The sequence below is a fragment of the Clarias gariepinus genome, chromosome 26 (genome assembly GCF_024256425.1).
Source record: "Clarias gariepinus isolate MV-2021 ecotype Netherlands chromosome 26, CGAR_prim_01v2, whole genome shotgun sequence".
NCBI lineage: Eukaryota > Metazoa > Chordata > Actinopteri > Siluriformes > Clariidae > Clarias > Clarias gariepinus.
This window is the reverse complement of record NC_071125.1, coordinates 19,852,865-20,096,657: the sequence shown is the minus strand read 5'-3', so window position 1 is coordinate 20,096,657 and position 243,793 is coordinate 19,852,865. Positions and strand designations below refer to the sequence as shown.

Below are 243,793 nucleotides of genomic sequence, written 5' to 3'. Positions count from 1 at the left end.
GTGGGGATGGTGAGGGCAGAGGAGAGACGTCTGTGTGTTTTGTGTCTTAAACCGCTGGCAGCAGACAGCATGAGACAAAGTAGGAAGACACTTATCGACAACATCTTTTTTTGAAAGAAAGCTCTAGATAAGTGACGAAGTAAGCCTGTTATAACAATTGCACGTGTATTTTAGTTTTGAACTTGGTGTTATTTGATCTTATCGGTTTAGAAATTGATATTTCAATAAATAGTACACTTGGCCGTTTTCGTTATCATTTTGTTGACAAGTGGGGCTTGAAAATTCGCCCACCCTCTCAAGTGGGGAATGACAGAAAATGTTTGAGAACCACTGCTGTAAGCAGTTAAACCGCAAACCCAACAAAGCATGGATTAAAAATAATTTAATTCAGAATTAAAACACCACAAAGTTAATTTTCTTACAATTATATTATATACGATACAAAAAAATGTAATGTATCAAAAGGAAAATGTGCCCTAGACGTGGTAAGTGGATAGCGCATCCCATTCATGTCTTTTAGCAGGTTGTGGCTGGACAGACTTCGACCAGCCATCAGCTTCTTCGGCATCTTGGTGGTGCGGGGGCGGAGCCAGGTCTCTAGGGTGACTGTTGTTGTGGAAACACGTTGAGCAGCGACAAGAGAAAAAAAACTTTATTATTGCTCCTGGGGTGGGAGGAAGTACAATTACAATATTTTGTTACAATATTCAGCATAAGGGGATTTATATTGGTAACTTTAATCACTGGATTTAAGTAAAAGCTACCAAAAAGAGACCTGAATGACACCAAACAGCTACAGTGATGATCATTCTCATGCAACTTTAAATGCAAAGAAATTTTACATATTGAAGTGTATAATTAATTTTAATGCAATTTGCATTGGTATCCTGACCTCTTCTTTTATATTGCCACACAGATGAACTAAAATGGAGGTATGAAACACTATGTAGATACTATTGTAATAATGTGATGTTAACAGCTGAAATGCAATTATTACTGTTTCTTTCCTCATTCCTTTTTTACCACAACAATTTGTAAAGATTACTTTTTTGAATCAACAAGTATTTCTATTAATAGTTACATTTAATGGTGGAAAATATCCGCTAAATATTAAAGTTTTGCAATTAAACTATAGCAGCTAGAAAAAGAAAAAAAACTTTCTTAAAGTTACAAGATCAATTAGGAGATCATGACATGTAAGGGAACCCTTTATATGCAGGATGTCTTACCATGCATTATCCAAATTAAATTGAACTGTATTAAAATAATTCCTATTTCAGAAATCAGAAGCACGTAAATCAAAGAAGTCACCTTGCCTCAAGTTCTTCTCTCTCTATCTGAGAATCGATCAGAGTGTGAAGTTATCGTTAAGGAATAACCCTTAACATCTACACATCAACATGAACAAACGTAATGTACGTAACTACATACCATGCGTAAAAATCACTAATGTTGCTGATGGTAAAGAGAGGGACACTTAATTCTCATTATACATCTGAGTAGTTAAGGGTTAAGGGGCCTTGCTTAAGGGCCCAACAGGGACAACTTGGTGGTCGTGGGGTTTGAACTTCCCAAACCATAGTCCAATGCCTTAACCAGTGAGTTACCCCTTGACCCCCACAGCTCACCAACAAAAGCACTCTTAGACTCTAATAGCGGGTTTCTTCCAGCCTTTTCAGTATGTATAGGCACATTAATAATAAAAGAAAAAGAGAGGAGTAATTGGTGCTATCATGGAGTTACCATAGAATATAGAAACGTGGGTGATTCCTGCTGCCATGCTCTTACTCACCTGACAAGGAGGAGGCTTTATGGGAGACAACAGATCAACGTAATCTATTAAAAGAGAAATAGGTCAATACAAAGAGTGTGTGCGTGTGCATGCAAGAATACCAGACTTAAAGGCTTGGGTGCTTGACTCCATTCGTAAAGATATATGGAGCATTTTATTTCTACAATGGGAGAACTGCATCAGAAAGGACATACAGCATAAAACTAATGCAAAGTTATGTGGGGATCGGATGGTGCGCTATGGCGACCCATCGATGGGATCAGCTAAAAGACTAACAATAACAACAGTCCTTAATCCAATTTTAGTAGTTTCAACAATCTTCTTAATTGTTTTTTCCCCCTTGATGCTATGGTCTTGCTTTGGGATGGTCTAAGACTGGGCTGGATTAAAAATCTATGGGTTCTAAGGTTAAGTGACAACTAAATCTACAAGAAATCACCTTAATGTCCATATGAACACAATGTTTTTTATTCCACGTAAAACAAACATTAGAAAATGCATTGAGTTCTGTGTTTATTACCTGTTTTTCAAGGGAGTTTGTGAATCCTCTCTGTCTGACTGAAGTAGCTGCACTTTAAGGTGCTTCTGCTCATTTCTGAGGTGCCTACGCAGAACTGACAACCTCCCGATTACATTCTGCTGGTCTTCTAAAGTACACAAACATTCATTTTATAATATATGCAAGGTTCTCTAAAAAGTTTCTCTAAATGAGTGGCTAGTTTGAGAAGGTGATGAGATTGCCTGCCAATCTGATTTGGTTCCTCTGTGCAGAGACAGGTGGTGACTGGGGAGTGGGAATAAACCGAACTTGTGGAGTCACACACAGGACACTTTCTACCTACTCGTTTTTCATCAGAATGTAAGGTCTCTAATGAAAGGTTTATAAACCCTCTTATAAAATTAAACTCAACTTGATTATTTATTTAATAATTAAACAATTATACACATCAGGGTAATTGACAATTTCTTATGTGCAAAACGTCCAATAGATTCTTAGTGTTCTTTCTTAAAATCTTTTTACGTTGAACCAGTAACCTGGCACTGTTAATGGCCAGGTAATCATTTTATGTTCGTACAAAGCACATGCCATGTGCAAATATACTTTACGCCCAAACATACAGTTATAAATCAAGCCCCTTATGACTTACAGAGGAAGCTGTAGCTGATCGTTGGCTGTCGCCTGAAGGTGGTCTGGAAGAAATCTGGATGCCCAGTCTCTTTTGTATTGTGGGGATAGGTGGAGAACGTGTCCTGAATTCCTTTGGATTTAAAAAATTCTTTGCGTCTTTAATACAACCACAAACACCCTAGTCAATACCAAACACACAATGAGACCATAATGAGACTGACCTGCTTGAGCGGGGCTTTTCGTTCCTGCTCATACTGCTGCTTCAGTGCATTGTTTGTCTTCTCCGCTTCCTCCTTTTTCTTTTTTTCAGCCTCTTTGCGCTGCTCGTCAGCTTGCCGAATCAACCCCTGATTTTTGGCATTTTGCTGCAAATAAAAAAGAGAACAAAGGCTAACACGAAAAAACAACACCTGAAATGCTTAGCATTAAAGTAAAGCAGCAACAGTACATGAGTTACTGTAATATAAGCTTTTAACATCATATTTTTAGTTTCATGTGGATGGTTCCCAAGTGCTAGTGTGAAAACTGTGTGAGGAACCTCATTATATTGTATACAATGTCAAGTAATATACCACTTAAGTTAAACTGGTGTAAAAAACTAAACAAAAAAAACCCACAAATAATAATTTTGAAATGCTTAGCATTAAAGTAGCATTATTAGGGACCAGGTAATTATTTTATATTTGTAAAGAGGCACTTGCTATGTGCAAATACACTTCATGCTTGAATCTTGAAAGCATATATATATATATATATATATATATATATATATATATATATCAAGCCCTTACAGAGGAAGCTGATGCTGATCGTTGGCTGTCGCCTGAAGGAGGTCTGGGAGAAATCTCGATGCCCAACTGCTTTTGTATTGTGGGGATAGGTGGAGAACGTGTCCTGAATTCCTTCGGATTCACAAAATATTTTGCACCTTCAGTACAACCACAAACGTCCTAGTAAATACCAAACACACAATAAGCCCATAATGAGACTGACGTGCTCCAGCAGGACTCTCCTTTCCTGCTTATACTGCTGCTTCAGTGCATCGTTTTCCTTCTCTTCTTCCTCCTTCATCTTTTTTTCAGCCTCTCTTCGCCACTCCTCAGCTTTTCGAATCAACTCCTGGTTTCTGGTGTTTTGCTGCAATAAAATGATAAAGACTAACATGAAATAACAACAGCTGAAATGCTTAGCATTAAAGTACAGCAGCAACAGTACATGAGTTAATATAGGCAAGGCGAGTTTATTTATATAGCACATTTCATACACAATGGTAAATCAAAGTGCTTTAAATAAAATAAAAGAAAATGATCATTAAATGAAATGGAAAATTCCTAAGTGTTATTGTGAGAAGAAGAAAAGTGACCCTGCCTGGAGAAAGCCCGTGTCTGGACAGAGGGCCCTTCAGCGGGCGCCTAGTGGCCGGGTCTGCCACGGGGCAGAGCAACATGGACACCTGTCCTCCCCCATCTCGTGGACCCACCACCTGCGAAAGGAACTGATGGGGTTGGGTGCGTTGCTATTTGGGTAGAAGTGAAAACCGAGGGCCTCGATGAACCAGACCTGAGCGGCAGAAGCTGGCTCTGGGGATGTGGGACGTCACTTTTCTGAAGGAACTGGAGCTTGTGCAGGAGGTGGAGCTTTATCAGTTAGATCTGGTGGCGCTTACCTTGATGCACAGCCTCAGCCCTGGATCCATCCTTCTGGGTAGGGGTTGGTCTTTGTTTTCCTTTCGGAGTTGCCCAGGGTGTGAGGCGCCAGACGGGTGTGGGGATACTCACGAGTCCCCGGCTGAGTGCCACAATGTTGGAGTTTACTCCAGTGGACGAGAAGGTCACCTCTCTGCGCTCAAGGGCCATGGAGGGAAATCTCTTCACTATTGTCTTTGCTTATGCACCAAACAGCAGTTCAGAGTATTCTGCCTTCTTGGAGACTATGAATGGAGTACTGCATCAGGCCCCAGTAGGGGATTCCATAGTCTTGCTGGGTGACTTCAACGCATATGTGTGGAATGATGGAGATACTTGGAGTGTTGTGATTCAGAGGAACGGCCTCCCTGGTCTAAACGCGAGCTGTGTTTTATTATTGGATTTCTGTGCTAGTCGTGGATTGTCCATAACAAATAAAATGTTCGAGCATAGGAATGCTTATAAGTGTACTTGGTACCAGAGAACCTTAGGCCAATCTTATCATCTGACCTGAGGCCGTATGTCATGGACACTCGGGTAAAGAGAGGGGCGGAGCTGTCAACTGATCACCATCTGGTGGTGAGTTGAGTCAGGTGGCAGGGGAAGCCACTGGACAAACCTGGTAAGCCCAAACGAGTAGTGCGGGTGATTTGGGAACATCTAGGGGAGGCCCCTATTTAAGAGGCTTTCAACTCCAACTTCCAGGGGAGCTTTTCCAGCATCCCTGTAGAAGCTGGGGACATTGAATCAGAGTGGTCAATGTTTAAGGCTTCTATTGCTGAGGCTGCAGGTGTGAGCTGTGGTCTTAAGGTTCTGGGTGCCTCAGGGGGCGGTAACTCTCGTGGTGGACACCTGTGGTTAGGGAAGCTGTCCGACTGAAAAAAGGAGTCCTTCAGGGATATGTTATCCCGGGAGACTGTAGGGCCAGGTGCAAGGTATCGAAGGGCTCAAAGGACAGCAGCCACAGCAGAGGCAAGGAAGCGGGTGTGGGAGGAGCGCAGAGAATCCATGGAGAAAGACATTCGGGTGGCACCGAGGTGCTTCTGGAAAACCATCTGGCACCTCAGGAGGGGGAAACGGGAAACCATCCAAGCTGTGTAAAGCAAGGATGGAACACTACCACCTCAGTCGAGGTCAGCAATCAGGCAGTGAAAAGAGCACTTTGAGGAATTCCTGAACCCGACTAATCCACCCTTTGTTGCAGAGACAGAGCGCTGGAGGATGACGGAGGGTCGACGTTGATCTTTTATGGAGAGAATATCAAGATGCAGCCATGGGGGAGAGGGTATCCAGTTTGGTTGGCTACGGATTGCATCGCTGCTTGTTGCAGATAATTTGGTCCTGATGTCATCATCAGTCTGTGAGTTGCAGCGCTTGCTGGATCGGTTTGCAGCTGAGTGTAAAACGGCAGGGATAAGGATCAGTACCTCGAAATCTGTGGCCATGGTTCTCAGCAGGAAACTGGTAGGAAGCAAGTCGTTACCCCAAGTGAAGAAATTTAAGTATCTCGAGGTCTTGTTTACGAGTGATGGAACATTAGAACGTGAGGTTGGCTGGAGAATCGGAGCAGGGGGGGCGATATTGCAGTTGCTTTACGACAAAAAAGAGTTAAGCCAAAGGCAAAGCTCTCAATCTACCGGTCAATCATCGTTCCAACCCTCACTTATGGTCATGAGCGTTGGGTCATGACCGAAAGGACAAGATCACGAATACAAGCAGCCGAAATGGGTTTTCTCAGAAGGGTAGCTGGCTTTTCTCTTAGAGATAGGTGGAGAAGCTCAGTCAACCATAAGAAACTCAGAGTAGAGCCACTGCTAGTTTGCGTGGAAAGAAATCAGTGAGATGGTTTGGGCATTGAGTAAGGATGTCACTCACGTCCCACTCGACCTACGTCCAGCTGGAAGGAGGCCACGGGGCAGACCAAGGACTAGATGAAGAAATTATATTTTCACACTGGCCTGGAAATGCCTTGAGTGTCCCCAGTCAGAGTTAGCTGAGGTGGCTGGGGAATGGAAAGGTTGGAGTTCCCTGCGGGAACTGACTCAGCGACCGGATTTTGATGGATGGATGGATGGATGGACTAATAATTTTTAAACGCTTAGCATGAAATAAGCATTGTTAGTGACCAAGTAATCATTTTATCTTTTTAAAAGGTGACTTCTATGTGCAAATATAATTTACACCAGAATCTTGAAAACATGCAGTTATAAATCAAGCCCGTTATGCCGTCAATCATGAGTATTATGTACATGCATGACTTACAGAGGAAGCTGTAGCTGATCCTTGGCTGTCGCCTGAAGGTGTTCTGGGAGAAATCTGGATGCCCAGTCTCTTTTGTATTGTGGGGATAGGTGGAGAACATGTCCTGAATTCCTTTGGATTAACAAAATATGTTGCACCTTCAGTACAACCACAAACTGGTAAATACCAAACACACATTGAGCTCATAATGAGACTGACCTGCTCGAGCCGGGCTTTCCTTTCCTGCTCATACTGCTGCTTCAGTGCAACATTTGCGTTCTCTTCTTCCTCCTTCCTCTTTTTTTCGGCCTCTCTGTAGCGCTCCTCAGCTTGTCGAATCAACTCCTGGTTTCTGGAATTTTGCTGCAAAAAGATAGAGGGCAAATACTAACCTGACATGAAAAAACAACACCTGAAATGCCAAGCATTAGTGTACAGCAGCACCAGTGCATGAGTTAATATAACAATTTTACATCATATATTTTATTTCATGTGGTTCCTAAGCCGTAGTGAGAGAAGGGTGTAAACACAACGTAATGGACCCTAATTATGTTGTATACAACGTCAAGTAGTATATCAGTTAAGTTAAATTGATGAAGAAACCCCTTAAATAATAATTTTGAAATGCTTAGCATTAAAGTAGCACTGTGACCAGGCATCTTTGTAGAGGCACCCGCTACATGCAAATATACTTTATGCCAGAATCTTAAAAGCATACAGTTATACTGTACATCAAGCCCTTTATGCCTCTTCAATCACGAGTATTACAGTATGTACATGCATGACTTACAGAGGAAGCTGTAGCTGATCGTTGGCTGTCGCCTGAAGGTGGTCTGGGAGAAATCTGGATGCCCAGTCTCTTTTGTATTGTGGGGATAGGTGGAGAACGTGTCCTGAATTCCTTTGGATTTAAAAAATATTTTGCACCTTCAGTACAAACCATAAACTAGTCAATACCAAACACACATTAAACCCATAATGAGACTGACCTGCTCGAGCCGGGCTTGCCTTTCCTGCTCATACTGCTGCTTCAGTGCATCATTTGCCTTCTCTTCTTCCTCCTTGCTCTTCTTTTCGGCCTCTCTGCGCCGCTCATCAGCTTGACGAATCAACTCCTGGTTTCTTGTGTTTTGCTGCAAAAAAGAGGACAAATACTAACCTGACATGAAAAAACAAGCCCTGAAATGCTTAGCAATAAAGTACAGCAGCAACAGTACAAGGTAATAAATGGTTTCAACATTATATTTTTAGTTTCATGTGGATGGTAGTGAAGTGCTAGTGTGAGAACACATGTGAGACATTGTAAAGGAACCTCTCTATACAGTATGTTGTATAATGTCATGTAATAATCAGATAAGTTAAACTGATGTAAAAAAAAAAACACGAATAATAATTTTGAAACTCTTATTCTGAAAATCATTTTGAAACTCCTACTTCGTGCAAATATACTTTATGGCAGAACCTTGAAAACATGCAGTTATAAATCATGCCCTTTATGCCTCTTCAGTCATGAGTATTATGTACATGCATGACTTACAGGGGAAGCTGTGGCTGATCGTTGGCTGTCGCCTGAAGGTGGTCTGGGAGAAGTGTGAATGCCCAGCTGCTTTTGTATCGTAGGGATAGGTGGAGAACGTGTCCTGAATCCCTTTGAATTCACAAAATATCTTGCACTTTTAGTACAACTACAAACACCTTAGTAAATATCAAACACACAATGCGCCCATAATGACATTAACCTGCTCATACTGCTGTTTCATTGCATCATTTGTCTTCTTTTCTTCATCCTTTTTCTTTTTTTCAGCATCTCTGCGCTGCTCGTTAGCTTGCTGAGTCAACTCCTGGTTTCTTGGATTTTGCTGCATAAGTTTACATTTACATTTAGGCATTTGGCAGACGCTCTTATCCAGAGCGACTTACATTTTTATCTCATTATACATCTGAGCAGATGAGGGTTAAGGGCCGCGCTCAAGGGCCCAACAGTGGCAACTTGGTGGTTGTGGGGTTTGAACCTGGGATCTTCCGAACCGTAGTCCAATGCCTTAACCACTGAGCTACCCCAGCCCTAAGTTAATATAAGATTTTAACATCATACTGTATCTTCAGTTTCATCTGGATGCTTCCTAAGCGTTAGTACTGAACACACCTGCATTTTCTTGCGTCTTTTCTTTTCCTGCTCCTCCTCAAACTGCCTTTGCTTGTGTGCTGTATCTTCAGCCAGCCTCTTCTCTTTCTCCACCTCCAGCCTCAGCTGCTCTCTCCTCTCCACCTCCATCCTTCTCTTCTCCTCTATCTATTTTTCGCCCAAAATATCACGTCACCCTTATAAGAGGCAGTTTCAGAAGCATGTAAGGATTGTGTGATGGGAAATGCTTTGTACCTGCTGTTTTAGACTTTCCCTGTATCTCTTCTGCTGAAGGAGCTGTTGTGACGTCAGGAATTCCCTAAACACATTTCCTCGTGCGTATGGTGAGGGCTGGGTGAAGGAGGAAACTGCAAAAGGTGAGAGGTGAGAAATATATAATTCTCTAATTAGATGCAAAATTATTTATCCCTTAAAGCATTTAGTTTTTTGGTAAATATCACTTAATCTATAAAATAAAATGAAGCACTGAATCATTTATTTAAAAGAGTTCAGTCAAAAGAAATCTCTTCCCTTTTCTCAAATGTAAGCAAGCCAAGAAATGCTTGGTGTCTCCTGTTTTACACTACGAGTTACAAGCAGAGGTGGAAAGAGTAATACAATTTTTACCCAAGTACAAGTACTGTTACTTCAGTGAAATTTTGCTGAAGTACAAGTAAAGTTACCAGTCTAAAAATCTACTTAAGTAAAAGTAAAAAGTAGCTCATTAAAAATTTACTCAGAGTAAAAATTTTTTACTCATTAACAAATATGATTTAAAATGTAGCGAAGTACAATACTTTTTAACTACTTAACAAAACATACTTATGTAAAAGTAAAAATTACAGATTTTACTCAATTATAGTACGGCGAGTAAATGTGATTTTTTACTTTCCAACTCTGGTTATAAGGTTAATTAAAGTTACAGTAAGTGAACTTAAAGCTCCCAGTTTCAAATAATAAACCCTGTGGCTAAAATCACACACTCATCTTGGTCAATTTTTTATCTTTAACAGCTTTAAGTAGTTTCAGATTCAGTGGGAGGCACTTTGAGCTCAGTGTCCTTCTGTTTATCTTCATCCTTTACTATTCCTAGGACAGTATTATCATCTATCCAGAAGCTGAAACCAGCTCTATTCAAAACATAGCATCAGAGTAAAAGCTGTAGTCCAACAGTACATTCTATATATAATCTGAATAACAGTGTAATTTAGATTTGACATCATTATCTCCAGATTTTTAACACGACTTAATTTTTTTAATCATTAGCTATTCATCTACATTTTAGGTAAGGGAAAATTTTGCAAAAATACCCAAAGTATTCCTGAAACGAATTTTTACCTTCATTTGATATTTTCTGTAAGGAAGAATCCTTATCCTCTGGTCTAGGGGTATCTCCATTCCAATACGGTGATGCTATGGCTCTTCTGTTACGTGATTCTGGGTACACATATGCCTCGTCGTTAGGCCTGTGCCTGCACTTTAGACCAGACGTATGTCAGTAGCAGTGATATTATAGCACTGAGTAATGCAATGAAAAGTTGAAAACTGGAATCAGTGCATCCTTAACAGCATTACAACATAAAAGAACCTTATGTTGTATACAATATCAAGTACTATATCAGTTGCATATATAGTGTGTATATATATATATATATATAAGGAGTATATATCACTCTTTTAAAGTAATTATATATATATATATATATATATATATATATATATATTTTTTTTTTTTTTTTTTACAACTAACAATTTTTTAACTCTTAGCAATAAAGTACAGCAGCACCGGTTTGTGAGGTGGAATCACATTTCTACATCATGTCTTTAGTTTCATGTGGCTGGTTCCTAAGTGTTAATGAGAGAAGTGTACCACACCTCTATTTTCTTCCTTTCCTCTTGCTGCTCCTTTTCCTCCAGCCTCACCTCCTTTCTCCTCTCCACCTCCATTCTTCTCTTCTCCTCGATCTATTTTTGCCCAAAATATCATGTCACCTCTATCAGAGGCAGTTTGAAAAGCATGTAAGGGATGTGTGACGGAAAATGTTCTGTACCTGCTGTTTCAGACATTCCTTGTATTTCTTCTGCTCACGGAGCTGCTGCGGCGTTGGGAGTTCCCTAAACACATTTCCCCGTGCGTATGGCGAGGGCTGAGTGAAGGGGGAAACTGCAAAGGTGACAGGTGAGTTCATAAGATGCATGGAGTCCCAAATTAGATGCAAAGATATTTATCTCTTAAAAGATTTTGTTTCCGGTTAAATACCCTTCTGTCGATAAAATGAAATCAAGCACTTAATCATTAAGTCAAAGTAGTTCAGCCAAAAAGAAAATCCCTTCTCTTTTTCCAAATCTACACAATAATTGGTGTTTTGCATTGCCGGTTACAAGGTTAATTGAAGTTATTATAAGCAAATGAACTTAAAGCTGCCAGTTTCAAATCATAAACTCCATGCCTAAAATCAAACTTTTTTGTCAAGTCGTTCTGTATCCCGAACAGCTATAAGTATTTTCTCTGTGAGCTCAGTGTCCTTCTGTTTATCTCCATCCTTTACTATTTCTACAACAGTAATATCAGACTATTTCTATTCACAACATGGCATCAAAGAGAAGTGTATATATCTAATAGTACATACGATAAAAGTATCAAAGAGAAGAGATATATATCTAATAGTACATACGATATGATCTGTATAACAGCGTTATTTAGTTTTGACGTTATCTTTACATTTCAAACATAACTTTATTTTTCTCTTCATTAGCTATTCACCTACATTTCAGGTAAGGGAAAATTTATGCAGCAATAAGCAACATCTTTTATGTTATTCTGGGTTCAAGCATGCATCCTCGTTAAGTAAGCTTAAACTGATTGAAAAATACTTACTGATGAGGTTTCCTCGGTCATCCCTAAGTGGCGCCCCAGCACCTCCTCTTCCCCACGGCTCACTGGCTTTCATCTCTGCCTCCACTTTAGCCTCATACCTTTCATTCTCCTCCCTCTCTCGTCTCCTTCTTTCCTTCCTGTCTTCAATCTGTATTAGGAAACAACTATATCAGTTTAATTATATCCTAACTTTATGTTTTTAAATTATTATTTTGACCCCAAAAAATGAGGTTTACAACATTACAACTATTCTGACACCACTCCTGCCTGATCTCTTGCTGACAAAGCCTCATAAGCCTGACTGGCTGTCTCTTCTGTTACATCGTACCTCAAAGATACTCGCATTTAGGGTTTAGGATTTTGGAATAATGTCAATATGATCAGGCACAAAGGGAAAATGGCAACCTGAATTTGCTGACTAATGTAGGGAAGCAAGTCTTCTGTATTTTCAGAACTACAGGTAATCTGATTGTGCTTGTACCTGCAGTACACTTCACATGTTTTTATGCTACATATTTTACCTGTTGTTTAAGTGCATCCCTGTAGCTTTCAACATGCTCTTTGGGACGGTGGTGCCTATCAGAAGGATACGCTCCAATTTCAGGGGAAGAAATGCCATGGTGTGACGATGGTCTAAAGAAAGAATACCGATTATTCTTATTTATAGGACACAGAATATACAGGGAGTCATATAGGACACAGAATATACAGGGAGTCATAAGGCATGAACTGATGTACAACTGAAACCCTGCTCCAACATTATGGGAAAAAATTAAAGTACATGAAATATTGAAATTCTGGCCTTGAATTTGATATTCTTTACTTCCACTCAAAGTCATAAAAATGTTAAACGTTAATGATGTTAACTTTAAACGGATGACACAAAATTACAAATATCTGGAGATGTTTTATGATTAACAAAAATCAAAGTAAAGATGACTGACAAAACGTAAATTCTTCTTCTTTTAATTAATCTTCTCCTAAACCTAAGATCAGGTAAAACAACCCTAGAACATGTAAACCTGGAAATCACACCTGGGGGAAACCATTTCTCCAATAGCTCCTGAGAGGCCTTTGTGAAAGTTCTCACTGAAGGCTGTGATGCCACTGTTCCTGACCCCAGTGCTCGCTGTGTTACCCAGCTGCCCCGGAGTAGCGCTGTATTCCAGAACAGGAGACTGGAAAGCCATACTTGGTCTCTTAGGTGGCTCTCTCTTGACATCTTCTGTCTTTTTGTCTTCATTTGCCCTGGGGGTATCCAGTCCCATGCCAGGCTTGAAGAGCACATCCCGTCTCCTGCCCTCATGCTCCCTTCTTGCAGAACCAAACTGCTTAATCCTGTCAGGCTGTAGGAGATCAGGCAGGTACACGGTCATAAACCAAAACAAAAAGCATGTTGTATTATGTTTTTTGTTAAATTATTGTAAACAAAAGCAGAATTGGATTCCCCCCCCAAAAAAAATGCAGATCATGTTTTTACATGTTGTATTATGAAACAAATACAATAAAAAGGAGGAAAGTGTAGGAATTTAAAATATAAAATCAAGCCTGCCATCTAGTGTTTAAAAAAACAAGCTGTACATTTGACTGCTTCTGGTGGTGCTAAAAGCAAAGCAATTGTGTGACAAGGCAGGTATCAGTCTCCACACAGCAAATCAGATCAGATCAGATCAGATAATTTTTTCGCATCCCCCCCAGCACAAGGCCGCATGCTTAAGCTTAAGCAACTACCCACACTGGAGGTTTAACGGAATTACTTCACATAATACCTTCTTCTCCGGGTCAATAGCTCCTGTAGCAGCAACTTTCAATTCGAGTTCCTTTTCCCTACAAAATATAATGATCAAGAATAATATTAGATGTTACAACAAACATTTTCAATCCATTTCATTTCACAATCACTTATCAGCTAAACCACGTAAAAGAAAAATTGCTGTGTTCTTGCTTAAAGCTCTATTAAATGCACAAGATGTTTGAAAAAAAATATTTTACACATTCCTCAATGCACCCACTTTTTCCTATTTCTGCGTTGTTCCGCTATTTGCTCCAGCAGGTCCTGTCTATAGAGCTCCTTCCTTCTCTGAATTGCTTCCTCTGCTTCAGCAGCCCCTATAGGTAAAGATCAGGCAAATGTACATGTTTTAAAATCAACATCCCAGACAAATCAAAAGAAGTAAATCACTAATATAGTCAAAAACAATCAGGTATGCCCTCTGTAAAGAGGTGCTCATACTACTTTACTAATCTTACCAATCATAAGTCCTGTAGCAAACTCTGTCATGTTTCTCTTGTTAGTAGCTCTGGTTTGCACTGGTGCCAGTGGACTGAAAGAACCGAACGTAAAGGAGGTTAAACTACAAAAACAGTTCAGTACATTTCACATTGAAGTGAGCTGCCTCAAAACTCATTGTGGTTCAACATCCCACACCCAACAGTTTGGAGCACTCTGATCTGTAGCACTTCACATCTTCCTACAGATCTATACTTATGTTCAACAAGTTCCCTAATAAGTATTATGTCCTCCACATGCTGGATAATTAAATCTTTTTCCCTGTTAGACAGTGAATAAGTACCAGAAAGCAGCATATTTTTTGTTCTCTCATGATACTCTCTCTCAGCTGCAACCTAAAAAAACACAGTTAAACCCTTTACAACTTACAGTGTTTTAACTAAAGCTACCATTAGCAAGGACTGTCCTGATATTATAGTGCTCACAGACATTCGACTTTTTGAAAGCCAAATTACAACTTTATAAACATGCCAATTTTCCCCATAATGACTGACAAGAACCCTATCCAATCACAAATGTGCATTACGGATTTATTTGCCAAAATGCTTGTAACGCATTATGTTCAATAAATTACTGTGCATATAGCTTGGCATTAATTGGTGGCAAGCATCATCCATTTATTTATTCATTCATTGTCTATACTGCTTATCCGGGTTGCAGGAGCCTTGAGGTTAACCCCAGAGACTTAGGGCACAAGGCAGTGTTACACCCTGGAAAGGGTGCCAATCCATCACTGGGCAATTTGGAAGCACGAAATAACCTGATCTGCATAACCTAAACTGTGGGAGGAAACTGAAATACCTGGAGGAACCCCCCCAGGAAAGTGGAGAACATACAAATGCCACACACACACACACACACACACACACACAGAGCTGAGGTGGGAATCAAACCTGGAGGTCTGGGATCTAAGAACTTATAGTAACATTTTTGTAAAGCAATAATAGCTTTTTCACATGCTGGTTAAACAATGTGTAGAAGGAAATAAAACATTTTAGTTATAGGCGAATAATTAGCAGAGTTTCTCTTACCACTACAGCTATAAAATTACAACGAGTCTGTCAGAATAAGTCTGTGACGGCTGCTGTAGGACACCTTCGTGGTAGAAGTGTAGTTAATGATTTCTTTTCATCACTGATTCATTCAGTAGTCACGGAAACAGTCGTGCACTCTGCTTAGTGTAGTATTGTTACGTTTAACTGGAAGCTCCGATGCTTGTAACAGTATCAGTAGAAGGGGCGGATCCAAATGAGACCTGTGCCGTTTCCCTGGGTGTGGCGTGACCAATGACGTCACAAACGGCGTGACCAATCAGCATCCTGCGCGGCCTTGTTCCACAGCTATTATTTATTAATGGAGCCGCCAGGAAAGAGAACGACTATTTAGTAACATTTTTCAAGTAATTTCTTATAATAATAAATATATACAACGCAGATGCCAACAAACGAACTCTTCAATTACACATGGGCATACTGTATGAGGCACTGAATTAACCGATGTTATTATTCCTATTTAATGCCGCACTCTTTACGCACACACAGCCTGTTTGTGTCAGATTTTATTCCCCAGTGTGTTTATATACCGTTGCATAGTTTTACCCTCATATATAAATCATACATCCTTACGCCTATCCTTCTCAACATAGTCAGCTTTGATTTATTTTTATTTTATTTCAAGACTCTCTATTTCAGTACCAAAGATAACAAGTCCTCGGTCATGCGAGTGTCTTTACTTCTGGCGAGGGGCTTCCGAGAGATTTTTGAGCTTACTCTAATATTTTCCGTTTTTGGTGGCCATATCATGTAGATACATTTAGAAAAAAGGGAAATATATCTAAAGTTGTGATTATTATTCGTTATTATTTATATTAGTTATTGTTATTTTTTATTATTATTAGTTGTAGTTACTATTAGTTTAAGTTTAATCGATAGCGACAAGCCTAAATATTTTTTACACAGATATGTGAAATACGTTGCCTAGACTATGGAAGGCGATGACATGCGGAGACGAGGTGTACAAACAGTGTGTTAGTGATATTCACACAAATAGTGAGAGGCACGCGCTCATTCCTCGCTTTCAGTTCGGTTTTAATGGGATTGCGCAGTCCGACGTGGGCACGTGGGCAGAGGTCTGGGGTTCTGCACTCTGTAAATGAGAGATTTTGACAAAAAATTGGAGATTTTAACAAAAAAATTATAATATTATTTAAAAAAAACTATGGCATCTATAACACAGATCAGAGAGAAAAAGCTTTTTTTTTCTAGCCTTAAAAAAATTTTCCCACTCATGGTTGGTCGGTCGGTATATTGTGAAAATAAATGTACACACTGTAAAATAAAATATTGTGTGAAAATGCTGTGACCTATATATACTGGAAGTATGTAAGTAAGAATGCTTTCAAAATTAGTGTTATTAGTTTGTTTTATTAGTTAACAAAATGGAGAGTTAATGAACATAAGAGAATCAAATCAGTATTTCACATCCTACTGGCTCTTTACGGATCTTTTATCATTTTACATCTTTTTGAGTAAATGCCTAACCCCAATTTAGACCAGATCTATGGCTTTTATCCGCCAGAAACTCTTACATGCTGATAGTGTTTCGACACATTTCGGCTTAAAGATCACAAATAACCTTCACTGTTCCTGGGTGGGTCAAATATTTAATTCTAATTTTTAATTCTAAATCATAGTGTATTTTTCACCTATACATTTAACTACTAATAGGAATGGCAGGTATCTAATTGTCGCAATGCACGCAAACACAGACCAACTTTTAGTTTGTGCTCCAATTTTCACTGATCCTGATTAGGCAAATTGCTTACTAGTCTTGTTTCTTTAAACACCCATTTGATCATTTTGGTGGAGCATTAAACTGTGTTTCTGATCCAGTTTTGGATCACTTTAGTGCTGCTGGCCCTATGTCCCAATCTGCCATGTCTAAAACATTTTCTGACTTCATGTCACAGAATGGTCTTGAAGACCGGTGGAGACTCTGCAATACTGTGTCTAAAGTATTTTCCTTTTTCTCTGAGATGCCCCATTCATATTTTAGAATTGACTAGAGTTACCCATGGGTCTGCCTGCATGCAGATCCTGATGCCTGTGTGCTACCATTACCTGTAAATGGAGTGTGCGATCAGCTCACTGCCTCTTACACTGCTGTTTTGTCAGCCCTTAATTCTTCCAGTCGTATGCTCTGCCTACTGATACATCCATTGAGGAATGCCAGTGACACAGTATGACATAAACGTTCACAATGCGCTGCCTAGTGTTCACTACGGTGAGGAACGCCTATGACACGCTCTCAGTGTGACAAAAGTTCACAATGAGCTGTCTACTGCCAGTGAGGAATGCCTGTTACATGCTCACACTATGACTTAAAAGTTGACGATGACACTGCCTACTGACAAACATCAGTGACAAACACCAGCGACAAACACCGGCAGCAGGCCAAACTGATTTTTTGTTTTTATAGATATATATTTTCAACCAACCAACAAACCCCATCTTCTTTATTTTAGAGGACAAAGACTTTTGTGCATTTATTTCTACCTTTATTGAGGAATTATTGTTGTATAACTTTTTTGTTTTCTCTGTATACCTATTACTATGGGAAACTATATCCAAAAATAAACATTACTGGATGAACTCACCTAAACCCTCAAAGCCATAGACAGGACATGCTTCCCCACTTTCTGCAGTTGCCTCTGTCTTATTCACTGGAGTACGGGTGCAACCATGCAATAATTGCTACATATGGTACTTCAGATGATTCAGTTCCACTGAGTTATAGCTTATAATTATAACAAAGATGTCATAGCTTTCTCATGTTTGTTTGGCAGATTACTTTTACACTGGAAGTCTTAAGTGGCTCTCTATCTCTTAGTGGATTATAGATTTATTGCATTTGTTTATGGTTTTTCTGACCTGTTGATTACAAATAGATCTGGCTGAGCTGGAGTGTGTGGGGTGTGTGTGCACGTGTATTTGATTGTGTTCTAGGAGAGTGGGTGGGATGTTCTTGAATTTTTTTTCTGTTGTATAAAAATAATATACTTAATCGATTTGCTGTTTACACTTTGTTTAATTTATACTCTTTAATAAAGAAAAACACCTGCGTATAGTATAATGTTTTAATGACATTCCTGATGTTTTTAATACAATGACAATCAAGATACTAATAATAATTTGTTATTTTATGCAAAGCATTTTATTCTTTGTCAAAAAAAGGTCTGCAGAAGGTATGAAGAATGGGGGAATTTTATGTTAAGACCTCAAAAAAGCTGGTGTGTGTGTGTGTGTGTGTGTGTGTGTACATGTGTGTGTGTGAGTGTTAACATATGAGTGTGTTTATGCAGAAATGAATGTGTGCCTGTGTGTGTGTGAGAGAGATGTGAGTGTGTATTTGTGTTTGTGCGTATGTATGTGTATGTGTGTATGAGTGTGTGCGTGTGTATGGTGTGTGTGTGAGTGTTAACATTGGTGATGTGTACGTGTGTAGAATAGGTGACAAATGCTAAAAAAAGCATCACACTATGATGGTCCACAATGTGATATCACTGAACGTGATGTCATTGAATATAACGCCACTATAATATAATATAATATAATTCACACAGAAAGTTATTAACCATTTTTTAGCTAAGGCATCGTCACAGCTGATCCGTTTGAGATATTAAAAATCCCTCTAAAATTTTGCATCCTCAATATCATTAGATCACATAGGCCCGGTTTGGTGACGATCGTATAAATTCCCTAAGAGGAGTATATCAAAATCCATCGGGTGCGTTTTGGCAAACGATCCAAATTAAATGATTTTCATTTGAGTTGAGCCCATGACTTGCGAAAGTTATTTGGCTTAATGAGCTTTAAATGTGTATCGAGTTTTGCGTGCATATGTGCAAGTGTATATGAGCTATGCAGCAATATTTCATGTGAAAGTGCCCCCGTGCCATGTGACTTTCATCCTAATGGCAGCAGATTCCAACCTGTCTGCCAACTTCCATGGGTTTTTGAGCATGTTAAGACCCCTCCAAAAGCCTAAAATGGTAAAAAAAAATAAAAGCAACCCAGACACGAATAAATAATTAGTAAAAGATGAGATAAGATGGGGGGAAAGTATGGAACTGGGAGTTACCAAACCACTAGGCCAAACAAATTAACGTATATCTACAGTATTGAATATTAAATAAAAATTGGGTCAAACAAATCCCATTTAAAATAAGGGGCTGGTAAGACTTTGACTGTCTACGTTAGTTTTCAATAAACTTTTTTGCTTTTTCTCTACTGAAAATTATTTGTTTTTTGGTGAAATCCTTAAAATTTGAATGTGGAGAATGTGTCCTAAATTTCTTTGGGTTCACATAATATCTTGTACCTTTAGTACAACCACAAATGTTCTAGTAAATACCAAACAATTAATGTGCCAATAATAAGACAAGCCTTCTTGAGCCAGGATTTCCCTACGTTTGGCTTCTTTTCTTTCTCTTTCCTCTTTTTTTCTGCCTCTCCGTGCCGCTTCTCAGCTTCCCAAATCAACTCCTCGTTTCTGGCTTTTTGCTGCAAAGAGGACAAATACTAACCTGAAACAACTAAGTCAGTTTCAGAATCATGTGGTCAATGTGTGATGGGAAATATTCTGTATCTGCTGTTTCAGACTTTCTCCGTATCTCTCCTGCTTGGGGGGTGGAAATAGACAGATCAGATGGAAAAACACACTGCACATTTTCTAGTTTTTTTCTCTAATTAATGGCTTATAAATCTTTGCTAAAATAAACCCAAACATTTTCAACTAGGTAGATAATCTTACTGAATTTTTTAAAAATAATTATACACATGACAATTACCTTTGGGCAAAACTTTCGATATGTTCTTGGTGTTGTGGCTTGTAAAATTGAGCCTGTTAATAACCAGGTAGTCATTTTATATTTGGTAATCATTTACCAAATGATTATTCAGGTATTCAATTGATCTTTGCCGTAGAATACCGCTACAGTACATGCAAATATACTTTATGCCTGAAATAAACTAATGAAACCATTTAGTTATAAATCAAGGCCTTTATGTCTTCCATCCCCCTGCGCCTATTCATTTCCTTAAACTGCCTTTTCATGGGAGCGGTCTCTTCAGCCAGTCACTCCACCTTTCGCTTCATCCCTAGTCTCAGTCGCTCTCTCCTCTCTGCCGTCATCATTTGCTTCTCCTCTATCTGGTTTTGCCCACAGTATCATGTCAGTCCTATTAGAGGCAAGTTTAGAAGCATGTGATAAATGAGTGATGGGTAATGTTCTGTACCTGCTGTTTCAGACTTTCCCTGTCTTTCTCTTGCTCAAGGAGGTGCTGAAGCATCTGGAGCTTACTAAACTTTGCTTTTGCGTGTGGTAAGGGCTGAGTGAAGGAGAAAACTGCAAAAGGTGAGAAGTGAGAAATCCATGCTTAATTAGATGCAAAGTTATTTATCCATTAAAGGATTTTGTTTTTGTTAAATACCATTAAGTCGATAAAATTTAAATCAAGCACTCACTAATTTAGTCGAAATAGTTAAGCTAAAAAGAAAATCCTTCCCTTTCCTCAAACAGATGCAAGCCAAGAAATAGTTGCTGTCGCCTTTCATATTGAACTTGCATAGTTCATTTAAGTCAGTGGTTCTCAAAGTGTGGGGCGCGCCCCACTAGTGGGGAATAGAGATATGACAGGTGGGGCGCAATGAACGGGAGGGAATTAGTGGAAAATAATAGGAAAGTACCTATTCTAATTCATGCTTTTCTTTATTGATTTTTTTAATCTTTATTTTCTTTATCAGACACTCGAAACTAAATAATGACACACAAAGAAATGGATTATTAATACAAGTAAATTAAAATAACATCAGAGAAAAAGTGGAACCATAGTGCAACAATAACGGTTTAACGTCGGCATGTTGATTGCAGAGGAACAATATATAAGGAAACATTCGGTATTATATATGTAATTTCATTTATTCCAATGTGTATGCTGATGTTTCTGTGTTTTTGTTAAACATTAATATTTTATCAGGCAGTACTAGTCTGGCATTTCTAGTTTCTAGTGCGGCAACAAAGTTGCTTTTTAATCCTTCAGGCGCTGAACAGAAGGGAAGATCAATATCATTCTACGCTTTTTGTTGGTGTGCGGCATTTTGCGATGATCCCTAAATCATTCGTTGCGCCGTAGAGAATAATGGTGTTTATGCTTTTAAACATGTATAATTTAAGGCGGATGTAGCTTAAAGACAATGTAGAGAGGAAATATATGTGGGTATCTTTTTTGCGGGTTTATTTACGCAGCTATTGAATTCGGAGATGCGAATATCAAACTAACTTTACCGCCGTCACAAACAGGTGTTATGCGCTAAAGTGCCCCCTGCCACGGATTGCCCCCCTACATAATCTCTATCAAATATTATATTAGGACATACATTCAAAGGTTTATTATAATCAAATATATTATTACTATTATAATTAACCCTAGGCACGTGACACACTTCGAGACGATTAATACAAATCCCCCAGAATGATTATTTTATGGCACATTTATTTTGCAGGGGTTTGTCAATGTACAAATAACAAATTATTTATCACAAATTACACTAAATATTGTTTGTGGTGAAAAATTACAGGAAATTATTTTTATTATAAAATAAGCAATATAAAAATATACATGTGGTATATGAAAAAATATATAATTTATATATTTTGCCCCCTATACAACCTTTTTTTTATATTGCTTACTTTATAATTAAATTCATTTGTTATAATTTGTAATTTGTAAACCATAAACCTATGAATTTAGGTGGGCAATCCGTGGCCTAAGTCGGGGGCATTTTAGACAATAACACAGTAGCGTACTGTATGTAGTGAGCATAATAACATCAATGGATACATTTGTTACATGGACCACAAATAAGCAGGTGATTCAGCACTATCAGCCCAATCAACCAAAGATCCAGCCGAAAGGAAAACATGATGAAGCCTATGTTGCGCTTGAATTCATGGTGGGGATGGTGAGGGCAGAGGAGAGACCTCTGTGTGTTTTGTGTCTTAAACCGCTGGCAGCAGACAGCATGAGACAAAGTAGGAAGACACTTATCGACAACATCTTTTTTTGAAAGAAAGCTCTAGATAAGTGACGAAGTAAGCCTGTTATAACAATTGCACGTGTATTTTAGTTTTGAACTTGGTGTTATTTGATCTTATCGGTTTAGAAATTGATATTTCAATAAATAGTACACTTGGCCGTTTTCGTTATCATTTTGTTGACAAGTGGGGCTTGAAAATTCGCCCACCCTCTCAAGTGGGGAATGACAGAAAATGTTTGAGAACCACTGATTTAAGTTATTACAAGTAAGTGAACTTAAAGTTTCCAGTTTCAACTTACTGTATAAACTTCATGCCTAGAATCACACACTCATCTTTGGCAAGTTATTTTATATTTCAAAAAGATTTAAGCAGTTTCTGACACTGTGGGACGAACTGTGAGCTTAGTGTCCTTTTGCTATGGCTCGTCTGTTACATGATTCTGAAATAATAATTTCGCTGAGTATCTAAAAGCTGATCAGCTTATTTTTAGCTTTAACCTTTTACCTATTTCTACAAACTATTTATCCGTTAATGATGGGTACTAGCACCAGTCAGTGATATCTATTACTTATATATATATTATATAGTACTGCATTGTAAAAAAAAAGAAAACCGAGATCTGCACATCCATACAGTAACAACTTTACAACATAAAGGAAACTCATAAGGCCAGTTAAACTGATTGAAAAATACTTACTGATGAGGTTTCCTTGGTCAACCATAAGTGGAGCCCAAGTTTCTTCTCCTCCCCTCGGTTCATAAGCTTTCATTTCTGCCGCCAGTTCAGCCTCAGAAAACAACCATATAAAGTTTTATCACATCATAACTTAATGTTTTTAAATCATTATTTTGACGCAAGACAATGTATGATATGGTCATCCAATAGATGAAATGTTATATCTAAAAAAGATCGAATATCGAAATATCGAATTCTAAACAAATGTTGTACAGTAGCAACCAATGTACAGACAAAACCTTTCTTTTACATACTGTATATAAAACTTGATGTTTCTTAAATATTTAGACATTATGACAATGATGTAGGCCATTGTGTTAGTATGCCTCTGGGTTTTCCATTAGCTTACAGCAATGCTGACGCCACTTCTGCTTGATTTCTTCCTATCAAAACACTGTAATCATTAGCCTGACTGACTGTCTCTCTTCTCCTCTCATCATAGTAATCCAAAGATACTCACCATTTAGGATTTCAGGACTACACTGACTGATTAAGACTAATGAACTCAATTTCTGCTAATAATGCCAGGGTGATCAGTCGCAAAGAAAAAAAAAAACTGAATTTCCTGACCAATATCTTCAATATTTACAGAGCTATAGGTCACCTGCAGTGGAGTTCAGATGCTTACATACTTTATATTTTACCTGTTGTTTAAGTTCATCCCTGTAGTTTTCAACATGTTCTTTAGGACAGTGGTGGCTATCAGAAGGATATGATCCAATTCCAGAGGAATAAATGCCATGCTGTGATAATTGCCTAAAGAAAGAAGAGCGATTGTTATCATTTATGGAACACGGAATATATTGGCATTTATAAGGCATGAACTGATGTACAACTGGAAGTCTGTTTTAACTTGATGCTGAGACCAGAGTAAGGACAGAAGTCGATATTCTTTACTTCTACTGGTTGTCATAAAAAATATTAAACGTTCATGAACAAATTATACAAAATGGAATAAATTGGACGCATTTTATAATTAATGACAATCAAAGCAAAACAGATTGCTCAAAAGAAGGAGAAGCTACAGGGTTTTGAAACAAACAGTAAACTCATGCCTATATTTAACACTAGGTAAGAGAAAATAACACTTTCTGCGTTCAGCCCATGAGCCAAACAGAAACAAAACTAATTATTTGCTGTCCTTATAAATGTTTTAATCCTGCTTGACAACACTCTGCTAAGTTGGTGCAGATAATCACAAGCAGCAGCTTAACAGCAAATAGCTAGACCAGCTAAAGCAGGTAAACCACAAGAAGAAGCCGGTACATTTCTCACTGAAGTAAGTTGGCTTATGAAATGCATCATAATATGTATAATAATATCTCACAGCCAAAGGCTCAAAGAAACACCTCAGAAAGCTCTGATCTGCACTTTTCCCATCTTCCTACAGATCGATGCTTCTGTTCAGCAAGCTCACTAATAAATCTTATTCATTCCTGTACACACTGGCTGACTCCATCTCTTTCACGTATAAATAAAGTGTAAAATCTAGCATAGTATACATTCCCAAAATTTTCCCAAGTGAACACAAAATAAAAGATTAATAGAGAAAACAGAGGATTAATCTGGGCACTACTTCATTAATTACTAAAGAAACTTTAATTTCACTTTTGCAGAAACCTTTTTTAATTGTATTAAAAAATACAATTACAGTAGTGTAATCGCCCTCAATCAGTGGCAGTGGATTCTATCTGTTTTCTCTTTGTTGGTGCTCTTTATTACGGTGATGGTAGAAACCTCGGCTTGTCTTGTTCCCTGAGTAAACCTTTTCAGTAGAAATACAAATCAGCTTAATGAAGTTGCTCATCTATGGCAGCACAAATCATCAACTGCAAACCCGATCTGAAGAAATAATATGCAAATGCAACTGGAGAACCATGTGTTTATTACTGAAACAAACCTATCAGGTTTATGGTGGAGATTTCTGTGTCTATGGTTAGCTTGCGCAGGCTCAGGTTGATGCTGGAGCCCCGCCTTTCTCATGAACTCGAGCTCCTCTCGTTCTTTCTGCTCTGCCACAGAGCTGTAGTGTACTGCACTGTAATGTGTTCTAGCTGGAAAATCAGGTGACTGATACACTTCAGAGGGTCCATCTAAGAGACACAAACACACACTCAATGAAATCTACATACCTTCTCATGATAATGTGTATGTATAAGGTTAAAGCTGGGTTAATGTTAAAGCCTTTTAATATAATTCCTGTCCTGAGTGGTATGTTACACCAGCAGACCCCAGACATCTAAATGTACCAAAAAAAACCTCATAAAACGCATCCATAAAGACAAGCCCGGTCTTTTTTAAGTACTAATTTAGCTGCAACAACTACTTGCTGTAATGTCTATAAACTGTATGAGTGCGAATTAAAAATTGTACTTTATAAACAATACTCTAAAAAATTGTGAAATTTTAAAGATAATCAATATTTTTGCATCCTTAAAATCAACAATTAAAGTGATTGCACTATCCCTTTAGTTTAGATGCAAAGTAAATGAGGCCACCATCAATGCTGTAAAGTTTCATAAAACATAACAACAGAACCTTGCAAGAAATCTTGTTTTGTTCCTAAACGTATGTCAGTATCTGTGATTAAATATCGAGTAATGCACATTCATAACAGCTTTATTACATAAAGGTGACTCATCACCCAAGTTAAACTGATTGAAAAAGACTTACTGATGAGGTTTCCTCGGTCATCCCTAAATCGGCTCCCAGCTCCTCCTCTTTCCCACGGCTCATAGGCTTTCATCTCTGCCTCAAATTTAGGCTTGTGCCTTTCATTCTCCTCCCACTCCCATTTGCTCCTTTCCTGCCTCTCTTCAATCTGTGGCAGGACACAACCATATGAGTTTTCACATATTATAACTCAGTGTTTCTAAATTATTATTTTGACCCGATAGAATTAAGTAGGGCATTATACTAGTCTAAGCATGCCTCTGGGTTTTCCATTAGCTTACGACAATGCTGACGCCACTCCTGCCTGATCTCTTCCTATCAAAACACTGATCATTAGCCTGACTGGCTGTCTCCTCTTTTCTTGTTATCAAAGTACTCCAATGGTACCATTTAGGAATTCAGGACTACACTGACTGATTTATAATGAACTACATTCCTGCTCATAATGCCACTGTGATCAGTCAGAAAAGAAAGAAAAATAAACCTGAATTTGCTGACTAATGTGGAGAAGCAAGTCTTCAGTTTTTTTTTAAGAACTACAGGTAACCTAATAGTGCTTAGCCTGAAGTACATATCACATGCATATGTACTTTATATTTTACCTGTTGTTTCAGAGCATCCCTGTAGCTTTCAACATGCCTATCAGAAAGATACGCTCCAATTTCAGGGGAAGAAATGCCATGGTGTGATGATGGTCTAAAGAAAGAATAGCGATTATTCTAATTTATAGGACACAGAATGTACAGGAAGTCATAAGGCATGAACTGATGTACAACTGAAACTCTGCTCCAACATTATGATGGAAAATTAAAGTCCATACAATATTGAAATTCTGGTCTTGATGCTGATATTTTTAACTTCTACTCATAGTCATAAAAATGTTAAACATTAATGATGTTAATTTACACAGATGACACAAAATGACAAATATCTGAAGATGTTTCATGATTAACAAATCTTCTTTTAATTAATCTTAAAACACAACACTTCGGACACTCTTCTCTTAAACCTAAGATCAGGTAAAACAACCCTAGAAAATGTAAACCTGGATTTATAAATCACACCTGGGGGGAACCATTTCTCCAATAGCTCCAGAGAGACCGTTGTAAAAGTTCTCACTGAAGGTTGTAATGCCACTTGTTCTGACCCCAGTGCTTATTGTAAGGCGTGCATCCTGTCTCCTGCCCTCATGCTCCCTTCTTGCAGAACCAAACTGCTTAATCCTGTCAGGCTGTAGGAGATCAGGCAGGTACACAGTCATAAATCAAAACAAAAAGCATGTTGTATTATGTTTTTTAATGAATTATTGTAAACAAAAACAGGATTGGATTCCCAAAAAAATGCAGATCATGTTTTTACATGTTGTAAATACAATAAAAAGGCCTTGGCCCCCCAGCACAAGGCCGCATGCTTAAGCAACTACCCACACTGGAGGTTTTACGGAATTACTTCACATAATACCTCTTTCTCCGGGTCAATAGCTCCTGTAGCAGCAACTTTCCATTTGAGTTCCTTTTCCCTACAAAATACAATGATCAAGAATAATATTAGATGTTACAACAAACATTTTCAATCTATTTCATTTCACAATCACTTATCAGCTAAACCACGTAAAAGACAAATCGATGTGTTTTTGCTTAAAGTGACAAGATATGTGTAATTTGCCTTAAGCTGCATCAAATGCACAAGATGTTTGAAAAAAAATATATAGGCCTATTACACATCCCTCAATGCACCCACTTTTTCCTTTTTCTGTCATTTTCCGCTATTTGCTCCAGCAGGTCCTGTCTATAGCGGGCCTTTCTTTTTTCTTTTTGAACTGCATCCTCTGCTTCAGTATCCCCTATTTAAGCAAAGATCAGGCAAATGTACATGTTTTAAAAATCAACATCCCAGCAGTGCGGTTTAACTACAGAAAAATCAAAAGAAGTAAATCATTAATACAGTCAAAAACAATCAGGTATGCCCTCTGTAAAGAGGTGCTCATACTACTTTACTAATCTTACCAATCATAAGTCCTGTAGCAAACACTGTCATGTTTCTCTTGTTAGTAGCTCTGGTTTGCACTGGTGCCAGTGGACTGAAAGAACCAAACGTAAAGGAGGGTAAACCACAAAAACAGGGACTTTGGGCAAAAGGCAGTGTTACACAGGACAGGGTGCCAATCCATCACAGGACAAAAAAACAAAACACGGGCAATTTATGACCACCAATTAACCTAATCTGCATAATTTTGAACTGTGAGACACCAATTAACCTAATCTGCATAATTTTGAACTGTGAGAGGAAACAAATACCTGGAGAAATCCCACCAAGCAAGGAGAGAACATACAACTGCCACACACACACACACACACACACACACACAGAGCTGAGGTGGGAATCAAACCCTCGACCCTGAAGGTATGAGGCCACAGTGCTAACCTGGCAGGGATCTAAGAACTCATAAAACATATTAACATTTTTGCAATAAAAGCATTTTTCACATCCTGGTTAAACAATGTGTAGAAGGAAATAAAACATTTTAGTTATAGGCGAATAATTAGCAGAGTTTCTCTTACCACTACAGCTATAAAATTACAACGAGTCTGTCAGAATAAGTCTGTGACGGCTGCTGTAGGACACCTTCGTGGTAGAAGTGTAGTTAATGATTTCTTTTCATCACTGATTCATTCAGTAGTCACGGAAACAGTCGTGCACTCTGCTTAGTGTAGTATTGTTACGTTTAACTGGAAGCTCCGATGCTTGTAACAGTATCAGTAGAAGGGGCGGGTCCAAATGAGACCTGTGCCGTTTCCCTGGGTGTGGCGTGACCAATGACGTCACAAACGGCGTGACCAATCAGCATCCTGCGCGGCCTTGTTCCACAGCTATTATTTATGAATGGAGCCGCCAGAAAAGAGAACGACTATTTAGTAACATTTTGAAGTAATTTCTTATAATAATAAATATATAGAACGCAGCTACCATGAACTCTTCAATTACATATGGGCATACTGTATGAGGCACTGAATTAACCGATGTTATTATTCCTATTTAATGCCGCACACACAGGATGTTTGTGGCAGATTTTATTCCTCAGTGTGTTCTATTATCACTTGTTGGAAGACGTGTGATGGACCAGTGGATAGCCTCGAACGGCTCTTGTTGCCAGTACAGTTTAGATGTTCATTTATTCAGAGCCCAGTCAGTACGCAAATATAGACTATATATATATATATATATATATATATATATATATATATATATATATATATATATAAAACAATGAATGAAACCATACTATTGCATCTCTTTACGCATATGGATGAGTGAGTCGATCGCACGAGCGCCGCCGACAAAAAGTGTGTGTTTTATGTTACTGTGCATGCGCATGTATTGCCCTCCCTCAATATGAATTAGTTTGGTCTGTTCCATCCCTGTTCTGAAACACCCCCCCCCCACCCCCCCCCCCCCCCCCCCCCCGTCCCCCGACATTTTCACTTTTAATTTACGGAGGGAGAGATATTGACACTTTCTCGATACAGTGAATTTCTTTAAGCAGATTAATAATAATTGGAGATTAATTTTTACAACTATTTACTAGTATAAAACTATAATAAAATACAAAAACGTAAAGTATCATAGGGTCAATAAGACAAACAATATATAAAACTACGAATAAAGACAATATTTTCAGTGTCCCATAGCACCAGTCTCACAGAGATCCGGGAGGCTTATAAACAGTTTGTCAGCAAAATGAAACATTTTGACAGTATTGTGATTTTTTATTATTATTATTTTAAAAGATGCAAGACAATACTGCCAAAATGTATCTTTTATAGGCTGTTAGAAAATATTCTTTGCATTGTCTCTTATTGAGTCACAAGGGTGTTAAAAATCATACATCATTCAAACTTATTCATATCAGTGTATAGTTAGTATAATTTTGAAAGTGCTATAACTCACATGTGGAACAATGTGCAGTGCCATGAAAAAGTATTTGCCAATTCCTGTTTTTTTTTTCTATGCATATTTGTTACACTTGTATGGGTGGAATTTCACCTAAACACTTGAGGAAAAGACAAATTGGCCTTTTTGTTTGTGAGATATCATGAACGATTCACAGGGGTTATGATGACCAACACCTCTTCCCTGGTCTACCAGAGCCGATTGAAAAGAATGGCAATCAAACTGAACAGGTAAGCTGAATTAAAATCAGTAGCAGCATTAACTCGTGTTAGTAATTATTATGGTAGTCAATAATAATTTAAAATAATGTTTCTCAGCATTATTTCGAATTAATATTGACTACCATAATAATTAAAATAAGTAACTAGTTTACTAGCATGAGCTAATGCTGCTAATGCTTTTATTTAAGCTTACCTGTTCAGTTTTGTTGTCATTCTCTTTTCAAATATTGTCTTTACAGTTAAAAAAAAAATGTTAGTCTTGATATCCTTTTCTTTGTTTCACTAATATGTCCCAATATACTATTAGAGCTGTCAGAGCCCGCGGAACTGCAATTTCCCCTCAAAGGCATTATCTGCTAATTTTAGGAATTTTACAGCATCTGCTTTTAAAGCTTTTTCTTTGTCGCGTAAATTTTCAGCTCCACCTTTTCTTTTTTTTCCATTTTAATCCATGGCAATTATTTATTCTTTGCTGTATTGAGAAATGATCCAAATCTCTCCCTGTGTAAATTACAAGTGAATTACACATGTGGAATACGATTACAATACATTCACATGCACACAAACTGTGCCGCTTTGCGCCGGATAGCCGGGGGAAAAAAAGAGCTCAGAGCCAACAATAGCGTTCAGCACAATAACTTTATCAGCCTTTTTCAGGTCAATATTATGGTTTGCGTACTGATTGAGCTGGCCCGCATTGGCCAGCGGCCCACCGGGAAAACGCCTGGTACTCCAGATGGTCAGTCCGCCACTGGTCAGGGACAGTGAGTCTGGATCCAGCAGCAGGTCCGGGATGATGTTGACCAACACCTCTCCCCTTCTATACCCGAGCCAAGTGGATGGCAATCAACTAAACAGATAAACTGGAATTAAATCAAAGGCAGCATAGCTCAGGCTAGTAAACTTGTTACTCATTTTAATTATTATTGTAGTCAATAATAATTCAAAATACGGCTGAGAAAATATTATTTTTAATTATTATTGACTACAATAACAATTACTAGCATGAGCTGATCCTGCTACTGATTTTATTCCATCTTACCTGTTCAGTTTAATTGCCATAGACCAGGGGAGAGGTGTTGGTCATCATCAGCAGGCACTGGTTCATCATCACTGACCTGCTGCACTTTCAGCTTACACTGATGAGTGGTATATCTTACACTGACTGCATCAAGATGATACCCCCTGACAAGCTAAAATATTTACTGTAAAAAAATAAACCGTAAATTTTACGGCAAAACGTTACCGTCAAAAATATGGTAGCAACGTTATTAGTTTTACGGGATTGCAACCACTGTACTGTATATTTTACTTGTTTATTTTACGGTTTATAACTGTCTAATTAACATATTTATGTTGCTGCATATTTATATTATGCTATATATATATATATAATTAATTCACAAAGCAGACAGAAAACTATTTAAACTAGGGAAAAATCTTATTTTTAATATAATAAACGGAACATAAGTGAATTCATTCAGCAATTCTGTGAAAGCACCAATTTATCACATTAGCTGGGAGCAAGAAGAGATATAAGTTACATTGCTAAACATTCAGATTTTACCTTTAAGAAACTATTAAGAATACTCGTATACAAACCTAAAAAAAAATCATCAATTTTGTCTTATTTTTGTGAAAATAGCCTACATGTCTGCTGCAGATGCATCAAAGGGGTTTATGATAAAATACACGTGTGTTTGCTAGATAATAATAAGCGAGTGCTTAATATTATTGTGAAATTAGAGTTAAGCAGGTGTCTTTCTAGTATATTGTAAAGGCAATCATCTCTTTTATCCCAAAACTTTTGCGATACGTGTGATCGAGAAATTGAGAATATTATGGTCCAACAATACAAAAGACATACTGTACACAAAATGCAACATATTGTAATTTTTTTCCCCAACTTTTTTTTTTTTTTAACTTTGACAAATTTAAAGAGGGGGAAAATTGTGTTAGACAAAAAAAAGCAACATTAAACTTTTCTGTCAACAGTATTCTGGACATGTTTTACATAAAAATAAATAAAATAAAATCATGTCACCCACAAAAAAAAGAAAGAAAAAAGGTTCTCACTGTACAAATCTTAAAAAATAAATAAACATTGTTTAAAAGGAAAATGCACAACCTTGTCCTTAAGGTCAATAATACCAACAAAAAAATTGTTAATTTACCATATTAACAAAATTTACATTATTAACCCCTATTTTTTGCTATCAAATACAAACAAAGCCCAAATATATTGCATCCAAAACAAAACATCCAAACATTTTTAATAAGTGCAAAAAAAAGGCCTTCATTTGGAACTCAACAAACTCAAGTGCTCGATGTTGGTTTACACTTAAAGTTTGTTTTTAAGCATCTGTACTTTTGGTGTAAGTCTGGTAGCATCCAGCTGGAGGAAGATCTTCTGCAGTACCTTAAAGAATGTTTTCAGGCTCTGAGGATAACTGAGGTTCATTGCATATAGTACACCCATTAAGACCGCACATGCAGTAGCGATGTCTCCCAAGTCGTGAAGCACTTCAACACCCTCAATAACAATCCCAACATCAGCTGGAGGAGTAGTGGCATCACCTCCAACATTGATGCTGTAGATGCCAAATACATGTTGAAGATTATGGAGTTAATTATGTGCCAAAATTTAACAAACAAACACACTTTTTCAGAAATGCAGCGTTTTGCAAACAAACACAATCTGCTTTGCAAAGAAAAAAAATCGACTTTCTCACAAATGCGCCCAACGTATTTTCTCATAAAAGCGCTCAACCTATTTTCTCACAAATGCAATGGAGCAACTTCCTCTTCCAAAACAGCAGATGGCGCTATCGGTCAATTTACTCTATTCTCTTACTGTATGGTTTACCCTTATGTCCTAGAGGAATATGAGTGGGGAACAGTTTTGAGGTGTCTATTATATATCCAGACAGCTAGACATATTAACAATCCACTATCTTTAGGATAGAGCCCTGTAGGGGAATACAGTTATATCAAACCACAGTTGCATTTTAATTAACTATTAAAAGCTGAAAGAACTGCCTTCATGTTTGACTTTTTATATCCATAACGGACGTATGCGACATGATGCATTAAAATCTTTTATAATTAGTGATCATATCTACATTAAAATAATCTGTGTCTGTAGTACAATCCTACATTGTAAACAGCTGTTGCAGCCCGAGGTGTAGATACAGTAAGATGCAAGAATCATTGTATTAGACAGCATGCATGAAATTTATGAAACTTTTTACAAGCAGGTTTGTAATAGAATTCTGTCTGTAATTCAGTATGTTTACTGTTTATTTAAAGCTTTTCCCCCTTATAACTTTGTTAAAGATTATTTAAATGTAGATATGATCACTAATTAAAAAGATTTTGATGCATCATGTCGCATACGTCTGTTATGGATATAAAAAGCCAAACATGAAGGCAGTTCTTTCAGCCTTCAATAGTTAATTAAAATGCAGCTGTGGTTTGATATAACTGTATTCCCCTACAGGGCTCTATCCTAAAGATAGTGGATTGTTAATATGTCTGGCTGTCTGGATATATAATAGACACTTCAAAACTGTTCCCCACTCATATTCCTCTGGGACATAAGGGTAAACCATATAAACACGTTGTTTGAGGTCTCGGGAGAATAGAGTAAATTGACTGATAGCGCCATCTGCTGTTTTGGAAGAGAAGGTTGCTCCATTGCATTTGTGAGAAAATAGGTTGAGCGCTTTTGTGAGAAAGTCTCCCAAAGAGAACCTCAACATCTTCAGCTCTGCTACCTCCAACTCTGCCTCCTGTCTTTTTTTCAGCGCCACCGTCTCTAAGCCGTAGAGCATTGCTGGTCCCACCACTGTCCTGTACACCTTTTCTTTTATTCTCGCTGATACTCTTTTATCACACAACACACCTGACACTTTTCTCCACCCATTCCAACCTGCCTGTAACCACCTCTTCACCTCCTTTGAACACACTCCGTTGCTCTGCACCTTCATAACCTCTGCTCCCTGTATTCTCACCGTTCCTCTTGGGTCCCTCTCATTTACACACATGTATTCTGTCTTCCTGCGGCTAACCTTAATTCCTCTGCTTTACAGAGCATACCTCCACCTCTCGAACTTTTCCTCCACCTGTTCCCTGCTCTCGCTACAAAGCACAATGTCATCTGCAAACATCATAGTCCATGAAGACCCCTGTCTTACCTCATCTGTCATCCTGTTCGTCACCAGAGCAAACAAAAAGGGGCTTAGAGCCGATCCTTGATGCAGACCCACCTCCACCTTGAACTCTTCTGTCACACCTACAGCACATCTCACCACTGTCTTACAGCTCTCATACATGTCCTGCACCACTCTAACATACTGCTTTGCCACTTCAGACCTTCTCGTACAATACCACAGCTCCTCTTTTGGCACCCTGTCATACGCTTTCTCTAAATCTACAAAGACACAATGCAACTCCCTGTTACCTTCTCTGTACTTCTCCGCCAGCATCCTCAAAGCAAATACTGCACTGATGTACTCTTTCTAGGCATAAAACCATATCGCTGCTCACAAATGCTCACCTCCGCCTTTAACCTAGCTTCCACTACTCTTTCCCTCAGCTTCATTGTCTGGCTCATTGGCTTTATACCTCTATAATTGCCACAGCTTTGCACATCTCCCTTGTTTATAAAAATTGGCACCAATACATTTCTCCTCCATTCCTTTGGAATCCTCTCACTCTCCAAGATCTTGTTAAACAAACTAGTCAGAAACTCTACTGCCACCTCTCCTAAGCACTTCCATACCTCCACAGGTATGTCATCAGGACCAACAGCCTTTCCACTCTTCATCCTCTTCAACGCCCTTCTCACCTCACTTCTACCAATATTTGCTACTTCCTGTTCCACAACAGTCACCTCTTCTACTCTTTGTTCTCTTTCGTTTTCCTCAATCATCAACTCCTTAAAGTACTCCTTCCATCTTCCCATCACCCTTCTGGCATCTGTCAGTACATTTCCATCTCTATCTTTAATCACTCTAACCTGCTGCACATCCTTCCCATCTCTATCTCTCTGCCTTGCCAACCTGTACAGATCCCCCTCTCCCTCCTTACTGTCAAGCCTAGCATACAAGTCCTCGTATGCTCTTTGTTTGGCCTTTGCCACCTCTACCTTCACCTTACGCTGCATCTCCCTGTACTCCTGTCTACTACCTTCAGTCCTCTCAGTGTCCCACTTCTTCTTAGCTAGCCTCTTTCCCTGTATACACTCCTGGCCTGCCATGTGGAAGGTCTGGGTTCAATTCCCAACTAATGCCCATACCCCAGCCAATGGATGCAGTGCCGGTTCCAAGCCCTAAAATCCCTAAAATGGGACGGTTACATCAGGAAGGGCATCTGGTGTAAAACCTGTGCCAAGGTATTGTGTGGATCAGGTGCTGTACTGTGGCGACCCCTTGACAGGAGCTTAACTAAACTACATAAATTTGGGTCTTGTTTATTGTCATTTTACTTAGAATTAGAAGACAAACCTATTGATATTGATTAAAACATGTTTTTCTAATCTTGTTTTTATTTTTTACTTTTGGTAAATAATAAAAAATAAATAAAGAGTCCATGAGACCTTATCGCTGATTGCATGAGACATTTGTCACTCAAGATATACAAGAAGTACTGCAGCCTCAAGAATATTTTAATGCTTTAAGGCTGCAGTACTTCATGTGTATCTTGAGCGACGGATGTCTCATCCATTTAAGAATCAATTCAAAAATGCCTATTGTTGCAGACAGTGAGGAACGCCTGTAACATGATCACAGTATGACAAAAAAGTTGATAATGCTGCTGCCTACTGGTCATTTGGCCTGTGGAAAGGCCTGCAACCTGCTGCCCACCAAACAAATAGAATTTCTGTTTCATATATATGGATATCTGTCAAGAGTCTCATATCTCTTGCAATGTTGGCAATGACCATAACTATAGTTTTCTGGGTTGTGAAGCAGTTTTCTCTCTCCCATAGGGGGAGTTTGACACTTGCATTGAGGGGACAAACATTTTTAACTGACGTTGCTACACTACTGTAGATGTAGACTGGAATTAGGAAATTGAGCAGTGCACATCACTTATTAAAACCAACCTAACAGTCAAACATGGTTGTAGCATCATCATACTGTTGGAATGTTTTTTTGAGACTGGGTCTGGGATGTTAGTCAATATATGACTGGACAATCAAAACCTTCTCCAGAATGCTCAGGCTCTCAGCCTGGGATGAAGTTTTACATTTTAACGAGACCATGACCTAAAGCATAATGCCAAGAAAGCACAGGCTTGGCTTCTGTAAAACTCTGAATGCAATAGAGCATCTCTGGAGAGACCTGAAAATGGCTGTGCACTGACCCTGCTTGTTCAACCTGGTTGAGCTTGAACAATTCTGGCAAAAAGAATGGAAGAAACTTCCAAAAGTAAGAGGGGCAAAGTGTGTAGCATCATTTATAAAGCTGTCACAGCTGTCAAAGGTGCTTAGGCCAAGCGATGGGTTTGAATACTTATGTAAATGGGTTATTATTCCAAAACAAACAAACAAAATCTCCAAAAACAAAAAATCAGATCATGGTTATTCAGTTTGCATTATTAAAAAATGTAATAAAGAAGGAGGAATGTGTGGCAGCAAAATAGAGATGAGCAAAGCAAGCCTGCTATCTACTGGCTGAAAACGAGCTGTACATTGTCCGCTTTTGGTGGTGCTAAAAACACATCACAAGGCAGGTCTTCAGATCATTTCAGAAATATATTACAAAATTATTGCACCATCCCAATGATTTCACAATCACTGGTCAGCTAAAACAAACCGATGCTTTTAGTGATGAGATGGGTGTAACTCTGTCCTGGAGCAAACTCTGTCATGTTGCTCTTGTTAGTAGTAAACCACACAAATAGCTCAGATTTCACACTGAAGTGAGCTCCCTTAAAACATATCATGTTTTGATATTCCAGCCTCTTAATTTGAAAGATATAACACACAAATGCAAAAGAGGAACAATGTGAATTACTGAAACACATCTATTGTGTCTTGATGCTGTGAGGTCGATGCTTAGGCCTCCTCTTTGGCAGGAGCTTGAGCTTCTTTTTTTATTAAAGCTCAGTTCCTTCTCGGAGGTGTAGCGCTTCCGCCTGGACCACCAGTATTTAGATGATTCTAAACCTCTTCGTGCTGGGGTCAAGGCAGCGTTGGGCGCAGATTCAGGTGCAGGTTGTTCCTTGTGGAATGCTGAGTACTTTCTGGACTCCTCCATCCTCTTGATTTTAAAGTAAATGATAGACAGTATGGAGCTGTGGAGATGAAGTCAGGAAATTAAATATATTCTTTACTTTTTTTTTTTGGCACAGCCATTTCAAAATCTGTAAAGATGTAACATATTTTAACATGGTTAGGATAGCAAATGTTAAACAAAATAAAATTCCTTTTCAGGTGAGATATTTCAGATGTTAATAATATCCGATATTGTTTTCTCAACATTCATTCTAAATGAATAAAGAAGGACATCTGGTATCGCTTTTTCCTTTGTTCAGTGCCCTTAATCTAGGGACCCTGAAAATTTAAAATTGTCAAATGTATATCAAAATAAATCTCTTTTTGTGTAACAGTAACACCAATGACATATTTTGGGGTTACTGATAATATTTTCATATAATTAATTATAATAAACTATGTTGATGTTATTATGGAACAGATTTGTTTCATAAAAAAAAATCTTTAGATGAAAAGGATATGGTCCTTTTGATGTATGATCACAGTGACTTGTTCTTGCAACAATTAAATAGTGAACATCAAAGTAAGAAAATGTGTTTTATGATTGAAAGTACAGTACATACTATACACTTTTTGATTTTTTATATTTCGATAAATGATTTTGTCATCAGCAAAACTAAGAGACAGCACTTTCCCCCATTTTTGTAGAATGACCCGTTTACTCTGCATGTAGCTTAACTTCTACTGGGGCCAAGGATCACAGAACTCTCTAAAACATAGTAACATGTTTGTAAAGCAATAAAAGCGTTTACATCTGCTGCTTAAAAAAGATGCAGAAGGAACAAAAACATCTTGATTATAGTAAACAGAGTTTCTCTGACCATTAAATCTGTAAAAAACTACAGTGAGCATGTCTATATAAGTCTGTGATTTACCTTGCCATCCACGCTAATGTCACAGCTGCTGTTATACTGTAGAAAAGTAGAACACTCACTCACTCACTCACTCAATCAATCAATCAGCATGGCTTTGGACTGTGGGAGGAAACCGCAGTACCAGGAGGAAACCCACGGTGAGAACATGCAAACTCCATGCACACTGAGATGGAGGTGTAAGGCGTGAGTTATACCCACTACGCCACCATGCCACCTAGCACCTTTAACCAAATTTTACACCTCTGTGGCATAGGAGCAATTTGTAAAAAACATTCAGCCATGATATAGTATTTCTTTGTTTTGTGCAATTTTATTGTCATTTTAATTTACAACTGCGAAGCCTAGTTAGACATTACTGAAGTTAACAATATGATTATATAAATTCCTGAAGAGCCACCGTGTGATCATTAGTCGATTTGTAACACTGGAACTTTTCATTTAAAAAATCCTATCCAACCGTTTCTGTTAAATGATTCCTGTGATATAATTAAAACACGCTAGGGGGCGCAAGACACCTCAGTCAATCCAAGTTAGTTGAATTAAACTCACTGAGGAGTCTTTCGCCCTCTAGCGACGAACGTTGTGATTCACTTATTTGAGTATATTTTTTAAATGTATGGTGTAAATGACATTAATATGTATAATAAATATGTATTAAAACATATATTAAGTGATTAAAATAAAGAAATTTGCACACTATAGTTGCAGTAGTAAGTGAATTAGTAATCACCCGTAGCCATAGAACTGAGCGTGTAAAGGTCATTTCCGGTACAAACGGAAGTCCAGTTTTTCCACAAGAGGCAGATGTTGCGGTTTATTTTTCCCCCACCTGTATTGCGGTAAATCCCGCCTCCTGTTTTCTGATTAGTTAGTAATTTACACACGTTTTTCATCCACTGATTGGGCAGTGATATCAATAATAGGTTAAAACCGCTGAGATAATTGAATAACATGTACTGAACAGGAACTAAATTTAATATTTTAAGTATAATGTTGATAAATATGGCATTCTTATCTGTTATTTTATATTAGACTGAACATATGTTATGATGTAAAATAAAAAATATATATGTATTAAAGTTTATTTACACATGTTTTTACTTGACTGATAATTCATCATTGATCTGCTCTTGTTATCATCGCTAATAATACAGCATCTCCTCATTTCCGCAAAGCTGTATGGTTGCTATGGTGACGTAATCAGCAGGCTTCTTGGCTCGGCCAATCGTAGAGTAGGGGGGAGGCGGGATATGTCGTAATACGGGTGTGGGGACGCATATTCCGACGTTGAAATGGTATTCAGCCGAGAAGCGGATCTCTGAAACCCGTCCCTGATCGGAACCGAGCCAGATCAGTGCATCAGCCGGCGAGGCGGCTCGTTTCCTCTCGCGTAAAGAAATAACTAAAAAAAAAATGGCTGCGGGGAGCGTCAACCCGTTCAACACGAGCGACTCGGAGGAGGAAACGGAGCGGCGGAGACGCGACGGCGGCGAGAGCGAGCAGCGCAGCCCGAGTGATGAGGCTCAAGGCCCGAGCCCGGGGCCCTTCTCTCCGCCGCCGGCTGATGCGGATCCCAGCGCGCTCGGTGGTTTGTTATCCAGCAGCCGGACTGTGGCGGCCCTCGGGCCGGGCGGTGGTGGCGCTGAGCCCCCGCGGGTGCCCGTGGACGCGATCGCGGCGCAGCTGCTCCGGGATCAGTACATCCTCACGGCCCTGGAGCTGCACACCGAGCTGCTGGAGGCCGGCAGGGAGCTGCCCAGGCTCCGCGATTACTTCTCCAACCCGGGGAACTTCGAGCGGCAGAGCGCCACACCACCCGCCTGTAAAGAGCAGGGGCTCGGGGCTGCAGGAGCGCTGAGTAAGTCCCACCACGCCTCTGGTCACTGTAGGGAATGTCAGATCCGGAATGCCAAGAGCAACTCTGTAACACATGGAGTAGACCTCTCAGGGTGCAGGATGTTCATTATCCCCTATATAGTTAGTATACACGATAATCTAGGAAATAATGCATGGGGTCTATAGTAGGGTTCAGCCCCTGGTCACTTGGAAATCTGTCTAGTACAGTATAGTGAGTACAGAGACAGATGGCTTCCATTTTATAGTGCCAATAAAATGATGGATTCAAAACATGGCTTGCAAATGTTTTCCCTTTCTAGTGCACTTGTGTAGGGATTAAAAGAATGAGCAACGTCTGCCATCTTTTCACCAATTATTTTGACTCTTGTCTCTATTGTTATTGCTTGGTGCTTATAAACAGTACCAGCTTCATCACCTCTGCTTTTACACTTGCTTCCAGACATCCTGGAAAGAGACAAATCCCAAACAGATTCCTGCTAGCAACATTGCGTGTATAGTGCACCCTGTGTAGTGCACTAAACTTTGTTATTTTATTTCCTTTTATAGTTTCTATAAGGTGTTTCACTAGGGGCATCGCAATACGATATTATCACGATACTTAGGTAGAGATTTGATTCGTATTGTTATCAAGGTTTTTACAAATATCCCGATTTGATGTCAATATAATACTTTTTTTCAGATTTTCTTACAATTCTAAACAAACTTAATAAAGTTTGGTGGAAAAGGGGCTTGTGTGAATAGTTTAGAGTAATTGAGTGAGTCACCTGTAGGAAGGTCATGGGGCCTTTATGTCATCCCCTCCGTATATGACATATATAAGCAGTCTCCTACTTGATGTATATGATGTAGCCAGATCCCTACAGAGAGAGCAGGTGCCATTACTTTATACCCTATATATAGTGCAGAAATAAAAGCAGCTGAATCTCTAAGACACATTAAAAATCATAGTATGTGCAGTATAGAGCAACAAAGCTTTTTTTGATTCTGATTCTAGACACTGCACAAGCTATACGAGTTTTAGTGTTTAGTGTTTAGTGTTTAGTGTTTAGTGCACGTTAATAGGCATTTGTGAGACAATAAATAAAAAACATAGTAATAGCTTCTTAATGGCCCTAAAGAGCAGACTTCATAGGGTGCAAGAATTGTTGTTTTAGAGAAGAAGGTAAAAGAAAAATGTCGGTCGTTTCTGTATGACATATAGTGCACTACATAGGGTGTTATAAACTGCACCCTTATATAGTGCACTACTTAAACGATAGGTCTATGAAAGTCATTATTTGATACCAGATCATTATAGTTCTCGACATAGGGTGCATATGCCCTTGTTTCACACTGTATGTAGTGCAGATCATCTTTAGGTTTGTGTGTCATGTGTACATCTTCCTGATGATCACTGTGGAGTTTTTCCCACCTCACCGATCCCAGCCCTGCAGCTGCTGGATAAAAGGAAAAGGAAAAACGATGCTGTTCATGTGCTCGGTACGTAACCATGTGCGATGAAAGATTTGCAGTTTGTGCACTGTGTGGGATGAAATGGTGAGCTGTCTTTCCTCGCTGTCACTCCTCCTGCTGTGTGATTTGTTACTGATGGTGTGTCCTTCTCTGACTCTTGTTTACTTTTCACAGCATGGCTTTAGATTGTTTCCACTTGTTTCTACTGTTGCTGATTTTCTTGTCAAGGTTATGCATGCGATTGGAGTGTTTGACCCACGGCATACTTCAGGACAGGTGTAAGATAACGGCACACAGGGCCGTGGTTCAGGTTTCGTCAGGTGCTGTGAAAATACTTGCTAGGTTAAAGTTTTTCCCAGTAAGGACAGTGATAATCAGGTCACAAGGAGCCTACTAGTCATTACAAATTGTGTGAAACGGGTTGGTTTTTGTGTAATATGATAAAATGATGCCAGTCGTTCCCTGTTTTGTAGGGAAAGGGTGTGTGTGTGTGTGTGTGTGTGTGTGTTTGTTGCTACAGGAGAAGGAAACAAGATGCAAATATATCATGCGCTCCCTGTCACCAACTTGAGTTTGCCACCCAAAGGATTCCTTACTGCACATATAGTGGAAATACTGTACAGTGCACTACTGTATGTAGGGTGTACTTCTCTTCTCTTTGCTATCCTGTGTAGCGTTCTGTGTGGGTTTTGGGATTTGGCTGTGTCAGCAGTGTTACAGTGTAATAAACCCTGTCAGCTGTATTACACTGTGTCTCCGTCTGCTGCCTGCATTACACTGTCAGTGATGATCAACTGTGTCAGCTGTATTGCACTGTGTCTACTATGTTATATCATGTCTCTTAAAACACTGTGTCGGCTGTGTTAAATGTACAGTATACAGTAAGGTATACAGTATCCTAGGTTTCACACAATGTCAGTGGTGTAATGCTGCCAGCGATGTAACACTGCGTCAGCTGTGTTACATTTTGTAAACGGGTTTACACCGTGTCAGCTGCGTCGCAATGTGTCAGCGCTGGTTTGCTGTGTTGTACTGGGTCAGTGATGTTACACTGGCAGCTATGTCACACTGTAGAACTGTGTCAGCCGCATCGCACTGTGTCAGCGCTGTTATGCTGTGTTGTACTGTGTCAGTGCTGTTACACCAGTGTAAATTCTGATAAACTGTTAGCTGTGTTACACTGGGTCAGTGATGTTACACTGGCAGCTATGTCACACTTGTACAACTATGTCAGCCGCGTCGCCCTGTGTCAGCCGCGTCGCCCTGTGTCAGCCGCGTCGCCCTGTGTCAGCCGCGTCGCCCTGTGTCAGCGCTTTCATGCTGTGTTGTACTGTGTCAGTACTGTTACAACAGTGTAAATTTTGTTAAACTGTTTAACAATGTGTCAGTGCTGTTACACTGACAGTAAGGTCAAACGTTTAGCTGTGTAACATTGTGTAGCGTTTCGCTAGTATGAAATACTAATATTAGTATTTATGATAATAGTATAAAAAAAATAGTATAAATGACTTTACTGTATACACTTATAGTGCATAGCAGAGTGTAGTCCTCTTAGTTATCTGCCTCTGTTCGTACTGGGCACACAGTGCACTACAAAATGACGCTGTTCTCATAGTTGGGCAACTAAGCATTAGCCAACTCTAATAAAATTCACCAATCCTCTTAGCTGGACTGCACTGCCAATCTGTTAGGACGCCACACCAGCGGAATATTTGCTCTTCTAATTGACCCTGTGTGTGCTTTGTGCATTCAAGCCAGGATCTTTTCTCATTGTTACAACTGCATGCCATCTTCCCGGGAGACTGACATCCTGCTAAGAAGGAACAGATGGCTCGCACTCCCAGCCACACTCCTTTTGTGTGGAGGAGATATCTACCAAAATGTCACTTAGAGCTGGAGCAGGAAAAAAAAGAATGGCTTTGGACATTAATTTGTATTTATTTCTGCCGAACTAAGGCCATTTAATATTTCTAAATCATGTTGGGTGTGATGAGGTTAGAATCTAAACCAGTTGCCTTGCTGTGGATAATACAGTTGGCTAGAAGAAACGGTTGCTGGTTACATTTCCAAATTACTTACCTTTAATTTAAAGCCGTTTATGATGCAGTTATCTTCTTGTCTTCCAGTACCCTTTTGTCTTTACTCACCTGGGCCTGATTTCTTAAAGGATACTGTTAACGTTATAATGGCTATAAACTGTTGCTTTCTTTTACCAGTATCTCCTAAGATCAGTGAATAAAATGAAAATCTACTGTATATATTAATGTCTGTTGTTAAATGTTAAATGATGTGTGACTTGTGTGACTTTATTTATACCAGCATTGAACAGCATTAAAGATCTAACTGTTTCACGTTTTAAAATCACACGTTCCACTTCAGCAGATTGAGAACGGAGAAGTTGGTTTAACTAACAGGTGAGAATCCGCAGTATTTTTAGATGGAGATTTGCAGCTCGGCTGAATGAACGCAGCACGCATAATGTGTGTCCTAATTGGATCATTTGTACAGAGCAGCTGTGTGGTACTCATCAAAGCAGGCTCGTTTCATGCACTTTCCCCTCCTCCTGCTCTTTTAGGGCTAAATCGTGCCATGTTGCACGGCACACACACACACAAACTGGCAAACACAGTCAGGGGCAAATTTTCAGCAGCCCTCTATGGTGGTTAATGAGATTTTGCAGACATTTTGGCAGAGGTCCACCTGTAGGGTGGAGGGAGTTTGGCATTCTTAATGACGTAGTCTTCTGGCTTGGACGTCAGGATGTGCATGGGATCCAGTAATATCATGTGATAGATATTTTTGATATAATGTATACTGTCATGTTTACAAATCTAGAGTATTCTTTAATTTGTTCAAGTGATTTTCATTCATGCTTCGCTTAAACTAATGTGTGATATCAGGGTGCTTAATTTTCTAACACTTCTGTTGCAGTTAACATAAGCAAAGCTGTTAGTGTTTTCTCATTAGTTAGTACATTTATTAGCTGCTAATGAAATTGGCAGAGACCTGAAAAGCAAAATTTAAAATATGTAATTTTTTCATTCCTGCGGCATCGTAGTGGAGTGCTTAGCACGCTGTCCTTGCACCTTTTAGGGTGGAGAGTTCGAGTCCCACCTCCCTTTGCTTAATGGGTTTATGGGGTTCCTTGAGGTTCTCTGGTTTCCTCTTACAAGTCCCAAATTGCCTTAGAGTGTTTGTTCATCCAGGGTGGTACCCAGTGCCCAGAGTACACTAGGATAGGCTCCAGGCCTCCTGTGACCCTGTACAGGATAAGCAGTTATAGAGAATGAGCGAGAGAAAGTAATTTGGCCATTTCACACGCATTACCTTGTAATTGTAAGTGCTTTAAAATCTATATTTTTCTTTACCATCCTATCATTTGTTAAGTTTTTTTCCTTGTGTCTATGAACTAGTAAACTACTCATTAGTCAGACACTTCATATCTGAATTTGACCAGTCTATTCATGACGTGTTGCTTTTGCCACTGACTTGAACTTGATTTGACTTTAAAATGAGTTCAGCTTATTTTTTGCTGTCTATGTAAAGTTTCAGGAAAGCATGTTAGCTAAGGAGATGGTCTAAAATCTAATAATGCTACTGTAAGTGGTAACTTACACAGCAGGTTAAAACAAAGGCTACTTTTAGAACCAAATATAAGATAGCAAGGATACGGATTTATGGATAACTATGTGAACTTTCGGAATGCATATGTTTAAATGTTCTTATTATTTATTGTTAATGATGGGAAGTTAAATAACATGAGCTAGCCTAGAGGAATTTTATTATTCCTTAATGTTCTTATTAGTCACTTTTAGCCAGCTTACTATTGTAAACTAACCTGACTGCCGTATCCTTAAATGTTCTTATTGTTCACTGATGATAGCTGGCTACATAATATAAACTAAGCTGACAGAATTTTTGAAAGGGAATGCTATGCCATTCGCCATTATAGGGATGGGAACCACAAGGAACCATCTGATAGAATATCATCGTGATACTGTACCTAGGTGCCGATTTGATTTGTATTGCGATGCTTTTAATATTATTTTTTTCCCTGATTTTTGTTACATAAAAAAAAAAGACGTAGCAAATAATTTTGATAATGTGTGCATAATCGAGCACACCACCTTAAGAATTATAATAGAAGGGCAGCATTAATAGAACTTCAACATTTTACCAATAATAAAATGCAATAATAATTTAAATATGTATTTACATTGATTTTGGAGGCAGTGTGGCGAAGCATGAACTGCCACCAAAAAAGAATTGCGATATGTAACTGAATCTTATTTTTTTTTTTCCCCCATCTCTAAAATATACATAATGTTATGGATTCAAGTCAAACTGGGACTTGTGATGAAATTCCTTGTGAATGAAGGCATAAAACTGATTGAAATTTACAGAAGACGTCAAGCCCAATGCAGTGATGAGACTCAAAGCGAGTGAGTGTTTTAAAGAAGGCCGTACGTCTGTGAATGACGATACCAGCTGAGGAGGCTCGGAGCCTACTACATTAATTCCTGTGAAAGTTTCAAGAGTGGAACGCCTGATCCTTGAAAATCGACAGATAACTTGTTGCCAGCTTGCGGAAGAGATGCATCTGTCTTGTACTTTACAGTAACTTGACTGGGAGTTATTGCCATAACCCCCATATAGTCCAGACCTCGCTCTAGCCATTAAAGGAGTTTATGAGAGGCCAGCTTTCAGATGAAGCAGGCAGTATGTTCATGGCTTCGGTGTCCTTAGGAAACTTCCTACCTTGATGGTATCCAAGCACTAGTGAAATGCTGGGATAAGTGCATTCGTGTAGCGGGGGATTATATCAAAATGGTAGTTTTTACACTGATAACTGTGTTCTGTTATTCTGGTCAATTAAGACATTTTAATTTAAATGTTTAATTTAATTTTTTTTTTAACATTCATAAATATAACTGAAAAGTTCTTTCTCAATTCCTGTCAGGTTTTTTTGATGATCATTGATAAATATAATGAACATTTATGAATGTTATACTTACAAATGTTCGCTAGCTAGCTTGAGTTATCTAGCTAGGTTAGATGTATAGAAATCCTGTCAGGCTAACAATAACAATTAAAACATTGACCAATATTAAGGGTAGCTAATGTTATGAAGCTGGCTAACATCAGCGATTAACAGGAACTTTTAAGAACATGGCTTATAATTTCTCTCAGAAATCCTGTCAGGTTAGTTCATGTTATGTAGCTGTGTTACATTAGCAAATAATATGAACATTAAAAAATACTATACCGGTTAAAATTCATTTCAGAAATCCTGTCAGGTTGGTTTGTGTTATGTAGCTGGGTAACATAGTAAATAATATAAACATGTCAACAAATATGGCTTAAAATTGCTGTCAGAAATGCTATCGGGTTAGTTCATGTTAGCATGCTGGCTAAAATGAACAGCCGTTTAGCTTACTGATGTACAGGCAAAGCCAAAAGAGTGCAGCAAGTTTTGTGAAGACTGAAAACGCCACACCCGTGCAAATTAGGAGCGAAAAAAGAATCAGATATAATCTTTTATATCCAAACATAATATTACTTATTATTCTATTTGTTTAGTTTTTTTAACCACTGGCTGTTCTGATACATGGTGGTTGTTCCTGTGTGTATTAAACATGTTATGTACTACATAGTAAATTGTTATTTCAAAGTTAAAACATTCAATAGAGCTACTACCATTATATACTAATACTCATGTACATAGTGTGTAGTGTATAAAAGTCAAGTGAGATGTCGATTAGATCAATATACAAACTATTTAATTTAATTAAGATTTAGGCTTTTAGATTTTAGGATTGATATTACATTGCAAAAACATGCTGTGACGGAGAGAATTGCATTACAAGGTGCTGCTATCTGACATACCAGCTGATAATGCTCTTTAGGTAACACCCACAGATACCTTTAGACACTAAAACAACATCGCCAAGTCAACAGCTTCTCCTTTTCTGTGCAGTGCAGTGGTTTGCATTTATGTCCACGTTCACAACATACAGTATGTCCACACATTTCAGCATTTTACTCTGGACAGACTTGTTCCTCAGAGAATGCTGTGGAAGAGCCAGACTGCTGATTGCATCACTGTGGCTTTTCTGGTTCAACCTCTGTCGCATCTTGCTTACTGATTACTTGTCTGTCTTAAGGAAATAGTATGTTGTAAGTGTAACAATAAGTGTTTAAGACATAAAGGCCAAAAAGAAAAGAATAATGATGTGCTGAAGGGGAAGGTATGTGTTTTTAGACATAATTACAAGATGGTGTGATGGTGTTTTGAGTAATGCAGAAACGTCAAAAAGCTTGAAAATGACCCTGTTAAAGGAAACATTTGGTACAATATTGGACATAAATATAATATACATGTTAACATGGATAACATGAATCATACAGTTTGTAGCTTATCAGCTACGTAAGTCTAAGATCTTATTTATGTTTATACAACAGATAGTTCCGATCTTGTAATCTGATTAGATGAGAGCTATTCCACGAGTGGTGATAATAGACAGTAACAGCACTGGGTCATTTAACTATATGAATTACTCAGCATCACAGGTCACAGAAGGGATGAAAGTTGTTTGGTATAGTCCGCAGTACTGGAAAGGGGAGAGCAGCTGCCTGCCAGAACCCACATTCAACCAGTTACAGAAGCACTTTCTGCAAGAAAATACAAAAGTTATCTCTCACTTTTAACACTAGGATAAGCCCCAAGTCCCTCCCTAACCCCTGATCATGGGCAATATATGGTTTGTGATTTTAGCTACATCACATCAGTTCTGATTGCACTGCTTTCTCTTCCTCTTGAACATGTATATTTTTGGACACTGTCTGATAATCAAAACTGCTTCTGCCACGGACCTTATTTTTGTTCATTATAACATTACATTACTGCACATCTCTTCTTATTTCTACTTTTATTTTTTTCCTTGCACATATTTATTTAATATAATTTTTTTTTTATTAAAATGTTATTTTTTAATACATATTCTTATTTTATATTTGCAAACTTCAGTTTTATTTTAATGTAGGTTTGATTTTTTTCTTAACTTGCACTTTAATTGTATTTATTTGGTCAGTGGCAGTCGAATAAGCATGTCACATTGTATTGTGCGTGTGGTTGTGTATGTGAGAAATAAAATTTGATTTTGGGCCTGATATTCAGCACAACAACAAAAATTCAAGTGTGATATTGCTTTATCATAAAGGATGTACAAGGTTGATTGAGATAATGATCATGGTAGTCTATTTTACTCAAAATAATTTTCTGTAAATATCTAGGTCACATCCAGTGCACTGTAATGTCTTACATACGTATTACTTGGTTTGGAAAATATTATCTGTACATTTGGCAATCTTAATGAAATAATCCTTGAATTTTCTTATTTTCCATAATTAAATTAGTTACTAGAAACCTATAATAAAACGAACATGTAGATGACAGCACCTAGACAGGAGGAGTGGGTTGGGAGAGTGAGACGCTGATGTATTGATTTTTGTTTTGTTTTTTACCCTCTTTGCAGATCGGGCTGGCAGCATCAGCACACTGGACTCCTTGGATTTCACAAGGTACTCAGACGACGGGAACAGGGAGTCAGACGAAAGGGTGGCGGGTAAGTCTAATGAGGAAGGGAACAAGTGCAGTAAGACAGAGTGCTCAACATTGGCAACTTGGCAGTGCTAGGGGCTTGAACCACCGGCCTTCCAATCAGTAACTCGGTGCCTTAAGCGTTTGAACCACCACTGCTCTGTGTTTAGGTGTGTGATTTAGTTGTTCAAGTATTGTTCATCCATTTATGTCCATGAAGTCAACACCTATAATATAGTTATAGTTACTTAAACACCTTGGGTAGTCTTGCAGGGAACATTAGCGCTTCTCTATTCTTGGTCGCCAAAGCGTTCATGTGATGCTTAGTTGTTCTGAGTGATAATGAGGATATCAGGCACGTGCTTCATTGGTCGCATTCAGCTCAAGCCTCTTTTGTCTTAGCGGGGAGGGATGGCATACTTGATGACACACCAATCATAGCGACACTAAGCAATCATGGGCATCTGTGAGCAGGAAAGGGCTGATGGCTCAATTGCGTTATGCCATCCCAAACAGGGGTGAGCAGCAGTTGGAAAAGATGGAGCCAGACTTGTGTCACATGCCTTGGAGGAAGCACATGATAGTCCTCACCCTCCCCTTGATGGTGGAGTATCCCAACAGAGAATTGGCTAGGGGTAAATCAAAGAGAAAAAACTTTTAATGATGGTAAATCTTTTTTCGATGTTACTATAATCAGTATTTATAACAATATTTCCTTTTTTGTAGTTAACTTTACAACAGAACGAATAGTCATAATATGTGTATAAAACTTTAGTGCAATCCGGTGCTTTGTTACATCTGGACTAGACTTGTGTATCCAGTGCATAAAAATGTGAAGCCTCAGGATAAGATACAGTACTCTACACATAGTGTTGCACATTGTGCGTCCAGACCAGAGTAATGAACAAAAATATAGCTTCATTAGTGTGATAGGACAATTAGATGCAGCAGATATAATTGTTAGAAAAATAAACTTGATATCATTTATCATTGAGCTCTCTACTGTCATACTTAATCTTATTTGTCTCTCCATGCAGTTGCTCATTTAACAAATGCCTTGCTAGTTTGTTTTTTCTTTTTCTTAAGTAATGCATTTCTTGACTAAAATGCCAAGCATTATGACTGAGAAGGACTGACATGCTGGAACAGCAGATCCAATTTTATACTTAAATATTTCTTAACTGTTCATTAAATGAGGGTTAATTTTAAAATCTTTCTATTCTCAGTATAGCGAATAACAACTGTATAATATATTTTTTTCTTGTAAGGAAACCTTGCAGCAGAGAAAGCCTGTCTGTTGTCAAACATTGATTGGACACTTGCAGCCAATTTTATTAAACTCGCAGCCCTGGCTGTCTGACCTGGGGTTTTCTGGCTTTCTGATGAGTCCCAACACCAGTTTTTTTTTTTTTTTCCCCCTTCTTGCTGTGTTAACCCATCCCGACTAGCATTCCTTTGCCAGTTATTTTTTGCTTGTTTTTTTTTTTAGTTTTGCCATTCGTTCAGTCTGTGTCCTGTGTTCTCCGGATCTGCAGAGGAATTCTTCTCGGTCCTGGTTGTATTTCACTCTCTCGAGTAGTGTTGAACACAATATGCTATTAAACGAAATCCCAGACCGTGAAACTTTTTTAATAGGTTGTAATAGGCTGAAAAAACACTAGCTTTTAATCCAGGCCTAGATGTTCTCTGCGGATCTTCGGTGCACAGGTATGCAAAGTGTGTTCTCCTTTTCATGCTTTTTTTTTTCCTAGTGTTTTTTTTTTTGCTGTGGCAAGATTGCTGCAGGATCCGGCAAACCTTATATATATATATATATATGTCACATCTTAAAAAATTTACAATGCTCAAATCAATCCTGTTTGTCGTTAAATGTGCAGTATTTAAATTCATTTGTACTATGAGTTATACTTAAGTTATTTAACAGTTTAACAAAGAATAAACTAATGTTGTAAGAGCTGACCTTTGTCAGTGCGTGCTTGTGTCACGCCCTTCACTTAACACCTACACCCGACACGGTGCTATAGTGCTGTGATCCCAATGAAATGGATTGTTATGTAACCAAAAGTGTACTAAAGGACTGTGTACACAGTAGTAAGCGTGTAGAATTTTACAAGTAAAAACTCTGTCTTTATGGACATGCAGTACTTGAGTTGAAAGTATGGACACACCTTCGAACTTTCTTCATTGTAAAACTATTTTTGAGGTGAAGTTTTGGTCTTCTTTTCTCGGGATGGTCTTCATGAGAGCCAGGTTCATCATAGTGTGCTTAATGGGTTTGGGAAATGCATTGACAATACTGTTCTTGTATTATAAGAACTATGTAAAAACAGCTCAGCATGTCCTCAAATGTTTACATTTGCAACATTTGGCAGACGCCCTTACCCAGAGCGATTTTATCTCATTATTCATTTGAACAGTTGAGAGTAAAGTGCCTTGCTCAAGGGACCAACAGTGGTGGCATGGTGGGGTTTGAACGAGGGATCTACTGGCCCCCAGTCCAATGCCTGAACCACTGAGTTACTGAGTCTCACCCTCCCATATAACAACTGACCTGTTGTTTCTGTTGTTGTCCAAACTTTTGACTGGTACTGTAAACCACCCCAACTGATGGATTTCAGTTCAGCAGTTCAGGTTTAGCAGTTCAGGATCTCCGCTGAATGCCTTCACTCCTCTGGCCCTAGCTCACTCATTTTTGATCTGATCTGGAACATGAAACGCATACAATGCCGGTTAGCTCCAAAATCGCCTCCACTCGCATATCAAAGACTGTATAAGTGCTCATATCTTGGAGACCTTGTAGTGTTTTCACCCTTTTGCAGTGGAAATACGATGCTTCATCGTGTCCCTAGGCATTAAAAACATTACTAGTTCCTGATCCAGATCATGTAGCTGGACATTTTACCATTTATCGAGTTTAATGGCAATATTCAGCCACAAATGTTGCATCGCCACAGAAGGGAATTACACATGCAACAAAAATTGCAACAGTATGTTTGCTTACTAGTTTTTGCACTTTTTTGCAGCAGTTACTTTTTAGACCCTCCCTCACAGCACACGTCTCCGTCCTCTAACTAACCAGAGATTACTAAGACCAAACACCTGATATCATCTTTTTTAATTTTAAATAATAAAAAAAACTAATTGTAGAAATGTGAGGATTATACACCACCAGCCCAATACATAATGAGCTTTAAGCTAAGAAAATGAGCCGTGAACTATGAAATTGTCTCGTCTTTCCATTGGACACTCTAGTTCTGTACAAATCCTGGGTCAGACAGCAGATAGTTGAGTCCTGTTTTGTAATTTGATGAAAGAAAAAAAACCAACAACAGTGCTGCGTGTGAAATTTTGCCATCTGTCCCAGCAATCTCTGCTGCATGCGTTCATAAGATCCATAGTGTGCATGCACTTGTTTCAGTTCTGCTTCAGTTGTTTTTGTACAAATCTTGTATTTGATTTCTTTCTTCATCTGTTTTTTCATTGTCATACTTTGTTCTTTTGGTTGTGCCTTTCTCTTGGTTGAATGCTTATGTGTGGGTGTTTGTGCGTGTGCCTGTATGTATGTATGTGTGTGTGTGTGTGTGTGTGTGTGTGTGGTGATCCACCCCCTCCCTCGGTCCAGTTCTGGAGTTTGAACTACGGAAAGCCAAGGAGACCATTCAGGCTCTGCGCAACAACCTGACTCAGGCTGCAGGTGGTGTATGGTGTACTTTACAGCATTCTCACACACTTCGTTGCTTACTGCTGTAGGAGTCTGACTCGCTCCTGAGGGCAGTGTGTCCATTCACATACCACTTGTCTCTCTCTGTCCATCTCTCGATCTCTCACTCTTTCTTTCTGTTACTTTTTGTCATGCTCAGAGTGTGAAATCCCTTCCCAAGAGCGCAAAAACTACAAATCCAGTCCTGAAATTCAGGTCAGCCTTCTTTTTTCCCTTTCAATATTAAAAGGATTAGCTTTAAGCCAAATTTTATTAATTTCTTTTCTCATAATTTGCTGCGTTTTTAAATTTTTTTTTTAAATAACTTGCAGTTTAGTAGGTCTGACCGGTATTTTTCCCGCTCTAGGAACCCATCCGCCCCCTGGAGAAACGAGCCTTAAATTTTTTAGTGAACGAGTATTTATTAAAAAATGAATACAAACTGTCATCCATCACCTTCTCTGATGAAAATGATGATCAGGTAATGTTTTAAAGCTTTTTTTTTTTTATACAACTAAATATGCGTCAATATTTTGCTGAGGTTTGCATAATTATTCACCCCCTATAACTATAACCCCCTATAAAAAGAAAAGGTGTGATTGCATTTAGGGATTTATTCTATGTTGTTTTTAAGCCTTTCAATATGACCTCACACAGTTAATTCTGAAATTTTACATAGATAGTACCCGAGTTCATTTAGGAGGTGACTGCATGGAAATTTGATTTATTTGAATGTAAAAAAAAGGTGTATTCTTCACACTAGGGATGAGAATAACCAGGGACCACACGATACAATATTATTACGATATATAGGTGCCAATTTGTTCTGTTTTATGATTCCGTAAGTGTTACTATTTTTTTAATATACTGATTCAAGATATAAACTTGTTTACAATTCATAACAAAGTTAGGAAATAATTTGCTTCTGCAAGTTTGGAGCACACCATCTTCAGGACTTCAGGACACCTGTAGAAGAACTGCAACATTGAACCACCTCAGATACAAACATATGTATTTATTATTAAAATAATAATTAAAAAAATGATAGTACAAAACAAAAGGTTCATGAAACATCAGTAAAACTTCTATATGACCTTTTTTTCCTTTCACTTTAATAGTGTAGGATTTTTTGTGTGGATCAATGACTTGTCCAACTCTCGTTAAGTCCATTTAATTTTTTAGGTACTAGTTGGAAAAGCTCAAGCGGGGGTAAATATTTATGCAACCTATTGTATAATATGATGTTTTGTAATACTTACAGAACTATGGAAAAAAAAAAGTAATGCCTACATTCATGATCAACTTTAAAGGTTTATTATACTGGACAGTTTTGTAGGCTGGATAATCTCTATCCTTCTTGCTAATATTTATAACCTGCTACAGTATGTAAAACAATCTCAGTTCTATATAAATCTGATGTCCTTTGCACCCAGTGTCATCAGTGTCATGTTTGTTCTTTTCCAATATAATTTGCAGCCTTCATAACACCTATATAAGTGTGTGTTCTGGTCTGTTGTGTGTGTGTGTAGGATTTTGAGTTGTGGGATGACGTGGGTTTGAACATTCCCAAACCTCCGGACCTGCTGCAGCTCTACAGGAACTGCGGCAGCAGCCAACATTCGCGCCGGGAAACCATAGACGTTGCTGTGGGCGTGGATGCTGGTGACCTTCCAGTGGACTACATTACCCAGGAGTCTGTGCACAAAAACGAGACCATGCAGGTACCTTGATGGATGTGCTTTGTTAGATTTGGTTAATGTACATGCTGTGCACTGAGAGGACAAAATGCCATGTATCGGCCTTTTCATGTTCTAGGAATTAAATGCAGGGAGGAAGTTATAATCAATTAAAACAATATAATTCAAATTCAAATTTTGTTTGCCACATAGATAACTATACACAGTATGATATGCAGTTAAATGCTTATACTACTGTTTGGAACGTAAAAATGGAAAGATGTGATAGAATAGGAAGATTTTACTGCAATAAGAGAAATTGCCTTAAGATAAATGAAAATTTTTTTATTTATAGCATGCATGCATTGCATATGATTTAATATGGCAGGTGCATTTATACATCAGCTTTGATCTAGTGTTTTTCATTTGTACCCTTTTTTTATATGGCAAAAAAGTCTTTTTCAGAACATCCCTCAATGGGACTTAATGAGGTTAAGGGCAGGACTCTGGACATCAATCTGGACTCATCAGACCACACGACCTTTTTCTAATTCTTCAAAATCCTATCTTCATGCTCCCTAACCTGTTGAAGTTCTTATTAGTCTCACTGTCGAGTAAAAAGTAACTCATAAGAAAGCTGTTAGTCCCTATCCTAAAAATTCTCGTCACTTTGTGGGTGCATGTGTCGAAATGCTCTTACTTTCAGTATTTAACCATGCTCCGATTTCTACTGTCAATTCCTTGTAACTAGTAGCATCTTTTTTATGATCACGGTTCTGTATCAGTAAGTTAAAAGAATTGTTTCAGCTAAAACATGTTAAGTATAGGACACTCTAGGGTCAGTTTTTGCAAGGACAAGCATATGTCCTCTGGTTAGAGTGTGTACTGTTATTTGAATACATAATCATTTCACTAGGGAGCATGCCCGCTGCGAGAAGCTAATCATTCTCTCGTAAATAAACCGTTGCCTTGTTCTGGGAATGTTGAGGAAATAGGATTATGTTCAAGCAAAATTGAATCATGAACACTGCATGGCTGCCCAACCTCAAGATCTGGAGATCTACCACACTGCGGTTTAGCTTCAGCTGCATCCTGACACACCTCATGTGTGAATTTTGAAAGTAAACAGATTGAAGATTAAGACACCAGCTATATATTCTCTCCTTATGCACAGCATGTAGAAGCAGCATTACACATGGGTGAGACAGATGAGCTCAACAAACCTTCTTTATTTCATTAGTTTATTCCAATCTAATAATAATCATAGGGATTCAGTAGGGATGAGAATCACTAGGGATTAACTGATAATTAAATTATCACGATACCTATGTGCCGATTCGATTTGTACTGCGATTCTGTAAGTATCACGGTTTTATAACTATCCCAGTTCGATCCCCCCCCCCCCCCCTTTCAGATTTTGTAAAACAAAAGCAACAACAAGATGCTGTGAACAGTTTAGAGTGCACCACCTGTAGGATCATAAAGGAACTGCAGCATACTGCACCACCTTAAATGCAAACATGTATGAATTAAAAATTAACTTGAAGGCACTGCGGGAATACATGAATCGAAGCACAAAAGGACCATAATACATAACTGAATCGATTTTTCCCAGATCTATTATTTGGACAGCAATTGATTATTATTATTATTATTATTATTATTATTATTAATAAATAAAAAATGTTGGAGCTTCATGTATATGATTGAACAATTACCGATGACTGACATTTGATTAGTTCAGTAATAGTGGATTATGTTTCGGTGGAGTTGGTGTTCATCATGTAAAAACAATATTTCGTCAAAATGTGTTTACTTTTATCAGAAATTATCTAACAATCTGCCCTGGCTATTTTTGACATGACTACACCTTTAGGCAGAATGTGCTCACTAACCCCGGTGACTCAGTATATTTATAGTACGTTAATGATTGCCTTTGCACAGGATGCTTAGTCAGCTTATACAGCATTTATCTGGATCAAAACATGCATAACCAGAAAATAAAAAATCGTGACACAGTTGCATGTGAACGTACATTTGCAATTGTAATCCATATATAAATATAAAATAATTAAATGCATAAAAAATAAGTAAATGTATGTATACATAACTTACATTTAAAACAAGTTTCAACTATTAAGCTAAATCGAAATCTTAGAGAGAATAAAAAATATGCGTTCACTTGACACTTAAGTAAGAACATCTGGTTACTACTGTACGATTAGAGTTACAAGATGTGTTCCAGTTAAACAGAGTCATGAACTTTCTGGTTAATGAAGTCGTGTAACCGATTGACATTTACAGAAGACTTCAAGCGCTATACGATGATGAGACTCTAAGTTACATTAAAGCATTTGTACGCTGCAAACATTTTAAAGAATGCCTTGGATAGCAAACCCAGCCGAGGTGGCTCGGAGCCCACTGCAGTCCTTCCTGTGAGTACTCTGTTAGTGGAATGTCTGATCCTTAAAATAATCAACTGATCGGCACAACAACTTGGCACAGGTTTTACGCCGGATGCCCTTCCTGGCGCAACCCTCTCATTTTATCTGAGCTTGAGACCGGCACTGCATTTAGTGGTTGGGGTTTGTGTAGCATTAGTGTAGCAGGGGATTATATAGAGAAATGAAGGGAGTTGTTAATGCACGATTAAAAGGCCCAGTTGGACTTAAAAAAAATCCAGCAAGTTACATATCTAAGGCTTTTGTTTGTTTGTTCTTGTATACACTTTAGAGACTGTTAGACGGTGATGAAGATCACACTTTCTCTTAATTTTGATGTTTGATACAAAATCAAATGAATCAAAAGATGGATTCAATCCAAGCCAGGCTCAGAAACATAGGCCTGTAAGTAATGTCAGCGTGAACCCTAATGTTAGCTCTCAAGGACACAAAAGATCAGAATATTCAGTACTGTATATTATGCTGCACATTTGATAATTGTGTCTAATATGTGAATAGGTAGATTATGGTCATGAAATAAAAATGTACTGAGATTGGTTTCACAGTAAAAGGGCTCCCTGGGTGATAAGCATATGAAAACCCCTGCTAAAGCCTTTTTGTCCCTCTCTCTCCCTCTGTCTCAGCAGGCGGAGGTGGTGCAGGAACTGGAATACCAAATCAGCCTGTTGAACAGTGAGAAACAGAATCTAGCAGAGCAAATAAAGAAGTTACAGAGGTGAGCGATGCACGAGCGATGCATGTACACGTCAAGAAGCTTCGTAGATTAAAAATGACCTTGTTGCTTTCCTCTTCTCTCCCACGCAAGCTCAAATAAACCTTGTCCAGTTGTCAAAACAACATACTTTGGCTGATTTAAGTGACTTGCAAGATAATTATGCTCCAGAAATAATTGACATAATACGCTCTAATTGTGCGACGATGTCATTTCTCAGTGAGATCCAGGGTCTGCAGAGGAACATGGTGGCTCCTCCGGTAGGCCCGCTGGACCGTGGGGAGTCTGAGTCAAGGCTTCAGAGCGAGCACCTGGATAACGGCCAGTATCTGGACGTACGGGGAGTCGCAGAGATCGACACTAATGCAGACACCAAATCTAGCAGTAACAGTACCACTAACACCAGCGCCACTACGATTACCACTACTGCCACCGCTGCTGAGAATTCCTCTTCGTCGACACCCAACCACAGCAAGTTTAAAAGCCCTGACCAGCACAGCAAAGGCCCTGTACAGTTTGATCAACCAAACAGGTAACACATGCAACTTTAGCATACAATCTACACTTTTATTATGCTCATATACTGTATTGCATCCTGATGAAAACATCTGGATTAGGTTTTTCAATAAACGATATTTGCTTAGGTGGTCTTAATGTTAAATATTTTGTATACTTTACATAATTCATTTATTTATTTTTTTAATTTTTGCCGGAACTGGACTGTTAGAAAGATAAAAGTTTTTTTTTTTTTTTTTTTGCGTCACAAATCATATAAACATAACTGGTCTCCTGATTTCTCAGATTGCTACATGTACAGTAGATGTTGTAATAAGTACATAACACAGTAAGATATGATGTTAGATCGGACCTATGTTAGATCGGAAGTTGATTATTTAATTTTGAACATTTAACAGCATGTCCAGAGGTGATTTGTACCTTTTGTACAACAGTTGTTTTATTTTTAATCCATTTTTATAGTTCTGTTTAATCTTTTGGCACAGTGTTTTTAGGTTTTATTTTGTAAGAAACTGGCGTAAAGCTTCTTATTTTGACCACTAGGTGTCAGCACTGCATCGAGCGAATCCCATTCCCATTCCAGGCACACAGATGTTCCTGCTTTGTGTGTGTTCCACACGTCATCAGTTCACACCTCCATTCAGTAATACATGCTAGATGCTGACTGTCTTTGCTTCTGTAGTGGTGAAAGAACAATTAGCACATGGACGGAGAGCGTAATCGAAGCCCGAGAAGCCTGTAAAAGCATGCTTTGTGTGTTGTTTGCAGGAAGCTGTCTCCAGCGTTTCACCAAGCACTTTTGTCTTTCTGTCGAATGTCTGCGGACAGCCGGCTCGGCTCTGAGGTGAGCGCACTCCGATTACACACAACCACGCCTTCGCGCACAGAGCAACTCTTCATAAAAGAACACCTAACACTGCTGTTATTGGGCATTCATGCAGTCATACACACGTATGCACAAACACACACGATCCAGAGTGAACAGGATGCATGAGGGTTCTTTTAGAGCAAGTAGTGTTCTCGGATAGCATTCTTGTGAACAGCTTTTGTTACATTCTGGTGAATGTTATTATCAATATTAATGAGGCTTATAATGATTTCCTGCATTATGACATCATTTTTATTATATAAAAAATTCTGCTCACCACCACAATGGATTTAAAATGTCAAGATGTGATTGAAGTGTAGAATTTTAACAAAAAAATTTATAATGAGTTAGACGTTTTATGACCGATTAATGATATGATGGGTCTATCAGGGTGGTAGGGGTAGCATCGGGGAGAGGAGTCTTCAACTTGGTAGATTTTTTAAATGAAAGAATGCACCGGTAAGCTCAGCGACATCTGCCCTTTCACACCCTCTCCCAACATCTAGCTAATTGAAGAAGTAGGAAGTAGAAGGAGGAAGTAGTGTATCATTGAAAAGTCTACAGTCAAGAGACAAATAATGTCTGCAAATACAGAAGGTTTACTACAAGATGCAAACCACTGGTAATGCCCAAGAACAGAGAGACCAGATTAGAACTAAATCTAAAAGCCTCTCCAGTTCTGCTACAAGATTATTTTGTACCAAAAAGATTGGAAGAAAAGACTATAGAGAAGGAAAGGATGATCCAAAGCCTACTACATCATCATCAGTCATAATGGAGGTCGTGTTATGGCATGGGCATGAATGGTTGGCAGAAGTTTTTAAGGCAGAAAACATGCTCGACCTAATGAGCATGTTTAAGACAAAAATGAAGACAAAGACCCACAAACAAGCAGCAGATAAAAGCAGCTGCGGTAAAGTCCCGGAAAAGCAGCTCGAGGGAACAAACTGCTGATGTTTATGGGATCCAGGATTCAGCCAGTTATTGATTGCAAAGAATTAGTATCCAAGAATTAAAAGTGATCCTAATATTTGTGATTGTTGGTTCAAAATTAAGGTAAAGGGTTGTGATTCCTTTAATGTTGAAAAAAAGGGGTTAATTTGAAATCCACTGTAGCGGTGTACAAAGGCAAAAATATATTAAAATTGTGTCACTGTGCAAATACTGGAATTTAGGAAGCTGTTGAATAAGTTAATCTTTTTTTTTTTTTTTTTTTTTTTTTTACACTTAAGATATATGCATGTCTTGGGACTACACTTTCCACACCGCCTCCTGCTCTACTTGTGCCATTTAAACTGTACACCTCTTCCTGAAAACAAAGGAGGCCTGGACGGGAAAGCACATAATATGTGCATAAATAATTGTTGTGGAATGTCTGGGTTGGTTCCTGTTATCATTTTGCATCATAGCAGCTGTAAAAAAAAAAAAAAAAAAAAAAAAAATTCCACCTCAAGACAAAAAAAAAAAAGATTATAATTTTTACCACAACCCACCCCCCCCCCCCCCAAAAAAAAAAAAAAAAAATTCCTAGAAAACTACTAAAGAGTGCTGACACTGGAGACTCATTCTATGAATGTTAAATAAATAAACGTCTTCTTACGAAATGTTTCAACATATAAACATTTTTTTAAAAAAAACATATTTGTTGGTGTGCTCTGGACAATCTCTGTGTCTGTTGTCACTATAGACGTGCTGAAATAAATAAATAAAAAAAGATATATAATTTATTTATTTTTTTAAAACAAATTTTGTTGAATGTCTCAATTGTTCATCAGTACTTCCTATACTGTGTGTGTATAGTAACGGTGTATTGCTTTGTCAGGTGTCGCGTATCGCTGACAGTGAGGAGAGCGTGATGCTGATGCTGGGTCGCTGTCTCCCTCACATCGTCCCTAACGTCCTGCTTGCGAAGCGTGAGGTAAGCTCACTCAACACACACCCACACACACACACTTCTCTCTTTCCAGGACTGATGCTATGCTGCTGTCATCTTATTTGAGTTTGAATTTGGCACTGACCTGACTGTTTTAATTTTCTTCCACTAACTCTCATCTCTTGTCTCATGTCTTTCACTTCTGCTTGGAGCTTTTTTTTTTTTTTTTTTGCAATTGCTCATTTATCCTCCCGCTTTGGTGCATGCCTTTCTAGAAACTGGTTGTGCATCTGTGTCAGGTGAGTGGAACACACATGCATGCTGCTGGTCCAGTCTTCCTTTCTCTCCATGTGTGTGTATGTGTGTGTGTGTGTGTGTATTGTCTTTCAAGATCATCAAAAATATTTTGTCAATGGATTACTTTTTTTTTTTGTTGTGTTTTTGGATTTTTATCGGTGTGGCCTTTGCATCATTTTTAGTAAAGAGGGTGTGGTTTCTGGGTCAGTCTCGGATGAAGAAGGCGTGGCCCCTTGTGTCAGTCTCGGATGAAGAAGGCGTGGCCCCTTGTGTCAGTCTCGGATGAAGAAGGCGTGGCCCCTTGTGTCAGTCTCGGATGAAGAAGGCGTGGCCCCTTGTGTCAGTCTCGGATGAAGAAGGCGTGGCCCCTTGTGTCAGTCTCGGATGAAGAAGGCGTGGCCCCTGTGTCAGTCTCGGATGAAGAAGGCGTGGCCCCTGTGTCAGTCTCGGATGAAGAAGGCGTGGCCCCTGTGTCAGTCTCGGATGAAGAAGGCGTGGCCTCTGAGTCAGTCTCGGATGAAGAAGGCGTGGCCTCTGAGTCAGTCTCGGATGAAGAAGGCGTGGCCTCTGAGTCAGTCTCGGATGAAGAAGGCGTGGCCTCTGAGTCAGTCTCGGATGAAGAAGGCGTGGCCCCTGTGTCAGTCTCAGATGAAGGAGGCGTGGCCCCTGTGTCAGTCTCGGATGAAGGAGGCGTGGCCTGTCAGTCTCGGATAAAGGAGGCATGGCCTGTCAGTCTCAGATAAAGAAGGCGTGGCCCCTGTGTCAGTCTCATGATAGGAGGCGTGGGCCCTGTGTCAGTCTCATGATAGGAGGCGTGGCTTCTGTGTCAGTCTCATGATAGGAGGCGTGGCTTCTGTGTCAGTCTCATGATAGGAGGCGTGGCTTCTGTATGGGACTCAGTTAAGGAGGTGTGGCTACTACTCCTAAAAGTCCTAGTGTAGAGGTGTGGTCTCTTTGCCGGTTTAGGTGGAGAAGGTGTGACATCTAAATCAATCTTAGTGAAGGGGGTGTGGCTAAGATAATTAAATACTCAGTCACCTTTTGCAACTTTAAATGCATTACTTTGCATTGTATTAAAGTGGCTTCTTTAAATGTGTTGGATTGGTCAGGATTGTGTTGTGCACTTGGTATTTTTATGTCTTTGCACTATACTGTACACATAATTACTATATTTATTGATTTTATTAACATTTCGCATCGCTGACGGGTCTCACATTATTGATGCCAGTCATTCAGTCAACATTCGCTCATATTTGTTCCTGCTTTCACTTCTAGACACTTGAGTTGTAACTCGCAAAATGTAACCCCAGAGTGTCTTTCATACACACAAACGGACACATTCGTCGCACCTGTCGGGTGCATGCCACCTTCGCCTCTTAGCCCTCTGCTTTGCATAGTGGTGTGAGAGAGGGTGGGAGTGGGACGGAGAAATTTCCTCATTCCTGCCCTCGTTTAGTGGACTTTGAGCTTTGTCTGTTAATCTCAACTGTCCAACTTGTGTTCCTAATATTCACTTCCAAGTGCTTAACTGCTCTCACTCCTGGCACACACATACATATACACACACATACACACTCAGACACGCCCTCAAGGTGTATGATACGGCACCTGGAGCAGAACAATGGGCTATTAAGTGTAGTTAGTTGCACACCTGTCTGCTTTACTGCTGTTACAGGTTTTTGATACTTCAGCTCATGTTATTGGTGAGATAATGACTATAAACATTTGTGAGGGTTAACCAAAAAAAAGAAACAATAAAGCTTGGGCTACTGATTAACACTTAGTATGCAAAAGTGAGCAGTGAGAGATCAAATCAAAATTAGATGCCAGTAAGTAATGCATGGACGGTCTGTCAGTATCCTTTCGTGATTCTCCCAGATGTGCCTCTTTTTTTTTTCTGTGTTTTGATGTTTGCTAGACTGAGTCACAATATTCCAGCAATTAAATGCATTTCTGTGTAACTCTGGCGTTTTGATAGGAAATATCCTTCGATTGCGCAATCGCAACACTCAGCCGGCAAGTAGACACATCTATCCAAAGACAGTCTGACATGCCATCACTAGGAGATGGCTAGTTTCACTCTGATTATGGTGATACTAGCTATCCATAGTTGTCTGTCTGTTCATGTCATTAACTAACCTCAGCCTTTTTATTACTATGCCGCTTCTTCATGCTCTTATTTAATCAATTAGTCATCAGCCGAAGGTGAAGATGAAGGTGGAAAAAAGTTTCAGAAAGTCCAGTTTTGTCGATGTCTTGTGCATTGACATGAACTTTTCTGTTCACCATATTTGCAAAAAAAGTTTATATTGGGCGCTGCAGCCGCCTTGTCAACCGAGCCAACTTGTCACATGTCTGCGTAGGACACAATTGATAAAAGCATGATTGTGAGTTTGGATCTCAGTGATGTCTTGGCCAGGGATGACTGTATCGCCAATAGTTCATCTTCTGACATTTTACACAACACAGCACATGCGCCGTCTGTTCTGTTCCGTCCAAGAGTAGTTAACTGTAAATTCCAAGAATGGGTTATGGGGTTTGGTGAGGCATCCATGAGCACTTTTCTGAACCCAAGCAGAACCCTGACATCACTGCCAACATCGTAGCTGGCGAGTTATGTCACAGCTATTTATAAACCGTTACAGTCATCCGTTAATCAGTGCAGTAATCGGATCAGCGCAAATATACAGCATGATGCCGTCAGTGTTCTGTTATAACCGAATAAAATTACCAATGTCATCAGCCACAGTGACCTAACTATTAGTCTGGTGTTGTAGAAATGCATCCTACCCACACGTATCATGCATGTGCAAGGCCAAAAAAACCTCCTTTTTCTCTACCAGCATGTCAGGAAATGTTACATCTGTTAAAAACTGTTTTATATTTTTTGCGCTGCCACGCCCAATCAAAACTACTGTATAGGTATGAGATGTTTCGAAAGTAGCACAGCCTGACTATATAAGCTATATTTTTTGCCATTGGTAGGAAAATCTGACAGGGTAGTTAAAAATGATAGACGCGATCATCCCTTATACGCAAGTTTGTTATAAGCAAAGACTTAATAAAATTAACTTAAAATAACCTCTGTCCATATCACAGAAAACTAAAAACCTACACACTACTGTATATTTATCTTTGCAAATCATTTCTTTAGCAGTGTTTCTGTATAATCTGATCCTAGTCTTACGGTGCATTTATTTTATTTTTTTCCCATGTTATGTTCGTGCGTGTCTTCACAGCTTGTAATATAATTCATGATGATCTAAGATGCTTGTTTTCAGTAAGACACTGTTTTCCCATATAATAAAGTAGTCAGCTATTTAAACCATATGTTCAGCCTCGCATATTTCTAAAAAGTGTCACTTCTCTTCCCCTTTTTCGTTGCCTGCCTAGAGCATACGGTTACTCCAGTTGCAGAAAACTTCCGCACATCAGCGTGTGGATCGCGGCCAAATAAAATGTTTCCTAACGGCCTCCATGCATGCTTCAGTCTCTCTCTATCTCTCTCTCTCTCTCTCTCTCTCTCTCTTTATACCAGGTGCTAAACTGCATGACTTTTAACTCAGTTCAAAGAGAAGTAAGTAGCATAGCAGGACTCTGATGCAGAAAGCCAGAAGGAGGGCGGTGTACAAGGGGGTGGGTGTGTAAGTGTGTGTGTGTGTGTGTGTGTATGGGAAGCTCTTGGCAGGTGAAAATGTACCGTCAAAGTGAAGGAAATAAAAAGAGTAGTACAAATAAACAGGCGAGGCGTCGATCTGCCTGGAGGGTTACCACAGATTTTTAAAACTTTCCTGTTTACGGGTCCTCATCATGTTGTTGATTTGCGATTCTGCCCCCAAGGTGTGTACTCTGTGAACCGTGCATTATTCGATAAGGATCAAAAAAACACCAACGTAATGTTTTCTCTCTTTTGCGCGACCCTATGTAAAACTGAGCTAATAGGTCAGGAGTGACCACTGCATGGCCGCACGGAGGCCAAGTGATGGAATTTTTATGATGATGACCCGCAGCTGAATATAGAAACCGGCTAAAAAGGCTATACTAATATTTGTCCATGCTTTCAAGATGACAGAAATATTGCTGTATTTTTTTTTTTTGTTCGATACACACCCAAGCACAGACTTTCAGACCTTCTGTCCTTTGTGCGTGTTGTTCCCTCTATCCTTGACTCCTGTTTGCCAGAGTGTCCTGTTACATTCCACTGAAGGTGCGAGTGTGTTTACAGGTGCGTGGAGCGGAGCGTTGTATTCATTTTCAAACCTCACACCTGCGTTTGTGTTTGTTTGTGTTGTAGGAGCTCATCCCGCTCATCCTGTGCACGGCCTGCCTCCACCCTGAGCCCAAAGAGAGAGACCAGCTACTGCACATCCTCTTCAATCTCATCAAGAGACCAGACGACGAGCAGAGGTGTGTGTCTGTGTGTGCGTGTTTATGTGGGTGTGGATGGCGGTAAAGTGTAGAGTTTAGTTTAAGGGAATGTTGTCCAGCTTTGATCATCTGGTGCTTGATCTTTTTTTGCTCATACTTCTTGGTAATATTGCTCAAGTTCTGTCAGATGGGATGAACAATAATTTGTAATTCTTTCCAAAGATCCTGGTCTTAATCAGAATGAGGTCTGAGAAAACATTGAGTTTTTTTTTTTTTTTCCACTGCAGTGTGCTTAGGGTCCTCACACTAGGAGGGTATACTTCTGTCTCAGTCTCAAGTCTCTTGCATACTGGAGCAGGTTTTCTGCCATGTACGCTATTCGGTTCCATCCATCTTGCTCTCCAACCTGAGCAGTTTCCCAGCCCCTCCTGACGAAAAACATCTCCGTAATATGCACCCGCCCCTATGCTTCACACCAGTGATGGTGCTCACCATCTGATAAACAGTAAATGCTTACCTACACTAGATCAGGTTTCTGTTTTTTTGTTTCTTTTCTCAAGTCTGTTGTAAAGGCTCAGGCGCTACAAATGCTGTAAGTTAATCCGAAGAATTGCCAGAGCTTTCCTTAAACACCCAACATCTATCCACGGTGTTAATGCACTTTACTATTACTATTGTTTGCAGTATTTGCTTACAAATAAAGCGAGCTTGTCCTTGAGCTTGATGTTCTTACAAAATGTTATAAAATTAAGCCAGCCCGGTCAACTATCTTTCATTTATGATGCTGGTCCATTTCTCTGGTGTAAAATGTATTGTTCTTCTTTAGGTACGTCTTTTTTAGTTTCTTTATTTAAATTAGATTAGATATGTCTAGATAAGTAGATCATGTCATGTCTAGAGAAAACATAATAAGTATCTTTTTTTTAAAAGATAAATAAAAGGGTGGTGGTTTTAAATCCTGACGTACAAGGTGTTCGAGTCAAACCGGGACTTTTGATCCTGCAGAATAACCGAACACAGCCATGAGAATAAAAACTCCCATTATTTCTCAATATCCATTTATTTCCCTGACGTACTTCTGCACATATCCCAGTGTTTCACTAGTGCTTAGTGACTAGATGTGATGTGAATGTACTAGAGACAGAGATTGATTTATTTTCCGTATTTGCTTAGTTAAATCCAGCTGGTCACTTTATTTTTTTTATTTATTTTTTTTTTGGGCCAAGCAGTGTATATCAAATTGGGATATTTATGTAAAAAAAAAAATTAATGTAAACAAACCCCTGCATCATAATTAACAGGTATTAATTAAAAAAAACAAAACGGAATATTTTTACTGGGATTAGTTCATATTTTCACGGCTGAAATAACAGCGGCACGTACTCCTCCTGCTTGGTGGGTTTCCTCAGGGTACCTGCGGATTAGGCTAATTGGCGTTCCCAAATTGCGTGAATGAGCGTGTGAATGTGTGTATGTGTGTGTGCCCTGCGATAGATTGGCACCCTTTTCAGGTTGTACTACGCCTTGTGCCCTAAGTCTCCTGGGATAGGCTCCTCGTGACCCTGAATACAGGATAAAGAGGTATATAGGTAGGGCGGGATCGTGGTCGAGTGGGTGGGCTTGGTCTTTGGGTGGGCTGGGGTGTTGAGGCGGGTGGGCGTGCGTGCGAGCGAGCGGGTGGGTGGGTGGGCTAACTGCGCTGAAGTGGTATAAGTGAATTTTGTTTTAAAACTTCATCTTTATCTGATTAACTTTTTGATTCCTCATCTGATTCACTCTCCGATTATCGAACAGGGAGTGTATTTGGCTGATGGCGTAAAAAGTGCAATTTGTCGTGAACAAGGCGCTCAAACTTATAAAATGTAATTTATTCGTATTAATATGTTTGGCAGAAAGATAGACAGACATGAGCGTGGGCTTCAACCTAAAATAATAATCTCACTGATTACATTACAAGCTCATCAGCTTATTTTTAGCTTTAACCTTTTAAATGTTTTTACAAACTCTTTCCCTGTCAATGACAGATACTAACACTTAGTATTGTGTGTGTGTGTGTATGCCATATATATATAGTGTGTATATGTATTACATTATATATATATATATATATATATATATATATATATATATATGTGTGTGTGTGTGTGAGTAAGCACCTCTTAACTGCTTCCCAGTATTTGCCAGTTCCCACTCATTACTCATGCCACATGGGTGTTTAAGAGCAGACTTTTAAAGAACAGACTAACTACTCCGGAGCTTCACTGCAATTGCTTGTACTGTACAAAACGCCGAAGTCCATTTATTATAAAATGGTATCAAGGCTGTTTTTACCATAACTTTCATTTCTGCGGTGGCCGTCTCTAACACTCCACTATTGTTTCTTTGCCTTCTTCAGACAAATGATCCTTATGGGCTGTGTGGCTTTTGCACGGCATGTGGGCCCAACGCGGGTGGAGGTGGAACTTTTACCACAGTGCTGGGAACAGGTCGGCTCTTTCACCCCCAAGCCACACACACACACACACACACACACACACACACACACACACACATATATATATATACACTGTAGTGTGTGAGTGATAAATTTGGCTCTGCCTCCCAGTACAGCGTTGTGAATAAAACAATCAACCCTTTAATTAAACACTCGAATTGAACCTGCCTGTGATGAATGTCAGCTTTAATTTAAGGGTATGCGCATCAATTTTGCCAGCAACCCCACTTAGAGACAAAACAGCACTAATTGTTGTTTATATAATTAGTTATTTATAGTGCGCTGCTTTTTTTTTTTTTTTTTTTTTTTTTTTTTTTTACATGCAGACTCTTTTTATTAAAGTTTAATCACTATTATTAGCACTTTTAGAATTGCAGTAAATGCTAAATCTTTGTCAACTTCACTAAATAAAATGAAATCTTGTAATGTAGTTATGTAAAATTTTCTAATACAAAGCTAATCTTATTTTAAATACAGGGCTCCCACATGATGTTCAGACAGACCGACCTCACAAGTAGTTTTCTTCCACTCACATTTGATTTTCATTTATATGAGAACGCGAGAACAGCACACTCGTTACAGATGTGTAACATCCCGTTTGTTCATCAAAGCCTGCGTGATAGTCATAGTCATACTAACGCCTCTTCGAGAGTTTGTTCTTAGCCGTGAACGCCCTTCTAGTAGAACTTTGTACACCTGTTTATCTTAGCCGCGCCACAATACAGGAATTTTCAGCTTCATCACTGGTTTTGGCAAGAATACGACCGGTCTTATGAGGAGGAAGCTGGTAAACACACCGAAGGCAAAGCAATCTTGTGGTCAGGCCCTGGACTCACTCTCTATCATGTTGTGTCTTCTTTGACTTGGCTGCTTTTGTGTGTCTTACGTGTGTGTATGTTTAGATAAACCACAAGTACCCGGAGAGGAGGCTGCTGGTGGCGGAGTCTTGCGGAGCGCTGGCCCCCTATCTCCCGGTAAGAGTTGTTCATCTTACTGTTAAGACTGCATCACTACATGGCGAGAATCTAATTCAATACACTTAGGCTCACTGTACACACAATCATTCACCAACACCACTTGCACATTACAGTAACCTTGGCTGGCAGTTATTGCCACAAACCCCCCCATACAGCCCTGACCTCACTCCATGCCTTTTCCACATGTTTGGGGCATTCTTGGGAGGCCAGCGTTTCAGACCGATCATGGCCCCTGGCGAAAACGTTTGTACTGAGAAAACTTTCTACCTTAATGGCATCTGAGCACAAGTGAAATGATTGAGAAATAAAGGTGGTTTTTACTCTCGTATGTTATTTTTTTTATAAAATCAAAAGTCCCAGTTTAACTTGAACATTAAGTGTAGGATTAAATTTAGTGATGATGCAAAATTTGAAAGCAGTGGGTACAGATGAGGGAGTGAAAGAGTTTTATGTACTAAAAGACAAAAGCGCTGCTGTAGAGCTACAGTATGTAATTTAAAGGATTATGTGGTTTAATCGAACTTTTGTTGGTCGATACAACTAATTGAATCGTTGGGTCAGTTTTTGATTTAGAATCGGTTTACACATTTTAAATTATTTTGGTATACCTACACATGATATATATGGTCTTAAATTGAGAAACTCCTTAAAAACATGTGGAACAGAATATTAAAACACGGCATTTAAACAATAAACAATGCAAGTTGCATGTCATTTCAATGTATATAAAAAAAAAATTGTTTTTAAGCAGACCATCCAATCCACACAGAACGTTTTTAAATTATTTTTATGCCGGATTCTCTTCCTGATGCAACCCTCCCAGGGCCTGCGACCGACACTGCATGCGGTGGCTGGGTAGTATAGGGTGTGGCAACCCTGTGCCAACAGTGGGGCTTGAACCCAGATCCTCATATCCCCAATCCAACAACATAGAGCCTTAGCCACCTCAACCACCACTACCCTGAAAAACTAAGGCCTTGAATGGCATTCAAGATGTTTCATGTTTACTATAACAGTTACAATAAGATGCCAGTAATAATTAATCGTTCAAGCCGGATTTAAGTTAATGTTGTTACCGTATTATTATATGGATCATTTCCAGTTTTCTGCTTTGGAAAACAGATTGTAGATTTTTAATTGTCACTATGTGAAACTGATCCCCAGTTGATCCAGATGTGCTATTCTTATTCATTTCTGTACATTACAGTAAGTCCTAGTGTGTCCTAAACCACATTAGGACTTTGTTTAGATACTTCACTGGAAAAGAACTTGGAGCAGTTTTACGGTCAAACTGTTATTTATGAGTCAGGTTCCGGGTGAGGTGGTACACTTCCATTACCTGCTGACTACATTAGACCCGTCGCTCCAGTGCAAATTTACTGGAATAAAAAATATTCTCCTGACATGTTAAAAATTGGACAAGAAGACAAGATTTTTCCTGAATATTATAAACTATTTACTATTTTGATTATCTTAAAACTATTTTATTGATCTGCATTATCATGTCCAACTTTTCGGTATAATCTGTAAACATTTCTCGATCACCTCCATGCGAGATCACAGCAGATTTTGATTAGTTTGTGGCCGCTAGCTTGGCAGAGGCTAGATGTCCATTTTTCTTAATCATAACTTTGGCCCAAGTTGTGAAAATGACCCACAAACTTGTATGATTCCAGTAACTTACTATTATTCTTTTTTTTTTTTTTTTTTTTTTTTATCAACCATTTGTGTTTAATAAAACTGGTGAAACCAAAAGTCCAAGTTTGCATTGAATAAAATTGCAAAATGACTTAATGATAGTGTAACATATAACAATCAAAAATAGAACGATGTGGCCAGACAAGCACTTTAAGGCTTTAGGGTTTGTATTACAGTTAACCCGAGTATGTAGAGCAATTCTGTTTAAAGTGCAGAACTTTCAGTTAAGGCAGCATTTTGTTTTTGGAAGTGAAAGAAAAGAAGAAAAATGTCAAATAAAATAAAAATTTTGGACACTAATAGCAGCCTCAAAATAATGTATAATTATTGTACAGCATATTGTTATATCAAAATGGTTTATATTGTTCAATTAATATATCATTTATATTTGATTCAATTTATCAACAACAAAATGGCAACAAAACCTCCACTTCTTTAATGTTCTTGTTATGAATAGAAATACTTATTAAAACTGTTGGTGACAAAATAATAATAAATTCAAACAAAATCTGGACAACTGCACATTTTTAATGATTTTTTTATTTTTTTTCAACATCCTTTACCATTAGAGTTTGCTCCCTTAATATTTCCAGCGGCCTGTTTTTGCACGCCTCTGTACGTGTGGGCGGGTTCGAATTGCCACATTAGTAAGACGAGCGCTTGGAGCGTGTAATTATATTACACATCTGTCTGTTTAGCTTAGTGATTGTGAAAGCGTTGATACACAGCAGATTCCTGCATTTCTAATTATAACATGTTATGTCTGTTCTTTAGCCGCACTGTAATAACTGTGTGTGCGTGTACGTGTGTGTGTGTGTGTGTGTGTGTGTGTGCGTGTGTCCCTGCGCGTACGTACAGAAGGAGATCCGCAGCTCTCTGGTGTTGTCCATGCTGCAGCAGATGTTGGCAGAGGACAAGGCCGATATGGTGCGAGAGGCCGTCGTCAAGAGTCTTGGGGTCATCATGGGCTACATTGACGACCCAGACAAATACACCCAGGTGTGTGTGTGTGTGTGTGTGTGTGTGTGTGTGTGTGTGTGTGTGTGTTCATGTGCATCCCTTTATGTTATCACTCCACATGACTGAAGCTTCATCATTCAGCAAAACCATATTGTTTTGGTTTCTGTTGGTGTGTGTGTGTGTGAAACAGGGCTTTGAGCTGATGCTGTTGTCTTTGAGCGATCTGTCGGAGAGAGTGGTCAGTGCCACACATCAGGTGTTTATTCCTGCCTTCGCTGCGTGGAGTTCAGAGCTCGGCAACCTACAGTCTCAGCTCATCCCCTCACTGCTCAACCGCATCGAGAAGCTGCTCCAGGTTACTACACACACACTCTCACACTCTCACACACACAGTCAAGTTGAGCACTTATTCTAATTCTTAGTGAGAACTGCCTCTCCTATGTACATTTTTGTCTTTCTCCCTGTCTCTTTCTCTCTGTTATTCTCTCTCTCTCTCTGCTTCTTTCTTTCTTTTTTCTTTCCCTACCATTGTGCACATCTCTCTCCCTCCTTTAATGTCCTTCTCTCTTTTACTGTCTTTTTTTCTCTCTGTCCATCAGTCTGTTTCTCTCCGTCTGTCTCCCCCTGTCTCTCTCACGGCTTCATTTTTTTACTTTTCTGTCCATCTCATTCATCTCCCTTCTGTTTCATTCGTCTGCCCTGATCTCTCTGCCTCTTGTTCTCACTTTTTTTTTTATTTTATTTCTCTCTCTGACTGAAGGAGAAGACAGGATATTTAGTTATTTCAAATTTGAATAACATCCTTAATATACATATTGATTGACTGTTGATGTTGCTGTTAATAAGCGCCTATTGCGCAACTGGCAACTTGTGTGTGTTTGCTTGTGTATTGCATGAGTATGCATGTTCATAATACTAACTATTAAAAGAAATGCACCTTTATTTAAGGTCTCTCTCTCTCTCTCTCTCTCTCTCTCTCTCTCTCTCTCTGTGTGCAGCAGGGTGAACACAGTTTGGATGAGCACAAGCTGCACGTGTTCCTCTCGGCCCTGCAGTCACTGATCCCTCCGCTGTTCGGCATGGTGCTCCAGAACGCCCCGTTCACCAGCCGAGCCACACTGCAGAGTGACGTCACTCCCATCGAGGGTGAACACACGACAAACACACACACAAACACACACTTAACTCTAGCTTTGCCTTTTTGGTTTCAGTATGCTATTAAAGTGCCCTGTCATTCCCATACAGTGGTTATGTTGGTTATGTTACACGATGTTATGTGTGTGTGTGTGTGTGTGACCCCACAGTGACCCGGTTCCCTCGCCCGGCGTCTCCTCTGCAGGACGTGGCGTTCATTGTGGGCAGCAGGGAGCAGCTGAGTGCACTTCTGCAGCTGTATGAACATCAGCTCCAACACGAGGGTACCACCGGGTGGGACAGCCTGCTGTGGGTGGTCAATCAACTGTGAGTCAGCTTACATACACACACACACACACACACACGGAGACGGACGCACACTTACATACGCTCACACTATCTCTACCACTTAAAGTAGAGAGACGGAGTGAGAATGTGACAGAACGGGAGAAAGCAAACAAACCCTCTGTCTCTGTTCCTCTGTCTCTCACCACATTTTTTTTTTTTTTTGGCAGTTTAGCTCAACCCTGTGTGTTGTTTGGCGTGATCAGTAGCAGTCCGTCTGTACCCAAAGAGCTTGTGTTACACCGTTTGGCAATGTTAGAGAATAATAAAATAATAACATGGGCTTTTATTGTACAAACCCACTGTTTAAAACATATGACCATAAGTCGGTGATTTGACCCCTTCACGATATACTGCTACAGGGACACATCGACAACGATCTGTCTTTACGATCTGACCCAGCTAAGCAAATTACCTCCTATCGTTCCAAAGTTAAAACTGCAAGTCCTCAGGGTACTCCGGTTTCATCCCACAGTCCAAAGACGTGCAAATTAGGCGCATAATTGGCGTTTCCAAATTGTCTGTAGTGTGTGAATGAGAGTGTGTGTGTGCGCTGTGATGGATTGGCATCCCGTCCAGGGTGTATCTCACCTCGTGCCCCAAGTCTCCTGGGATAGACGAGGCCCCAGGATCCCTGGAGACTGGTGGGATACACCCTGGACAGGATGCCGATCCAATCGTAGACGCTTAAGACTATTCCAAGTGTTTCAAATATACACTTTAATTCCTCCAGTAGAACGAAATGAAAATAATAACATGGCTATGTCGATCATTATATTCATATTTTTACAAAATAATTATTTTTCTTAGGTCGGGTTACACATGTTTTCGAACCCCTGGCTCAGCGTAAACTAAAGAATTCGTGCTAGCCGTGAGGTGTCAGGGTTTTCCGCGCCCATATACATATAAGGCTGTCTCGTTGTCATGTGACTTCTGGCTAATCTCTGAACTATACATCAAATCCAATCAATATCTGGCTCACACGTCGCACTGCCTTGTACTTGGTGGTTCGCTCTGCATTGTTTGTTTAGTGGATTGTAGTGTATTGTTTGCTTTCGTGTGTGTGTGTGTGTGTGTGTGTGTGTGTGTGTGTGGTCCTCTTCATAGTATTTCTGCATTCTCTCTCCAGTCTTCCTCAGCTCATCGAGATCGTCGGCCGCATCAACGTCGCCTCCACCACCTGCGTGCACGAATTCTCCAGATTCTTCTGGCGGCTGTGCAGGACGTTCGGGAAAACCTTCACCAACACCAAGGTGGGTGAGAGCAGGCGGCGGGGGGGGGCACGATCCTGCAATTTGAGTTGGTGTTGCCGGTTTGAGCTCAGTCTGACTTTCAGGGCTTTTTCTGTCGCTTTGTCTGTCGTCCTGAAGGTGAAGCCTCAGTTCCAGGAAATCCTGCGGTTATCCGAGGAGAACGTGGGTAAGCGAGAGTTCACCTCCCCAAGAATAACACCCTTCCTGTCAGCAGGAGAAAGAACACACACAAGCACTGTTCCACCGTGTTCAATTTGTGTTTCTACATCCTATTGTAAGCGATGGGTTTTCTCCCCGGTCGTTCCCTTTTTTAAACAAGCTTGTGGTCTACACGGGCCTGTATCAGCTTTCTCTATTCGTGACTAAGTTCAGTCAATTGAGAATTCCTTTTTAATCGACAGCACTTAAACAACAACGTATTACTCCACAATCCTTGAGTGCCAGTGTAGTGCATGTGATTGTGCTTACCAAGCTTGGGGAAAAAAAAGAAATCTGAATTCTCTACATTTATCATCATTAAAGCCACCATAGACTTATGCGCACACAAAACCATAAATAAATGAATTCAATGGTCATTGAGACAAATGTCCAACAGTCCAAAGACATGCAGATTAGGCTAATTGGCGTTCCCATAGAGTATGAATGAGTGTGTGTGTGTGTTTGTGTGTGTGTGTGCCCTACGATGGATTGGCACCCCGTACAGGGTGTACCCCGCCTCATGCCCTAAGTCTCCTGGGATAGGCTTCAGTCCCCCGTAACCCTGAATACAGGATAAAGCGGTATAGATGATGAGTGAGTGACTTTAGGTTATTAGTATTTTAACTATGCATCCAAAAGTAGAATTTTGGATTGTCTCAGTTTTGAGCATGTAAATGTTATGTAAATTCAACTAGTATTTGAGTAATAAAATTAGTTTTGGCAGCTTTATTGGAACTTTTGTTTGAAATGTTTTATTCAGGCTGTAAGATGCCTCAAGCTTCAAAAATAATAATAATAATCATTCTGCATCTAAGCGGCACGATTAGTCTAGTGGTTAGTGCGGTCTCCTCTCACCTCCACCCTGGGGATTCGAATCTTACCACCAGTCTGTCTGTGTGTATGTGTGTAATTTGTGTGTTCTCTGGCATGAAATTTTGGATTAAATGGTTAAGGCTCTGGGTTCGAACCCCAGCACCGACTAGTTTGCCACTGTTAAGCCCTTAAACACGACCTTTAACCCTATCTGCTCCAGGGTATTCTGGTTGATACTGGGCTCTGACCCCAGTCTCCTAACTGCCAAATGGGAGAAATAATCAAATGTTAGTCCTGTATTTCTTTACTGTCTTATCTTGACTAAATGTAATTATTCTTCTGTAACCAAATACATTCTTCTTCTAGATGCCACAACCGGTAATGGCATTTTGACCAAGGCGACGGTGCCCATCTATGCAACAGGGGTCCTGACATGCTACAACCAGGTCAGATCTTCATATTCACTTTCTTCTCTTTTATACTGTAGCCAACATGTAAATGTTGAAAATCTGATTTATTATTATTTTTTTAATTCTCTTTGACTTTGTAAATATGTGTGTGTGCGTGCGTGCAGGTTTTATTTGCTTATAAATTTTTCCTCCAAAATAGTCTTCCTGATATTCCCAAAGTATTTATAGATTGCTATTCTTATATACAAATAACACTCGTTAATAAAATGAACAGAAGAATTTCCTCTACGTGCTTCAGTGTTTACATATTTGGTTTGCAAATTTCTGCATCATTCTGTCCCAGTCACAAATTGCAATTGCTCTTTTTTTTTTTTTTTTTTTTTTTTTTTTAACCCCCAGGAGGAAGATCGAAAGCTGTTGGTGGGCTTCCTGGAGGACGTTATGACGACTCTGTCACTTTCCCATGCGCCTCTTGACAGTCTAAAAGCTTCCTTCGTAGAGCTCGGGTATGTAAAGGATTTGCAAAACAGATGCGAGTCATAAACATGACGCAGTGTTACAGCTACGCGAGTGTTCTTATCTGGTTCTGTGCCATATTATTTTCCAATAGCAGCAAAACTAAATTAATTTGCATTATACTTTTATGTACCTCATTATACAACATACATTATACTTTTCTACACATTTACAATAGTGCCTGTACGATTCAATCAAAATGTCACATTGTAATAATTTAAGACATATTGTGATTACGATTTAAAATGCAATAAGAAATTAAATTTATTAATTAAATAAATGTACCATTTAATATTCAAATGTATTTCTCTGGGCTACCATCAAATTATGGTACAATGATCTCATTAAGTTTGTTTGCTTATATATATATATATATAACATTTAATTAGTGACAAACTGTACACAAATTCCAGACTGTGTGTATTGCTTGAAATAAATTGCAGAAAAGGTTCTTAACATTCTCACTTTCTCTCTCTGTTGATGACAGAACAATGTAGCTCGTCATGTAACAGAGAAACCATAAAGACCCCCGTTCTGACAACTTTCTCATATTTGAAAAAAAATGCAATTTGTGTATGGCCACACTGACTCGAGAATTATTATTATAATTATTAGAAAAGCATTGTAGTTCCTGTATAATCCTATAGGAGGCACTCTAAACTATTCGCAAGTTGGCAGGTAGCACAGCATCCCGTGTGGTAGGAAGGAATTATTTGAGTCAGAAAAAAATTATTTGTATTGAATCGGGATATTTGTAAAATGATGCTTTTACCGAATTGCAATACAGATCGAATCAGTACTTAAGTATTGTGATAGTATTGTATCGGCTGGTCCCTGGTGATTCCCGTCTCTAGAATTTTACATGTCTCTGGATCGTCGAAGGCTAATAATTATCTTGAAATAATGTTGTGAAAATAAATATCAAAAGCAATTAATTTGCCTTTCCGCCTCGTCTATAAGTCTCTTCATCTCTTTTTTTTTTTTCGTTTAATTTGTGCTTTAATAGCTGGATGGAGTTGTCAAGGCAAACCAAATGTATATAAATCAAACCATGTCATGTCGGTCATTCATTTTTGATTTATCAACCTGGCATGAAAACTTTGTGTTTTAATGACACAGTCATTTCATGTGTGACCCTGTGTTATTTTCAATCTAGCCATCTAAATTTACTTTAATTATTATTATTATTATTATTATTATTAGTTTACATAGAGATGTGAGAGAATAGTGAATAGAGGAGCAAGGAAAACAGTTCGGCTGTCTGGTTTAGGTGACGCCCACTTTGGGTTTAAATCCACATACAGATGTTTGAAGCGCTGAACAGATACAGACTTTATTGTTTTTTCATCGTTCTGCATATTAAAGTTATGAGATATTGTATTAACATAAATAAATTACGCTATTTATTGCAAGTTAACACTTTTTTGATGCTCATTGTGTGTCTGTTGTTTTTTTGTTAGTGCAAACCCGGCCTACCATGAGCTGCTCCTGACCGTGCTGTGGTACGGTGTTGTTCACACGTCCGCACTGGTTCGCTGCACTGCCGCGCGCATGTTCGAGGTCAGTCTGCTTTTCTTTTGGTAGAAACTCACATGCATTGCAACTGTAAGCTCTTTTTCAATAATTCAGGATAGATTCATTTTAATGTTCCATGCTTTAGTTTAAATGCAATAATTAATGATGTTGCATTATTATGATGATGATTATTATTAAGTGAATTGAATGATGGTGCCTTGATGCTGACCCCCCTGTAGCCCCTTCTCTTGCATTGTGCTCCCTGTACATGCCGCTTCACAGAATTACTAGCAGTGTACTATAGCTGTAGCTTTAAGCGTCCATGTGTGTGTGTTTGCGTGCGTGCGTGTGTGCACTGCTGCATGCTTGCTGATATCATTCTGAATGGTCTTCACAGTAGTCCTCATTCCATTCCCTTACATTTCAGTACGGGGGGTGGGGGGGGTGGGGGGTGGGGGGATGATCATTATAGCTGAAAGAGTAAATCAGCCGTCTATTGTTGTAGCGTAGCGCCAAGGGCCTGGCCTTGTACATCTCTTTAGTTTGAACATTTTTTTTTTTTGTCATTAGTCTGTTGTCAGCTCCTTTTATGTACTTCTTTTGTGTTATTGTTATTCTGTGTGTGTGTATGTGTGTCAACGCTGCGGTTATTTTGTTACCGTTGTTTTTTCTTTTTGTCCTCTCTCTCTTTCTCTCGCTCTCTTTCCTGTGGTGTTCCATGACTCTCTGCTCGCTCCTTCCATGCGTCCTGTGTGACATCACCCCTGATCTGACCAATCAGCTGTTGGTGAAGGGGGTGAATGAAACCCTAGTAGCTCAGAGAGTTGTTCCGGCACTTATCACTCTCTCCAGTGATCCTGAAATGTAAGTCACCTCCTGCCTCCGTCATTCACACACCCTCCCTCTGCCTTGGTTTTGCTTGGGAAGCCTTCAATCCGGCTTATTTTTCTGGCCATCTTAAGAATCTCGCATTACGGATAGCGTATGAGCCGCATCTTTTCACAGACGAGAACTCCAATATGTCTCTCTATAGTGATCATTTTTGCTATTCAAACCCTAACCATCTTACCAACCAAAAATCATATAGTATACATACTGTTTACTGTGTAGGGTACCATAAGCTAGGTTGTAATTCATGGTTCTTTACTAAAAAACAGAACTACCACTTTCATTATGCTATTGTATATAAATGAAGGCATATATAAAAACAATGAAAATTTTGTATACATGATTTTTAGGAATTTAAACACCATTTCTTGATGATTTTTCTTGAATACTGGGAAATGTACCTTATATTACTCATTATCAGATTATTACAAAGTAGATTTATTATTAAACGGATGCTCAAGCTTCACCCGAGGGGCGTTCAAGTCAAACCGGGACTTAAAACTGGCATAAAACTGATTTGACATTTAGAAAAAAAACTTCAAGCACAGTACTGTGTTGAGACTCTTATTGAAACGGTGCAAACCTTTTTAAGTGAAGCCGTACTTCCGTGAATAATGATCCTGGCTGAGGTGGCTGGAGTGCACTGCATTCCATGAACGTTCTGTGGAACGCCTGATTGTCGCCAACTCGTGGAAGAGACGCATCTGTATGCGGGAACTGCACACACGATCACTTAACAACACCAGGAATTGGGCTGGGAGTTATTGCCACATCCATGGTACAGTCCTGCGGTACTAAAGAAGGAGTTCCTGGACGGTCAGAGTTTCAGATGGAAAGCAAGTGGTCCAATCGTGGCTCCTGCGTACTGAGAAATTTTTCTGCCTCAGTGGTATACGAGCTTTAGTGAAATGCTGGAATACATGCTTTAATGTAGCAGGGGATTATACAAAGAAATTAAGGGAGTTGGGAAAAAAAAAAAAAACAAAAAAAAAAAACAGTCCCGGTTTGACTCGAACACCACTCGTACACATGTTCATTTTTGTATTTTATGGCCAGATCATTTGGCTTTGTTTTCTAGAAAACAAATGTTTAAAAATCGACTCTGTATCTGCTAATAGAACTAGATTGTTACCCTTAGAACAAAATAAACAATAAATATTGTCTTTAATGTTTATTGACAAAATACAACAACCCTACTTTAGTCTTTTTAATTCCTTTTTTATGAGTCTTGTCCGTGGTAATCCTAGATATATTTCCATTGTGATTAGACCTGATTGGATCTCAGATCAAGACTTTATATTGATCTGAAAGAATACGAAAATCATTTTTTTCCCCTAAATTTCTAAAAATAGCTCTGTCTGGGCTTACTTCTGGGCTTCCCTGATACAACCCAGGCTTGAAGGAACCAACTTTTTTTTTTTTTTTCCACACATGTCTGGTACTAACTCATTCATCTAGCTTGATCATCACTAACCACCACTGGCTGAAGCAGCAGCATGTCCTACTCATCTATCCGTCTGTCCGTGCGGCTCCTGGCATGTTCGCTCCTCCTGTACTCGGGTCCAAAACCATAGATCCCCTTCCTCCTCCTTTCTGCCCTCTCTCTCTCTCTCTCTATCTGTCTCCAAGTCCTTGCCGTAATAGGTCCTGGGCTGTGTGTGTGTGTTTGATGCCCCCGTCTCTCTTTTGCATCTGCCCGGTTTGCAGCTGATCCTCCGAGGCATGAACGAAGCCTTAATTGACAAGCGGGTAGCCCCGGCCCTTATAACCTTGTGCAGTGGTCCCGAATTGTGAGTTAAACCCAGCCATGAGATATTTTAACACCAATATCCTGTCTCTTCATTCTCTTGGTTGGATATCTTTAATTTTATTCATCATGATTGTGTTTTTTCTCTCTCTCTATCTCTCTCTCTTCTCATAATAGTGTTGTAGTTTCCATATTGTCATTGGCATGATCGTCTGACATTATCCATCCTTGCTTACCACATATTCATACATGTGATCAGTGGTTGTGTCGGGTTGATGGTTCATTGGGTCTTTATTGGGTAAAAGGGTTGTTGCTTCTTTTGAGGGCATGCTCAATTGTATTTTTCTTTTTTTAATGCTTGCAGCTCTGTAAGGATTTCCACTATTCCGGCATTTGGAACCATTATGGAGACCGTAACACAGAGAGAGGTAATGATTTCCTACTCAAACAATCTCATAGCGTTGAGAAAATGTTCGTACCTTTTCATTTTACTCCCCTTTGTTTAATTCCGTGTCTCTTTCAGTTGCTGGAAAGAGTGAAGATGCAGCTGGCTTCTTTTCTGGAAGACCCGCTTTATCAAGACCAGCATTCTTTACACATGGAGATTATTAAGACGTTCGGTAGAGTGGGCCCCAACGCCGAGCCCAGGTTTAGAGATGAGTGTAAGTGCGGTGCGATGACCTCTTCGAGATGATCTACAGTACCTTGGTGCTGAATCTGCAGATTTTCTTAGCGGTATAAAAATGCACAATCTGTCCTTGTCTCCACAGTCGTTCTTCCGCATTTGCACAAGCTGGCTTTGGGGAACAACATGCAGACGGTGGAGAACAAGCGCATGGACATTGCAGGCCAGCTGTTTGAAGCCTACAGCGCTCTGTCCTGCTGCTGTATCCTTTTCCTGTCATTACAAGGAACTCCAAACAATCTCACACTTCTTTAACCTTTCACTTCTGTATTTATGTTCTGGGGTTGCATAAGTTACTATTGTACTTATCCTATAAGACGGCACAGTTTTTATGCCCATTAGTTTCCCTGTAGGTTGGCGCTAAACCATTTATTTAAAAAACTTTAACTAAATATATCGTGAGAATAATAATCGTGTTTTCAGTCATCACATGTGTTATTGCTTGCTTATTATTACCCCTAGCGCTACAGTGCCTGATAAAAGTGTGTTCATGTCATGTTAACTTTATCATCAAATTCAGTTCTTGACTACACACACGTTCAGGTTCGATATTGTAGTAGTTTGGGATTTGAACCTTAAAACGAAAGAACCATTTTTGAGCCCCAAAAGCAAGATCCTTAATCCTTAGATCATTGGTTTTGAATTTCTTTGGATAAAAGTGTCTCTAAATGAATGACTGTAAGTAGAACCACAATTCCAACAGTTGGAAACTACAGCGGAATAAAAGTGAAAGTTTCTACCAAAGGGCGAATAGTTCAGATTTTTTCAAGTCTGTCTTAAATCTAAATTGAGATGAATATAAGGACATTCCCATAGGTCTTGGTCCCATAGGTCTTGGTCCTTAATAAGTCGTAAGTGGAAGGCTAGAGCAATGTAAGTAATCAGGGCCAAATTGCACAATTGCACGAAATGTTCAGGTGAGACTCAAATTATATGAATATGAAGCTTCTGCAGGCTCACTCAGCTAGGTCGAGTGGATATCTTTCAAAGTTGCTTTTTGAACGGTGCAAATTGAGCTCGGCCAATCAGCTCTCTCTAGGTCCACGGCTGCAGGAGGCTACAGCATCACAGGGGACTCAAACTTGCGATCCCCGGATGATAGGGTGATCACTTTACCACTGACATTTTGGGGAAAGAAGATTAAAACTTTCACTAATCACACTATAGAGTTTAGATCCCGTAAAGATACCAACTCGAAGCTTCATATGTGCCTCAGTTGAACTTTGGAAGACATTTTTGCATGGAACAAAGGTTGTGCAATTTGGCCCTGATTACTTACATTGTGCTCTGGGTGACAAACGTCATGGTCAGTGTGCAGAGCAGGAATTTATAAAGACGCTAACACGCTTATATGCAGCGCATTTGAAAAAACTGGAACTATCCCTTTAAGCTTTTTTACAAATTGATTTTTGAGACATCGCATGTGGCACCCACGGGACAGTTTCCTCCGTGAAACTCGGCTCCTCTGTAAAACTTGGACAAATCATGTTGTCCTTCTCTGTTCTTGAGTCTTGTTCAACTATGTTAAATAGACTGGAGGTTCTGTGGCTGACGCGGCATCTCGGCCTGTTCCTGTCTCTCTCTCTCTTTCTCTTTTTTTTTCCTTCTCTCTGTCGGCCCTTTCACCTCTTCCAGGCACTGCGTCGTTTTCAAAATGTTTACGTGTCACGTTGGCAGGGAACGAAAGCAAATAAAAACCTCAGCCATTTCTGGATGGCAAATTGCAGGGTGGATGGTGAAACGCTGCGCTGCCCGCTCTCTGATGTTGCGGTGGCCAGTGAGAACCTGGGGTTCGGCCCACTGCTCTGGTTTCCCAGCACACAGGCCTATGTGTAGGTGTTTTTTTTTTTTTTTTCCCCAATCTCCTTTTTTTTGTCTGTTTTTTTTTCTACATCGTGTCATTTTCTCACTCGTAGCATTTACGTCCTTGTCAGTTAGTCTGTTTTATTTCCTCTGTTCCTATCTGTTCTAATCCGTCTTTGTGTTTGTCTCCTGTCCTCCTTTTCTCTCAATTTTCTTTTCCCCCCGTCTCCCGTTGTGTCACATGGGTGACTCTTAACCACAGTGGGTAGTGTGTGGGAGATCTGTAAGTCTTGTTTTGTGGTGTTTCAAGAGACGACCATCTTGTACTCACCAGCTGGTTTATAAGACCCTCCTTCAACATAGAACAAAGGGATCTGCTTTTATAAAGACCACCTTGTCTTTTGGATTTTTTGTCTTGAGTATTCCTAAAAACTGTTGAATATTAAAATAAATGAGCTGTGTATCTGGTAAGGCAGGGGTCATCAAGTGGCGGACCGTGGTCTGGATGCGGGCCCGGCAAAATATTTCACAAGACACGAGTCCTGGAAAAAAATACTGTAGTAAATCAGAACTAATTATAATAATTATTTATTAAGACGGATCCGCTGTTTTGTGCAATTATGTCTGAAAGGAGAGACAAGAAGCCACTGTGGTTACACTAAATTATTTTATTTATTAAGCTATGACCAAAGATTATTATATAGAGGCCACGGGGTTGCACATCAACTATATGTTTAAAGATAATAAAGATTATGGGTTTCCCCTCCGAAAGTATTTAAACCCCTTGAATTTTTCCACAATTTGTCATGTTACAACCACAAAGGTAAATGGATTTTATTGGGATTTTATTTAATGGACCAACACAAAGTGGCCCGTAATTGTGAAGTGGAAGGAAACTGATGAATGGTTTCCAAAAATGTTGAAAAATAAAAATCTGAAAAGTGCGTGGTGCGGTTGTATTTAGCCCCCTAACTAAAATCCAGTGGAACCAATTGCCTTGCCTTAATGAGTAAATAAAGTCCACCTGTGTGAGATTTAATCTCAGTATACATACAGCTGTTTCTGGGAAACCCTCAGAGATTTGTTAGAGAACATTACAGAACAAACAGGGAAGTTTAAGGCAGGCTTAGGTTTTAAAGCTTTGAACATCTCACGGAGCATTGTTCAATCCATCATCCAAAAATGGGAAGTGTATGGCGTGTCTGCAAACCTACCAAGACATGGCCGTCCACCTAAACTCACAGGAGAGCATTAATCAGAGAAGCAGCCAAGAGGCCCATGGTAACCCTGGAGGAGCTGTGAAGATCCACAGCTCAGGTGGGAAAAACTGTCCACAGGACAACTATTAGATGTGCACTCCACAAATCTGGCCTTTATGGAAGAGTGGCAAGAAGATCACTTCTGAAGGCAGATGGTTCCACTGGATTTTAGTTAGAGGTGTCAGAGTAAAGGGGGCTGAATACAAATTTATGCCACAGTTTTCAGATTTTTTTTTTTTGTAAAAAAAAAAATAAATAAATAAAATTGATGTTTGTGGTTTGATGAGCACAGTATTGTGTCAAAATGTAAAACAGTTCACAGGCGCATGAATCCTTTATCAAGGGACTGTACGTACTACCATGAATGAAGTAGTGCTAATAATATGTGAAAGCCACTAGACTACTTGTATAACAAGAGTCTAATACTAATATCACTGTGTCCAGCTACATCAAGTCATGTGACTTGACATATGCCTTTTTTTTTTTTACCGTGCATTATTCTGCAATATTTTCCAGCTTTTTCTTAACTCTTACATCTCAGTTATTTCTGAAGAGATCATGGTAAATCATTTTCTTCCTGGTCTGAGGTGTCTGAGAACCGACATGGAGCATCTCTCTCCAGAACACGAGGTAGGACGGACACCAGATACACCCACCACCAAATGACTGCATTTTTAAACTCCTTTCTAAAATACGAAGGGCGTTCGAGTCAAACTGGGACTTATCTAATGTGCAGTACAAAAACCCTTTATTTCTCTTTATAATACCCCTGCTACACTAATGCACTTATCGCAATTTTAATCACTTGATCTGTCATACTTTTTTAGTTTTTTAAGTTGATCAACTGAAACATGTTTAATGTTTTGATATTTGTTTCCTAACTTTAAGGTAAATGTGTCGAACAGTTACAGGAAGGCAAGCTCACCCAGAATTTACCTTAAACCATGTGCAGTGCCACACCGATAGGCTTCTTAGACCTCACCTCAACCTGGAATGTTTGTGCAAATAAAAAAGTCGTTAGAAAGCATTTGCCCTGTCGTCAGGGGATTGGATTCAAGTTTGCGTTCTAATAATGCATTTGAAGCCAAAGGGGGAAAAGTTGGCCGTGCTTTTTGGGTTAGAAGACTGGAAAACTATTGACACTACGCAGTCATGAGCATCTGTGAGCACAAGTTTGAGGAAGAGTGTGGATTGAGCTTTGCTTCATGTTTATCTTGCACTGCTTTATGAGCAACAGTGTTAAAAGATTTAACCGGTCTGCTTTTAATATCTCAGACATACTTGGTAGTTGTGGGTGGGAATTGATGGGTGATGAAATTTGGGTGGAAAAGTGGGAGTTCAAATTAAGTATGTTAAGATTGACTTCAATTTTGTGAATGTTAGGGCATTGTTATGCATAAAAAAATATCTAGTCTTGGTTGATGAATTGCAATACAAAATTTCTAAACTATTCCTTTAACTCTCAGAGAGAATGCTCAGAGAAGTCTCAAGTCTTTTGTGTAGTAGTAAACCTTACTGTCGTGAGACATTTCAGTTTTCTTTAGATTATTGTATTTTCTCATCTTCTCAGACGGTAATTTGCATGTTTTTTTTTTTTTAATATGCCTACTAATGCCCAGCTGATGTGTCGCTAAAGCCCAGGCCACATGGTGTCAGACTTCCCAGCAGTGCTCTAATTTTACTTTGCCGGCTCTGTTCTCGTCTCTCCGCCAGGTTATTCTCAGCTCCATGATTAAGGAGTGCGAGCTGAAGGTGGAAAACCGCGCCATGGGAGAGGCACAAGGGTGAGCGCTTGTCGTCTAGTCTTCCTCTCTCTCTGTGTCCATTCCTGTTTTCTTACCATCTTAAAAGCCCTGATCTGTCCGTTCTTTTTGAGGTCACAGTAAATATCATTTCATAGTATTAAATTATAGTAGTTCCAAGGCATCCAAAAAAAAAAAAAAAAAAAAAATGATTCAGCTTTTAATAGAAATAAGACATAATTGTGAACAGGATATCAATACGCATAAGTCACAGTTGCGAATAAGTCAGTTTTATTGGTTTCAGGCTTCTAGAGCCTAGCGTTTGTGACTCCAAATGTCTCTGAGGTTACCAATCAGCCGTGAATGCCTTTGGCACTGATACTTATGATTATGGCAAACCAACTATGTCTATATTCAAGCCTTTGGCTTCAGGCAGTACAGTGTCTTGTCTCACTTTCTCCAAACTTGTCTTTTGTGTTCGTGATATTTATCAGTGCATCTCTGTTGTAACGGAAAACATGCTACTTCTACAATTGACAACATGTTTTAGGAAACATTAGCTCTAAATTTCTTTCCCAACAGTTATTGTGTAAAAGGTAAAAAAATCTAATTTGCATGATTTCCTCTTTACCCAATTGCACTCATTTAGCCATGACATAGAACCACTGTAGTTACTACATTGAAAAAATACTCTACACCCAATTTGTTTTTCCACGACAAAACTTTACCTTTAACCTTATGAGAAGCCATGTTGCATCTTGAGTGATGATCCGTTGAATAGATTTTTCAGTGATAAAGCTAAATTTATGGACAAAAGTATTTGGCCAAACCTGCAATGGTATTATATCCAAATACATATATTTCAATAAGAAGTTGCTCCCTCTTTTGCAGCTATAACAGCTTCCATTCTTCTTGGAAGACTGTCCACAAGTTTGTTGGAGTGTTTCTGTGGGAATCGGTACCCATTCGTTCTTTGTGAGGTCAGGCACTGATGTTGGATGGGAAGGCCTGGCTCACAATCTTTGTTTCAGTTCATCCCAATGGTGCTCAATGGGGTTGATGTCAGGGCTCTGTGTTAGGGCCAGTAAAGTTCTTTCACAATGAACTCATCAAACCATGTATTTTATAGTCCATGCTTTGTGCACTGGGACACAGTCATGATGGAATAGAAAGGGACCTTCCCCAAACCGTTGCAACAAAATCGGAAGCATAGAATTATCATAGCATAGCATTATTCAAGATGTCCTGACAGATTACAGATTTGGCCAAATATTTTTGTCCATATAGTTTATTTTAAAGCTGTTATTTGAGGTTTCTTTTAATTAATCCCATACTATTTGTTAGCTACATCATCATGAATTCAGCTAATCAACAATCAGAGTCCTTCAATCTGCTTAGTTAAAGGGGATCGATTATATTAAGTTTATATTCGGGCTTTCAATAGCAACAAGAAGTTTCTGAGAACATTTTAATGTACATAATCAAACGCTAGAAATAAGCCGATTTGCAAATTCTACAGTAGAGACGGGTAGTCCCCTGATTTTTCCCTGATTTTTCTCCCTAATTTAGTTGTAGCCAATTCCCACCCGTCTCTCTTTCTCTCTCTTTCTCTCTCTCTTTCTGTGTTAGGGCACTCTCCCACCAATGTGACAGATTCGTAAGAGGGAAGTGGAAGACTATCACGTGCTTCTTCCGAGACACGTGACGCCAAAGCGATATCCTCCCCTTCCACTTTCACAGATGCCCATGATTGGCTAGTCTCGCCATGATTGATGTGAGAGTGCGGGTATGCTATCCCTCCCCTTACACCCCTCCATCCCTCCCCCGCCGAAAACTTGAGAGAGCATGACGAATCTGCTCTCTAGATTCCCGGTTAGAGACGGCTGAGGACTAGGGGAGATTGTACCAGTCAGGAAGTTTTCCACCATATGAAAGTCTTTAGGACAGAGGACTTTCTAGTGTGACTTGCTGCATTTTCTTATCATTTAAACTTCCATTGATTAAAAAAAAAAAAAACATGATAAAGGGGAAAGGCTGTTTCTAGCTATAATGTAGGTAATAACGGGAACTAACCAGTCTTGAGGAAGTTCCACGTTATTAAATGTAGCTATACGTGCATAAACTATTTTTAAAATGTATACATAAGAGCAGTGCGATTTAATTGATTTTGCAATTTTTATTGATCTTTTGTTGATCAATTTGGTTAAATTGAGTGGGAGGGCAGAATTGACAATTCCGTTTAGAATTGACTCACCCGTGTAAAACTATATGGTAAACTTTCAAATGTTTAATGCTCCTTAGAAATGGAACAATTTCTTTGTTTAGTTTTTTATAAAAAAATAGAAATCACTTTCAACTTTGGCTAAAACAAGAGTATCGCTTCTTTTTCTCCTATTGAATTTAAAGGTGGTTTGTGCAAAACTGCCGCCTGCTGGACCGGTAGCGGACAAAAGATTAACGCTTAGTACAAGACGTGAAAAATCTACATCAAATTATATTACATACTGTTTATTAGATGAGTAGCTTTAAATACTGAAAGATAAAAATATAAATTATATAACAGCTTGAGATCAATCAGACAATAAACATTAGTGATATTTGATTGATTTGAATGAAAAAAATTTCATTCCCAGGAATGGAGTTGAATCTGTATACCCACAGTATGATTCACATTTCTAATATCGATGATTAGTATTTTCTTGGAGAGTTGTACTGCACAATTTAGTCAGTCGATTTGTGGTCTTTTTTCTTTTTTGCTTTTTCCTCGTCATCTGTCACCTGCATCTTGAAAGCATGCATGCTAAACTCTTCTATTTTATTTGTATAGCACTAACTCTTGACTCTTGACCATGATATATGTTTGCATAATAGTAGAATTGAATTTATCATTGTGATCTACTGTTCACGCACTCTGCGTTCTGTTTATCCGTCAGACTGCATTCCTTTTGCTGTTTATGTTTTTATATTGTATACAGTACATATTATATCACCTGGGTCGTTAAGCATTATGTGGTGCTTTTTTTTCTTTTTTCCTTTTATTTCTCTTTGCTCCCTCCAGTCAAACACAATAATATGTTTGGTTTTCACATGGCTGCATATCCAGCACAAGAGACTTTTCCCGTAAAGTTAATGTAGCAAAACGGAAACCCAGCAAAAAACAAATGCTTTGCACTGTTTTTTTTTTTGTTTTGTTTTTTGTCAAAAACCACAGTGCTAAGCATTAAATTTCAAAAGCAATTTTTATATCTGCATGTTTATGAGCTTATTTATTTACAGTTTGTTTACGTTTTGTTTAGGTCCATGTCCATCGCAGCGAGTCTGGTGGGAGAAGACGCAAAGACCAAGTTCCTGAGTAAGATGGGTCAGCTGACCACGTCAGGTGCCATGCTGGCCAACGTTTTCCAGAGAAAGAAGTGAATGAGTGAGTGCTGCTGGGGAAGTTTCCCATGAGCCTCTGCTGTCTGGGACCTCCTACTTGAGGAAATCTGCCTTCATTTCGTCATTTTTTTTTTTCTTCTTTTTTTTTTAAAAATAGGCTGTTTCATATCATATTTATGTCTTAAACCTCCAAAGAAAATTGCACTGCTCTTTTTTTTTTTTCATTTTTGAAATTTTATTTTACGTCACTACAAGATTCTTATTTCCTCCCTTTCCTTATTTTTTATTTTTTTTGCTTTCTTTATTAAATCTATTACGGGGGGAAAAAAAAAACCCCACACAGATTCTCTCCCTGTCTTGCGCTCCTTCACGTGTTGCAGTGTCTCTGAAAGGTGTTTTCTATAAGTGTGTGTAATAAATTTCTTTCTCCTTTTGGGTATGCGCAAACCGTCAATAACTGTATAATACACTGAGAAGCAACATACCTGTATCCTGTATATTGGAAATTGGTGTCATAATAAAATAAAATAAAAAAAAGAAAATAAAAAAAGTGAAGATTGCGTAGTTGTATAAATGTTGGTGTGGTGTGTGATATGATATCAGCGGGCAGGTGTTCTAATAATGAACAGTAATAAACCCTTTCTGTTGGTTTAAACACGGACGGGTTCAAAGTTCACAAGCTCTCGGCCGGCGCTCTGTCTTGTAAAGGCATTCCTTCTGTTCCTCAAGGATAGAATTTGCATATTGTAGTTAATCGTTAACATTTACCCCTGATTAGTAAATTCACTGACTTATTTATTTCTCCCACCCAGGAATATTTGCATAAAAATAAACATTGCCCTCTCCCATTTTCATGGATTTCTGGGTGCGGCACGACGACTCAAACACTCACAGATCAATCACAGACTCCTTGATGTACAGGTCTTTTTCTCTTTCATTTTTTTCTACTTTTTTAATAAGCAGTAGTAAATGTGTGGAGATGGAATAAGCTAAGGGATGTTTTAGTCATGAGTGCACTGTGAGTCAGGAGTCAGGACCATTTCCAAGGCAAGCGAGTGTGGGAGAGCGAGAGAGGTGGAGAGGGTGCATGAACCACAGGAACATTTCTGTTTTCTTAATCTATAACAAGATTTTTTTTTACACCAAAAAAGATTGATATTCATGTCAACAGGTGGCAAATTATGGCAACAAGAGCAGTGAAAAATATAACCACTATAATAAGTGGGTGGAAAAGGGACTCCTGAAAACATTAACTTTAAAATAAAAAAAAGGCATGTTATTTTGATTTAAATTGTGCTGTAAACATTTACTCATATTGCTACGCAAATAAATACAAAAAATACATTTACATGGGTAAACCATACCATGCAATTAAGTACAAGCTGTTTAAAAATCTTTAAATATAATAACGCTCGTCATAATTTAAAGGTAACCTTCATACATGTTTGCAGGAAAAAGATGAACAACACACAAGGAACAAATGTTCTACGCATGAGAGACAATCGGGTACTGTTCAGTACTCGTTTTTTTTTCTGATAATGTGTAATACATTCATTGGAATTTCCCTTTTTTTATTGTATACACTTTAACCTCCTGTTATGAAGCGGCTATCTAATAAATCTTTTGACTCCCGTCAAAACAAAAAAAGCAAACCAAGAATCTTCCCGAAGTGAAGAACTTAAAAAGGATATTTGTTCTTCATGCAACAACAACAAAAAAAAAACCTCTAAACTGTACAACTTGTACAACTGTCTCCTCTTTACATGGGCAGCCAGGGAATGTGATTTGCATGCGGTGTTGTGCAATTCTTTTTAAGGTAAGAGAGCACCGACAAGGAAAAAAAAAAAAAGCCAAGTCTCTCAGCACTTTGGATGACAGTTATTCAAATCAGGTAATAATGGTTTCGCAGGAGGAGCTGAAGCGTGTGTGAAGGACAGTGCCCCGGGCTGAAAGACCTGGGAAGAGCAGTTCATTAAACTCTGGACTGGAAGGGCCCCTATCCACGGTGAAAGACAGGTGCAAAGCAAAGGCAGGTGGCAGGTTTACGAGATAAGGGTTGAGTACGAGTTTTATCTCTGTCATCTACCGTTTGTGAAGGGTTATGATATTAAAGACAAAAAAGCCTTTGTGAGAGCTGGAATAAGGTGTTTCGACATGTGGGCTGGGACTGCTTAAATGAGCTTATTTTAATTGTTTCTAATAGGGGCGACTGTAGCAACTTGTTTGCAACTGGTGCAGATTATGGAAGTTTTAAAACAGAGGCTCAAAAGGACGTACGGGAAAAGAAACTGTTATTGGTTTTGTTGTTTTTTTAACAACTTTATCCACCAGAATGGTTTGATGGTTGTCCAGAGTTCCAGAAATCTCGGCGCTGTATTGCAATAAAGTGGTTTGAAACAACACATTTTTTCAAACCATTTATCTCCGATATGTTTTGGACAGGAACGTGACGAATCCGGAGCCTGCCCTGGGAACAGAAGAATTCCCCTGGATGCGACGCCAGTCTATTGCAGGGTACATGCACACACCCACACCCACATTCCCTCCTATGGGCAATATGCACCAATCAGACATGACTGTACAATGCAAAGCATTAAGCCCAATATTATGTAGGTTCCCCTAGTGCTGCCTGGGCAACTCTGGCCCCTCTGATTCCACAAGCCCAATAGCGGTGCGTTCCTCTGTCTTGTCTGGCACCAGGATGTTAGCGACCGGTCCTTTGGGTGCTGTGGGTTGCGGGGTGGGGCCTCCATGGATTGGACTCGTTTGTCCGGCGCATTCCATGGATTCTCGATCAGATTGGGATCTGCAGTATTCGGAGACCGGATCAACAAAATTGAACTCTTTGCACTGGGCGTTCTAATGCCTTTCTATCTATGGCCAGATTTGACTTTTTTGGGTGATTTGTGCTGCAATGGCTTTTTTGTGGGATCAGACCTAACAGGGTGGTATTTGGTCCACAAACGCATTGATGACCCTTGGGTCCCTGTGATCCTATCACTACTTTACTGGTGTATTATTGGTGATCAATTTTATTCATTTCAACTGCGTGTGGTAATAGTATTTTAGTGTAATTTAGCATACAGGCTTTTTTTAGGAGGTAAGACTAAATTGAAGAATCTGGAGAAACCTGTGAACACCATGCAAAACCCTATACAGTCATGAACAACAGCAAAATCGAACCACCACCACCTCAACAGACTGTAAGGATATAGATCCCGAGCTCGGGTTACTTTTGGTACAGTATGTGGTTTTGCACCTCGGTTTTTCCCCAGGTTTACAAGTTTTAAGCCATCCACCTAAACATAAAGGTAGGTATGTTAAATTGTTTCTAGGTTTCAATAAGTGTGGCATAAGTGCCAGATGTACACAATCCATGTGTCATGTACAGGAATAGATGGATTTTCCATTCATGGTGTATTCCTTTCTCATGCTGTGTTTCTGGGATGAACTTCGAAACCATTAACCAATCAATGCCAGGAAAAATTCATGCATAACATAATCAGGTACGGATTATAATTGCATTGCATATTCACGACATACTATAATATAATTTGCATTGCATTTCAGATTCGGCTCATTTTACCATTTTAATAATTAATATTTTAATATTGATAGGAATAGAATAAAAGGTACATAATGTACTTCATTGGTTAATAATTTTATTCGCAATAAAAAGTGTTTTTTTTTTACACTCTGATATATACACATTGCACAATATCGCTAACATTATATGCAATCCTTCAGGATGTGGAAGACACAAGGACATTATTTCCACTTATTTAGTCTACCTATCAAAATCTCTCTTTACCACAAACATAACAAGCATGCAGTTCCAGGGATCTATTTTCTCTTCGTGTGTTTCAGGCCCTCCTGACCTTAATAATATTTTGCATAACAGCATTAATATACTGGTTACCTGTATATTAAATATGGACTATTACCGTAAATGGGATATAACTAATATTAATCCCACTGACCCTATAACTGAAAATTAGTGCATGTCTGCATTAAAAAGAAATGCTATCATATTACATAAACTGACATGACTTAGGTTTGGATTAAATGCATTCATGCAAATGTAAGCGATGAGTGAAAGTGTGCTGTAATTTGCACTACTATAACATCATAAAAAGTCTTGGATTCCCTGGGTGCCTATTTTAATAGTTACGAGTAACTGACTGGCCATTTGTTCTGAAAGCCCAAAACTTTTTCGAAGATTTATATGATATGTTAATAAAAAGTAATTATGATAATGTGAATGTGCAAAAATCATAACAATGTGCTCTGTCGTCTCGCGTCTCCGGGGTGTGAGGTTTAAATCTCACCTCCGGTCTACTGTATCTGCATGGAGTTTGCATGTTCTCCCCAGGCTTTGTGGGTTTCCTTTGGGTGTCTGGTTTCCACCAGCATTAGGTTATTAGTGTGAGCCAAGTGGCGTTCGCCCATAATGTATGATTTGGTGTGTGAGTGTGTGTGGGTCTGTGCCCTGCTGTGGGTTGGCCCCACATGCAGGGTGTACCCTGCGTTGCACCCTGATTTTTTTAGGACAAGCTTCAGGCCCACAGTGACCATACACTGGATAAGATGATGGACGGATGGATGGATTATAATAATAAATGATACTAATTTCATACAACATTTTTTATGTTTTATTATATTTTACCGCAATATAATTGCTTTAGGTTTGGGGATACTTTAATCATTAGTTTTATCATCCATAATATTACAATGAAAAACGTTACATGCTGACTCAACTTGTGCCACCAGGGCAGCTCTGGCATGACTCCTGAAGAACTCTGGTGGTGTGCTGTATGTTGGGCAATAGAGCCTTTGGTTGCTGTTCAGTTTAGGATCTAGGGAGTTTGGAAACCTGGTTGGCAGTCTGGGGCTCTTTGCCTGCTGGGCCCTGTGTGGACGAGGCTTGTGTGCCCATGGTATATAATTTATAATGAATGATAACGTGTTGTGGCTTTGTGGTTAGCACTGTGGCTTAGAACCTCCAGGGTCCAGGTTCGATTCGCTTTGAGATCTGTGTGCATGTTCTCCCTGTGCTTGGTGGCTTTTCTCCGGGTACACCGGTTTCTTCCCAGAGGCATGCAAATTAGGCTAATTGGCATGACAGTGTGTGTCTGGGTGTGTATACAAGTACAGTATGTGTGTGTACTATGTAACGGGTTGGCACACCACCCAGGGTGCCCTATTGGTTTCCCGGATAAAGAATGAAGCAGTATAGACTACGAGTGAGTGGTTTTAATGTTGTGGCTGATAAATGTAAGCATGATTTTTTCATTTTTTTAAATCTAGTCCAACTCATCTTTTGTCTTTTATTTTTATTATTATATATTTTTTGTTTCTTTAGTGCATAATATATTAAATATGGTGCATTTTTCTTTCTTTCAGGTTTTTCTTTAGGTTGCTTTTAAAACCAAAAAAACAAAAAACAACACCCTCCAGCAGGCAGGGCACCAAAAGGTGGATCGATATTTATTTGCATACATTTACATCGGACCAATAGCAAAGCATTTCAGAAAGGAGTCCTCCCATGCAACGCTGCAGCCACGCCCACTTTCAGCTCGGCTCCTCCCCTTTTGGCTTGCAGGGTTGTGTACTGTAGTTATAGCAGTTAGAGCTGAAGAGTTTGGACAGAGTGTGAAAGAGTGCTGTATGTAAAAGGAGCTGAACATGCTTTAAGGGTATCGGTCACACACACACACACACACACACAGACGCACACACTGTGAGTTTTTCTGAGAAAGAAAAGGAAAAAAATATTAATCCTACTTTAATAGTTACTCTTTATAAACTACAAATCATGAGAGCATACTTCTCCACCAGTTGGATATTTCGAGGCTGGATATACTGCCTGATCTTTGCCTTATGCATCCAGGTAAGATTCTTGTTTTGATTACAAACTGGATGTCAGGATCATGTCTCATGCACGCTCTGATACATATATGACATGTTTGATGATTTGGGTTGTTCTGACAAAGCTCATAAAATGCAGCTGATGTTTATCGGAGTTAAAGTGTTAACTCTAGTGCAGGGTGAAATCTGAAATCTGTTTGCACACTGTTTTACTGGAAGCAGTGGATGTTGGTTTACATCCAGATCCCACACCGCAAGCTGTAAATGAGTCCAGGCATCCTCAGAGCATACTTTCTGACTTTCTTTTCTTCTCGTTTTTCTGTTTAAGAAATCTGTCTGAACTTTAATCCAGACTCTGGCTATTTATTTTTCGACCATTTTGAAGTCTGAGAGGAACTTGACATGTGGAAGTGCTTCTTGGCATTAGTGTGTGTGGGAGGTGTGTGGGTGGATGTTCAACCCTAGGGAATATTTTTGTGATTTTTAAAATTTTTTTAGTTTTATAATGGCCGCATAATTTTTTTTAAATTTGTGTTATTAAAGTAGGGGCGACACAGTGGTGTAGTGGCTAGCACTGTCACCTTGCACCTCCAGGGTTAGGGGTTTGATTCCTACCTCATTTCTGTACGCATGGAGTTTGCATGTTCTTGGTGATTTTACCCCGGGTATTCTGGTTTCCTCCCACACTCCAAAAGCAGGCAGATGCTCGTAGTGTGGGCGATTGACAATTAAGCATCAAGCTGGCAACCCGACCCCTTAAGTAACTGTCACAGAAACAACGGATTTATCTCCAGGGTGAGGAGTATCCGTCACCCGATGTGCCGGCATGGGGACAGACCTATCTTTATTCCACCATCTATTAATTTAGGGGTTGTAAATCATTTAAAAAAGGCTAAATACATTCCAATATAGTCAGATTTATCACATGAACACTATTTATGTATACAATAATATTGTGTTTTTCAAAAATTTGAGTCATAGAGGTTTTTTATTTTTTTTTATATTATGAGCATTCCACTTTAGGAACTTATACAAGTCTACTGTTTTTGAGTTATTCAGATTTGGATTGGCAGCACAGTGTCTTACTGGTAAACACTTTTTGCATTTGCACCTCCAGGTCCTAGGTTCGATTCCCATGTCAGGTCTGCGTGCAGTTAGCATGTTCTGCCCATTCTTGTTGGGTTTCCTCCAGGTTCTTCAGTTTCCTCCCATAGTCCAAAAACATGCAGATTAGTGTATTGAAAGTGTGTGAGTTTTGAACGGAGGTACTACCATGGTTGTACAAATTGGAATAAATACAGTGGTCAACATTGGCTTTTCTATAGAGGTTTCTAAATAGATGGATGGATGAATAATAGATGGAGATTTGGAGTAAATTTACTTAAATTAAACGACCAGTTTTTAGAAATAACAGTTCCAGACCAGTTTATATCATGAAATGTGGTATGGCATGATGTGATCTTTACTGTTGCAACTAAAGAAACAAATCTCAGACCTCACTTTAGAACCACTGCTTAAGAGCCTTGTAAAGAAAAAGAAAAAAAAAAAGCATGCGATCACTTTACAGCATCAACTAAAATGACCGTGCCGCTGTCCCCGTTATCCTCTTTTGACACTGCTTTTCAGTTTGACGCCCCTATCTGATAAAATGTAAGAAAGAATCTACTTTGCATGAACCTGTCAATTTACGCATCCCGCCGTAAAGATAAAACTGTCACTCAATAGAACAGTCTATAGAACAATCTATAAAAAGAATATTCTTACCATACAAACATCATCTGAGCTGTCACTTCAAAGGCTTACACAGTTACATAAACTGATATACATTCATTTCATTCGGTCATTGCATCGGTGGGTAATTTGCTTATCTCAAGCTCGCCTGGGGGAAAAGCGTACGAGCCATGCTTAACGTTGCATCACAGACCTGCGGGTCTCAACTTGTGCTTGACAGAAGGGACCAGATTAGTACGTGGAGGCTTGTGCAGGGGAATGAGAACGTTTAAGTCAAACTAACGTTTTGTTTTGACACGTTTTAGCGCTTACAGGTTGCACCTAGCAAATTCAATTAGTCTTTACTTTGTGCTTTGCAAAATCTGTGATAAAACACACAACCTGCCCTGTATTGATAGACGCGGCTTTAAATAAATCACCTTGCCAGGTGAAAACTTTTGCCGTAGCAGTTATGCAAACTCTGTGGTTGGTGGAAAACTGGTTTTGAAAATGCACCATGTTGTTTTTTTTTGCAACAGTGATGGACATGACTAAAATACAGTCACACAAAAGAGGTACAATATGAAAAACAAAACACCCCCTCACTTACTTTCTCTCTCCCTCTCTCTCTCTCTCTCTCTCTGTCTATCTGTCACAAAAGAAACAAGGCACCCAGTTAGTAACTTGAGATTGATTTTCCATTTTGGAACCCAACTGATTGAAATGATATAGCGGTTTCTGGGAGGACAGAGCTCAACACGGTTGAATGCTCGTACAACGGTCGCAGTTGTATGCTTATTTTCCAACATGTAATTATTCAGGGCGTCACTGACCATGTTCTTATATATTTAGTCAATGAAAATATTTCATGTCGCTTGTTATACCCTGCTAGTTGGATGCAAAAGGACTAGAAATGAGTTCTGGACATTCCTTTGGGTTTCCTGTCTCCTTTCTCATACATTGTTCGAGTCCAAGCTCTGTAACCACACCGACAATGGAACATGTCTCTAAGCATCCTTATAATATCATAGCACAAAACACACAGTTGGACAGGAGTGGGTGTTCTATCGTATGCACAGTATCAGTCAAACATCTGGACGAACTGGGTTAACTTTTTTCAGAACATTTAATCAAAATGAGACATTTCATTAGTTTACAATATTTTTACCTCTTCTAAAGAAATTTTAAAATATTTTTAGAAGACGTAAAAAAACTCTTTTGGGGCAAATCTGGGTGTCATGTAACTGTTTGAGAAGGTGCCATGGTTAAGGAATGTCTGAAACTTCATGATTAGAAATACCGCTTAGTGTTTAACATACTGTATAATATAGTTTTTTTTTTTTTACGGTTTTAGTTTTATTTTAACTGTCAATTCCCACCCACAGACCAGCTACAGTATGACCCAATGGCTAAAGATTAGCACATGGTCGCTCCCAGATATCCGAAGCCAGCCATGACATTTTTTGGGTTTGCAGAAATATCTTAGATGAAAGTGCTATCTGCCCTCTTCAACATACATGAGCTCACAGACACCCCGCGACTGGGTAATCTTGCTCTTAATGACAAGATAGAAAGTAATTATGCTTCGCTTGGACTTCCGGCTATGGACGGCTGTTGAGATTCAACCTCGCAATTTAATTGATTGGTTGACATTTTTAACACACACTGTCATTAAATAAATAAGAAACAGCAAGGACTTGTTTTTTTATCCACACTCCACACACTTAATTGATAAAGCAGTTACCTATCCAAGACTGATAGATGCGTTTACTATTATAATTTATAATTAGTAGCTAATTAGAGTAATCCAGATGTGTTGAAAGCAACTTCGAATGCACAACATGTCAAACGTTGATCTGGATGGGCTACGACAACGGTTTCACTCCTGTCAAGGAATCTAAGATTTAGGAATCTAATCTAAGAAAAGATTACACTGGGTGCAGGTTCACACGAAGTGCAGAGTTAAAACAGTGAGAAAGATTTTGCTAACCTACTCAATGTTGGTTAACAGGTTGAGAGCTGTGTATGTTTATCTTATAAATCATTTTGTCGAATATTATTTACCTATTTCAAATATTTGTAACATAAACATCAATAATAAAAATCCATTTATGCGACACAGGGAAAAGCATTCAGAAATATTTAAATATAAGCGTTGAACTCAGAGAAAGCTTTTATTCTTGAAATGTTCCATCCCTAGGCATTGAACCCATGATCTAGTGGAAATAGAGTTCATTTGGAAATACAGTACCGACAGTTTAGATGAACAGGAAAGGTTTGCTTGTAAGGATCAGTGCTATTGAAGGTTGTAAGGTCAAATCCCAGCGACTGTTGCAGCAAGGCTGGTGCTTGGATTGGACTCGGGCTTAACTCTAGAAGTCGCTTCAGATGAACGCATCTGCCAAATAAATAAAACTCTCATTAGAGTCGGCCGAGCCTTATAGAGTCGTTCAAACAATTCTGTGTTATTTCTGTGACAACCGCTGTATAATAATAATAATAATAATAATAATAATAAAAAACACTAAATTGCAAAGTTGGCCATGCCAAACCATGTTTTTGGAATTGGACCCAAATATTGTTTGCAGCTCATTAAAGAGGTCGACTAAATGGAACACGTGGCTTGTCCGCTCCCCTCTGCTGATCTTGGCACTTCACAGCCTTAGTCGGGATATTTTAGACCGTCTCCGAGCCTACTCTGCATTTTAGTTAACAGATGAAAAGCCTTTACTTGTAAAAACCCGTGCACATTTTTTGTGGTATCAGCAGGGAAGTGGTTAGTGGCTATAAACCCTATACGCTCTCTGAGGTCATGACCTCATGAGACTTTGAGATTCTGACACCATAGTAGTTTTAAATTTCATGTAGTATTACATTTGCCATGTAAGAATGATTGTTACGGTTTTATAGAATTTAACAATCTGGTGTGAATTTCAATAAACAGAATTCACCTGATACTGTAGCTTTTAAACATTTTTAATCGTTATTTACTTATATCATTTTTTTTCTTGTTATACTTCCAGAGAAAACATGCCAAACCAATTTGCAACGATTTGCAGTACCTGCAAGGAAATAAATGCTGTAGCAAGTGCAAACCAGGTAAATAATCTTTCAATACTTTTCATCTGCTTTTCTTCAAACCTGCACTGATTCGGACAAAGCTTTGAAATGTTTGGAGTTTTAAAAGGGAAGTGTGTGTAAAGGAGGAACACCCATGTAGCCACAGAGCCCTCCAGAATGAAAACCTCAGTTTAGTCTCTGCTCCATAAAAAAAAGCCCCATGGTCAAACTTACATACTTCTGATAATGCAGAAACTATGTGACAAACTCCAAGTAGACTTTACGTGAAAAAAGGAATTTAAACATGTATAAAAATTAACACTCTTTCTTCTGAATACAGGAACGTATCTGTCTGCAACATGCACCGAGAATGAGGACACTAAGTGTCGTCCATGTGGGAAGAACGAGTACCAGTCAAAATATACCACTGAGAAGAGGTGCTATCCGCAGAAGTTCTGTGACGAGGGTCAGACATTCATCTTTATTATTCCAACCTATATTATACATTGAGGCACATGAATACGTCAACCCGTATAATATAAACTGGTAACGTTCTTCAGGGGAGCATCTGATCTGCACACACAACTAAAAACACAGGTTTTATGCCGAATGCAACACTCCCATTTTTTTTTTTAACCCTCCCATTTATTGGCAGTAGTATGTATTTGTATTGGAATAGTTTTGGACAGTGGGGCTCAAGCCCTGATCCTCAAATTAACAACCTACAGTAGAACTTGAGCCACCACTCCCCTAATCAATATATGGTAATTGGTAAAAATATCAATCAGCACAATCAGAATTCTGGAAAACTTACAAATGTGTGAGTAAATTTTGTAACTGCTCACCATTGTGTGTTGCTTCAAAAAAAGAAAAGAGATCTGCATACACATTGAAAAAAAATTTACTGGGTCACTGATACATTGGGTCTTTTTTCCATTCCTAGACCAATGGCTCCAGTGGGATGTAGTCCAGTTTGATACTTTAGCCTTAATCGTAGTCACCTCTGCCAGGAGGTTACCACTTGGCTGTAGATAGAACTTTCACCAAGATAATGACCCCATATAACCGACTTAAAACTAAAAAGGGAAAGCAAAAAAAAAATATATTGCAATGGCTTTTTTTTTTTAACATTTTTGTGGGGTTTGAAACTCAACTAAAAACCAGAGAACATGAGAATATCAAGAACTTCATGTTCGAGAGTTCACATTTACATTACAGTAGTTACAAACTGCAGGGAAGCTTATATTAGGTTAGTTCCTCAGTAGAGTGAACAACTAGTTCATAATTAATGTGAGTGCTAATACTTTTAACACCATTAACTTTTACCAAGTTGTGTATCTTGACGTGTGAAGGGTGCCAATAATTCTGGAGTTGATTTTAGGTTTCCAGAGAGAAAACTGAAATAAAGCTACAGTTAACTAAGCTCAGTCTCTCTCTCTCTCTCTCTCTCTCTGTATATCACAGGGAAAGGATTTTACCGGCCGAACCCGAGCAGCACCACTGAGCTCGAGCCGTGTCAGTGTAAAGAGGGCTTCCAGTGTACCACCAGCTATTGCGAGTTTTGTGATAGAATCAAACCCTGTCCTCCAGGCCAAGGACTCGCAGGAGGTAACACCTCATTAACTACATCATTTCATCCAGATACACATTTCAAGATGAATTGACTTGACATATAAGTGTCTCGAACTATTCCACAAACTACTGTTGTTGGTTTTGGTTCGTTTTCCGGCACCAAAGATAAATGCGACTCATAAAATAAATGACTCATAATTACAAAATCAGTAGCTTGGTGGTCTGCCGCGGTTTGTGGTTTGACACAAGTTAGAGGATTTTAAGACGGTGCACAGATATTTTGATATGTTGTGGTACTGATGCCAGTCAGTATCATTCATTTAAATGATTATATACCTTATTTAAGTACAGAAAATATGACGAAAGGGAAAAAAAAAGCAATAGAAACATTTAGAAAGTATAAGTCCAAAGATACTCACTGAAACACTTGGAAATTTAATATTTTAAGACTTTTTCCCAAGACATTTTTGACTTTTTGGAATAATAAATGTGAAAAAATACATATATCCCTTAACTCGTTGAAGAAATACATTTGGCAACTTCTGTGGAATTTTGTGTATATATAGAATATAGAAATGTTGTCTCTTTTGAAGCACAAAATTGATCGAGAAGTATATTATTAGTAATTACAGCTCACTAGTCTGGGTTTATAAACCATGGTGAAGGTGGAGGACCCCAAAGGAGTAGATAGAGATGGTTATGGATATTTTTACATTACTGTATATCAGGTCCTACAGTGTCATTGTGCTGCTTAAGATCCTTCAGACATTCTTCATTTTCGTAACTACTGTACATGCCGTTCTTGTTACTATTACTGTAGTTATTCAGACCAATTACTGCATGATCTGCTTTAAGACAAATAACTTGCTGAAAGTTTACGTGCATAAACCACAGTGGTATGTCTTAAAAAGTGCATTAACATTTTTCTGCTATGATCTGTTTCTCTACTTTGTCATTTAAGAGACTGGAAAACAGGCATGTAAGGACTGCGACTACGGCTTTTTCTCGGATTCCAACTCGGTCGAGGCGTGCAAGAAATGGACAGAGTGAGTATGTGCTCAATGTTTGAACTAACCCCTGATTTGTAGATCATACACACACAGGGTCCATTTGTGCAGGCGCAGTGCTTATTCTCACTAGTGCTGTTTTTCTGGCGGTGCTCTCAGGTCACAGGAGCTTTAAAAGCCCCCGCAGTTTTACCATGCTGCGGTAGTATGACTAATTTCTCCACCACTTCCCTTGGAAACAGCCTGTTTTTCCTTAGTCGGTCATTTTAATTGTAACTCTTTGCGGAAAGCGTTGAGCGATAAAAACAGAAGTGACAAATTTTGCTGTAGATTCTTGTACTGATAAGTCTGGTACTTTTTTTCAGCTGTAAAGCCATTGGCAAGTCCGAGGAAAAGCCAGGCAGTCATGTAGCGGATGTGGTGTGTGGACCACCCTTTGGTACGTGACCTACAATGTTTACGGTACAAATACAGTTACAGTATGAAAGTTTGTCCTGTGTTAAACCATCTTTTCCGCAATCGTTCCCTAGAGCCTCCACCATCGTGGGCTGTTGTGGCGATACCCTGTGCTATAATCGTCATGTGTGCTGTGATTCTTTCTTGCTACAAGGATAAACTGAACATCCTCTCAGGTACATCCGAATGAGAATCATATTCATTTTACGGTCTTAGATTTTTTCATTCATGCTTCTGATTATTAAAGATGTTTTTCTTTTCCCAGTCAATCTACGAACTTGTGTTCAGAACATTAAACAGAGCAGAATCCAACAAGTAAGTAAGGAGGTGCTAAAATCAGCTGTTTTATATTGCCGATCATTTAATCAATCACTTACAATAATACAGACTTGAATCTATTCCTCCCCAGGAGACACTAACACCACCGTACAATAGCAACCGCCCCCTGTATGAGATCACATCTCAGGTGGATGAAGGCACTCCAGAATACCTGAGCATGTGCTCCAAATCTGTTCGTGATTCCCCTGGGCTAGACAAGGCTCAAGGAAACAAGAAGACCCCATACTCCTCCAAGCTGGAAAAGGACCGGGCTGATGGATCATCAGGCAGCTCTGCTGAGGGATCTGAGAGTCCATGTACCCCACATCCTGGCAGCTCCTGCAGCTGCTTGATCATGAAGGAGCCGGTGGAGGTGGGCGAGAACGAGGACTGCAGTGAGCTGGTGGCGACCGGCCTGGCTGGATGCTGCTCCTGTGCTCAGGTGGACAACGTGGTCCCCGAACCAAGGAAGGATGACAACGGCAGCCTGAAAGAGCCTCCTCTATGTGGGAACTTTTACACTGAGAACGTTCCTGGATGCCTTCAGGGCTCCCAGGAGCTCTACCTGGACTATAGCAGTGGAGCTGGCAAGGAGGTCATGTCAGTGGTCAGGGATTTACACAGCGACACGAGCGCTTATGAGAGAAATGAGCCGCAATGCTGCAGCATCGAATCCACCGCCGTACTTTCGTCGCTTAGCACAAGCAACAACCAGGGGCTGTCGCTCATCTCCAGCGCAGATAACAACCAGCCCAAAGCTGATGCGGATTTGGAAATCCAGAGCCAGAGCTTGGAGACTGCTCTTACATGTGGTAAGGTATTTAAATTGCTACTGAGAGTTTGAAGGTAGTGAAAAAGTTCTTATCAATCGCAGATTCTACTACTAAGTAGATTTTTAGTGAGGCGTTTTACATGGCACTGACAACATCATAGCCTCAAACAAAATTAAGTTGAGAGGGTGATACACTGATGCTATAGTACTCGAATAATTTACTGTCATTCCATTACCAAAAAAAATAGCAACCATGGCAACACTGTCATCAAGTGTCCTGCCTACTGGTCCATGTTCATAGAGCAAGCATGGAACAGCATGACTCCTGCGCCAATGGGACTCTATTAGCATTTGTTGCATCTGACCACAAGATGCAACAATATGAGCGGTGTTCGAGTCAAAATGGGACTTCTCATAAATAATGGCATGAAACCAGAAGACTTCAAGCACAAGTGATGAGACTCTTAGCTCCAGTAAGACATTTGAATGGTGCAAAAGGTTTAAAGAAGGCTGTATGTCTGTGAATGAAGATCCTGGCCAAGGTGGCTTGGAGCCCACTGCAGTCATTCCCATGAACAGTCTTAGGAGGGGAAAAAAAACGGTCTGATCACCAAATGGTTTTTGCAGGACAATGCACAACCTCATACTTTCTACCGCACCACTTGGAAAATTCCAGGAACTTGGCTTGGAGTTATTGCCGCAACTTTTCACCTTGATAGTATCTAAGCACTAGTTAAACGCTGGGATAAGTGCATTGGTGTTTGGGTGTAGCAGGAGATCATATGAAGAAATAAAGAGAACTTTAAAGGTTAATAATAACTTAAAAGTGTTCATTTATCGGTTCGGCTTGAACAACCCCATGAACGACCCTATGAAGCTAAATAAAAAAGGAAGACTTTAAAAAGGTCAGGATTTGTTGAGCAGCTGATCTTCAGCCTCTACTAGTAGACATATTTCCTGTATATCAGAAGACTTACAACACCAATGACGAAAACCTGGTATTTCTTCCACTGAGATATAAAGAGGTGTCATGTATTATGTTAAATTACAAACATTTCAGATGTTGAAACAGTCCCATTCAAAATTAAAACAAGATGTTTTCTAATGTCTCATAGAGTCGCTCGGCTCAGCGGGGGCAATCGTTTTTCTCCCAGAGATTTGATCATGAGCCTTATGGCCTACAAAAGAGAAGATAAACACCCCTTTCCCATAACATTTAACTAACGCCTTGGCTAATCTGTTGGATATGCGTGTTTAGTGTAGCATTCTTATTTGTGCCAAAAAAACAACCAAACAATCTAACAAACAAACGAAAACTTTTGACGGTTCCTGTACTTTTTCCCGAAAGATCTTGTTAATAAATACTGCATATCTAGGGTGTTATTTTATAAGAATTATTCGTACCCCTCCAGTAAATGATTTTCCAGTAAACAACACTGGTGAAAAAAACAACCCTAGCCAGAGTGGACACCGGGGCTCTGGCACGTGATAAATCATGGCTTAATGAGTAAAAGATGTGTAAAGAATGATTCACTGCCAGTCTGTCTCTCTGTCGAGTGCCTGCTGCAGTAAAAAAATCCACCGTATTTTAGGGAACTAGTCGACATGCTTGGCGGAAGGAAACTATGCTTATTTTTGCATCCGGAAGACACAGAAATATCATCTGCTCTATAAGGGCTGAATTAGCGCGTAAAATGTACAGTAAGGCACAAATTATGTTCCGCAGCTTTTTTCCTTCCTTGAATAATAGAAACTGATCTCGCTTGTTGTGCTATGGGTGTAATATGACGTTTGATCCTGGTAGGGGTGACATACTGGTAGAAAATGCAAAGCATTTTATTACCGCATGCCATCATGAGGCTTGTTCAATTAGTATTTGACTCCAGGAAAGGAAATCTATTTTTAAACGTGCTGTACCTCTTTTTCAATTTTCCTTAAATATCTTTTAAAGTATTCATTTGCTATCCTGCATCATACATACTGTACGCTTACAGTTCTGTACTATATAACCAAAACTTTGTGCACCCTCATACCAGCATTCCTGCTTTTGCTGTTATAATAAATTCCACTTTCCTTTGGATTAGATTTAGATTAGTGAGGTCAGGCATTGATGTTGGCTAAGGAGGGGTGCACCTGGGGAGCAGACAGTGTTCCAGTGCGTCCCAAAGGTGTTCAGTAGGGACCATAAGTGGACAGTGGCACTCTTATGCTGGCACACACGGTGAACCAAAATAATAATGCCACAGCATAGAATGAAATGCTTCCCCCCTAATCAGACTACAATCTTTCCTCCAAACTACGTGATGCCCTCCAACATCTTTTGCCATAGTTTGCGGCGTAACAAACTCGGAGGATAGCGCTATCCGCTCCTTCCGCTTGCTTGAGCTCACAGGCGCCCATGATTGGCTGTAGAGCCGTGATTGATTACCTCCCATCCCACCCCTCTGACAGAGCTTGGCTATTCAGCTCTCTCTAGGGTCCCGACTGCAATAGGCTACAAAACCACCCAGGAATCAAACTAGCTATCTCCAGCTGATTGGGCGAGCACTTTACCACCGCACCACTTTGGGGCCCATAGAATGAAATTCTAGACAATTTTGTGCTTCAAACTTTGCAGCAACAGTTTGGATAATGCTATCATATACATCAAGGCCTGAACGGTTTGTGAATCTGTTTGTTTAATAGTGAATCCCATATACAGTGAGCCAAAAGCAGAGTAGTAATACATGCAATTAGATTAGCATATTGTACGTGTAACAAATTGTTAAGAAATTTCTTATGAATGAAGACATGAAACTGAATTTATAGAAGATTCCAAGCAGATAAAAACACTTGAACGGTGCAAACGTTTTTAAAAAAAGCCTGTGCATCCATGAATGACGATCCTGGCTAAGGTGCACTGCAGTCGTTCAGATGACCATTAAGAGAGTGGAACACCTGTTACTTGAAATTCGTATAATTTGTCGCCAACTTGCGGAAAAGCCGCATCCAACTGTGGAAACTTTACACACAATCTATCATTCACAAACACCACTTACGCATTACAGGAACTAGGCAATCTCCAAACTATTTCCAATTATTTGGGGAATAAAAGGAGTTCCTGGGAGGCCAACGTTTCAGACATGAAGGCAGGTAGTCTGATTATGGCTCCATCATACTGAGAAAACTTTCAACGTTGATAGTAACAAAACAGTAGCAGGGGATTATAGAGAGAAATAAAGGTAGTTTTTACTGTCATAACTGTATTCTGTTATTCTCATGTGTGTTTATATCAAGTGCAAGTTACAATTTCATAACCTCAGTTCAGGAAATTTCGTCATGTCGACAAGTTAATGTCAGTGAATGATTTAAATATATAAAAAAATTTAATACTAAGTAACAGAATATGCTAGATTAAGTGCTATTTTATAAGTTGCCGAAAAATGCAGGTGCTATAAAAAAATATAATTAAATCCTAAATAGCTAAATCACTCACCCACTTCAGTATTATGAATGATTTTATGTAGAATCCCAATTAAGTGTGAATACTTATCTAAGGCTCTGTATATTGTAAGAACAAACATTATAAAATTTGGGACAATCCATGGTTTTAATATACGCATAAACAAGTGTTTGTGCCTTAAAAAATAGCAATGAGGCTAAAATCTGAACTGTGTCTTTGTGTGTTTCTTGCCAGCTCAGGTGACGGGAAACAACAACACCACATTCATCTCGACCGGCCAGGTGATGAACTTCACTGGTGATGTTATCATGGTATACGTCAGCCAGACGTCGCTGGGCAGCAGCGGAGATGAAGAGCCCTACGCCAGCCCAGTTCAGGAGCAATCGGCTGAATGTGCCAATCAGAATCTGCCCAAATCCTACCAACGCACAGATGGGCATGAGAGACATATACCAGTGCAGGAAATGACTAACCAGCGCCTTCAACGTAACCAAAACCTCTCTGTCTGAACTGGAGCTTGATTTGCCTGTTGGTTTTCTTTCCGAGCATCCAGAGTGCTGTTTCATAAACAAAAAAAATGCTGTGCATTTGTTAAATATGATATTGTATATAGTTTGTTTTTGTGTTGTTTTTTTCAATCAGGATCTATATGCTATAATGCCAGTGATATACAATGGTATGAGATGATTTGTCTGTTAATTCTGCATTGGCTCAGTGTGTAATTTGCAAAATAATAATAATAATAATAATAATAATAATAATAATAATTTTATGTTGTTGGGCCAGATTAACAATTCAAATAAATGAGACAAGGGATCCAAAGTATTGAATGACGCCGGCCAAAAAAATCATTATAAGTCCAGAGAAAGCAGGACATTCAGTAAGGGGAAACAAATGTGTGCCTGTCTCCTCTTCCTCTTCGTTCTTAGTATTTAAAGGCAAGCTAGTGCACAACATCTCCTTGAGAGATCCTTTTATGGACCAAAATGAACGGCTCTGTAAATGTGGAGAACAATGCCGGACTGTTTGCTTTTTGCAGTGTTTCTTTAAGATGTTTTTATATTATCTACTATTTGATCAGGGAATTTATGCTTCTTCTTTTTTTTTAAGATATTATGACTTTATTCATTTGATGTTTATGGCGGCATTTTAGCCACCAACCTGACCATTCAGTTTCACTGAAATAAAAAGGAATGTAGCCATGAACATCAATATGTAATGTGTATGTGTGTGTGTGTGTGTGTGTGTGTGTGTGTGTGTGTGTATGCGTGTATACAGCAAATATGGCGTGATTATGGTACTAGAAATATACATGATTTTTACAAAAACAACAAAAAAGCCTTTTTTTTCTGTATTAAGATAAACTGTTTACAGTGCCAGCCCTGCTAATTGAATATGAAGTAAAACCTCACATTCTTTCCTGAACCAGTTCTTGAGCTGTAATTACAGCTGTGCATGGGTAGCAGCTGTCATAAGGTCAACACGAAACACTTCACCACATGAAAAGCCTTTGCTCTGATTGCAAAGACACAATCAGCACACTGTACACCCTAAGATTAGAAAAAGTGATGCAAAACAGGAAGTTATGACTTACCAGCATGTGGTCCATGTTAGCAAAGATGCCCAATTGTATCATAAGGATCAGACAAAGAGACATATTGCGTACTAAAGAGGACAGGGAATGAATGACACGATGTTTAGCAGGGCGTATTCAAACGAAAGTGCTTGACAAGTGATCTCCATTACAACAACACACCAGTAATTGGGTTGTTTAATACAAACCTTACCAGAGTTTACAACATCTGGTTTGAGTGTGGTGACACTGAAGTTTGAGTTGGATGAAACGTGACACTGACGATGCCTGTGATCGTTGGTGTATTTGGTGAATATTCCCAGCGCAGTGGTCTTGCATGTTAGTAGGGCCTTGTCCTGGTCCTGCCCTATGCACATTTTAGTGTCTCCTTGACCTGACACAACTGATTCAAACTAATCTGTAAATCATCTCTGTGAAATGATAATAAGGTCTTTACACCAGGATTGCAGCCTGTGCTACGGGGCATTACTAATGCAAGCAATTTTGCCCTATTACTTGACTTATGCAATGGATGCCAAACCATTAAACTACCAGATGTTTCCCAGGAAGGATCGTTTTTCTCAAAGCCGGCAAAAATTATGAAACCACCACACTTAAAGGACCTTAACCCAGATCTTTTTTGTTTTCGTAGCAAAATCACAGATATGACACAAAGCAAATATTTTCCCCCCAGATCAAATAGAGAAACAATTATGGAATCATCTATTGAACCGCATGAATCACTTTTTTGCTGGCTTGAATTCTATGAGGCATTAACTTCACTACAGAAAAACTACATTATCCATCAAGCTGATTCACTCTCTCACTCACTTATTCAATCAATCATTTCTCTGTATGTGTCCTGTTCAAGGTTGCAGGAAGCCTGGAGTCTATCCCAGGGGACATGTGCATGATACATGGTACCGATCCATCGCAGGGCACAAGCACAAACATGCTTATTTACACATTACGGAGAATTTAGAAATGCCAATTAGACTAATTAGCATGTTTTTAAACTGTGGGAGGGAACCCTTCAAGCACAGGGAGAAAATGCAAATGAGGTGGGAATCGAAACCTCAACCCAGGAGGTACTAACTACTCAAACACTGTGCCACCTCCAGCAAGGTGCGTGATCATCCTCACCAAACCTTTTTTCTATGGAATGAGAAAAGTGTCCAGCGGTTTCATGCATTTTTAGTGCTGTTGAGGCAACCTTTAACATTTCTTTTGGTCCTTCACCTGACATCAAAATGTGTATTATAAATGAGTGGTTAAATTGTGTGGCTTTCATCAGGTAGTAACCTTTACATGTTTTATTAGAGCACACTACACTGAACTACCATTTCTTTAATTTTCACCTAATCATCTACCTCCATGATTTCTTCTTTTTAACCTACTGGAACCTTGTTTTCTCCTATACTGGTGTTAGTGCTGATTTTTCCCTTTTGCAGATCTAAATCCCCTTTTAACTGCCAGACTTCTTCCAACACTTTTACAAACTTTGGTTTCTGGCTGTTTGTTTTCCCGAGCGTTTGTTTATGGTTGAAAGTAGGCCTGTGCAATTCAGTGGGGAAAAAAAAATAAATCAGTGGCAGTACACAGAACCGGAATGAGGAAAGAGCACCTGCCTGGCAAAACCCACATTTAAAAACAGTCACTGAAGCACATTTAAGAAGAAAACCTGATAAACATCACTCTGCATCTTTATTAACGGCTCCTAAGTCAGTCCAAATTGCTTTTTGCTCCATGTGTGTTTTGTTCTGGCATTTCAGTACTGATAGTTTCGTATGGAAGCAAAATAGTCTCATTAATAATTCACACAAAAGACACGATGCTCACGTGCGTGCAAAGCTGAGCTACTTGAGTGCTGCGCTCCGGACCTGGAGGGCTCTGATTGGTTGAATGGTGAGGTCGCATCTGATTGGCTAAAAAGTACGAGTGACCCACGTTGGTGCCAGCAACGTCTCAAAAACACAAATCCAGCGATATTCACATAAGAAACACGATTTTAACATTCAAAGTCGATGATACACTGTTAAACATTAACATAAAAAAATTGTACACAGTTGTACAACCGTGAATTGTGTTTTGCATTTGTGAAACGTATACTATGTAGTTGTATAAAGTTGTATTTTTGTGAATATATTTTTTTTTCGTGCACATGAATTGGGTTTTACGCATGTGTGCACCGTGAGAATTATTAATGAGACTATTTTGCTTCCATAATTTTGTGACTGTGAGCTTCAGCCAACCCACTGACAGATTTACAATACAATATTCAAGGCTAATACGACATACAAAGCTAACTAGCGTTTAACACAAAGCTGAATACCAAATCCCTTCCTAACCCCGGACTAAGGGCACTAGTTGGTGTGTGGAACAAAGGGATTCTACACCCTACATAGTGCACTAGCTATAAATTTTATCCTGTTGAGAATCCAACCCGAGAAGAATTAGCTTGCTGTGGCTATTCGAAGTGGAATAAATGGATATATAAACAGAAAATTACCAGATTTACACGAGTGTCCACCAAGTTTATTGTTTATTCTCTTTGCTTTTTGGGTTTTGGCTTCATAGTATCAAAAATTTTAAACTGGTTTCTGTTACAGCTAACTGGATCCAACCACCAGCTTTAGTTACATTACTCGTTGGATTTTCTCCTTGAAGGAGTTTTATAATACTTTCAATTGTTTTAATTGACAACTTTTTTTTAAAAGCCTATAATTTCATTTTTGAACTATTATAATGACTCAATATTTTTTTCCTCGACCTAAACAAGAAAAATAGAGCATTTAATTAAAAATAACTAAATTTAATTTGTTTTATCTTTGTTTTATAAATGCGTAATGCTCAGCTTGTTAATAAAAATTTACTTTAAAAAAGAGGACTAAATGGTTCTCTCTTTATCACTGGGGTATCTATTAAGCTGGGATGTAGTGTGCCTTTAAAATTGTCTAAGCTACATAATTGCACCATACCAACCTAAAAGTAGAGGTTTAAAGTTAATAATAATAATACAGTATATGTATATGTTTTTGCAGCACAAGAAAACAGTTGCTTCATAATTTCTCTTCAGTTAAAACGGCCTCTGCATGAAGTCTACTGGTACCAAGAGATCACTGTGATCATCTCATGTACCAGCCCCGAGCTCTAAAGATCATGTCTGGGGTCAATGCCTATGCCTTTTTTCCACATGCTCCCCATGTCCAAACACATCACATCCAGATCGTGTGTCAGGGAGAAATCCAGATCTGGAAATCTCAGGTGCTGATGTCGCTTGGGTGGAAACTACCGGATTTTTTCCAAGAGACTGTGTAAATGTTCTTGTGTTCTGAACTTCATTCTACCATTTTAAAAAATGGTTAAAGGAGGAAGGAGCTAAAATGTGATACAGAGACAGTAGAGCCTGGGAACAAGACAGAGGTGAACAGTCAGAAAATATGGTTCAGCATAATTACATAGACTGCCAAAATACCACATCAGAGTAACTGAATGTGCAAGCTGCAGTGTTCTAGATGACTGGAGTAGTGAGATAGGGTGTATTAGTGGGCTGTAGTGTAGTGATATGGTGTATTGGTTGACCCTAGTGTAGTGATATGGTGTATTGGTTGACCCCTTGTGTAGCAATATAATGTATTGGTGGACCCTCGTGTAGAGATGTGGTGTATTAGAGAAACCTAGTGTAGAGATATGGTACTAGTGGACCCTAGTGAAGAGATGAGGCATATTAGTAGACCCTAGTGAAATGATTTGGTGTATTAGTGAACCCTAGTTTCAGGTTGGGTTGCATTAGAAGACCTGAGTGTAGAGATGGGTTGTTTTAGGGGACCCTAGTGTAGAGATAGGGCGTAATAGTGGTTTCAGGTAGTTTCAGGTTGGGTTGCATTAGAGAATCTAAGTGTAGTGATGGGTTGTATTAGAGGACCCTAGCGTAAAAATAGGGTGTATTAATGGACCCTAGTTTCAGGTTGGGTTGCATAAGAAGACCTGAGTGTAGAGATGGAGGGTTTTTTAGGACCTGAGTGTAGAGATGGGGTGTATTGGAGACCCTAGCTTTGAGATGGGGTGTATTAGATGACCTGAGTGTAGAGATGGTGTATAGCATTACAGAATGGCATTTAGTTTAAGCTAAATACAGTTTAGTCTCTAAAAAGTCAGCCAAAGAAGAAGAAGAACTACAGTATCCTCTCATGAAAGCTTGGCAGATTACAGATTGGCTATTGACTATTTAGAGCTTGAAAAAAGGGTGGAGGCTTAGAGAAACACAAAAAACACATAAATACACTAAACCACAGGTATTTTAAGTATAGCTAAAAGAAGGCTCTGTTTATTTCATGACACTATGAGTGACCTAAACACTTAAAAGGCTTTTTACAAATTAAAAAATTGTGGGGAAAAAAAAACAAGCCTGAAAAAACAAGACAACACATGTTAACATATATGGATGAAATGTGGCTTTGGATAAAAGTTTATTTTAACTTCAATATTATCAAGAATTGAACAGAAAAAAAAAACAGAATAAATCTTTATTTATTTATAGTTAATGCATAAAATATTTAACAAGAAACAATAAGTACACTGCAGTGGTAAAGAATTTCAATCAGTCAATTAATTATTTCACTTTTGGTACTTTTGGTTTTAAGGTGATGTTTAAATGAATAAGTGAATGGAGTATAGAATACATAGGCTTGGGCAACTGGAGGCCATATTGCATCAGGAGATTACAAATGTTATTAGGATTGACTCAATAGTGGCTGTAAAGAACAGTAAAATAGCTGTCTTGGTAAGGAGATGTTCTGCTCTGCCAGCAGAGGGCGGCAGCGTGCACAGTGAGTGCAGCTATTTAGGATTTATTTATTGTTTTATTATTCTATTGACTAACCTGGATTACCTGCACCTGCCAAGAACGTTATTTAAGGCCAGTCCATGAATTAATCCTTCGTCACACCTTTGTATAGGGGGTAACTGGTGTGGTATTTTTAAAGCTTTGCGTATGATTGCGCTAAAGAAAGTAAAGATTTAAAAGAGATAAAGAGGGAGTTAATGAATGGATAAGAGAAAATGTTAAGACACCACAAAGAAAAGAAAGACTTTAGGTTGGAGATAAAGCTGAGAGATAAATTAATATCTCTAATATATTTAAGTAGAATGTTTTCTTTGCATGAGTCTTTAATTTCGGCACCCACTTTGTTTTCTTTCTTAAAAAAAAAAAAAAAAAAAAGAGTCTGCTTTGTAGGAGTTCCTACTTTCTCAATAGCCAAATCAAATAGCCGAGATCCCTGGTTTAAGCCCTGCCTGGGGCTGTTTAGACAAAGTGCACAATCACGCCCATTCACTCTCGTCCTGTAATGGTACAATCCCTAGCAATTAAATAACTCTGGTGTGTTGATGAGAGTGTTATTGAGTGTTTATGCCCTATTTTCTTCCCATGTCAGTTATTTCCGTACGCATGTTAGAAATGATCACTATGACTGATCAGCACTAAGCTGTTTTCTTCAGGGCTGTGAACTCATTTTAATCAAATTTTTATTTAAACACAATGCTTCTTGTTCAAAGAAGAAACACAAGCCCTACATGTTGAGTCTAACAAATTTCAGTTAAGATAATAAAATGGTGAAAAGGATTCATTGGTACTATGTATATATATATATATATATATATATATATATATATATATATATATATATATATAATTTTTTTTGGTACACAGTGTTTACTAATGCACATGACTGACACCCTTCGTTGACCAAAAGCAGAATAAGTTCAAAATAAATAATTTTCAAATGGCGACATCTAGTGGCCACTATATGCAACAGCGAGGCTAAGTCTGACATATGTACGGTGAATTCTTGAATCGTGTAATTATTAAGCCCAATCCCAATTCTACCCCTTACCCCTACACTTAGCCCTACCCCTTAATGTGCACTTAAATTCTCAGTTATAAAAAAAAAACGACAAGAAAAATTTTGTTGTCAAGCTAAATTAACTGCCATAAAAAGCAACCTAACCTAGTCCTTACTACAGAAATGTGTTACTTAAAATATATGTGGATTACTTTAACTGTTTTAATTATTATTATTATTATTATTATTATTATTATTATTAAGCAATGGAAATATTATGTCATGTATTAGGTCTTGTGTATGCGCTGTTTTTTTCACACATCAGCAAGGCGCAGTGACTGATGGGTAATTTTACTTGTTTGCTATTAGACGTGCATCTGCGTAGTCGCCATATTGGAGAGGTCAAAAGTTGAGGATCGAGATTGCTTAAAGACATGCTGAACGTGTTTGCTGCATTTGGCTGTAGAAATAAAAGAACCGTTTGATCTAGGAATCACAGGATAATTTCACAAGTAAGTAGCCATTTTATTATATTTCACTGTTTGTCAGTTAATAGACATGAAATAGTGCTTGAGACTCTACAGAAAAAGAGCTGACACCTTCATCATACTGTAATGGCTACAATATTGGTAAATTATTGATGTTACATGATTATGGCTAAATGTAAGAATTTACTTACCTGTGACCTTATCCTATCTTGTATAATTTATTTTATTGGAAAATTATGATGTGTTTGTGCTCATGGGTTTTTACATGCTTACTATTATAAACTAACTAATTGTAATAACACATCAGTAGCAGCAATTTATAATTAAGTTTCATCAGTCAGTGCGACTATATCAATATATCGTACCAATAGTTTTCAATGATTGTAACACTGCAAAACATATGTATTAAGGTTTTAAAAGTTATCTTTCTAACATGCTCGTAGTACTTTGTGACATTAAAATTGTGTGTCTTAGGCAATGTGTGATTTTTACAGTTTTGGCATGCTTTCCAGACTATCTGGACAAGTTTAGTGTATTGGAGTAAACAGGGTTGCTCTAGAGCCAACTTCAGTATTTTATGTTTGCATCTGACAATATGACATGTTATTTGACACACTATGTTATGTATATAGATATTATTATGAAAAATGTAATGTCTGATTTAAGATTAACAAGGTTAGTGAGCTTGATTGTGACATTAATTGTGACATAGTTGTTGTCCAGCCAGAAATTAACTTTTCACATGTGTCTTGGCTCATATGTGTGAATGCTTTATAATCTGGGATGCTTTATAATAATATAATAGATATTTTAATAGATGTATCTTGGTCTAATCTATCTTTTAGATAGATTTTGATGTTTGTGCTTATAGGTTTATACACACTAGCTATCATAACCTAATTAAATGTATGAACAGTATTTCCTATCAGTAATTTCTCACTAAGCAATATTTACGTATGACACATAACATTTGACACAAAACATTGTATATAGTAGTTCTATATGCATAATTGTAGGAAAATTATGATATTATGATGAAATTTTACGTTTAATTTAAGATTAAAAAATTAATGACATTGGTTGTGACATGGCAGATGAAGTCCAGCCTGCAAAAGTGGAATTTTCATGTGTCTTGGGATTTGTGAATGCAACCAGGTGCTTTCATAAGAATAAAAAACAAAAACAACTTCCCAACATTGTTTAATTGATAGTACTTAGTTAGTAACCTAGTAACCCAGTGTAAGGATTTATTCAATGATGAAAAATACAAAGCACTTTTGTAAGTCGCTCTGGGTAAAATATATCAGATCAGATATAAAAATTTCTGTACTGAGCGCAGAAGCTCTGAGTGGCGAAAAGAAACAATTTTTTTTGGTGTTCCGTTATTAAACTTCATGTGCATTAATGCAAACTTAGTCTCAAACCTACTAATTACACATGCTTACACCATCCACAAAAAAAATATTGTATTTGTAGTTAGTTTGTATCGTTTAAATACTTTGCTTGTTTTTTAAATCTCTTGTGATTTTCCATCTCTAGTACGCATTCACATTCAGTAACCAATTTTAATTCCACGTTCCACGTGCAGATTCTTTTAAAATTGGTATAGACTTTAGCGAATTACAGTCATTTTGTAGAGAACTCGGCACATTGTATTTATGTACGTGCAGATTTTGGGCGCTCCAATATGGCGGACACGGAAACGCATAGCGTGCGGCGTTACAGAGGGGGCGGTATTTACGTTTCTATGGTATCTGTGGTTTTCCCGCGGGTAGCTGGGTAGTGGGGGAAACATCTCGACGGGGGTAAACAAATCCAAGACCTTTTTTAAACAAACGCAGGAATTCTATGTGGGATGAGCTCGGAGAAGCTTCTAGAATATGCCTACACAGCGACTCCTTCTCCTTCAGGTGCACGAGCTTATTGAACACTGCATAGTAACCCTATCTCGAGCTCGTTCGTGTGTAGGCGCGTGCTGTATGTATATGTGTGTGTTTGTGTGTGCTGGTGTAACGAGATTACTTTACTGCTTTGAGGAATGTTCTAGTAAACAAAAACGTTTAAGAAGCAGGAGAGATTTCTTTTGGAGAGGCTCGGAAAATAATACAATGTGGGAACATTTTATATTCGACACTTTTTTTCCCTGACGGCGAACAGCTTAAACAACTTCTTCGTTTCAGTCAAACGTGTTTGCCTCGGAGGTACTATAATATTCATGAAATATGTCCATTAAAATAACTTTCATTTTGTTCGATTTTCACTTTTTTGTTTGAATTATACAGTTTTATCATGTTTTCCGGGATTAAATAGCAACCGGAAGAGTCCAATTCATAACCGGATATGACGAAAGTGGTCAGGATGATTTGGCAGACTGTTTGATTAATTAAAACAGTAACTAAGTACCCGTCGTTGACAGGAAAAGAGTATGTAAAAATAGTTAAAAGGTAAGAGCTAATAGAAAAACACGCATGTAATATTGATGTAATATTATTTTAGGTTAAAGCCCACATAAATATCTGCCTGTAACAAATATGAAGTCCTTAATTTTTTTTAACTGTAATTTCACAAAAAAAGCTTGCCGTGCCATTGTATGGTCTTGGTTTTCCACTGGATTTGTGGTTAAATATATGAATTTTGTATAATTTGTATAAAAAAACTAAACTAAAGTTAACTCAATTTTATCTTATTACAACCAGTGGGATAGAGATGATATAGAAAAGTTTGTTTACGTTTGTTTATGCAAAGTATACTTCTTTCGTCATCTTCCAGATACACTCCCTGTTCAGTATTTGGAGAGTGAATCTCAGATGAGATATCTAAAAAGTAGATCTGATGAAGATTAGGTTCTCCAGAGCATTACATTTCTTTTATACCACTTCAGCGCTGTTATTTCAGCATAGTTGAAAGTGTAGTTGTAGTTTTGCGTAATGCTGTGACAAAATCTGGTTGAAAAGACAGACATACGGACTAGTGTTGTGTCCTCCGATGTCTAAAAGATGTAAAGATATTATTGGAAGAGTGAGTTCTGTCCCTGCCAATGTACAGATACAACCTTTTTCTTATTGATATAGATAATAATGATAATATAAAATGACTATTTAGCAAGAGGGGTTAAATACGTTCTGTTTAAATGTGTAACATAATTATATAAGTGATTTTCATGCTGTTTTTTAAAGAACCCTGGGCATTAAGATATGTAGGACCCAATACACTATCAATGGTGTCTCCTCTTACAATAATTATACAAGGGGAAAAATATCTTTTCTGTGATCCCAGCCCAATCAGTTATCTTGGAAAATAAGAGAGCATATTAGTTGGTAAAAGAAGCAGCCAGCAGATTGGTTGTTAAGTCTGTATAAAATCTTCAAAGGGAAGGGTATAGTGAGGAGTTTTAATAATCAAACTAAGAACTGGGCATAGCAACCCTAATAGCACTTTATTTATGGTCTTCAAACACCCAACAGGACTCTGAGAGGAATGTGACAAAGTGACACACTTGTGCAGGAAATATATGCAGGAGACACTAGATATGGTTCTCCTAGATATGGCTTCAAGAACTAGGGAGAGTAAAAAGCAATGTTAAGAGGGTCTTCTAGAATAGAGAGTCATTGGTCAGGGAAAGACGTATTTAATGTAGTTTTTGAGAAAGACTGCTGCTGGATATAAACACAGGCTTAAACCCAATGCCATGGCTTTTTTTTCTTACAGAAGGAGTCTAAACGCCACCGGATGGAGAGTGAAATCCTTTCTAAGAAACGGCTGAGACGAGAAACGCCAGATGCTTTCCTGACAGGATGGAAAGAAACTGAGAAGGTCACTGTTCCAGCTACAGCACCTGAGGAAGCTGAAGATTTACAAGGTGATCCGTTTTCAAGATCTTGGCAAGAAAAAAAAGCTTTGAAATTTTAGATCAATGATTTTAAAACTTGCATCTCAGAGAACAAAAGCATTAAGAGTAGAAGATCGTGGAATGAAAGGCTTTCTCTTAATTAACCATAATGGGGGAAAAATAAAAGATAGTTTAATCTTGAAAAAAGATAGGTTGAGTAACCTTTTTTTTGCTGCTTGCTTTTAAAAGCTTTTGTTAGCGCAAAAAACTAATTTTACTTTTAAAACATTTATTTTGATTCATATTAATATGAACTAAGTGTGTACAAAATACATTGTTTTTATGTTGTATGCTAAATATAAAAGTTAATGCTTTAGGAAACATCCATAATGCTTTGGAATGTTAAAAGATCGCACCGCACACTTATAAAGCGCTTATCACATGCTTACTACATCATCATTGCATCTGGGCGGTTTGTATAAATCACATAAGACGCAGTGCTTTTCATCACAAACTAATGTAAGGAATTATATCCAGTATTTTATACTAAATTCTCTGAATGTGACATAGACACACTAATGATTTGCTGCATAAATATGGTAAGCATTATGAGAATCTACTATTTACTTGCACCATAAGCCTGAAGATGTAGCAGCAATGCATTGATGCCCCAATGGCGAATCAATCAGAACGTATACAATCATTCCTGTCTGCGCCGTGCTTGTGGTACTTACAGTCACTAAGCAGTAACAGTTATGGCCTAAACTGGTTAAAGCTGTCTTTTATTTCATCCTAATTGAGTTTTTCCTGCATCTTTCTTTGACCACGTCCTCATTAGGCTGTTTAAGAAAATATATCAAGTGAGACAATCCTAGGTCCTTACTGGTTTCTACTGCGTTTCTGCCAGTTCATATTTATATTTTAACATAACTTTAATTAAGTGTAAATTATTTTAAATACAGCTGCGGACACACACAGTGCTGTAGGACATGTCATAAAGGTGGACCAGCAGAATGAAGAATTTGTGAAGCTCACTGTGAAAGAAGAGGAACCTGAAAACACAGATTTCCGGTGTAAGGCAGCTGCATGTGCTCACCAATATTGTAGTGATTTCTATGGTGCCTAAACCAATTAAATGTAAATGATTAAACCTTAGGTGAAGCTACTTCGAGCTCAGTCGGAAGTGTCGTCCTTGTCGACCAACAGAACGGAGAATTTGTGAGGAATGCTGTGAAAAATAAAGAACCTGAAGATGATGACGGCTACCTCTGTAAGACAATATTAGTCTACATAACACCCTCGGCAGTCATGTTACATGAACGTCACAAGCCTTAATTTACTGGACAGGTCAATCTATGATGATGATAATGATGATTAAGTGCTGAATGGCATGTAGGCGGACCCTGTCACACTTTTCACCTGAAAAGTAGTAGTAGCAAATGTGTACGGTTTTAAACAGGTTACTCAAATTCCTTAAACTTCTTTGGGAGTTATTTTTGTGATTTAGGCCAAGACTAGGGATGCATCAGTATCACTACTCACAAAGATATTTATTTTTTTTGATACAGTGTTCAATTACTAAAAAGGGTGCATTTGATGTTAAATAAGAAGATGACATGACCAGCAGTCTGATCAGACAGTCATGACCAGATAGATATGATTGCCAGGGCTTGACATTAAACTTATACTTGTAGGCCTATTAAATAAGTATAATTAACAAAGATTTTGATAGTTATTATTATCGAGCATGCAAAACATACAGGTAACAGGTACATGGCTGTGACAATTCTAACTAAAACACTGCCCATAGAAAGCAGTTCATGCAAATCTGTTATTATTTTTATTTATATATTTTTTTACATTATTAACCATGCTTTACAAAGCAAGTTGGTAATAACTTAATGTTTAAATGTATTGGAAAATATGGAAATTATGATGCTTATGAAAACTTCATAACTGTTTTACAGATTTTGTCTGCCCGGTTCAACAGCCTGACCTAAAAAAGAAAAAAAAAAATTGAAAACAAAAACTGCCATGCTGATTAGTTGACCTGCCCTATCAACAGTTCCCTCACTGTCTACACACTTTCTGTTTTTCTACATGTCAATGGTGTAGCTAGACCTTTAAAACTCTTAAATGATTGGCTGTGTCCCTGTCTCTTATTTTGTGTCATCATCAAGAGCGAGGCTGTTGAGCCGGGGCAGGAGCATGCTTATGCTTATTAGTGCTTATTATTCAATTGAAAACTCTGTCAACTGGACGAGCAAATTTACTCGTACATAGATGGGATGCCCCGAGCGAACATTATGTTGAGCTCAGATTGCCATCATTAATCATGATGATGAACTACAGCGTTATTTATTTTCCTTAACTCACCCATGTCAGCATTTGGATTGCAAGACGAGGTGCATTCATGCTCATGTGTTGCTGATACTGCTCTGTGCAGTCTCTGTTGTTTAAAATGCTGTAATATCGAAAATGTGAACCTCGGATACCAGCATTGGGAATTCATTTCTGGTAGCAATTAACATAAATAGAGCTAAATAAAATGTTCCCTTATGACTAGGTAAGTCACAGAGTCCTTACAGAAAATCATACTTGATTAAAAAAAAAAACTTAATGTATCCATAAAGACGACAGCAGAAACTTCCAAGGGTCCATTATAAAACTGTGTTTTTTGCTGCTCATACTAGGTACAGTTAATGAGGTACAAAAACAAAATGTAAATGCATGTGACATAATCAGGATACATAAAACCATAGATTTCCAAACCCCATGTCTAAGGACAGAAGCGACCTCAGCAGCCTTGTTAACGTTGCAACAAAGTCATTTCACGTGCTTACACTTTTATCAGCACAGATTTTTTCCTCATCTACTGTATATGATGTAGTTTTATATTATAGCTGTAGCAAATATTAAAACTCACACCTGGAAATTTCTTTTTTAAAGTCATATTTTTATATGTAAAGAGATGTTTCGATCAGGAGAATAGTGTTGGCTTGGATAAGGTTTTTGCTTCAGTATTGTGGAGGAGCAGCAAGTGATGATTTTTATTGTTTTTATGAGGAGTGTAATTAATATTTTTTATTAAATCAGATTGCAGAAGGAATTTGGAGATTTCCTCACCGGCAAATAATGAACAAGGTGACGGGACAGCAAGTCCAGTCAGCAACAACGACCTTCTGAAACAGCTAGTTGTTGCTCACAACAGTATGTCTCATCAGCTCACAGCTCTCTCGTCCCAGATGACTGAGCAGACGTTGCTTCTTAGGGGCGTATTGGATGAGATGCGGCAGCAACGAGACCACAAAGAGCGTATGAATGCGCTGAAGAGGAGGAAAAAAGAGCACAGTTTGGCTGCCATTGGTGTAAGTTTAAAAAAAGCTAGGTAACACTGACTTGAAAAACCCACATGATTTCCACAATAGTGAGCATCCTAATGTAGCGTTGGCTGAAAATACTGAAATTGACCTGCAACAACATTTGTCTTTTTACTTATGCAACAATTGTAGTAGATCTTTTGGAAGATTATATGTCTGCTTGTGAATGAATAAATAGTAATGTTTATGCTGCCTTAGAAACAAAATTTGTTTGTTAAGTACATATCAGTCTTCAAATACTTTTTATTTTTTTAAACAGAAAGATGGACGGTATCTGCATGATTCAGAAAATATTCCCGATCCACAAACCGAGTAAGACTCAGTATACACAGTATTTGGGGCAATTTGTAACAATCTGTATTTTTGTGTCCTTTTTACAGTATAATTGTATGACATAACATGGTAAAACTCAATATCGATATGTCCACAGAATCAGCTCGCCTTTTAATCAGACAGGGACGACACATCATCTTGAAGAGCTGTCGGAGAGTTTTGCAGATGCTGAGCCTGAGATTATAAATGGTAATATTACTTGCAATTGAATTTATCCAGTTCTCTGTGAAACCTTTAAAAAATATATTTATTAGGTACACCTTGCTTGGATTAGGTTTGACTCCCTTTGCCTTTAGAACTGCATACATTTTTCATGGCATGGAAAAATTAGTGCTGGAAAAACGAACCTGAGAGATTTTCGTCATCCATTCTACCCCATTCCAAAGTTGCTCTATTGGACACCAATTGAGTACAGTGATCACGTTTTCATGTTCATGAAACCACTTGAAGATTTTAGCTGTGACGTGGCATGTTATCCTATGGTCGTAAAGGGATAGACAATTAAACAACTGTGCCAAACGATTAAACAATTTAACTGTGGAAATTAAGCGATGCCTATTCGTTCTAAGGGGCCAAGCGTGCCAAGAAAATGCCCCCACTCCATTCATAACACCACCACCAGCCTGAGCCGTTAATACAAATCTGGAAGGATCCATGCTTTCATGTTGTTTATACCAACTATCCAAATGTTGCAGCAGAAATGGAGACTAATCAGATCAGGCAACATATTTCCAATCTTCTGTTGTCCTGATGTCATTTTGGTGAGCCCATGTGGATTATAGCTTGTTCTTAGCTGAGAGGAGTGGCACCTGGTGTGGTCTTTTATCAGCTCTAACCAGTCTGGCCATTTTCCTCTGACCTCTGGCATCAGTGAGGCATTTTCACTCAGAGAACTGCCCTCATTCTGTATTTTCAGATAATTTTTTGGAAACCCTAGAGATTTGTGTGTGTGTGTTTGTGTGTGTGAAAATCCCGGTAGATAAGCAGCTTCAGAAATACTCAGACCAGCCTGTCCAACAACCATTTCAAAGTCACTTAAATCACCTTCCCTATTCTGATGCTTCGTTTGAACTTCAGTAGATCGTTTTGATCATATCTACAAATCCAAATGCATTAAGGTGCTTCCATGTGATTGGCTGATTAGATATTTGCCTTACCAATCAGTTAAACGGATGTACCTAATGATGTGGCCGATGAGTGTATATTAATATTAAATAATACCACCCCCCATCTTTCAGTGAGGTTATTTAATTAATGTACATTTTTGCAAAAGTTTTAGAACTTGCAAGGGCGCTTTCTTTAATGAACATAATAGATTTGTAATCAGAGCACGTACAGACTCGGTTGTAAATTAGGCCCAAGCTGCAGCATCGCTACAGAGGCCTCAAAGGGATATGGGGAGTTTTAAAAAGTTGTGTTTAAGCTTAAAGAAAGAAAATGACACTTTTGTTCTCTCCCCTAATATTACTTTAGTGCTGTGCATGGAGGAGGACCTAGAAATGTTCCTGAGGTCAAGAGGAATACCAGAGGAGAGCATAACACTCATGAAACAGGACAAGGTAAGCGTCAACAAAAATTATTAGTACAAATGGCATGGAACTGTAAGATGTTCCACATTCCATTGGTCACTCATAGTTGAATTGGAAGTAAATATTTAAGTCAGTATAAGAATTTCTTATCACAAAATTCACAATAAATAGTATTTTAACGTGTTCCTACATTGTCATTCACACATTGTTAAAAAAAAAAAAAATTTTTTGCCACAAATTAAGATGTTTGGTTTGTAATAAAACAGGTCACAAAATTACCAGTGTTTAATTTTACTATTAATATTCTAGTTTACAGAGATTCACTTTAGAGATTATGCCTTATTGTAAGATATTTTCAATTAAACTAATTAAATACGTTTGTATCATTCTGTTTCCTTCAACGGTACAATGACTTAAATTTAGTGAGACCTAATCAGGTGTGTATGCTTATACTATTGTTACATGTTAATAATCATAATTAATATTTTTTTATTTATCTTTTGCAGATTGACAAGTCTGTTTTATCCATCATGAAGGATGAGCAGCTGGCAAACTACCTCAAGTGTTACGGCGATCGAATAGCAGTTCTTGCCTACTGCCGTCAAACACGACCAAACTATAATAACCAATCTCCTTTACAGGGAGTGAGGGATAAAATGAAAGTTAGAAAACTGAGATCAAAGGCAGCTCAAAAGTTGTTTTTAAAATCCTCAGTGAGTTCAAGTCACGGAAGTTTATTGGCCAGACCCAAAAACACTAATGCTGAGAAAACCGCCAGAAAAATCGAAATCGGATGGCTTCATTTTTGCAGCAACGGATACCAACAAGTGAGGACAAGAAATGGCGGTGGAACGAAACGCATCACTGTCGCAAAAACCGTAACCGTGGAACAGATATTGGAAATGGGAAAGGACTTCTTTTTTCCAGATGGACTCTCAACAAAAGGACCCGCAGAACATTTTATTTTTCATGTTTGTGATTTTAAAAGAAACAAAATTTCTATGGGGGACACTGTTGGCCAACTTTATGAACAAACAAAATTAAAAATGCTGAGATTTTACATCTGCACCAAAGATGCAGACTCATCGAGTCTCATAGGCTCTGAGAGTGATGTGGAGGAGTACAGTTCGGACAGTGATTCCTATGACACACTTGACTGAGGGTGTTTATCTGCAAATGGCACAGAGATTTGAGGTTTGTTCGCCAAAGTATAAATATATAGGTAAAATTTTTTTACATTTTTTTGGTCCAGAGCATTTCTTTAAATTTTTTAATACATTTTCAAAATAAAAATAGATGGGGCTCTGTAAGTCTCATTACGATTGTTATCAAGGCATGTGTAACTAAATCGTTTTTGTTTTTTGCAGGAATTCAGAACATCAACAAACTGTGTTTTTATGAAACTATTTCAAAATGATGGAGAATCCTGCATCATCTGGGTTATGTCCAGAGAAGAGAGCTCTCACAGTCTAGAATGCTGCCACGAATGATGCAGAAACAAGTCTGGTGTCTTCTATGAATGGATGATCAAGCCGAAATATTCAATCCACCTTCCTGATTTAAATAAGTTTGCTATTTACATTTGAAAGTGCATTAGACAAATTATTATTTTAAGACTAATAAGTTTATCTCTTTCCTTTCTTCTTACCCATATACAGTGCTGGTCACTATTTTTGGCACCCTGGTTAAGATGTGTTCTTAGGCTTCTAATAATAATACTTTTAGTGCAGCAGCATAATCTCACACTAAACATTGTAGAAGAATCTATCCTTTAACTCAAGTCAATAAAAATTCATAACTAAAAAGAAAAAATATAGTTTTTATATAAAACATCACCCGTTCCACAATTAATGGCACCCCTAACAATTCTGATAAAATAAATGTAATTGGAGCATTTTCGTAAATTCTACTGGAGATTATAAAGTTGATCAGAGTATCTAGAAATTTTTTATTTATAATTCATGACTTCCTGTTTTTCTGTGGTATAAATATGACGTGACAGAGGCTTATTTCTCTTATCCACTTTTCAACATGGGAAAGACAAGAGAACACCCCATTCAAGAAAGGAAGATGTGTGTCGACCTTCATAAATCAGGCAAAGGCTACAAGAAAACAGCCACTCAGCTAAACTTGCCCATATCTACAGTGAGAGGAATCATAAAGAAGTTAAAAAAAAACTGTAACAGTGACAAACAAGGCTGGACGAGGACTCACGTTTATCTTGCCACCACACACAGTAAGGAGGATGGCAAGAGAAGTAAAAAAAATCTCCAAACCTCGCTGTTAGAGAACTGCATCAAAAAGTGGCATCTTGGGGTCACAAAGTCTCCATAACAACCATCGGACGCTATCGACATGCCAACAAGCTGTTTTGGGAGGGATGCAAGGAAAAAGCCTTTTCTCACCTACAAACATAAATATCTGGAGTTTGCTGGGACTTTAACTGGGACTATGTGCTGTGGCCAGATAAGACTAAGAGCTTTTTGGCAACAAACACTGTCTGGGTCTGGCATAAAACAAAAGATGAGTTTGTGAAAAAGCACCCCATGCCAACTGTGAAGTATGGTGGAGAATCTGTGTTGCTGTAGGCCTGTTTCTCTTTCAAAGGCTCTGAGATCCTTGTTAGGGTGCATGGCATCGTGAACTCTCTGAAATACCAGGACATTTTAAATTAAAATCTGATGGCCTCTGTCAGAAAGCTGAAGATGGGTTGTCATTGGGTCTTTTAGCAGGATGATGAAATGAAATCTAGGGCTGCAACGAATGATTATTTTAATAATCAATTACTCTGTCCCATTGTAATTGTTGATTACAATGACGCGCGCACACAGACAGCAGGCAAAGAGCATCGCGCGACACAACAAATCAATTATGAAATTCGTTGCCAACGCTTTTAGTAATCGATTTCTATCGATTTTATCGATTCGTTGTTTCAGCCCTAATGAAATCTACACAAAAATGGTTCAGTAGACACACAATCCAGCTCCTCTCATGGCCATCTCAGTCCCCAGAGGTCAACCCAATTGAAAATCTTTGGGGTGAGCTGAAAAGGAGAGTGCATAAAAGAAGATCCAGGACTTGATCTAGAAACATTGTGCAAAGTGGAATGGTCAAAGATCCCATCTGGATCCCGTATCTATATTCTTCAATCGTGTGAAATGTTATAGGAGGAGATTAAGTGTTGTCTTAGGATTGTACGAAGTATGAACATCAGGGGTGCCAATAAATTTTGGCACACATGATTTCATGTTAAAACAATCATAATGCGGGTCCCCACACACACACACTGAATAATTGTACTTCAGTTAAATGTTGGACTTTTCTCTCTTTTTGCATTGTGGTTCTATATTGTTTAAATAAAAAAAAAATTCTAAGAAGCCTAAGAACACAGCACTGTATTACCCAGGGTTTGATTCAGACTCATTATTTAAAATGTCATGCATTACTGTTTTATAAATTTTTTGGGAATAAAAACTTAAGACCTGTTAAAACAAAAGTCAATTATAGAGTTGTTTCGAACACTTGCAATAAAAGAAAAGCAACTAATTTCAGCTTTACAAAATACGTATTTTAGTAAACAAAGCTTTAAAAATGTTAAAGTGTATGTTAAATGTTAATAAAATGTGCTTTCTTAGAAATTCTGTCTCATAATTAGTGCACATATTCTCCGTTCTTTGCTGAAAATATAGGCACCTCAAAATTTATTTAAAAGAAAAATAACAAATAATTAATTTTTTTAACCAACTCTACATAAAATGACTTTTTAACTAATAAATTGCACCTTTTTGCGATTAAATAATTGCACTGGTCTATATCGTGATAAAACTTTTTAGGTGATTAATTGTGTAGCTCTACCTGCATTCTACTGATTTTTTTCCCTTTATACTTATTTTTGGGGCTGTACATGGACGAAGATGATTTCGATTAATCTATCGATTATTTAGTTAATCTAGTGATAATTTTCTGGTTGGAGGATTAATACTTTTATTAACTTATCCATAAATAATAACTACCTGCTGATGTTTAATATTTTAACCTTTTATTCAAGCATTCTCTCGTAAATGTATTTATTTTACAATTTTTTTTTCCCATGTTAGAGATCCGAACTCCATCAGCAGCCAAATGGGGCGCACATAAATGTGCATTAAAAATTTTTTTACCGAGCAAAGCTATTCATGAGACCCAAAAAAAAAACACCCCAAAATAAACTCCGTAAACATTGCAACTCATCGATGCACTTTATGGAAGTTGACATATTGACATATTCGATTACACTGACTTATTGATATAGCCCTAATGTTTTTACGTGCACAACATTTTAATTAGTTAGTTAATTCTATACCTTAACTCCATAAACTAGTGTTCAATTTATTTTATAAAAAAATGTTTGCAACTTTGTGAGAATTTTTTTTAGGCATTGTACATGATCAACAAGTATAAAATAATGAATTATTTATTATATATACTGTAGTGGCCCAAAGTTTAGCAAAGTAACTAAGATATCCGAGAAACAATTAACAGTACAATTTCAAATAAAACAAATGTCTGGGCATCAATTCTAGACCTAAGTGCTGCTGCTGTTGATTTGTCCACATGTAATTGTGTATTTAAATAAACTTGTACAGACTTTTGTTTTTAACAATGTATTTGGTTTCACCTGCTACTGTAACAAGCTACATTTAAAAATTCTATTATAATTATGTACCTGCACACATTTCTCATTCTTTATTTATCATATATCTTAACTGGGGAATGGATTCAGAGACGTTTCTAAATGCCTTTCAAAAATCCTCCATGTCTGAACTCATCAGAGGATAGATGAGAGTCCAACCTCTTGCCAAAAAAGTATGCCAGAACTTCAGCTGTTTCTAACTTGACAGGCTGTGTCTTCATTTAGCACCAAGGAGACACTTGGAAGACAACCAAAGGCAGATGCTGCCACGAGACAGGAAGTGCTGGCAGATGGAAAGCGCTGTCATAACTTGGATTAGGAGGACATGCAGCCGCCTCAACCTCGTACTCGAGACCTAGGGCCACAGCTGGTGGACAGGACAGCAAGCTACACCCCATTTTATATATTTTTCAATTGTTTTTTCTACATCATTGATTCACAACACAACCAACTATGGAATGAAGAAACTTAAGTATACTTGGGGACGTGTGACAGCAGCAGATATGCACTTGTTTATCTGCCTTGTACTGTACATGGGTCTTCTTCCTCTGAAGGCACTGAAGGAGTACAGGGACTTCAGACTATGACAGACTGTAAAATCAGACCCATCTAAGACAGAACTTTGGATGCCTGCAAAACATTTTTTTATCCTGGGTGGGATCTTGCCATAGATGAGGGGACAGTGGACAGCCAAGCCCGGACGGGGTATAAGCAGTGCATGAAAAGAGAGCCCACAAAATGCAGCTTTAAACTTCTTAAAGGGCTAAGCTATAATGCAGTCACCAAGCTGCTGGACATTTATTTTCTTGGCGAAGGGTGCAAGGTCTATGTAGATAATTTCAATACCAGCCCCACTCTGCTCCTTGACCTCCACCAGAGAAGGATTTTATCTTGCGGAACGATTCATACTTACCTAACAAAAGTAAACGACCTGCCAAAGAAAGCCGAATGAGGAATGCTTGGGTGGATAAGAAAAGGACAGCTGCTTTTTGAGGCAAGAAGTCGCTATGTGTTCATGCATGTACAAAGCATACACCAAAGACCTCGTGAAGAGGAATGTGAAGGACTCAAATGGACGGTGGTCTGTGAAGCAGGTACCTACTTTACTGCACCTTATGTGAAGAACTATAATCAGTATAGAGTTGGAAGTGACCTGTCTGATGCCGTGATTAGCTACTATAATGTCTAGCACAAATCCCAAAAATGGTACAAACCGCTCATTTACCATTTCCTGGACATTGGAATTGTACAGGATGCGAAGCAGATGTGAAATGACAAACAGTTCAGGGAACAGCTAATTTTGTCTATTGCCAGCATGAATTAGTTCCAGTCCACTTTGCTCAGGTCCATATAATTTCTGGCCATCAGCTTCATCCATCACACGCCTGCTGCAGTCTGTCCACCTTCAGGTCACCTGCCAGCTTGCTTTGCAGCACACGAGACTGATGTACACTATCCGATATGCCACTATCTTGCAGCAGTTGGGAGGAGACTGTGTGTACTATGTAAAAAGAAATTAACCCCTTACATGCCAGAAAACATTGTGCTTGACTAAAGGAAGGAAACGTTATAGTGACACAGACACATGAGCAACAATATCTGTGTTTAGGAACGGTTCTGGTTTGGAACAGCATTAACCTTTTCAGCAATTTGAGCTACAGTAGGGATTCTATTGGCTTGAACTACACTAATCAGCCTTCACTCCCTGGAGTTTCTTTTCTTTTGGACCACTTGGTACTGTATGTCCTGACTACTGCAGACCAGGAACATCCCACAAGAGCTGTAGTTTTGGAGTTAAGTAAGTCTTAAAGCAGATACTAGGCCTTATTTACAGCCTTTTAAAAAGATATGTGAAAGTTTTTTTTTTTAGCGTTTAGCCTTTCACCAATTAATCAGAGATCAAAAATTAACTTAAACAGATCAAATGAAAAATTATAGTGTGTGCTTTGCAAGGACGCAGTTGCTGGGAAGATTTGGTCAACGAAACCGTATCCTGAAAGAGGACAGTTTATAGTCAGATATAGGCAGTTCAGATGCAACAAAGACAAGAGGTGCAACACATGAGCCAAAAAAAAAAAAAAAAAAGCTTAAGTGTGTGGGTTGGAAAACCAACAAGTTGGAGTTGTCCAAGCATGACGTAAAGTCCCCTGTTGAGTGAATTGGTGACATAATCCTGACATCAATTTTAAAGAATGTAGAATAATATGGTATGGGTAAACAAAGAGATTTAGCTAGAGGAGCACTACAGTGTTTTGGTGGTCTATAAATAACAGCAAGTACTGTTGGTATTGGACTGCTGGTTTATAGAGCGACAGATACTTACTGTACCCCTCCTGTCTGGAAGTTCAGGGCTGCGAGATGTAAACAAACCCAGATGGGCCAACTTGATTCAGATCAAAAGGTCTTTTTTTTCCGCTGCCAGGCCTCAACTAAACCAAAGAACTGAAACTTATTAAACTGCACATTTAATGTGTACAGTTATTGAATGTTGTGTACTTCCTGTGTACTTGGAGAGTCATAAACGATTCCTAGCCAGTGTGCAACCCCCAGCCAAACCCGACTGGATGCAGTGCCGGTCCCAAGCCTGGATAAAATGGGAGGGTTGAGTCAGGAAGGGCATCCGGTGTAAAACCTGTGCCAAGCTTGTATGTCCGGACCAGATGGTCCACTGTGACGACTCCTTGCCGGGAGCAGCTGAAAGACCAACAACTACAACTTTGAGAGTCACAAACAGCTGGGATCAAATTCCTTGTGTGTGTCAACATACTTGGTGAATAAATCTTGATTCTGATTCTAGACAAGATCATGGATCAGAGAGCCCTTACTGGAGAGTGAGCATGTGTTGAACAGGCCGACTGTAAGACTGTGAAGACGTAGGCTATCTGTTAAGCCCAGCCAGGGCAGCAGCAGCAGCCATGTGTGACAGTGTTCAGTCTACTAAACACACTTAGGCTGGTTGGGCATACTCTCAAGACCCCTTTATGATCTTTTGTAAGCTAAAGATCTGGTTCATGGTTGAACCGAAACCTTGATGACTGCGAATCTTTAGACACTGAGCCATTTTAAGCAACCCCACAACCCCTCTGAAAACTTTTGTACTGAACTGGAATGCAGAATGCGTGCCAGGACTCTTTGCTCGACGTCTCACTAACTTGGCAGTGTGATGTTCAGCAAACACAAGTGTGTCTCTACATCCATTTAGTTTTGTTGTGTACCTTCTGGGAGATTAGTACAAATAAATAAAATAAATCATTAAACATATTAATGGCATGCTGTCCTAAAGCTCTATTTCAGTGTTTCAGTTGGATTTTGTATCCCGAAAATAGCTGTTTTCAAGTGGTGTTCTTTGTCCCAAGAGGTTGCATTTTCGTGCAGTGTTCTTGGTTCCAATATAGCTTTAGTCATGCAGTGATTACTGGTCACAATATGGATACTTTCACATCAAGGTAAATTAAAATCCTTGACTCTTTTGGCCATGCCAGGAATGCACATCATCCCCGGAGCAATTTTTCAAATATTTCTTTCATTGATGTGCTGGTTTTTGATCCACAGAAAATCAATTGATGGCAACTCTCTTTCAACTATGCAAAACTGTTTTCAGAGTGAAATCTTTATAACAAAATGAAATGACGGTCCAAGGTTTTTAGGAAGAAGATTCAGATCTCTATAAAAATAATCAATGTAAAATTTCCACAGCATTTTAATAATCATAACTATTGTCAATTTTCAGCAACTATGTAAAATACATGGACAGTCTGAACTTTAATGGCCTTGTATATTTCCTTGTTTATGAATTCTTTAGTGAATCTTTAATAAATCTTTATTTGCACCTTGCTGGGCTGGAAATGAATGTGAAAAGACTCTTTGTCACACCGGGCTCTCAGTTCAGGTATATTACACACCCCCATCTGAGGATGCTGAGGATGTTTGCTCAAACGACCATTTTTTTGACTTATGGTGTGGCTTTACACTACAGTACTGCTTTTTATTAGCGCCACAGTGGAAAGGGTTTTTGAGTCATTGACAACGACCCATTGGTTTTTGAACAGTAGCACTGTTGGGCTTTGGAAAAAAAAGAAAAGATAAAAAAAGTCTATTTATGATTTGTACATCATATAAGAACACAAGATGAAGCAGTTTGTCAGCTTACATAGTTTTTAGTTACACTGTTTGTCTTGTCATTTTGTGTGTGTGGAACTTCGTAGGGAACAGTATATAACTAATTAGTATTATTATATTTATGTTTATTAATATTAGTATTCACATTTAACACTTTTGAACAGCAAAGGCATTAGTGGAAGATGTGCAAATTTTAGCGCTCAAGGAGTCACAGTGCTAAAGCAAAAAACACAACAAAAAAACAACACTGAGTTACTCACATTGCATATGTGCACCACTACCCTGTTTTTTAACCTCTCCCTTTTTTTGTTTTGTTCTTTTATATAAAATCTTTGCATCTGAGATTGATTCTGCAAAATTCAGTGCAGCACTAAACTTGTGCCATGTAAAATAAAGTTTAAATCTAACACCACAAGAGTCAGTAGAGTTGTTCTTGCTTAATTATATCAGTGTACATGGAGAAAAAAAAATCATGGTAGATATGTTTCAGAATTCATGAGCACACAATAATCGTATCAAAGGCATTCTGCGTATTTAAGGCATTCTCAGTAAGTCTCTTGTTTTTTTGCCAACTGGACAAAGTGTTTGTAAAGGCAGAATGCAATTTGTTCATCAAAAATGACTTCATGTCTAGTGCAGTCATGTGTTTTGTTCCTTTCTGCCTCCCACTCATCTTCACTGAAACCACAGGTTAAGAGTGAAGCAGATTCTGATTGGTCTCCAGAAACATCACCTCTTCTGAGTCACTGGAGCCAGAAGGCCACTATGATGAATAGCAGCATTTGTGGTAAACTTTGCAAACATGTGCAGCCTGTAAAAAAGTAAAGTTTTATAATTAGTTTAGACAAAAAAAAAAAAAAAAAATCATGTAATGAACGAAGGAAAAAGAGATGCCATGCAATCAGTCATTCACATGTTATAAAAAAAAAAAGGAACCTACAATTTCCATTAGGGATCACAGTTCTTTTATCTGCAGCTGTTTTTGGATGGAGCAAAGATTTAAATTAATTAATATTTATAAATAAACAGGTTGTTTCTGCTTTTAGAATATAGACAAAACTATAATCTTTTTACAAAATCATTATAATCTGTTGGCACAAAAACAGTTTTTAATGGTAATTAATAAAGGATGATTATTTAAGCACAGGTTTTGTTTATTTATATGCATTAGAAGTATAAAGAAATGACATTATCTGTACAGTGATTTAAATTCTATATGGTCTTCCCAGACACAAATTGCAAAAGTGAAGGATGGTGTGCTCACCCCGTTATTTAGGTTTATACCTGATTTTATTTGGTACACTACCAGTTAAAGTTTGGACACACCTTTAATTCTGTGGTGTTGATTGGTACTGATTTTTCTTGTCATTTAAAAAAAAAATGCTGGCCTACTTCTAGAAGTCGGTTATTCAGATAATCACAAGTTACAATATAAAATTTGTATCCAGATAAAACAAAGCGCAATTTAAAGTTGGCTTTGTTTTATTAACCAGTTTTGTTTGAATTTAACAGAATTTCATATCAAAAGGTTTATTTATAAGATAAAACATCATAGTGAAACATATGCTATACCCCATTGATTTCTCCTAAATCCTTAAATTTAATCAATAAAACCAGTATTTCAAACTATTTCCTTAACAATAAAAACAAATCCAATTTGTTATTAAACCTAACCGTTAATGGTAAAGGTTGTCTCCATGCCAGCATGGATGTGGTCTGTCACATGACAGTGAAGAAGCCACGTCCCAGGAGTCCCAGCTACCAGCTCTATAGACTTAAATGTTCCTGGGAACAAGTCATACACGTCAGCTCTGTGTGGATAATCCATCTGCAACAGAATAGAAGATATATACATTAAAGAATGGATGCTGTGTAGAAAAAAAGTGTAATGCACATAAAACAGATATAATTTAATAACTGTATACCTTGTATATAAAACTCTGAGCGTGAAAGTGCACGGTGTGCATATCTATCTCATTTCCCAGCCCCATTAAATACCACTCAGTCCGATCTCCTTGCTCCATCTTCAAACCATGCAGGTTCGCATACAGCTTTCCATTAATACCTGAACAGCACAATTAGACAAGGATGTCATTTGAAATTATTTTAATTAACTCCACAACACTTTTACATACATCGTCACTAAGCAGATTTACAGATCATGTCTCCGATGTACTAAGAAAAAACGATTCGTTTTCAAAACGTCGGTAGTGCATTAGTGTAACGGGATTATATAGAGAAATAAAAGGAGTTTATATCCCTGTGTTCTGTTTTTTAGCTCAATCAAAAATCCTGGATTGACTTGAACACTCCGCATAGAGTTAGATTTCTAATGAGCAAATCAGAGATGACAGCAGAAACCTTCCCAATCATTTCTGAATACAGTTTATAATATCAAATTAATGCAAAGGGAGGATAACTGACTAACCGTGCATCATGTTACTTTCCAAAAATCCCTCATCATTTTTGTTGAAGTTGTCAGGAACCTTTTTCAGGTAGGTTTCTATATTGTTGTCCAGATACCAGGATTCATTTTCATCGAACACCATAAAAAGCAAGGCGAATTCTTTATCCACGTCTCCTCGGCGTCTGGAATTTTTGTCTAAAGTCCCTTTACGGCACACTATCAATGGTCCAACCAAGCCACTCGCCAAATCCTGTCCAAGTCCACCAGACACAACACAAATCAAACAAACATTAACATGCACTTATTACACTTAAATGAAAAGAAAAGACATGTTTAAAACATGCATTGCTTCAACAATGACCTAGTACTCTTAGGCACAGTGTTAACAACATACAGCAGATAAGCACACTGTTGTCAGGGTGTGACAGGTTGTACCTTAACGAAGTTAGCAGATGAGTAATAAGCAAAGGTTATACAGTTGGACTCGGTGCGTCCAGGACCTGACCTGATAGTCCAGTTATACTTCATAACGTTCCCTAGAACACATACACATATCATATAGCAGTTTGGTCCATCGCTTGATAACGTCCACAAATTTGTATGCACAGAGTATTAGATAAAACTCATTTTCAGTAGCAGTTTGGTGTACCTGGAGGAACAGATTCCATGCGTCTGTTACTAGCCTTCACGCCATGAGCATGAACTGAATAATTCCTGCTGGCTTTGTTCTTGAATACAACCTGGACCCTCTCACCAACCTCGACCCTAAGAATGGGACCTGCAAAATAAAGAAACCTATAAATATTTTTAAAAATCTTTCCTGCTAGGGTTTTGTAATCAAGGGTACATCTTTGTAAGTGGGTCAGTGCATGCGAACCTTCAATTTAGTTTACAGAGTAAAACTAATGTGCCTTTCATATTATGGACCTTTCTAGCAAGTGTATGAAAGCCATATCTCTGACCAAAGCAAAACAATTTGTTTAGGACATTTATTTCTGTGAGTATAGTGGTTGTCAATAAGCCTAGTTCTTTTAAACATGTGACTTTGAAACTGGACTGCGCAAAGTGACATCTTAGTCACATGCCTGTCTTATTTGTATTATACAAGTAGAATAAAAAAATTATTAATCTTGCTTCCCAACATGAATTTTCTATTGTCAAAATGGACTTGGCAACAGTACAGTTGTTGAGACAATTTAGGTAGTAAGCTGTTTTTGAAAGCTAGAATTATGTTCAAAATAACGTTGAACGACATGAGACCACGCTGTGTCCAGGAAGCTGTTGTGTCTGTTCAAATCACTGGACTTCTGGATTTCAGACATTGTGTGAAAAGACATTAAGTAACATGCATGCTATAAATTAAGGGTAAATTTCTGTTGTTTTGAGGTTTTATTTGCAATGTTGTGTTTAGGTTTTTATACACAATTCATCCTAAACCATGAATGAAAATTTGACCAAACCTTCACAGGTGTGCAATAGCTTATTTAGCACTATTTAATTTTAAATTTTTTTTGGAGAGAAAACAAAAACAAAAACGGGAAGGTCGGGTAGTCTTAATTGGAATACCAGTGTTGGGGAACGATACTTTTTAAAGTATCTAATTACATTACAAAATTACTGTCTTCAAAAAGTAATCAGTTACATTACAGCGTTATTTTCTGATAAAAGTAACTAGTTCGCGTACTTTTCCATTGCAGAAAATGAAAACTCCTTTGTGATTCCTTATGCATGTTGTTTTAGCCAAGACCTTTATAATTATTCTACCATCATCACTCAGCGAAGTTTGGCCCATAATTTGTTAACTACTAATACCCCTATCTTACCTACGCAAGTTCGCGCGATGGCCGTGAGTACGGTTCATCATGATTCACCACGAGTTTTGGCGCTATGATTAGGTTTCCATCTTTTCGCGCGTTGATCCTCGCACAGTCATACCGCATAGGTGAGATAGGGGTATAACAGCAGGAATAACAGAGAGGGCGGATTATCGGGGGCGGGGCTTGTAGGACGACTTTCACACACAAACACACACTAATAGATTGAGAATGACTGCTGTCTGGCTAACGGATTACATTGCTACGATTACAACTTATCTGGATCATTCATCGTTAGTGTTCCTGCTAGATCCTTGCAAGAAATACTTAGAATTAGCAAAATTATCTGCAGATTGACCAAACTATTTTGTGCTTGAAATTAGCAAAACAAATAGGGTTACTAGTCTGACTGCAAACTTAGAATAAGAAATGCAAGATACCGTTACCTATATTTAAGTGGTTTCCATTCCAGATTATTCATTTATTTATTAATTTAAGAGCTTAAGTCCAAAATCTAATAAGTCCATGTTGTGATAAAATTAATAAATCAATAAATTCTATAAATTCAATTAAACTGATCTTAAATTTAAAATATTACACTAATGGTGAATGGACAGATCTGAAATCCCAATGCTGCCATGAACACATAAAAATTGAGTCTTTCCAAATTGAAATGAGTAAGTCATATGATCATAAACCATAAATGGAGTTGTTTATAGAAAAAAAATACTTATTGTTGCTCGTATTTATCTCAAATTTATATTTTTATATACAATTTTAAATCAGCCATCAGTATTATTATCATTATTATTATTAATGTTATTCTTAATAATAATGACAATAATATTAATATAAATATAAATATTAAAATTAATAATAAAAAAATAATAGGCTCCAAAAACTGAGTTACGCTGAATTCTATGCTGAACAATTTCCTTACCAATATCTATAGTGAATATATAAAATTTAATGGTATTGTAGCATGAAAAAAGTCTGACAAAACTTTAAACGAGTGTAAAAATAATATATTTTGTGTTTATTCTAGCCTTTTTTCCCTAAATAATTTTGAAAAACTTTCAAGCACACAATATAACTAATGCTATATAACAGTATTTATAATAAATTCTTACAGTTTTACCTTTTTTTTATTGGCCTTCGAATATAAAATGCTGACACTTCTTAAGTCACAGGTTAAAAGTATGCATATTACCCAGAATGCCTAAATGCTCTTCGTTAGGACCTCTGGGCTTCTTGGTTGTAAATGTGTCATCTGTGTACTGCTGGTACACCACCTTTTTGTACTCAGGGCCAATCCGATTCCCCGATTTTTTGAGGAAAACATTCCCAGGACTAAGAGAGAGAAGGAAATACAGAAAATAAATCATGTGAGACACTTGCACAGTCCCGTACAGTTTCTGTGTATTCGGCTCTGAAGAAGATTTGATACAGGTGGACTAACACTGACCTGTCACCTAATGTTGTGTGATGTTTCTTCAACTCCCATGTCCGATTTGGGGCGTAGTTCCACACCACTTCTTCAGCAGCCAAGTAGAAATACACATCAGGACGGAAGGTTGTATCCTCTGATCCAAGGTTTTGGCTTCGTGTGCAGGGTTTGGCTGTGTACATCTGGAGCATTCCACCACGGTAATGATCAGTTGTCCGACAGCTCAGCTCAAAAACACCTAGTGTCGAAGAAAAAGTCATAAAAGGTCAGAAGATTTAAATTAATTAAAGGTATGTTTAAAAAAAATCTGTATACTAATAATAATAATAATAATTGTATTTCTCTTAGCGCTCGCAATTCCAGTAACCTTTTATAATTTATTATTGTCACTTGGCATAATTGCATGACTTGCTGCAAGAACAAAGTACCAAAAGGTCCTACTTTTATAGTTGTAGCCATATTTCTTAATGATTAATTTAGTGCATTCATTAGTAACACCTAGCTGAATTTATCTCTTTATTACCGTTGAAGCAGAACGTGTGTACTTTTCATTCCTGTTAAATGACTGGATATTGATATTTCTTTCTTTGTTTTTTTAATAACCGGAGGTTATTAGATACAGATATCTAAGATGATAAACAAAACTGATGCAGAAACTAATAATGCCATTGCATTATATAAGTGTAATCATACAACAGTACCAACTGTAGTAATTTGATTGGTAGAGAGACATTTCAGGAGTGATGATGATAATATATGGTAACATCACTGCAACTTTTAATTATACGTATCACTCCGCCTCCACCGTTCTAACAATCGTAGCTGTCTGCTATCTGAGTGTTGGTCGCAGCATGGGTGAGAGTAGGTTGGTATGGTCCACAGTATTGAGGAGAGAGCAACAGCCTGCCAAAACCACATTCAAAGCCAGTCATGGAAGTACTTTCAGCAGAGAAAAAAACACTTTGTCTACTTTTCTAAGTCGTTCTGAAATGTTGTTTTTTCCACTAAAGGCGATTTGAATCCCTTCTTTAACCCCTAATCAGGGGCACTACTTGATGTGTTAAACAAGTGAGCTTTCCATTCAACACTATTAATATAATTTATGCCCAGAACCAAATAGTTAACATAGCCGATATTTTAAAGCGAAATAAGTGGAACTATAAAGAGATAGGGTATGCGTTGGCGGAGATTATAATAAAAATTATAATCTGTTGATAATAAATGGTGTTTGTGGAACTGTTGTATAAAAGCAATATCACACTTGAGGTCATGCCTGTGATGCAGTCGTAGGCATAGAACAGCACTCTCTCTTGTGTGATATTGCTTAACAATACTTTTAACTAATTTAAACTAGTTTAAATTTATGTTTTAATTGTAAGTTGATCATTATTGCCACCTCATTCTCTATAAATACTTCTTTATATAAAACTCTAGATTAGATTACCCTCATTGTCTGGTATCATGGAGACAGTAACACTAGTGTGTGGGAAGAGGTTAAGTGTATCATGCGTAGTTCCGTCCCGCTGAAATGTGTTTCCCTGGAAATAAACGCCGTGAAGATCCACCTCTGTGCCCAAGCCCAGCATGTGCCACACAACATGGTCCCCCAGGCACAAATCAAGGTCAGGTAAGTTCCCGTACATGAAACCATTTACACCTGAAAATGGGACACACCACACACATTCACGTAATAAGCAGTGTATTTCGACTGTAATGGACTAAATAAGCATGCACAGATAGACATATTTCATATTTGGTACACAAACTGGCAATCCTTACAGTGCATTTTGTTGCTCTCCTGAAATATTTCGCTTTCTGCGTCTGACTTGTCACTACCAAACTCGGCAATATTCTTCTCCAGATACCAGCTTTCGTTCTCATCGATGACCGAGAAAAGTAGGAAAAACTCTTTCTGCACCTCTGACCCTGTATGCTACATGCACACACATACAGTATACAAACACAAACATGGATTAATGAAAGAACATCACCAGACTTTATTTGATCACATAGCCAGTTCATTTAATTTGTGCCCACTATAATTTCCTACTTAATTAGATCAGTTGCCAATTTTCACCTCCCACTTAACCAACAAGAGATCATCATCTGCGTTTTCTGACACACATGAAGGCAGCAAGACACATTAAATAAAAGTTGCATCATAGTTTAAAACCCAGCTGCTGTAACTTGAGCACTATTTTAACCTTGCGCTCTCCTCAGGAGGTTTTACTCATCAGTCTAGAAAATTTGCTAACAATGGCTCTTTGTGTAAACTTGCTTTGATTTAAAAACAAATGGTGCATTTATTTGCTGCAAAATACTTCAATTGAATTAATAATTGGTATGTTTATGAGATAGTACCTGTCGACCACTTCCATCAAGAGCTCCTTTCTTGCACACCTGTAATGGTCCCACCAACCCAGAATTGGTGTCACGTACAGGATCTGTACTCGAGTAATACAGGTATGACAGGCAGGGTGGGTCGCTCTCTGAGGGACCTTCAGTCACCCGCCATCGATAGATAAACGTCTGATTTGGTGCCACGCTGGCCCCTGCTTTCTGAGAACCTGAGGAGGTCAAGGTAATGATACAGTATTAAGGTGTTTAAAAAAATAAAAATTGCAATGTATTTTTAAATGAAACAAAAAATGTTTGTCTTACCATCCTGATACATGGCCCCTTCATAAACTTTATCATACGACAGACCATGGGGTTGCAAGCTAAAGTCTTTGGATGCCATATTGCGAAAGGTTACCACAATGACATCTCCTTGTTCTCCTCTAATGACTGGACCTTTGAAAGACAGATAAGATGCAAAAAAAATTATACAATAGGAAACCTGTGATTTTTAACAATTGCAGATTTTTTTTAAATAACGTGAATTCTTCGACAATTGTCACTGGCAGCTATTGTAAAAAAATATACAAGGTTTCTCTATAAATTGTGTCATTGTGATGTGGAGTGGTGCATATAATTAAAAAAAAAGTTCCAGTGCTGTTGAACATGAGCACTGAATATGCTTGATGTAGCATGCAAACTTTTTTATATACAAAGAAAGCCTCAATTCACTAGTATAGTTTAATTTAAGGTAAGACCTTTATTGGTTAGAAATACACCTTATAGGTCTAAAATAACTAAATTAGCTAACTAACCTAACTAGCCTGCTACATCTATTAAGCAAATGTTATTGCAGTACTAGATCACAGCACAGCAATAAATGTGTGTGTGTGTGTGTGTGTGTCACTTCTGGGTTAAAAATTCTCAAACAACCACAGAATCTCCCATGCTGTAGTCAGAAATTGACACTTATGAAGGCAATATATAATTAACACACACTCACACACACTGTGCAACCACCTAAAGTGTGGACAAACCCTGTGGTTGGATTGGACGTGCTGGTCCTGGTGCATTCGCATCACAAACTGCATAGCATCAAACAGGCTACATTCAGTGACTGCAAACACATAATACTACATAATAAGATTTCGATTTACCCAGAAAGCCAAGATGGTGTTCTGAGCCTTGTTGCTCGTTCTTTAGGGTAAATGTGTCATCTTGATATCCAATGTATCTGGCTTTCCAGTAGCTCCCACCCAGCCTGCCTTCCACTTGACTGAAGAATTCTGCAGAGTCACTGTAGAGATAGAGAAAAGGAAACCAAAAATACAGAGACGTTCAATACAAAACGAAATAGAATAGGATAAAAAAAATTTGCATTAAATTGCAAATTTAATGTATGTAGATAAAGAATAGTGGCAGTTAATAACTCTGTGAATACAGTCACCTTCCTTCCATATCTAGCCGTTCATCTGTGAATCTGTTTATTCCTGAGGGGGCATAATTCCAAATCTCTTCTTCAACAGCAATATAGAAATGTCTCTCACGGCCAGGGGGTGCTGCGGGTGCTTCCTTACCGCACAAAGACACTTCATAGAAGCCCTGCATGCCTGCTACTCATCAGTAGAAATCAACAAGGGGAAAAAGGTGTAAGGGAGTGTTTGGTGCGTGTATGTGTATATGTGAGGTTAAAATACACATCCCACTTAAACATACACCACATAGGCAAAATAAAAGTCCCTGTTTTAGGTGGGTTAAAATTTTTTTTTTTTTTTTTTTGCACCAAGCAAAGAAAATCATTAAAATGATTTTTAACACAGTATTAAAACCTGGAAGGATAGTGCTAAAGTCATCGATATGAAAAAAATTATAGATGACCATGATTGGTTATCACTTAACCGCTTGGTGAAATTGCATCATGGAAAAACAACATTAGAAACCATAGTTATGTTAATAGTGAATGTAGGAGCATTTCCACATGTATGTTGCAATGAGAACTCGGGTCTAAACAGCATTGTGGGTATAAAGGGGAACCACTTGTTAGTGAGAAAAAAAGCTTTCATTTGCTAATGGACATAAGGATTGGACTTTAGAGCAATGGAAAAAAGTCATGGGGTCTTTTCTAAAGTGAGGGTAAGACAGGGAAGTGTATAAAGCAATGCCTCAGCATGCATAGTGCCTACAGTACAAGCCTCTGGAGGCAGTGTTATGATCTGGGGTTGATTTCAGTTGCTTAGGTCTAGGCTCAGCAACGTTAGGTGGCAATAAAATGAAGTCAGCTATTTTTTTATATTTAATTTTAGTCATTCTTTTATTTCATATATTTATTTGCAAATCTTTCAAGTTTGATTCTAATGTAAATGTTTTCCAGGTTTAAACCTACCAAGGTTGCTTAATTTAAATGAATATACCTAAATATAACTGCAGAAATACAAACAAGAACAAGAAAAATACCTTGCATGTGGTCATTAACTTGGCAACTTAACATCCACTTTCCTGCCGTCATGGGAACCATTGTTGCTGTGACAAAAGTGGCAGGAAACAGGCTGAGCACATCGGTACGGTGCCCGCGGTTAAGAAGGGTGTGGCCATGAAAGTAGGCAGAATGAATATCGACTTCATTGCCGATCCCAAAGAGATGCCAAGACACTGTTTGTCCGATACACACGTTTAACGGGGGCAAGTTACCAAATACAAAGCCATTGATTGCTGGAGAGAAAGAGGAAAACATTCAGAGAAGTGAAACAAAAAACACATGCAATACAACAAATTTAATATTCTTTATGTTCAATGTTTCCATACTCGAACAGGAAGTAGTTAGTCACTGACTTTACGCTTCAGCGTTTAATCTACAGTATCAACACCCACTGTTTGGTAACACTTCTGCACGGACGTACATACATTGTACATTTTTAGAATGTCTTGGATAGACTTATTTCTTCCTTGTATTAGACAGTATTCTTAACATAAAATACATTTGTAAACATAAAAAATGAGTATCCTGAACTGCTTACAGTGCATCAGGTTAGACTCCTGAAAATCTTCATTTTCTTTAAGATTAACACCACGAGGGACGAACTTGCGAATGTTGTCATCAAGATACCAGCTAAGATTTTCATCAACCACACTGAACATCAGGAAGAACTCCTGATCCACATCAGAACGTTGATTTCCTGAGGTGTCCAGCACTCCTGAGAGCAAAATAATTTAAATAAAACTTGTTAAAGCATGTAGGTTTGTGTGGGAAAATACTTTTAGGTAAGTTTGTCCCTAAACGTACCCTTATTGCAGGTGAGCAGAACCCCGATAAGTCCTGTTGCAATGTCTCTTGGTGCATCTACATGGGAGTGGTAGATCCAGGTGAGGCAGCTGGGATCAGCTTTGGTAGGAGCAAACTCTTCCGTCACCTTCCAAGTGTATGTGTAGTCTTGACCGGGAGACACAGCATCGTCTTCCTTGTCCTTACCAGATGTACCATCTGGATATAGTGCACCTGTAAAGAGCATACATTGTTATAAAACAACAACTTTAATTTTTATGTATGGGTTATCCTATAGCTACCAAGCTACCTAATTTTCTTATCTTAAATTACTACTTAAACATCTACTCATCTTGATTAAACATGTTTAAAATATGCAAGTCTTGTTAGAAATACTTTTTTATGAGGTTGTATTTATGCGCAGCTCTTAATGTTCACGGGAAACCAAAAACTGTTAAATGAACGCGGATAATGAGGAACTACTGTAAAAGCAGCTCCTGCAAAGGAAAACCCCTTTGAAAGATGAAATATAGAGGCAGATTGTAGATAACTGGGTCAGAAAAACTCCAAAACTGTGGGATGTCGTGGTTGCGCACTGTCACTTTGTTGTTGCTCTTGTTTGCACATTTGCATGTGCACTTTATGTTGTCTGTTAAAATAGTTATACTTAGCTAGTTAGTTTTTGTTAATTTATGTTGTAATTTATGGTAGGTCTCTCTGTCCTGTCTATGCTAGCCAGTTAACTAGGCCTCTTGGTTAGCTAGTTTAGTGTCTCTGTTAATTTATGTTGTAAATTTATGTAGCATGTAGCACCTTGGTCCTGGAGGAATGTTGTTTCGTTTCACTGTGTACTAACTGTATATGGTTGTAATGACAATAAAGCCTACTTGATGTGCTACATGTGAAGCTGGTCCACAGTATTCAAGACCTACCAAAAGTGGTCCAAGGAAGAAAATCCAGTGAACTGGTGACAAGCTCATGGGTGGCCAAGGCTCACGGATGCACATGCGGAGCGAAGGCTGACCCATGTAGTCCTATCCAATAGAAGGGCTACTGTTGCTCAAATTGCTGAAGAGGTTAATGCTGGTTAAGAAAGGTGTCAGAACATAGAGTCCATTGAAGTATTGGTTGCACAGGGCCGCAGGGGGCTGAGGGAACCTACTAATTGGTGTATATACTATAGTAAAAAAAAAAAAAAAAAAGACATAAGCTTAGCTTGGTTCAGGTTTTTTTTTACAGATGTATTTAAACTCTTAAGCCAGTCCTGGGTCTTTGATGTACTTCTGAAAATTGTTTCCTTTTCAGATTGATTAGTGGAACTTGATTTGACTAGAGAAAGTCTTATATCAGCTGGGTAATACGAGAACCTTCTCCACTGTATGATCACCTGGCCATGCAGTTAACCTGGCAGGACCCACAACATGGCTTCTTGGGCTTGAGGATTAAGATCTAGATGCTGTAGCACGTCATTGTTCTTGAGTTTTTAATGCTTTGCACCCAGTATAAGAGATATAGAGCTTTTATCAGTGTGTTTCTTATACTACATTTCTGCTGCCTGATTAGGCTGACTCTCTGGAGTTTCCCTCTATTGTAATTTGCATTTTCCTGAGAGTTTTCTAGTTGATTGGACTTTAGCACCACTGCCAAGTGGTCATAGCACTCAAGGTGAGATGTCAAGATAAGAGCTGACTAGTAAAGTCAATGACGGTAAATTCTGTTATTTTTTCACACTTCAGTCCAATAGGTTCACATAAGACTTTAGGTTGCCAGAACAAATTGTGTTTCTAGGCACAGATTAAACAAATCTCCGGAACTGTACTCTTTCAAACGATATTTCCTCATTTGGTGTTTTGATGATGAAAAGTGACTTACTCCATATTGCTCCGCATGAATTATGGATAGAAGTATCCTGGAAGAGACCACTGCCATGAATATATGTATGTTATATTCATGATATATGTAAATAAATGTCCCCAAACCCCATAACACGGGTACCATTTTCCCCTTAAAATTGGCACCGATCTATATTTACACAACATGCAAAATCAACAAGACACAGGAACAGTCCTAAAGCGTGAACATTAATCATTAGGGAGCAATGCAGGTGGTGGATTAAACTATCTCTCATTAACTTTATTAAACAGTCTTTTGTGGCAACAAAGACCACTGGGGAAGGTAAAATTGTTCTTTCTATGTGCAAAGTAGCAACCAGTGTTTTCCATATAAAAGAAGGTTTCCAACCATGAACCGTTCACCATCTAAAGAACCCATGAGGAACCTGTAACTATGAACCCTTAAACCTGTAAATATACAGTATACAGTTTTGGTAAAGCCTTTATCTTGTAATATAATTGCACTATACTAGAAAAGAGTATTAAAGGTATTAATGTATGTTCCTGCTAGATTACCTTTAAATATCTATTATTGTTTTACAGGGTGTGACAGTCATTTAAAGACATCCCAAGCTGAAAAAAAGCAAACAAGCCAAAGTGAGTTGCAAAATAGTCCATGCCACGGGCATTCCCCGAACCTCTTTGTGGGTAATCCTCACACTCAGGCTAAATAAACTGGTCTATTCCCACAATTAATTGTGATGGCTTTTCAAATAAGAAAAAGATGACTAAATGAGCTAAAAGCTTTCGTTAAAACTAACATTTCCAGGAAAGGATCTTTATCTGTGTGTGATGTTGTTTCCTTTATGCTGAGCTTCTCTTAGAGTGAGTCACCTTGGTTACTAAAGTTTCGTGTTTCACGACTGTCTAGGCTGTTTGTTTTCTGTTGAACGGATGAAGGTTTGCAGCTGGCGATTGCATGAGTACAGAATAGTGAAGTATACTCGGCTACAATCTATTACTCTGATAAGTGACAAAATCGACCTAATGACCTGGGATGGTTAAGAATCTAACACTGCAGTGTAAGCAGATCAGAGATTAAACAGATTTTCGAATGAGCACTACTTTGATATATACTCTATGACTGCATGCTGTGCTCTACAACTCGTGTTTCAAAATAACTTTTCTATGCAATAAAACACCAGATCAGATACATATTGTACTGTATACATACTTTTTTGTTCTTTGCAAGCCTGTGAAAATGTTTGAAAAAATGAATGAATTTTTAAATGATAGTCCAGAACAAAGGTTCATTGTGAAAAACAAGATTTTTTTCAACTTTGGTAGGTAATATTAGTCAAAATAAAAGTGACATCATGTGACATTAAAGCTCAGGTCTTGATGTCTTGTCAACAATGACAAAACAGCAAAGTTTTAGTTGAATAAATGTAGAAAGATTGTAGCTGACAAATCACGAAGCAAACAAGAAAGGCCAGTCCTACCTTCGGAATCCTTCTTGTAGAAGACCCCATGAGGATGAATTGAATAAGGTCGAGATGCAAAGTTCTTCATGTGCACCACAATGTCATCACCCACTTCAGCCCGGATCATAGGTCCGAGGAAGCCCAGCCACTCTGGCTTCGGGATCTCAGTAGTGAAAGTTTCATTTGTGTACTGCTTATAGACAGCTTTTTTGTACACACTACCAATCTGGGTTGGACCATTCTCCAGAAATATGGATGCATGCCTTTAGAGATGAGAGGAGCAACAAAAAAGGAGACAAAGTAGTTATAAATGAGTTGGCCATTGCAACTACTTTATTGCAACTGCTGAAAAAGTTTTATTTCACTGCAGATGAAATGTCAAGTAAGTACTTTTTTTCTTAGCTTGATTATAGCCATGGTTACAAATCAGTAAATGTACATAACATTGCTTGCATACAAAGTGTACAAAATAACACCAAGACAATGTTAATTTTTTTTTTACTCAACAACAGCAACAAAAAAACAACAACATGAAGTAGCAGTTTGGATGAACCAAAATAAAGGGATTGTGTAAACCAGGATAACAGGTGCTTTAATAATAATAGCAGTACACAACTTGGAAGCATGAATAATTGCAAACAGTCATAGTGGCAAAGTGATACTTGTTACAGATAACGATTCTCAGTAACAAGTGTGTCCGCCCTGTATTCTGACAGGCTGTGAACATTTTGTGCACGAAACAAATGAGTATGTATCGCTTGTCTTGACAGAAATACTCACATGTGGACCTTGAACGTTTATTCACATCATATTGTCTAGGAAGGTTTAAATTACTGTGCTCACCAATCTCACGCTGGTTTACACCGGGCTAATGCATAACAGCTGCCCTTAAATGAAATGAAGATGTAGAGTATCACAGATCTTTTTTCTTCTGTGTATTCGTTCACAGAAGGCTTTAGAGAGTCTAAATGTTCTGAACAGCATCTGTTCAGGTTTTAATCAGTATACCTAAAGGGTTTTGTTTATTTGCTTCATTAAGCACTTTTTATTATCCTGGAGCAATCGAGCCTTTGTGGATCAGACTTGTTTGTCCTGCACATTCCACGGGTACTCGGTGAGACTGAGATCTGGGGAATGTGGAGGCTGGATCCACAACCTTGAACTTTTCGCCTGCTTAGGCCCATATGTGACAGGATGTGATGCACCATGTTCTGATGCCTTTCTGTCATAGCCATCATTAACTTTGTTTTTCAGTAATTTGTGCTCTATAGGCTTTTCTCTGGGATTGGGAAACTTTTGATTAGCTAGCCTTTGGTCCCTGCAGGCATAGATGACCAATGGGTGCCCATGATCTTGTCACCAGTTTACTGGTATATAAATGATAATCAGTGTTATTCAGTTCATTGTTTTTATGACCAGTATATGAAATGGGCAATTTTATAGTCAAAAATATTTCAGAAAATAAGTCTACGTGCATAGCAAAGAAATGCAGTAATAATATTTAATGATTTGACACTAATTTAAAGCCAGGCTCTTCAAATCCATTAATCAAGTTGCATAACATCATGCAACAGTCAATGACATTTCAAATAAGTAGTACAGAAGTAATAAAAGTGTATAATTTAACAATTTTTACATTATAAATTAAAATACAGGTTTTAAAGCAACTAATGAAAATAATTAAACCTGTTGGAAATAGTTTTATTTACATTTATCCAGGGTGCCTTACAATGCTTCTGACTTCTGAGCAGTTAAAGGTTAATGGCCCAACAGAGGCAACTTGGGTTTGAACAAGGAACCTTCTGATCACTAGTCTAATGCCTTAATCACTGAGACACCCCCTGCCCAAATTTTACAATGCTAAGGACTTTACAAAACAGGATAAGAACAAGTGGTTTTACAGGAAATATTTTAAATAGTTATCGATCAAAATGTTGAGGTTGATCCAAGAAAGCCAAATTGAAAATGTAGAGAATTGGGAAATGGCTGTATTTTTTTTTTTTACATAAAGTAAACCCTGAAACAGTGATAAGGCTAGAGCTTACTGTGAAAAGAAGCAGAAATTAATTATGCTTGCAAAAATGTTTAGCTTCTCATAATGCATCACTGCATGCTTTTTCAAACAATCACGCCCCTAACCATTGTCAGTTGAAAGTGATTCCTTGATTAAGAAAAATAAAGGGGCATCAAGCCAACTACAGTATCTGTTAATATGAGATGTACAGTACCAAGGGAACCTGACACCACACTGAGAGCACTTGGGGGGTTTTCAAATGCATTGCAATGAGGAAAGTGCTCATTAACATTAGAAATGATCCCAGATATTCGATATGGGAAAACAGTGCTCTATTGTAATTCTAGCCCATTTTCTTTCCTCCCCACACAAACTCACTTTCTCAAAAGATCATAGCAGAAGGTAATACCGATTCAGATGTAAATGACCCCACAATGTGCTCGAACCAGGGACAGTCAGAATACTGTCCATAAAAAGGCTTAAGCAACTGATCCATAGTCATACACAAAACTTAAAACCAGGATAGGATTAAAGAATGAGTTTTAACAATGCCGCTCAGCTCATACAGCTGGATTGAGGTAACCACCACTTTGTATTCATGGCTCATTCACTGTTTTTGTATTCATGTGTATATAGTACCAACATCCATGTTTTCCTTTTCTCCTTTTGTGTCACTACCCAGTCACTGTCAGAATTACAAACCACAGAATATCCCAGGGGTGGTCTTAGGAATAAAAGTAGCTCTGCAGGTGGGCTGTTTTTCTAGCTGGGAAAAATGTAAACACAATCCCTACATGAAGTAAGGAATTAATCATGAAAAGCTGTTATAGGATAATCACATGTGGGTAATCCATGACAGGGCGATAAATTACTAATGTGTTTTTTTTTTTGCTCAGCTGTATTTTAAAAGTTTTACATTTAAATTTACTGCTGTTATGATTTTAAACCATTTAGGGTTATATTTAAGGTTGTAGAATGTCTGTGAAACAGGTTAATGCCTGTTCTAGGTGCGCAGTGTGTTAAGCCTCTGAGTTACTGATCAGAAGGTCACGGGTTCAAGCCCCAGCCTTTCAAGTTGCCTCCGCTGGGCCACTGAGCAAGATCCTTAACCTTGTCTCTTTCAGGGGAGCCGTCCCAGGGCCGACCCTGCACTCTGACCCGACTTCCTTCAAGCTGGCATATGCCAAGAAAAGAATTTCCCTGTGACGTAATGATTATGTGGCTTAACTTATCACCAAGTATAGCTATAAACAGTTGCTCCCTAACAAGCCTCTGTTATTTAATCCCCCTCTCATTAAGTGAATTATACCCAGAAGCGCACTGTCTTATATCCTGAAGACTTCACCATGACGGCAAAACTATCCTTCCATTAATGTTTAATAAATCACTGTTCCTTCTTAATCTTTAGTTCTAGTTATAGTCTATGTCCAGAGCTCTGCATATTAGTTTCTGTGAAAAATGTGTTATTATAAAAATGATAATATAATATAAAAAATAATATTGGAACAATGTGAATTTCAATTCTAAAAGAGTTTTTGTTGACATGACACAATTGTCACATGTCTTGAAACAATTGAATGTGTTAAACTGCACCTTTAAATGTGATGTTTCTAGCCAACACCAAGTGCATCGGTTAATGCAGCTTGGCTGTAATAAGTAACTATGTAAATGCATTCTGCCAACCAGTGAAAATGAAAAACATGAAGCAAAATCAAAAGATCACAACCAAAAAAAAAAAAGGAAATCATAACAGGAACTTAACTTACTCTCTTTCGCAGACAACATTAAAGAAGGCAGTGAAAGTAATCGGACAGAGTAAGAACATAACTGGGAACAAACGTTATGACTAGGTTGAAAGCTGTTTCCTAATACTTCTTCTGCTTAGAGCTCCTGGATAAACGGCTCACTTTGTCTTGTTGTGGGTGATGAAAAACAGCTCACTCTATCTTCGGCGGATTGACACTGCAGATTTGTACCTAAAATACCTCTCTTCTAAACATACACCCTCTGACTAATGATTAATTATCCTAATATCTGGGTTCCCTTTCGTGTCTGGCTTCCCTCACAGTTTCTCCCTCGCTTCCATCCATCTATTTTCTGTACTGCTTATCCCGTGTAGGATCGTGAGAGGGCCTGGAACCCATCCCAGTGAGCAACAGATCTTCGGGAGGAAGCCAGAGTAACAAAGCACAGGGAGATTAGAACCCCCAACCCTGAAGTGAGACTCTGTGTCTGGCAAGCCTTCAGTTCATCTCAGGAAATTTCCCCATGTAGGATGAATAAAGATTTATCTTATCTTATATTATCTTATCTTATCTCAGGAAATGTTCTTACAAATCTACAGTACCAGTCGAAGTTTTGGCTACACCCTCTAATTTCTGATTTTTATTTCTTTCTATATTTGTAAAATAAATAAATAAATCGCGAATTCTAAAACAAAAAAAAAAAAATTGTACTGCAAACATGAACCCTATATGAAGTAAGGAATTAGATGCAAAAAGCTGTTTAAATACATGTGTAATCCATGACATTTATGATATTTCAATTTGTTGATGGAAGACACTGCTGTCATGCTTTTTAACAGTTATATTTAAGGTTTTAGAATGTCTGTGAAACAAGTTAGTCTTCATTCTGTGCAGCAATAGCAAAGTGTTTTAAGGCTCTGAGTCACTGGTCGGGAGGTCATGGGTTCAATGCTGAAGCATACAAAATATGCAATTATCTCCATTGAGCAGTTGATATTAAGATGTGCTCTGCTACTTCTGCTCTGTAAAGTCTTCATAATCGGAGGTGCTGTTTGTTAAATGTCTCCAGTCTAAATTTGGTAACTTTAAATGAACTTCCCCTCTGCAGCAGAGGTACATTTTAGTCTTTAGGGAAGGTCTTCGTGAGAACCAGTTTCATCATGGTTCTTGATAGGTTTTGCAAATGCACTTGACAGTACTCTTCTTGCAAGAACTGTTCTACAACGGCTGACTTTCATGTCTTAAAATAATGGTTGACTTTTGTCGTTTGTGTTTTTACTATACTTTAATTTCATAATTCCATAATTATTTCACAGTTTTGAAAAAATTGGGATTGTTCTAGAATGTGGAAATATATCCAAACTTGTGTCAAAACACTTGACTAGTACTGTACTTCATGAGAGGTTTAAGCACATACATGCATATCACACTCCGATGAAAGTTTTTTGTTGTTGTTTGTTAATTTGTTGCATATATGAAACCAATACCATAAACACACTATAAACAACTGAACAACACATACAACATAAAGACAAATGATAAAAGCCTTTTGAGATGTCTATTGACTTTTTTAATCGCGAGGGGAAATTGTACAGCACTCGTCAACTTACTCGTCTTGTTTGATTTGCAGACCGGTGATTAGATTGCGTCCGCTTGGTGCGTAATTCCATTCCACCTCGTGAATCCCGATGTAATACTTCCTCTGAAGACATCTGCACAAGTCCAGCACGGTGAGAAACGCCAGAGAGAGACTCAGAAAGCTCGCGTTCATTGTAAGAAGAGACGCAGATGAGCCGAGGGATCTGTTGTAGTTTGAATGAAATGCGCAGAGAGAGAGAGAGAGAGAGAGAGAGGCGCAGCTGTTCTCCCCGGAGTGTGGCTCAGTGTGACTGACACAACGAGGAGAGCTCTGCGCTAAACCCGCTCACGTCACGAGCTAAACTGAAAGTAAGTAGGGGGCGTGTCCCTGAGCAGATTATTTATGTGATAGACGGGGCGGACTGTTTATCGCGCACGGGGACTCTATTTTTTTTCCCGCACGGGGACTCTAGGTAATTTCCGTTAACCCGCAAAAACGACGCTTTATGAGGGACTTCCGGTTTCCTCGCGTTTCGTCATCTGTCGCTTATAAACAAATGTTTAGAGGGCAGGATGCTACATACCGCTGCATGCACTAAACAAGTACACTTCTGTTTCTACTATTACTTACAACTAACTACTACTAGTTAATATCACTACTACTGTACTAATAATAATGATGATGACATCATCTCATAATCATTATCAACAACAATAATAGCGATAATTACTACTAGTAATAATAATAATAATAATAACAACGACATCATCAACAACAACAATAATAATAATAATAATAATAATTACTACCATGACTACTACTACTAATGATGATTTACATTTACATTTAGGCATTTGGCAGACGCTCTTATCCAGAGCGACTTACAAAAAGGTAAGTCGCTCTGATGATGATGATGATGATTATTACTACTACTACTACTACTAATAATAATAATAATTACTACTACTAATAATAATAATGATGACATCATCTCAAAAGCATTATCATCAACAACAATAATAATAACGATAATTACTACAACGACTAATACTAATAATCACATCATCAACAACAATAATAATAATTACTACTACTACTAATAATAATGCTGCTGCTGATGACGATGATGACTACTTCTACTACTACCAATAATAACTGCCTAATCCTGTTATTATTGGTAGTAGAAGGGGGGGGGGGGGGTGTTCCCTGGAGCCTATCCCAGGTACACCCTGGACAGAGTGCCAATCTATCACAGGGCGCATACACTACAGGCAATTTGATAACACCATGTAGCACAATCAGCATATCTTTGGACTGTGGGAGGAAACCCAGCAAGCACGAAGAGATCATGCACACCGCGGCAGGAATCGAAGCTAGTCGGGAGTCGAACGCAGACCCTGGAGGTGTCAGACAACATGGCTAACCACTAGGCCATCATGCCGCCTCTGTTTCTACTAATAATAGCTTAGTAGATAACTCTTTTCCCCACATGCCATACTGGATGTACCTCACCTTATGCCCTGAGTACTCTGGCATATTCTCCAGATCACCCGTAACCTTAAACAGGTTAAGCACCATAGATAATGGATAAATGGATGATAATAATAGTGGATGGAGAGGCACAGCGGCTCAGCACATCTTCACAGTTGGAGGTTTGCATGTCCTCGTCACGCTCTGTGGATTTTCTCTGGGTCCTCACACAACTCAAAGATACAGTATGTGTTGTAGGCTGTTTGGGTTTACAACATTTCTTAAAACTGGGTGTGCGAAATTGGTTTGGCTTTACGTGTGCGTGAGTCATATGAAAAGGATGTGGCATGTGCACCAAAAGTCAGTCGCTGCCGACGTAAAGAGTGAGATTAGTCAGAGAAAAATTAATAATGAGACAGAATATTCTAAACAGAGAATATACAAAGAAACATCTAGACTGCAACAAATTCCAAAAACCATTGGCTGGTGCATCACATTTCTCTCTCTCTTTCATATTGTATCCACTAAATGGCCAAAAATTTGTGGACACCTGATCACACGAGCCTTGCACAAAATGTTGCTCCATGTTTTATGTGTGCAACTTTATAGGATGATGTATGCTGTACCATTACCATTTCTCTTCATCAGTATGATCACATGTTCTGGGATGAGAACAGCCCTGTGGACAAATTGAGGCTCATAAAGACACAGGTTGACCAAGGGTGAAATTGGAGAACTTGAGTGGCCCTGACCTAAAACCCATTGACCCTACTAATGCTGTTGTGGCTAATTGAGCAAATCCCCACAGCCACATCTTAAATTCTAGTGGCAGGCCTTCCTGGAAGAGTGTAGGTTATTATAACACTAAGAGGATGGACTAAACCTAGAATGAGTTACTCAGAAAGTATACAGTGTGTGATGGTCAGGTATCAACAAACCTTTGACCGGATAGTGTACTTTTCCATATAGTTTTACTATAGTTACAGAATTTTTCACTCTAGTTACTGAAGAGATGCTTCATGCTGAATGAGTAACTAGAAAGCTGAATGGTTATTTTAATAATTTCTAATGCAATAAGGTATTGTGCATAAAGTGTAAACACATTAACTCATTTCTACAGTCATTTCATCCACTCATTTCGATAAAAGTATTTGTCCAAACCTTAAATAACATTGTATCCAAATACATATTTCAATATGGAGTTGGTCCCGCTTTTGTAGTTATAAAAGCTTCCACTCTTCTTAGGAGATTTCCTCAAGATTTTGAAGTGTTTCTGTGGGAATTCATGCACATTCGTTTTGTAAAGCGTTTATGAGGTCAGGCGCTGATGTTGGATGAGAAGGCCTGGCTCGCAATCTCCGTTCCACTTCATCCCAAAGGGATTGAGGTCAGGGCTCTGTGTTAGGGCCAGTCAAGTTCTTCCACAACAAACTCATCAAACCATGTCTTTAAAGTCCTTGCTTTGTGCACTGGGACACAATCATGTTGAAATAGAAAAGCGCAAATGCCACAAGGTTGGTAGCAAAGCATTGGTATCTTAAAGCATTAAGATTGGCCCTCACTGGGGATAAGGGGCCTGATTGAAAAAACTGAAATCAGTAGTTAACAGGTTTGACCAAATACTTTTTACATCTTAAGAACTTTTTAAACAAGTTTTATGTTTCACTTAATTAAGTCGTCTACCCGATACTACTTGATTAAAATGTATTGATGTTACAAGTACACAAATCATGCATGTCCACTTTTTATTGTAGCTGTTGTGCAGGCCACTCACAGGAATTTAGTTTCCTCACTCCAGCTTAAGGGGCTCTAACTGATAAACCGTAAGGATTTCAAGATGAGAATGACTTGTGAGGCAGCTTCCCTCACCAGAACAGCCTTTTTAAAAAGTTGATAAAGGCAAAGGCTATTTCTAGAGCAGAAATGAAGCAAGCATTTTCTCTCTCAGCAACATGTGTGAGGACTTTGTGGAGTACAATGTTTAGGAATGTAACATGCAGCACTCCTATTGTTTACCCCTGTTCTCCCATACAGCCTAAGGGGGGACGGGGCATGTCTGGAACACTATGTGAAGTCTGTTGTCTTGTTGATTAAACAGAAAAAAAGAAGAAGAAAGAAATTCTCTGGAATTACTTAAACTTATTTTAAAAAATGCATGAAGCACTTAGATGCACTCAAAGAGCCGCAAAATGATCAGTTCAATCGATACAAGTCAAATTTCTCTTTATTTAGGAGACAATCTGAGTAATGTGCATGGACAGAAAGCCCTTATTAAGATGTGAACTGAAACTGACCACAGGGGGACCACAGCATAGTGCCTCTCTCGCACTGCCTTTCAGAGCAACCACTTTGTAATTCCACACCAGACCCTCAAAACCAGGCCAGAAGAGCAAAACCGATATTCTGTCCGGAGTATACTAGGCCTTCATTGTGTAGGACAAGCCACAGTAAGCACGCCACAGTTGTGCTTAGGAATTTGTTGTTCCTTTTCCTACCTCCTAACTGAAATTCAAGAACAATCTCAAAAAGAATGGTACACTTAATAATTAGCAATTAATATGATATTAACAAGGTTAATGTCACAATTTATTGAACTTGTTAATGTGAATCTCAATTAAATAAAGTGTAAACTTTTTCTATAAAAATATACATAAATTATAAGTCCAGGGTAAGGACACCTTTTTTTTTTAGTATTATTTCTTTCAATTCAGAGGTAGGCTGTTCTTATTCATCCGTTCATCCTATTATTTATTTAAGGCTTTGTTTCTCAGCCTCACATTAAGTGCAGCTGTGCTCCTGAATCAGGCCACGATGACAAATATAAGCATGTACAGTATTGTCAGTGGAAAAGTGAAAGCCAACACTGTTTGTTGTTGACATAAAGACGTAGAGACAAAGACACTCCATGACATAGAAGTTCTAAAGGCACTGACTTTATCTGCGGCTGACTTAGACCTCTAATTTATTCTAAAGCTCAATAAGTCTGTTGAATAAATAAATAAATAAATAAATAATAATAATAATAATAATAATAATAATAATAAACTAAAAAGCATTAAAGTGTATATCTGTATGAGTACAAATTACTAACTACAGAAGGTTTAAGAATTCATTTCACACACACACACACACACACACACACACACACACACACACACACACACACACACACACACACACACATATGTACAGTAAATATGAAATGTTTTGTGGTGGGAAATGATTCTTTATTCTTATTAGTCAGTATCTGTGTCTTTGTCAAGACTCAGAGTCAGGGGAGTCATTACTTGTTATGCTATCCTCAAATATGGTAATCACTGCTATTAAATCTTTCCCCGCATTCCCAAAGCTCTTCCACATTAAAAATCACTGCAGTCACTTTCACCAAGTAATCCAACGTAGACAAGTTTTTTGAAGAGCTTTCTACTCTCTCATTGTCCTTGATACCTAAATACACCCATGCAAATCCGGTAATAAAAGTAACAGCATGAGTCTTTTATGACAGGAGGTCACTCAGGCCTTTGCTCCCCAGACGACCATGTGTACCGAAAAGTGGGCTAAAGTACACCAAGACCTGCTGAGCCTGCTTTTTAGTTTACGTAATCTAGTTTCACATGCTTATTTGAGATTACGGATGTATATGTTTTTCGGTAGACCTGTATCTGTTTACTGTAAATATTAACATTAAGGGTCTACAAATGATGTATTCATAAGAAAACATGCTGAGAGTGTTCTTATCCCTGGAAGATGGATAAATACTTGAGGGATTCAGTTCCTGAACACGATAGCCATCTGTGGAGCTCATGTTTACGAAAGCATTTAATTCTGGTGGATGTGTATCTGTCTGTCTGTCTGTCTGTCTGTCTATCTATCTATCTATCTATCTATCTATCTATCTATCTATCTATCTATCTATCTTTTTATCTATCTTATTTAACTTATCTTAAAACTTTGATGAACAAGATTTTTTGTTCATCTAGCATATATTACAATAGGTGAATAATCCCCCCCCCCCCCCCCCCCAAAAAAAAAAAAACGAAAAAAAAAAACCTGTAGGTAGATCGATAGTGGCTTTGTGGTTAGCACAGCGACCTCACCCCTCCAGGGTTAGGGGTTTCAATCTCGCTTTGATCATGCTACCTTTGGGCTTTGTGGATTTCCTTTATGTGCTCTGGCTTCCCCAACAAGCCCAAGACAAGTGATGTTGCCTTGTTGATATTTTTTGGGGGAGGTTATGTTTGTATGGCGGCTTACATGTATATACCTTCAGGATCTGGATTTGATTCCTCCCTCTGATTTGTGGTGGGTTTCTTCCGGGTGCTTCAGGTTTCCTTCCACAGTTCTAAGAAATGCAGATTAGGCTAAATTAGATATGCACATTAGGCTAAATTGCCCATGGATTGGTGTGCTCTGCGATGGATTCAGGGAGTACCCTTGTCTCATTCCCTAAGTCTCCTGGGATAGGCTCCAGGCCCGCTGCGACCCTGTTTACAGGATAAAGTGGTATAGACAATGAGTGAGTGACTCATTGTCTAGTGCCTGAGTGTGCTCTCTGGCTCAAGCTGGTGACCCACAACCCTGACTCCAAACCGCATGTGTCCCTACGCAGGATAACCAGTATGAAGAATGAATTAATTATTTTTTTAAATGTAAAAAATGTTAAAATATAATGTAAACAGTTTATTTAATTGTGGAATTAAAATTTATTTGTTGACCCAACATACATTTCGAGTCAGGAAATAGGAATAGGACATACCTTAGTGCCAGGTGTACTAATACATTTAACTTTATTAAAGTACATAAAAAAACCTTCAAGTGGTGTGAGCAAATTTGTATTTACTTTGTAGTATCTGATATGTTTGTATCATTGCTCTTTTTGTTACTTTTGTTTTAGCATAATTGGGTGTACACTCTACAGACTGTAGTTATGTGCGAAAACCTCAGGAAATGAGCGCTGTCTTTGTAAACTGGCCGATCTGGCAGATCTCAGCAACGTTGTCAGAGTTGGGTTTTCCCCTGTGATGTCTTTGTACAGTTGTAATGTTGCCCGTTCTAGGAGACAGTGTGTTTATCTGCACTTCCTCCACATACTTGTGCGCGCTTTCTTACACATGGTCCCCAAAATGAAACAGGAACTTCTACCACTGATTGTTATGGTCTTAACAAATCTTAGTTAAAGTATAAAAAAAATAATGAAACAATAATATATAATGTTTCCAAGTGTAAAGCCATGGTAGGCAAAATTTGTATTCCTGGAAAATGATTAATGCACTTTTAAGAGTGTAGCCTGGAACTTGATTCTAAATATAGCATGGGAGGGTTTGTGAGGAAATCTGATCTGTGCAATCTGTGCACCAGTCTTGCCATATAAATAACATTTAATTGATTTTGGCAAAATATATTGATTAGTATCAAAAAATTTTTAACAGAAAATAAAAATATCACAATAGAAGCTGGTTGCTAACCGTTTATTTATTGAACAAATTGAGGGACACATCTCTATGAAATCTCTGATATACTTTAATGTAACCTGTCTCATTGAATAAGGTGTTAAGTCACAATAAGGTGATTGACTTATGCCTTTTTTCAGATTCCTGGTTCAATAAACTAAATTTTTCATAACAAGAGTATTACTGTATCACGTTCAGTTGCTAAAATATGGCCCATGTGACTTTTTTTTTACAAGGAAGCCCTCAAAAAAAAAAAAAACCCACAAAAAAAAAAAAACATTTTAAATCAAACCTTTTTTTTTATTAAAAGCCTATTTTTAGACTGTTAAAATTAGGATTGTTTGACATAGTGGGTGGCATGGTGGTATGATGGTTAGCACAGTCGCCTTGCACCTGCAGAGTCTTGGTTTAATTCCTGTCCAGGGTCGATTCCCGTCTCTGTGTGCATGAAGTTTGCGTGTTCTCCCCGTGCTTGGTGGGTTTCCTCCCAGGGTACTCTGGTTTCCTCCCACAGTCCAAAGACCTGCAGCTTGGGCTAATTGGTGTTCCCAAATTGCCCTGAGTATGTGTGTGCCCTGCGATGGATTGACACCAGGATTTCCCTGTTGCTCCTAAAAATTGTGAAAAATAGAGTCCAGAGCTTATTTTATTAAAAAAAAAAAAAAAAAAGCATGTTTTTTTTGATAACTGGAGTAACCGGCATGGATGGAAGTCCTTTAAAACAATGTTTAGGATTAAACCTTTCTCAGTTCTGTTAAAGGATCAGAAGGATAAAATGTTTATTAACTGAATTCTGCTGAAATTGAAAATTTACTACATTTCACCTCCTGCTGCCTAATAGTTACTCAGCAAAACTAACCTTCGTGGTATAATATCTGACTTAATGTGACATAATTAATGAGTAATAACTAAGAAACAAAATTATAATTGATTATATATATTAAACAGCTGTGCAGTACTGTATGTGTTATTTATGTACAAATGACAGAACGTGATCATTGCAGATGCAACACTGACATCTGTCAGTAGGTTTGCATTCCATCCATCCATCTAGGAACCTCTGGAGTCCAACTAGGGACCATGAAGCCTAATGGTGACTATTGAATCATACTTCTATGAGTAGTTTTACTGCACCATGCTTATTACTTTTACTTGAATAGATTTGTGAAGAAACGCTACTCTTACTCCGCTACATTCGGCTACACTCGACTCGTTACTTTTCTATCCATTTAATCTACACATGCAGCTGGAGGATCTACCGCCTATCTGTGTTTAGCCAATCAGACATAGCAACAATAATCAAATGACTCTGTTCGACCAATCAGCCGCAGTAACAATAACCACATGTAGTCACATGACCACACACAAACTGGCGACATAGAAGGAAAGCCATGGTAGACAGGGAATGAAAACATAAAATTAGGGGAGACGCCTGTCTCCAATGCTACAACAGAAGAGGATGAACATCCCAGGCCATATATATAAAGCATGGTTCGTTTAGACACAGTGCAAAAGAAAACCTTCATAATGCAGTGTCTACATGCAAACTCCAGGCACACAGACCCCGAGGCGGGAATCAAACCTAGACCCCAGGGTTGCAAGGTAATAGTGCTAACCACTAAGCCACCGTGCCACCAGGTTTGCTTTTCATTGCCATACATTATTTCTTTTGAGTGTAGGTACTGCTTTATCTGGGAGCAAATAATCATTTCTTGTGTCATACTTTGCTGGTTTTTTGGTATACATATTCTTGAAATAAAGGAATAATTATTAACCGTAACAGATAAGGGACTACCTATGCACCCTTTTTACCACCTCTGCCTTAACACAAGGGGTTTAGGCTTAACACAAACTCCCTTTATTTCTTAATATATAATCCTCTGCTACACGAGTGCATATATCCCAGCATTTCACTAGTGCTAGGATACCATCAATGTAGACAGTTTTCTCAAAGCTGACCTCAGGAAGTCCTTTAATGGTATGAGGGATGTGGTAATAACTCTCGGGCGAGTTCCTGTAATGCAAGCGTTGTTTATGAATAATTGCATCTACAGTACATAGACAGATGCGTCTCTTCCGCAGGTTAGCGAGAAGTTATCTGTTGATTTTCAAGGGTCAGGCGCTCCACTTGCTGAATGTTCCCAAGAATGACTGCAGTGGGCTCCAAGCCACCTTCACTCGGGCTGTCATTCACAGCCTTTTTCACATTTACGAGAAAGTCCCAGTTTGACTTGAACACCGCACATACAAATAACATTGCATAAACTAAGTGTTCCTCAGGGACCAATGACAAAGTGGTTGAATTTGGAATGAAGCAATCGGAGAATGATCTAAAGCCTACACTTGATCAACAGGAATCCTGTAGAAAGTGTTCCACATTTGGAATATCTGGGAGTCCAGATCATCAACGATTTAAAGGTGCTGAGGTGGAGGGGAGATGGAGAAGGGGTCATTGGGAATGATAAATCTGGCACATGTTAAAGTGCTTGACTCCACACACTGTCAAGAAAAAGAGAAACAGTCAAAGAGGAAGCTTTGAAGAAAAAGAAATCATTTGAACAGACAAGGTCGAAGAGTCATGTTAACATCGTGAGATGGTGGACAGACCTCAGGGAGTTGAAAGGCTTGAAAAAGCAGGCAGTTTGTGTAACATTACTTCTGCTGTTTCACACACTAGGAACTAGTGGGAAGTGGGTCTGTTTCGTTTTGCCTATTTGCTAATATTTGCTAGTGTTCTTCATCTAAGATCTATTTTTTTTTATATTATGGTGACGAAGCTACGTCACTGTATTGTGTTAAGGATTTTGCAGGAAACAAGCTGTCTCTGCCTGGGCTTTTGTTTGCTCTGTCTGGGTGTCTCTGTCTGGGTGTTTCTGTCTGGGTGTCTGGGTGTCTCTGTCTGGGTGTCTGGGTGTCTCTGTCTGGGTGTCTCTGTCTGGGTGTCTGGGTGTCTCTGTCTGGGTGTCTCTGTCTGGGTGTCTCTGTCTGGGTGCTCGTTGGCTCTTTCTAGGTGTATGGTGGTTTTGCTGGTTTTGTTTGATTCTCCTGGTTGGGAGCTTGGTAGCTAATTCTGATTTGGCCTTCTATCTAGTGGTTTGGATGGTTGTTAATTGTAGCTGCTCCCTCAGGCTGATTAATTGTTTGGTCTCTGAGATGGAGCTCTTCCAGTAGTGAAGTGTTGAACTCTAAAGTGTTTTTCTGAGGTTTTGATGATTTTTTAGAAGCTGGTAAGGTTCTGCAGAAGTAGGATTGGTGAATGCCTTGAGCATTATCAGCTCCAACTCTTTTAGATTCGAGAGACCGTCATCTCCAGCTGCCTGTCTTGTGCTGTACTGTAATGTAGTGGGATCTCATCCTCCTGCTTCCCCTTTTGCTCCACCTCCTGTCCCTCTCTCTGGCTTAGGCCTACACTGCTGTAGAGGGTACAGAGAGCCCTGTGTCCTCCTCAGTGTGGTCTCTGTGTAACAGGAGATTAGTTGTGGTCATTTTGGCTTCTGTTTGGAGTGAAATCCGCTTGGATTTCTGGGATTTCTCTCAGTAGCTTGTGTTTTAGGCTAGTGTGAATATTCTGCAGTTTCTTTGGCTGGGATATGACACGGGGGTGTAGTTTTCTCACTATTGCATCAGCCACGGCTCACCCTTTGGTGTTAGACATGTTAGCAGTGAAGATCAACTTGATTATTTTAAAATGCTCTGTGCAGTTGGAGGTTTGTGTCTCTATATCTCAAAATCCCTTTGAATTGACCACTAGATATCCCATGGGCTCTATGAGGAACATGTTCTTTTGGGGGGATGGTAGGGAGGATTTTTTGGTGTTTGCACCTGTAAACTCTACAGACTGGTGTGTGTGTGTGTGTGTGATCACTAAAGATCAGTACTTTTTGAAACACTCAAAGTAGTGCGATCACAGACCTTTCCTCCATTCTGATGTTTGATGTGTATGTTAGTTCTTGATCGCCATCAGCAAGTGATTTTATGCACCGTGCTGCTACCACATGATTGGTTGATTGAATAGCTGCATGAATAAGTAGATGTACAGGTGTCTTTAATAAAGTGATTCAAATTGTAATAAAAAGGATGATGAGAGGGCACACACACGTACACTTCTGTAAGTTGGGTAACCATGTACAGTAGGTAATCATTGTAGTCATTTAGGGCAACCACTAGATGGCAGTCAATTACAAGGAATTGACTGATGTAAAAGATTCAAAATATTTAATACATATTTGATAAATATATTTAAATGCTAGTAGGTTATTCTTGATAATTATAATGATGGATTTGACTTTTTGCAACATAAAATATAACTTTAGTATTAAAATTCTTAACAGGTGGGAAATTATGGTAATTTAAATAAACACAATAAACAGAATAAGGTACTTGCATATTTTTATCCTTGCACATATAAATGCATTTAAATACATTTTAAACTATATTAATCATGTTACTTTGAGCACTGATTTATGTTATGGCCGTGTTTATTATTTTATATTCATTATAAAATCTAAATCTTTGCTTACGTCTTGCCTGTGTCTCTCAATTTATGACACCAGATTGGTATTCTGAGAGTGCGGCTTCGCTAAGGTGAACTATGTCAGTCTACTGTGAGCACAGAGTGGTCCAAATCGTTGTTGTTTTGTTGGCTTCTACTATTAAAGGGTTGCCACAGCAAATGATTCAATCAGCACATTTAACTTGGCACAGGTTTTACTCTGGATACCATTCCTGACACAACCCTCCTATTTTCATCCTGGCTCGGGACCAACACCCAGGATGCCTGGCTGGATTTGGACATTGGCTGGGAATCAAGTCTTGGCCTTCTGCATGGCAGGTGAGAAACCTACCACTGAGCCACCAATGCCCCTACACATACTGTAGTATAATATTGCTCTGCGTTTATTAAGAGATGACCACACCATCTATTACTATTCAATGTCTGTGGTGGACGATAGAATTTTACATTTTGACATATTAAAGACACTCTTCTGCAAAAGAGAAAAAAAACAAACAAGAAATATTAATATTCATTAGGAAATCTAACACAATTTGCAAAATAAATAGGTGTATTTTTTGTGTTTCTCATATTTTTAACTTATGTAAAACTATAGCTGAACATTTTTAGTTGAAAAATATATGAGAGGGAAGTGATAGGATACTTACTATTTTTACCTTTCAGATAATATGTTCCATTGGTTGAAAAATAAAGAGTAAAAAAAAGAACAATACATCAGAGTGTAAAAATTTAAAGAAACAAAGAATTTGAGTTATTAGTACTGATTTGTTGTTTATGTGAAAATGATTTTCAGCCAGGCGGCACGGTGATATAGTGGTTAGCCCTGTTATCTTGCACCTTCAGGGTCTGGGTTCAATTCCCAGCCAGGCTCGATTCCCCTCTCTATGTTCTCCCAGGGCTTGGTGGGTTTCCTGCCACAGTCTAAAGACCTGCAGGTTAGGCTAATTGGTGTTCCCAAATTGCCTGTTGTGTGTGCCCTGTGATGGATTGGCACCATGTCCAGGGTGTACCCTGCCTCGTGCCCTAAGCCTCCTGGGATAGGCTCTAGGACCCCCTGCGACCCTGAATACAGGATAAAGTGGTATAGACGATGAGTGAGTGAATTTCAGCCAGAATAATATCTTAAGTTATGTACAGTATATGTGTACTTCATACCTGTTTTTATTTGAATTCTTACAATCCCTAGCCTCATCAACAAAACAACAAGGTTTAAAAAGATCCAACAACATGTTAATAAGGTCTCAATATAACCAGAAATGATTCTAGTGTCCCAGTCCTAGTGTACTTCATTTTATCCAAAGAAAAGACATAATTTTAGAACAAAGATATTAAAAACTTTATGTGCAACAAAAAATTCTGCTGGTTTATTCATAATAACATCAATAATATTGAATAATATACAATGTTGGTTTCCTAGCTGTCATGCAATGCACTTTTATTATGGTTATGTCGTTTTCTGTTTTATAAATTTTCCATTATACATACATCAGAATCACAGCAAGCTTTCTCCATACACATGTGGAAACAGAGCAGAATAAATGAAGGAGTATAAGTAATGATTTTACTTGTATAAAGACAGAAATATTGTTTCCAAATATATACGAGATAAGATAATGGAAAATGTAAGCTGTGGTGCGTTGTAATATACACTTTAACTTCAAGACACTATGTAGCTGCCTACAAAGAATAACTGTCAATAAATTATTTGCAAAACTTTATGATGCTCTTGTCACAGATGACTTGACACAGATGATGCAAATCCCTTGCTAGTGATGTTAAAAAAAATGCCAGGGTCAAAAATCACAATACACAAGGTAATAATGCAAAGTAGAAGGATAAAAAATAGACAAGTGCACTGAATTTGCATTTGAATGTGCATTTGAAAATGCATTTCAATGAAACAAAGGTAATGGTGTAAGTTATTACATGTGCTAGTGTGTGAACAGGAAGTGGTGACATAATGGTGGAGGTATTTCCATATTCGGGGCAGGAGGCCCTCTGCAGGCACATAGCCACAATATCACTGACAGTTGTACAGTATCTCTGTTCTTCAGAGTGTTTTTTTTATCATTTTGCTCTTTTGTCCATATATCTACAATGTACGCCCATTGATAAATCCATTCATGCTTTAATGGCTAGATGGATTTAGTTCCAGATGCATTTGAACCCGGATCAAAAATACACCAAAATGCTCCAAAATCCCAGAGTTCATTTTAAACATTTAACTTTAAACACTTAATTTTAATCAGTCAAACTATAGAGCAAATGAAGGCATGTCTGTATGCTAGTATTGGAACTGTTTTTGTTTTTTCAGACATGTACTTGATCTACAGTAAGTGTTAAACCCCTCTTAAGGCACTTGCCTCATTTTAGATAATGATAGCAATCTACATGAAGTACTGATATTTTTTGACTATATTTTAGTAAGGAAAGTGTAAAAAACATTGTTAAGAATAAATGTGTAAGGATGTACACTGTTTGGTGCAAACAATGCCATTTGAATTTAAATAATCAAATACTTAGATAAAGAGGCTGGGTATGATTAGATAATTACAACAGTGGTTCATATGTTTCAACTGGCATCATTGCAATCAGCAGGTTCTCATTTCTTAAGCAACCATGTAAAAAGGCTCCATTATTGCCTTGGATCAAGCAAAGAAAACAACTAAGGAAATTGATAAAATTAGCAGAAGCGCATAAGGGGAATGCATGAAACGATGCGCTCATCATGAATAGTGGCCACTGTACAAGCCTCTGGAGGCAGTGTTATGATCTGGGGTTGCTGCAGTTGGTCAGGTCAAGACTCAGCAACGTTATGTGGCAATAAAATGAAGTCTAGGGGCAGTGGTGGCTTATTGAGCTAAGGCATTAAGTTATTACTCGGAAGGTTGGAGGTTCGAGCCCCAGCTCCACCAGATTGTAATTGTTGGGCCCTTGAGGAAGGCCCTTAACCCTATCTGCTCCAGTGGTGCTAAATCTGTGCTGGGACCTCACTGTGAAGAGATGTATATTTGACTATTAAAGGCTTAACATAACTTAAAAATATCAAGTCAGATGATCTGAATTACCAAGTTATCACATCAATTAAGGTTTACTTTCCTGATTGCACAGGGATATTCCATGATTCAAATTGTAAAAATAAGTGGTTCTGGGTTGATGAATAATCATTTTCACACATGACTAGGACACGACAGAGTGCTGACTTTAACCCTGTTGAAAGACTTCGGGCTTTGGTGGAAACATGAGCTCGCCACAATCGTATACATGTCTGGATGGAAATAAATTGCATATGTATATCAACACATTGAAACAGGAAATCGCAGTAAGGCACTCATAACTTTTTTTTGCAAGAGAGTGCATTTTGTTCTCCATATGCACAATGTCATTATATATTTTTTTTAAACATAATTAAAGATAAAAGTCCACATAATAGTTTGACAATTAAGCATTTTTCTTCATGGTAATGTTTTTTTTTTGGAAAGACTTTTAAGCCATATTCTGTTTTGCACAGTAGACAGAGCAATTCCTGACATTAAGTGTTCCTGCATAAAAAAGGAAAATCTTTTACAAGATTTGGACTTTTGCAGGTCAAAGGATCATCCATTTTCTGAACCAAAATTGCTACTAAAGAGTCGGCGAGAAAAGAACTCCAATCATGGTAATTATTTCAAATTTAACTCATCTTTTCAGTGAGCATTACATCTGCACCTTGATAACTGCTATTGATTCTAGTGCCACTGTCACAAATGGAGCATAATTGCTTTAGTTCAATGGCCAGACCATTAACAAGTTAAAATGTCTTTTGAATAGAGCCAATGGGATAATTGATGCCATGCAACACTTAGAAGAAGGGATTTTCTCTGCCATTAATTCTCAATTTTCCAGAAATGTTCTACTGATATAAACACATTTCTCAATGTGCTGCTTCTGGTTTCTGAGAGCTGTGAGGATTTTTCTGCCTGCGCTTTATGAATCGGACAAAGTGTTTAATTTTATCTGTGTGCTGCAAGAAAAGTCCTGCAAAGAACGCAGGCCAGCAAAGCATTAAAAGGGCAGAAGTTAATTTTTCACTGTTAACATCCCAGACTTTATCACGTTCAATCTGTCCCTCGGCCTTCATTTAAGGACACTGACAGGCTTTGAAAGCTGGATGCAGCTTTTGCAACTTCTTTCCAAGGATTGCACAAGCCAACCTGAACAAAAACTGACACAAATTCAATGGTTAAGTTTATTGGTTATGTCATTCATGAATAATGCAATTGAATCATCCCTGCTGGTCTGTAATTTCATGAAGTCTGTATGGAAAGTCTGGAAGTCTACATGACTCAGCAGCCATGGCTAAGGGTTACTGATCATAAGGTTGCAGGTTCAAGCCCCAGCGCTGCCAGGCTGCTCCTGTTGGACTCATGTGTAAGGTCCTTAACTCTCTCTGCTCCAGGTATGTAACATCATTGCTGGCCCTGTGCTTTGACTTTTTTTGACAGGGCAGTTTAATTTACATCACAGCGACTCACTTACATAACCCAGCTTGTTAAAAAGATTGGCATCAAGCACAAAAAACAACCAATGTTTGTTGGATATAAAAGTCCTGGAATATTGTTAAGATCTCTCCAAAACAGGACTTAAACCTGGACAAAATACACAGTAAATATAAATCAGTTATATTTAAGAGTATAGTTTATGTTTAATAGTAAAAGTAAGAGCATTTCCACATGCACAATGCAACAAGAACTCACATGGGACAAAACAGGTGTGTCGCCATAAGAAAAGGTCTAATTTGTTAGTTCGCATAAATATTAGACTATGGAGCAATGGAAAAATGTCAGCTGTTGTCAGCCAACATGTATTATAAATGTTGACATGGTGTACCTGAGACGTGGGTTGCGTACCTCCTCCATCTCTCTCTCTGTCTGACAGCTGCACTTTGTGCCTATCATTGCTTAATATTAATGGCATATGCTTGATTTCTTAATGCAGGAAATATTTTATAAGGACGAGATGTCATGACATTTCGTCTCGCAGCATTCTGTGTCAGATTGTATTTGAACAAATGACTTACTGTCCCTTTTGCGGTGGTTGTAGTTATTTAGGTCATAAAAGCAAACAGGTAAAACTGAAGAAAAAGAAGCACACATGGACAGGGGAAGATAACTAGAATGCTTCATAGACAGTAACTTAACCCCAGCATTTATTCTGGGATTCTGGCACTCTGATACTGGGGCACAATATACAGTAGATATGCTAAAACATATTTAAACTTTAAAATCTTTAATGGGAGGCACGGTGTCATAGCGGTTAAAATTAGAATTTTGAAGAGTGTATGCTCCGCTAAACATTTACCCCTATGTTTCGTATGTACCCCACCTCATGCCCAAAGTTTCCTGGGATAGGCTCCAGGCAACCTGTGACCCTTATTTTACCTCTATAACTTGGCTTGTATGAAACCTGAATGTGGGTTGCTGTGGGAATTTCAGTAGGCTTCAGCCCCTGCATTCTACATCAAATTATGGCAATTAGAACTTACAGATACATATGATTTGATAAAATGAATTGGATCTGATAAAACTGGGTCTATTAGAAAAACTAAACCTGAACTTCTTACTCTATACACTCACCTAAAAGATTATTAGGAACACCTGTTCAATTTCTCATTAATGCAATTATCTAACCAACCAATCACATGGCAGGTGCTTCAGTGCATTTAGGGGTGTGGTCCTGGTCAAGACAATCTCCTGAACTCCAAACTGAATGTCAGAATGGAAAAGAAAGGGGATTTAAACAATTTTGAGCGTGGCATGGTTGTTGGTGCCAGATGGGCGGGTCTGAGTATTTCACAATCTGCTTAGTTACTGGGATTTTCACGCATTACCATTTCTAGGGTTTACAAAGAATGGTGTGAAAAGGGAAAAACATCCAGTATGCGTCATTCCTGTGGGCGAAAATGCCTTGTTGATGCTAGAGGTCAGAGGAGAATGGGCCGACTGATTCAAGCTGATAGAAGAGCAACTGTGACTGAAATAACCACTCGTTACAACTGAGGTATGCAGCAAAGCATTTCTGAAGCCACAACACACACAACCTTGAGGCGGATGGGCTACAACAGCAGAAGACCTCACCGGGTACCAATCATCTCCACTACAAATAGGAAAAAGAGGCTTCAATTTGCACGAGCTCACCAAAATTGGACAGTTGAAGACAGAAAAAATGTTGCCTGGTCTGATGAGTCTCGATTTTTGTTGAGACATTCAAATGGTAGAGTCAGAATTTGGCGTAAACAGAATGAGAACATGGATCCATCATGTCTTGTTACCACTGTGCAGGCTGGTGGTGGTGGTGTAATGGTGTGGGGGATGTTTTCCTGGCACACTTTAGGCCCCTTAGTGCCAATTGGGCATCGTTTAAATGCCACGGGCTACCTGAGCATTGTTTCTGACCATGTCCATCCCTTTATGACCACCATGTACCCATCCTCTGATGGCTACTTCCAGCAGGATAATGCACCATGTGACAAAGCTCGAATCATTTCAAATTGGTTTCTTGAACATGACAATGAGTTCACTGTACTAAAATGGCCCCTACAGTCACCAGATCTCAACCCAATAGAGCATCTTTGGGATGTGGTGGAACAGGAGCTTCGTACCCTGGATGTGCATCCCACAAATCTCCATCAACCGCAAGATGCTATCCTATCAATATGGGCCAACATTTTTAAAGAATGCTTTTAGCACCTTGTTAAATCAATGCCACGTAGAATTAAGGCAGTTCTGAAAGCGAAAGGGGGTCAAACACCGTATAAGTATGGTGTTCCTAATAATCCTCTAGGTGAGTGTACATGATAGCTGACTTTGCATTATTAGTTAATCTGCAGGAATGTTGGTGCTACAGTATGTTTTTCTTTCATTTGGAAAAAAACAATTAAAAAATAACCCGAGGGACTCTAAAGCTCGATTCCATAAGAGATGGGACTTTTAACTTTTATATACCCAGTCATTATCTTTTTTTAATGCTTAGAGCAATGAGCGTGCAGTCCATTGACCAGGTTATTGTGTTTCTGTTTATTTCTGTTTTTTCCATTGTTAAAACCCTTCGGCCTCCTTTTTTTTGGTGAGTTTGTTGCTTTTGTATTGTTGTTGTTGACTGGTTGTTTTTTATTTATTTATTAAAAATAAAAAAAAACTAACTATGAATCATTGAGCCTGTGCCTGCATTAGTATTCAATTGTATAATTTTTTATTCCTTGTGTTAATATTTAAAAAGTGAATTTAGGCACTGCTGTGCCCAAATTCTATGCATTAAGAGAAACCATTTGTATAATTGTTAAACAAATATATAATTAGATTTATAAAACTGCACTTAAGGCTGTTTCATAAAGGTGGTGTAGTGGTTAGCACTGTTGCCTTGCACCTCCATGGTCCGGGTCCGATTCCCAGCCAGGCTTGATTCCCGTCTCTGTGGATTTCCTCCAGGTACTCCAGGTTTTCTCACACAGTCCAAAGACATGCAGAGTTGGCTAACTGGCGTTCCCAAATTGCCTGTAGTGTGTGCCCTGTAATGGTTTGACACCCTGTCCAGGGTGTACCCCACCTCATGCCCTAAACCTCCTGGGATAGGCTCCAGGCCCCCCACGACCCTGAATACAGGATAAAGCATGAGTGAGTGAAACTGCACTTCAAAATTCAACACTTGTAAATTTACTGATGAAATGCATTACTTTGCTACTTTGCTTTCTGACTTTTGTGGCTCTCTGCAAGTTTTCCTGCTATTCTTTTTAGACCAGTCCCTTTACCTGACCAGTTTCAGAGGGATGTTGTTTTGTTTGTTATTAATCATTTAAGCATAAAATCATCTAACTTAAGGCATAAGCCAGTGTGACCCAGGTGCCGATAATGACAGTTGATCAGGCCGGTGATTAGTATACAGGTTATAATGAATGAGTGGTTGGAACAGACGGGAGGGGAAATGAGGTTGCTGCTGAAGTTATTACATAAACAACAAATTTTTAATTTGTATCTTTGGGCACTTTGTAGCCTGTCACAGTAAAACATTCCCCCTCCCCCCCCTTTTAAATTAATCAATTATTATTATATATATTCAAATATATTATTTATTTTTAAAATGAAGAAATGAGGGATGGCTTAAGACTTTTATGCAGAACTGTGAACACGTAACCTACTTCTATATGCCAACACTTTTAAATTATAATCATGACAAAGTCTGGGGTAAAATTTCATCTTTCTATCTACATGTTAAACATCCAACTCAATCTAGCAGCAGTACCCAGATGCTGATTCAGATGAATACTTTTAACTTGCTGCTTGGGTGATCTGCACTTTATTTTGTACATTTTTTCCCGGCTTATATACCATCGGCAGGCTGTTTTGTTTCAGGCAATCACAAGTTTTGCAGAAAAAGTTTTAGAGAGGTTTTGAGAGTGTCACTCGGCCTATTTTAACAAGTTGGTCCTAGTAATTTTTTTTTTTTTTGTTGGAGTACACTGTTCACACTTACAAATGAGTGTTGCTTGTTTTCCTTTCTGTGTGCTGTTTGCACAATGCGGCATGTACACTCTTCTATCCTGCACGCTGTATATGATTTGCTCTGTAATCAATTTCTTAATACCTTTAAGCTGTCCCTTGTCTGCTATCTAAATTTCACCTTTAATGTACACATTACTGGTTCACCATCACTTATTAAAAAGGCTAGGCTGTGGTCTCTGCTCCAGATGCAGTCTAATTTTTTAAAATGGCTAATTGGTCTCATTGGAATTGATAGTAAAACTTTGCTAACTGTTTTAAGTTATAACATAAAAATCACAGTCATTTTTTACAAACTGATTTCTTTTGATATAATCCGCCTGTAAGTTATAACTTTAAATATGACAAAGTGCTAATATTGGAGACTCCTTCCAAAAATACTACATGACTGCCTTCTTATAAAAAAAACTCTACAACACACATACAGTATATACACGCTTTAAAGGTTGTCTATTGTTAAGGAAAATTTTTAATATAAAAAATATATTTTTCATGTTAAACTATATATATTAGAATTGCAAAAAGACGACCCCATAATCTTTACTGTCCAGTGTAATTTAAGTCCATTGTTCTACTTCTGCCCGCTAAGCCACTCACCATGGGATGGACGCATCAAGCAACAGAGGCCATGATGTCCTTTGAACTGTGTTGGTTCAGAAAATTAAAGAACCCCTTTAGAGTAATGTTTCAGCCACTAGCTCAGTGAAAAGAACCTTCCTTATGGGTGTTGTTATCAGATTGGTGGTGCTGGTGGCCTCTTGCCCTCCACAGCAGCTGTTCGTCCCACTGCAATTTCTCACTGTCAGAGTTTCTGCACTGCTGAACTTCTCTCCTCTACTCTAATCTAAACTCTTTAACTGAGCAGGATTGGAATCTCAAGCGCGGGAATGAACTACATTGCCCTTTAAAATGTTCAGCAAGAGAATAATAGGGTTCGGTAATGGGTCCGAAGTGTCTTAACACACACCCTCCACAAAATGGTGTCAATTCCGAGTCCCGATATGACAGTCAAGATGGACTTTAATCCGTGTATTACCATAACTTTATTTTTTTCTCCTTATTTCTTTATAGATAGAATTAACGTAAAACTCATAGCAAGGTTAACCTAGGCAACATTACCGAAGCATCACAATCCATACTCATTCTTGTGGACAAGTAGAGCCACCTGCTGTTCCTGTTGATGTATTTCGCAGGAGATAAGGGACGATTAGAGACAGTGAAGCTCATTGCTTTATGAAGCTTTTCAAACACAGTTTAATTGCTCCCACATGCACACTTAATGCCTAATTGCTTAGCACTGCTTAGCCTACATCCTTTTCTGGTTTAAGGATGGAGCTGTTCTTTTCCTCCTGAGTGTTTAGGATTCAGGCCAACTGGTTTCAGTAGTGTGTGTGTGTGTGTGTGTGTGTGGTTGTATATATATTCTGATGTTCTCCATTCCTTAACTTAATTTTGCACTCTATAAATAATGTTATATGATTAAATATATACTTTATATTCTATATGTGGCATCACGGTGGCTTAGTGGTTATCACTGTCCCCTTTGATTCTTCCCTCAGAGTCTGTGTGCATAGAGTTTGCACGTTCTCTCATGTTTAATGGGGTTCCTTCCGTTTCCTTCTACAGTCCAAAGACATGCAGATTAGACGAACAGGTGTGCCCCAATTTGTAGTATGTGAATGTTGAGCGGATTGTAAAAACGGAAATAAATCTAAAGGTCACTGTTGGCGTCCAGTGTCAGTTGGGACGCATGGATGGATGGATGGATGGATGGATCCTAGATTACATTATCTGTTACTTGTTCTTATGTCTTTATTTTATTTATTAAAACTTTTTACTTGGATTTATTTAGACAGTTATTTCTGCTGTATAGGATTGTTCCCATCATTTGCATAGTTAATTTGCCTACCAAATCTTGTTCCATCTGTTTGCTTTGCCTCATTGCACCTATCACTTACAAGTTTATGGATTTGTCCATTCACTACAAGATATTTTTAACTTTCTTTAGGGTCACCTATGTAACGAATTTATACATATCTACAAAGCTGTTTGTAAAAATGTAAATAGTTAAAAGCACTTTACATACTGTATAAAATTAAACTGCATTAAATGAAACTCATGTAAACAGTGGACCATGTAAAAAAAAAAACGCCGTATATGGTACATGTAAATTTTTTTTTTTAATATATAAAATAATAAACTAAATTATTAATGTGAGAATTGTCCCATGCCATTTTTTTCATACGGAAATAGATTTCATAAAAGACAATGTTCTCGAGATGCTTAGAATAGAATAGAAACCAACAGACTGCACACATGCATATAATAATACATACATACATAATAAATAAATAAATATGGATAAAGGGAATCCATTATGGGATGGTTAGAGCAACTCCACATCATGTTATTGTCTATACTTATTTATCCTGTATATAGTCCATAACAGGACACATACAATCATTCATACACTCCAGCCAATTTGGGAATGCTAATTAGCCTACATGGCATATCTTTGATCCACCAAGCACGGGGAGAACATGCAAACTCCATGCACACAGAGGCAGTAATCAAACCCGGACCTTGGAGGTGTGAGACAACAGTGCTAACCACTACACCACCGTGCTGCATGCCCAGAATGTGAAGCTACACAATAAAATGGAATTGGTTCTTGATCACGTCTTTCAATTTAGAGGATAAATGTACAAAAACATACTGTAGAATGCATCAAAATTACAGTCAGACAATTTTTCTATAATCTGTTCTCCAAATGCAAAAAAATTTAATTGTTCAAGCTCGCAGGTTTAATCAGCATCATTGTAGCTAGACAGTTTATGGCTCTGTGGGTGAGCAGGCAAAGGACATTTGTCCTTTGCAGTGTTAGCTCATTAACGTCTGTATGATGGAGTGTGCAGCCTTGAAGTGGCTCAGATACATGAACAGCTGTGTTCATTCGGACAGCTTCTTTCTTATTACATCACTGCCTCTGGCTCCCGGCTATAGATTTTGGTAAGCAAGGACATCTGTAAGTTTAAAGCTTTAAACGAAATGAAGTCATTCTTATGCTATAGGTAACTGTTTAATACACTTCTGGGTGTCCTTGTAATAGCTCTCTAAGAATGAATAACATACAGTAATCTGGCATATAGCTTTAAAACCTACATCTAAAAAAAAAATTAGACAAGAGACATCTTTGTTTTTATTCTCAGCCTTTCTGTGGTTACAAGGTCATTTTGGTGCACATACCATTCTGACGTACAGACACTGTCCACTCCATAATGCCCCGTTTTCTCTCCCAATATTTGCAACATATCCTACAATTATAGTGTTTCTCTACATCATATACACACTGTCTGCACTTACACCTTGATGCTGTTTGTGGTAAATAGATTAGGTCTAATTACTTGTTATAAAACAAGATCTTGGAGGCCACAGTGTAATGTGGGAAAAATATAAACTTTGCCAACCTTGTCATTAAACGTCCCGTCTGAAGCTTCTTGTTCAATGAAAGTGTTCACAAATTGAGCAGCTTGGTTCCAACCCTAATGGACCCCCAGCAGAGCTTGGGTTAGGTTCCATTTTTGACCACTAGGTCAATATTAAAGAAATTTCAATTTTTTTAAATTTAATATGTACTGTATAGGGTTCTGAATTATGAGTACCAATTAGTTAATTTAGGATTATGAATAACTGCTATATCGTACACTGCCCTGGTTCAAAAATATTTCATTGGATTATGTATATTTTCAATTACTGTATGGTGTGCTCATTCACCATGTCGCTCAGTAATGTTGCTCATTACTTTAACATCCCTATGCAACATCATAACATTTATTCCTGTCTAGGATTGCATTAACTTTTGGCTGCGGTCTTGTATTGATGACGAGAGAAAGAGGCCAGTATGTCAAGTCTTTTACAGCTCATTCCAAAGACTTTTAAAATGATTAAGGTCAGGACTCTCTGTGCTGGGCAATTCATGTGTGTAAATAATTCTTGAGAATCATGTAAGTGTTCCAAGAACGACTCCTGCACAATTGTAGTCCTAGAATATACCGGTGTCATAAGGGAAGTAAAAAAACACAGAGATGTGATAACCTGGTCACTCAGTACATTCAGGTCAACAGCTGACTTTGTTTTATTGCCACATTGCATAACATAGACCTTACCAACTGAAGCAACTCCAGATAATAACTTCATGACGCTTGAGGGGTATATAGTTTTTTACCTTGAGACGCCCATCACTACGGAATATGCTCCATCAGCAATCTGACCTTTTTACATTTACATTATACATCTGAGTTAAGGGCCTTAATCAAGGGCCCAACAGTGGCTACTTCGTGGTGCTGGGGTTTCCCTAACGAATGGTTTTCTTTTGTCCACACTGCTGTTTAGTCCCAATCCTTTGAGTTCCTGTCACATTTTGCAAGTGAAAATACTCTTATCTTTACTATTAAACATTGCTGTGTTTTTTTTACTGGCATTTTTTTTCATCATTAAGTTTCATCAAGTGTTTAAATAATCTCTAATAGCCACCAAACTTCCATTGCCTCATTACATTACATCAGCTCTACCAAACCATCCAAGTGAGTAATACTGAATTTTCCATTTATTTGTCATCTTATTTTGCATGTTATGAAATTCTCTGTAATTTTAGAGCAGTTTTAATTAGTGGTGACAAAAATGCCCACCTTCTGCTTTCGCATGCTGGTCTAAAAAAGAGAAGAGCGTCTGTTAATTCCTGCTCCACAGTTCGCTTACTACAGAGCATCGGTGGATTCTGGCTTGTCAGAGACACCGTGCTTTATTCAAAAGGAAGTGATAATGTGATGACAGGCAACCGGAAACATCATCATGTAGTTTGCATGTATTTTGCAATTAATTTTTTACTCTCCTGTTTGTGCCAATCTTCTGCATAAGAAAAAAAAAAAAAACAACCCTGGAGTTTCAGCTCTGCCTCTAACAAAATCCCCAAATGTGATAGACTTTATTTGGAGTTAATCAAGATCAGGACTAACCAATTTTTCCAGACTTTGCTTGGGGCTTAAAAACTAAGATGGTTTCAACCTTTTGGTCCAAAGCTATTAAATATAAGAATTAAGTTATAGATTATTATCAATGCTGAAATTTAATTTCTTTCTACTGCAGCATTTCCTCTGAAGTTGTTTTCATTTTTGTGACAAGTCTAATTTGTTTGTGATCTAGGCCATTGGTTATGACAGGAAACCCAAAGAATAAATGTATTTTATTGCAACAACACTTTGATTCACCTTTAATAAATCAAGGAGCTCTGGGATCACTTAAAAAAAAAAAAAAGTGTGGCTCATCTGCGGTCGCATGTCTACACACACAAAATTAAAAATTTTCCTCCAAAGAATTGTGCTACTTTTTGAATGTCAGTCCTCCATGCTAAATGTCAAGCAGCATTTGTTTCTGGAACTGAAAGGAAACTATCTTGTCCATGCAGAATCAACGTTTACTGTACTACAGTACCCACAACACCATGCGGAATTCAAACATAGCCCCCAAGGCCTCTAATTCCCCAGGGCTCAAAATGACCAGCACTTTTTTCCTGGTTCGAACTAGTTCCTGTTTTTCTCCTTTGCGCAATTTGCCTAGTGGAGTTTACACTGTTCATCGTTGTACATCACCTGACCTTTGCCTGTTCACTGACCTTCATTTTTGTCTCATATTTTGAATTTGCCTTCAAGCTTTCTTAATAAAGTGTATGTTTACCTGCATCTGGGTCCGTCTGACAGAAACCATCCCTCACGCTGCGGATTCAACTCAGAGTGATTCACTATCTCCGGCCTAAGGAAAAAACGGTTCTATCTTAAAAATACCACCTATTCCTGCAAGCTGTTTTGTACACTGATGTAAGATATAAGTACTCATATTATCACATCTAGCAACTTCAAGCATTGTTTTCTTGCTACAGTACGTGTGAAGGTAGCTTCCCATACCCTCAGGGTAAAAATCATCTATATAAATAAATAAATAAAATAAATAAATGAAATAAACGATATGAAAGGTTTTGCCTGTACAGTACACTGCCTGGTCAGAACTTTTTATTTCAATGTTATCTTTTTACGTTTCATACATTAGCGGACCAGAAACCAGTCTCAGAAAATTTGCCTGTCTCTCTGTCTGTCTGTATATCTGTATGTCTGTCCAGCTAGTTTTTGTCACAGCATTATTCAAATCTGGCTAGTCAGAATGTAATGAAATTTTGCGGTCTTTATATATACCGCTTTAAGTTTAACCTCCACCATGAATTAAATCAAAATGTTGACTAAAGGCGATGTTATAAACAGTTAGTGCCGGATTTGGATTTAATAATCCACTTTAAAATAAAATACTAAAAAGCTACTTGCTCAATGTAAACAAACATCGCACTTATAAATATTATTTAGAAAAGCTAAACTGAATATTTTTTACTGGGATTAGTTCATATTTGCAGAGCTGAAATAAAAGCGCTCAAGTGATGTAAGTAAAACAGTAAGTAAACTACATTTTTTATACAATCTTCTTATACAAACTGTGATTCAATTTTTCTATTACCGAACAGGAAAAGGTATTCAAAAGAAGAACAACTAGGCGTTGAACAAAGCGTAAGATACTCAATCTGTCAATGTTATTTCCTTGTATTAAGAAGTTAGGCAGAGAGTTCTGCTGTACAGAAAGACAGACATGTATGTGGGTGTCAACCTGAAATAATAATATCACGGATTACATTAAAGCTTATTTTAATTTTTTTTTTTAACCTTTTTTTCACTTTTTTAAACTGTTTAACCTTCAATGACAGGTACTTCAGCTAGTGTTAAATAAAATTACCATGAGCAAGTTGAGCTACAGCTTAAATCAAAGCAGCTATATTCACTGTGATATTTTTAAAGAACGGTGTGAATGTGGAAAATGAGTGAACCGCATAGTAGAGCACGTTCTCACGTCTCCTATCCACGAATAGAAGTCTGTCTGGCGCTGATGCCCAGTGTCGTAGACTCGCTCAGAGAGGTCGAGAGACACAGGAATAAGCAGCAGTGTCAGATGTGGCACAGACAGAAAGCTGACACACTGAGTACATCTCAGAGTGGTTCATCAAGTGCTTGGACGTTTTTAAACAGTCATACAGTGCAATAATTAATTTAATTTCTTGCAATTGTGGATTTTATTTTTTTTTATTTTGGAGATTATGCTGTGGGCCAATGCATATAAATTTATGGAGTGTAAGCTCCTTAAAAAGGCAAAATTTTTCAACCTGCCACCAGAGGATAAAGGCTACGCCATACTTTTTACTTTTACTCCACAGCAAATATCTGTACTTTTTTTTTTCTTCTGGCGCATGCTAAAGCAGTATCAGAGCCATCTCAATTAGACAGGACAGACTTAGGACACAATGGAGAGATTATGTTCCATGTTATATATTTGTGTTAGGTGCGCCCTAGGAGAAGTGAAATAGTGGCAAAAAACCAACCCACTGGAACATGAAAAGTCCAGCCGTGATGTTTTCCCCCTGCTGAATATTTACATCTGCTTTTCCCGCTGATTTCCACATTCATGCACCATTTCATTTCAAGCTTTCCTGCTGTTTTAGAGGACTACTTAGTTGCTTCTACTTATCATGCAAAATTATGCTTGTCGTTGGGTGTTCACTACTTCAATGTTTTTAATGATCTAACATTCTTTATTTTTGTTTCCCGTTAGCTAGTTAGTCGCAATTGTTGATGCAAAAGATCCATCTCATTGAAACAAGCCGGATGAAAAATTGGATTAGGCATCCTTGCAAATTTCTCAACGGCAACAAGAATTCCTCAGCTTGTTGCCGGATGTACATACACAAGAATTTTGTTCAGTTTGGTGAGCCTTTCAATGTGATTATTTTCTAACATAATTAGCACATGACATGAACATACCATGTGAGTGCAATAGCATGTTGGTTGTATTCCACTACAGATGTGTGGAGCACATAGAACACATCGGCCAAAACATGGTATTGGTGCTGAAATTGGTCTCACTTACAGTAGGTGAAAAAGTGAATTTTTAGATAGAATAATATAACACAATTTTTTATAATACATAATGCTTCTTATCTCCCAATCCATGCTTCGTTTTTTTTTTTGCTGTAAATATCCATACACATTTATATTTTTATCAGCCAAAAAGAAAGACATTTGCTAAATACGATTTCGTGGCCTTTTATGTCTGTAGTGTTCGTGACTTTGATTGATTTGATTGTTGTGGATTTGTCCTGATCTTGGATTGTTTCGTTCTTTGATGCTTAAAGCTGCTTGGGAGCAGGTTTATTTATTGTAAACATTAAATAAGCCAGGAGCGGGTTATGATTGGTTGAAATGGCGAGGTCACATCTGATTGGTTACACAACTGACTCACGTGGGAAAAGGAAAGTATCTTGCATATACATATATATATATACACACACATAATTGCTATCAAATATTATATTAGAACATAAATTTATGAGTTTATTATTATTAAATATGATATTACTATTATAATGAAGCCCAGGCACGAGACAGCCATCAAGACCATTAATACAAATTCTTGTATAATGTTTATTTTGTAACACATTTATTTTTTAGGGGGTTTGTCATAAATATGCAAATAAATATTTATATATAATAAAAAAATAAAAACTTGGATGAAACAAATTTTATTATACAATAAACAATATAAAAGTATATATGTACTTGAAAAAAAATATTTAAATTTTTTAATATACAACATATTTATTCTCATATTGCTTATTTTATTTTATTGTCTTATGTCATTTGTAATTTGTAAACCATTAACCTATGAATTTCTGTTCTAATATAATATTTGATAGCGATTATGTAGGGGGGGCAATCCATGGCAGGGGAGCATTTCAGCGCATAACACGTGTTACAAAAAAAAAATTAAGCTCGCTCTTTTGCCATTTTGTCAACCAATCAAAGGGGTTGTGATCAGTGTTTCTACTGTCGATGCTTATCGCCTTTTAAACCAACGCACGAACATGCAATAATCCTAGACAACTCAATCCAGCCATACTAATCATCAACAACAGGTGTGCTCGAAGAACCAACTTAGCCAGATTGTAATTACTGTAGCACGATGATCTCATCTTAGATGTGTCAGTTCATCTTGGACGTACGAAACGACGTACGAAGAACGGACCTCAGATGAAACTTGGCCAATTTAGATTTCACATGAAAAGACGTAAACGTGAAAAGTGTACTATTCTAAAATGCAAAATTAGTTAAGATATTGACGCATAAATTTGACATGGTTACAGACACTACAGATTTTTATTTATTTTTTTATTGTTTTAACGATTTAGGTAAAAAAAAAACAATTTAAGTAACACATTTTACAGGTCATATACTTCTAGAAGCTTACACCAATGTTACTATAAATACTCATAAAGAAAAAGGAATAATTAGCATTTTAAATGATTATTGGTTAAAACAAGACGGTATAATCCTGAAAATGGGCATTTTTGTTAAATATAAAATCTTCTCTCTGTAACGGCTGAAGTCAGCAACTTAAATTTTTTAAGGAAGCATGATTGGTCACTTCCATGTGGCATAAACTTCACAAGTAACTTCTTTAGCACACGCATTTTCTGCATTATATTTATAACATACAAAAAAATACTGCGCTTTGGCCGCATCCATTATGCTTTTTTTTGTTGTAATTCAACGAGCATTATTTCATCATCAATAAAGGTTCCTGGTAGTCATGTTGCACCAACAAAACAGCAATAACATAGACCTTTGCTATGCAAGTAGAGACGTCTACCCCTGCGTGGATCTGACCCACATAAACATGAGATATTACTTTTGCAAAAATAAAAAACAATCAGACTGCAACAGATGGTCCCTTAATAACGTGCAACCCAATATTATTTATGTCAAAGGCAAATCATTTTTTTTATTATTATTATTTTTTTTTTTGTTGCAAATTACAATTTTTTAAATATAGTTGTTTATTTTTGTAAATCCAGGTTGCACAGTGGGACGTTTGACAATGATATAAAAAAAGGATGCAGCTGTCATTCAAATCCTCATCACTCTCAGCAGTGTAGGTGTACACACATGACACGTTTTACTAAAATATAACTCGTGTCTAAGCTGAACTCCACTTAGCCATAGAAAGAACTAAGTTGATAAAAAATTTGTAAGTGTATATTATTGCATATTTAATTAACACTTAAATAAATCTTTATTCTTACCCAAGTAATATATATATATTATATATATTCCAATTATGCGTAAACAGTGTGTATAATGGTCTTAATGGTCATAATGGTGAATTTGGCATGGCAGATTGCTTGGGAAGGAAGCCGCCGAGACGTTCCAACCACTATTGAGGGCAGCAGTAGAAACCGAATGCTCGCTCACTGCTTTAGGGGGTGAAGAAGTAAGAGTCTGTGATTTGATTGCTGATTCCTGTGCAATGTTGGCAAAATCAGCGGTTGAGCAAAAATGACATGTAGTGACGCTGAGATCAGTCAAACACGAGTACATCCTGTCCTGGTGGACTGTCTGGCTCTGCAAGAGGGAGCAACAGTCTTGACCTGGACTTGTCAAAGTGCTCCACTCTTTTTTTTTTTTTTACTCTGCGAATATTTACAGAGAACTGGAACACCACTTCTGGGGTGCACACACCTCTGCTCTAAGTGTATAAGTTGTCTGCTTCGTGGCTAACGTTGTGGCAGAAGTGATAGATAACAAGGCACACAAGCTAAAAAGGAAACCCAACTGCTGTGAAGACATGAAATGTGATAATTAAGCAATATCACACGAGAAAGAGAGTACCGTTTTACTGAACATCAGAGCGGCTATATTCAGGTGCAGCCTGAAGATATCACAGCCTTGGTGATATTTAGTACAACAGCAGAACCACACGTGTGAAATTCCTTGATTATGACATTTCTTACCAGAATTATGCAGCCAAGAGGTCAGAATTTACTTTATATTTCTGGTGTAAAGTATCTGTTAACTTAGTGGTTCCCAAACTGGGGGTCGCGAGAGGGATTTAAAAATTATTTTCTTTTTTTTGTCAGTATTAAAAGTAAATACTATAAATCAATATTTCCTAATTTGCTAAAATATTACTGATTAAATGTGAGTGTTTAAATTAAGTGTTTAAAAAAAAAAAATTTTCGACTTAATGATATGACGTCACTGTGCAGCGACTGGCTCACTTGTTATTGCTACAGGGCACAACTGCATGTGAAAACCGCAACTGCCGAGATGGATACATTTTTTATTCGCAAATCTAAAAATGTTAAGAAAATTGTGGACAGTTTGCCTGAGTCATCAGAACCATATACATCGACCAAGCATATACGTCGAAAATATCAGAAAAAATTCATAAAGTATGGATTCACTTGCTCTACTGTTGACAATGTAGATTTCGCTCAATGTGTAATCTGTTCAGAAGTGCTTGCTTATGAAAGTTTTAAGCCCGGCAAAACACATGATTGCTCAACAAGCAAAAACAAACCAAAAAAAAAAACAAGTAGACCCTTCCCATTAAAAGGTAAGCCAAAATTATTTTGATGTATAGTAAATGTAGTCAAAATATAACAGCTTATTTTTATTGCTTGTTTTTGATAGTGGGGGTCGCGAGATCTTGTCAATCTTCAATTAGGGGTCGCTGGCTTGAAAGTTTGAGAACCACTGAGTTAACTTACAGTGTGGCACAGCCCCCGGAACTGCACATGCACAACCTTTATCCCATTCTTTCCATCTTTCTCCTTCAACACTTTCCTTGCCCATTTTACCTAAATAAATTACCCTTTTCCCGTAAGACCTCGCCTTGTGTTCATGCTTTATGGTGCTGTCTGTGCAACATGGGTCGAATCCGTTTACAGATCATAACAGCCTACTGCATTTCATTCTTATAATAACGCAAAACACAAGCGGGGCTGAATGACCAACATCAGCTGACGCAGTAGAACGTCCTGACAATGTTATAATTTTATGGTCATTTATTTCAGTTAATAAATCTACTACAAATTTAAAGAACACAAGATATAAGACGACACAAACCCCTACACGCGTCTTTTCTAATTACACGTGATAAAATCCAAAGGCTCACTGTATTAACATTTATTTTGTTTAAATTTTATCCTAATAAGATTTAATTTAATTTTAATTCTACATTTGTACTGTCATTTTAGTTCTGTGATTATAAATTTGTTTAACTATAATGTTTTACTTGATTTTATCCACTACTACGTGCAGTTCTAAAACTCCGTGTCTCATTAATCCAGCAGAGAATGAACTAAGGCATGAGTTGTCAGTCTGTAGTTATATAGCGCCACTCAGCGGTAAAAGCCAGCAAACGCACAAAGCCAAACGGTACCGCCGAGCTCCGCGACGGTGGAACCTACATTCCGATTGAGTAACCACTGTATGGGTTTTGGGGTTAAATCCCAAATAGTATTAAATGGAAAGTTAGAGCGCAATGTACAGTGGGCTGCCCAATCCCTTGTTCCCCACAACAAGTAGTGCCCTTGTCCAGGGGTTCAGCCTTGTGCAAGAAGCTAATTAGTTGTAAACAGAGAACTACACAGATTATTCAGAGGCAGTTTAGAAACCTTAAAGGCAATTCCTAATAGGCAAAGTAAAAATATAATGTTGCTGAAAGTGTTTGCATGGCTATTGCTGAATGAGGGTTTTGGCAGGAAGCTGCTCTCCTCTCTTTTCAGTACTGCAGAACGTACCGAACTACTTTCGCCCATGTTGGCGATGACAGTGTAATTAACGATTGTAGAACACCTATTCAATTTTATTTGTATAGCGCTTTTAGCAATTTTCATTGCTATGACACCTATAATTTCACCTATGACGCGGAGTGTTACATGGAATATATGTAGGTAAACATCCTAGTGCTTTTATGCTCTATTATCAGAACTCATAAATATGAACATGAACATTGCACAATCAGACCACCAATAGCTTTAAAAAGCACACAAGCATGAGTAAATCATTATTATGCACATGCAAATCCAATCACTTTTCATGTCTGAAACTTTTAAAAGACCACTTTTGTTTTAGTCTATTTTTCCATCTTTGGCAGAGCATTATTACTCTAGTTTAGAGTCAGACTGTCAACTAGGGATCTTAGAGAGATGATAAGTTGTTGTTGAAGTACTTGATTCTGTTTTTTGATTTTACTGTGTCTGTATAATTCTCTTTTCCGTTCTTCTAACAGCACTTCAGTATTGCTGCTGAACTTTGAACAGGCGAGAAATCTCTGTTTGAGGAAAGCAATTTGGAAGCAATTCTGAAACCAAAAAACAGTTGGTTTCTTGTTCAGGCCAAATATTGCTGTTGGATTAATGTTTGAGTGCCTCGAGTAAAAGTAATTTTGTTTTCTTTTAAAAATCTGCATAGAATGGTTAGTGATTAATAGCTCTATCACACAAAAAGAGTTTGTTATTTGCAATAATTTAGAAAATAACCAGAAAAAGCATTTATTTACCCAGCATACTAGATTAATTATACAAATGACCTGTGAATGTCTGGCTAATAGTTTTTTCTTTTTGTTTTCTTAATAAATTTATCTTTATTTGACATTTATTCCAGTAAAAAAAAAAAAGCCTCAAGCTAAAACCAACATCTCATTAAGTACCCAGCTGTGCATGTTACACATATAGACGCTCAGAAAACCACATGTACTATTAAAATTATTTATGTTTTAAATGTTATATGCAATCTGTGCATTGCAACTAGACTCTTTATTTTTTCTTACCATTAGTGGAATTGTAAATATGACAAGTCTGGATGTATCTAGAGAATTGACATGGATATGAAATTTTTTTGTAAATAATTAATGGGAAAAAATTTATAGGAGATCTGTCTGACTTGTATTTAAGTGGTTTGAGTGGTTGATTTGCAGAGTTGAATAACGTGCCTGAAACATACAGTATTTGTCAAATTACAAACCAGGTAAGTGTTGTGTAAAGGGTTGTGTAGATTTGAGTGAATGAATGGACACATCAGGAGATACGAAGGCTTGAAAAAAAGTGGAGAAAAACAGATGAACAACATTTATTAACTGGTCCGCCAGGCAAGTGTCTTGAGTTACTGCTCACGGACACACCAGGCTCCACCCCAATCAACGCCCCCAATCTCCTGAATTCTAATCACACACACCTGAACCTCATCACCAACACATATAAATACACCTCCCTTTCCTTCAGACGTCTGGTCTCAACTACGAACAATGACTCTACGCGTTACCTGCATCAAGCGATCGTCCCACTCCGTGCCTCCTCGTCTTCGTGTCTCCTTGTCCCTGCACCTGTTTTCCAGTTCCACTATTTCTGATCCTCTTTCCACCAGCTCCAGCACCATATCAGCTAAGACTTTCCAGTTCACTCTCTTACTCACATCTTATCTCAAGCAGTTATCATTCATTGTTAATAAAAGCGCCCGTTCGGGTTTTCGCTATCCCTCTTTGTGGAGTCCCAGTTACCCAGTCTCACATGCTTTTCCCTGGAATCCTAATTATTAGCTACAGCGACATAACCTGAAAGTGTTATACCAAGCTATAACAAGATATATAGCATTAATCCAGTCTAACACAAACACCAGTGTTTACTATTATTGCTGAAATCCACTTGAGGTATATTCACCCGAGACTTCACATTCCAACCTCCGAACTGAGTGCTGAAGTGCAGCACTTTAGACAGCCATGTAAAAGTGACGAGTCCCTGTAGGCTCGTTGTTTTCTTTGCCCAGGCTGCAGTTTAAAAAAAAAAGAAAAAAAAAAGGAGATGATATACAGATGACCAACAAGGCCATAGGATGTGTTCTAATAGGAGCAGTGCACCAGAAAGTGTTATATTATCAACACGTTGCATTCAGGCTTTGCTTGAAGCAGCCTTTTCATTTCGTATTTGAATCATTCAGGAGGCAAATCAGAAGCAGAAATATGTAAAGAGTTAAAGGCTAATGCATTATTATGTGCCAGTGCAATTATTAACAGTATAGTGAATTTACTGCTTCAGTCCACTCAACAGCTGAGGAAGGTCAGCGTGACTTGAAAAAGTCTGTAATAGTACCTGAAGTCTCAGCGTCTCCTTGTCCTCCTGATGCCACTTTGGGAATTTATACTGTAGAATAGATAGTCATTAACATCATTTCTTGGCATTTTTATACTTTTCTTACCTCATTACTGTAATCTTGATCATTGAGATGGTTACAGAAAAAAAAATCAGGGTTAGACTAGACAGTAGCGTGTGTATAGCTATTAGTCTTGTGTTCATGATGTTGGCCAGTGGATATGTGAGTTTAATAACCAGAAAAATATGACAAATAAAAAAAACAAACACACTTTATGCATTATTATTATTATTATTATTATTATTATTATTATTATTATTATTATTTTGGATGTTCTGCATCCTCCATCCATGTCTATCCATGGTGGGTATCTTTTGGGTACTCCACGTCCCTCCACATTTTATGAATTGTAGGCTGGTATTTTCAAATTGCCAGTAGTGTATACAGTAGGTGAATGTGTAAACGAATTTGCAAATCATTTGTTCATTCATTTTTTTAACATCAAGCCAAGAATCATAAAAAAAACCCACTTCTTGTTTTTTTTTTACAACAAAATAAAAAAAAAAAATACAAAACTCGAATTCTGTGCGCAAATTAAAAACAACAAAATGAATGAGCACTCACATTTCTTTTTCTTTAAATACAAGTGGGATGAACCTGGACGTTGTTACTTGTTTCTTCATGTGCTGTGCTGGAGAATGTTTTATTTTTTCCTTTCCTTTTTTCCCCGAATTTATTGCCATTTAAGAAAGCTAAATGTTCCCCTCTGAGTAACTGCACTTAAACTGGCCTGAAAGAAAGGTTAATCAGCAGCACAAAGCTTTTAGAGGCAAGGCTTTTAGACAGTGCTGAAAATGAAAAACTAGCTTCCGTGAGCACTTCATGAGCAAAACATCTTTCTGCACAAAATTATCATTTTAACTAAATCAATTACAAAAGAACACACACTAATGTTCAATCTGTGAGTATACAGGATAAACTCTTAAGGTATTAGCCCCAAAAAGTGACTAATAATAATAATAATAATAATAATAATAATAATAATAATAATTATTATTATTATTATTATTATTATTATGATCAAGCAAAAACATTTGGGTTATTTCATTTTAATTAAATACAGGGTCAGCCAAAAACAATGTATACAGAATTTTTTTTTTATAAATATTTGAATACAAAATTTATTGCTACACGATATATAGTATAATCTTATGATACTATTATTAATACTATATTAATATAATATACTGTAAATTATTTTTTTTGGTGTGTATACACAATGTATAATGTTAATGTATATAAAAATGCATAATATTAAATAGTTTTATTTAATATTAACTATAATTAATTAGCACTTTTTTTGGTTTTATGGAAAAAAACCGAACGAATGAACGATACACAGAAAGACACTGAATACATGGTGTTCTTACAACTTAAGCTGCGCTTACACTGTCAGTTAAATGTGACCCAATTCCGAATTTTTGCCCATTTGTGACCATGTGATCAAATGTCCATGTAAACAGATGGCATGCATTTCGATATTCCGAGATCGGTTTCAGGCCTCCTTCATATGTGGAAATAAATCAGATATAAATGAGATATATGACAGATCGGATTTCCCGAGGCATTGTGTTCTGTACGTCATTAAAACTGCTACTTCTTCACGGTTTAATGACATAATGTTATTCTCCGGAGGAAGCGCGTGTAGAATGATAACATCGCAGGTGACATGAAAGAGGAAATAGCCCCCCGCCTTGTGTTAACTCTTATTTAGGTCAAATAACATTAAGAAATCAGTATTTGGTGAATGACGCATGTGCACAGGCTGCAATTATGGCATTTTTTCCTTCTTCCCCGTTTCAAAACTACGATGAAATTTCGCGAACTTTGCATATATCGCAGAGCGTCAAGCATATTTCGCCTTCGTCCATCTTGGCTAGTGTGTAGCGCAAGAACCTCCCTTTAAGTATGCGCAATGTTTCAGATGGCATGGCAAGTGTAAACACTTGAATCAGATATGGGTCATAGTTTAAAGAACAGATGGTCAAAAAATCAGATATAGGCAACAAATCAGAATTGGGCATCGAGACCTGCAGTGTAAACGGGGCTTTTTGTCCTTGGACGCAATGTCACATTACCTATGTTTACATCCTTACTTAATAGTTTGTTAATCTGATTATAAGCTCATTTTGAATAAAGTAAACTGCATATGCCTATTTTTATGACAGTTTCTATGACATAACACGTTTCTAGGCATTGAATTGTTAATCAGCGCCGGTTGCAATAGGACTTGAGGTTGATGTACGAAAGTACAATATGGCCACAGCTTTTAAAATCCCCACTCTAACCTTTATCATACTGGAAGCAGTGGGAAACACTGAGTGCACTATTAATCACTGGGCATGCTTATTAATCACTGCAGCTATTAACAACGCATGCTTGGTTAACGAACCTCATCACATGGATCAATGAAGCAATTAAACCCAGAATAAAGAACGAAGGAGAAGGCATGGGACTTCGTCTGTCTCTGCGGCTGAGAAAAAGTGCAATATGGTGTTTATCGATCTCGTATTCACCTTGTATGGGTGTAGGATCATTTCCTTTATTCAGTGCAGAAACAGACTCTGAGTCAGCAGCCTTAACTGGGATCCATTTATCTGGAGGGAGAGGAGCTACAGTACTTACCTGTTTCTCGACCTGTTTCTCGAGTTTAATGCATCGTCTCGAAACATAAGCTGGTTGCTTAAATTGTGCACAGAGAAAAAATATCACTAAGCAATTTGAGACTCTTTAGCTGAGTCCACAAATGTGCAGTATTATTGTCTTATGCAGGGGACCCATCCGACTCTCCCATGGCCTATTGTGGTCTTTAAAGCCATGCAAATGCACCAGGCCCAAGAGATCAGGGTCCTTTTTGCTGGCCACAAGCTGTTGGCTGATTAAATGAATAAACACATTCTTTGTTTTGTTTTATGGATACTGAAGAGAGAACACATTAGAGAGCTAATAATGGGTCCTGGATTCCACATACTCTATCCCACATATTACCATAGCAGCAACGGTTATTGTCGTAGTGTCATCGTCGTAGTGTTTCATTTATTTTTGAAGTTGCACATTTTTATAGAAACATTTTTATATACTAAATAAGCATAGCACCTGATCATTCATGGTCATATTTTTTTTATTGTACTAGAGTAAAATTCTTCAGAAACCCAGGTTTAATAATTATCACTATTTACAATCTGTCTAGTTTAAGAGACGTCCAAGATGAAGAAGGTTCTATTGCAGATGGCATCCTAGAGTGTTTGTCCAGATTTGTGCAGAATGTGATGTACCTGCCAGGATCTAAATTAGCAGCCCAGTCAGGAGAGAGCGATCCTGCTGCTGGACGAGAATCTGCTCAGTGTGTTCTGAGTTGTCTGGCTTCTGACAAGTCCAGTGTCCTCCAGCTGCATCATATCTGCCAGACCTGCTAAACTTTTCTCTTCTTGGTGCAATTTTATGGCTTTGTTAAGATGAATTTTTAAAAAGCCATTTTAACTCTTGCTACTTTGCACACCTGACTACAAATCAGTTTTTTTTGCTAACATAAATTAAACTATATATAATTAATTATTGTGAAAACATGTTATATAGCTCATTCTCTAACCTTTGGTTGGCTGTTGGGGATCGATTTCGATTCCCACCTCGAGGTCTGTGTCCATGGAGTTTGCATGTTCTCTCAATGCTTGGTACTGGGTACCAAGGTTCCCCAGGGTACTTTGGTTTCCTCCCACTGTCTAAAAAAACACAGATTAGGTTAATTGCCTGAGTGTGTAAATAAGTGTGTATACGTGTGTGTGTGTTCCAAATTCGCGGCAACAAGAGACGCATCTGTCTGTGGGAACTGTACAGACAATCATTTACTAACACCACTTGCATATTACGAAAACTCAGCTGGGAGTTATTGCTACATCCCTCGTGGGATTACTGTAAATTATATTAAATAATTAGGAAGATTATATTTGTCTTATGTTCTAACTAATGAATTGCTCCAAGCCATTTCCATTAACTTGAGATTAATTAGGTTTAATCAGCACACAGGTCCTTTATTGAAATGGTTAGAAAAAAAATCATTAAAAATAACTTTCTACTGTCTAATGCACTATATGATCAAAAGTGTGCAGACACCTGACCATCACAACTATACGTGGTAGATTTAAATTGTTGCCACACAATTATGTCGAATATATTTATATGCTCTAGCTTTACGAATTCACACAAAGCAAGCTCCATGAAACCTGGCACACCAAGGTTGAAGATGAAGAATTCAAGTATTCTACACAGATTCCTGACCTCAACCCCACTGAACACCTATGGGAAGAACTATAACAGTGACTGCACGCCAGGTCTCCACACCCAGCATCACTTCCTGACCTCACTAATACTTATGCGTCTGAAAGAAGACAAATCCTCACAGCTCCAGTGGAAAGCATTTTGTAAAGGAGTAGAGGTTATAATAACAGCAAAGGAGAACTAAGAAGAACTGGAATGGGATATTCAAATAGTGCTTATTGATGTGATGGTCGGGTGTCTGCAAACTTTTTATTAATAAAGATAATAACCAACTTGAAGTCTTTCTTTGTTCTAGAAAGAAGTTTGGAATTTGGCCATTTCTACAACTTCAGGTCATGTTTTAGTTTGAACACCAGACACCTGTACTGATCAAAACAGATTTTCATGATAAAAAATGTTCCGTGCAGACACCTCACGTCGATGACAAAACTGCCTCACAACAATGCTGGGATTTTGGTCTCTATCTTGGTCCTAATTTGTTTTTGGAGTGCAGTTTGTTTTTGATGCTTACGTCAATTTTGTTTAATTAAGGGAGTATTGATGAGACGATCATTGATTATAGTTGATTTACTCTGCATCTCTAACAGTCACTTATGAAAAAATGGCGACTGATTTTAATTGTTTAAAATTCCTTAAACAGGCCGTTTTCTTTCCTGCACACCCAGGCAACTACTGTGCAGCAGAAATGTCCGTGCATAAACACGATTGTGAGTATGCACAGTAATCGGCATTATATGCCCATGCATAGGAACAAAATTTCTAAGTTAAGGTGTATTTATTAAAAATCTATACAGTTAGTTCTTGGTTAACCATACTACTGTTTTTGATTGACAGACTTGAAAAAACCCAAACCATCAAAGACGTATTGTACTGTACTTGCTCCCTGAGTGGTGCAGTGGTAAAGTGGTAAAGTGCTCGCCCCATCATCCGGAGATTGCGAGGTCAATTTCCCGGGTGATTCTGTAGCCTCTTGTAGCCGATAGCTGATTGGTCGAGCCCTCTCAGACGGAAGGGATAGGGGGCTCTCATATCAATTGAAGCTCTGAAGTGTTTGTGAGCTCATGCAAGTGAAAGAAGTTCATATGTGCTCTCGAACGTGTGTAAGCAAGCAGTTCGAAAAGATGTGGTTGGTTGGCGTCATGTGAGAAGAGAAAACATGTGATAGTCTTCGACCCTTCCCAAATTGTATTTGTGCCCTAATAATGAATGGGAATTAGGTATGACAAAAGTGGGAAAACAAAAAGGGAAAATCCATTGTGTACTGTGTTGTTAAACCGATTATTAATCAATCATTGAATGGTTTATTCAAGCCAAAGACTAGGCAGCACAAATGCGGTCATAGATGCTAGAGATACAGGAATGTTAGAGAGAAGGGAGACGGTTTAGATGCCAAGTTAAAACTAGTACTACTCTATTCATTAAAAAAAATCCCACTCTTGTAAGTTAATTTGTCTAATTGAGTAAATCATATCAATTTGAAGCCATTTATAGTTTTCCGATGCTAGAATTACAGTTTGGAGTTGACACTGGGTCAGACTGAGCTCTGCACACCAATTAAACACCCACAGATGATCTTTCATGATCCAGGTTTGACATGGAAATGCAGAGGATATAAATTTTCCATGCAGCGGTCCTGTATACCATCATCTCTTTAAAACCGTGTTTATCTGAACAAAGATCAACTACTGTAGGTAAAAGTTAGACAGAATTTGTTAAGAGATCATTTAGCCGTATCTCATGCTTTATGTAAGCATTATATTTCAGATAATTCCTAAGGCATGATTGTTGTGGACTTTGTAATGCAATGAGCTGATACATAAAAGGTCAGGATGCTCTGTCAGGAAAGTTGTACGTCTAATGGATTCGTGCTTAATCTGATCACTGTCAAAGAGACGCAGTTTGGATAGAAGTGTGGGGTTATTTTGCAAATCACAGGCTGATAAATCCAAAGGGCAGGGTGGTTTTCAAACCATGGAAGAGGCAATGAGACAGAGGTTTAGTGCAGAAAAGTTAATCCTGTTTACTATGTACAGCCTACAGTGTCTTTTTGTCAGATGTTACAGATATACTTAAATATAATTACAAGCGCTTTTTATAAGTGTCACTGGGTTTTATTGACAGTTACATTATAATTTAAATGTAAACCCTGATTTTTTCAAGACTTCTGCAATTTACCCAGGCCTGCTGTCAATCAACTTCTGGGCCACATCCTAATTAATAACAGTCTATTCTTGTACTATGAATGCTTGAAGTTTGTCACAATCTGTGGGTTTTTGTTTTTTTGCCCGCATATAGAGGATTGTACACGCTCAATACGATTAAGGTCTGGGAAGTTTCTTGTCCATGGACCTAAATGTTCTATGTTTTGTTCCCCAAACCACATAGTTATCACTTTTGCCTTATGACAAGGGGCTCCATCATGCTGGAAAAGACTTTGCTTGTCACCAAACTGTTCTTTGGATGGTTGGGAGAAGTTCCTCTTGGATGATGTTTTTGTACCATTCTTTTTTTCATGGCTGTGTTCTTATACAAATAGTAAGTGAGCCCACTCTCTTAGCTGAGACGCAACCTCACACATGAATGGTCACAGGATGTTTTACTCTTGACCCTACAGGACTGATGGTAGCACTCACCTTTTCTTCTCTGGACAAGGTTTTTTCTGGATGTCCCAAACAATCGGAAAGGGGATTCATCAGAGAAAAATACTTTACCCCAGTCCTCAGCAGTCTAATCATTGTATCTTTTGCCAAATATCTGTCTGTCCCTAATGTTTTTCCTGGAGGGATGTGGCTTTTTTGCTGCCCTTCTTGAAGCATATGGAGGTGAGCGCTACCATCAGTCCTGTGTCTTGCCAAAAGTGAAGCGTACGAGACCGTAATATTGACTCCTTGCATAAAGGTAATGTAATTCTCAATAAAAGCCTTTGGTACATGTAATTAGGCTATATTTCATCATACCATAGTAACATCTGACGAAAAGATCTAAAAACACTGAATCAGCAGGCTGTAAAAAAATGAATATTTGTCCACACCTGTGCCAGTGTGTAAAGAAAAAACAGGAAAAGAAAAAAAAATCTTTTGTATTGTGACCTCATATAAGAAGAGCCCCTCCACCAGGGTGTTGCTCAGCTTTGCAGTTTTCGGGGTAGGATATAGTGTAGTAAAAAAAGAATGGTATGAAAAAAGGTTATTTCAGCGGATGGATTATCAGACATGCTTTAGGGAAGCTCTGAGACCTGTGTTAACTTGTTAAAGAACTAGTAAATATGGGACCTTTAATGCAAAAATAACAAGTAGAACTGATTGTAAGGTACTGTAACCATAAAGCTATTTCTCTACTTCTGGTCTCCTACAGTAGACTTGCTGATGAACTCGCGTGTAAAAGCTCCTTCAAATTCCGGTTCCTCATACGAGACTTTATTATGATTATAAGGCACAACTATCAGCAGCGTTGAAAACTTAAGGCACCAATAAAGTTACAAAGCTCCATGGCCCTTGGAAGGATTTGAGGTCACTGTTAGGTGCGTGACAGCATCAGTGTATCTAATTAAACCCAGCCCACATGCTGTGACTCTAATTAATGGTGATGAAGCTGCTGATTAACGCAGTAGAGACTAATTAAGAGGTGTTTTTTTTTAATGATGAGGCGTATGGCCCGTTGACAGATAAGTGAGCTGCCTCTATTAAAAAGAGCTACGACTCTGGGGCTGCTTAAAAAGTTTTAGCTCTGAGCAAACATATCGTAAAGAAATGCAGGTGAACGTTGATTGCTTGCAATATGTTTCTTCCTGCCTCATCCTTAAATCAGTTGTCAGAAAATCATGTGTTAATCAGGAATAACCTTTACATTTCGTTGTTCGTTTATCTCGGCTTGTGTGGGTATTAAATCCCTCATTGCGCAGAATGAATAATGAGGTGTTAATAAGGGGTCAGCATGTTGCCTATGCGCTGCTGGATTTCTATCATGATGCACCATGTCTCCATGCGGCCCTATTTATCATATAAGAAAAGAACCTGCTGTACTGTCCCTGACCTACTGTCTCCGTCTCATCTAAAGCTGAAAGCAGCAGCAGCACTCAAGTGCAGTTCCGCGTTGATGAGTCTGTTTGATAAGCACTTAACTCTGTGTTGAAAACTCGGATGCTGTTTACCTCAGACAAGAATTACATGGACTGTAGCATTAGAGCTCAAGCCAGCCAGTGTGGGGAGAAATGAACTTTTCTTCCAGGAGGTCACTGTGACAGCATTTACCTAAATTTACAATAAAATCCTTATAATAGCATGACATCAGTGATGACATCTACGATGACGTCGTAAATGTTTTCTTTTTTAGATAACGGTTTTAGACAAGTCCCTGCTTTAATTGTTACTATAATTACTTACTAAATCAAACACATTGATATAAATCTGTAACGTGTGATTATGCAGAATAACATAACACTATTTCTCTATATAATCCGCTGTTACACTAATGCAGGCCTCCCAGCGTTTCACTAGTTTTTGGATACAATCAAGGTATGAAGTTTCCTCTAAACCTTCTTCCCAGGAACTTCTTTAATGGCCCAAGCATGTGGAAATAAGGACTGAAAAGGAAACCTTAAGCTGAGTTCCTTTAATATGCAAGTGGTGTTTGTAAGTGATTGTGGGAGTAATTGCCAAAGGCAGATTTGTCTCTTCTGCAAGTAATCTTTTGATTTTTAAGGATCAGACGTTCTACTTGCTTGTGGAATCCTGGTGCCCTCGGCCAGGATCATCATTCATGGACAGTCGGCCTTCTTTCCATTATTCAAAATGATGGCAATGATCATACTGTTCTTGAATTCTTCTGTAAATGTAAACCGGCTTTTCACGTATTCATTCATTAAATGTTATAGTCATTCGTTAATTGTTCATAGTTAGACCTGAATGCTCCTTGTACTAAAAAGCAACACAAATCTGTATTTCTGGACAAGACACACGGTGTGCTATACTATTACTGCACATTTTATATGTCAACATTCATTCATTATTTATACACTTACAATCATTACACATTATTACTGTACACCTACAATCACAGGGAAAACACGCAGACTCCATGTACTGTACGGAGACCAGAGGTGAGATTGAACCCCTCAACCCTGGAGGTGCGAGGTCACAGTTCAAATCATTAAGCCACCATCATGCCAATCTCAATAGCTTGTTTAATAATTGAAAAGAACATTTTTGAACATATAAAAGATATGCGATTTAAAGTCTTTGGGAATCCAGGTAACGTGACTGATAACAGAATTCAAACTTGGTAAATATTTTGGACAAAATGTCAAATGCATTGTTGCAACATCTCACCAATAAACGAACACGCTGCTTAAAAATATAATTTTGCTAATGTTGCAAAGACGTAATGTACAATATCTGGAAAAGCCTGTCTTTATACTGGTCCACCAACTCGAAAGACCTACAGCTTGTTTTCTTTTATGTTTGAGACACTTTATGATGGTATCAGGAAACTGTCTGTTAAATTGGACAATTTAATGCCAGAAAATGTGATCTCTGCAGATTTAAGGGCTGTTTAACTCAGCAGGCAATAAATCTCTCTCCTCCATCAGCTTTGCATATGAAAAAAAAAATCTTGCTTAGCATAGCTTTTCACATCGCTAGGGAAAAATGTCTTCTTGAAAATGCTTAATAATTGACTACATATAATATAGGACGGTCCCCATGAACAGATTTGAACTAAAGTTGTTTTTAATGAGTTTAAGGTTTAACTATGTTTTCCAACACAGGGTGGAGGATTTGGTGGTTTCTTGGACTTGCATATGAGTTTAAATTATGAGGCTAGAATCATGTTGAGAGTATAAGAGTGTCTCCGCTTCTCATAATGCTCTCCCACCAGAGAGAAGACGTAATTGCAGGCATGTGTTTTCTAATACAAATCACACATCAAAAAGAAATGAAACACGTCAAGAGAACAAGAAAAGGTCAGGCGAAGAGCAAATAGGCATGAATGGGTCTAGACAGCTTTGTAAACAGAAAACACAAGGCAGGGTCAAACACAATACGGAAAAATAACATAAATAGCTTATTAACGTCTGGATATACAGGGAGGATACCTCGTAGTGTTTGTGTGTGTGTGTGTATTTAAATTCATTATATCCCACTTGTAATAGCATTCAGTATGACAATCCGTACTCTGGTGATCCAAAGTGTATGTGCTTGAAGTAGGAGTGTTTATGCTTGTCGTTATTTTCTGATGTACAGGCTGGGTGAAACTTAACAAGGCAATATTTGATGGCAATAGGACTTGTAGTATCACTGGAGTCATAATGAGAACAGTCTATAAATAGACGATAGTAAATATGATTTTATATTTAGACCCCTGACGTTGCCCCGGGACGACGCAGACCTCATGAATGGCCTCCGAGAAGTCCAGATCTCACTCCAAATAATTTTGTCCTGTGTGGCTATGCAAAGGGGGGGGGGGGGGGGGGGGTGTACAGGACAAAGCCTCGCACACTGGAGGACTTGGAGGCATGGATTCAGCAATATCCCAAATGACTTATATCAGAAGATTGTGAATTGTGTGGGTTTGGTTTCAATCCTATTATAGTATTAGATGTTTAAACTTTCACTTCAAATCACAGTCAGATGTGTTTTTTTGTGCAGACAGTGTACTAATTCATCTTAAATGCATATACTCTCGCCAATCACGTCATTAGAGATGCTATATTTATTGATGTTAATGATTGATCTGTCACATGTACTATTTTTTGTTATTGCATTTTTTTCTGACCTTAGGGTAAGGTTAAAATGTGGAAGTGTGTAAGATATAGACAAGCATGGTTATACCACAGTACCTATAGTGTTAAAGGTTATAAAAATTCATTAGCAGTATGCGGTTCAGGTGTTTTAGGTAGCGTTAGCGTGTGCATGTTTGATTCCATTTAAAACACTTACTCAAGACAAAACCCACATGTAACTATAAATTAATGTCTTATATGCAGCATGTATTATGGTTCTGTTTTTATATATAACACAGTAAAGCCAAATGCCATGGTTCTCCTAAAAAGCATATAACCAAGTACACAGCACAATTTTACCAATTTAATACACACCAAATATGAAAGAAAGAGAGAGAGAGAGAGAGAGAGAGAGAGAGTTTTTTATTTAAACCAGTAAAGTTATGGAATAACCTTCCAATTAATGTTCGGGACTCAGACACAGTCTCAGTCTAGGGGACTCATGGATGTAGTGTTTTGTGGTGAACTGGTATGTTTGGATGCTGTCTTCCCTACTCTTATCCCTAAATCTGATCACTCAGATTAGTTGGCAGTGAAGTCACAGACCTCATGTCTGTGTTTACTTATGGCTCTCCTTTTTAGTTATGCTGTCGAAGTTAATCCTGCCAGAGTCCCTGCTAGCACTAAATATACTGTACATTCACCTAATACATTACGTGACTGTGACCATACCTACCTACAGTATCATGTCTTCGTCTCTCTGTCGAGCTACGCATATCGCTCCTGAGCTCCCAGTTATCTAGACCCCCTCTGCCTCTGCTTCAGGTTGGAGATCTCGCCGCATGGAGGTCTGTGTGGTCTGCTTGGGATGCGTGTGGTCACTGGGGACAGTTCCGCTTTACCATAAAGATGGTTCTATTGAGGCAGTTGTGGATTTGGGCCTTCAGTCGGTCCCTAGTTCAACTATAGAATTTCCTACAGTCTACCCCTGCCTCCAATAACAAACTGGACTCCATATTAAATTAAAAACATAATTTGGTATATTGAACTTCCAGCTGCCTAACACACATTATGACCGCACAACAATTCCTGCTATCCGTTATCACCCAAATTAGAATGGGTTCCCTGTTGCGTCTGGTTCCTCTCAAGTTTTCTCTGGGAGTTTTCCCTTGCTACTGCTGCCCTCGGCTTGCTCATCAGGGACAATCTGATCATTTTGAGTCATACACATTTTCTACCATTTCATTTTGATTTTGTAAAGCTGCTTTGTGCCAATGAGGACTGTTAAAAGCACTATACAAATAAAAATCTATTAAATTAAATTAAAGCTGACATTTAGGCCCTATGGTATGATATCTAAAAGGGAAATATATATATTTGATTTCTAAGCAATTCTGACCTTAAAAATCAGTTCAGAGGGTCAGTACCCAGCTACTGTAAAAGAGAAACCAAGTCTCATTAGAATGTAACACTGCAATTTATTAAACACAAAATAGAAGACTAAACTAATGAGCTTATCCAGTCTTGGATAAAATAGGATATTCCTGAAATGACTGTCCAACACTTTATTAAAACCAGAAAGCATAGAGACAACTCAACAGATAAAATAAATTTAAAAAATGATAATGATTGACCATGATAGAAGATCACTTAGATACTTTATGAATTTTACATTGTTAGATTAGTATAGAAATCATTGCTTTTTTAATAGCAAAAAGCATTTCCACACACACACAATGTTACGGGAACTGTGTGGATTGGGACTAAACAGCGGTGTGGCTTTAAGACTAATCAGAAAAAATAGGCATCAGTTTGCTAGGAAGCATAAAGATTGGACTTTGGAGCAATGGAAAAGAGTCATCCCATCCGATGAGTTCAGATTGAGCCTATTCAATAGTGATGGGTGCATCAGGGTTAGAAAAGAAGACTGTAAAGCGATCACACAAAGTGGCCACTGTACAAGCCTCTGGAGGCAGTATTATGATTTGGAGGTGCTTCAGTTGGTCAGGTCTAAGCTCAGCTACATTATCCGGCAATATCTGTCATATTTATCTGTCTGTCATAAAATCTAAATCGCAGACCAGTGAACAGCATTTTTCGAAAACCCTATCCAGCCAGATGAAAATGCATGTTGAAAATTTTTTCCCAAGACAATGTTGTGGCACTGTTACAATATGTGAAGGGTAACCCTGAGTGTTTCATATTAATTGTCAAAAAAGGAAGCTGTAGAAAATACCCTAATCGCCAAAAAGTAAGAAATTACAGGCCACGAAACAGCAACCTGATTACCAGCAATGAAAATGATGGCATCCCAAAATACACGCAAAACCGTAGTGAACACGAACAGATTCATGGACAGCCTAATAAAACAATAAGCATTAATGCAACATTTTAAAAATATGGATTATATGGATGAGTTTTTTTTTCCTCATCTCTTATTCACATGTTTAATGTATTTTTGGTTTGAGACAAATGTTCTGATAAGTGAAAATGAGATTGGATAAAGCATAGAGCTATTTCATTATATAGGAGATAAGACGCTAAAATAAATGGATTCAAACTAATGAGATTTTGAAGGTCCATGTCTAATCACTGATTGTTTATTCCCTTCCAAATATTTCAATTTATTTGACATTCTATCTTGGGTATTGCATTTACTCCTGGGTTGGACGATTAGCTGGAAGATTTGGCTGCGAGACGGTTAATGGAGCAAATAGTTATTTGTTCTGGTAAGGCAGGTGACAAAGAAATATGCAATCTGCTGCTGCTGGGTGCACGATTTTACGTCTCTCATGGCAATACTGTAATAGGACAGAATGAAGGCATGAATTTGGAGGCGTCTTTCCGCTTACCTGTAAATAAACTCAATCATTTGTACCACTAGCATTAAACAGTTCAGATAGAGGGCACATTGGAACTGTTTCTTTTGCAAAGACACACTCACAAATTGCACAACTTCATAATAGGTAGCTTGTGTGGGCACATACATACAGGAACTATTTATTTATTTATTTATTTTATTTTTAGCCTTATTTTTTTTCAAGAGAACCAGACATTTGCCGCATATTGGAACCGCAAGCTTTGGAGGTCAGGCACAGGTTTGCCAATTAAATAAACATTGTACACATATTTTTATTTTACTTCTGGCTGTATTTGCATCACTGTAGATAATTTTAACACAATTTTTCTTTGTACTGCAAAGCTTAGATGTTCAGAATGTTAGAATGAATTGCCGAAGCCCTGAGTTGGCGTTGTTTATGGAGGGCTGCTGCATGCTGATGGTCTGAACGCTGCAGGAATTAATCTGTCAGAAAGCATTTTATGATCCAAACAAAGCGACTCCCCCTCACACTGCACCCTCAGGGCGCACTTCTCCTCTTCTCTCTGGACAAAGGAGGCACTTTATTTGTTCAGTTTATCGAAGATTCGCCAGTCTTTCTCAAAACAGTGAGAACGCTGTGATTATTGTGAAAGCACACTCCTGTATGTTCCAACAACAGTCCTCATTCAAACTGGAATGCATGTAGGATCTACCCAGGTGTCCTTCACACATGTGGCAGAGGAGTTCTGCATTTTAACAATGAAACAGATAATGTTAAAATGCAGAACTCCCAAATTGGTAGCTTTGACCTCCCGAGTCCTGGACACGGACATTGCAATTCCTACTCGCTGTTTATCTTTAGTCATATCTGATCATTTTAAATTGAATTAGTGTTTTTAACAGGAAGAACTTTGGCAAAAGTTTGGACTCAAGAGGATAATGCTGTCGTGCAACACAGAACTGTAATGTACAATCAGTAACACACTCCAAAATAAAAGTGCAATTGTTATAAAGTACAATTTTATATATATATATATATATATATATATATATATATATATATATTTTTTTTTTTTTTTTTTTTTTACTGTTACTGCGTCACAGCAGTAATATTTTTGCTCTTGACTTGAAGCATGTTCTCACTCTCTGGCAGGTAGTAAATGGAAAATAGGTTGTTAGTGTTTGATAAATGGAAACTTCAGTAAGATTAGACAATCAGGTCCATAAAGTTTGGAACAAAGATAATGATTTTTGGCATTTGGCCTCTGTATACCACTACACTGAATATGCAATGAAACACTCAATATGTGATTGAAGTCAAGCTTTCAGCCTCAATTCAAGGGTTTGACAAAGGGGGCTCATAAATAATGGGACAAATGTCTAACATCCAGTTTCATGACCAGATGGCCTGTTTCATTTTAAATTTAAATGCGGTGGTGTACATGGGCCAAATGCAACTTATATTTGTTCCAAAAGTTCTAAATCTTACTTTAGTTAATGTAATATCTGTTAACTTAATTTATTGAGGATGTACTGAACTGGAGGCTTAGTGGTTAGTACTGTCGCCTTGCACCTCCAGGGTCCGGGTTTGATTCCTGCATTGGGTCGGTGTGCATGGAGTTTGCATGTTCCCCTCATAGTTGTGGGTCATAGTGGGTTTCCTCCCCCAGTCCAAAGATTAGGCCTTAATGAACTTGTGAATTGTCATTCACAAATCACCCTGTGTGTGTGTGCCCTGCTTTGGATTGGTGTACTGTGGTGTACACTAGTGATGGGTCGAACGACTTGGACAAAAAGACTTCTGAGAAGAAGATCCGCTCAATTCTGTTTCCTGTGTAATGCACTGCATAGCGTCTTTGGGAGTCACGTGACAAAAGAACGAACAATTCGGACCAGAAGATAGGGGTTGAGCTGCTCATTCTGGTAATCATAATATGTCCTTAGCTGCATTGTAATATTTTCATTACTGGAACTATAGCCAAAATTTGTTTCTGTAGACGTGTTGGGGGTTTGTTTATTGAAAATGTAACATTTTATTTTATTTCTGATTAAAAGAACAAAATTTAAAGAACCAGTAACTTACTGTAAAATATACTTTAGTCAGTATACATAAAACAATTCATTACGCCATCAAAAGACTTGAATTAACTATGCTACATAGTTATATGTAGTAATTATTATATAAAATAATACAGTTAACCATAGTATGTAGTTAATCAGTCTACTACAGTAGTTTATCATGGAGTGTAGTAATTACTATAGTAAATGCTATATAGCAGGCTACTAAGGCTTGTATTTAATACTATACATTATAGTTGTAATAACTATAGTAAGAGATACAGTTTATTAGTGTGTTGTTAAATACTTATAGAGAAAAAAGATAAACTCACCTATAGACGCTAACATTTACAATTATATAGTTTATATAATTTTAAATGTATAAAATGTATAAAGTCTGGCGTAAAGTCTTGTGTGTCTGTGTGTGTGTGTGTGTGTGTGTGTGTGTGTGGCGTGCGGGAGGAATGAGTCAGCCTCATTGGTTTCAGTGAATCAATTCGGAAGCACAATGATAGAATATGGTTGTCCTGTAAAGCTGTCCTGATGTCCTGATGAATAATCCTAATTTCTGAAAATTCTCAAAAAATAGAGGTTACAGTCAAATACAGTGGAAAACAGCTCAACACTGTTACATTTGACATGTGTGAGATTCATTAACTAAGGCGCGATGACGGTTGTTGGCCACATGATGGCAGTTTGGGGAAAGGGAGATTTAGATTTAGTCAAGTGGATTGGTATGCTTTTTTATTGTATATTCGGGTCAAAGGCATGTAAGACTCTCTTTGTCGGCTTTAAGAACAAATCCGGATTACGAACGTGCTCCCGGAAAATGACTCATTTGTAAGTTGGGGACTAACTGTGGTAAATTACTGTAATGTATAGTAAATTACTATAGTAAATACTACAGTCGATTATGGTGTTATAACCACTATAGTAAAAGCTTCAATTTGCTGTGTAATCACTATACAGTATAATTATAACTATACAACTTTACAATTACAACTATACAACTATAGTAAGTGCTACAGTTTACTACGGTATATGGTTAAATACTATAGTAAATACTACAGTTTAATACAGTGTTTAGGAATCACTATAATAAAAAATGCCCTTTACTATGGCATGTAGTACTTACTACACACTAGATCATAGATTTTTTCCCCTATGGTCTATATCAAAATTGTATTGTGTTTATGTGATTTTATTATAGTCAGTATGTAAGTACTATACTGCAACTGTATTGTGTTGCTGTTTTTGCTTTTGCTTTTCTTTTTTTTTTTAATAATCAAATCCTTGGTAGTGGATTGCTCCATGCTATGTAAATGTTAGTTGAACATGAATCATACAGAGTATATTTTTTAGACAGGAAGTTGATGGGAAAATCTAGTAGTTTGTATGCCTCTTCAGGAAATGTGATTACTGCTGACATTTCATTATGCAAGATACGTACACCAGATTTGAATAGGAATTTACACATGCATAGGCTACATACAGATGTGTATGCATGCACAACCTACCTTCACAGCTTCTGTCTTGCACACGAAAAACATTGTTACAAAAATGTAGGAGTCTTTCGAGGCAAGCACACACAACCAAATTAACCATAAATTAACCATAATAATTGACTAATGAGGCGGCATGACGGCATAGGGGTTAGCACTGTGGCCTCGCACCTCCAGAAGATGAATGAATGAATATTAACTAATGAGTTCAAAGAGCTCTTTGTCATTGATTTCTCATAGAATGACAAAGTGTTGGCTTGACCCACCAGTGCTGAAACGCTGCTGCCACGGTAATTCAGTGTTGCTGCATTTATATTCATACGCCTGTGAAAGGCATTTCAGTATACTGTACACTTGTGTATATGTTTGAGCACAATAAACTTGAGTTGCGTTTACATTTCACCGTCTGTCTCGCTTTCTTATTAATGGCATCATGAAAGTTCCAATCTGTTTTTATGGCACTGGAAATGTATCTAGTATGGTCCTTTTGAGACACTTACAGCGGTTCCAGCAGGAGGCGATTGTGCTGCACTGCTATGGTACAGAATTGTGTGCGTATGAAGGATAGGAATGTATTAGTCTATGATTACTCATGCAGTGATGAATCTAAAAATACAGAATGACAAAAGTACAATACAAATCCATCTGCTGGGGAAAAAGTAGAGTGTACATTATCCTCCTGGTAGAAGAGAGTGCTATTGGAGAAGGACAGATGGAACATGGGTGACGGTAATGCAGTGGCGATGCTTTATGCATTCATGGTCTTCACTAAAGGCATTATAGTTCTCAAAGTCAAAATTTTGTCACTTTAATCATTGCACTATTCAAAACATTACTATTCTTACAAAGTTTTTTCAAATGCAACATCCTTAGGACCTTGTGGAGCAAGGTGAAATTCAAGCTATTGAATTTATTTCTTCGCTCTTGCTATGTGGTTGCTGAACACTAGAGACTGCCTTTGAGGCATTCCAAATTTCTAACCTTTGTTACCAGGTGTAGACATTCTATATACTGTAATTATAACTATATTGGGTCATCACTAGACCTACACCAAAAACACCCTGTTTATTTAGCGTTTTAAAAAATAATTAAAATTAACAATAAAATAAAACTATATTTTCTTATGTGCCTTGGAAAAGTAATTGTGATGTTACAATCGCAATGTGGGAGTTTTTTTTTTATAGTTAGTGAGCAAGTGATGAAAGGCGGCAGGATGGCATAGTGTTTAGCATTGTTGTCTTGCACCTCAAGTTTAATTGCCTCCTCTGGTCTGTCGCATGGAGTTCTCCCCGTGCTTGGTGGGTTTCCTCTGGGTACTCTGAGTACCACCCACAGTCCAAAGACATGCAGATTAGGCTAATTGGTGTTCCCAAATTGCTGGTTGTGTAAATGAGCTTGTGAATGTTGACCGGAGGTCCTACCACAGTCATAAAAATAGGAATAAATACTACTGTCACCATCGGCCTCCGTGGTCCCTAATTAAACTAAAGAGGTTCCTTGAAGGATGGATAAATCTAAAAATATTGAATGACAAAAATGCAATAATTTTCTTTGCTAATTTACTAATAATGGATGGCTGAAGGTAAAAATAATAATAAATAGTGCAGCACAATGAAATAGATTTTTCACATATCCCAGTTAGGAAGCTGGGGTCAGAAACAGGGTCAACCAGAATACAGCACTCCTAAGGCAGACAAGTCTAAGAGACTTGATCACGGGCACAACAGTGGAAGCCTGGTGTTGATTGGGCTTGAACCCCTAATCTTATAAATAGTTACCCAGTAACCTACAGTGTTAACCGATTAAGCCAGGATTTTTAAAAATGTTCTTTTTTGTATAATTTATTATTATTTTATTTTTTAAGGGAAATTGACTTACCTAAAGGCCAAGTCTGAAAGGCACGGGTTACTCCTGCTGTAATTACAGTACATGGAAAACACACGGAAAACGCTAAGCAAATGATAAGACTGTATGTGCAAATTTATTATATATTAAAGCCATATAAAAATAAAATGGTACACCTCAGGTAGAGAATTCATATTCAGCAGTAGTAATGTTTGAGATATACTGTAGGAGCATTCCTGGCCCAATTTAATACTCCCCTTTGGTCGTAACACTTCAAATAAACCAAATGTGGTGCTTGCAAATTACCACCTGAGAGATTTGGCATCGATGAAAGCTCAACATCCATAGTGATCTAGACAAGCTAGTGATTTTTAAAAAATGTATTACAGTATGGAAGCTTTATATTAACCATCTATGAAATACTGCATTAAAATGTCGAATTCATATTAAAAAATTTAAATTCACAAGATATTTTAAGAACTTTTTTAAATATTTGTGATCTTTTTTCATCATTTGTATTATTGTCATTTTTATGTTGCAAATAAAAAAAACATGGTTGCTTAACCGTCTGTAGGAACAATTCTTCCTAAAAGTGTGTATAAAGAATACGTATAAAAAATATAGAAAAAAATGATAAAATTAAAGACACATTCATTTGGCATAAAATGTGCAAAAAACACCCAAAAACTTAAGTTTTTTCTTAATGTACAGTATTAATACAAGCACTTGCGTGGTTCTTCGCCGGATTAAGAGTTTAACTTGTCAGTAGTCAGTTGTGATCGTCTTGTGTTAAATATATCTGAATGTTGCTACAGCCTTAAAGTAATACCCAAAATAAAGTTTAAGATTAGCTTAGTTTAAGTTCATGATAATATGTAAGATACTGTAAAAAAAATTAGAAATTGACATGAGCTTGCGAACCTACAGTTCATCTGAAAAATATTGACAGCGCTTTACTTTTTTCAAATTTTCTTATGTTACAGCCTCATTCCAAAATAGATTACATTTACAGTATTATTTTCCTCTAAATTCTAATGACCATGTAAAAGATGTTTGTAGAAATCTTTGCAGTACATAAGTATTCACAGCCTTGGCACTCAATGACACTCAAAATTGAGCTCAGGCGCATCCTCTTTCCGCTTAATCATCCTTGAGATGTTTCTATAACTCGATTGGAGTCCACCAGTGGTAAATTCAATTGGTTGGACATGAGTAAGGTCCCACAGTTAACAGTGCATGTCAGAGCACAAACTGAGCTATGAAGTCAAAGGAATTGTCTTTAAACCTCCAAGACAGGATTGTATCGAGGCACAAATCTGGGAAAAAAAACTTCTGAAGCATTGAAGGTTCAGATGAGCAAAGTGGCACAGTGGGGAAAAGGATCTTAGTCAAGGAGGTGACCAAAGAACCAGCTCCAGTCACGCTGAACGAGCTCCAGTGATTCCCTGTGGAGAGAGAGCCTTCCAGAAGAACAACTCAAAGAAGACTTGAGGCTGTCATTGGTGCCAAGGGTGCTTCAACAAAATAAAAAAATGTTTCTCATGGTCTGAGAGTCCTTCAAGTGTTTTTTTTGGCAAACTCCAGATGGGCTGTTACAGTATGTGCAATTTACTAAGGAATGGCTTCCGTTCGGCCACTCTACCATGCAGGCCTGATTGGTGGAGTGCTGCAGAGATGGTGGTTCCAAACTTCTTCCAGTTATGGATGATGGAGGCCACTGTGCTCATCTGTACCATCAATGCTGCAGGATTCCTCAGGTCTACAGTACTCTTTCCAAAGTGTTTGCTTACTACATGCTAACACTCACTGTTATCACACTTGGGTATGATATTACACCTACACTGTTTGAGTGCAACAGATGCTCTGATAATAATAAAGGATGACGTTATTGTGAGCTTTAAAAATCAGCTTTTTATGACTCCCCCAGGTTAAAAGAGCACCATTTATGATCACAATAAATGATTTTAGAACAAAGAGACAGCTGTGATGAAAAATAAAATCTAAAACTAAACAGTTTTCCCTCACAGTCCAAAGACCTGCAGATTGGGATAATTGGCGTTCCCAAAATACCAATAGTGTGTGGATGAGTGTGTGAGTGTGTGTATGTGTATGCTCTGCGATGGATTGGCACTCTGTCCGGGGTGTACCCCGTCTCATGCCCTAAGTCTCATGGGATGGCCTCCAGGCCCCCCAACCCTGAATACAGGATAAAGCGGTAAAGACGATGAATGAAAAAATATATAAAGAACTTTATATTATATTTATTGAAAACTGGAGAAAATGTATTTTTTGCCAGATTTGGTGAATGCTTATATACAATACAAAGAGTTAAAAAGTATATCATAAAAAAGGAATTTGCCTAATTTTAATGCATAGTAAGGAAAATACAAATATAATAAAAAGCTATTTCCTTGTTTTTTCACTTTTAGTTTAAATCAAATGGACAAATGCAGCATACAGGCACAGAAAATGAGCTGCAGCTTTTCCCCTTTGTTTCTAAGAAAATGTAAATCTTATGTAGATTCTCTATATAATCCCCTGCTATACTAATGCACTTATCCCAGCGTTTCACTAGTGCTCGGATACCATGGAAGGTTTTCTCAGTACACTAAAGACACAATCAGACTACCTGATTAATGTCTGAAACCCTGGCCTCCCAGGAACTCCTTTATTGGCCCAAGCATGCAGAAACAGCTTGGAGTGAGGTAAGGACTGTATTGGGGATGTGACAAGAACCTCCAGCTTAGTTCCTGTAATGTGCAAGCGGTGATCATGAATAGTTATGTTTATAGTTCCCACAGACAGACGCATCTCTTCTCCGTGGGCACCGAGCCGCTTCTGGTGGAATTGTCGTTCACAGACATTCTTTAAATGCTCGCACTATTTAAATGTTTTACTAAATTTAAAATGTTTTACACCATTTAAATGTTTTGCTAAAAGTCTGTGTTTATGAGTTTTTAATCATGAGAAATTTCAGCAAGTAGTGGTTTAGCTTTAACTGTGACTTTTGATACTAGAATAGAAAATGCTTTTCTCATAAGAAATTCTCATAATTCTCACAAATTTATCATTTTAAATAAAAAAATTACTATTTTATGTCAATGTTAATAGGCAACTTAGTATCAATAATATGTTTTTTGAGTTTTAATATCATATTATTATAATTTAATTAATTGTCACTGGCAGAAAATTGAAACAAAATGTTTTTCACTATAAAGATTGTTATGTATTATGAGGAACATTAAAAAGTAAACGATTTAATTAACAAAGCATCATCTGCATTTAATGACATGCTTTATTACCCTAGTCCATGGCAGTAACAAATTGTAAACTGTGAATGTCGTTTTTCTTTATAAAAAGCCGATATGATCCATCATTTACTTTATTTATGGCAACCACTATTTTGCCTACTTTCTTTGCTTTTTTTGCTTGTTTTTTATTTGTTGTATAATCTGTGAATTATAAACTTCCTTTTGGGATTCCTCAAAATATATTAATATGAATACATTTCCTCATTAGACATTTCAGCAAGTACTAGTTTGACTTGAACCCGCCTTATAATGTTGTAACTGACATTTGATAGTTGAGTTGAAAATGTTTTTTAAAATTTTTTTTTATTTTTAACAGCTGAAAGACCACAGATATTCTTTGTGTATTTCGCTCCTTTTTGCAGCGAAGATTAATGAAATAAACAATTATTAAATAATTAAAAAATTAATTAAAATAAAAAGTTAATAATTAATTAGCCATTGCATGTATTATTTCAGAAACGCTCATACATTTTGTAAAAGCTTTGAGTTTAAGTCCTGTGAGCTGGTGCATTATAAATCAGAGGTGACAGACTGTTGAGGCTTTATCTGCATGTTCAGGCAGTACATCTTTTTCTGATCAGCTTTGTCCCAGTCCTCCTGCACCATCTCTCTTCCAGTCTCTCACTAACACCCTCACTCCTTCTGTCACAGCCACAGATGTTCATACATTACTTGTGTCTATTTGGATTCACAGGAAGACATGGACAAATGTAAGGAAAACAATACAGCCAGTTGTAGTCTTTCGGACACTTTTTCCATTTTTAAAAAAGTCTTTGTCTTTTCGATATCATGACACCTGAAGTTATTTATATACTGCAGACATGCTACTTAATAATAAATATGCATGTCTATAAAATGCCAGCAAAACCACAATGATTTAGTACTAGGTATTATTTTAGCATCCAAAAAAGTGTATTGCAACATAATTTATCATGCCATTGATATTATGTTTTATATACTTACAATGCTATTGAATTCTTAAATATGTTTGGACACGCACTCCTGCATACAGGGTTGCAGGGACCTATCCCAGGAGACTTGGGGCACGAGGCGGGGTACACCCTGGACAGTGTGCCAATCCAACGCAGGGCACACACATACTGTACACACACTATGGGCAAATTGGGAACACCAATTAGTCTAATCGGCATATCTTTGCACTGTGGGAGGAAACCCACCAAGCATGGGGAGAACATGCAAGCTCTATAAATCGAACCCAGACCCTGGAGGGGCTGGGCAACAGTGCTAATCACTAAGCCACCGTGACACCACTTAAATCACCTTTCTTCCCTATTCGAATGTTTTGTTTAAACTTCAGAAGATCGTCTTACCCATGCACAAATGCATTGAGTTGCTGCCAAGTGTGTACTGTACCTAAGGAAGTGGCCAATGCATGTACGATCCTCACCCCACTCCATCGTTGATTTGCAAACTCTTTGTAACACAAGAACTAAAGGACTCTTGGAATATTAAAGAGATAAATTACCGAGCACTTCCAATCCACTAAATATTCACCACGCGACAGTTTATTCAATTGACTCTGTAAGAATATCCTGCAGGTCAGCTCTATTCTAGTGCAAATGAGCTGCGTTGTCAACATTGCGGACGTTTAGAAAACCCATCTGTCATCGCAGACAGTCAGAACTGAGGAGTGCAAAGCCAATTTGATGCTTGACTACCCTTCTTAAAACTCACAAGCAAATATTTCTGAAGGTCTCTGCAGTGTGGGCTGTGCAAACAAATCTGCGTGTGGTGGGTGACTCAGTCTGGCAAGAACGGAATCCCCAAAACTGCTGAATAAACTCCTGTAAAAGCACTAAATGTAATCATGTTTCTCAGCAGCTCTGACTCTGTGGCAAGTATTTAAGGCTTCCTTTCCAAAGTGTATGAAAGTGTTTTTTGTATGGATTAATAATAATAATAACGCATCTTGAAAGCTTTGTAAAAAAAAAAAAGGGAAATTTTGTTCTTTGCTGAAACCAAACTTGATATGTTACTTTTATTAGATAAAAAAAAATTGTTTCGAACCATTTCGTCATCTTTTACATTATCACAGCCATCTGTTCTCTCCGTCTGACCAATGCGAATGTCAAATTCTTTAGATTTTGTCAGGATATAATTGTATACAGTATTTGGGAATAAATACAATATATATATCTTATCAATATAAGGTCTTATGGAAAAGGGGTAGTTTTATTAGAGGTAATGGGGAAGGAAAGGGTTAAAAGAAGGGAGGAAGGGCAAATAGATTAAAGGATGCACATGAAGGTCTTTAGGTATGTGGGCACAGACTAGTAAGCAATGGTGAGCAGAGTGGCAGAGTGGGTTTCTGCAAGCCTTCTTTAACGGCAACTCTCATTGATTGGCCAAACCAACCCCTCCCATTTCTCACTGGCCTGGCGGTATCTCCCGGACACTCCTTATCTGGGCGGTTTTCCCGACTGGGAACGGAAGAACTCCAGCAGTGTGCTCGCGGCTGTCACACCGCATGACTCAGATCCAGACAGACAAACCCACAGACTCTGAGCTACACTCCCTGTCATGTTTTGTAGCACGGAGAGAAGCCTGAGATCCATAAATGATGATTCATCACCAGCCGGTGCCCATTCCGATGGTCATTTGTACAACCGCACAAGGGCAGGGCACCTACATAATGAAGCTCTGAAGTGAGGGGGGGGGGGGTAACAGAAGATTTAGGCTCATGCAATAGTATACAGTATATAAAGGTTGTGCAATGTGTCCGCTAGCCTAGTCCTCTAAAACCCATGTGCAGGGGGTTATCAAATATAGTACACAATATATTAATCTACAGCATTGTTCCCAAACACCTGACGTGACCTACAGTACAAGTGGGTTGCGTGAGATTTTATTTGGGTCACCATTATCAAAATGTATGTCTGAAGTACAGCTTTCTGTCACACGGGGGAGCTAATTAGTTTTCTACCACTGTCACAATTTCTGTCATAATTCCGCCTTCAGTTAGGGTGGGAGTCGAGGAAATAAAAACAACCAGTCTGGGAACCCTGCCTATAAATGCATTCATTTGGTATCATTTTTAAAGTCTAGTTTTATTTACTTACTCACATTTAAAATTTATGTTTTTAATAACACATGCATATAAAGTTGTGATAGATCATCCAGTATGTTGATTATCTTATAAATGGCTAGTGGCTACCATTCAAGGTAATAAAGTGCTGTTTGTAAACGGCAATAAAATTATCAGTAACAATCATTTATGCACATATAAACTTTCCTTATGATTTCTAAACAAGGCCTTTTCTGAATCAGTGCAATTTGTTATTTAATAAAAAGAGTGGGTCCTTAGAGGAGGAAAAAATAGGAAACACTGGTGTAAAGTGTACTAAAACCATTGGCAAATCCAAATCCCATATGGCAGTCAAACGTGGATCAAAGGCAAAAGATATCGGCAAACTCTGCAAAGGCAAATGTTACACCCATAGCGAGCGGGACTGGCAATGAATTGTATATAATATTGAATTGCCATATTTTTGGTCTGTTAATAGGTGTATTATGCAATTTTTTTTAAAAACATAATTGTATTAGGGCTTAAAGTCATAGAAGACATTACAGAGACATTACAGTTCAGCTTTCCAATGTGTCTGAGCCATTATATAATTTGGGGTACATTTTATGTAGGCAAGAATAGTACAAAAACAATGCTTTTCTCCTGAATAGGAAAAAAAAAAAACAGTGGCCAGGGAGTTTTGACATCTTGTCAAACAGTACGGTAAGGGCTTAAGCTGAAGACGCATTTTGAGGAGGAGTTGTTGTGGTGGCAGAAGGAAGGCAGGTTGCATGGATCAGGTCCATTTGTCCTGAAGGTACAGACCAACCGGGCGGCCGTGGCAGCTTCTTGGCATCAGGTACTGATCCAGGCATGACCTGACTCGAACTCCAAATAGATTTAGCTGGAAAGACAGGCTGAAAATAATACAAACACCCACCTTTACCTTTAAACCCTGGTGTCTGGCTGCTCTCTGTGATATATGTCCGTCTTGTCTGTGACCACCTTATGCATTATAATTAGTAAATAGTAAATAGTAATATAACGTTATTTATAAGGGTTTAAAAGATTGAAAGGGATAAACTTTAATGAGGTACTATTATTTAGCCAATATTTATTCAGAGCATCATACTTTAGTAGCAAAGCTTACAGACGCCTAAACAGAAAAGTGACATGTTTGCACTGGGATTACATCATGTTGTTCAGTGTGTATACTGTATGGGGGGGTGTGCAGGTTCGGGGATCGTCCGAAGGCCAAGGAAAAAGCGAAATGTGAAGGTATTTTGGAAATTATTTATAGGTAATATGACTTTCTATGACCTGTTGCCGGGCAGCCACAAGCAATCTTGCGCAAGCTTTTTGTGTCTTAGAATAAGTGAAAATACCAATTTCTCTGAAGTTCAGTACAGTATATCTGAAGGACGCGAGTCAGAAGTCAAAGAGCATAGAAGTGCTTTTGGGCAGCACCGTGATCAAAGGCTTTACCGTTATGAAAGGAGGTGGATTTTTTTTCCCCCTAGATTTTTTTCTTCATTACCTCTTTAGCACACGTTCAAGTTTAGAAAGGTGTACTTTAGATTGTTGCCAAATTCCTTTAGCCTGCTCTAGTTGTGATATCTAATTAGATGATTTCAGTGCTGCTCAACTCATCAGCCTTGAAGAAAGAGGACTGATCACAAGCCTTGCTGCATGCTAAAATGAAAAAGTTTCCATTTAGAATAATTCATGAAGTTTGATCTGCATTTAGTGTATCTACTTTTTCCCTGCAAGTTCAGTGTTGAAAATGGAAAATAGAGCCCACAGCAAAAATATGGTTATTAGAAGTGCTTTTATAAAGAGTTTCTACTGTATATGAACTGTCTGTATTTGCTGTAAATGTCTCAAAATATAGGATGATGAAGCACCTAGCTGGAGAAAAGCGTTTATAATAAGCTTTATTATTTGTTTTAGCTTTATAAGGCATGACCTGGGTATCAAACGTTCCTGTAGTGTTATTTAACGGCGTTCCCAAAACCTTCACATACTGTATAGTTCTTAAAACATTCTGCAAACCTTATTGAAATGTTCCTAGAATGTACAAAATAAAGTTCCTAAAACATTTTACAAACCTTGTTAAAATGTTCCCAGAATGGTATCTAACAACCTTCCCAGAACCTTTTTTCAAAACGTTCCCAGAACATCTCTTAAACATTACCAAAACTTTATCTAAAAATTCCAGAAACTCGCATAAAAATGGACAGTTTAATATCCAAAAACAATAGGAAACACTACACATGGTGTACCCAAAACTATATAGACCATGAGTGAGTGAGGCAGGGTACACCCTGGACAGGGTGCCAATCAATCACATGACACACACATGCACACTTACACACTTTGGGCAATTTGGGAACGCCAGTTAGCCTAATCTGCATGCCTTTGGATTGTGTGAGAAAACAGAAGTACCTGGAGGAAACCCACCAAGCGCAGGGAGAACATGCGAACTCAATGCACACAGAGATGGGAATCGAACCCGGACCCTGGATGTGCAAGGTGACCACTTTACCAACGTGCCGCCCAATAGGAAACAAAAGGAACAACAATTCTGCTTGAATAAAAATCAGCTGGTAAGGATGAGTTGCACAGAAAAGTGAAATTACAAATTTGCACATATTAATGATAAATACTAGTTGCTTAATGGAAATATATATTTTATTTGGAATTCTATGCAGTATTTAGTCTAACGCTGCTGAATTCTGCCAGCTACTCCAATGGCAAGTGTTTAAATTGGCTACTGATCAAATCCTAAAGATTTCAATCAAGCTAGACAAAACTAGATTTAATACCCTGCACAGGAGACGAATATACTGGTCACAAATGTGTAAACACTCTGTGTGATCCAAGTACATTTGGAAGTTTTTAAAAAAATGAATCCAACATACCCAAACGTTTAAGGATAGCTAGACTGTTCTAAGGGATCAAATCTAGGCTATAAATCTGGACAGGTAAACTTGCTTGATTTGTGCATGTGTGTGTGTGTGTGTGTTTCTTCTGTATGTGAAGAAAGCATTTTGTTTCACTGCAACACTGCTGTGCTGTCTGATCGCATTCCCTGATCACCAGAGGAGAGGAGGAACGAGAGCTTCTTTCAAATTTATTTCAATGGGTGTGATAGGTTAGGAGGGCACTCATACTGCTGTCCGTGCAGCATCTGCAGAGAAGTGCAGCGCATATGACACTCCATCTGCCACAGAGCACAGATCCTCCTACATCCAGGGTTAGAATGAACTCCCATGTGCGCTGATCCTGGGGTTTTGCTCTTGATGGAATGTGAATGAGCTCCTCAGTGTGACCGTGCATAATCTATCTACTAAAACTCAGGATGCTCTCGCTACCACCCACCTCTTTCTCTTCCACCTCCTCTTTAACCCTTTCCTTCCATTTTGGTCTAAAACAGAAGAAGGAGGAATATAAATGGAAGTACACTCTTTTAAAAAAAAAAAAAAAAAAAAAAGAAACTTGCTGGTAAATTTTTTTTTTTTTTTAAGAAACAGAAATGACTTTACTAGGATTCATGGGTGTTCCGGGCAAGTCTGGATTGGTTGGTTTGTTGGATGGATTGCATATTTCCCTGCTGCATGCTGGGTATTACACTACAATGAAACCAGTAAAAAATCATGAACTCTGTTGAAGCCCTGATATGGGGTGATCATCATCATTACTATGTGACAGAATAACACACGTCAGGACAAATAACATATTAAATTCGATAAAGCCGGTAATATGTGTGATGTTTTGCTTCACATCATTTTTCTTTTACCATCGATGTGACTGTATAATAATAAATCTTAGCTTAATACTAACTTTAACTGTCATGCTTTTGGTAGATATTATATTTTAACTCTAATAACACAATCAGCCATTGCTTACAGAAAAACCCTCTCTCTCTCTCTCTCTCTCTCTCTCTCTCTCTCTCTCACACACCTATTTTAACCTTATTGATTTAATACACTGTGTGTGTTGGTAAAACGGATAATTTTTGGGGATATGGTTGATATTGCATGCAACCCAGTCTCTAATGTTAAACAACAATAAGGAAGTTTCTACACACTTATAAAGGATTATGATTGTGAAAGAAAACATTACAAGTGTGATCTAATGGCACTCCTTCCCTCCCTCTGTCTCTCATTTCCCCAAAGCTAGCTGAAAAAATGCATCTTCTGCCCCTTTCTTAACTCAAACCCAAGGTGCGCTCGAATTGTTTTGTGTGCTTAAAGTACAATAGGTACAGCTTTACAGACCTGTTGATCCATCACTCTGTACTGTTCAGGATCTTTGGAACAATGCACCCTATAGAATATTTAGTAAAATGTTATTCTTATACACTTTAACTCCTTTCATTAAATATTACACTATTATATATTATATTTTTTCCAAAATTTTTAATTTCTCCTAAATTTAGTTTTTCTTTCTTTCTTATTTATTTATTTCCATTCATCCATCCATCCATCCATCTAGGAGCTTCCATAGTCCAACCATGTATGGAGGCCAGTGATGTCCATTAGAGGCTAATGGTGACCATTGTATTCATTCCTATCATGGTAGGACCTCCAGGTCAACATTCACATTGACATTCACACACTATGAGGAATTTGGGAATGACACTTAACCTTTTCTGCATGTCTTTGGACTGTAGGAGGAACCAGGAGTACCTGGAGGAAACCCACCAAGCACAGGGAGAACATGCACACTTCATGCACACAGACCTAATGTGGTAATTAAACCTAGGACCTGGAGGTAGAAGTTGACAATGCTAAAGACTGAGCCACTGTGTTGACATTTATTTATTCATTTATTTATTTATGTATATATTTTTTTCTGATTTTTCTCAGATTTTCTGCCTAATTCAATCTTATCTATCTATCTATCTATCTATCTATCTATCTATCTATCTATCTATCTATCAATTGAATTGTTGAATAAATGTTGTCCTGCTTTTCCTCCTAATTTCCTAATTCCTTCTTATTTTTTATGTTCTTCTTCTTCTTCTTCTTATTATTATTATTAATATTATCATCATTTTTACAAGTAACAGGCATGACAAAAGTATCATCCTAAAATAAAATTCTGAGCAAGATAATATTGTTTTTATGTTGTTATATCATTATCCAGTTAATTAACCAGGAAATAAGTTATAATAGTAATTAAAAAAAAATCTATATTTTTACTTTGCAATATTATTTTTTCAATATTTTGGCAATTCTTCATTCATAATCTAATAAAAAAATATTAAATACAAATTTAATTACAACTGAAAAAGGGTAAGACAGTGATTTGTCTCAGGAGGGGTTGCTCTAAACATATTTTTAAATACCTAATAAATGCATCTGATTGTGTAAATGTGTTAATTTCAACAATATGTTGGCAATAAAGATTGCGTGCTAAAGATGTACACTTGGCAAGTGAACATGGCAAACAACAAGCACAAATGAATATTTGTATTTAGGAGCGTAAAAAGAACCAGCACTAATTGCACAAGAATTAAGACATGGCTCCATGCACACGTATGTACAAATCATCCTAATGATAACAAAACAACACGCTTTTGCATTCAGCTGGTAGCTCATCTATTTAACACACATCCGCTGTCAAGTGCAATAAAGAAGTTTATTGTGAGTCTTGTTTCTTTGTTTTGCCTGCTTCCTTTTGCTGCATGTGACATGACAAAAACACAAATGATCTGTTATCAGAAATTTCAAGCTGGCATTTTACAATAGCACAATGATATTCATTCCCTCTCCAGCAGCAGATACTAATAGGTGCACAGTGGTAATACATTCATCCACCTTCTCTTACTGACCTGTGTGGAAGTAGCAACACAATAGGCAAGTTGATGATACATTATGTAAGCCCGTCTCGCTATTTATCCACCCTTTTGCTGTTTGTTTTGACCCGGCTGTGAACTCATGAATGTTAAATCTGCTTTTAACAGAAATGTCACATACACCGGGCCCTGTTAAGGCTTGTTGTGAAACCTCTCCAAAGAGGATATGCTGACTTGAGTCAAACCCATTCACATCAAAGCAGTGACAAAGCACAACCTTTAGAATGAATGCTTTCTGTGTATACAGCAATCAGCACTAATATGGATGGTAAATCTTTTTTTAGACATAGAAGAATTTTGGACTGTGATTTGAGACTGTACATGTAACGCATGATATTATAAAACAGTTTCTTTAACATAGATTTCAGTTATATTTTTATTTACTACAGAGTGACACTTCAAGGATTTGTCCCCCTTTAAGTATGTGGAATCCAAGGGGTGTTCGTGTCAAACCGGGACTTTTGATTGTACAGGATAACAGTTAAGAGAGTAAAAACTCACTTTGTTTCTCTATATAATTCCCTTCTAGACTAATGGACTATCAAGGTAGTAAGTTTTCTCAGTTCTTGGATTGCCTGCTTTACGTCTAAAACACTGGCCTCCCAGGAACTCCTTTAATGGCCCAAACATGTGGAAATCTGTTGGAGCGAGATCAGAACTCTACAGGGGATGTGGCAATAACTTCCAGTAAGATAAGTCCTATCTGCAAGCTGACAACAAGTTATGACTGATTTTTAAGGATCGGGCGTTCCACTCGGGGCGTTCCGAAGAAATGTTCAGGAGGATGAATGCAGTGGGCTCTAAGCCACCTCGGCTGAGCTCGTCATTCATGGACTTTTGGCCTTATTTCAAACACTTTCAAATGTTTTACTGCTTGAAATCTTCTGTAAATTTCATTTTTACAGAAGTCCCGGATTGACACGAACACAGCAATTTGCCAAACTAAACTTTCTTCTTCTAACATACTAAAGGATGGCTCATCACTTTATTAAGTGCTCACCAGCCTTTTTTTCCTCTACTTTTTTTATATATTAATAATAATAATAAAAAAAAAAAACGTTTATAAAGGCAAGGTACAGGATGGTGTTACAGTACTGACACTGTTTTTTTCTTCCATGTTCCCTATACACGTCCACGTGTCAACCGTGTTACTATAGAACTTGTGACGCATTTAAGAAAGAAAAGAACAACATTTATTAAAAACCTTTCAGCTGGAACTACTGCCAAAGCTGATGTTGTGACAAATTAATCAACACCTCCTGACTATATTAGAATCAAGCATTCAACAAGGCTGTGGCATGAACGTGTGATTTGTGCCTGCTAATAACAGATTATATTCAGCATGACCTGTAAGTGAAAACAGTCTAACACTTGCAAGCTTCTGTTAATTCATTTTCGGTATGATATTAACAGTTACTCATTTCAGCTAAATGTATACTTTAGCACGCTATATATTCTATCTATATATAACTGCAAGCAATTTTTAAGACAAATATTTGCATGGTAATATTTTGATAACCCACATATACAGTTGTTAGACTACTGATGAGATTAAAGCCTGGGGAATATGACGTCTTGGTAATTTATCATAAATTATACTGTATATTTAGAGTAGACAGTGTGATAAAATCCTGCAAGTGCAATAAAGTAAATGCTTACATCTGATTTGTACTGAGGACTGAAATAGCACTACTTAGCTGGAGAGAATATCAGCCTAGAGCTGCTTGATTGATTGTATTACGTAAGTAAAGGATTTTCGAAAGGTGGATATACAGTATTAGGCAGCAAGTAAATAGTCAGTTCTCAAAGTTGAGTTGTTGAAAGTAGGAAAAATGGACAAGTGTTGACATTCGTCTGAGCGTCTCTGACAAGGGGCCAAATTGTAATGCCTAGATGACTGGGTCAGGGCATCTCGGAGGGCCCTAGTATGCTGATCATTAGTATTTAGCAAAAAGTGGTCCAAGCAAGCAAAACCAGTAAAAAGGCAATAGTGATGTGCCAGACTACAAATGTGCCAGACTCATATGCTCCAATCCCACAAAAGAGCTTTTGTAGCACAAATTACTGGCTGTGATAAAAATGTATCAGAACACACAGTGCATTCCAGCTTGCTTTGTATCTGGCTACGTAAACACAGACTGCTTATTCTCATGTTGACCCCTCGTCCACCATAAAAAAGCACCAAAAAATGGGCATGCGAGCATTAGGGACTCCAAGTGATGGCAGATGGTACTTACCAATGGGTAAGTGTTGGCACCGATGCACTATGGGAAAAATGCAAACCAAACGAGGCAGTGGAATGCTCTGTGTAACGTTCTGTTGAGAACTCTTTTGTCCTGGAATTCATATGGATTTTACTTTGGCACATACTCCACTACCTACCTAAACATTACCAAGAACACCTCTTCATGGCAATGGTATTTCCTAATGGCTATGGGATCTTTCAGCAGGACTACCAGACCCCCGTGATCAACGAGAGAAGAGTGGAGAGGGTGGACAGCTTCAGGTACCTCGTGTTCGTATTATGCAGGACCTGTCATGGTCCTGTCACACCAACACCGTGGGGAAAAAGGCTCGGCAGTGCCTCTACCACTTCAGATGTTTGAGAGACTTTAGACTGACCTCCAAGGTGCCTAAGATTTTTTATTCCTACATCATACAGTAGAGAGCATCAGCGCACTTATTGCAGTTTAAAGATGGATAATAACACTGTCCCGTGGTATTGATGCTGGTCATCATTTCATTACACACTTCAAACTGCTGCTGTTTACACATTGCACAATTCATACTTTTGACATTTTGACATATTTTATTTCAAACTTTATTTTATTTTATCATAACAAATTAGTATATATTGTAGATGTTTTATTTGACATTTTATATTTTTAGGTCATTTGAGGAACATTAGGTGTAGACTTTGTCTTCAAATTCTCAGAACCTCACTGGACACCCAGGTCCGATCCATGGAGGCCCCATCTTATTGTACATCTTACAGGACTTAAAGGTTCTTGGTGCCGAATACCACAGCACACTTATTGGTGTTAATGATATATGAGATCTGATTCAGTCACTTCATTTTGGCTTTAGGAATTTTGGAAAAAATTCTTTGTTTGCAGTATCGGCATATAATAATTAGCTGATGTTTTCATTTTGCCAGAGTTTTCTGTCGCCCCACGGTGCGTTCTTCTTCACTATCATTTGCATCAGGGTTACTTCTCAGCCTTGACAGTCCTTCTGCATTTAACAGCTCTGTTCAAAACGCTGAAGTGGGAATGGCAAAGGTCATATTAAAGAGAAGGAACCCTCCCGTGCTGCTTATTCTGAATGCTAAACGGGATCATTTTTTTCTCTGTACATAGATACAGTATTCCTTTGATTTTTCTAGAGCAATTTAGCCTTAAAGTCTTGCCATCACTTGTGTATCTCTAAGCTGCGCTTTATCCCCACTGTTGCGTTGCTTTGATCATTTTGTTGCCTGAACCATCGCCCACATGCCTTTCTGCCTCTAAACATCTGTTTACTGTTTTTGATTGGTCTCTATTTGGAAAGCAATTTAATGCTGTATCTTGTAATTCAAAAGTAGAAATCATTTCCATTAGTGACATTTTACCCGTTTATTGATAAAGTTGTTTGTGTTTTTGTGCTTTTACCTAAAGTACTTGTTTATTGCACTCCATGATTTCGCTCTCCACTTATCTCCCACTTGCAATGTAGCCTGTTAATGATAAATATAAATATTTTGACAAATATACTGTATGTAACTTTCCTATTTTGCATTTGTTGTTCCTGAGACATAGTTCTTTTTTTATTAGTTTTTTTCCTCCATCAGGCTTTTTTTTTTTTTTTTTTGCTTTGAAATACAAAAAATAAGATCAATCTTGATACTTTCCCCAAGTCTCAGTCTTGATATGTATTATAGATTTTCTCACACTAGCTCTGATTTCATCCTGCCACCCCCTGGGTCTCATTCACAGACCTCATGCCTTGCTAATTTATCCATGCTTTAAGGGCCTTCTGATTTAGATTCTAAATAACAAGTACTACTTTGCATGTGACGTTGTCACATTACTATGTTAGTAATACGGCAAGAAATAATGGTGTGAATTCCATCACATGATGTCAGGGCAAAGAAATCTATATGCAGATGAGATTTTTGTAGCTGCAAAGAGTTATTCTTGGAACATTTACAAAAAAATGCTATCTCCAAGACAAATCTTATCTCCTCTAGACAAAAAAGACAATCACTATCTCCAAGACAACATTAGGACTAGCCAATGCTACGTTCACATTACCAGCTTGAAATTATTTAAAGTGATTTTTGCTCCATTATGACAACAATCTTATTTTTTTGGGCTGTCTGCATTTCGGATCAGATCTGAGTCACTGTCATATATAGCCCTAGATTGGATATACATTTCGTATATCTGATACATGGTCATGTGACTTGAATGAGAACGGTCAGATCGGCATGTGCCAGGTGCTGACATCATCATTCAGCACCAGCAATCTGTCATTCCTCCTTCTTCTGGACCTTAACAAATATAGCTGACTAACTGCTGGCCGTCCTCCAAAACAAAATCCCAAGCATATTTCTGCCTAAAATCTTTTTTTTTGTGGTTGTACAAACATCAAATGTTTTAACCCTGATGTGTGCATGCATGCCTTTTCAAAAGACAGACCCGTTTACAGTAGAGTCACATAAAAGTCACTTGTCGTTATAAATATGAACCATCATGACAATAAAAAAATATGAATTTAACAATGAGGCTTGTACTGTAAATGTAGCTCAAGACGAAGGATGGTCGAAGGTCGAAGCCAAGACAAGATAGCAGCAAATGGGAGTCAGAATCAAGATTGAGTAAATGAAAACCATCAAAACCTTTTCAAGGTCAAGTGTTTATGTTGGCTCATTCAGACACTGTGCCAATGATTAGGCAAGTTTGTCTACAAGAAGAAATAACTTTTTCTTCATGCAAAAAAAAAAAAAAAAAATTTTTTTTCACAAAGCTTAGCTAAGACTAGTTTCAGTGACCAAGACAAATCCAAGTACAAATAAAAATAAATCTTAAGACAAGTTTAAGTCAACACAGAAAACCTCTTAAGACTAAACTCAAATCCAATAACCAACTCAAGTCCATATTAAAGCATCAACAACTATTTCAGATTAATCAGAATTCCGTATAACATCGACTGTAACAATAGTGCCAACTGTAATTAAAACACCATTTTTTATTAATGCTTTTGTTTTAATTAACAACTCTTTCCCAGGGCTAATATCCTGTAAATGGATAAAAAAAAAAAATGTTTGCTGTTAAAAAAAAAAATATATATATATATTTTTTTTTATTTTAAGGTACATTTAAGGAAGCTGTGTCTAAATTAAATGTACCATAAAGTAAATTTTTCCTAACATGGCAAGCTGTGTTTTTGTCTTATTAACTTTAAGACAGAGTAAAGTAGAGTCTGGTGAGGAAACTGCTGTAACTGATGTGATAACAGGAACTAACTTGTCAACTGACATTACACAACGATTTAATTCACATTATGTTGACAAATTGATGTCGCCAAGTAGAATATGGTGGCACAGGGGTCCAGGGTCCAGGAATGATTTCAGCTGCGGAGGTCTATGTTCATGGAGTTTGCATGTTCTCTCTGTGCTTGGTGGGTTTTGTTTCCTCGATGTAGTCTGGTTTCCAAAGACATGCAGAGTAGACTAATTGGCGTTCCCAAATTGCACATATTGTGTGAACGCATGTGTAAATGTTAAAATGTTGACTGAAGGTCCTACCATGGCCGAAAAATGGAAATAAATACAGTGGTCACTATTGGTCTCCATCGTCCATAGTTGGACTACAGAGGTTCCTAAATGGATGAATGGAAGTGATTATTTTCCAATAATATAATAGCATGTTCTATGAATACGTTTGCTGTACCACATCTCATTGTCTTGCTCAAAAAATGTGGATTCCAAAAGTGACTTTCAGGCCCGGTAAATTACACTGCGGGTGCAAAATGAATCAATTTGTATCGCCCTGTATTTGGTAGCTAGACCCTGTTGTTACTTGGATGTTTTTCGTCAGGTCCCTTTTTTTTTTTTTTTACACACACATATACCTTTTGCAAGACCTTTTGTAAGGACCCAGAGACTATTCTTATCATCCAGATCTCTGTGGAATCCTTAATAACAATGCTCTGCATTTCCACCTGCTGCTTTCGGATCCTGATCATTACAGGATATATCAGCTGTTTCCTTCTTTAAATTGCTTTGCTTTTCTCACACTGCTTTGAGTCAGCAGTCTTGAGCTCGTTTTTATGAGCACTTTTCGAACAAATGCTACACTACTCAAACTCGAGAGCTATAAATGCTTGAATCATGCACCTTTTATAGTAGTTTTTTTTAATAACCAATGGTTTCCAGTTGCATTCATAAAGGTCAAAGCAAATGTGTAGGGCTATAAAAGGTCCGGTACTGGTAAAAAAAAAAAGTGGCAGAAAGATTTATGGACCAGGAACAAAAAATGAACGTTTCCACCAGGAGTTGTGTGACGAATGACTTCCAAAAATGACTTCCACTAAAGGGCATACACACTGTACTATACATCATCTATACATCACCTTTAATTTTGCAAAGAAGCTGTACGATTTAATTTTGTTGCCATTTTCAGTCCAGTGACTCAGCCTCAGTAAATATCACTCCATCATTAACATCCAAGCTCCAACTACATGTGTGTGTTTAATTAGAAAAGAACAAAAAGCTGATGTGATTGAGCTTACGGACTGGTGCAGACCGCAGTGTGACGTTCACGATGCTGACACAGACAAAGTCAGACCCAGCTCTGTATTAGCTCAGGTTAAATATCCAAGAAGAGGTGAAAGGCACAGCTACTGTATGGATTAGCTGCAGGAAGAAGTGACACGACACCAAGTACTGTAAATGCTAAAAAACGAAAGCTTTCAGTTATTTTAAAATTGGCTATAACTCACAAGCTGATGGTTTTAAAAGGCCATAAGACTATAAGATTTCACTATGCGTCTTTTATTTGCTCACTAAATCCCTCTCAGTTACATTACATTTAGAAATGCATACTGTGGATTATGATGAAATTTCTCATGAATGAAAGGGTAAAACCAACGTCTACAGAGGATTTCAATGACAGTACGGTGATGAGACTTTTAGCCGCAGTAAAACGTTTGAACATTTTAATGAGGGCCATACGTTCATGAATGATGATCCCGGCCAAGGTGGCTCGAGGGCCCATGGAAACATGCAGCAAGTGGATCCTTGAACATCGACGGATAACTTGTTGCCAACTAATGGAAAAGATGCATCTGTCTGTGGAAACTGTTCGCACTGTTCGCACAATAATTCACCAACACCACTTGCAAATTACAAGTACTCGCCAGGGAGTTAAAGGAGTTCCTGGGAGGCCAGTGTTTCAAACAGTTGTTACAGCTAGCAATGTATTCTCTTAACAATAAACTGAAAACCTTGAGAGTCGTAGACAAATATTATGGCACATACTGTTGGTTATTGGCTAATACGTTATTTTATTTTTAGTTATGGTTCAAATCTTTGTGCATTGATACAAAATCCTGTTAATCCCCATTAAAGTTTTTTTTAAAACTCAGATTAAAATTCAGATTCAGATTCAATTAAAAATCAGCTGTCCTTCTTCACCCTACTGTATGTACACACCAGTGTTCTGAAAAATAACCATAGTCCTTGTAAACTTATACTATTTTCATAAAGTACCTTTCCCTTTGCCTGGATCCACTGACCATAACTAATAAAGACTAAAAGACACTAATAACACTTAAAAGTGTGTAGGTTTCTTACTACACGAAAAGATTTATACTCCACGAGTAAGGCTTTAAGAGGAACTGCAATGTACTGTACCATACTTATTCTGTGAACTTTAACTGTAAGACTTGCCTGAGTCAGAAAGCGTTCTGGAAGAATAGGCAGCTTTCTAATAACACGGTTGGCATGACGTGGTTCAAGTTTCCACACCCCTAAAATCTCTCAAGATTAATTCCAAACACATGAAGTCTTTCTTGTGTTCATTGTGCACATGGTTAGACAAAGAGACAACAGGAAAAATAACACTGTTGAACATTCTTGCCAAACTTTTCAGTGTAAAGTTGAGGTGTATTATGGGAAAAAGCCAGCCACAGGGGTCTCCTTCAAACAATTTGCTTTGAAGAAAGGAGCACAGGAATCAAAAGAGCTCGATGTGGATGGAGGTTTTTTGCTGTCAGCTTAAATATAATTCAAGCAAATCTGAGCTGCTATACAACCCAGGTAATACATCCATAAGTCAAGATTTTGTGATCTCCCTGGGCAGCCGTCAGATCTCTCCATTTATCACTGCACCCAACTTTGGACTACCGATGGACATCCCTCTTGATTCCAGTACATTTTGGACAAAGTGTATTTGAGTAAACAGAGATACTCCGAGTATAATATTATACTATTCATATAAAATATTTATTTATTATATATACATATTTATTTGCATATTTATGACAAACCCCTGAAAAAATAAATGTGTAATACAAGAATTTGTATTAATGGTCTTGACGGCTGTCACGTGCCTAGGGTTTATTATAATAGTAATATCATATTTGACAATAATAAACCTATGAATTTATGTTTTTATATAATATTTAATAGCGATTGTGTGTGTGTGTGGGGGGGGGGGGGGGGCATTTTAGCGCATAACAATATACGAATGATGACCACAGCCACATACACATGTATACATATGCTGTATGTATGTTTAAATACATCCATTAATATCCAAGATACTTTTTTTTCCTACGTGAGTCAGTCTCCGTAAGTCGTGCTCTTTAACCAATCAGATGTGACCTCGCCATTTCAACCAATCATAACCTGCCAGGAGCACAAGCTAAATCCTGTTTACATGAAATAAACCTGCTCCCGAGCAGGTTCAAGCTTACGGACATGTTGCTATGACAGCAAATGCGAGAAGCGCATCGAAGAACGAAACAATCCAAGATCAGGACAAATTCACAATAATCAAATCCAGATAACTGAGTTAGCAACGTACAAAGAACGGAGCCTTGCATAGCTCATAGTCTTTTTCGTTTCCTTGTCTGTTTAGTATGTTTAGTTAATTTAGTTTTCTTGTCTGTTTTGTTTCCTAGTATGTTTAGTCCCTTGTCTGTTTTTATATTATTTTGAATGTTTTGTTTGAAAATGGCTCCACCAGTAAAGTCAACTACTTTTGTTCATGTTTGTTTTGTTTTGTTTCATTTCATTATTAAAAGACTTGGAAGCCCTTATCCTCTGCATTTATGCCTAAAACCTAAACCTCAAGCCCACAGCCCTACACCACCAGCTTCATGACAATAGTGATATTGCTGCTTTAAATCATACCCACCACTCTGATTATGTAATGTAATACCGCACAAATGTAGTAAAGAAGAAAGTACAGATATTTGTTGTACTTTGTAAATGTAATGGCGTAAAAGTAAAAAGGATCCACTAACAAAACTGCTCAAGTAAAGTACATATACTGTTTGTGAAATATGTACTGAAGTATAGTAACAAATTATATTTGCTTAGTTACCTTCCACAGTTGCTTAAATAATATTGCGAAAATAACTTGATCATGCTGGTCATTTCTATCCACGGAGACCATGCAGGTACTTGTTAATTTTTTTTTATTTCGAAACTGTATTTGTGCAACTTACTCCTGGTAAGTAACCTTACAACCATCCTTACCCATGCAACTCATCCGGAATGCAGTGTAAAAATTGCTTAAAACTCCAATTTTTTATTTATTAATATTATATTTAAATGTTTTTTAAATATTAAAAATGTAAAATTGTTATTATTATTATTTATTTTATTTTTTTATACTACAGCATTATCATGCTCCATCACTTGCCTCCTGTAATAGCCTGTGTCAGATTTAAAACACACTTACAAAACCAGAAATTGACCACTGATTTTTACCACTTATTATTATTCCAAGTTTCTTTCTGTTAATAAAACTACTTTAAGGGACTAAGAGGAGCAATGGTTCCCTTTGTAATTATTCTCCCACATATAATTATATATTATAATCCCACATTGTAATTATTCTCCCACAGGAATAACTTTTACCAAGATAGAGTTATTATTAAGTAATAAATAATACTAAATAACTCTATCTTGGACCACCCCCAAAAGGTATTCCTGGTTACACCCCTGATAGAACCTACCATTTCTCAGGGTACAAAAAAAAAACATGCATCAATTCTCTAGGCACCTACTGTAGGAGGTTGAAAAACATGCCCTGGGCTTTCCAAATGGCTAACTGTCCCATGACCATCTTCAAACAATTATAAAAAACCTACATCCTAACTTACATTGAAAGTTGTTGTTTTTTGTCTTTGTTCCTTTTATATATTTATTTGCTATCTTTTTCAGACACAGGTGTGACAACGGACACCTAATTGGGTCTGTGGTAAATTGAGCGTAATTGCATTCCATTTCTTACACGCGGTGTAAAGGACATTCGCTTACTCAGAATCACACACACACACACACACACCTACACACACACATAGCCAGTTCCACTGTTTGCCATGGCTGACTCCCACTCATTAGATCGCTCTGAAAACAATGTGGCCTGACAGCAAACCGTTATCATTAACCACTGTGCAAATCACACACACTGCAAGTAAGTGATGCTCAGTGTCAGTGCCTAGGGCGTTTAATTCTCTGATTCAATCTGAAGAGAAAAAAAAGCTTGTTTAAATAGTGTGCTCCTTGGAGGGAAAAGTGAAGAAATCTGTTTAGAAATAAAGAAAATCTAGGATGAGCTAGATGCGGTTAAGTGTGCATGTAATTTGGTTACTAATTAATGTGAATATGCTTTCTAATGAAAAAGCAACAATTAAAATTCACATTTTGGTATGATTATGCACTTCTTTTTGTAATATAATTAGCTTTTATTTTTACATTTATGGAGCAAGATGTTACAGTGTATAATTAGAGGCACAACCTTCGCCGTTAAATTATGGACATACTTTCAGCAATGTTTTTTTTTTTTATTATTATTTTCTTTTAGGACAGTGCAATATCTGGATCAGTATAGACTTCTAATAAGACTGAAATATGTGGAAAACAAATAAAGCTGTAGTTTCTCATTCTATTAATTAAGAATCTGTACTCTTACAAAATTGCATGCATGAAATGCTGTCATGTTGTGGGAGAATAATTACAAAGGAACAGGACAAAGCAATATGTAAATGTGCATGCTGTTTGTTCTTTCTAGCTGTGATGAGATTACAAAATCACTCCCAGAAGTGCCAAACTAAAACTAAATATTACCATACTGTACACATTTGCCTGTCCAGTTTAAACGGAATTAAAAACTGTGAGCTGTTTCGAGACCCTACCTTAAATATGTTATGAACAGAAATAAAAAGATTATATTTTTATATATGTAAAGCATATACTGTATGTGTGAATAAAAACCTTTTCACACTCTGCATTTACATCTGCTGTTGACATGTGAGGTGCGAATGTGTGATGAGCATCTAATACACAAACAACTTTGCTTCAAAAGTCATTTTGAAAAACTGAGGCATAATCTGGAACATTGATGAAAAAACCTACAATAAAGGGTATATATATTTTTTTATCATTTGACAAAAATAGAGGGTTTAGAGCTCACTGCAGTCAATCCCATGAACATTAAGCATATGACTTTGATTGCCTGACCTTGAATAACTTGTCACCAACTTGCTGGAGAGACGTAACTGTGTGTTGGAACTGTACACACAATCATTCACCAACACCACTTGCACATTACAGGAAGTCGTCTGGGAGCCACAACCCCTATACAGGTCCTGACCTCACTTTAAGCCATTTCCACATGTTTGGGGCATTAAAGGGGTTTCTGGGAGGCTAGCATTTTAGATATGAAGCAGATCATGAGAAAACATACCTTGATGGTTTAAGTGGAATAAGTGCATTAGTGTGGCAAGGGACTATATAGAGAAATAAAGGCAGTTTTACTCTTATTTTATACAGTTATTTTCTGTATATAAATCTTCAGTAAATTAAAGTCATGTGAATTTCCTCAAGAAGGCCTTTGCCCCCTTTATGGGGCTTTACCTCAGGGGCTATTGCCCAAGTAATAGTCTTGTCATGCATCTTTCCTTACCTGGAGGCTTCTGCCCAACCTGAAGTTTTGTGCAGCAGGTGGCTTCTGTCCACCATGGGTCTTATCCAAAAGGTCTTTTGTCCAGCATAGAGCTTCAAACCAAGTGGGACTTACGCCCAACATGAGGTTTCTGCTCAATGATTTAGTTTTTTGTCTTGCAGATGGCTACTGCTAAACCAGGGGCTTTTGTCCAACATACGTAGGTTTTTCACAGCAGGTAGCTTCTGTCCATTATGGGTCTGTATTTAGTTGGGGCTTATTCCCAACACTGGTCTGAGTCCAAATAAAACATGTGCCCAATCAGGGATTTTTTTTTATTTTGTCTTCTGTCTGATTTCAGGATGAGACAAAGGGACACAGAGAGAGAGAGAGAGAGAGAGAGAGAGAGACTCCAAACTCTGTTGTGAGCAAAGTGTTGACACAGTACTGCCAGGATCAGGGCAGAAAAGGTGAGAGGTACAAGGCAAACATGTCCTCATACTCCTAAAAGAGGTTTTCTATGACATATTTACTTAGGGACCTCAAACAGGTCTGTATAATACACACACAAACATGTTCCTGGAGGCCTGGGTCCACTGAGATGTATTTATTCTTTTGTTGCATATTAATTTTTTTTAATTTATGTGTGTTGAATTAACATTGCATATATTAGATCACTGATTAAAATGAATAACTAAGAGAAAGACAATCATTATTCCATAATCCTTCTGTCCTGGCCAGTTCAAGTAATCATCCACACTGAATGTAAGGCCCGTGCATGCCTAAAATGTTTGCCCAAACAAAGAGTTAATGTTATATGTTTTAAATTATAAAGGAGATTTCTGTATGTAAAAAGAATTCAAGTGGTCTTACTCAGCAATTTAACATTTCTGTTTTTACAATAGTGGACTAACTAAAAGGAGAAACAGGGATGACTATTCATGGTAAATATTAGTAATTTATGAGCATCTTACCTGTATGTACAGTAGAATAGCTTGTAAACTCTACTCTTAACCAGAGTCATGACTAAGAAGTGGACTATACACATTCACATAATCAGCCACTGGCATCTATACTTGCGTTTTCTTAATTGTAAAAAGAATTATATAAAAAAATAATTTGGATTAACAACATGGGTCTTCCCCAAGAAATAGTTTATATAGCTATATTTTCCTGATTTTGACTAGACAACAAATCTTAACAAGAATTGTAAAAATCTTTTTTTATTTAAATCATAATTTTACTGTTAAACCCCTATAAGCCTAATGTTCTGGTCAGATTAAAACAGTGTCTATTAGGTATTAATATTAATGATAAATCAGTTTTAATTTTTCATGTTTTAAGTCAAGTCAGTTTGGTTACCATAGGAGGGACACCAATTCCATCGGTGACGGAAAAACCTGTCAAGAGCCTGGGCAAGGTTTTCAATAGCTCCCTAAGAGATACAGACACACTACAGCAAATCATGGCTGATTTGACAATATGGCTTGCAGCAATAGACAAGTCGGGGCTACCAGGAAAATTTAAAACCTGGATCTATCAATATAATCCTGCCAAGGATTCTTTGGCTCCTACTTGTCTACGAGGTGCCCATGTCCATTGTGGAGATGCTGGAACGCACCATTAGCAAGTTCCTCCGGAGGTGGCTTGGGCTCCCTCGATCCCTTAGCAGTATTGCCCTGTATGGCCATTCCACCATTCTGCAGCTTCCCATCAGCGGCCTGTCAGAAGAGTTCAAGGTCACGCGCGCCAGGGAGTTGATGATGTACCGGGACTCCTCTGACACCAAGGTTGCTTCCGCAGGAATCCTGGTAAAAACCGGAAGAAAGTGGAAGGCACAAGAAGCTGTCAGCAGAGCTGAGGCACGGCTGCAGCATAACGTCCTGGTTGGTAACACTTCAGTGGGCCGAGCAGGACTAGGCAGCTTTCCCAAACCCCGCTATAATAAGGCGAGAGGAAGGGAGAAATGCCAAATGGTGCAGGACGAGGTAAGAGCAGAGGTGAAAGAAGTTCGCAGGATCAAGATGGTGGCCATGTACCAGCAAGGCGCCTGGACAAGGTGGGAGCACGCCGAACAGCGTAAAATCACCTGGTCAGAGCTCTGGAGATGCAAACCCCAGCACATCAAGTTCCTGATACAATCCGTGTACGATGTTCTTCCAAGTCCAACCAATTTACTGCGGTGGGGCTTATCTGACACCGCTGCATGCCAGTTATGCAAAAAGAGGGGCACACTGGAGCAATCACCAATTGCAGATACCAACACACCTGTGAGCAGTCCATTACCTTCGTCAGAGCTGGGCAGAAGTTACAACAACGGCCAAGTCCACCTGGAGGGCTTCTGAACACTGCTCAAGACTAGAAACTCCAAGCCGACCTGGGGAGACAACTCAAGTTCCCAGAATACATCTTAACCACTTCATTGCGCCCAGACATGGTGTTAACATCTGACGCATCAAAGCAAGTGGTCTTGGTTGAGCTTACTGTCCCTTGGGAAGACAGATTGGAGGAGGCCCATGAGCTTAAGAAGGCCAAATACGCTGAGATTTACATTTACATACATTTACATTTAGGCATTTGGCAGACGCTCTTATCCAGAGCGACTTACAAAAAGTGCTTTAATGTTTACAACATTGGATACATACTTACACTGGGTTAACTAAGTTAATAACTAAGTACCATTAGTCCAACACAACTGAGTTTTTTTTTTTTTTTTTTTTTTTTTTTTTTTTGGGGGGGAGGGGGGTTAGTCCAAGTACTGGAGAAACAGATGAGTCTTGAGTCGTCGTTTAAAGATAGTCAAAGTCTCTGATGTACGGACATCTAGAGGAAGTTCATTCCACCATCTAGGTGCCAGAACAGAAAAGAGCCTGGATGAATGCCGCCCTCGATCCCTGAGAGATGGTGGGATGAGGCGAGCAGTGAGATAGTGGTGGAATGCCGTAACAAAGGCTGGAAAGCTCGCTGCGAGCCAGTGGAGGTTGGGTGCCAGGGCTTCGCTGGTCAGTCATTACCTCGCATGCTTAAACTCCTTGGAATAAAAGGGCAGCTGTGCAGAAGAGCCATCAAAACCATCATAGAGGCTGCTGAGAAGGCCTCAAGATGGTTATGGATCCGGAGGGGGGATCCGTGGAGTAGTGGGCCACTTGGACACAAGTTGGGGACTGATCACCTCCGGCTGGGTCGCCCGAGCGAGGGTGTTTGATGATCAAAGACCCGAAACATCCTATGACCTCGGGTTCATTACTGATGATGTGTCCAAGTAGCACCTTGTGGTGTACTGAAGAACTAGTTCAGCTTTAGTCCTTGTATTGAACCGAACACTTTAATCATGAATTCTATTTTCTGTTTTATAATTTATTCATGCCTTTCCTGAGGTATTTCTATTAATTTTTAGAATATAATTAAATTAGTAATTACTTTTATAAATATAATTGCTAAATAAGAAGTAAACAGAAGTCAACCCCAATACCATTTTCTCCAATATTTTTTAAATATTCACTTTAAAAAGGAGTGTGTGCTTATAATCCAAAACAAAACAAAATTAATTGTGCAATTTAATTGATTAAGCAGTTTAACAATTTTTTTTATTGGTTTATACAGTTAATGGAATAATTGTAACAGTTTTATTTTTAACAGAATTGATTCACATGTTTTAAAATTGACTCTCTCACTTACTCATTCTTTATCCCGCTTAAACTGTTCAGGATTGCCTATTCCAGGGTACTCAGGGCTTGAGGCAAGGTATACAGTGGTGTGAAAAACTATTTACCCCCTTCCTGATTTCTTATTCTTTTGCATGTTTGTCACACTTAAATATTTCTGCTCATCAAAAAGTTAGTCAAAGATCATTATGGTATCATTAGTCAAAGATAACATCATTGAACACAAAATGCAGTTTTTAAATGAAGGTTTACGTTATTAAGGGAGAAAAAAAAACCCGAATCTACATGGCCCTGTGTGAAAAAGTGATTGCCCTCCTTGTTAAAAAATAACTTAACCGTGGTTTATCACACCTGAGTCCAATTTCTGTAGTCACCCCCAGGCCTGATTACTGCCACACCTGTTTCAATCAAGAAATCACTTAAAAAGAAGCTACCTGACACAGAGAAGTAGACCAAAAGCACCTCAAAAGATAGACATCATGCTAAGATCCAAAGAAATTCAGGAACAAATGAGAACAAAAGTAATTGAGATCTATCAGTCTGGTAAAACATGGAACAGTGGTGAACCTTTCCAGGAGTGGCTGGCCGACCAAAATTACCCCAAGAGCGCAGAGACAACTCATCCGAGAGGCCACAAAAGACCCCAGGACAACAAGACCTGCAGGCCTCACTTGCCTCAATTAAGGTCAGTGTTCACGACTCCACCATAAGAAAGAGACTGGGCAAAAACGGCCTGCATGGCAGATTTCCAAGGCGCAAACCACTTAAGCAAAAAGAACATTAAGCCTCGTCTCAATTTTGCTAAAAAACATCTCAATGATTGCCAAGACTTTTGGGAAAATACCTTGTGGACCGACGAGACAAAAGTTGAACTTTTTGGAAGGTGCGTGTCCCGTTACATCTGGCGTAAAAGTAACACAGCATTTCAGAAAAAGAACATCATACCAACAGTAAAATATGGTGGTGGTAGTGTGATGGTCTGGGGTTGTTTTGCTGCTTCAGGATCTGGAAGGCTTGCTGTGATAGATGGAACCATGAATTCTACTGTCTACCAAAAAATCCTGAAGGAGAATGTCCGGCCATCTGTTCATCAACTCAAGCTGAAGCGATCTTGGGTGCTGCAGCAGGACAATAACCCAAAACACACCAGCAAATCCACCTCTGAATGGGTGAAGAAAAACAAAATGAAGACTTTGGAGTGGCCTAGTCAAAGTCCTGACCTGAATCCTATTGAGATGTTGTGGCATGACCTTAAAAAGGCGGTTCATGCTAGAAAACCCTCAAATAAAGCTGAATTACAACAATTCTGCAAAGATGAGTGGGCCAAAATTCCTCCAGAGCGCTGTAAAAGACTCGTTGCAAGTTATCGCAAACGCTTGAATGCAGTTATTGCTGCTAAGGGTGGCCCAACCAGTTATTAGGTTCAGGGGGCAATTACTTTTTCACACAGGGCCATGTAGGTTTGGATTTTTTTTCTCCCTAAATAATAAAAACCATCATTTAAAAACTGCATTTTGTGTTTACTTGTGTTATCTTTGACTAATAGTTAAATGTGTTTGATGATCAGAAACATTTTGTGTGACAAACATGCAAAAGAATAAGAAATCAGGAATGGCGCAAATAGTTTTTCACACCACTGTACAAGCACACGCGCGCGCGCACACACACACACACACACACACACACACAGTAAAATTTTAAAAAGGCCAATTAGCCTGCTACTGTATGCATGTCTTTGAACTGTGGGTGAAAATCAGAGTACCCTATGCACTTCAGACACAATATGGGAAACAAGTCCACAACCCTAGAGGTGCAAGGACACAGTACCAATCACTACACCATCATGCCACTTTCTAAAACTGACAAATTCCCATAAAATATGCAGTTTTTGTAGAAAATAGAAATCACTTTAATTTTCCACAAATACTCACATTCTGTGAGAGTATCACTTTCCTTCTTTTGAGTTTATGGATAGTTAGTGAATTACCACCATATAACAGAAAATGATCAGGAAAAAAAAGATTTTTCCTTTGTATATGATATTTAAACAATCAAAATGCATGTTACACAAGATTTCACTCTTTATTGAATACCTTTAGTGGTTTTAATACAATAATAAAACATATAAGAAATATAGCTGATTGAAATAAATCATACAGTAAACTTTAGTGCTTTTCAATTAAACTCACAATGTCCAGACATTTGTGCTGTCAATAAATAAAAAAATTATGTAGGTAACAACATAGTCTATAATTAATCACGATTATTCACAATTTTTAAATACTTGTATTATAGTATAAATGTGCAATGTTAAATAATAAAGGTGCATGAGAAGCTGGTTAGAGGAACCAGATTATGGAGTTTTAAAATATCTCAAACATTAACATTTAACAAATGTTAAATTAAAATCTCTAATGAGACCAACACTGCCTGCAGTGCCTGGGAGGTTTTGTGGGTGGAAACCCACCATCGACGGGGCTTGAACACGGATTCTCCTATTATGAAAACTACAGCGGGGGGCAGAGCCTTTTCTTACAAAGCCCCAAAATAATAGAATAGTCTGCCAATTAATGTTCGGGACTCAGACACAGTCTCAGTGTTAAAGTCCAGGCTAAAAACTATTTATTTAGCCAAGCATTTTCGTAAATAAATTTGCCTTAGGTGAAGGTGGAGATCTGGGGGACTCATGGACGTAGAGTATTATGGTCAACTAGTGTGTTTAGATGCTGTCTTCCCCACTCAGGTTTGTTGACGATGAGGTGATTGGTTGCTTTACATCTCAGGAAGCCCTCATGTCTGTGTTTCCTTCTGGCTCTAGCTTTTAGTTATGCTGTGATAGTTAGTCCTGCCGGAGTCCATGCTTGCACTCTGGACTAAATATACATTCACATTATACATTGTTTGACTGTGACCATACCTAACTGCCATCTCTCCTTCTCTTCTGCTCTTCTCTCTTTTTTTTTTCCCTCTCCCTGTCTCTCTGTCGAGCTGTACATGTCACTCCTGAGCTGCCAGTGATCCAGACTTCCTCTGCTTTTTGGACCTGTCTGACTCGTCCTGGTGTCCTGCTTTTGGTTGAAGATCTCGTCACATGGATGCCCCGTGTGGTCTGCCTGGGATGAGTGTGGTGACTGAGAATTGTTCCACATTTCCACGAAGACAGTCCTGTCCTCGGCTGATGCCGACAGCTGTTCTCTGAGAACTTCAGTCGCTCGATAGTTCAGGACTGGAGTTGCCTAAAGCCTACCTGAGCCTCCAATAACGAACTGGACTTAACTTTAACTTAAACACATCTCCTGTTATACTGAACTTCCAGTCTCACACAGTATGATGCAGATCAATCCCTGCTATCCGTTTCACACAAATGAGGATGGGTTTCCTGTTGTGTCTTTCCTCTTGACGCAATCGTAAGGTGGTTAAAACTTTCCACTTAAAGAAGCTCCTCTTTTACAGGATTTACAGATAAAGTTTTTAATATTTCTCCGTCCAGGCAGAATGCCCAATTATCCTCAAACTCATCCTCCATTGCTAATATGTCAGAGACATTTATGTACACACACAGCTAACCTCTTCATTTTTCTCTCATTTTTATAGGTCTAAAAGCATTTTCTACATGCACAGGTATTGTTTAAGGTCCTAGGTGTTACATTGGCTTCTAATCTGGAGGTTATTTATCACCAATGCCACACAGCTCTGTTAGAAATGCGTCTCTTTGATTTATTAAACAAGTGTGCGGTGATGTATTTTAAATTTGTATGATATATTACTGGGGTCTGTTGCAAATGTAGCTGCTTAATTATTTACACTCACAAATTGAAAATGCAACTCAGGTTAACATTGGCTTATGATTTGTGAATGCTTTGCACTTTTAGAGATTATTGTTATTCATACCACAGCAGTGTTGTATTCTCAAATCTCATTGGTGAGGATTCATTTTCTGTAACAGCACTTCTGACAGTGCTTTGACAGAAGGTTGTTGATTGATACAGAGAGAATTTCTGTAAGAAGCTGCGCATTCAGACATTTTTTAATAGGGCTTCTTTTTCAGGGATCTTTAGTATGCAGAGGCAAAGCTATTCATTTAAATTTACACCATGGGAGACAGTCCATTTTTAATAATCTGCAACTTCTATTTTTTAATATGATTTATTTAAGAGAAGGTGATAGTGATGAAACTGTTTTAGCTTAAACAGTTTAACATAAGGTAAAGTATGACATAAGTAAAAGCAAAACTCCGTCATTTACAGTACATTTTTACTTATACAAATACAAGTACAAAAATACTCAACTTTAATTTTACTTAAGCTTCAAAAATGCTAAGCTTGTCCTTTAACTCAATGCAATACAGCATTTGGCAAACGCCCTTATCCAGAGTGACGTACATTTTTATCTTGTTATACAACTAAGCAGATGAGGTTTAAGGGCCTTGCTCAAGCGCCCAACAATGGTAACATGATGGTGGTGGGGTTTGAACCTGGCACCTTCTGACCTTCCGGTTGCAGCAGGAATGGCATCCAGCATAAAATCTATGATGACTACGGAAAAAAGAAAACACACAAAAACACACAAAATCTCGTATCTGTAAGCTGTCTTGGCCGTAGATTTTGAAATCCAACCCAGACAAAAGACAGAATTACACACAAATATTTTTGACAGTGATCTTATTCCATATTTTATTACCTTAAATACTCAGGCTTTGTTGATTGTTATTTCGTGTAAGTGAGTTTAAAGCACATCCACTTGTGTTACTGCTTCTAGCCCCTGAAGTCCTAATTACATGAAGGTCAGTGAGATGTTTGTCCCTGTCCTAAGGACAAGTAAATATGAAAGGAATGATAAACCTGAGCTGACCTGCTTTGTCTCTAATAAATGTGTTATGGCTGTCAATCAGATTTTTTTTTTAACAATGTCATAGCCTGGTGCAGCTGACAGCATATAATGGAATTTATTTTTGAATAAATTGTATTATCCACACACAGGGGGACAAACATGAGCTCAGCTTTGAAGAACGTTTAGTGGGTTTCATAAATGATGAAGGTGTTTATGATGTTTAAGTGTGTTTTGTATGATAACCTTTTCAGACTATAACCGAGTCCGCAGTACAGCTAAAATTCACTTTTAATAAAAATGGAGCATCAAACATTTCTATTATTGGATTTATAGTATAATGCCACCTCCACAAAAAACATGCCTTATTTTATGCTGTGTGTAATTTAGCACAAACAACTTTTATTATTGCATATGAGGATTGTTCAAACTATAAAGATATTGCTCAAGACAAGTGATTTTTATCTTCCCAATACTGCCCACTTGTCAGCTTAGACATACCTCCTGGGACACATGAAGCCAGCAAGCCAGAGCTCTATCTCTCTTTCTTTTAAATCCTACTCATGCTGTATCACATGGCTATGTAACACACACCCTTGGGAAAAGTGCTATCTTCTGTATGGGGCAGCAGCCAAAAAACCCTACCAGGAACAGAATAATTTGCGCACACCCCCCTACCCTATCCACACTGCATTGGTTTCGTTTAAAATTTTGCACTGAATTTAAATTAATGCTATTAATAATACTAATTAATTATATTAAGGTCTAAATGGTCTCGCACCACAGAAACTGAGTGAACTTTTATGTTTTATGATCAACGACTATGACTTCTATCAAAGGGTTTAGGTTGTTTGTTAGTACCTTGTACTATAAAAACTACAGCAGTGGACAAAATCCCGAAGTTATGGAATAGCCTTTTAATCAATGTTCAGGACTCCACTAAAAACGTATTTATTTAATCAAGACTTTTTTGAAAAGATTTGTCTCAGGATAAAGTGCACATGTGGGTACACATGGTAAATTGGTTTGTTGGATGCTGTCTTCACTCACTCTCAATAATCATTCAGGTTTGTTGACAGTGGCCAAATGGCCAGAGTTGCCACAAATCCTAACTACGTACTTCTGCCCTCCAGACCTGTCTGGTGGTTGAAGGTTTTAAGCTGCTGAGGATGGCCCTTTATGGTCTACTTGGGATGCATGAGGTGACACAAAGGTTTAACTTAACAACCATAAAGATAACCTTGGACTCGGGTGATCCAGGCAGTGTTTTTTTGATGTATTGTGACGGCAATTGCTCTATACTAATTGGAACTAAAATTCCCATGAACAGTTTTGTACCTGAGACTTCAACAATAAACACCTTAACTATTATACTAATCGTTCAGCCTCACAGCACACAGGTATACCAGGGACTGATTTATGATCATATTATTTGATATCACCCAAATTAGGATGGGACCTTAGTTGAGTCTGATTCCTCTCACGGATTTCTTTCAAGATTTTTCCTGTCATCTCATCAGGGACAAATTGATACAGTTTAAAGATATAGTACAGTTTTCCTTAAATTTTTATTTTTTATTATTACAGTGAAACCTCAGATTGTGAGTAACGCGGTTTGTGAGTGTTCCGAGAGACGAGCAAAGACTTTTAATAAATTTTGACTTGGAATTTTGACTTTATTTCATGTATGTATGTGTGTGTGTACAGTGTGCATGTAAAGCAAAAGCAAGTATCATTATACAGTAGAGGTTAAAAATCCATTTTTTCTCTCTGCTCAAGGCTTAGCCTGCTCTTTGCCTACTGTGTACACACACACACAGACCCCTCCTACTATGCCATCACACACACACACACACATTTGTGTAAAAAGAGTGGAAGGGTGTATAAGATGAGAAGGGGGAGCTTACTTTAGATTCTCTCTCTCTCTCACACACACACACACACACACATACACAGCGCCTGAGCGCACAAACAGAAACACTTATCTGTCGGGATTTATTTTGTACTTTTTTTTAAGGTAAAGTGCAGGTTAATTGTTTTATTTTTACTTTATATTTTGTGTTAATTATTTTTATGTATTTATTTTTTGGGGACTTTGGAACGAATAATTTGAGTCTCTTATATTTCTTATATGATTTGGAATACGAGTCAGCTTCCAGAATGAATTATGCTCATAATCCAAGGTTCCACTGTATTTACACTTTTTTTTACAGAGAAAAAACTGTAAAGCTGCTTTGTGACAATGATTATTCTTTGAAGTGCTATACAAATAAAACTCAATTGAATTGAATAATAAATTAATTGACAATTGAGTACTTAGAAGTGAAAAAAAATAACACTGTTTATGACTGTGTGAATAAGTTTTTTTGTGTGTGGGTATGTGTATTTTTGTGTATGTGTATTATAATATACATTATAATACTTATAATAGACCTCGAAAACTTCTATAAAGATGAAATAATACGTGATGGAAAAAAATGTCGTTCTCGAGTAATTCATCCGCCATTTAATTAAAATTCGGCCTGCTTATTAGCACATGATACATTTCAGATTTTCTTCAGCGTTCAAGTTTAATTAGTTCTGTTACAAATGCAGCATTTATATTTATGAACTTTCACAGGAAATGAAGCTCTGGATCAGTTTCCCCAACACTAATAGCTTCTGTGATGAAGTGATAAGGAAGTGTGGGATAATGGATGAGGAGAGAAGACTGGAGAAGAGATTATTATTATTATTATTATTATTATTATTTAGTTGTTTGCCTGTAAGCAAGCTAGCTGCTGCATTGTATTGGTTTGAGCAGGGGCGCCACGGTGGTGCAGTGGTTAGCATTGATGCCTTGCACCTCCAGGGTCTGGGCTCAATTCCCATCTCTGTGTGCATAGAGTTTGTTTTCCCTGTGCTTGGTGGGTTTCCTCCAGGTACCCCGATTTCCTCCCACAATCCAAAGATATGGAAGTTTAAGCTAATTAGCATTCACAAATTGCCCATGGAGTGTGAACAAGTGTGTGAGTGTGAGTGTCTGGATGTATGTACTTTGGTGAGATGGCTTTATTACGGCCAAGAGCTTAGATCCATGTACCATGATATAGCACCAAATATAGCACCATACTGTGGTGTGGTAAATGTACGATATCAGCAAATAAGTATTATGGTACAGTATAAAGTGCCATGGTGCAGGTACCAATGCACTATCATGGTACCTATGTCATGGTGAAATTTGCATAGGTTCTTGTTACCAACAAAATTCATTCACAACCATCCCTTTAGTTACACACAACAGTACAAAAGAATTCTGCCTTGACTTTCTCCAATCTTGTGTGCCCTTAGATTTTCATTTTCTTGACTGACAGGATCTTGATGTGGTCTTCTGCCTTTTCCTGGCTCTGAAAAGCTTAAAATTATCCTTCAACTTTGTTTACCTCTGTTCTGTCTCATCAATAAAACATCTTTACCCATTTCTGCTCACTGGATCTATTATGTTTTCTGCACATTCTGTCAGTGTATATGAGCTCCATCGGGGAAACCTAGCCGAATTGATTACCGTGCTTGAGACA

At 38.1% G+C, this 243,793-nt stretch overlaps 6 protein-coding genes and 1 long non-coding RNA gene across 16 annotated transcripts; 3 read left to right on the top strand and 4 right to left on the bottom strand.

Annotated features, from left to right (window-relative positions):
- Window positions 1-408: 408 nt before the first annotated feature.
- LOC128513886 (centrosome and spindle pole-associated protein 1-like) lies at window positions 409-16,750 on the bottom strand. Its single transcript, XM_053487438.1, has 19 exons — window positions 16,728-16,750; window positions 14,101-14,174; window positions 13,863-13,959; window positions 13,620-13,677; window positions 13,439-13,452; window positions 12,886-13,230; window positions 12,372-12,483; window positions 11,851-11,998; window positions 11,024-11,136; window positions 10,848-10,937; window positions 10,311-10,449; window positions 9,228-9,340; window positions 8,994-9,140; window positions 7,837-7,980; window positions 7,634-7,748; window positions 2,534-2,599; window positions 2,313-2,439; window positions 1,793-1,836; window positions 409-606 (listed from the first exon to the last, which is right to left on the bottom strand). Exons 1-18 carry the CDS (start codon window positions 16,748-16,750, stop codon window positions 1,827-1,829), a joined length of 1,935 nt encoding a protein of 644 aa, XP_053343413.1. The 3' UTR covers window positions 409-606; window positions 1,793-1,826.
- A 3,525-nt stretch (window positions 16,751-20,275) lies between these two features.
- LOC128513885 (uncharacterized) lies at window positions 20,276-25,883 on the bottom strand. The gene is made up of 6 exons (XM_053487437.1): window positions 25,648-25,883; window positions 24,875-25,028; window positions 23,619-23,730; window positions 22,936-23,026; window positions 20,437-20,546; window positions 20,276-20,350 (listed from the first exon to the last, which is right to left on the bottom strand). Exons 1-6 carry the CDS (start codon window positions 25,718-25,720, stop codon window positions 20,276-20,278), a joined length of 615 nt encoding a protein of 204 aa, XP_053343412.1. The 5' UTR covers window positions 25,721-25,883.
- Window positions 25,884-26,789: 906 nt separating this feature from the next.
- Window positions 26,790-28,354, bottom strand: LOC128513782 (uncharacterized). Its single transcript, XR_008356416.1, has 5 exons — window positions 28,209-28,354; window positions 27,654-27,727; window positions 27,388-27,490; window positions 27,109-27,166; window positions 26,790-26,878 (listed from the first exon to the last, which is right to left on the bottom strand). It is a non-coding gene; the product is annotated as an uncharacterized LOC128513782 (long non-coding RNA).
- Window positions 28,355-39,224: 10,870 nt separating this feature from the next.
- relch (RAB11 binding and LisH domain, coiled-coil and HEAT repeat containing) lies at window positions 39,225-89,315 on the top strand. 6 transcript variants are annotated; one of them, XM_053487736.1, is made up of 29 exons: window positions 39,226-39,834; window positions 48,821-48,910; window positions 52,508-52,579; window positions 52,746-52,801; window positions 52,953-53,066; window positions 54,115-54,306; window positions 57,347-57,438; window positions 57,656-57,967; window positions 58,720-58,795; window positions 60,642-60,737; window positions 65,284-65,396; window positions 67,753-67,843; window positions 68,754-68,825; window positions 71,388-71,525; window positions 71,677-71,841; window positions 72,485-72,632; window positions 72,791-72,947; window positions 74,095-74,218; window positions 74,336-74,384; window positions 75,596-75,675; window positions 76,039-76,145; window positions 77,616-77,715; window positions 78,452-78,534; window positions 80,670-80,733; window positions 80,829-80,967; window positions 81,076-81,192; window positions 84,594-84,682; window positions 85,766-85,836; window positions 89,091-89,315. In XM_053487736.1, the coding sequence occupies exons 1-29, from the start codon at window positions 39,390-39,392 to the stop codon at window positions 89,209-89,211; spliced, it is 3,573 nt and encodes a 1,190-aa protein (XP_053343711.1). In that variant the 5' UTR covers window positions 39,226-39,389; the 3' UTR covers window positions 89,212-89,315. The 6 variants fall into 6 exon arrangements, 5 of the variants coding, with proteins under 5 accessions (XP_053343712.1, XP_053343711.1, XP_053343710.1 ...); XM_053487735.1 differs by having other exon boundaries at window positions 71,385-71,525; window positions 72,488-72,632; XM_053487734.1 differs by lacking the exon at window positions 78,452-78,534 and adding an exon at window positions 80,266-80,348 and having other exon boundaries at window positions 71,385-71,525.
- Window positions 89,316-94,821: 5,506 nt separating this feature from the next.
- Window positions 94,822-108,591, top strand: tnfrsf11a (tumor necrosis factor receptor superfamily, member 11a, NFKB activator). 2 transcript variants are annotated; one of them, XM_053487450.1, is made up of 10 exons: window positions 94,822-95,062; window positions 99,774-99,849; window positions 100,151-100,276; window positions 101,275-101,418; window positions 102,344-102,428; window positions 102,755-102,828; window positions 102,920-103,021; window positions 103,111-103,160; window positions 103,255-103,975; window positions 107,617-107,822. In XM_053487450.1, the coding sequence occupies exons 1-10, from the start codon at window positions 94,988-94,990 to the stop codon at window positions 107,676-107,678; spliced, it is 1,515 nt and encodes a 504-aa protein (XP_053343425.1). In that variant the 5' UTR covers window positions 94,822-94,987; the 3' UTR covers window positions 107,679-107,822. The 2 variants fall into 2 exon arrangements, with proteins under 2 accessions (XP_053343425.1, XP_053343424.1); XM_053487449.1 differs by having other exon boundaries at window positions 94,823-95,062; window positions 107,612-108,591.
- Window positions 108,592-117,067: 8,476 nt separating this feature from the next.
- On the top strand, window positions 117,068-127,734 carry LOC128513789 (uncharacterized). 3 transcript variants are annotated; one of them, XR_008356418.1, is made up of 10 exons: window positions 117,068-117,191; window positions 118,990-119,140; window positions 120,073-120,183; window positions 120,267-120,380; window positions 122,207-122,478; window positions 122,750-122,802; window positions 122,921-123,012; window positions 124,297-124,382; window positions 124,859-125,574; window positions 125,720-127,734. XR_008356418.1 is itself a non-coding variant. In XM_053487328.1 (10 exons), the coding sequence occupies exons 1-9, from the start codon at window positions 117,162-117,164 to the stop codon at window positions 125,510-125,512; spliced, it is 1,563 nt and encodes a 520-aa protein (XP_053343303.1). In that variant the 5' UTR covers window positions 117,068-117,161; the 3' UTR covers window positions 125,513-125,546; window positions 125,720-127,733. The 3 variants fall into 3 exon arrangements, 2 of the variants coding, with proteins under 2 accessions (XP_053343303.1, XP_053343304.1); XM_053487328.1 differs by having other exon boundaries at window positions 124,859-125,546; window positions 125,720-127,733; XM_053487329.1 differs by lacking the exons at window positions 120,073-120,183; window positions 120,267-120,380 and having other exon boundaries at window positions 124,859-125,546.
- A 5,517-nt stretch (window positions 127,735-133,251) lies between these two features.
- On the bottom strand, window positions 133,252-153,410 carry LOC128514128 (ferroxidase HEPHL1-like). 2 transcript variants are annotated; one of them, XM_053487828.1, is made up of 20 exons: window positions 153,093-153,410; window positions 147,742-147,986; window positions 144,429-144,641; window positions 144,163-144,339; window positions 143,603-143,857; window positions 142,596-142,761; window positions 142,306-142,445; window positions 141,473-141,604; window positions 141,173-141,378; window positions 140,591-140,744; window positions 140,256-140,468; window positions 138,830-139,049; window positions 138,575-138,714; window positions 136,200-136,328; window positions 135,986-136,086; window positions 135,572-135,800; window positions 135,069-135,208; window positions 134,818-134,971; window positions 134,084-134,119; window positions 133,252-133,954 (listed from the first exon to the last, which is right to left on the bottom strand). In XM_053487828.1, exons 1-20 carry the CDS (start codon window positions 153,251-153,253, stop codon window positions 133,887-133,889), a joined length of 3,279 nt encoding a protein of 1,092 aa, XP_053343803.1. In that variant the 5' UTR covers window positions 153,254-153,410; the 3' UTR covers window positions 133,252-133,886. The 2 variants fall into 2 exon arrangements, with proteins under 2 accessions (XP_053343803.1, XP_053343804.1); XM_053487829.1 differs by lacking the exon at window positions 134,084-134,119.
- Window positions 153,411-243,793: the final 90,383 nt, after the last annotated feature.

Excerpts from the sequence above, each read along its gene's own strand:
- LOC128513886 (XM_053487438.1), bottom strand. The coding sequence starts at position 16,750 with ATGTGTCGAAACACTATCAGCAT. Across the intron at positions 9,341-10,310 it reads ACAGAAAATATCAAATGAAG|TTTCCTCCTTCACCCAGCCC; the intron begins GTAAAAATTCGT and ends CACCTTTTGCAG. Across the intron at positions 7,981-8,993 it reads AAAGACGCAAGAAAATGCAG|CAAAACACAAGAAACCAGGA; the intron begins GTGTGTTCAGTA and ends TCTTTTTTGCAG.
- LOC128513885 (XM_053487437.1), bottom strand. The coding sequence starts at position 25,720 with ATGAAAGCCTATGAGCCGTGGGAAAGAGGAGGAGCTGGGAGCCGATTT. Across the intron at positions 23,027-23,618 it reads GGGATGAACTTAAACAACAG|GCTGAACTGGCGGCAGAAAT; the intron begins GTAAAATATAAA and ends TTGTTTTCTGAG. Across the intron at positions 20,351-20,436 it reads GGGAAAGTCTGAAACAGCAG|ATAGAGGAGAAGCAAATGAT; the intron begins GTACAGAACATT and ends GGGCAAAACCAG.
- relch (XM_053487734.1), top strand. The coding sequence starts at position 39,390 with ATGGCTGCGGGGAGCGTCAACCCGTTCAACACGAGCGACTCGGAGGAG. Across the intron at positions 58,796-60,641 it reads ACAGCCGGCTCGGCTCTGAG|GTGTCGCGTATCGCTGACAG; the intron begins GTGAGCGCACTC and ends TTGCTTTGTCAG. Across the intron at positions 65,397-67,752 it reads AGACCAGACGACGAGCAGAG|ACAAATGATCCTTATGGGCT; the intron begins GTGTGTGTCTGT and ends TGCCTTCTTCAG.
- tnfrsf11a (XM_053487449.1), top strand. The coding sequence starts at position 94,988 with ATGAGAGCATACTTCTCCACCAGTTGGATATTTCGAGGCTGGATATAC. Across the intron at positions 95,063-99,773 it reads TCTTTGCCTTATGCATCCAG|AGAAAACATGCCAAACCAAT; the intron begins GTAAGATTCTTG and ends TTATACTTCCAG. Across the intron at positions 101,419-102,343 it reads AGGCCAAGGACTCGCAGGAG|AGACTGGAAAACAGGCATGT; the intron begins GTAACACCTCAT and ends TTGTCATTTAAG.
- LOC128513789 (XM_053487328.1), top strand. The coding sequence starts at position 117,162 with ATGCCTACACAGCGACTCCTTCTCCTTCAG. Across the intron at positions 122,803-122,920 it reads ATTCCCGATCCACAAACCGA|AATCAGCTCGCCTTTTAATC; the intron begins GTAAGACTCAGT and ends ATATGTCCACAG. Across the intron at positions 124,383-124,858 it reads CACTCATGAAACAGGACAAG|ATTGACAAGTCTGTTTTATC; the intron begins GTAAGCGTCAAC and ends TATCTTTTGCAG.
- LOC128514128 (XM_053487828.1), bottom strand. The coding sequence starts at position 153,253 with ATGAACGCGAGCTTTCTGAGTCTCTCTCTGGCGTTTCTCACCGTGCTG. Across the intron at positions 147,987-153,092 it reads CTGCAAATCAAACAAGACGA|GCATGCATCCATATTTCTGG; the intron begins GTAAGTTGACGA and ends TCATCTCTAAAG. Across the intron at positions 144,642-147,741 it reads CTACAAGAAGGATTCCGAAG|GTGCACTATATCCAGATGGT; the intron begins GTAGGACTGGCC and ends TGCTCTTTACAG.